The 271,826-nt window shown below is 46.2% G+C and overlaps 5 protein-coding genes and 1 long non-coding RNA gene across 8 annotated transcripts; 3 read left to right on the top strand and 3 right to left on the bottom strand.

Moving 5' to 3' along the window:
* Positions 1-47,468: 47,468 nt before the first annotated feature.
* On the top strand, positions 47,469-159,340 carry INO80 (INO80 complex ATPase subunit). Of its 3 annotated transcripts, none has more exons than XM_012462465.3 (35): positions 47,471-47,703; positions 47,946-48,115; positions 48,207-48,274; positions 52,625-52,786; positions 56,354-56,474; positions 58,768-58,982; positions 60,939-60,992; positions 62,416-62,619; positions 67,041-67,236; positions 68,338-68,405; positions 69,526-69,735; positions 70,535-70,615; positions 71,709-71,804; positions 79,915-79,974; positions 81,032-81,174; positions 83,159-83,243; positions 84,545-84,662; positions 85,883-85,968; positions 89,202-89,369; positions 89,905-90,038; positions 91,348-91,412; positions 92,119-92,212; positions 94,551-94,722; positions 106,363-106,503; positions 112,544-112,769; positions 117,564-117,691; positions 128,903-128,997; positions 137,693-137,765; positions 145,067-145,225; positions 145,872-145,974; positions 147,892-147,980; positions 148,929-149,084; positions 149,357-149,516; positions 150,188-150,403; positions 157,321-159,340. In XM_012462465.3, exons 1-35 carry the CDS (start codon positions 47,561-47,563, stop codon positions 157,464-157,466), a joined length of 4,605 nt encoding a protein of 1,534 aa, XP_012317888.1. In that variant the 5' UTR covers positions 47,471-47,560; the 3' UTR covers positions 157,467-159,340. The 3 variants fall into 3 exon arrangements, with proteins under 3 accessions (XP_012317889.1, XP_012317888.1, XP_012317885.1); XM_012462462.3 differs by lacking the exon at positions 157,321-159,340 and adding an exon at positions 153,495-155,052 and having other exon boundaries at positions 47,492-47,703; XM_012462466.3 differs by lacking the exons at positions 70,535-70,615; positions 157,321-159,340 and adding an exon at positions 153,495-155,052 and having other exon boundaries at positions 47,469-47,703.
* Positions 159,341-178,435: 19,095 nt separating this feature from the next.
* CHAC1 (ChaC glutathione specific gamma-glutamylcyclotransferase 1) lies at positions 178,436-182,231 on the bottom strand. Its single transcript, XM_012462467.3, has 3 exons — positions 181,882-182,231; positions 181,444-181,479; positions 178,436-179,568 (listed from the first exon to the last, which is right to left on the bottom strand). Exons 1-3 carry the CDS (start codon positions 182,110-182,112, stop codon positions 179,167-179,169), a joined length of 669 nt encoding a protein of 222 aa, XP_012317890.2. The 5' UTR covers positions 182,113-182,231; the 3' UTR covers positions 178,436-179,166.
* A 265-nt stretch (positions 182,232-182,496) lies between these two features.
* On the top strand, positions 182,497-229,687 carry LOC135274173 (uncharacterized). Its single transcript, XR_010341958.1, has 3 exons — positions 182,497-182,577; positions 192,113-192,185; positions 228,974-229,687. It is a non-coding gene; the product is annotated as an uncharacterized LOC135274173 (long non-coding RNA).
* Positions 199,483-209,355, bottom strand: DLL4 (delta like canonical Notch ligand 4). The gene is made up of 11 exons (XM_064374860.1): positions 208,957-209,355; positions 208,575-208,844; positions 208,030-208,087; positions 206,931-207,194; positions 206,456-206,516; positions 206,240-206,370; positions 204,152-204,321; positions 203,751-203,970; positions 201,651-202,353; positions 201,058-201,166; positions 199,483-200,543 (listed from the first exon to the last, which is right to left on the bottom strand). Exons 1-11 carry the CDS (start codon positions 209,020-209,022, stop codon positions 200,538-200,540), a joined length of 2,058 nt encoding a protein of 685 aa, XP_064230930.1. The 5' UTR covers positions 209,023-209,355; the 3' UTR covers positions 199,483-200,537.
* A 4,492-nt stretch (positions 229,688-234,179) lies between the features above and the next one.
* Positions 234,180-243,030, bottom strand: VPS18 (VPS18 core subunit of CORVET and HOPS complexes). Its single transcript, XM_012462469.2, has 5 exons — positions 242,631-243,030; positions 241,417-241,558; positions 238,553-238,644; positions 236,536-238,406; positions 234,180-235,532 (listed from the first exon to the last, which is right to left on the bottom strand). The coding sequence occupies exons 1-5, from the start codon at positions 242,719-242,721 to the stop codon at positions 234,807-234,809; spliced, it is 2,922 nt and encodes a 973-aa protein (XP_012317892.1). The 5' UTR covers positions 242,722-243,030; the 3' UTR covers positions 234,180-234,806.
* Positions 243,031-259,946: 16,916 nt separating this feature from the next.
* RHOV (ras homolog family member V) lies at positions 259,947-261,894 on the top strand. The gene is made up of 3 exons (XM_012462470.3): positions 259,947-260,169; positions 260,352-260,410; positions 260,595-261,894. The coding sequence occupies exons 1-3, from the start codon at positions 259,962-259,964 to the stop codon at positions 261,036-261,038; spliced, it is 711 nt and encodes a 236-aa protein (XP_012317893.1). The 5' UTR covers positions 259,947-259,961; the 3' UTR covers positions 261,039-261,894.
* The last annotated feature ends 9,932 nt before the right edge of the window (positions 261,895-271,826 follow it).

The following is a 271,826-nucleotide window of genomic DNA, read 5'->3' as shown; positions in this document are numbered from 1 at the left end:
CTTATAACAATCAGCTTCATTTGTTTTTTTTTTTTTGTTTGCTTGTTTTTTGAGATGGAGTCTCTGTCACCCAGGTTGGAGTGCAGTGGCATGAACTTGGCTCACTGCAACCTCTGTCTCCTATGTTCAAGTGACTCTCCTGCCTCAGCCTCCTGAGTAGCTGGGATTACAGGCACCCACCACCACGCCTGGCTAATTTTTGTATTATTTTGTACAATAAAATTTTGTATTTTGTAGTTAGTAGAGATGAGGTTTCACCGTATTGACCAGTCTGGTCTTGAATTCCTGACCTCAAGTGATCCACTTGCCTTAGCCTCCTAAAGTGCTGGGGTTATGGGTGTGACCCACCACACCAGGCAGCCTTCATTTGCTTTGTGCATTCATTAGCAAACATTTTGGAGGGCATTTCTGGGGCCAGGCAGTGGACTAGATTGCGGAATCAGGGAAGAAAACCACACAATCCCTACTCTCGAAGAATTCCGAGTTGAGTGGGTGATATGTGCAAAAAATTGTAACTGAAATGATAGTTATGTTCAAGGTGTACTGTGTTGTACCCAAGTCAGGGAAGGCAGGGTAGCCTTGGAGAGGAGATACCACTTGCCCTGGAACTGAGATCTGTGCCAAAAGCTTTCTTCGGAGGAAAGGGCATACTTTGAGTAAGAGAACTATAAGGATTTTACCATTGAAAGGGGATAAAATATAGGGTATGATGGTGAGAGATAAGGCTAAGAAATAGACAAGGTCCATGTATCTGTTACAGTTTTTTGGTCATAGGCAAAACATCTGACTGGGTGTATTAGTCCGTTCTCACACTGTTCTCACACTGTTATAAAGACATGCCTGAGGCTGGGCATGGTGGCTCACACCTGTAATCCCAGCCCTTTGAGAGGCCAAAGTGGGTGGATCACCTGAGGTCAGGAGTTTGAGATGAGCCTGTCCAACATGGTGAAACCCCATCTCTACTAATAATACAAAAATTAGCCAGGCATGGTGGCACATGCCTGTAGTCCCAGCAACTCGGAAGGCGAAGGTAGGAGAATCCCTTGAACCTGGGAAGCGGAGGTGGCAGTGAACCGAGATGGGACCACTGGACTCCAGCCTGGGCGACAGAGCAAGACCCCATCTCAAAAAAAAAAAAAAAAAAAAGACATACCTGAGACTGAGTAATTGGCTGCCTGCAGCCAATTAAATCTCTTTTCTTTATAAATTATCATTATCAAATCATAATGCTTCAACTATCCTCTCAATGTATTCTCTCTGTAAATGGCACCAACTTCCAAACAGATGCCCAAGTCAGAAACTGGGGAGCCAATCAAAACTGTACAGGCTGTACAGACTTGTTTCTTGTGAGGCCTCAGGAAACTTACAATCATGGTAGAAGAAAAAGGGGAAGCAAGCACGTCTTACATTGCTGGAGCAGGAGGAAGAGAGAAAGGGAGGAAGTGCTACACACTTTAAAAAAAATAGATTTCGGGAGAACTCTACCACAAAACAGAACTAGGGGAATGGTGCTAAACCATTGGAAACCATTCCCATGACTCAATCGCCTCCCGATACAGTCCGGGCTCTGTGTCCCCACCCAGATCTTGAGCTGAATTGTGATCCTCCAATGCTGGGGATCACAATTCGGCTCGAGATCTGGGTGGGGACACAGAGCCGAACTGTATCACTTGGGTAATATAAACAAGAAGGGAAGTTACTGGAAAGATGAGTGGCTCATGGAATTGACTAGAAGTCTAAAGAACTAGGTTTGGAAATAGGATCAAGAGCCATGGCAGAACTCTAGTTAGCAGGAACAATTCAACTGTCAGAGTGCATGCCAGTTATGAACAAGGAACTGTGATGATCAGAAATGTAGATTATATCTATATCTCTCTATCTATCTCTCTATCCCTCTATATATAGAGAGACAGAGATGGAGTTTTGCTGTTTTCACCCAGGCTGAAGTGCGCTGATCATCATTTTCAGATGCAGTGTGATTTTAAAAATATACTGTATAGTTTTTTGTTTGTTTTTGAGAGATGGGGTTCTTATTAGATTGTCCTGGTTTAAATGGGAGGATGGATTGAAAAGGAGCAAGAATAATATGAAGAAGACTTGTATGAAAACTCTCACATTGATAAAGGTGGAAGAAGTGAATGCTTGAATTTGGGAGGGATACAGAGGGATACAATTGGTAGGATGGAGAGGAATACACAAATATGAGATTTTAGGAAGCAGAATGAACCAAATGACCAATTCAATATGGATGGTAAGGGGAGAAAGGAGTCGTGACTGGCTCCCAGGTTACTGACTTGGGCATCTGTTTGGAAGTTGGTACCATTTACAGAAAGAATATATTGAGAGGATAGTTTTAAGAATTGTGATTTGATACTTGAATTTTACATGTTTCTCATTTAGGATACATTTGGAATTCCTAAATGGATATGTCTAGTAGACAGTTGGATATATGGGGATATAGAGAAGGAGAAAGATCTGAGCTAGAGAGATTGAGAGATGTAAATGGCTCTTGAAGTGATGAGCAAGTATAGTATTTTCCAGGTTTGAGTATAGAGAGTAAGAGACAAGAAATGAGAAAGATCACACTCTTAAAACAGGGTAAGGCTGGGCACAGTGGCTCTCGTCTGTAATCCTAGCACTTTGGGAGGCCAAGGCAGATGGATCACCTGAGGTTGGGAGTTCAAGACCAGCCTGACCAACGTGGAGCAACCCATCTCTACTTAAAATACAAAATTAGCCGGATGTCTTGGCACAAGCCTGTAATTCCAGCTACTCAGGAGGCTGAGGCAGGAGGATCACTTGAACCCAGGAGGTGGAGGTTGCGGTGAGCCAAGATTGCACCATTGCACTCCAGCCTGGGCAACAAGAATGAAACTCCATCTCAAAACAAACAAACAAAAAACAAAATAAAACAAAAAGCAGGGTAAATAGGAAGTGATACACACAGAGACTAAGAAGGAAAAGGTAAATAGGAAGAAAATCAGAATAGTATTATGTAAACCAGAAAACTCATTTGTAGTTTTATGAACTCTTATTGTAAATACATCAACCACAAATTATTTTTAACAGTTTTCTAAGAGATATATATATATATATATATATATATATATATATATTTTTTTTTTTTTTTTTTTTGCGATAGTGTTTCACTCTATCATCCAGGATGGAGTGCAATGGCACAATCTCGGCTCACTGCAACCTCCACCCTCTGGGGTTAAGCGATCCTCCCACCTCAGCCTCCTGAGTAGCTGGGACCACAGGCGTGCACCACCACAGTCGGCTATTTTTTTGTATTTTTAGTAGAGACGGGGTCTTGCCATGTTGCCCAGGCTGGTCTCAAACTCCTGCACCCAAGTGAACTGCCCACCTTGGCCTCTTTTGCTTTCAAGTCAAATGATTTTGCTAGACTATGTTTTGGTGTTGGTCATTCTAGAGCACCATTTTCAGATACAGTGTGATTTTAAAAATATACTGTATAGTTTTTTTTGTGTTTTTAGAGATGGGGTTGTTATTATAATACCAAGGCTAGACTCAAACTCCTGGCCTCAAGTGATCCTCCCAAAGTGCTGGGATTACAGGCATGAGCCGCTGTGCCCGGCCATCTTATGTAACATTCTTAATTCCTTTTAGCATTTTATGCAGCAATACATTAGAGTGTTATCTTTTTTATTATTATTTTTTGAGACACTCTCACTCTGTCACCCAAGCTGGAGTGCAATGACATAATAACTGCTCACTGCAGTCCTGACTTCCTGTCCTCAAGCAATCCTCCCACCTCAGCCTCCCAAGTAGCTAGGCCTAGAGGCATTTGCCACTATGCCCAGCTAATTAAAAAAAAAAAAAAAAAAAAAACATTTTAGGCTGAGCACGGTGGCTCATGCCTATAATCCCAGCACTTTTTGGGAGGCTGAGGCAGGAGAAGCACTTGAATCCGGAAGCAGGGGTTGCAGTGAGCTGAGATCACACCACTGCACTCCAGCCTGGGTGACACAGTTAGACTTCCTCAATAAATTTTTTTTTTTTTTTTTTTTTGTGGAGACAGGGTCCCACTATGTTGTCCCGGCTGGTCTAGAACTCCCGGCTTCGAGGCCGGGTGCGGTGGCTCAAGCCTGTAATCCCAGCACTTTGGGAGGCCGAGGTGGGTGGATCACGAGGTCAAGAGATCGAGACCATCCTGGTCAACACGGTGAAACCTCGTCTCTACTAAAAATACAAAAAATTAGCTGGGCATGGTGGCACGTGCCTGTAATCCCAGCTACTCAGGAGGCTGAGGCAGGAGAATTGCCTGAACCCAGGAGGCGGAGGTTGCAGTGAGCCGAGATCGCCCCATTGCACTCCAGCCTGGGTAACAAGAGCGAAACTCCGTCTCAAAAAAAAAAAAAAAAAAGAACTCCCGGCTTCAACCAGGTTTCCTGCCTTGGCCTCCCAAAGTGCTGGGATTATAGGTGTGAGCCACCACACCAGGCTAGGCTTGATTAATTTTTTGACTTCTCAGGGCCTTCTCTATTTTGTTGGTTTTGTGTAGTGTTAAAATCACAGTGGTTTGCTTTCTGAGATTTCCTGGACTTGTCTTCTTCCCTTTCTTTTATCTCTCTTTCCTATTCTGTTGTCCCTACACTGCTCAGTTTTTATTCCATTTCTAGAAGGTTCTTCCCAGTGTGTGAACTTGGCCTGGAAAGGATCCGTGGTTGGTTATTATACAGAGTTTATAGGGTCTAGACTGTTGCAGCCTGGGTATACCTTCAGAATATGGGATCCTTTTGTTTTTGTTTTTTTTTGAGACGGAGTTTCGCTCTCGTTACCCAGGCTGGAGTGCAATGGCGCGATCTCGGCTCACCGCAACCTCCGCCTCCTGGGTTCAGGCAATTCTCCTGCCTCAGCCTCCTGAGTAGCTGGCATTACAGGCACGCGCCACCACGCCCAGCTATTTTTTTTTGTATTTTTAGTAGAGACGGGGTTTCACCATGTTGACGAGGATGGTCTCGATCTCTTGACCTCGTGATCCACCCGCCTCGGCCTCCCAAAGTGCTGGGATTACATGCGTGAGCCACTGCGCCCGGCCAGAATATGGGATCCTTATATGCAATTGCTATTGGGAGTGGGCAAGCCCCTTTTGGTTTCAGCTGTTGTTCTGACCCTTAGCGCTTTCTAGTGAATACCAATTTTCTTCTTAGGTCTGTTAGATACCCCACTGCTTCCCTCTGCTGTTTTTCCTATATGGATGTCAATATCTCTTGGGTTGTCCCCACCTCTTTGCAATTTCAGGTTTATGGGTTACTTTGTCACCTAGTATGTTATATTTATTGTTGATGGGTTTGGGGTTTTGCCCTCTACTTATTCTGTTTTAATGTGGGGATTTGAGAAGATTTAAAACGTGTGTCACCACTACCACCCTGCCATCTTTCCAGAATCTTAGTATATACTTTTATTCTTACTAAAAGGCCTAAAACCATGGCTTCCATCTTCGGTGCACTTTCTGTGTCAGATCACTTGCTCTGGCTGCCATGTTGGGAGAATACTTTTGGGATGATTCAGCCTGACAAAGAACCAAGGACTCCAGCCGATAGTCTGTGAGGGACTATGTCTTCATCTCCAACAGCCAAATAGTGGTGGTTCCTCTCCAGTAGATTCTCCCCAGTCAAGCCTTCAGGTGACTACAGTCCAGCCTATAGCTTAACCACAAACTCATGAGAGACCCTGAACCAGAACCACCCAGCTCAACTGATCCTGGATTCCTGACCCCACAGAAATTGGGAGATAATAAGTATTTGCTGCTTTAAGCTGCTAAATTTTGGATAATTTGTTACCCAGTGATAGATAACGAATATACCTATGAACAGATGATCCCACTTTATGGTCCTAAATACCTTGCTGCCTTTGGTGGTGTTTTTCTAACTTTTTAAAAAACATTTAAAATATACAGTAAAGTCAAAATATTTCACAGCGAGTCCCCATATACCCACTACCTAGATTCTACCACTCCCATCTTTCTGTGGCTTTTAATGACATCATATAGAACTTATAGAAAAACATTTATTTGTAATATTTCAACAATATTTACAGAACCATGGGCTCCAAGATCTTGCTTTTCAAGGCAACTTATTCCCCTTTTTAGATAGTTCTGCTTATCTAAATATTCTTTCTCATTTAAATTGAAATTTGTTTTCCTGGATTTTCCATCTTTTTTATTTTTTATTTTTTGAGATGGAGTCTTGCTCTGTCACCTAGGCTGGAGTGCAGTGGTGTGATCTTGGCTCACTGCAACTTCTGCCTCCCGGGTTCAAGCGATTCTCCTTCCTCAGCCTCCTGAGTAGCTGTGACTACAGGCACGCACCACCACGCCTGGCTAATTTTTGTATTTTTAGTAGAGACGGGGTTTCACTATACTGGTCAGGCTGGTCTCCAACTCCTGACCTCAGTGATCTGCCCACCTCGGCCTCCCAAAGTGCTGGGATTACAGGCTTGAGCCACCGTTCCTGGCCAATTTTCCATCTCTAGATCCTCCCATTTGCCCTGGAGAATAAATCCATTCCCTCTCCCAAGTGATAGTCCTTTGACTGTTTGGAGATGAATGTCATGATTTCTCCAAATCTCCTTTTTTACTCAAACCCTCCATTTCTTGCCCTTGCCCTATTCTCCTGCTGCTGTTGGTTTTTAGCTGAATTTGGCTAATGGAAAGCACTGGTGGAATCTAGGAGGGGAGCAGGAGGAGGCCAGGATATTGTACCTGCCTCATTCTGCCCTGGGTAGTATTTCCAGCTTTGACTACATCTCTATGGCAGCATTACCAGCCTGACAGGCCTGCCATGGTTTCGGCTTCTACAGGGTCATTCTGGCTCTTAGGCTGTAGTAACACCACTTCTTTGCTTTGTTCCTTCAGCTAAGGTAGAGTAGTGTCTTCCTGCTGTTGATAATCTCTAGACTGCCTCACCTTCTCATTTCCTCCACCAGCCATGCAATTTATTTCCTGTATTAAATTTCCTCTGTTTCCAATACTTAGAATACTTCCTGTTTTCCTGGTTAGAGCCTGACAAACACAGGGGTATACCACATAATTTTTGAAGAAGATATATGTTATAAGAGGACACTTGCAGTGTTTACCACAATCATCTGTGATTTCTCCCAGAAACAGGAAATCATGTTGCATGAATTTATGTTGCCTTATCTGTGCCCTGCTGTCCACATAATGCCTGGAGGAATGATAAAAACCCTGTTTTCAGAGGAGCATTGCAATTAGAAGTAAAAAACTTACAGTAATATTTTGGGACATGGTACAGTAGTGAGTTATAAGTGTAGGAAAGGAAGTGGTATTTGGAGTGATACTCTTTAAATGAGATTAGAAGAGACTTGAAAACCAAGAAAGAATTAGAGGTCAGAGGATTAGATTTTGGTCAGGCAGATGAATGAAAAGCTGACTATACATTGAAAATCTCCCTTCACTAAGAAAAAAAGTAGGCATAGTGATGATGAAATGCAAATACCAGTAATATTGTATGACTTGTTGCTAATGTTTGAAAAAACAGGGAGATGAAAGTATCATCCATCAGTTGTGTTTCTCATTGTATGACGTATATTAAATATTTCATTTATTGTTATTTTTGTAAATATCAACAATGTGTCATTGTGATATTCCTACTTCCCTGCCCCATGTATGTTGTAGGTGCTGAACAAATAATAGGAATTAGGAAGAATGAGGAGAGAATACATGAATTTCAGAAAATGTTTCTGGAAATCACCATAGTTCAATTCTAATCTCAACATTAAATGAAATAAAGACATAAATATTTAAAAAGAAAAAATGTGTATGCCTCTGAAGGATGAAGGAATTCTGACTAATCAACAGCAGTGATGGATTATAAACAGTTGACCTTGTCATGTTGGTATGCGTGGTTTTCTGGGGGATTTTTAGATTAAGAATTCCAGGAATTAGAGAAGAGAAGTATTAGATATTCTAAATTGGGCTATCAGTAAAGCATTTTGATCTAGCATCTTGTGAAATCTCAATTACGAAACTAATTTGTAGTGATTTCCAGGTGAGAGTGGTAACTGGAAACTATCAAGGAAGACTTAGAGGAACAAGAGAGGAATGCCAGGAAATTTCTAAAACTTTATTATTGTGAAATATACTTCGAAGTTAACTAAATGAAAATGTACTGTTTATGGAAAAATCCAAAGCGAACAACCAGTTCAAGAAATAAAACATTACTCGGCTGGGCAGGGTGGCTCAAGCCTGTAATTCCAGCACTTTGGGAGGCTGAGGTGGGCAGATCCCAAAGTTAGGAGTTCGAGACCAGCCTGGCCAACTTGGCAAAACCTCATCTCTACTAAAAATACAAAAATTAGCCAGCCGTGGTGGTGTATGCTTGTAATCCCAGGTACTTGGGAGGCTGAGGCAGGAGAATCGCTTGAACAGGGGAGGGCAGAGGTTGCAGTGAACTGAATTTTCGCCACTGCACTCCAGCCTGAGTGACATAGTAAGACTCTTCTCAAAAAAAAGGAAAAGGGGTACATTTTACCACCACTAAGCACCACGACTGATGTTCCTTTTGTTTAGTTATTGCAAACAGCGTTGCTATGAGGTTTCTTACACATGCATCCTGTGTAAACATGGATGAATTTCTCCAGGAGTGGATTTGTTAGATATGTGTATATTTGACTTTTCTGCCTTCAGCTAAACTGTTTACTGATTTACATAACCAACAGCAGTGTATGAGAGTTCCTAACATGTCACATTCTCACTAACAGTAGGTATAGTGTTTTTAATTTTAGGTAATATAATATGATGAGTAACTATAGTTGTAGCTCATTGAGGCTTTCACTTACATTTCCCTAAGAACAAATGAAACCGAACAGTGTTTAATACATTAATTGAATCGGAATTTTTAAAGTGCCTATCCAAATTATTTGCCTTTTTTTTTTTTTGAGACAGAGTCTCTGTCACCCAGGCTGGTGTGCAGTGGTGTGATCTTGGCTCACTGCAACCTCAGCTTCCTGGGTTCCATCAATTCTCCTGCCTCAGCCTCCCTAGTAGCTGGGATTACAGGCAAGAGCCACCACACCCAGCTAATTTTTGTATTTTTAGAAGAGACCAGTATTGACCACGTTGGCCAGGCTGGTCTCAAACTCAAGACCTCAGGTGATCCCCTGCCTGGCCCCACAAAGTGCTAAGATTATAGGTGTGAGCCACCATGCCCGGCCCATTTTTCTATTAACTTTTTCTTAAGGATTTATAGGAGTTCTTTATTCTAGATATGCATTCTTTGTCAGTTAGATGTTACAAATATCTTCTCCCAATCTGTTGCTTCCCTTTTCATTTGTAATGGTATCCTTTAATGAATAGAAATATTTAAATTTTGGACAGGCAAGGTAGGAGTTCAAGACCAGCCTGGCCAACATGGTGAAACCCCGTCTCTAAAAAAAAAAAAAATCAAAAAAATTCTAGCTGGCCATTCAGAAGAGAAAGATAATTTATTTTATTTGAGACAGTCTCACTCTGTCACCCAGGCTGGATTGCAGTGGCACAATCTCAGCTCACTGCAATCTCTGTCTCCTGGGTTCAAGCAATTCTCATTCCTCAGCCTCCCATGTAGCTGGGACTATAGGCACATGCCACCATGCCTGGCTAATTTTTACATTTTTAGTAGAGAGGGGGTTTCACCATGTTGACCAGGCTGGTCTCCAACACCTGACCTCAGGTGATCCACCCACCTTGGCCTCTCAAAGTGCTGTGATTACAAGCATGAGCCACCATACCCAGACAGAAGAGAGAAATAACTTAATTTGTATGTGTTCAAAATCATTTTTGAGGATACAATCTAAGTAGAAATAAATTAATAAGAAATGAAAATAAACAGAATAGCAAATACAATTACTTTGTAAAATTTTAAAAATTAGCTAGACGTGGTGGCATGCTCTTGTAGTCACAGCTCCTAGGGAGGCTGAGGTGGGAGGACTGCTTGAGCTGGGGAGATGGAGGCTGCAATGAGTTATGATTGCACCATTGCACTCTAGCCTGGGCAACAGAGCAAGATCCTGTCAAAAAAACCCACAAAATTTCTTTTTTTTTTTTTTTTTAGAAACAAGTCACATCTTACATGGAAAAACACAAAATTTATTTTCTGGCCTGGCACAATGGCTCATGCCTGTAATTCCAGCACTTTGGGAGACTGAGGTGAGAGGATCGCTTGAGCCCAGGAATTTGAGTCTGCTGTGAGCAATTATCATGCCACTGCCCTCCAGCCTGGGCAACAGAGCAAGATGTTGTCTCGGAAAGAAAATTATTATTATTATTATTATTGAGACTGAATGTTGCTCTTTTGCCCAGGCTGGAGTGCAGTGCTGTGATCTTGGCTCACTGCAACCTCCACCTCCCAGGTTCAAGCAATTCTCTTGCCTCAGCCTCCCAAGTAGCTGGGAATACAGGTGCACACCGCCACACATGACTAAATTTTGTATTTTCAGTACAGGTGGGGTTTCATCACATTGGTCAAGCTGGTCTCAAACTCCTGACCTCAGGCGATCCACCTGCCTCAGCCTCCCAAAGTGCTGGGATTACAGGAATGAGCCACTGCGCCCAGCCAGAAAAATTATTTTCTTTTTTTCTTTTTCTTTTTTTTTTTTTTTGAGACGGAGTTTCGCTCTTGTTACCCAGGCTGGAGTGCAATGGCGCGATCTCGGCTCACCGCAACCTCCGCCTCCTGGGTTCAGGCAATTCTCCTGCCTCAGCCTCCTGAGTAGCTGGGATTACAGGCACACGCCACCATGCCCAGCTAATTTTTTGTATTTTTAGTAGAGACGGGGTTTCTCCATGTTGACCAGGATGGTCTCGATCTCTTGACCTCGTGATCCACCCGCCTCGGCCTCCCAAAGTGCTGGGATTACAGGCGTGAGCCACTGCGCCCGGCCCAAAATTATTTTCTTACTCCACCATTCCAAAGATACTTCGTTATTTTTTGTTGTTGTTTTGCTATTTATGTTTACATCTCTAATTTACCTGCAATTGATTTTTTAATACAGTGTGAGGTAGGGATGGATCTAATTTTATAAGTTCTGTGTATGAGCACCTAATTGTGTGGCACCATTTATTGAAAAACTGCAGTGCTCCCACCATAAATTATCCAGCGTCAACGCATGATGGGTCTTTGCTGGGTTCTCTACTCTATACTATTGATTATTTATTTACTTTATGTTGATAACACACTGTTTTAAATATTATAGCTTAATTTTATTTTACTTTATTTATTTATTTTTTTTCAGGTGGAGTCTTGCTTTGTCGCCAGGCTAGAGTGCAGTAGTGCGATCTCCGCTCACTGCAACCTCCGTCTCCCAGGTTCAAGCGATTCTCCTGCCTCAGCCTCCTGAGTAGCTGGGACTAGAGGCGTGTGCCCACACCCACCTAATTTTTGTATTTTTAGTAGAGATAGGGTTTCACCATGTTAGCCAGGATGCTCTCAATCTCTTGCACTGGTTATCCGCCTGCCTCGGTCTCTCAAAGTGCTGGTATTACAGGCAAGAGCCACTGCGCCCCACCTATTTTATTTTTAGAGAGAAACTCCTGACCTCAGGTGATCTGCCTGCCTTGGTCTCTCAAAGTGCTGGGATTACAGTCATGAGACACCGTGCCCAGCCTACTTGCTTTATTTTATTTTATTTTATTTTATTTTTTATTATTTGAGATGGAGTCTCATTCTGTCACCCAGGTTGGAGTGCAGTGGCATAATCTTGGCTCACTGCAACCTCCGCCTTCCAGGTTCAAGCAGTTCTGCCTCAGCCTCCTATGTAGCTGGGATTACAGGAACATAGTACAGCACCCAGCTAGTTTTTGTATTTTTAGTAGAGATGGGGGTTTCACCATCTTGGCCAGGCTGGTCTTGAACCGCTGACCTTAAGTTATCTGCCTGTCTCTGCCTCTCAAAGTGCTGGGATTACAGCTGTGAGCCACTGCACCTGGCCTCTATTATATATAGCTTTTTTTATTCAGTTTAAGATTTTCCTGGTTCTTGGTGCTTCTGCATGGAAACCTGGACATTTTCACATTATATCTTAAAATAAGACTCTAGGCTTATTTAAATCTATTATTATTATTATTAGTTTTTTTGAGATGGAGTTTCGCTCTTGTTACCCAGGCTGGAGTGCAATGGCGCAATCTCGGCTCACCGCAACCTCTGCCTCCTGGGTTCAGGCAATCCTCCTGCCTCAGCCTCCTGAGTAGCTGGGATTACAGGCACGCGCCACGACGCCCAGCTAATTTTTCATATTTTTATTAGAGACAGGGTTTCACCATGTTGACCAGGATGGTCTCAATCTCTTGACCTCGTGATCCACCCGCCTCCGCCTCCCAAAGTGCTGGGATTACAGGCGTGAGCCACCGCGCCCGACTATTATTATTTTTTGAGACAGACTCTCGCTCTGTCACCCAGGCTGGAGTGCAGTGGTACCATCTTACTTCACTGCAACTTGGCCTCCCAGGTTCCAGCGATTATCCTACCTCAGCCTCTGGAGTAGCTGGGACTACAGGTGCACACAGCCACGCCTGGCTAATTTTGGTATTTTTTAGTAGAGATGGGCTTTTATCATATTGGCCAGGTTGGTCTTCAACTCCTGACCTCGTGATCCGCCCACCTTGGCCTCCCAAAGTGCTGGGATCACAGGTGTGAGCCACCGCACCTGGCCTAAATCTATTTTAGTTGGCTTTCTCTGACGCCATTCCAGCCAGGGAAGGGGAGGAGACAATCTCATTACTGTCATGTAGAGGTAAGAGTCCAGATTCCTCGCTTGCTTTACATTGATATGTGACTTATAGTTCCAGATAACCACATGGTTTTCATTGATGCTATGGGGTAGGAGTCCTTGTTATTCCCAGATGGTAATCAAAGTCCTGGCTCCCTCTGCCTTTCCCTGCTTGGCAGGGGTGTTGGACACCTTGGTACGGTCTTCAATTGTAGAAGTCTAGGCTCCACACTCAGCCTTTGATGACAAGAATATGGGTTGGGCCAGTTTTTACTGTGGTATTTGGCTGGAGTAGAGTAGATATCATGTAAAAATGTTCTCTTACTAGGCTGCACCTTTCCTGGTTGTTTGGCAAGAAAGCCAAATTTCAATGGGGTCTTTTTGTCTATACGCATTCATTTCAGTGGGCTAATTTTTGTATTTTTAGTACAGATGGGGTTTCACCATGTTGGCTAGGCTGGTCTTGAACTCCTGACCTCAGGCGATCCGCTCCCCTCAGCCTCCTAAAGTGCTGGAATTACAGGCATGAGCCATGGCACTCGGCCCATAGTTGCTAACTTCTTTAGATCCAAGTCTGAGATATGAAACAAAAACAAAACATGAGACACTGCAGTGTTGTTCCTTGAGCCCTGAGGTTCCTGGCCGGTCTGTTTGTTTTTCACCTTTCAGAGTTTTATGTTGATTTTCTTTTTTTTTTGAGACAGAGTCTCGCTCTGGAGTGGCGAGATTTCGGCTCACTGCAACCTCCACCTCCCGAGTTCAAGCGATTCTCCTGCGTCAGTCTCCCGAGTAGCTGGGATTACAGGTGCTTGCCACCATACCCAGATAATTTTTTGTATTTTTAGTAGAGACTGGGTTTCACCTCCTTGGCCAGGATGGTCTGGATCTCTTGACCTTGTGATCTGCCTGCCTTGGCCTCCCAAAGTGCTGGGATCATAGGCGTGTGCCACTGCTCCCAGCATGCTGATTTTAAATAGAATGTTATGTATAAATTTTTTCTTGGGTCGGGCATGGCGGCTCACGCCTGTAATCCTAGCACTTTGGGAGGCCAAGGTGGGTGGATCACCTGAGGTCAGGAGTTCAAGACCAGCCTGGCCATCATGGTGAAACCCCATCTTTAAAAAAAAAAAAAAAAAATTAAAAAAAAAATTTTTTTCTTTTGGTGCCACAGAGAAAAATTAGTACTCGGACAAAGGATCTCTCAGTAAAGCAATTCTTTTTACTTCCTGCAGAAAGGGCACTCCTGTTAGCAATCTTGCCACGAGAGTACAATGAACAAAGGAAGCCAGACATATTTATTTCTCATGCATTTGGGATTGTCCTTACTGCTATGTCTGATCTCCGTTGGCTGGAGCCAGACCTTACAGTCTAAGCTAAAACCCAATAGGCTAATAACTTGAAACTTCTCCAAACAGGTAAAAGCAATGAAGAGAGAGAAAAAAAAAAAGGAAGTCCAAACAAGGAAGGGGCATAGGCTTCAAGCTGGGACATGCCTGTGATCATGTCCAGCACAGATATCTTGGTTAAAGTACAAGGACATAGAATGTACTACGTGCCTGGAAGCATGTCTGACAGCTACATAGGATAGGGCTTCCAGCAAAAAAGCAAGAAGGCTTTTGAAGAAAGTGTTTAAAACAAACTATTATTTCTAACATTTATGAATTTTTCTTAAACAAGAAAGAAAACTTTGAAGAGCAATTTTTCTACTTTCCACATATAGTATCTAGGAGTTTTAGTCGTAATTAGTGGGAGGACTAGGGAAAAGTTTGTCTACTCTGCCTTCCTCAAAACCCAGTTATTTTGCAAGTTAGTATTTCTCAATTTGTTTCTATGATATTCCCTCATGATTAGATTTGGGTTAGATTAATTTAGCTGTAATTTGGAAGAAGTGATGCTGAGTTCTTTTCAGTGCACCATATCAGAAAACACATGCTGTCAATCAGTGTCATTATAAGTGATGTTAACTTTATTAGCTTTGATCACTTGGTAAAGACGATGTTTGCCAGGCTTCTCCACTGTAAAGTTACTATTTTACCTTTTATAGTTAATAAGTATCTTGCAGGGAGATAGTTGAGATTGTGTAAACATCTTCTTGGTCCTAAACTTTTTTTTTTGAGACGGAGTCTTCTCACTCTGTTGCCCAGACTGGAGTGCAATGGTGCAATCTTGGCTCACTGCAGCCTCCATCTCCCGGGTTCAAGCATTTCTCCTGCCTCAGCCTCCTGAGTAGCTGGGACTACAGGCACGCGCTGCCACACCTGGCTAATTTTTGTGTTTTTTTAGTAAAGACAGGGTTTCACCATGTTGGCCAGGATGGTCTTGATCTCCTGACCTTCACCTCCCAAAGTGCTGGGATTACAGGCGTTAGCCACCACGCTCAGACTCCTTAAATTTTTATCCACTAGTTTTAGCATTGTACAGTGTCCAGTGATACACTGATAACTGAATCAGTTATTATGATGGTTACCAAATAGTGATTTTCCAATTCCATTATTCCTTCTTCACTTATTATTTTGGATTTTCCTGAAAGAACTTTCTGGTCAGGCGTGGTGGCTCATGCCTGTAATCTCAGCACTTTGGGATGCCAAGGCGGGCCAATCACTTGAGTTCAGGTGTTCAAAACCAGCCTGGCCAACAAGGTGAAACCCTGTCTCTACTAAAAATACAAAAAAATTAGCCAGGCATGGTGGTGCCTGCCTGTAATCACAGCTACATGGGAGGATGAGGCAGGAGAATTGCTTGAACCCAGGAGGTGGAGGTTGTAGTGAGCTGAGATCACTCCACTGCACTCCAGCCTGGGTGACAGAGCTTGACTCTATCTATCTTATTTTTTTATTTTTATTTTTTTTTGAGACAGGGTTTCGCTCTTGTTACCCAGGCTGGAGTGTAATGGCGCGATCTCAGCTCACCGCAACCTCCGCCTCCTGGGTTCAGGCAATTCTCCTGCTTCAGCTTACCAAGTAGCTGGGATTACAGGCACGCGCCACCATGCCCAGCTAATTTTTTGTATTTTTAGTAGAGACGGGGTTTCCCCATGTTGACCAGGATGGTCTCGATCTCTTGACCTCGTGACCCACCCGCCTCGGCCTCCCAAAGTGCTGGAATTACAGGCTTGAGCCACCGCGCCTGGCCGTCTCTATCTATCTTAAAAAAAAAAAAAAAAAAAGAAGCCGGAGGCCAGCCGTGGTGGTACACGCCTGTAATCCCAGCACTTTGGGAGGCCGAGGTAGGTGGATCACGAGGTCAAGAGATCGAGACCATCCTGGTCAACATGGTGAAACCCCGTCTCTACTAAAAATACAAAAATTAGCTGGGCGTGGTGGCACGCACCTGTAGTCCCAGCTACTCGGGAGGCTGAGGCAGGAGAATTGCCTGAACCCAGGAGGCGGAGGTTGCAGTGAGCCGAGATCGCGCCATTGCATTACAGCCTGGGTAATCAGAGCGAAACTCCGTCTCAAAAACAAACAAACAAACAAAAAAGAAGCCGGGCGCGGTGGTTCACGCCTGTAATCCCAGCACTTTGGGAGGCGGAGGCAGGTGGATCACCAGGTCAAGAGATCGAGACCATCCTGGTCAACATGGTGAAACCCCGTCTCTACTAAAAATACAGAAAATTAGCTGGGCATGGTGGCGCGTGCCTGTAATCCCAGCTGCTTAGGAGGCTGAGGCAGGAGAATAGCCTGAACTCAGGAGGCGGAGGTTGCGGTGAGCCGAGATCGCGCCATTGCACTGCAGCCTGGGTAACAAGAGCGAAACTCCGTCTCGGAAAAAAAAAAAAAAAAAAGAGGCCGGGTGTGGTGGCTCATGCCTGTAATCCCAGCACTTTGGGAGGCTGAGGCGGGTGGATTACCTGAGGTCAGGAGTTCGAGACCAGTCTGACCAACATGGTGAAACCCTGTCAAAAAAAAAAAAAAAAAATTTATCTTCTCCTTCATTTATTCATTCATTCATTATTTATTCATTTATGTATGTATTTATGTCCACATATAGATTGTTATAAGTAATAATTATTTACTATCATTCTTTATTTTGATGATCAAACAGTCTTAGGTTTGGCCAGCAGGATACTCTTTTAAGTGATTCCTATATCCCTATCTTACCTTTTTTTTTTTTTTGAGGAGGAGTCTCACTCTATTGTCCAGGCTGGATCTCGGCTCACAACAAGCTCCACCTCCCAGGTTCAAGGGATTCTTCTGCCTCAGCCTCCCAAGTAGCTAGGATTACAGGCAACTGCAACCACACCCAGCTAATTTTGTAATTTTAGTAGAGACGGGGGGTTTCACCATGTTGTCCAGCCTGGTCTTGAACTCCTGACCTAAGATGATCCACCCGCCTTGGCCTCCCAAAGTGTTAAGATTACAGGCTTGAGCCACCACACCTGGTTTTCTTCCCATCTTTGAATAAGACTTGTTACAGTCTTTATTCAAAGACAACATATCTTTGGGGAATGGTGGCTCACACCTGTAATCTGAACACTTTGGTTTTCCAAGGCAGGAGGATCACTTGAGTCCAGGAGTTCAAGACCAGACAACATGGCCAAACCCCATCTCTACAAAAAATACAAAAATTAGCCAGGTATGGTGGCGCAACCTGTAGTCCCAGATACTTAAGAGCCTGAGGTGGGAGTATCACTTAAGCCCAGGAAGTTGTGGCTGCAATGAGCCATGACTGCATCATTGCCCTCCAGCCGGGGACTCTGGGTAACAGAGCAAGACCTTGTCTCAAAAAAAAAAAAAAAAAAAAAGAAAAGAAAATATCAAAAAAAAAGTTAAAAAGAGAAAACATATCATCTATGTAGAAAATCCAAAAAGCCTGTCCAGGCATGGTGGCTCATACCTGTAATCCCAGCACTTTGGGAGGCCAAGTTGGGTGAGTCAGCTGAGGTCAGGAGTTCAAGACCAGCCTGGCCAACATGGTAAAACCCCGTCTCTACTAAAACTACAAAAAGTAGCTGGGTGTGGTGGCAGGCCACTGTAATCCCTGCTACTAGGGCATCTGAGGCAGGAGAATCACTTGAACCCAGGAGGCGGAGGTTGCAGTGAGTCGAGATCACACTACTGCACTCCAGCCTGGACAACAAGAGCAAAACTACATCTCAAAAAAAAAAAAAAAAAAAAAGGGAAAATTTCAAAAAACCTACAAAGATCTACTAGAACTAATAAGTGACGATTAAAACATTGTAGGACACAAAGTTAATACAGTTAACTGTTGAGCAACAGGCATTAGTGCCACTGATTTCCTGCCCAGTCAAAAACCTCCCCATATAACCTTTTTTTTTTTGGAGACAGAATTTCGCTCTTTCAACCAGGCTGGAGTGAAATGTCGCAATCCCAGCTCACTGCAACCTCAACCAGCCAGGTTCAAGCAATTCTCCTGCCTCAGCCTCCCATGTAACTGGGATTATAGGCATGTGCCACCATGCCTGGCTAATTTTTGTTTTGTTTTGTTTTTAGATGAAGTCTGACTCTGTTGCCCAGGCTGCAGTGTAGTGGCTTGATCTTGGCTCACTGCAACCTCCGCCTATTGGGTTCAAGCAATAGTCTGCCTCAGCCTCCCAAGTAGCTGGGATTACAGGCGCCCACCACCAAGCCCAGCTAATTTTTTTGTATTTTTTTTTGAATTTTTATTTTTAAGGCTAGTCAAGTGAAGCAGTGGGAGTGGAGAAGGAACAAAGAAATCTGTAACTGGTTGTGATCAATTAGTTGTAAACACCACTGCACTCGGACCAGCCATTTTTTTGTATTTTTAGTAAGGATGGGGTTTCACCATTTGACCAGGCTGGTCTTGAACCCCTGGCCTTGTGATCCACCCACCTCGGCCTCCCAAAATGCTGGGATTACAGGTGTGAGCCACTATGCCCAGCCAATTTTTGTATTTTTAGTAGAGATAGGGTTTTGCCACATTGGTCAGGCTGGTCTGGAACTCCTGACTTCAGGTGATCCACCTACCTTGGCCTGCCAATGTGCTAGGATTATAGGCGTGGGCCACCATGCCTGGCCTCCCATATAACTTTTTTTTTTTTTTTTGGAGACGGAGTTTCACTCTTATTATCCAGGCTGGAGTGCAATGGTGCGATCTCGGCTCACCATAATCTCCGACTCCTGGGTTCAAGTGATTCTCCTGCCTCAGCTTCCTAAATGGCAGGGATTACTGGCATCTGCCACCATGCCTGGTTAATTTTTGTATTTTTAGTAGAGACAGGTTTCGCCATGTTGGCCATGGCCGGTCTCAAACTCCCAGCCCCAGGTGATACGCTAGCCTTGGCCTCCCAAAGTGCTGGGCTTATAAGGGTGAGCCAGTGGGCCTGGCCTGCTCAGTCTTCTTTTTTTTTTTAAGATGCAGTTTTGCTCCTGTTGCCCAGGCTGGAGTTCAATGGCAAGATCTTGCCTCACTGCAAGCTCTGCCTCCTGAGTTCAAGGGCTTCTCCTGCCTCAGCCTCCCGAGTAGCTGGGATCACAGGCATGTGCCACCATGCCTGCCTAATTTTGTATTTTTAGTAGAGACGGGGTTTTTCCATGTTGATAAGGCTAGTCTCAAACTCCGGACCTCAGGTGATCTGCCCCCTCAGCGTCCCAAAATGTTGGGATTACAGAGGAGAGCTACCGCTCCCGGCCGAGGTCTTTTTCAACTTAATCATTCTAGAGGTTCAATTTGCATTTTCTCTAAAACTGTTGTACATTTTTAATGTGTTTACTGGCCATACATATATATTCTTATTTTTTTAATTTTTTAATTTTAATTTTAATTTATTTATTTTTCTGACCCAGCCCAAAATGTCACATACATACATATTCTTAGTGAAGTACCTCATCAAATCTTTAGGCCCTCAGCCGTTGTTGATTTGGGTTACACAAAAAATATTACGCCCCCTCCCTACCTTTTTATATTTCTGATATGTAAGAATTCTTTATACATTCAAAATACAATCCTTTAACAATACTTTAAAGCAAGTATTTTGAAAATATTTTTTCAGGGGCTGGGCGCGGTCGCTCACACCTGTAATCCCAGCACTTCGGGAGGCTGAGGCGGGTGGATCATGAGGTCAAGAGATCGAGATCATCCTGGTCAACATGGTGAAACCCCGTCTCTACTAAAATACAAAGAATTAGCTGGGCATGGTGGCGCGTGCCTGTAATCCCAGCTACTCAGCAGGCTGAGGCAAGAGAATTGCCTGAACCCAGGAGGCGGAGGTTGCGGTGAGCCGAGATTGTGCCATTGCACTCCAGCCCAGGTAACAAGAGCGAAACTCCGTCTCCAAAAAAAAAAAAAAAGAAAATATTTTTTCATAGTCTGTAAATTCATTTTATTTTTATTATTTATTTATTTACTTGTTTTGAGACGAAGTTTTTCACTTCTGTTGCCAGGGTGCAGTGCAATGGTGCAATCTCAGCTCAGACATGATCTCAGCCCAGATGTGGCTAGGCGAGGTGGCTCATGCCTGTAATCCCAGCACTTTGGGAGGCCAAGGCAGGCAGATCACCTGAGGTCAGGAGTTTGAGACCAGCCTGAGCAACATGGTGAAACCCTGTCTCTACTAAAAATACAAAATTAGCCAGGTGTGGTGGCACATGCCTGTAGTCCCAGCTACTTGGGAGGCTGAGGCAGGAGAATTGCTTGAACCCAGGAGGTGGAGGTTACAGTGAAGAGATCGAGCCACTGCCCTCCAGTAAGCATAGGCAACAGAGGAAGACTCCATTTCAAAAAAAAAAAAAAAAAAAGGTCTTTCCAAGTATAGGAGATTTTAATCTCGATGAAGTCTAATTAATCAGTTTTTTTTTTTTTTTGAAACCAGCTACTGTTTTTGTATTCTCTGAATGAAATCATTGTCTAACTCAAGATCACAATTATTTCCTCTAGTATTTTCTTCTAGAGGTTTTATTTTAGGTTTTAGAGATTTGGGTCTATGATCCATTTCAAGTTAATTTTTTCTGGCTGTTGTAAGTCAAGGGTCAAGGCACATTGTTTTGCATATGGATAGCCAATTATTCCTACAATTAACTTTGAAAAGTTTGTTTTTTCTTCATTGAATCACCTTGGAACCTTTGATGACAATCAATTGACCAAAATATGTAAGTCTACATCTAAAATTTTTTTCAGTATGATAAACTATAACATAATCTTTTTTTTTTTTTAAATGAGACAGAGTCTTGCTCCGTTGCCAGGTGCCACGCTGGAGTGCAGTGGTGCGATCTTGGCTCACTGCAACCTCTGCCTCCCTGGTTCAAGCAATTCTCCTGCCTCAGCCTCCCAAGAACATAATTTTTTTTTCTGTTTTTTGAGATGGAGTTTCACTCTTATTGCCCAGGCTGGAGTGCGGTGGCACAATCTCAGCTCATTGCAACCTCTGCCTCCTGGCTTCAAGTGATGCTCATGCCTCAGCCTTCTTAGTAGCTGGGATTATAGGCACCCTAGCCTAGGACATCAACTTTTTTTTTTTTTCTGAGACAGAGTTTCACTCTTGTTGCCCAGGCTGGAATGCAATGGCGTGATCTCGGCTCAGTGCACCCTCTGCCTCCTGGGTTCAAGCAATTCTCCTGCCTGAGCCTCCTGAGTAGCTGGGATTACAGATGTGCCACCATGCTTGGCTAATTTTGCATTTTTAGTAGAGATGGGTTCCTCCATGTTTGTCAGGCTGGTCTCAAACTCCCAACTTCAGGCGATCTGCCCGCCTCAGCCTCCCAAAGTGCTGGGATTACAGGTGTGAGCCACTGCGCCTGGCCTGTGCCATACAGTTTTAAACCAGATCTCATATCAACTCAGATGGGGAACTCACTTATCACCAAGGTGATAATGCTAACCCATGTGTGATAAATCCACCCCCATGATCCAATCACCTCTCCTCAGGCCCCACCTACAACATTGGGAATCACATTGCAACATCAGATTTGGTGGGGACAAACATCCAAACCAAGTATTTCATGGCTTGTTATTATAAATTATATTTTAAATATTTTAACTTTCAATTATTTGTTTCTATTATATGAAAATATAATTGATTTTTATATACAGTTGACCCTTGACCAACATGGGTTTGATTTGCACAGATCCATGTACATATGAATTTTCTTCATCTCTGCCACCCCAAGACAGTAAGACCCTTCTCTTCTTCCTCCTCCTTAGCCTATCAGTGTGAAAGCAATGAGGATGAAGAATTTTATGATGATCCACTTCCATGTAATGAATGTAGTGTTTTAACCATAATTCATTTCCCTCCTCTCCTCTCCTAGTTTAGCCAAGTGGAGATTCCACTCCAGGGTGGTGCAGCCAAGACCACAGGACTTCCTCTCTCCTTAGCTTCCAGTTGGAGAGCCATCTTCCTGGTAAGGGCAAGATGTCAGCAGTTCTCATCCAGCTCCCACCTACCTGTTGCTGATACCAAATTCTGGGCTAATGTGCAGGGGTTCTTTCTTCTCCCTGGCCCCTGCTGTGGGACAGAGGCTGTACCTTGGGTGTGGCTGTGCTGAGAACACTGAGGCATTCATTACTTTAGTAGTGGTTCTGAAGGTGGTCCCACACTGAGGCAAACCAACACCTGTGGCTTCTACATCGCATCCATTGAGTTCTCAGCTCCTAGGCAGAAAAATCATTTGGAGAATTATGTCATTGTCTCTCCCACACTTCAGAGACTTGGCCTAGAGATTTTGCCTGGCAGGAGAAGCAAGTTTTAAAGCAAGTATCTCCTAAAAGAAAAGGGTGGAGTGGGGGGTGGGGAGGGAAGCAAGCAGCTCCTAATCTCTTCCCAGAAGGACTGACTTAATTTGCAACAGAGTGTGGGAGAATTTGAGCCTAAGGGTTCTCTCAAAAATAGTAGAGGTTGTGATGAGGCAATTGGGAGGAGTCATTGGATATATAGACTAAAATGTAGGTTGGCTAGTGTGCCCAAGAGAATTGGGAAAGTAGACGTTTGGAGAAACCTGCCTTGGGACTGAACAAATCTCAAACCTTGACCTTGACAACAATCTCCTTAAAGGAGCTTGAATTTGATTGGATTATTTCTGAGAAGGAATTTGTAACCAAGGGCATTACTGAAAGGAATAGAGCAATCAGTAGTGAATGGAATTTAACAGCTAGGAGAGTTCGGGGAAAAGAGTCAAAGAGATCCCTGCCAAAATCTTTGTTATCCCAGGGTGACTGTAGACATATCCAAGATTGTGGGACCTGGGGAACCAAGATCAGAGGCTTAGAACTGTTGGGAGTAGGAGCCTGGGTACAGTGGCCGACGCCTGTGATCCTAGTACTTTTGGAGGCCGAGGCAGGCAGATCACCTGAGGTCAGGAGTTCAAGACCAGCCTGGCCAAGATGGTGAACCCTGTTTCTACTAAAAATACAAACATTACCTGGGCATGGTGGTGTGTGCCTGTAATCCCAGCCACATAGGAGGCTGAGGCAGGAGAATTGCTTTAACCCGGCGGGCAGATGTTGCAGTGAGCTGAGATGGCAACACTGCACTCTAGCCTGGGCAAGAGTCAGACTGTCTCAAAAAACGCCGGGCATGGTGGCTCATGCATGTAATCCCAGCACTTTGGGAGGCTGAGGCAGGTGGATCACAAGGTCAGGAGATCAAGACCATCCTGGCTAACACAGTGAAACCGTGTCTCTATTAAAAATACAAAAAATTAGCCAGGGAGTGGTGGCTGGCACCAGTAGTCCCAGCTACTCAGGAGGCTGAGGCTGGAGAATCGCTTGAACCTGGGAGGTGGAGGTTGCAGTGAGTCATCAAGCCACTGTACTCCAGCCTGGGCTACAGAGGGAGACTTCGTTCAAAAAAGGAAAAAAAAAGCTGTTGGGAGTAGGGAATAGGTTGGACTAAAGCATTCCACCCAGTCACTAAACAAATAAAAAGCAAATAACAGAACCAGCCCTTTAATAGCAGATCAGTATCCAAGAGTTACTATATTATTTTATTATTTATTTTTACAGGGTTTCACTCTGTGGGCCATGGCTCACTGCAGTCTTGATCTACTGGGCTCAAGCAATCCTTCTGCCTCAGCCTCCCAAGACGCTGGCACTACAAGCAGGCACCATCATGCCTGGATAATTTTTGTGTTTTTTGTAGAGACAAGGTTTTACCACGTTGCTCAAGCTGGTCTTGAACTCCAGAGCTCAAGCAATTTGTTCACCTCAGCCTCCCAAAATTCTGGGATTACAGGTGTGTGCCACTGTACCTGGCCCAATATATTATTATTATTATTATTTGAGATGGAGTCTCACTCTGTAGCCCAGGATGGAGTGCAGTGGCGTGATCTCGGCCCACTGCAACCTCTGCCTCCAGGGTCCCGGTTCAAGCAGTTCTCTTACTTCAGCCTCCCAAGTAGCTGGGATTACAGGCACAAGCCACCATGCCCAGCTAATTTTTGTATTTTTTAGTAGACATGGGGTTTCACCATGTTGGCCAGTCTGGTCTTGAACTACCGACCTCATGATCTGCCCACCTCACCCTCCCAAAGTGCTGCAATTACAGGCATGAGCCACTGTGCCTGGCCCCAGTATATTGTTTTAAATACACCAGTTTCCCACAAACATATTACAAGACTTGTAAAAAAAACAGGGAACTGCTGGGCGCGGTGGCTCACGCCTGTAATCCCAGCACTTTGGGAGGCCGAGGCGGGTGGATCACGAGGTCAAGAGATCGAGACCATCCTGGTCAACATGGTGAAACCCTGTCTCTACTAAAAATACAAAAAATTAGCTGGGCATGGTGGCGCGTGCCTGTAATCCCAGCTACTCAGGAGGCTGAGGCAGAAGAATTGCCTGAACCCAGGAGGCGGAGGCTGCGGTGAGCCGAGATCACGCCATTGCACTCCAGCCTGGGTAACAAGAGCGAAACTCCGTCTCAAAAAACAAACAAACAAAAAAACCCAGGGAACTATGATCCATACACTGGAAAAAAGCAGGAAACATATACTGCCTGCAATTGCAAACAGATGTTCCATTTAAAAGGCTTCATAGAAGCCATTATATTACTTTCAAAGAACTAATTATGAAGGAAGGTATGACAACAAAGTCAAATGACACAGAGATTATTATCAATTAATAGTTTTTTTTTTTTTTTTTTTTGAGACAGAGTCTTACTCTGTCACCCAGGCTGAAGTGCAATGGCTCACTGCAACCTCCGCTTCCCACGTTCAAGCTATTTTCCTGCCTCAGCATCCTGAGTAGCTGGGATTAGCAGCTACTTAGGAGCACCGTGCCCTGCTAATTTTTGTATTTTTAATAGAGACGGGATTTCACCATGTTGGCCAGGCTGGCCTCTAACTCCTGACCTCATGATCTGCCTGCCTTGGCCTCCCAAAGTGCTGGGATTACAGGTGTGAGCCACCATACCCAGCCTATTATTATTTTTTGAGATGGAGTCTTGCTCTGTTGCCCAGGCTGGAGTGGAGTGGTGCAATCTAGGCTCACTACTATCCCGGACTCTCAAGGTCAAGCAATCCTCTCACCTCAGACTCCCAAGTAGCTAGGACTACAAGTGTGAGCCACCACACCCAGCTAATTTTTGCATTTTTTAGTAGAGTCAGGGTTTCGCCATGTTGGCCAGGCTGGTGTCTAACTCCTGACTTAAAGTGATCCTCCTGCCTTGGTCTCCCAAAGTGCTGGGATTACAGGCATGAGCCACCGCCCCTGGCCATATTTTCTAATGTATTTTAAACAACAGTGATTTTAGACCAGTGAGACCCATGTCAGACTTCTCAACTACAGAACTGTAAGATAATAAATGTATGTTATGTTAAGCCACTATACTGTAGTAATTTTTTAGCCAGCAATAAAAACCTAATGTAATAGACAACCTACATTTGAACTTTAGAGGAATCTACAACTTGTTATTTTGCTAACTTAGTGACTTATCTTTCTTTTTTCTTTTTCTTTTGGTTTATGCTCCAGTCAGAACAGCTCATTGCTACTCAAACATTATGCTAGTTGATTTTCTTTCTTTATTTTTTGAGACAGAGTCTTGCTCTGTTGCACAGGCTGGAGTGCAGTAGTGCAATCTCGGCTCACGGTAACCTCTGCCTCCGGGTTCAAGCAATTCTCCTGCCTCAGACTCTTGAGTAGTTGGGATTACAGGCATGCACCACATGCCCAGCTAATTTCTGTACTTTTCTTTTTTTCTAAATTTCTGTACTTTACTAAAAAGATGGATTTCACCATGTTGGCCAAGCTGGCCTTGAACTCCTGATGTCAAATCTGCCCACCTCGGCCTCCCAAATTGCTGGGATTACAGGCATAAGCCACTGTGCCTAGCAGCAAATTTAACTTTTTAAAGGTCGGTTAATTCAGCGCAAGAAGGCTACTTGATGACCTTAGACAAATACTTTTCTGATAAATGCCAAGGGCCAGATTGAAATGGATTGAAAAATGAGACACAGGGAGGCGCTGTGGCTCACACCCGTAATCCCAGCTCTTAGGGAGTCAGAGGCGGGAGGATGCCCAGGAGTTCGGAACCTGCCTGGGCAATATAGTGAGACCCCGTTTTCCACAAAAAGGGTGAAAAAAAAAAACAACACCAAAAAGACAAAAAAAAAAAGGCACAAAAGAACAGAAATAACGGCATATTTAACTTTTAGTAAGTTCGAATTCTTATCTACACCTAGGCTTTCCACTAGATAATTCTCACCACAGATCCTAGTAGTTGAGTCGATTACATTTCTTTTCTTTTCTTTTGTATTTTTAGCAGAGATGGGGTTTTGCCATGTTGGCCAGCCTGGTCTTGAACTCCTGACCTCAGGTCATCCATCCGCCTCAGCCTTCAAAGCGCTGGGATTACAGGTCCAGCCTATTTTTTCTTTTTTATAGAGATGGGGTCTACCCACGTCGGCCAGTCTAATGGACTGCTCTAAATTCCCGGCCTGAGGTGATACACCTGTCTGGATCACCTCAGGCCAGGAGACTGGGACCAGCCTACGAGACTGAGACTGGGCAACATGGCGAGACCCCTCCCCCAAGTTTAGAAAATGTGGGTGGCAGTGGACTCAAATTGTATTGTTGGCACAGGTAAAACCAATTATTCACTTTTCAGAGGCATAGTGTGTGGATGTGAGAACAGGTTGGCATTTCCGATAAGAGGTCTGCGTGTTCCCAAGTCCCTGCATCCTAAAACCTTCACTTAGACATATTATCTAACTATGCTGTCTTACCTATCGCGCTCTTGGTCCCAGAGTCTAATGGCAGCCCCAAACTAATTACTGTATAGTAGAGCACACACCAGGCACTTCCCTGACAATCTACAACCCTATCCAAAGGGGTCAGAAACTGGTAATAAAATACCAGCCGCGAGCCTTTCCTTCCCCTCAAGTTGTCAATTTGGCCACACTTTCCCACCTCTAGCCTGCGGGAACAAATATTCCCAGGATCCCGGGCGGTTTCAATTGACGTTACTTCCGGGAAAAGTAACCTTGCTTCGGCAGTTGCGGGCCTACAATGCTCTCGCGACATTTCCTGCCGCGAGATCTGCTTGCTCACTGTAGCGATGACATCCTCCTCCTCCTCCCCGCTGCCTTTCGGCAATCTTCGCCAGTCCCAGCCTCGACCAATCTGTACTCAGATTGCATGGATCAGGGTCTACCCTGGAACCCCGGTCCGCACCGGGCGTCAGGTGGCAGCGGCGGGGTGCAAGCTGCACGAGGCCGACGGCAGCGGCACTGCGGGTGGCCACGGGCAAGCGACGAGCAGTGAGTGTGGGCGGGGCGGGGGTAAGCCACCGGAGTAGCGGCTCGATTGTTCTGGCCTGGCTATGGCGCCTCTCCTCCCCCCCGCCATGGCTCCCCGTGTCCCTGCTCCGCTCCTCTCAGTGAGTGAAAGTGGCCGCCGCCGCCGCCGGCCCAGCGCCCGCAGCCGCCTCAGCGCCGCCGCCATCTTGGGGTCCCAGGAGCCGCGGAGGGAGCGAGCTAGGAGCGTCCACGCCCAACGCAGTCACCGTCCCACGGCCTCAGAGAGCGAACCGCGGCTCCACCGTCGGCGGGGCGACCCCCCCCTCCGGACCCCGCCCGCAATCCGCCCCCCCTCCGCCGCCGCCGCGGCGGCGGGGCCCGGCGGCCCGAGGTGAGGCGACTGGACGTGGGCGGGTGAACGGAGTGGGGGTTGTGTAGGCCTTGTTGCGCCCCTCTCTGCGGGCGACAACTGGGCCGCGTCTTAAAGGGGCCGTCGCCCCCGGCCCTTGGATTTGTTGGGGTTAGTATGGAGGATGGGTGTGGACACTCCCCGCAGGGTTGGGACCTCAGGGACTTAGGGCCTCGTCCTTTCTGTCTCATATCTCGAGAGACCCGGGGTCACGCGGTGATCTTGGCTACCTGAGGAAGCCCGTGGGGCGCCCACACGTGGGGAGTGTGTTAGACCAGGTGCACGTGGGACCCGGTGGGGCGGTGTCGGGCTAACACGTGTGTAGGTTTGAGGGTGGGCAGGGGCAGGGGCAGGGCGGAGGCTGGAAGGCGTTGAGTGAGAACCCTGTGAGGGGTGTATATCTGTCATTTTAAACAAATGAGATCTAAGGACTTTTTAGTGTAAGTGTCACTTTGTAAGGAGCAAGTTGAGATGTGGTTGAATGGTGCTCGCTGCTGGCTGGTGTTGGTTGGGGGCAGGCTGACACCTGCATAGACTTAGGAGTGTGTAGATGACACCCCTTTTGGTTTTTCAGTTTTTTGTAGAGCGACTAGGCAAGTGTCATCCTATTTTGACATTCCTTCTTGAGCTTGCTGATGAAAAGTACTACTTCCGTAATCACTGAGGTTGGAAGCCCCCTACAGTTTATTAGTGACAGAGCCCAGGAAGCCACTTACTATTCTAGTTAACAGCTAATTGTGTCTGGAATTCTTTGATTCACACACTGTCTCTAGTTTCATGTACTTGTTAGGAATGGGAGAAGGAATTTGGAGGTTGACCTGGCTTACATTACAGGTTAGATTTTCAGTCACTTCGTGATTTCCTTTGCTAACAAAATTATTGTGGCTTTTCAGTGGCAACTTAAAAAAAAATTAAATAATTGCTTTATTGAAATATGATTCACATACCAGAAAATTCAGCTTTCTACAGTATATAATTCATTGATATTCTAAAACTATATTAAGTACTAGAGCCATCAACCACTATTTAGTTCGTCATCCCAAAAAGAATCTCTAGAAGCCATTTAGCAGTAACTCCCCATTCCCTCTCCCCCCAGCCTCAGGTAACCACCAGTATATTTTCTGTTTAGATTTGCCTATAAAAAGAATCATACAATATGTGTCTTTCTTTGCCTGGTTTGTTTCACTGAACATGGCGTTTTCAAGGTTCATCCATGTTGTAGCATGTATCAGGACTTCATTCCTCCCCTTCTTTTTTTTTTTGAGATGGAATCTCGCTCTGTAGCTCAGGCAGGAGTGCAGTGGCGTGATCTTGGCTCACTGCAGCCTCCACCTCCCAGGTTCAAGCAATCCTCCTGCCTCAGCCTTCCGAGTAGCTGGGACTACAGGCGCCTGCCACCACACCTGGCTAATTTTTTTTGGTATTTTCCAGTAGAGAAGGCGGGGGCGGGGGAGGGTTTCACCGTGTTAGCCAGGATGGTCTAGATCACCTGACCTCGTGATCCGCCTGCCTTGTCCTCCCAGAGTGCTGGGATTACAGGCATGAGCCACCGCGTCCCAGTGAGTCCGTCCGTCAGTCCGTCCGTCCTTCCTTCCTTCCTTCTTTCCTTCCTTCCTTCCTTCCTTCCTTCTTTCCCTCCCTCCCTCCCTCCCTCTCTGTCTCTCTGTCTCTCTCTCTCTCTCTTCCTCTTCCTTCCTTTCTTTCTCTTTTTCTTTTTTTCGACGGAGTTTAGCTCTGTCACCATGCTGGTGTACAATGGCGCGATCTCGACTCACTGCAACTTTCGCCTACCGGTTCAATCAATTTTCCTGCCTCAGCCTCCTGAGTAGCTGGGACTACAGGTGCACGCCACCACACCCGTCTAATTTTTGTATTTTTAGTAGAAACGGGGTTTCACCATGTTGGCCAGGATGGTCTCCATCTCTTGACCTTGTGATCCACTCACCTCGGCCTCCCAAAGTGCTGGGATTACAGGCGTGAGCCACCGTGCCCAGTCCTTTTTTTTTTTTTTGAGATGGAGTGTTGCACTGTCACCCAGGCTGGTGTGTAGTGGCGGGGCCTCAGCTTGCTACAGCCTCCACCTCCTGGGTTCAAGCGATTCTCCTGCTTCAGCCTCCTGAGTAGCTAGGATTACAGGCGCCCGCCACCATGCCCAGCTAGTTTTTTTGTATTTTTAGTAGAGACAGGGTTTCAGTATGTTGGCCAGGCTATTCTCCAACTCCTGACCTCGTGATCCGCCCGCCTCTGTCTCCCAAAGTGCTGGGAGTGTTGGGATTACAGGCGTGAGCCACCGTGCCCAGCATTGTTTTTTTTTTTTTTTTTTTCTTTATCAGAGACTGAGACTCTGTTGCCCAGGCTAGAGGGCTGTGTTGCAGTCTTGGCTCACTGCAACCTCCACTTCCCAAGTTCAAGTGCTTCTGCCTCAGCCTCCTGCCACCACACCTGGCTGATTTTTGTATTTTTAGTGGAGACGGGTTTCACTTTGTTGGCCAGGGTGGTCTCGAACTCCTCACCTCAAGTGTTCTGCCTGCCTTAGCCTCCCAAAATGCTGGGATGACAGGGATGAGGCACTGCACCTGGCCTCATTCCTTTTTAATACCAAATAATATTCTATTCTGGTTGTATTTTATGTTAGAAATTTTCAAACTCTTCCTCCCATAAAACAATTTGAGATTATGTGTGGTAAACGTTGCATACCTTCTAGACTTTAAAATAAATTTTGTTTTTAAGGGATTCATTTCCATCATTTAGTTTACTGTGTTCTTCTACTTTTTTTTTTTTTGAGACAGAGTTTTGCTCTTGTTACCCAGGCTGGAGTGCAATGGCGCGATCTCGGCTCACCGCAACCTCCTCCTCCCGGGTTCAGGCAATTCTCCTGCCTCAGCCTCCTGAGTAGCTGGGATTACAGGCACACGCCACCATGCCCAGCTAATTTTTTTTTTTGTATTTTTAGTAGAGACGGATTTTCACCATGTTGACCAGGATGGTCTCGATCTCTTGAACTCGTGATCCACCCGCCTTGGCCTCCCAAAGTGATGGGATTACAGGCGTGAGCCACTGCGCCCAGCACGTTCTTCTACATTTTATTTCAGTAGAAACCAAATCAATTTTTGAAAGTCTGTTAATTGTGATGGGAGATAATGATCACATTTGTGTAGAGAGCACAAATGTGATTAGAAAAATTTATGTCTAATAAAAACATTTTGAGTACATCAAGGTGGAGATGTGATTAAGTCAAAGCAACAAATCAAGAACTGTGATGCTGGGCGTGGTGTCTCAAGCCTGTGTTCCCAGCTACTCAGGAGGCAAGCACTGGCACAATCATAGCTCACTACTCTTGAGCCGCTAGTGAGCTATGATTGTGCCGTTGCACTGCAACCTGGGTGCAGAGTGAGACCCTGATCATGACAGTGCATTGCAGCCCAGGCACAGAGTGAGACTCTGTCTCTTAAAAAAATTTATAAGCTGTGGTGTTAGAAGTTCACTTAATAAGTTTGTCAGGTGGGCGCAGTGGCTCTTGCCTGTACTTTGGGAGGCTGAGACTGGTGGGGATCACTAGAGGTCAGGAGTTTGAAACCAGTTTGGCCAACAGGATGAAACCCTGCCTGTACTAAAAATACAAAAAATTAGCTGGGCATGATGGTGTGCTCCTGTAATCCCAGATACTCAGGAGGCTGATGCAGGAGAATCACTTGAACCCAGGAGGCGGAGGTTGCAGTGAACTAAGATGGCGCCACTGCACTCCAACCTGGGCAAAAAGAGCAAAACTCTGTCTTAAAAAACAAAACAAAACAAAAAACAACTGGCTAGGGGATTTGATACCTGAATGTACAAGTTCATATTAAATAGGCCAGGCTTGGTGGCTCACACCTGTAATCCCACCACTTTGGGAGGCCAAGGCAGGCGGCTTGCTTGAGCTCTTTGAAACCTGCATGGGCAACATGGCAAAACCTTGTCTCTACAAAAAATACAAAAATTAGCCAAGCATGGTGTTGTGCACCTGTAGTCCGAGCTACTTGGGAGGCTGAGGTGGGAGGATGGCTTGAGTCCAGGAGGCAGAGATTGCAGTTAGCTGTCATAGAGCCACTGTACTTCAGCCTGGGTGACAGAGCCAGAGCTGGCTCAGAAACAACAACAAAATACAAATGAAAGGTAAATACTAGGATGCAGTGGATTTTAGAGTAGACAGAGTGGGTTGGGGCTAATAGGAGACTTGAGTTTTTATAGGAAAACTGTTGAAAAGTTTTAAAGTTGGATCTTAAGCATCGGAATCTTGATACGATAGGCTATAGCATGTAGAGATTGAGAAGGACATAGACACTAATATCGAACAACTCTTGTGAGTCAGTATGGTAGATAACATTATATATTATCATTTTAATGCTCATAAAACTTCCTTGTAGTTATCCTCATTTTACAGATGACAAAATTGAAACCAAGTTAAATCACATAGCCAGTAAATAACAGAATCAGTATTCTATTTTTGTTATAGTCCTTCTGCCTTCCCAAAAAGTATTTTGAAGAGTATTTTCAGCCAGGCCTAGTGGTTCACACAGGACTTTGGGAGGCAGAGGAGGAAGGATCACTTGAGTCCAGGAGCTTGAGACCAGCCTGGTCAATATATTGAGACCTCATCTCTACAGAAAATAAAACTGTTAGATGGGGGTGGCTTGTGCCTGTAGTTTAGCTACTTGTTAAACTGAGATGGGAGGTTTGCTTGAACCTGGGAGGTTGAGGTTACAGTGAACCCTGATTGTGCCACGGCACTCCAGCCTTGGCAACAGAGCTTATCCCTCCAGAGCAGGGTTCGTGTCTTAGACCCCTTCGTAGTCTAAAGAAACCTATTCTCTTGGGCAAGAGGTTTTTTTTTTTTTGAGATGGAGTTTCACTCTTGTAGTCCAGGCTAGAGTGCAGTGGCGCGATCTTGGCTCCCTGCAACCTCTGCCTGCTGCCTGAGCCTCCTGAGTGGCTGGGATTACAGGCGCGCATCACCATACTCAGCAAGTTTTTTTCTTTTTTTTCCTGAGATGGAGTCTTGCTCTTGTTGCCCAGGCTGAGTGCAGTGGCACGTTCTTGACTCACTGCAACCTCTGCCTCCCGGGTTCAAGCAATTCTCCTGCCTCAGCCTCCCAAGTACCTGGTATTATAGGTGCCCGCCACCACATCTGGCTAATTTTTGTGTTTTTAGTTGAGACAGGGTTTTACCATCCTGGCTAGGCTGGTCTTGAACTCCTGACTTCAGGTGATCCACCCACCTCGGCCTTCCAAAGTGCTGGGATTATAGGTGTGAGCCACTGTGCCTGGCCAAATTTTTGCGTTTTTAGTAGAGATGGGATTTCACCATGTTTGCCAGGCTGGTCTTGAACTCCTGACCTCAGGTGATCCACCCACCTCTGCCTCCCAAAGTGCTAGATTACAGGTGTGAGCCACCGTGCTCTGCCCCCAAGAGGATTTATAAAATCAAAAAGCCTGTGAACACCTTTCTGGAATATGCTCTTTTTTTTTTTTTTTTTTTTCCCTTTTGAGATGGAGTCTTACTCTCTTGCCTCGTCTGGAGTACAGTGGTGTAATCTCAGCTCACTGCAACCCCTGCCTCCCAGGTTCAAGAGATTCTCCAGCTGCAGCCTCCCAAACAGCTGAGACTACAGAGTCATTCCACCATACCTGGCTAATTTTGGTATTTTTAGTAGAGATGGGATTTCACTATGTTGCCCAGGCTTATCTCGAACTCCTAACCTTGTGATCTGGCCGCCTCAGCCTCCCAAAGTGCTGGGATTATAGGCATGAGCTGCTGTGCCCAGCTAGAATATCTTTTAAATGAATAATATACAGTTCTCATATTTATGTATTTATTTAGAGACAGAGTCTCAGTCTGTTGCCCAGGCAGGAGTGCAGTGGCATTATCTTTGCTCACTGCAACCTCTGCTTCCCAGGTTCAAGTGATTTTTGTACCTCAGCCTCCCAAGTACCTGGGACTACAGGTGTGTGCCCCCATAACCAGCTATTTTTTGTATTTTTAAGTAGAGATGGGGTTTCACCATGTTGGCCAGGCTTGTCTCAAACTCCTGGCGTCAAATGATCATCCGCCTTGCTTCCCAAAGTGCTGGGATTACAGGCGTGAGTCACTGTGCCCAGCCCAGTTCCCAAAAATCATTTGTGGCTGGGTGCGGTGTCTCATACCTGTATAACCTCAGCACTTTTGGAGGCTGAGACAGGAGGATTGATTGAGAATAATCTGGACAACACGGCAAGACCCTTCTCTACCAGAAAAAAAAAAAATTAGCTGGACATGGTGGTACATACTTATAGTCCTGGTTACTTGGGAATCTTAGGCTGGTGGATTGGAGGCCAGGAGTTTTAGGCTGCAGTGAGACATGGTCTGTCTCACTGTACTGTAGCCTGGGCAGAGAGTGCAAGACTCTGTATCTTTAGAAAGAAAAAGAAGAGGCTGGGTATGATGGCTCATGCCTGTAATCCCAGCACTTTGGGAGGCTGAGGTGGGCACATCACGAGGTTAGGAGTTCAAGACCAGCCTGGTCAACATGATGAAATGCTGTCTCTACTAAAAAAGAAAAATTAGCTGGGCGTAGTGGCGCACGCCTGTAATCCCAGCTACTTAGGAGGTTGAGGCAGGTGAATTGCTTGAATCCGGGAGGCGAGGTTGCACTGAACCGAGGTTGCACCACTGTACTCCAGCCTGGGCCGCAGAGCAAGACTCCATCTCAAAAAAAACAAAAAAGAAGAAAACGGGAGAAAAAGAAATTTGACTTCAGAATAGAGTCAAGTAGAATGAATACTAGGATGCACTGTGAATTGTGTTAGGAAAAAAACATGAATAATCTGGAAAATTAGAACTAGCTTGAAAGATGAGCCAGGTGCGGTGGCTCATGCCTGTAATCCCAGCACTTTGGGAGGCCGAGGCAGGTGGATCACGAGGTCAAGAGATCGAGACCTTCCTGGTCAACATGGTGAAAACCCGTCTCTACTAAAAATGCAAAAAAAAATTAGCTGGGCGTGGTGGCGCCTGCCTGTAATCCCAGCTACTCAGGAGGCTGAGGCAGAAGAATTGCCTGAACCCAGGAGGCGGAGGTTGCAGTGAGCCGAGATCGCGCCATTGCACTCCAGCCTGGGTAACAAGAGCGAAACTCCGTCTCAAAAAAAAAAGATGAATATTGCTTGACAGGTTTTTTTCTTTTTTGAGATGGAGTCTAGCTGTGTCACCTAGGTTGGATTGCAGTGGCATGATCTCGGCTCACTGCATCCCCCGCCTCCTGGGTTCAAGCGATTCTCCTGCCTCAGCCTCCTGAGTAGCTGGGATTACAGTCACCCACCACCACGCCTGGCTAATTTTTGTATTTTTAGTAGAGATGGGGTTTCACTATGTTGACCAGGCTGGTCTCGAACTCCTGACCTCCTGAGCTCGTGATCTGCCTGCCTCGGCCTCTTATAGTGCTGGGATTACAAACATGAGCCACCGCTCCTGGCTGGAGTGGTTTGTTTTTGAAACTCCTTTTTTTATTTCTTTTTTGAAATGGAGTCTCGCTATGTTGCCAGGCTGGAGTGCAGTGGTGCTCGCTGAAATCTTTGCCTCCTGGGTTCAAGTGATTCTCCTGCCTCAGCTGCCCGAGTAGCTGTGATTATAGGAGCATGCCACAATGCCCGGCTAATTTTTGTATTTTTAGTAGAGATTGGGTTTCACCATGTTGGTCAGGCTGGTCTCGAACTCCTGATATTGTGATCTGCATGCTTTGGCCTCCCAAAGTGCTGGGATTACAGGCATGAACCAGTGTGCCCAGCCTGTTTTTGAAACTTCTTTCTTCCCACCCCTCAGACGGAGTCTTAATCTGTTGCCCAGGCCCAGGCTGGAGTGCAGTGGCCTGATCTCGGCCCACTGCAGCCTCTGCCTCCTGGATTCAGCCATTCTCCTGTTTCAGCCTCCTATCGGGGATTACAGGCGTATGCCACTATGCTCAGCTGATTTTTTTGTATTTTTGGTAGAGATGGGGTTTCTCCAAGTTGGTCAGGCAGGTCTTGAACTCCTGACCTCATGATCCTCCCATCTTGGCCTCCCAAGGTACTAAGATTATAGACATGAGCCATACCTGGCCTTTTTTTTTTGAGATGGAATCTCGCTGTGTCACCATGCTGGAGTGGAGTGGCACTATCTCAGCTCACTGCAACCTCTGCTTCCCTGGTTCAAGGGACTCTCCTACCTTAGCCTCCTGAATAGCTGGGACTACAGGTTTCTGCCACCATGCCCAGCTAATTTTCGTATTTTAAGTAGAGACGGGTTTCACCATGTTGTCCAGGCTGATGTCAAAACTCCTGATCTCAGGTGATAACGCCTGTCTCTGCCTCCTAGAGTACTAGGATTATAGGCATGAACCAACGCTGCTGGCCTATTTTATTTTATTTTTAGGTGTTAATTATCCTTTATTTGATACTACACATAAACCACATCCTAAAGTGCTTTTCAGTAAGCAAAAGGAAGCATTTTAAATACAAGGAATTCTAATTAGTTTGGCATAGTTAAGGCCCAAACTGTAGACATTGTTGCCTTATCTTCAGCTGTTGCTGTTAGGAGGCAAATAAACACAAAACACAGGTGAATCATGCTTGGTTCTGAGACAGTGAAGGAATTTTGCCAGTATTTATATATGTTCGAATAACCAGTTATATAAATCTAAATATAAAACCAATCTCCAATAGGTTTTAAGATGGCATTCACCATCTTGATGAAAAGTTGAGGATTATTAATGAAGTTCAATCATATCTTTAGAAGGGGAAAAGAGTGATAGCATTTACCTAATTGGAATTACTATTAAAATTAAAAAAAAAACAAGACCTTCATGATAGCTCACACCTGTAATCTCAGCACTTTGGGAGACCGAGGCAGGCAAATCACTTGAGTTTAGGAGTTTGAGACCAGCATAGGCAACATGGCAAAACCCCATCTCTACAAAAAGTTAGCCGAGGCTGGGCACAGTGGCTCATGCCTGTAATCCCAGCACTTTGGGAGGCCGAGGTGGCCCGATCACGTGAGGTCAGGAGTTCGAGACCAGCCTGATCAATATGGTGAAACCCCGTCTCTAAAAAAAATACAACAAATAAAAAGAACAACAACAATAACAAAATTAGCTGGGTGTGGTGGTGAATACCTGTAGTTCCAGCTACTCTGGAGGCTGAAATGGGAGGATCACCTACCTGAGCCAGCAGGTCAAGGCTATAGTGAGCTATGATCCAGCCACTGCACTCCAGGCTGTGTGATGAGCAAGACCCCATCTAAAAAATGTAAGAAGTAAAATTTAAAAAACTAAGCATATTCATTTAACCACAGCCAGTTTTCTTTTTTTTCTTTCTTTGAGACGGAGTTTCACTCTTGTCACCCAGGTTGGTATGCAATGACATGATCTCAGCTCACTGCAACCTCTGTCTCCCAGGATCAAGTGATTCTCCTGCCTTAGCCTCCTTAGTAGCTGGAATTACAGGCACCCACCACTGTGCCTGACTGATTTTTGTATTTTTAGTAGAGATGGGGTTTCACCATATTTACCAGTCTGGTCTCGCACTCCTGACCTCAGGTGTTCCACCTGCCTCAGCCTCCCAAAGTGTTGGGATTACAGGCATGAACCACTGTGCCTAGCCGTTAGTAGTTTTTTTAGGTAAGCTATCAAGTCTTCCTTTTCTTTCTTATTGATGCTGGCGAAGATAATTTTTGTTTCAGGGATGTACTTCTTAGGATTCTGCAAATACCATATCAGTGTATCCTCTCCCCAGGTGATGCTTTTTTTCTTGTTGGCATGTGTGTAAGAGAATCCAACAGCCTGAGCTGTCTTCTTTCTGAAGAGACTGTGGAGATTTGGCCCAGTGTTTTGCTAGCCTCCCTTTTCCATGCTGTAACACTGGACATGACATGCTTCTGAGCAAAAATATTCTTGCATTTTTCAATATCACCCTTATTTAATTCTCCGTTTTGTACAAACGTTCCCGTTCTGAAGGTGGATGTCCTGCTCTCTCAGTGTCTACTTTATAGCGTTGTTAGAAATAAACGAGGCAATACATGTGACGTGGTTAGCACCATTCCTGACACGGAGTGTTTAATAAATGGTGTATATTATTAGTCTAATTGAACCGCCATTTTATAGTGGAACTACTGAGACCCAGAGAGGGTAACTGCCAGTCCTAGTCTATTTGTGGTGTATCAGTGGATTCATCTCACAGCTCTTGACTTAATCTTCTTTCTTCCTTACCATGCTGTTCCCACTGAGAGTTGTATCATTTAATTCAGTTAAAATTACTGCTTCATTAAAGTATTCTGTTTGACACTGTAATGGTGGACACATGACATTATGCATTCGTCAAACCCATAGAACTTTACAGCACAAAGAGTAAACCTGCCTTCCTGCCTTCCTTTCCTTTCCTTTCCTTTCCCTTTTCCTTTTCCTTTTCCTTTCCTTTCGACATAGGCTCACTCTGTGGCCCAGGCTGGAGTGCAGTGGCACAATCCCAGCTCACTGCAAACTCTGCTCCCAGGCTCAAGTGATTCTCCTGCCTCAGCTTCCTGAGTAGCTGGAATTACAGGTGCCTGCCACGACCCTGGCTAATTTTGGTATTTTTAGTAGATACGGGGTCTCACTGTGTTGGCCAGGCTGGTCGGGAACTCCTTGACCTCAAATGATCCACCCGCCTCGGCCTCCCAAAGTGCTGGGATTACAGGCATGAGCCACCACGCCCTGCCTATTTACTTATTTTTTAATGACAGAGTCTTACTCTGTCACCCAGGCTGTAGTGCAGTGGCATGATCATGGCCCGCTGCAGCCTCCATCTCCCAGGTTCAAGCAATTCTCCTGCCTCAGCCTTCCAGGTAGCTGGGATTACAGGTGTGCACCACAATGCCCAGCTAATTTTTGTATTTTTAGTAGGAATGGGGTTTCACCATGTTGGCCAGGCTGGTCTCGAACTCGGGGCCTCAAGTCATTGCCCGCCTTGGCCTCCAGAAGTGCTGGGATTGCAGGTGTGATCCACTGTGCTGGGCCTAAGAGTAAACTTTAATGTATGCAAATATGAAAAAACTTTTTAAGAGGTCAAGGAATTTCAGGAATGCAGACCTTAACAGGAGAAACTATCACAAATGAGTGAAGCACCATTGCTAAAAGGGAGGAAGGTGCTGACTTAAGTAACTCTGGAAATGAATGGAATTTGTAAGACAAAAGGAACTGTATCTAACCCTTATACTTTAATTGATAAAGTTACTTCCCAAAGGGATAGAAGTTAACAATTCTGATACTGATTGCATATGTATATACTACAATTGAAGAATTAAGTAAATGGATGGCAGGAGGCAGGCTTCTCACTGTTGGAGTAGAATTTACAGTTAAGCAAGGGGAGGAGGCTAGAATAATCTTTGTGGTAATGGATTTAAGCTGGAGATATCAGTACAAAATAGTTCCATGTTAACATGTAGAAATATAGATATATGTATATACTTGAATTAATATACACACATATTTCTATCCTTTGTCAGCTGAGAAAGTTGATAGAAACAATAGCTTGAGTGCGTCTAGTGCCCAGATCTTGGTTTCTCTCTCTCTTTTTTAAGACAGGGGTCTTGCTCTGTCACCCAGGCTGGAGTGCAGTGGCGTGTTCACTGCAGCGATGACCTTTTGGACTCAAGCTATCCTCCCACCTCAGCCTCCCAAATAGCTGGTACTGAGACTGCAGGTATATGCCACAATGCTCAGCAATTTTTTTTTTCTTTCCTTCTGTTTTTTTGAGACAGGTCTGGCCCTGTCACCCAGGCTGGAGTGCGTTGGCGTAATCTCAGCTCACAGTAACCTCTGTCTCCCGGGCTTAAGCCATCTTTGCACCTCAGCCTCCCAGGTAGCTGGGACTATAGGTTCTTGCTACCACATACAGCTAATTTTTGTATTTTTCATAGAGATGGGGTTTTGCTATGCTGCCCAGACTGTTCTTGAACTCCAGAGCTGAAGTGATTCGCCTGACTCGGCCTCCCAAAATGCTGGCGTTATAGGCATAGTCACTGTGATCAGCCAGATTTTTCTATTTTTATAGAAGAGGGGGTCTCCCTATGTTACCCAGGCTGGTCTTAAACTCCTGGGCTCAAGTACTCCTCCCACCTCAGCCTGCTAAAGTGTTGGGATTACAGGTGTGAGCCAACATACCTTTCCCCAGATCTTATTTTCTAATACTATTCTCCAATAAAAGAAACTAGGGCTTCTTGGAGAAATGGTTGATTCTGTGCTTGAGGTAGGAAATATATATAAGATGAACCTTGAGTATCTTGTTTTATCAAAAAATAAGGAAGTGGTCTAAAAACAATAACATTTCACATTGACGGGCCTATGGCAAAGGAGCAAAGGAACCAACTCAGAGTTTCCAGTGGCCAAAGCTGGAACAATTTGAGTAGGAAAATTAAAGCAGAATTGGATTATGATCCAGAGTATGAAATAAAGTTTTATATTGATATAAACAAATGATTGAATGATTGAGTACATTAAAATGCTCCTTGAAATACTCCAGTGGCATGGTTTTATGTCCTAGGAGCCTCTAATTTGCTGGATATACTTCAGACTATTGGAGTACTTAATCTTGTGGGACTTTGAAGTCACACTTCTTGGATTCCGATCTTAGCCTACTTCTGTTTATATGATCTTGGGCGAGTTAGTTAAACTCAGTTTTTTTGTATGTAAGATGGCAGTTGTAATAGTATCTACATCATATAAAGTTTAAATGAATTAATGTGTATATAAAATGCATACACATATGAAATATTTGGCACATAGCTCTCAATAGAATGTGTGTGTGTGTAGCCTCCTTACTATTTGAGAAAATAGAGAAATTTGGATCCCCACTTGGAATTCTTTATAATGGAGGTGCCTGCCCCCCAAGCTTTTTGCATAAAGGAAAATGTCTAACATTTAAAGAAGTATATATCAACCACCTGGTTTGATGTGAACATCTCCTTGTTGATTGTTAGACCATTAGTGAATAGAGTAAAAGTAATTACCTTTGCTCTTTATTTAATCATCAAAGATATGACTGACTGAAATATCTACAGATTGAAAAGCAGGATCCAGTTAGTGTATGTTCAGCTCATTTTTATTTGCAGATGGTTTGTCTTTGGGATGAATTACCTGAGCTTTGATTTTCAGTCTTCTTTGGGGAACACAGTGCCACGTAACTTCTCTGTTACTACCCAGACTGGTTAAGTGTGTCCACTCCCAAAATGAAACTGCCTTATAGTAAAACTAATATAAAAGGGAATTTTGTACAGAATACATAATTCTGTACAATATAAACACTGGTAAGAAGTTGTTTGGGCATGGTGGCTCAAGCTTGTAATCCCAGCACTTTGGGAGGCCAAGGCGGATGGATCACTTGAGGTCAGGAGTTTGAGGCCAGCTTGGCCCACATGTTGAAACTCCGTCTCTACTAAAAATGCAAAAAAAATTAGCCGGGCCTGGTGGCGCATGCCTGTAATCCCAGTTACGTGGGAGGCTGGGGCAGGAGAATCGCTTGAACTGGGAAGCAGAGGTTGTAGTCAGCCAGGATTGGACCACTGTACTCCAGCCTTGGTGACAGAGTGAAACTCCCTCTGGGGGAAAAATAAAAGAAAAAAGTAAGGGCCTAGCAGTGACTAGAGAGCGCAAAGCAATCAGCCCAGGATTACCCCTGAACACAGCTTAGGAAGTCTTATATATGTGAGTATGATTCTGAAGCATACAGTTTACCATTAACATGAAGCTGTTGGCAGGGCAGCTGAAGTAGGATCACAGTTCAGATTCAGGATAATGAAGATTAAAGAGCAAGAGTTCAGGGTGTGGAACAGGCTATTCAATGATGAATTGTTCTGAAAACATATTGAATAGTTCTTTCACCCTTAGCAGTGACAGTTAGGAGCCTGTGGTCAGGTGAATTTTAAAGAGCTTTTTTTTTTTTTTTTTGAGATGGAGTTTTGCTCTTGTTACCCAGGCTGGAGTGCAATGGCGCGATCTCAGCTCACCGCAACCTCCGCCTCCTGGGTTCAGGCAATTCTCCTGCCTCAGCCTCTTGAGTAGCTGGGATTACAGGCACGTGCCACCATGCCCAGCTAATTTTTTGTATTTTTAGTAGAGACGGGGTTTCACCATGTTGACCAAGATGGTCTCGATCTCTTGACCTCGTGAACCACCTGCCTCGGCCTCCCAAAGTGCTGGGATTACAGGCGTGAGCCACCGCGCCCGGCCCTTAAAGAGCTCTTTGCTTGAAGTGAGACAGATCTGAGAGGAAGTTAAGAGACATTTTAAAGGAACTCTTATTGTCTGGAATGTGAGGAAGTAGCAAAAGATTACATTGAAAAAGGTAACTCAAAATCAGATTATAAAGGCCTTTGAATTTCAAGCTGAAGAATTTAGATTTTATTGAGTTTTGGAGTGCTGTTGAGGAACTAATGACATAATCAGAATGATGATTTTGGGCTGGGCATGGTGGGTTACACCTGTAATTCCAGCACTTTGGGAGGTCAAGACAGGTGGATCACTTGAGGTCAGGAGTTTGAGACCAGCCTGGCCAAGATGGTGAAACCCCATCTCTACTGAAAATATGAAAAATTAGCTGGGGGTGGTGGCGGGCGCCTGCAATCCCAGCTGAGATGGGAGAGATGCTTGAGCCAGGGAGATGGAGGTTGCAGTGAGTTTGAGATTGCGCCACTGTACTCCAGCCGAGGTGACAAAGCGAGACCCTGTCTCAAAAAATAATAAAAACCGAATGATGGTTTGGGAATGCTGATCTGGCAGTATCTGCCAGGATGGATTAGAGTGAGAAGAACCTGGAGGTGGGAAACTCAATTAGGAAGTAGTAGTCTAGGTGTGAGATGTTAAGAAGCTAAATCAAAACACTGATGATGGGAAGAAATGGACATTTCCAGACATTATTCCCAAAGAAGAATTTACTACACATTGGGACTCATTGCATGTCAGGAGAGAAGTAGAAGGGGGTGTAAAAAATGATTGATAGATTTTGAGTCTGAATAATTGTTATATAAAAAAGACAGGTGAACTAGCTGCTATGGAGGCATATGAGAAGTTTGAGTTTGTAGGGGCTTAGAAAGCATCTAGAAATGTGGATTGTATGCTTTGCAAGTTGAGAGCCAGAAGGTCAGTCATACAGCAGTGTTAATTGAATTCCTGGTAGAAGATGAGTTTTTTTTATTTTTTTATTTTAAAGACAGAGTTTTGCTCTTGTTGCCCAGGCTGGAGTGCAATGGTGCGATCTCAGCTCACTGCCTCCCGGGTTCAAGTGATTCTCCTGCTTCAGCCTCCAGAGTAGCTGGGATTACAGGCATGCACCACCACGCCCAGCTAATTTTGTATTTTTAGTAGAGTTGGGGTTTCTCCATGTTGGTCGGGCTGGGCTCGAACTCCTGACCTCAAGTGATCTGTCTGTCTCGGCCTCCCAAAGTGAAGATGAGATTTTCTAAGAGATAGGAATAGATGACAGAACTTTGGTGTACTCCACATTTAGAATAAAGTTACAGTCAAGGAGGTAAACAAGGAATAGTCCAAGTTTTCAAAGAAAAGTGGAGTATCTAAAGGCAAGAGTCATTCAGCAATATGAACTTCCTTTCATTCATTCTGATAAACAGTGGTTATCAGAGAGCATGGTCCTCAAATGTATTAGACCCAACTCTCCTTTTTTATTACAAATATTTTATAATATGCCCCTTTTTAAATCCTGAAGTGAAATCCATAGGTAATATAATCTGTATGTAATTTTAAAAAGGAGTATGATGCACTAATTTTAATATATTGGGGAAACATAAATAAGTTAAAATGCAAATGCATGGGCATGACCCATAATAGATGACATAAGAAATAGTCTTTTTTTTTTTTTTTTTTTTTTTTGAGACAGAATCTCACTGTGTTTCCTAGGCTGGAGTGCAGTGGCTCAATCTGATCTTGGCTCACTGCAACCTCCATCTCAGGTTCAAGGGGTTCTCATGCCTCAGCCTCCCAAGTAGCTGGGACTACTGGTGGTTTGCCACCATGCCCGGCTAATTTTTTGTAGTTTTATAGGAGATGGGGTTACACTGTGTTAGCCAGGATGGTCTCCATTTCCTGACCTAATGATCCGCCTGCCTCAGCTTCCCAAAGTGCTGGGATTACAGGCATGAGCCACTGTGCCTGGCAAGAAATAGTCATATCTTTTGTACTAATATGGAGAATCAGCTTGACTAAGAGTTACAGATAAAGTCTATTTGTGTTGGTGACTCAGATATCACAACAAATAAGAGAGGAAACTATTGCGCTAAGGTGAAATAAAAGGATGGAATGATTTGCTCCTCAAGCTCTTCCAAGATGAGGTGGGGAATGACTTTAGAATTTTGAGGAAGAGGTAAAAGGTTTGAAGTAATCTTTGTAGAGAATGAGGAACAATTGATAGAAGGTAGGTAAAAGGGTTATTGAGAAGTATCAAGTGTTCTGTTGAAGTTGGACAATAACGGATGGATCAGGTAGGTGGCCATGCAGTTTTCTTGTAGAGAATGAGAGACAAATAGAGATGAAAGTGGTTATTATAGCAGCAGCTTTTTAACAGACTAATCAAGAATAGGCTGAATTGAGAGGCCAACAATTTTAAAAGGTGATTAAAAAATAATTGTTGGCCCAGTGGGTAGCTCATACCTATAATCCCAGTACTTGAAGTACAAAGGTGCATTCATGGCTCACTGAGGTCAGCATCCTGGGCCAAATCATCTTCCCTCCTCAGCCTCCCAAGTAGCTGAGGTGCATGCCACCACGCTCAGCTGATCTTTTAATTTTTTTGTAGAGATGAGGTCTCACTGTGTTACTCAGGCTGGTCTTGAACTCTTGAGCTCAAGCAGTCCTCTCCCTCACCTCCCAAAGTGCTGGGATTACAAGCTTCAGCCATTGCACCTGGCCAAAAGTATTTTTGAACATTTTTTTCCTTTTTATTACCAAGACTGAAAATTTACATACTATGAAATCCACCTAATTTAAATAAAATATACAGTTCAGTGACTTTTGGTAAATTTACAACTATCACCACAGTGGGAGTTTAGAATGTTTTTCTTTCTTACCTTTTTCTTTCCCTCTCTCTCTCTGTCTAGTCTTTTTTTTTTTTTTTTTTTTTTTGAGACATGGTCTTACTCCAGGCTGGAGTGCAGTGGCACAATGGTAGCTACTGCAGCCTTGACTTCCTGGGCTCAAGCAATCTTCTTGCCTCAGGCTCTTGAGTAGCTGGCACTACAGGCATGCATCAACATGCTTGGCTAATTTTTTAATTTTTTGTAGAGACGGGGTCCTGCTCTGTTGCCCAGGCTGGTCTCAAACTCCTGGGCTCAAGTGATCCACCCACTTCAGCCTCCTAAAATGTTGGGATTATAGGTGTGAGCCATTGTGTCTAGCCTATCTTTTTTTTTTTTTTTTATTTTAGTGGGTATAAAGTAGTATTTTGTTGTAATTTTGATTTATTGATGTTCAGCATTTTTTCATGTGTCTGTTAGGTAGTCATACATCTTCTTTGGTAAAATGTCTGTTCACAGTCTTTTGCCCATTTTTAAATTGGGGTTATCTTACTGAGTTGTAAGAGTTATATATACACGCAGACAACTGTGTAAAAAAAAAGTTGTTTATGTGGATACAAGACCTTTATCAGATAGATGACTTGCAAGTATCTTCTAGTCTCTGGCTTGTCTTCATTTTCTCTCCTTCCTTTTCTCTTTTTGTTTGCTCTGTCACCCAGGCTGGAGTGCAGTGGCACGATCTTGGCTCACTGTAGCGTCAACCTCCTGGGGGATAAGTGGTTCTCCTGCTTCAGCCTCTCGAATAGTTTGACCAGAGGCGTGTGCCACCATGCCCAGTTAATTTTAAATTTTTTTATAGAAAGGGGTTCTCACTATGTTTATCTTGTTCTCCTGGGCTCAAGTGATCCTTTCAGCTCAGTCTCCAGAGTGCTGGGATTATAGGCATGAGCAACTATGCCTGGTTAGTCTTAATTTTCTTAATGATATCTTTTAAAGTGTACGTATTTTAAATTTGCATGGTCTAATTTTTGATCTTTTGTGCTTTTGATTTCATATCTGGAACTTTTTATGGTCAGTCATGAATATTTTTCTCCTTTTTTCTTTTTCTAGAAGATACACTCTTTTAGGTAGAAAGATTGTATTAGAAAACTGTAAAAATAAGAAAAGACAACTCAAAGATGTATGATTGCCTTTAAAGCTTATCACTTAGTTTTGTTTTGTTTTGTTTTGTTTTGTATTTTTGAGACCAGAGTCTCTCTGTAACCCAGGCTAGAGTGCAGTGGTGTGATCTCAGCTTACCACAACCTCTCCCTCTAGGGTTCAAGCGATTCTCCTGCCTCAACCTCCTGAGTAGTTGGGACTACAGGCATGTGTTACCATGCTCGGCCAATTTTTTGTATTTTTAATAGAGACGGGGTTTCACTGTGTTGGCCAGGCTGGTCTCGAATTTCTGACCTTGTGATCCACCTGCCTCAGCCTTGCAAAGTACTAGGATTACAGGCATGAGCCACTGCACCGGGCTAGGTTTTTTTTTTTTTTTTTTGAAATGGAGTTTCACTCTCATTCCCCCACTGGAGTGCAATGGCACAGTCTTGGCTCACTGCAACCTCCTCATCTTACTGCAGCCTCCTCCTCCCGGGTTCAAGAGATTCTCCTGCCTCAGCCTCCCAAGTAGCTGGGATTACAGGCACCTGCCACCACGTCTGGCTAATTTTTGTATTTTTAGTAGAGTTGGGGTTTCCCCATGTTGGTCAGGCTGGTCTTGAACTCCTAACCTCAGAGAGTGATTCGCCTGCCTCTGCCTCCCAAAGTGCTGGGATTGCAGGTGTGAGCCATCACACCCGGCCTCACTTAGTTTGTTTTAAGAACTTTTAATAAAATAATTTATGGGGCCGGGTGTGGTGGCTCATGCCTGTATGGGAGGCTGAGGTGGGTGGATCACCTGAGGTCAGGAGTTTCCCTTCCTGTCTCTACTAAAAATACAAAACTTAGCTGGGTGTGGTGGCGGGCATCTGTAATCCTAGCTACTCTGGAGGCTGAGGCAGGAGAATTGCTTGAACCTGGAGGTGGAGGTTGCAGTGAGCCAAGATTGTGTCATTGCATTCCAGCCTTTTTGCTCCAACTTTCTAAATCATTTCTAAATTTTGCTCATTATGGCATTTTTACAAAGGATAGTAAAATACTCTGCTAATACATCTATTCCTTTATAAATAAGGTACCTTACATGTATGTACGAATATGAATACAAAATAAACAGGAGAGCACCTATTTTGAAGGTGTTGCTGAGAACGAGTGCTCCTATAGTACTTTCCTTTTTGAGGTTCCCGACAGTGAGCTTGGGGTATAGATTTGGATATTTATTTATTCATAGTTTTAGATAATTGTTTATTGAAAGGAATAAAGGAAGTGGGTATACATTTTAAGATACTGTTTTGAAAAAGTATAATACGAATTTTCATTGTGAAATGTAACCGTGTTGCTGTTGTATTTTGATATTTTTCATATCCTTTTAACTTCTGCCTTTGCTTTAGGAAACAAGAGCTTTAGCATGATCTTTCTGTAGACGTCCTATCTTCTCAGTGTCTTGTGTTCTGGAAGGTCTGATTTCTCTTCACATTGGGAGCAAGCAGTCAAGAGAAGGGGAGAATGAATAGTAATTTCATCTTTCACTTCTTATCTCTGTTCTGCAGCCGTGCAGTCAGAGGTCCTTGTGCATGAAGACAGATTTGTTCTATGGCCTCGGAGTTGGGTGCCAGGGATGATGGCGGCTGCACTGAGCTGGCAAAGCCCCTCTATCTTCAGTACTTGGAGAGGGCCCTCCGGTTGGACCATTTCTTGCGACAAACGTCAGCCATCTTCAACAGGAATATTTCTAGGTATGTTATTGTATCTTTGTAATGTGTTTTACCAAATTCCTGATTTCCACCATCCTTATAGATTTTATAGGATTAAAGTATCTTATGATTTTTATATTTGATATTTTCTTTTGCCTTTTTCAAATAAAAACAACTTATTTCAGAGGATCAGTTTCTTCTGTAAAGTGTCCAGTTCTGTTAACTTTAAGTTATAATATTTTGCTGGGTCAGTTGTAATTGTGGACTCATTCTTCAATTTATAGTGATGACAGTGAAGATGGACTGGATGACAGTAATCCCTTATTGCCCCAGTCTGGGGATCCCTTAATACAAGTTAAGGAAGAACCTCCAGATTCATTGCTTGGTGAAACTTCTGGAGCAGGCAATTCTGGAATGTTAAACACATATTCTCTGAATGGTGTGCTACAGTCAGGTCAGTGTTGTGTGAGATCCCTCTTTGGACTATCACTTATCTTGGGGCAGTCATCCTTAAATATTTTTATTCTTTGTGTTTCTTTATACAGAATCAAAATGTGATAAGGGGAATTTATATAATTTCTCTAAGCTGAAGAAGAGCAGAAAGTGGCTAAAGGTAAGAGATAGCAGAGTGTTTACAATGCAGATAGTCTACTAAAGTTACTGATAGATGGGAAAGTTATCAACTCATTTTGGCAGATTGACAGTTTTTCAAATATTAGTCTTTGATGCTGGATTTGGTTTTTTGAAGATATTGTTGACAAAATATGAAGGATTCAGTGAAGTCATTTTAGCAAACATGAATGAGTACAGGTTGAATATCTCTTACCTGAAGTGCTTGAGACCAGACGTGTTTCAGATTTTTTGTTGTTGTTTGTTTGTTTGTTTGTTTCAGATGGAGTTTCGTTCTTGTTGCCCAAGCTGGAGTGCAGTGGGGCGATCTCGGCTCACTGTAACCTCCACCTGCCGGGTTAAAGCGATTCTCCTGCCTCAGCTTCCTGAGTAGCTAGGATTACAGGCATGCACCACCATGCCTGGATAATGTTTTGTATTTTTAGTAGAAACAGGGTTTTACTATATTAAGTAGGCTGGTCTCGAATTCCTGACCTCAGGTGGTCTCTGCGCCTTGGCCTCCCAAAGTGGTGAGATTACAGGTATAAGCCACTACACCTGGCCTCATATTTTCTTTTTTTAAATATTTGCAATACACAATAATAAGCTTAGAGATGGAACCCAAGTTAATAAACTCCAAATTCATTTATGGTTTTTGTTTGTTTGTTTGTTTGCTTGAGACAGAGTCTCACTCTGTTGCCCAACTGGAGTGCAGTGGCACCATTGGCTCACTGCAACCTTCACCTCCTGGGTCACAGCCTCCCAAGTAGCTGGGATTATAGGCGCCTGCCATAGCACCTGGCTAATACTTTGTATTTTTAGTAGAGATAGGGTTTCACCATGTTGATCAGGCTGGTCTCGAACTTCTGACCTCAGGTAATCCACCCACCTTGGCCCAAAGTACTGAGATTACAGGCGTGAGCCACGGCACCCAGCCTTCATTTATATTTTATATACACCTTATATACATAGCCTGAAGGTAATTATATTTTTCCCTTGGGGATGCTGAATAAACTGTGTTGTACACCTGTGTTTTGACTGTGACCTGTCACATGAAGTTAGGTGTGGAATGTTCCACTTGTGGCATCTTACTGGTGCTCAAAACCTTTCAGACTTTGGAGTAATTTGGGTTTTTGGAATAGGGATGCTTAACTTGTTAAAAAGTACTAAAGGGAAAGGAAGTACAAAAATTTTTCAGATGAAGTGTTTGCCCTCATTGGGTCACATAATCAGGAATATTAATCTATCTTCCATAAGATCCTAAGTAGTTTAGTCATTTAGCAAATATTGATTTAGTGCATCCCTGTGGATGTACCAGGTACTATTATGGTCGGACAAATTTCCTGCCCAGTGGTACTTAGATTCTAAAGGAGGCAGACAGTTACAAGCCTGTAAGCAAGTAAATAAACATGGTTTCTTTAAAGAGGTAGTACTTTAACTGATTCTGAATGATCACAGAGAACCGTATTTTTTTTTCCTTGAGATGAAGTCTTGCTCTATAGCCCAGGCTGGAGTGCAGTGGTGTGATCTCAGCTCACCGCAACCTCTGCTTCCTGGATTCAAGTGGTTTTCCTGCCTCAGGCTCCAGAGTAGCTGGGATTATAGGCGTGTGCCACTGTATCTGGCTAATTTTTTGTATTTTTAGTATAGATGGGGTTTCACTATGTTGGCCAGACTGGTCTTGAACTCCCAGCCTCAGGTAATCCACCTGCTTCAGCCTGCCAAAGTGCTAGGATTACAGGTGTGAGTCACTGTGCGTGGCCTGAGAACCATGTTATACCTAAGGTAATAGCATTCCAGTCAGAAGAAACAACTGCAAAAGTCCTGAGAAAAGAAACAACTTACTAAGTTTGGCAGAAAAAGAAGGCTAATATGGCTAAAGTACAGTGAATGAGGAAGATGGTAGAAGATGAGGTTACAAGATTATGATCACATAGGGCCTTGTTCACTGTGTTAGTAAACTTGTATTTTACTCTAATTGTAGTAATAATCCATTGGAGTGTTTACAAGTGAAGAGTTCGTGAATCTCATTTATACTCTTAGAAGATCACTGTCAGTGGCCAATCTGAATTAAGGATAATATTTGTTTTATTGAAACCGATTATTTCTCTTTTATACTTTTTCTATGAAGAACTCAAAAGCAATTAAAACCCTTCCTTATTATCACTAGGTCCTTCAAAAGGCTTATGTAAAAGGTCCAATTTGGTCGATACCAGTGACACTTTAGGCTGTTGGAAATGGAGAAATTGTTATGCTTAGCTGTCATATTTTGAAATTTTGAGATATAATTCATTGCCATAAAATTCACCTTTTCATTTTATTATTTATTTATTTGTCTGTTTGTTTTTGAGACAGAGTCTCATTTTTTTATCCTGGTTAGAGTACGGTGGTGCAATCTCAGCTTAGTGCAGCCTTGACCTCCTAGGCTCTAGTGATCCTCCAGTCTTACCCCTTTGAAGCAGGGCAGGCCGGCACCGCTATGTTCAAGTAATTTTTTTATAGAGATGGGGTTTCGCTGTGTTGCCCAGGCTAGTCTTGTACTCCTGAACTCAAGCAATCTGCCCACCTCAGCCTCTCAAAGTGCTGGGATTATGAGTGTGAGCCACCATACCTGGCCAAATTTACCCTTTTAAAGGGTAAAATTTAGTAGTTTTTAGTATATTTACTAAGTTGTATACCCATCATTACAATTCAATCTTAAAACATTTTTAACATTCTAAAATGAATCCTGTACCCATTAGCATTTGCTCTCCATTTTCTTTTCTCTCTCTTTTTTTTTTTTGAGAAGGAGTCTTGCTCTGTCGTCCAGGTTGTAGTGTAGTGGTGCGATCTCAGCTCACTTCAACCTTCACCTCCTGTGTTGAAGCAATTCTGCCTCAGCCTCCCAAGTAGGTAGGACTACAGGCGCATGCCACCATGCCCAGCTAATTTTTATATTTTTAGTAGAGACAAGGTTTCACCATCTTGGCCAGGCTGGTCTCGCATTCCTGACCTTGTGATCCGCCTACCTCAGCTTCCCAAACTGCTGAGATTACAGGCTTGAGCCACTGTGCACGGCTTGCAGTCACTCTCCATTTTCTATTTTCTCTGTCCCTTGGCAGCCACTAATCTGCTTTTTGTCTGTATTGATGTGCCTCTTCCGTGATTTTTTTTCTTTTTAAGAGACAGGCTCTTGCTCTGTCTCCCAGGTTGGAGTGTAGTGGTGCAGTCATAGCTCACTGCATCCTCAGACTCCTGGGGTCAAGCAATCCTTCCTCCTCTGTCTTCCAAGTAGTTGTCATTATAGGCACATGCCTTTTTCCGTAGAGAAGATATCTTGCTAGGTTGCCCAAGCTGGTGTCGAAATCCTAGCCTCAAGCAGTCCTCCTGCCTAGGCCTGCCAAAGTGTTGAGATTACAGGTGTGAGCCACCACTCCCAGCCTAGACATTTTATGTGAATTGAATCCTATGATAATGTGACCTTTTGTGACTGGCTTCTTTAATTTAGCATAACATTTTCAAGATTCTTCATATTGTAGCACCTATTAATGCTTTATTCCTTTTCATGGCTGAATTATATCTCATTATCTGCATATTCCACATTTTATTTATCCATTTATCAATAAATGGATATTTGGGTCGTTTTTCCTTTTGGGCCATTACAGCTTGCTTTCTATATTTCTTTATACCTTATAGGTAGTTGTGTTTTTTTTGTTTTGGTTTGGTTTGGTTTGTTTTGGTTTGGTTTGGTTTTTTGAGACAGAGTCTCGCTCTTGTTGCCCAGGCTGGAATGCAGTGGTGTGATCTCAGCTCACTGAAACCTCACCTCCTGGGTTCAAGCAATTCTCCTGCCTCAGCCTCCCAAGTAGCTGGGACTACAGGTGCTTGCTACCACGCCCGGCTAATTTTTGTAGTTTTCATAGAGACTGCATTTCACTGTGTTAGCCAGGATGATCTCGATCTCCTGATCTCGTGATCTACCCTCCTCGGCCTCCCAAAGTGCTGGCATTACAGGAGTGAGCCACTGCTCCTGGCCATTGTTTTGTTTTTTTTTGCCTTGGTTTTTGGCATGTATGTATAGTTCGTATATATATGATATGTATGTAGTGTTTATACTTACGTAAGTATTCAGAGGAATTTTTAGCCTTCTTGCTGGTAGCATATCCCATGGTTTATTGCATTTTAATTTGTATTCACTAAGTTTAATTGGTATCCTTAGTGTTTTTCAGTTGAATTTATAAAGCATATCATAAGGGGAACTGGAATGACCATCTTCCTGATGTTTTTTTGTTGTTTTCATCTGGGAAAAAATGCTTGGATTATAAATGGAATTCCTTCATAGTAAAAGATACATTTCTATTCTGACCCTTTTCAGAGCATTCTGCTAAGTGATGAATCCAGCGAGGCTGATTCTCAAAGTGAAGACAATGATGATGAGGAAGAAGAACTCAATCTCAGCAGAGAAGAACTTCACAACATGCTTCGACTACACAAATATAAGAAACTTCACCAAAATAAGTATAGTAAAGACAAGGAGGTAAGAGTTTCAGGAGGAACACTTCATACAGAGTATTCACCCTCTGGTTTATAGTTATTAAAGATATGTCATTTTATGGAGCTGGAAATCATTATCCTCAGCAGTAAGTGGGAGCTGAACAATGGGAACACATGGACACAGGGAGGGGAACAGGACACACTGGGGCCTGGGCAGGTGGTTGTAGGAGAAGGGAGAGCATCAGGAAAAACAGCTAATGTGTGCTGGGCTTAATACATAGGTGACGTGTTGATAGGTGCAGGAAACCACCGTGGCACATGTCTACCTGTGTAACAAACCTGCGCATGTTGCACATGTACCCTGGAACTTAAAAAAAAATTCCTGACTGGGTGTGGTGGCTCATGGCTTTAATCCCAGCACTTTGGGAGGCTTAGGTGGGCAGATCACTTGAGGTCAAGAGTTCAAGACTAGCCTGGCCAACATGGTGAAACCCTGTCTCTACTAAAAATACAAAAAGTTAGCTGGGAGTTGTGGAGCACGCCTATAATCCATGCTACTCGGGAAGCTGAGTCAGGAGAATCGCTTGAACCCAGGAGGCAGAGGTTGCAGTGAGCCAAGAGGGTGTCACTGCACTGTAGCTTGGGCGACAGAGCAAGATACTGTCTCAAAAAATGTAAATAAAATTTCCTAAAATTCTCAGAAATTCATGAAATTAAACTAATACTTCAGATTTACTAGACTAAAAATATATGTTCTTCAAAAAGATGCATCATTTTAACTTTATGTTTAGGTAGTGATAGAATAGCTTTATTGAGATATAATTGGCATAACAGAACTTTAGCCTTATAAAGTGTGCAATTCAGTGTTTTTTTAAATATATTCATAGAGTCGTGTTACTAGCATTACTGTCTAATTCCAGAACATTTACATCACCTCATAAAGAAACTGCATGCCTCTCAGCTGTTACCCCTTATTCTATCTATCCCTCAGCCCCAGACAACTACTAATACACTCTGTTTTTTTTTCTTTTCTTTTCTTTTCTTTTTGAGACAAAGTCTTGCTCTGTTTACCAGGCTGGAGTGCAGTGGCATGATCTTGGCTCACTGCAACCTCCACCTCCCAGGTTCAAGGGATTCTCCTACCTTAGCCTCCCAAGTAGCTGGAATTTACAGGTGTGTGCCACCATGCCTGGCTTATGTTTTGTATTTTTAGTAAAGATGAGGTTTCACCATGTTGGCCAGGTTGGTCTCAAACTCCTGACCTCAGGTGATCCACCCGCCTTGGCCTCCCAAAGTGCTGGGATTACAGGGAGCCACCATGCCCAGCCCAATCCACTCTGTTTCTATAAATGTGCCCATTCTAGACATTTCATACAAATGGAATCATGCAACATGTGTTTGTGTCCAGCTTCTCTCACTGTAATATATTCAAGATTGATTCATATTATAGCATGTATCAGTATTTCCTTTTTTTTGCAAGTATTCCATTATATTTATACCTTATTTTATAAATGCCTTGTTCAGTTCATGATCTATGATTAGCATATTTCTACTTTTTGGCTATTTTGAATAATGCTGCTATGAAGATTTATGTACAGATTTTGTGTGGATGTGTTTTCATTTCTCTTGATTATATACTTAACAGAGAAATTGCTGGGTCACGTGGAAACTCCATGCTTAGCCTGTTGAGGAACTGCTAGAATGTTTACATTCTAGTGTTGCTCATTCATGCAGTTGCTCTTTGGCAGTAGTGTTTCTTGGAAAAATCTTCATACACTAACATTAAAATGATGATAGTTTTAAGTGACAACTATTTGAACGCTGTTACCAAAGCCTTCTGACTGTTTCTGCAAGTGTGGAATGTTGTACATAATGAGCAGTAGTATATTTGAAGACCTAAGAATTTTCTAGCTGTTAAAGTCCAAACTTAGTGCAGAGACATTGGAATAATATGCTGAACCTTATAAACCTGTAAAAGTGGTCAGCAGAATATCTGGTCATTTTGATATAAAAAGTTCCTTCCTCCTTAAACTCTAGCACTCAGGGACTTGGTGCTCCAAGTATTTGCTTGTTTCTTATGTTTATTTTTTATTTATTTTTATTTTATTTTTTGAGCCGGAGTCTTGCTCTGTCACCCATACTGGAATACAGTGACGTGACCTCGGTTCACTACAACCTCTGCTTCCTGGGTTCAGGGAATTCCACCTCAGTCTTTCAAGTAGCTGGGACTACAGAAGCCCGCCACCACGCCTGGCTAATTTTTGTATTTTTAGTAGAGACGTGTTTTCACCATGTTGGCCAGGCTGGTCTTGACTTCTTGACCTCAAATAATCTGCTCACCTTGGCCTTCCAAAGTGTTGGGATTACAGGTGTGAGCCAGGATGCCCAGCTGAGCCACCATTCCTGGCTTCCTTGTTTGTTAAATTCAAGTAAAACATACATATAGGAAGGTTCTCAGACTTTAAGTATGCAGCTCAGTGCCTGCTAATATAATTTTGATTTTTAACAGAGGACATTGTAATAGTTCTCCACGTTAATTTTTCAGTCTTGTTTCAGTCCTTGGAGAATTTATTTGGCTATAATCCAGGAAAGAGATTTAACAGTGGGCTACCTAATTTGAATTTATATTTATGCATAAGTAACGTGACACAAAATTAATATCAGATTTTGGGCTTAATTTAAGTGAAATATTTGAAAGCATTTACTTGCCACTTCCTAGATGGAAAGAATTATGTTATTCATATGTTAGAATTCTGGCAATGTAGACACTATCTATAATAATAGCATACTCTTAGTGTGAGATGAAGAGAGAAAAAACTTGAAAGTTTGAAGATTTGGGATGACTGGTAAGTATTCGAAGCAGACATATGACAAGTAGAAAAGCAAGCATGAGGTGCCGGGCACAGTGGCTCACGCCTGTAATCCCAGCACTTTGGGAGGCTGAGGCGGGCAGATCACAAGGTCAGAAGATCAAGACCATCCTAGCTAACATGGTAAAGCCTTGTCTCTACTGAAAATACAAAAATTAGCTGGGCGTCGTGGTGTGTGCCTGTAATCCCAGCTACTTGGGAGGCTGAGGCACGAGAATTGCTTGAACCCAGGAGGCGGAGGTTGCAGTGAGCCAAGATTGTGCCACTGTACTCTAGCCTGGCAACAGAGGTACTATAGGAGGCACTTTCTTAGTGGGAGATGAAGAGAGAGAGAAAAAAAAGAAAAGCATGCAGAACCTCAGTAAATTTGAGGACCTGTGATAGAAATGTGGTTTATTTCTTGGTGGTGAATTTCCAAGGGGAGACATTTCTGCAAGGAATTAATTGCTTGTCTCAGTATATGTCAGGTTTAAGTAAGTATTATGGTAGAAATTCAACATATAGAGTTTTCCTTTCTTAAATTATTTTCAGTGACCTGTTACACATATAGGAGTTGAACTCATTTTGTTTGGAAGTTAAGGAAGTGATTCCCTTTGATATGCTAAATGTTACTGATCTCTTTTGGGGAAGAATACTGTATTTAGGAGCTGTGATTTCCTCTGGCTCAGTTTTCTGTAGTAAAGATGATTTGAAGGCTGTACTGTAGAAAACAGGCCCATCATGGTCTTTGCCTGCTTCAGTTGCAGCAGTATCAGTACTACAGTGCAGGCCTGCTCTCCACATACGACCCTTTCTATGAACAACAACGACACCTACTTGGACCCAAAAAAAAGAAATTCAAGGAGGAAAAGAAACTTAAAGGTGAGCATATTGAACTGCCTTCCACATATGTTCATTTTTAGTTTCATAATTGCATGTGGCCTACTGGTACATATGGACTTTATATGCAGTCCATATGGTAGAAACTTGCTTACCTGAAAAACTGTAGTCTCTCCTTTCTAATTAGTAACAAGTACAATTGTCCCTTGATATTCATGGGCGATTGGATTCTGGACCCTCAGCAGATAGCAAAATCCAGAGATGCTGCAGTTCCTTATATAAAATGGTGTAGTATTTGCATATGACCTGTCCACATCCTCTCCTATACTTTAAGTCATCTCTAGATTACTTATAATACCTAATACAATGTAAATGCTGTGTAAATACTTGTTATCCTATATTGTGCATAGTCAGTATACAGCTGCTGCAACCATTCTTTTTTTTTTTTCCTTGAATATTTTTGATCCTCGGTTGGTTGAATCCATGATGTGGAACCCACAGAGAGGAAGGGTAGATGGTGTTATTAACCTTAATTCATATTTGGCTTATAGTCTTTTCTAGAATTGGAAAGACTTAAATGCAGATTCCTTGCTAAAGGTTTAGGCAGAATTAGTGTATTGTTCCATTTTTCTTATGTACTCTCTGCAAATACTGCAAGTGTTCTGGGATAGGAAGTGATTATGCACAGAGAAGTATGAAAAGTAACCTGAAGTGTTTGGAATAAGTTACCATTGTTGCTGTCCGAGGTGATTTAAAATAGATCCTGTAGTGTTTGCATGTTTGCCAGGAAATGTCCTTTCCTCTCTCACTGAGCTCTGAGCAGCTGGATATCAGGAAGGAAACTGAAAGAGAAAGTTTTAAACTATCTTTGTGGGGTTTTCTTTTTCTTTTCTTTTTTTTTTTTTTTTGAGGCAGAGTCTCACTCTGTCCCCAGGCTGGACTGCAGTGGCAGGATCTTGGCTCACTGCAACCTCCGCCTTCCAGGTTCAAGCGAATCTCCTGCCTCACCCTCCTAAATTTCTGGGACTATAGGCGCATACCACCATGCCCATCTGATTTTTGTATGTTTTTAGTAGAGACAGGGTTTCACCATGTTGGCCAGCATGGTCTCGATTTCTTGACCTCGTGATCAGCCCGGCTCAGCCTCCCAAAGTGCTGGGATTACAGGCGTTGGCCACCACACCTGGCAAACTATGTTTGTAAGGCAAATTTTATTTCCTGGAAAGTATGAATTCTTCTTTTATTTTTTTTTTTGAGATGGAATCTCACTCTGTTGCCCAGGCTAGAGTGCAGTGGCACCATCTCAGCTCACTGCAACCTTTCTCTCCTGAATTCAAGCAATTCTCATGCCTCAGCCTCCCGAGTACCTGGGACTACAGGTGCACGCCACCATGCCTGGCTAATTTTTGTATTTCCTTTTTTTTTTTTCTTTTGAGACAGAGTTTTCACTCTTGTTGCCCAGGCAGGAGTGCAGTAGGACAGTCTTGGCTCATAACAACTTCCACCTCCCTGGTTCAAGTGATTCCTCTGCCTCAACCTCCCGAGTGGCTGGGATTACAGGTGCCACTACATGTGGCTAATTTTGTAATTTTAGTAGAGACAAGGTTTCTCCATGTTGGTCAGGCTGGTCTCGAACTCTTGACCTCAGGTAAGTCGCCCGCCTCGGCCTCTCCAAGTGCCGGAATTACAGGCGTGAGCCACTGCACCTAGCCTGAAGATACAAATTCTACTTAGAAAGGCTCTTTTTGGTATTCCCATCTTTCTCCCACATCTTTATTAGTGTTTTCTCACCCTCCACACCCTTCTACCATCCTGAATTAAGGTTTTTTTCCATGTGTTTTTGTCTTGGCAAGTCTTAGTAACATGTCAGTATGCTTTTTTCTTCTCTTATTTTTTTTATCCACTTCATAAGTATACTTTTTTCTTGTTTTCCCCATATTACATTGATGTATAGCCACTTGATACTGCCACCAAGTAGAAATAAATTTCCTTACTTTGACTATTACGTGAGTCTGTGATACCTCAGACACTTCCTTACCTATTAGATTCAAAAGAAATTTGGTGCTCAGCTTTTATTCTGTATTCCACTTTCATATAAACAAAGTGAGTATCCTATGTTCTTTTCCAGGTTAGTGAGGTATCCATCAGTATGTTTCTTCTCTGTTGTTTTTCTTTCTTTACTTTTCTAGGAATATTCATGGGCCTGAGGAGGTAAAGTGATGTGTGTTGTGTCAGGTGGAATAAGGAAAGAACCTTGCATTTTTTAAGTCATGAGGTTGCTTTGTGACCATCTCCTGTGGATATGCAACCTTGTTAGAATGTGTTTCTTTTGCAGCTAAGTTGAAAAAAGTGAAGAAAAAAAGACGAAGAGATGAAGAACTTTCCTCTGAAGAATCCCCTCGTCGCCATCACCACCAGACCAAAGTCTTTGCCAAGTTTTCTCATGATGCACCTCCTCCTGGCACCAAGAAAAAGCACTTATCCATCGAGCAGCTTAATGCTCGTCGTAGGAAAGTATGGCTCAGCATTGTGAAAAAGGAACTACCAAAGGTAAATGAATGCCTCTAGGACACGGAGATTGGGAGAGTGTTTTCTCTCCCCATCCTCCAAAGAGAAACTCTGGGAGCTAAATACTTTCACAGATAGGAGTTTCAAAAGGAAACTAATCTGTTGGAATTAAGAGAATGCTGAGTAGTACTCTTCAGTTAACAGTTTCTTCTAGAATGTGGTTGGAATTCACAAGACAATTAGTTATTGTGGGATGCTTCTTGGTAAAAAAGTTGGAGGGAAACTTCTTCAAGGAAAGAATGCAGTTTTCTTAAATGTAACAATAGATACTTGACAGCCAATTTATAGGTGATGTTAGAAAAAATAAAAAAGAGGCCAGGCATGGTGGGTGACACCTGTAATCCCAGCACTTTGGGAGGGTGAGGCGGGTGGATTGCTTGAGCCCAGGAGTTTGAGACCAGTCTGGACAACATGGTGGAACCCCATCTCTACAAAAACTACAAAAATGAACTGGGTGTGCTGGCACGTGTTTGTAGCCCTACCTACTGAAGTGGCTGAGGTGGGAGGATAGATTGAGCTCAGGAGGTTGAGGCTGTAGCAAGCTGAGATGGTACCACTGCACTGTAGGCTGTGTAATAGAATGAGACCCTGTCTCAAAAATAAAATAAACAAAAAGGAGATGATGTATTTCTTAGAGACTTTACAAACGTTTGAATGTTGCTGGATAATCATAGGTACTAGAATAAAATGTGAATGATTTGAAAGAAACATGTTTAAGCATTTTTACTCTTTTAATTCAATTGGTTTTGATGACATTTTATTATTATTTTTGAGATGGAGTCTTACTCTGGTCCCCAGCTTGGAGTATAGTGGTGCAGTGTCAGCTCACTGCACCCTCTGCCTCCTGGGTTCAAGCAGTTCTCCTGACTTAGCCTCCTGAGTAGCTAGGATTACAAGCGTGTGCCACCATGCCCTACTAAGTTTACTATTTTTAGTAGGGACAGGGTTTCATCATGTTGGACAGGCTGGTCTCAAACTTCTGACCTCAGGTGATCCAGCCGCCTTGGCCTCCCAGTGTGCTGGGATTAAGGTGTGAGCCACTGTGCCTGGCTAAAAAATGACTTTTAGTGGGAATATTTGAGATTTCTCTTTGTATTTGAGATAGCTCTTTAATAATTAAGATTTTTTTTATAAAAGGCTCAAATATTTTCTTAAACTCGCTGTCTGATGTGCAAACATTACAGAAATGGCTTTCAGACCTTCTTTGTCACTTTGAACCCATTGTTTCTTCAGTATCAAGGAGAATGCTCTTCAGTAATGAAAGGGTCACCCAGCTCTGCCTCTTCTGTGTCTTCCGTGTTAAACAGACATATGGGAAGTCAGGTTTCTGTACTGACTTTTTTTTTACCCCCTTAGCTAGAGTGGAAAATACAAATAGCCGGATACTGGGTTGTGGGCTCTTGGGTCATTTTGTGTTAGGTCTTCCTTGGAGTTTAGTTTTAGAGAAGATTAGCCTTGTACTCAGTGGCAGAAACTGAGTAATTGTGACAACAGGTTGTCCCAGCTGAAGGTGGGGTAGAATCATAACCTAGGAGACTAGCTTATATTTCTCCTAATGATTCCTGTATTTGGGTGCCCTGTTCTCTTAGCCTTGCAGATTGGCCCTGGTAAGCAACATGTTTTTAATCAGGGGGTGCTAAGGTTTAGGTATTTTAACATTTTACTAGTCCACTTCAAGCCTTGCATATAACTTAATATCTTCTCAAAAGTAAACAGAAGGTTACTTAAGGCATCCACAATACAGAGTTATTCTTGATGCTTCTTTAGTAGTTTTATGTATGATGTTGAGACAGTACATCTGGATGACTTATAGAAGTAATGTATCTTGCTTGGCTTGACATTTTCTAACCCTCTAGGAATTGAATAAATTAATTCATTCTACATAGTCTTAGTTCAAATATGAATCCTAAATGAAATAATATTTTTTAAATATTTTAGGCAAATAAGCAGAAGGCTTCAGCTCGTAACCTGTTTCTCACCAATAGCCGAAAGGTAAAATTGTAGTTTTATATTTTCCATTTCATGTTTTGCTGGAATATATTCTTCTTTGGGTCCATTTTGCTGCTCTTGTCCATTGTGACCTGTTGATCATGAATCTAATAGTTACTAACGGAGTTTTTGAATGTTCTGAATCTTTTTATTAAATAAAATTGTTCTTCCTCACATTTCTGATATTTGAACCTTCTTGAATAAGACCATAGCCCACTCTGATTTCTTGAGCAGTTCATAGAATCTTCCTGTCTTCAGTCTCGTTGTCTAAGAAATAGTGATGTGAATACCTTCCCTTAGAGGAAGCTAATGCATACAACTTTTTTTTTTTTTTTTTTTGAGTTGGAGTCTCGGTCTGTAACCCAGGCTGGAGTGGAGTGGCGTGATAGCTCACAACAACCTCTGCCTCCCGGGTACCGGTTCAAGCAATTCTCCTACCTCAGCCTCCCAAGTAGTTGGGATTATAGGCATGAGCTACCATGCTCAGCTAATTGTATTTTTTTAGTAGAGACGGAGTTTCACCTTGTTGGCCAGTCTGGTCTTGAACTCCTGACCTAGTGATCCACCCGTCTCGACCTCCAAAAATGCTGGGATTATAGATGTGAGCCACTGTGCCTGACCTTTTTTTTTTTTTTTTGAGACAAAGTCTTACACTGTTCCCTGGCCTGGAGTGCAATGGTGCGATTTTGGCTCACTATAATCTCCGCCTTCCTGGTTCAAGCGATTCTCCTGCCTCAGCCTGCCAAGTAACTGCAATTACAGGCACCTGCCACCATCCCTGGCTAACTTTTTGTATTTTTAGTAGAGACAAGGTTTCACTATTTTGGCCAGGCTGGTCTCGAACTCCTGACCTCATGATTCGCCTGCCTCGGCCTCCCAAAGTGCTGGGATTACAGGCTTGAGCCACCACACCCGACTCAACCTCTTTTAAGAATTGTGAGGATCAGATGAGGTCAGGTTACTAGTTTTGTTTCTCTGGGCTAGTCATTCAATTTATCTGTTTCCTCAATTCTAAATGAGGGTGATGATAATACCAACTTCATAGGATTTTTGTAAATTACTTTAATATATTTTTAAGTGGTGCTAAACATATAATAAGCAGTGATAGCTGTTAGTAATGTGTGCAATAACATTTTGTAACCTCTCAGCACATCCCACGTCCTTCTTAGTCATTATATATAATTTTTCATCTTCTAAGGTGATACAAATTGGATAGATTTCTTATCCCTGATCTCAGACCCCACAGGGTTTGGGCCTGTGTCACAGTACTGTACCAGAACATTAATCATGTTGCAGAAGAAAGAGATGTGGTCAAAGATGACGGTTTGTAGTGAACAGATTGAGGAATGATGTAGTATAGAGTCTAGGGAGAACCAGCCTCTGGTATATGGAGTCCTTTCTGCTGTAATGCTGTTGTTGTTTTCAGCTTGCTCACCAGTGCATGAAGGAGGTACGTCGAGCTGCCTTGCAGGCCCAGAAGAACTGTAAGGAAACCTTGCCTCGTGCCCGGCGCCTCACCAAGGAGATGCTTCTGTACTGGAAGAAATATGAGAAGGTGGAGAAGGAGCACCGCAAGAGAGCAGAGAAGGAAGCTTTGGAGCAGCGAAAGTTAGATGAGGAAATGCGGGAGGTAGGGCAAAAGCATAACATTTTGAAAATCCTAATTACTATAGCCATTTGAAGAGATTGGTTTGCATTTTGAAAATTGTATGTCTAACCAATGACACTGTCATTTTTTTTTTTTTTTGTTAGAGATGTGATTTTGCCACGTTGCCCAGGCTTGTCTCAAACTCCTTAGCTTCGAGTGATTCGCCTGCCTTGGTCTCCCAAAGTTGAAAATTTTTTAAAGACTTAATTTTGAGGATGGTAATTGTAGTCTAGTAAACCAATTCTGTTTTTAGTGTTTTGGTAAGGCCCTCCTCTGGCCTTTTTCTCTTTTCTTCTAGGCTGTCTTCATCTATTTTGCGCTCTTATTCTCTAGAAGAAGGAATGAGCAAAAGAGAAAGAAAGTAGCTTTTAATTCATCTTGGTTTGTTTGTAGGTGCTGACTGCAGTTTTGCTTTTTTTGGACTATAAGAACTAGATGTTAACTTCAGGGCCAGATAGGAACAGGGGACAGTGAGCCCAGTTTTCTAAGACTTACCCTTCACCTACTTTACCATTTGTTTTTGAGATGAAGTTTCCCTCTTGTCACCCCAGCTGGAGTGCAATGGTGCGATCTCGGCTCATTGCAACTTCTGTCTCCTGGATTCAAACAATTCTCCTGCCTCAGTCTCCCGAGTAACTGGGACTACATGCACCCACCACCACGCCCGAGTAGTTTTTTATATTTTTAGTAGAGACGGGGTTTCACCATGTTGGGCAGGCTGGTTTCAAACTCCTGACCTCAGATGATCCACCTGCCTTGGACTCCCAAAGTGCTGGGATTACAGGGATAAGCCACCATGCCTGACTGTCTTTACTGTTTTAACTTGTAGCCAGTACTATTGCTAAACCTGATGCCAGCTAATGTAGGCTATGTATGTTGCTGATGGAAGCAAGAGGAGAGAATTAGAAGGCAAAGTCATTGTATTGCCATTAATAAACCAGCTGAGCTGAATGGAAGGAGAGTTGAGATTTGGAGAAAGAAGGGAATTAGTGGATTGGATGATGTTTTCTTTCAGGTATATGTAGCAACTCATGTCAAAGTGGATCTTTGGGGCTTCTTCTGAGCTCTTGATCTTCCCTTATTTTATCATGACTTTGAGAATGAAGATGGATTTTGCTCAGTTCTCTTAAGTCTCCTGGTTAATTTGTTTTGTTTTTCTCTCCTTGTTAATTTGTATATTTGCATGCACAGTAATCATTATCAAGTTAGTAAACATTTGATGCTTCTGGGAATACTTAACTCACAGAATTTAAAGTCATTTGAGAGCCACAGATCTTAAAGTTTTGCAGGCAACTGGGCCTACATTCTAGATTTATGCAACCTAGATTCTTATGTTGTTAGCTAACTGATGGTTATTCTGACTTATGCATCTTTTTCTTTGAACTTTTGAACTTAAACTTTGACATATCCTTTCTGTTTTCTTAATCTATTTTGTTCATTTAATCATGTGATATTAGTTAACTTCTTTAAGGTTAAAGATGTTGTTCTTTTTCTTAATTGTTTTACTGAAGAAAGATTTTCTTAGGCTGAGTGCATTGGCTCGTCCCTATAATCCTAGCAGTTTGAAAGGCACAGGTGGGAGGACCTCTGGAATCCAGGAGTTCAAGACCAGTCTGGGCAACATAGTGATACTCTGTATCTATAAAAAGTCTAAAAATTTTTCAGGAATGCTGGCTCAGGCCTATAAACCCAGTACTTTGAGAGGCCAAGGCGGGTAGAATCATGAGGTGAGGTGATAGAGACCAACCTGGCCAACATGATGAAAACCCGTCTCTACTAAAAATTCAAAAATTAGCCGGGCATGGTGGCATGTGCCTGTAGTTCCAGTTCCTCAGGGGGCTGAGGCAGGAGAATTGCTTGAACCCAGGAAGTGGAGGTTGCAGTGAGCCGAGATCGCACCACTGCACTCCAGCCTGGGCGACCAAGTGAGATTCTGTGTCAAAAAAAAAAAGTACAAAAATTAGCCAGGTGTATTAGCACGTGCCTATAGTCCCAGTTACTCTGGCAGCTGAGGTGGAGAGGATTACTTGAGCCTGGGATGTTGAGGCTGCAGTGAGCCGTGTACTGCACTCGAGCCTGGGTGACAGAGTGAGATACCATCTCTTCAGAAAAAACTAAGATTTTCTTGGTAGCACTTTAGGCTTGAAACATGAACATTCATTAAGACAGAAACTTAATTTTCTCTCACTGTTTCTCAGGTTTCCCTCTATTTTGGATCTGGTTCAAGTGCTATAAAGCTTTAAAGAGACAGGATAATTATATATAGATTACTGCTTTATTTGTACTTTCAGCCTTTTTTTTTTTTTTTCCTGTATTCCTTATTTTATTGTTTTTCTTTGGGGAGAGTGGATCAAGGATAAATCAAGTATATTTTATGAGTTTTGTTATAAAATAATTCAAAATAATGACTCTTGGACTAATAATGCTCCTTTTTGGTTAAAAAAAATCAAAAAGAAAAGCAATGATTCTTTAATATGCTACTTATATTGTGTTCTGTGTTCCATATAATTTGGTATTTTGGATTGTTTTCATTTTATTGTTTATCTTAAGAATGGTTTCATTTATTGACACTGTGATTATTTTTCTTACCTGGTTAGAGTAGAGGTATTTTTTTAAAAAAGGGATCTCACTCTCTGACCCAGGCTGGAGTGCAGTGGTGTGATCTTGGCTCAGTACAGCATCAGTCTCCTGGGCTCAAGTAGTCCTCCTGCCTCAGCCTCCTGTGTAGCTGGGACTACAGGCTCATGCCACCGTGCCTGGCTAATTTTTGTATTTTTTTGTAGAGATGAGGTTTTGCCATGTTGCCCAGTCTGGTCTCGAACTGCTGAGATCAAGCAGTCCAACTGAAAGGCACTTTTAATTTAGCTTTCTCACATTTAAAAAAAAAGTATATTTGTACATGAGTGTATTCAGTCTATATTCATTTTTTGTAGCCATTATTATCACAGATGAAATATAGGTTGTTGGGGTTTTTTTGTTTTGTTTTCTTTGAGACAGTCTTACTCTGTCACCCAGGCTAGTGTGCAGTGGCGTGACCTTGGCTCACTGCAACTGAGTTCAAGCGAGTTTCCTGACTCAGCCTCCCAAGTAGCTGGAATTACAGCACCCTCCACCACACCTGGCTAATTTTTGTATTTTTTAGTAGAGTCAGGGTTTTGCCATATGGACCAGGCTGGTCTTGAATTCCTGACCTCAGGTAATCCACCCACCTTGGCCTCCCAAAGTGCTGGGATTACAGGTGTGCGCCACTGTACCTGGCCAAAATATAGATTGTTTTGTGGACTATTTTCTTCTTTCCATTAGCTTAATTTCATATACCTATTGTGTTGGCTTTCAGAATGATTTATAGTTCTTTGTCAGTTATTTTGACTTTTGGTGACAGCGTTTTTGGGCCAGTGCAGTGGCTGGTGGGGCATGGTCACTCACACCTGTAATCCCAGCACTTTGGGAGGTTGAAGTGGGCAGGTCACTTGAGGTCAGGAGTTTGAGACCAGCCTGGTCAACGTGGTGAAACCCCGTCTGTACTAGAAAATACAAAAAATTAGCTGGGCATGGTGGCGGACACCTGTAGTCGCAGTTACTCGGGAGGCTGAGGCAGGAGAATTGCTTGAAACTGGGAGACTGAAATCATGCCATTGCATTCCAGCCTGGGGAACAAAGTGAGACTCTGTCTCAAAAAAGAAAAAAAAGAAGAGTTTCTGACATGTTTACATTTTCAAAAATAATAAAGCTATATACACATGTATCTACCATCCAGGTTATAAAATGGAATATATTGTTTGAATTTAGTTGTTGTCTCAATGCCACCATAGAAAAGTAATGTAGGAAAGAAATATTTTAGTCAGAAGTGTAATGGAGAAAAGATTCACAGTATAAAGGAGAGCCAAACACTGGTTACTAGTAGATTATGAATGAAAGTTATTCATTGCTCCTGGCGTGGTGGCTCACGCTTGTAATCCCAGCATTTTGGAAGGCTGAGACCTGTGGATCACCTGAGTTAGAGACCAGCCTTGCCAATATGGTGAAACCCTGTCTCTATTAGTAATACAAAAATTAGCCAAGTGTACCGGTGCTCACCTGTAATCCCAGCTACTCTGGAAGCTGAGGTACAAGACTAGCTTGAACCCGGGAGGCGGAGGTTGCAGTGAGCCAAGATTGCACCACTGCATGCCAGCCTGTGTGACCAGACGAGACTCAGTCTGAAAAAAGAAAAGAAAAGAAATTTATTCATTGCTCTTAGTGCCACTGACTTGGCTGAAATAAAATTGTTTATCAGCAGTGTTTACGTTTTAAAAGTAAAGGATTTGTAAAGGAATTGTATGCAAATAAAAGTGGTGAATTCTCGACCACTTCTTGGATATAATTGATAGTTTGGCTCTATTTTCACTTTTTTCTCTCTTTAGGCCAAGAGGCAACAGCGAAAACTCAACTTCTTAATCACCCAGACAGAACTGTATGCCCATTTCATGAGTCGCAAAAGAGACATGGGTCATGATGGTATTCAGGAAGAAATCCTAAGGAAACTGGAAGACAGTTCTACCCAGAGACAAATCGATATAGGTGGAGGAGTGGTAGTTAACATCACACAGGAGGATTATGGTGAGTCCTGAATCAGGAGTTAGAAGAAGGCTACCTCTCTTTTTTATGTCTAAAGGTTATATACATTAATTCTTGCAAGTTCTGTATTGATTCATAGGCAATTTACCAGAAAAGAGAGATTTATTGTACTTGAGTAGGGAAAGTGTGTGTTTCTGTAACAGAAATCTGAGACTATTTATTAAAGAATTTGAATAGGAAAGGATGTGGTATACGATCTTGTAAGTTTGGGAATATTTTGCTGTGATTTGTTAGTAGAAATAATAGGTATTGGAATCAGAGTTCAGTGGAACTGAACTGTGTTTCAGCAGAGAAAACCATCTTTCACATAATAAGATTCTTGGTTATTTAAGCACGAGAAAGTGACTGTTCATTTTTCTTTATGTGACAACAAGGAGAGGAAGGAATTGGGATGAAGTTTGAGAAGAATTTCACAGAGGATGTTGATTAAGATCGTGTTGAACTAGAAATAGTAGAGATTATAACCGTTTTAGAATATCTTGGGGATTACATATGTCTCATTTTTCCTGTTGAAATAGTTTCACCTAGCATAAATATATTAACATTTTGAAACCTGATTGTCTTGATAATTGTAGCTTGGTATCATTTGGTAGAAGAAACCTCAATACTGAGAGGAAGTGGACCCTAGTGCTGTGATGTTTTTTTGTGAGTTTGCTTTGGCTACTGGAGACCATAGTAGCCCTCTGCCTCCACTATATTTCCAGCTTCTTACCTCTCGGAATTTAGCCTTTCTCTTCCCCCACCCTCTGTGAGCCCAGCGATAAGTAGAACTAGGGAATCAGGGATCAACTTATATTGGTATTTTGACCTGCTCTATTTCCGACCTGGGCCGGTTCATCCCTCCTTAGGCAACCTGGTGGTCCCCACTACCAGGAGGTCACCATATTGATGCTGAACTTAGTGCAGACACCCGATCGGCATATGCACTACAGCCCAGAACTCCTGGACTTAAGCGATCCTCCAGCCCCAGCCTCAGCCTCCCGAGTAGCTGGGACTGTAGACCGTGCCTGGCTCTGTTGGTGTTAATTGCATTTTAGAAGAACAGTTGATGAAGTGTGATAATTCACAAATTTTCCTTTTCAGATAGTAACCATTTTAAAGCCCAAGCCCTGAAGAATGCTGAAAATGCTTATCATATTCACCAAGCTCGGGTGAGTCTTCAAATAGAAAAGTTTGCTATAATTGACCCTGGAAATACCCCACAAGCCTTTACTTAGGTGGTCTTCCTTTAGTCTTAGTCAAATTTTCAATTAAAAGCATTGACTAGCTTGTGTATGTGTGTGTGAGTAACTGTGTGTAGGGTCGGGGCTGGGTCTCTTTTACTTTAGAATAGTAGGAATACTAGAAGAAAGGCAGGAAAACGAATATTCGGTTGTCTAGCTTTAGCAATATATTAATTTGAAGTTAGAACACTTTGTTTTTTTTTCTTTCTCTTGAGTAATCATGGGCAATATAGTATGAAATACATCATAGACGTTTAGTGAAAAAGACTATTCTCTTGGCCTGTTAAGAGAGCCATATCATTCTTTCAAAAAAAAAAACTGCTATTATTGCCTTCTTTCACTTAAGTAATAACTTGCTCTTTGTTATTTATGATATAGTGATGTTTAACAAAATCTGATAAAAACAGTAATCTGGTTGAATTAAGTAAAGAATTTGCTGTTTTTAATGTATTGCATAGGAACTTCTCTTTTTTTTTTTTTTTTTTTTTTTTTTTTGAGACGGAGTTTCGCTCTTGTTACCCAGGCTGGAGTGCAATGGCGCAATCTCGGCTCACTGCAACCTCCACCTCTTGGGTTCAAGCAATTCTCCTGCCTCAGCCTCCTGAGTAGCTGAGATTACAGGCACGCGCCACCATGCCCAGCTAATTTTTTGTATTTTTTTAGTAGAGACGGGGTTTCACCATGTTGACCAGATGGTCTCGATCTCTCGACCTCGTGATCCACCCGCCTTGGCCTCCCAAAGTGCTGGGATTACAGGCTTGAGCCACCGCGCCCGGCCAGGAACCTCTCTTTAACATTAACAGAGTACAAGTCAAGGATAGACGAATGTGACTTTCCCCAATTTCTAATATAATTGTTACATTAAATATTGGTAATATATGTTATGTTTTATAGAAATGATGTCATATGATATTATATTATATTATGAGATTATGAGAAATTTTGTTCCAATTATGTTTCTTAGCACAGAGTATATTATTGTGTGTTTTATTTGCATTTAATATTGTTCTTCATTTTTTTTTCTAATTTTGTTTTTTATACTTTCCAGACAAGGTCATTTGATGAAGATGCAAAAGAAAGTCGAGCGGCTGCCCTACGGGCGGCAAACAAGTCTGGCACTGGGTTTGGGGAGAGTTATAGCCTGGCAAACCCATCTATCCGGGCTGGTGAGGATATTCCACAGCCTACAATTTTTAATGGCAAATTGAAAGGTTATCAGCTGAAAGGCATGAACTGGTTGGCCAATCTTTATGAACAGGTAAATTTTGGAACTATGTCATATTCATTCTCTTTTATCATCTCTTTTTCTAAAGTCATTGATTCAGTGGGATTGTGAAATGAGCACAGACCATGTTTTAGATTTCAGCCTTTTAAAAAGCTATATCCTTTGACAAGAGGCAGAAAGAGATCTCTGTTTCTCTTTCTTTTTGAGACGGGATCTTACTCTGTCACCCAGGCTGAAGCGCAGTGGCTTGATTATGGCTCACTGTAGCCTTAAACTCCTGGGCTTAAGTGATCCTCCTGCTTCAGCCCCCATAATAGCTAGGACTACAGACACGTGCCACCACACCTGGCTAATTTTTTATTTTTTGTAGAAATGGGGTCTCTTCTTGTTGCCCAGGCTGGTCTCAAACTCCTGGGCTCATGCGATGTGCCTGTCTCGGCCTCCCAAAGTGGTGGGACAGGTGTGTGCCCCTGCACCTGGCTGATGTCTTTTTTTTTTTTCTCTCTAACCTGGAGATCCTAACTGGAGAATATTTGTATATTTCTTATGGTTTGACTTATATGGTCTTGTTAAATCTAATTGTTTTTGTGTCTGGGTTGGATTAGCTAAAAAAGTGGGCTTGGCCTATCTGTCTCATGTATCATGATTCATAGGTGTAGCTGTAGCATTGGCAAAGGCAATTACTGTAGCAGTGGGTAATAGTGCTGAGGCTAAGTATCTCTAGTCACTTTTCTTTAAACAAGTCTGTTACCTTGGTTGTTCTTTTTGATAATAGGTTTAACTTTATTTGATGAAATGGAGGAGGTGTTGACCATGTATTTTTTTTCCCCAGGGTATTAATGGCATTCTTGCTGATGAAATGGGCCTTGGTAAAACAGTACAGAGCATTGCCCTCCTGGCCCATCTGGCTGAGGTGGGTAGATGCAATCTTTCTATCTTCTTTTCTCTAGAATTTAGGTTAACTTCTGTTAAAAATCAGCCACTTATAAAGCACTGTGCTAAACTCTGTAGCATTCCAAGATAGTAGGATTTGATCTTGCCTGCAGAGCTTTATAAGGGGACAGTATTGTATAACTTTTTGGATTTTAAGAGGGATAGGACAATTTTTGAGCATGTGATTTTGAGTGGCAAGGGGACCGTAGATAGATCAGAACACCTTGGCTAACATTTCAGCTCTACTCTACTAGCAGTGTAAACTTGGGCAATTTATTTACTATCTTTTCAACTTAACTCTCTGAGGCTTAGATTATTCTTCTAGGCCAGGTGGGGTGAGTCATGCCTGTAATCTCAGCACTTTGGGAGGCCAAGGTGGGTGGGTCACTTGAGGTCAGGAGTTCAAGACCAGCCTGGCCAACGTGGTGAAACCCCGTCTCTATTAAAAATACAAAAAAATAAAAATTAGCCAGGAGTGATGGTGCATCCCTGTAATCCTAGCTCCTAGGCTGAGATGGGAGGATTGCTTGAACCTGGGAGGCAGAAGTTGCAGTGAGCCGAGATTGCACCGCTGCACACTCCAACCTGGGTGACAGAGCGAGACGCCATCTCAAAAAAAAAAAAAGTTTCCTCTTCTATAAGGTGGAGGCAATATCTACTTTACAGGAATTTTATAAGAATTAAATAAGAAAATATGTGTAAAAATACTGAAAAAAAACCAAAAGCTCTATACCTATTAAATAACTGTAATATTGTCATGATAACTAGTGTAGTAGAAAACAATACACACAAGTCAGTGTATCATAAATGCTTCATGGATGATATAAATTAAGACCTATAAGAGGTCAGAAGAGGGAATAATTTCTTGCCATTTTTTTTCTCAAAGTATGTTCTTGATTATGTTCTAATTATTAACATAGGATATTATTATTAAATGTGCAGATTTGGGAATTAGTCACTGTTTCTCTTGTTATTTGTTTCCTCTTTTTAAATCATTCTTGTCATTAATTACAATTTTGAATTAAATACCTTACCTTGTCGTATAGTTGACTGACTCGGTTTTTCTGTTGCAGAGAGAGAACATTTGGGGACCTTTCTTAATAATTTCACCCGCATCTACACTTAACAATTGGCACCAGGAGTTTACTAGATTTGTTCCTAAATTTAAGGTAAATATCAGTCAAACAAAAAAAAAATCTATTGCTTTTTAAAATAAGTTTTTTGACTCTCCCTTTGCTACCTTACTAATTTAATTACTCATAATAGTTTTAAATTTCATACATTGTTTCCAAAATAACTTGGATACATTCATTATAAAAGTTACTGATGGGAGCAATGAGTGCATACTGCATTTAGCCTCATGAATTGATACTCCCGGTCAAACTGCTGTAATAGAAAAAATCTACCTGATTTGATTTAACATAGATTTTGACAAGTGATACCTTCAATACACATCCTGTCATTTATGGCATTGTTCTTTTCATTCAAATCTATTGTAAATAATTCATTTTCTTTTTTTTAATACTTCAAAAGAATGTTTTTTTTTTGTTTTTTTTTTTTTGAGATGAAGTCTGTCTCTATCACACAGACTAGAGTGCAGTGTGATCTCGGCTCACTGCAACCTCCGCCACCTGGGTTCAAGCGATTCTCCTGCCTCCGCCTCCCATGTAACTGGGATTACAGGTGTCCACCACCATGCCCCCTAATTGTTAGTATTTTTAGTAGTGTCTGGGTTTCACCGTGTTGGCCAGGCTGGTCTCAAACTCCTTACCTCAGGTGATCCACCTGCCTCAGCCTCCCAAAGTGCTGAGATTACAGGCATGAGCCACTACGCCTGGCTGTTTTTTTGTTTGTTTGTTTGTTTGTTTTGCTTGTTTGTTTTTGTTTTGAGATGGAGTTTTGCTCTCGTTGCCCAGGCCAGAGTGCAATGACATGATCTCAGCTCACCACAATCTCCACTCCCAAGTTGAAGTGATTCTCCTGTCTCAGCCTCCCAAGTAGCTGGGATTACAGGCATGCGCCACCACACCCGGTTAATTTTGTGTTTTAGTAGAGACTGAGTGTCTCCATGTAGCTCAGGCTGGTCTCGAACTTCAGACCTCAGGTAACTCACCTGCCGTGGCCTTCTAAAGTGCTGGGATTACAGGCTCGAGCCACCACACCTAGCCAATTCATTTTCTTAATCCTCTAAAGTCTGATCTCTAGTCTTAGTCCAGTTTATAATGTCTGAGGTAGATAATGTGAACATTGATTTAACTAATTCAGAGGTAAAGAATTCAGGTTGACTTTGGAAGTGATCAGCAGGGAAGTATGTGGCATCAGGTTGGGTAAGACATTGATAAGATTTAAACAGCTGCTTAGTTATGAAAAGTTGGAGGAATTTAAGAAAGAATGGATAGGATTTATTACATTGTTTGCAATTTAAAAGGGTTGAAAATGAGTAAAATATGTGTTCTATTTCTAAGGGCATATGGTAATGAAGTTGCATAGTTAGGATAATAGTTTGGAGATTATATATCAAGGTATGTTCACATGATATCTGTGATTTTGGGTCTCCATAATAGAGATGGGTTTCATGTAGTTTAAAGAGCATGGGGTAGGGTGAAAATGTGAGACAGCTATTTTTCTGGCTTATGCTTTGTATGGAATAGGAAATCGTGTGAGATTTCCCACTTTGAGGCAGTTATATGACTGTGGTCCCATTTTTGTGGCTAAATTGTAGATGTAGAAACTGTACAAGGAGCATTAGGATGTATAGCTTTTAACTTGACTGACTCACTTTCATCTTGCTGAGATGATGAGATAATTCTAGTGCAACTTGTTGAGTATTTTCTCTTGAATTGTTTGCCTTTTCGAATATGATGATCACCATCTGTTTCTGCCTCTTTTTTTCATATAATGTTCAGTATATATTGAACAATGCAGATATTGAAAAATACAAGGTCTTAAAATTTTTTCACCACTTTTTTCAGTAGCTCTTCCACTGGCGTATAGATGGCAATGTGCTATTACTAATGTCATTGATACCTTTCCTTTGACTTTATAAGTATGCCTGAAACAGAGCTATCATTTGCATGTTGAACTTTCTTTTGATAGTCTAGTTTAGTGTAATATAGCTTGTGCGCGTTGCCACCTCTCTTGATTTTTTTTTTTTCTTAGAGACAGTATCTTGTTCCATCTCCCAAGGTGGAGTGCTGAGGCATGATCATAGCTCACTACAGCCTTGAACTCCACCTCAGGCCATTCTCCCACATCAGCCTGCCAAGTAGCTAGGACTACAGGTGTGCACCACCACACCCAGCTTTTTTTTTTTTTTTTTTTTTTTTTAAATTTTGTGGAGATGAGGTGTTGCTATGTTGCCCAGGCTGATCTCTAACTCCTGGCCTCACACCATCATCCCACCTTGGCCTCTCAAATTGCTGGGATTATAGGCATGAGCCACTGCATTTGGCCTGATTTTTTTTTCCCTAGTGCCTCAATATATTTTTTATTGTGACAAAATACATAGAACATAGTATTTGCCATTCTAACTATTTAAAAATGGGCTGGACCTGGTGGGTCATGCCTGTAATCCCAGCACTTTGGAAGGCCGAGGTGGGAAGATTGCTTGAGCCCAGGTGTTCAAGAACAGCTTCGCCAACATAGCCCTTGTCTCTACAAAAAATTTGAGAATACATGGTAGTGTGTCCCTACAGACCAAGCTTATTAAAAAAAATGGGCTGGGTGCGGTGGCTCCCATCTGTAATCCCAGCACTTTGGGAGGCTGAGGTGGGCGGATCACCTGAGATTGGGAGTTCGAGACCAGCCTGACCAACATGGAGAAAACCTGTCTCTACTAAACATACAAAATTAACTGGTGTCGCATGCCTGTAATCCCAGCTACTTGGGAGGCTGAGGAAGGAGAATTGCTTGAATCTGGGAGGTGGACGTTGCGTTGAGCCAAGATTGCACCATTGCACTCCAGCCTGGGCAACAAGAGTGAAACTTCATCTCAAAAAAAAAAAAAAGTACAATGTAGTAGCATTAGGTACATTCACAATGTTGTGTAACCATCACTGCTCTCTGGTTTCAAACTTTTTCATCACCACAAACAGAAGGCCCCTACCCACTAAGCAGTCATTTCCTATTTCCCTCGTGCGGTAGCCTCTGGCAACCACAAATCTGCCTCCTGTGGTTGAATTTGCTTATTCTGGACACTTTGAGAATGCCGTTTCTGTCTGGCTTCTTTTACTGAGTCTAAAGTTTTCAAGCTTTATCCATGTTGTAACATGTATCAGTGCTTTATTTCTTTACATGGCTGAGTAATATTCCATCTTGTGTATAGATCACATTTCATTTATCCATTCATGTGTTGATGCATATTTGGGTTGTTTCCACCTTTTGGCTGTTGTGAATAGTACTGCTAGGAACATTCCTATACAAGTTTTTGTTTGAACACTTTTACTGTTTTCACTTCTTTTGGGTATGTACTTATGAGTAGAATTGCTAGGTCACATGGTAATTCTACTTATTGAGGTATCTGCCACCTGTTTTTGAACGGCTATAAGCTAAGAATAGTTTTTACATTTTAAAATTATTGATAAAAAATAAAATTTCATAGAATATGGCATATAAAATTGGAAGTCATACATATTGGAATACAGCCCCACACTGCACGCTTTTTCTACTTTTGCTTTGGGACAGGGTCTTGCTCTGTTGCCAAGACTGGAGTGCAGTGGCATGATTGTGGCTTACTGCAACCTCTGCCTCCCAGGTTGAAGCGATTCTCCTGCCTCAACCTCCTGAGTAACTGAGACTACAGGGCCCTGCCACCACACCTGGCTAATGTTTGTATTTTAAGTAGAGACTGAGTTTCACCATGTTGGCCAGACTAGTCTCAAATTCCTGAGCTCAAGCGATCCTCCTACTTTGGCCTCTGAAAGTGCTGGGATTACAGGCATGGGCCACCGTGTCCCTTCAGCTTTTTTAAAAATCTGATGTCTTAAAATGGAGGTTAGATTATTGATTTTCACCTTCTACTATATGTACATTTAAGGATATTTATTGCTTTCTGAGCACGACTTTAGTCGTCCAAAGGTTTGTTGTGTCACATATACATTATCTTCCAGTTCGATATAATCTCTAAATTTCTTTGCAAGTTCTTTTTTGATCCACAGGTTATTTATAAGTGTATTTTTAGGTGTGATGATCACTTGAGGCCAGGAATTCAAGGCTACGGTGAACTATGATCACACCACTGAACTCCATCCTAGGCAACAGGGTGATACCCCACCTCTTTTAAAAAATAAAAAGTGTAATTCATAATTTTCAAAGAATGGAGGATTGTTTAGATGTCTTGTTATTCATTGGTAGCTTAAATTCACATTGGTAAGAGAACATGCTTTTTATGACTTTAATGCTTTGAAATTTGTTGAAACCTCATTTTTATGGCCCAGCATTTTGTCAGTTTTTATATATCCTCTGTGTATTGGAAAATTATAGGTATTCTGCCCTTGTTTATTGCAGTGTTGCACATACGTTGATTAGGTCAAAGTTTGTTAACTTGTTCGGCTCGTTCATGTTTTCACTGATTTGTCTGCCTATTCTAACACTGACTGAGAGAAGTATATTAAAATTTACCATGATTATGGATTTGTCCATTTCTCTTCTATCCATTTTTGCTTTATATATTTTGAGACTATAAGATATGTACACATTTATAATCATCTTTCTGGTGAATTGAACCTTTTATTATTATGAAATTTTCCTTTTAAAGACTTTTTGACTGCAAATCTATATTTTCTGATAGTATATATTGTTTTTCTTTGGTTAATTTTTTTCTGAATACAGAATGTGAGAGCATCTTTGTTTAATTTTTACATGGTATCTTTTTCTTCCTTTTACTTTTAATCATTTTAAATCATTTAAGCTATATTTCTTTTCTTTTTTTCTTGAGACGGAATCTTGCTGTCACCAGGCTGGAGTGCAGTCGCACAATCTTGGCTCGCCGCAACCTCCGTTTCCTGGGTTCAATAAATTCTCCTATCTCAGCCTCCTTAGTAGCTGGGATTACAGGTGCACACCACCACACCTGGCTAATTTTTGTATTTTTAGTAGAGACAGGGTTTTACCATGTTATCAGGGTGGTTTCTAACTCCTGACCTCAAGTGATCTGCCTGCCTCGGCCTCCCAAAGTGCTGGGATTATAGTGGTGAGCCATCATGCCTGGCCTTAAGGTGGATTGCTTGCCTTTTATTGGGAGTGTTTGTGCTTTAATGTAAATGGTGATGTATTCTATATGAGTTTAAATCTGCCTTGCTAATTGTTTTCTACTTGTGGCACCTGTTGAATTTTTGTTTTTTCCTTATTTAAAAATGTTTTTTTTTTGTTCTTGGTATTACTCTATTCATGTTTGGCAAAAATTTTTAATTTTTATTTATTTATTTATTTATTGAGATGGAGTCTGGCTCTGTTACCCAGGCTGGAGTGCAGTGGCATGATCTTGGCTCACTGCAAACTCTGCCTCCCAAGTTCAAGCAATTCTCCTGCCTTAGCCTCCAGAGTAGCTCATATAACAGGTGCCTACCACCATGGCCAGCTAATTTTGGTATTTTTAGTAGAGTTGGGGTTTCACTATGTTGGCCAGGCTGGTCTTGAACTCCTGAGCTGAGGTGATCCGCCCACCTCAACCTTCTAGAGTGCTAAGATTACAGGTGTGAGCCTCCGCACTCACCCTATTTTAAAAAGTTTTTTGGCTCATAATATAGTGCTCAGGAGATCCTGAGAACGTATGTCCCAGTTTTTTCCTTTCTCTCCTTTCTTATGTCCTTTTGGACTGATAAATGTTATTGCTCTCCCTCTCTCTCTTAGCTTACTATTTGTCTTAGTAAGTTTTGCCCTGCTGTAACAAAACACAGAAAACTGGGTAATTTATAATGAAAGGAGATTTATTTCTTATAGTTCTAGGTGGGCTGAGAAGTCAAAGAGTGAGGGGCCCTCATCTCACAAGGGCCTTTTTGCTGCATCACCCCAAAGAGCCCGGGTTGAGGGGGAATACTGTGATAATGGCATTAGTCCATTCATGAGAGCAAAGCCCCCATGACCTTCTTACCCCTGAAAGGTCCCACCTCTCAATATTGTTGCACTAGCAATTAAGTTTCCAACACATAAACTTTGAGAGAGATGTTCAAACCATAGCACTAATCATATATTTATTTTATTCCTTTTTTTTTTTTTTGAGATGGAGTCTCACTCTGTCACCCACGCTTGAATGCAGTGCTGTGATCTTTGCTCACTGCAACCTCTTTGCCTAGCTAATTTTTGTATTTTTTAGTAGAGAAAGCATTTTGCCATGTTGGCCAGGCTGGTCTTGAACTCCTGGCCCCAAGTGATCTATCCGCTTCAGCCTCCCAGAGTGCTGAGATTACAGGCATGAGCCACCACACTTGGCCTGTTTTATTCTCTAGTAGATTATCTGAGGGAAAAACGTGCCTTCTTGACTTCAAAAAAAAAACCATGAATTAAGATATATAAAGACTAGATAATATCAAGACTTCAGTATACTTGAACTACATCCCTTTTGTCTAGACTTACATGCTATAGGTTTTATATGCTTTTTATATTTTAAACCCCATGAGACATTTTATTGCTTATACTTTTTATATTTAGATTTATTCATATTATATATTCAGTTTTTCTTAATCTTCATTTCTTCCTGCATATTTTTGCTTCCATTTGGCTGAAATTTTTCAAAACAACAAAAGGTACCACTCTACAGATTCAAGAAGCACTATAAGGTCCAGGGATAAGGAAAAAGAAAACCACATCTAGAAACATCACAGATAAAGTGCTGAATCTTGCCTTCTTATGCTTTTCTGTGCATTAATCTGGATATTTTCATCTGCCTTGTCATCTGGTTCACTAATTTTCTCTTCAGCTCTATCTAATCTGTCCTTTTGCTTTTCTGTGCATTAATCTGGATATTTTCTTCTGCCTTATCATCTGGTTCACTAATTTTCTCTTCAGCTCTATCTAATCTGTCCTTAGATCCATCCATTAATTTCTTGATTTTAGTTACTATATTTTTTAGTTCTGAAAATTCTCTTTGGTTCTAATTTATAGCATGCCACTGAAATTCTCTATCTTGTTTTACATTAACAAATTAGCATTAAAAAAAAATTTTTTTTTTAAGACAAGGTCTCACTCTGTTGCCCAGGCTGGAATGCAGTGGCACAATCTTGGCTCACTGCAGCCTCTCCCTGGCTCCAGCAATTCTGCCTTAGCCTCCTGAGTTCCTGAGACTGCAGGCGCATGTCACCACACCAGGCTAACTTTTGTATTTTTGTAGAGGCAGGGTTTCACCATGTTGCCCAGGCTGGTCTGAAACGCCTGAGCTCAGGTGATCTGCCCGACTCAGTCTCCCAAATTGCTAAGATTACAAGCATGAGCCACCACACCCGACCAAAAGTCTGTTTTTAATATTATTTATTATTTGAATCTCCTCTGTGTATGTTATCTTTCTTTCATGTAGACTTTCAGTCATGTGATATGGTCTTTCCGTATTTTGGTTGTTTTTTAATGCTATGCCAGACATTGTATAGAAAAAACTTTAGAGATTAAGTGTGGGCTCTTACTGCTGTTTTCTTTTAGAGAGGATTTATGTGTTTTTTTGCCACTAGTAATTTTTGGGGGGCTGAGGGAATGCAAATTATTCAAAGCCTTCTTAGTCTAGTCAGGAATTCAGATGTTTTGAGGCTAGGACTCAGTACCTATTAAGACAAGTCTGTATGGTTTACTGTTACTACTACCTTCTAGCCTTTGAGTTCCAACTTAAAGTCAAGGATGTGGCTGGATACAAAAGTCTTTTTCCTTGAACTACAATTTTTGTTCTCTGTGTCTTACATCTCTTAAGAAAGAGTCTCCTCAGATTCATACCCTCTCAACTAGAACTTTTGTAATGGAATGGTACCATCAGTGGGAAAGCATACCACATATTAGGCTTATGTTTCTGGGCTTCCATTCTTTTCTGATTTGGGCCTTCATAATTGTCCATTGTCTTAGTAGCTGTTTTATGCCTTCAGACAAATGAATTGTGTGTGTTTGTGTGTGTGTGTGTGTGTGTGTGTGTGTATGCATACTTAATTGGACAACAGGGTTGGTTAAACCACTTATTCCACCATTCGCAGAAGAGGAATTTCTATACTCATTAGTTTATTTTTAAGTTGTTCTGAATTACATATTTGTTATGTTACTTTTAAGATCATCGATAGAAAGTAATGTGTATATTGGCCCTTTTTCTAGGTGCTACCATATTGGGGAAATCCTCATGATAGAAAAGTCATCAGAAGGTTCTGGAGTCAGGTAACATTCTACTTACTGCATACATACATACCATACATGCAGTCGTTATTTCTATAATTGATATGGATAATTTCTTTTAGACAAAATCTTCTTATCTATTACATATTTCTGGACAGTGATCAAGTGTCTTATTTTTCTGATAGAATCCTTTTTCTGTTGTTGGCAATCGGCTGGACTTGATTTCCAGGAGGAACTAAGAATCTTTTTTTTGAGACAAGGTCTTGCTCTCTTGCCCAGGCTGGAGTGCAGTGGCATGATCATGGTTCACTGTAGCCTTGACCTCCTGGATCAAGCAATCCTCCCACCACAGCCTCCCAAACTACAAGCACACGACAGCATGCCCAGCTTATTTTTGGGACTATAGATGCGCGACACCATGCCTAGCTAATTTATGGGTATTTTTAGAGATGTGGTTTTATCCTGTTGCCCAGGCTGTTCTCAAACTCCAGGGCTTAAGCGATCCTCCTGCCTTGGCCTCCCAAAGTGCTGGGATTACAGGCGTGAGTCACAATGCCTAGTAATTGTTTTTCTTTAATAAGCTAAAGACTAGTTTTCAGCATAGTTCGTGGTAATGCGACTGCTTTAAAAACAGATACAGTGGCTGGGCATGGTCCCTATAATCCCAGCGTTTTGAGGCTGAGGCAGGAGGATCGCTTGAGCCAGGAGTTTGAGACCAGCCTGGGTAACATAGTGAGACTCCGTCTCTACATAAAATAAAAAATTAGCCGGGCATGATGGTGCATACCTGTAGTCCCAGCTAGTCGGGAGACTAAGGCAGGAGGATCACTTGAGCCCAGGGGGTTGTGGTTGTAGTGAACCATGCTCACGCCGCTGGATTCTAGCTTGGGTAACAGAGCGAGACCCTATCTTAACAATAAAACAACAAAGAAAATCCCACAGTATGGTACACTTCACTGCACATCTCCTTACCATATGGGAGAAGCACATCTTCAGGGCTGTCTTAAACATTTTGGCCCTAGAAAAACAGTCCATACATCAGTTCCTAATTATGAATTATTAGGTATCTCTTTTCACCCTTCCCCTTTTATATTTACAGAAGACCCTCTACACTCAGGATGCCCCCTTCCATGTGGTTATTACCAGCTATCAGCTGGTGGTGCAGGATGTAAAGTATTTCCAGCGGGTCAAGTGGCAATACATGGTACTGGATGAGGCTCAGGCGCTCAAGAGTAGTTCCAGGTAACATGAGTAGTAGAAACCAAACTCAATGCATTGGGTTAAGTATATACGCATACACACATACATACACACATATATACATGTGTATATATGAATGAAGATATGAGGAGTTTTATTTTATTTTATTTTTTTGTAGAGACAAGGTCTCGCTTTGTTGCCCAGGCAGTCTCGAACTCCTGGCTTCAAGCGATCCTCTCGCATCGGCCTCCCCAAGTGTTGGGATTACAGGGATGAGCCACTTGTCCAATATATGAGAGCTTTTAGAATGTGACAAAGTGTGGTCTCTGCATCAGTCATGTACCTGATCAGAAGGCATAAATTCCCTTTTTAATTTTTTCATGGAACACAAATGTTAATGCCAAGAATTTCAAGACTTTTATCAACTTTTATCTGCCTCTCAAGAATGTGACATTTTTCATGGGTCCAAAAGGAAAAAAAAAATAAAATAAAATAGTTTCTGTGATATGGGTCCAAAAGGAAAAAAAAGAAAAAATTTTTAAAAAGAATATGACATTTTTACATGTTGTCTCTTCAGGGAAAATTTCTATACAGGAAGGAGTCTCTGCCCTTGCTTTAAGTTATTATTTTAGACAGGAGTTCTAAGGAAGTAGAATGTTAGGTTATGTGGATTGGATGCTCTTTTTTTTTTTATGTAGATTGTCTCAGTCCCTGGATGGTTTCCAGATCTCCAAGAATACTTTTAAGTTATGTGTTTAAAATATTCCAATACCTTTGAGGTCCCAAACTGAATATCAAGTGTTACTTAGTGATATTAAACCTCAGGTTTGATGTATTTTTATTAAGTTTTGAGTCCTTAGCACTTTGTTAGAGGTCTGTATTAACTGGCTGGATGATAATTTCTGTGGAACTTTCTATTTTTTTTTTTTTTTTTGAGACGGGAGAGAGTTTTGCCCTTGTCCGGGCTGGAGTGCAGTGGTGCAATCTTGGCTCACTGCAACCTCTGCCTCTTGGGTTCAAGCAGTTCTCCTGCCTCAGCCTCCCACGTAGCTGGGATTACAAGCACTCGCCACCATGCTGGGCTAATTTTCGTATTTTTAGTAGAGATGGGGTCTTGCCATGTTGGTCAGGCTTGTCTCAACCTCCTGACCTCAGGTGATACACCCACCTCGGCCTCCCAAAGTGCTGAGATTACAGGTGTGAGCCACTGCACCCGGCCTCCTGTGGAAGTTTCTATCCTCAGAAAGGCATTACTTCCTACAGCATTCTCTTTTTTTTTTTTTTTGAGGTAGGGTCTGGCTCAGTTGCCTAGGATGGAGTGCAGTGGCGAAGTTAGGGCTCACTACAGCCTTAACCTTCCTATCTCAAATGATCCTCCCACCTCAGTCTCAGAGCTAGGACTACAGGAGTGCACCATGCCAGGCTAATTTTTTGTATTTGTGGTAGAGACGTAGTTTGTCCATGCTGCACAGGTTGGTCTTGAACGCCTGGACTCAAGCCTCCCAGAGTGCCGGGATTACAGACATGAGCTACCATGCATGGCACACTGCAGTTGTTTGAAGGAGCATATGCCTGTGGCCAGGAGCAACAGAGACTCATTTTACATTTTCTTTTCACACACTTCCCCTGTAACTGCCCCCTCCAAACTCATACTGGAAGTGCACAGGTTAATAATTTTAGCACTTTATACTACAGATACGTACTTTCTAATTAAATGACTTATGTCATCAAAACTGACTAAAGATAATAGAAGAGTTTATAAATCCAGAAATGATCCTACTCTGCCAATTTGAGGCTTTTTTTTCTAAATCCTAATACCATGTTTTCAGTAGAGAGGAGTTGTTTTCCTTGGAAGTTTCCTGTTTTCAGCTTTGTTGAATAATGTTTTACAGTTGAATACATGATGGAGTACTTGATTCTGAATGTTAGGTTTTTGGAAGGCGTTTTTGTCAATATGGGGTCTCAGTAGGATAATTAAAGAATGATTTGTTGCTAACATGAATTTGTAACTTATTTTATTAAACAGTGTTCGTTGGAAGATCCTCTTACAGTTCCAGTGTCGGAATCGTCTTTTGCTAACCGGGACCCCAATTCAGAACACCATGGCAGAGGTAGGCACTAGTCCAGGTCCCAGGTTTATATCTTCATAAAACAGAAGGGTTCCAGCAGAGCAGAGAATTCTTTACCCATTCCCCTGCAGTGCTACTTCTTTGTATAAATTATAGTCCCCATATAAAAGACTTGCCCTAAGTCATCTTTTAGGCATAGGTGTCATTCTTGTTTCCTTGTTCTCTGGCATAAGGCCGGTGAATTACTGTATTCTTTTGTATTTATGTAATAAATACTGTTTACATTAGAAAATGTAAACATCTAATTGCAGAGACTTGTTTTTGCTTGAGTTGAAAGATAATATTTGTTAACACAGAGGGGAGCTAAAAGTTTTGGGGGTAGTTAATTGATCATCTAGAATAAGGATCAGAAAACCTTATAGAGGCTGAGTGCAGTGGCTCATGCCTGTAATCCCAACAACTTGGGAGGTTGAAATGGGAGGATCCCTTGAACCCAGGAGTTCAAGACAAGCCTGGGCAACATGGTGAAACCCCAACTCTACAAAAAATAAAAAAAATTAGCCAGATGTAGTGGTGTGCACTTGTAGTCCCAGCTACTTCGGAGGCTGAGTTGGGATGATTGCTTGAATCCTGTGGTTGGAGTTGCAATTAGCTGAGATCGTGCCACTGTACTCCATCCAGCCTGGGCAACAGAGTGAGACTCTGTCTCAAACCCCACACCCCCAAAAAAAGAAGAAAACTTTATAGAAACTGGCAGATAGTATATAGTTTATAGAGTTTGCAGGCCATACAGTCATGGTTGCAAGTACTCAACTTTGCTTGTCTAATAAAGTATCCTTAGACAATATATAAGTGAATAGCTATGACCATGTTTCAATAAAACTTGATTTATAATAGTGGTAGACCAGACTTGGCCCAACAGGCCATAATTTCCTAACCCCTAATCTAGGATTATTAGTAGCAAGTTATCTTACCTTAGGTTGTGTTCGATTATGGAATGGATTTTTATAAGATCGTTACAACTATCCCATTGCAAAATCTGAGCATGACTTGCACTTTCAAACTTTTAGTTTGAAATTAGTTGACAAATAATCACATTTTGCTACAGCACCTAATAAAATTAGAGTTGGTTAATGAGGCAAGCATGTAGTTGAATTCTTTCATTCTGTTTCACTCACACACATACACATGCATCTCTACGCAGTTACACACTTAATACACCTGCAGTTTTTTCTCTCTCTCTCTCTACTCTAATACATCCTCACACACTGTCATTTTTGTTGCTCAACAGCTATTTCATTTTTGTCGCTCTACAGCTATTTCATTTTTGTCTTTGTTTACAGCTTTGGGCTCTGCTGCATTTCATTATGCCAACATTATTTGATTCACATGAGGAATTTAATGAATGGTTTTCCAAGGACATTGAGAGCCATGCCGAAAACAAATCCGCTATTGATGAGAGTGAGTAGTAGTTTGAGCTAGTTTTCTTCCTATCTACCCGTTGGTGTAGGCAAACACATAATTGCATATTTTATTTTATTTGATGAATTTTTCTTCCAGTATACATAGACAAATTGGGGAGGGGCGGTGAAACTTTTTTGCTTGTAAAATAATTATGTTTTTTGTACATATTTAACAGAGTCAGAAAAGGACTAGTTTAGATGATTACTACTATAGTCTTGACCAATCAAGGCATATAAGGCATGATTCATAAAGTAGTATGTTTTACCTTGCAGAATCCTCATTTTTTATTTAGATCTTGAAAAATTTGTATTGGCCAGGCACAGTGGCTTACGCTGTAATCCCAGCACTTTGGTGGCCGAGGTGGGCAGATCAGCTTAGGTCAGGAGTTCAAGACCAGCCTGGCCAACGTGGTGAAACCCCATCTCTACAAAAATACAAAAATTGGCCAGGCATGATGGCGGGTGACTGTTATCCCAGCTACACAGGAAGCTCAGGTGGGAGAATCGCTCAAACCTGGGAGGCGGAGTTTGCAGTGAGCCAGAATTGCACTATTGCACCCCAGCCTGGGTGACAGAGCAAGACTGTCTCAAAAAAAAAAAAAAGAAAAATTCATATTTAATTCTTTTTGTAATGGGTCAAGGCTTTTTTCCTATAATAAAAACAGGAAATAATAGAAGGATTATTTTTGTTATTTTCTGTGTATATTAGGATTTGTTTCCATTGTGAGCATTTTAAACCTTGTTTATCAATACTTTTGATCTTATTTAATAGTATCTTCCTGATTTTAAGAGCATTCTGGAGCGTTTATTACACAGACATGAGCTTTTTCACTATTAGAAAAGTTCTTATGTGATTTTACACTACAAGTTGTTAATTAGCTGACATCCTTTGAAAGATAATTTTTGGGGAACACTGAGAGTCCCAGATAATTTTTGTTAGGCTTATAACCCTATTACTAATAAAATGTCCCTAAAACTTAAAAATGAATTCTAATTTAAACAGAGCCTAATGCATTTACCCTATTGACTATAGCAAGATGGTATAGAAAGTTTAAATCCCTTGCTTTCCTACTTGGGAAAAAGTTTCAGTCTAGTTTCAGAGAATCATTGAGCCAAAGGATTTTTGAAGAGTTTAGTGAGAGATGAATGTGGTATTTGTTTCTGTTGTTTTTGTGAAATCAGTATAATGTGTTATTTGGGGGCCTCCTGGCATTTCAGATCAACTTTCTCGCTTACACATGATTTTGAAGCCATTTATGCTGAGGAGAATCAAGAAAGATGTGGAAAATGAATTATCTGACAAGGTAAGGAAAGAAGACCTCATGTGTTTAAGCTTCAGTAGGCACCAACTTAAGATTCCAGGGAGAAAATTTATTGATATATGTTTAGTTGAAGTTTGCTTGAAGGAACACATTTAAACTTGCATGGATCAAAGAGGACTTAAAATGAGGCAAATAATTGAGGAAAATAATACCTTTTTTCTTTTTTAAAGTGCTTTTTACTGGAGATTTTGCAGCATTACAAAAGTAGAAAGATAGTATAATGAATGAATCCCCTTGACCCATTGTTTCGTGACAACAGTCATTAACTCTGTCTCATATTCAAAAGCAAATCCCAGATGTGCTTTATAAATAAACATTTGTTTATAAAGCATTTTCATGTGTATTTCTATAAACGATTTGTTTTTTGTCAAACACCACCTAACCATATGCCATTATCACACCTATTAAAAAAGAGCAACTCCGTGTTAGCATCACATATCTAGTCAGTGTTTAAATATTTCCAGTGGTCTCTGTGTGTCTGTCTCTCTTCTTCAAAGAATTAATTTGTCAGAATATGGATACAAGCAAGATTCACACAAAATATTTGGGTGATCCGTCTCTCAGTATCTTGTTTATTTGTTTTTGTTTTTGTTTTTTTTTCTGAAATGGAGTTTCACTCTTGTTGCCTAGGCTGGAGTGCAGTGGCGTAATCTCGGCTCATTGCAACCTCTGCCTCCCGGGTTCAAGCGATTCTCTTGCCTCAGCCTCCTGAATAGCTGCAATTACAGGCATGTGCCACCACACCCAGCTAATTTTGTATTTTTAGTAGAGACATGGTTTCTCCATGTTTGTCAGGCTGGTCTCAAACTCCCAACCTTTGGTGATCTGCCCACCTTGGCCTCCCAAAGTGCTGGGATTACAGGTGTGAGCCAACGTGCCCAGCCCATTTGTTTGTTTCATTTGAGGCACGGTCTTAGTCTGTTATCCAGACTAGAGTGCAGTGGCACACTCTTGGCTTACTGTTGCCTCAACCACCTGGGCTCAAGCGATCCTCCTACCTCAGCCTCCCAAGTAGCTGGGACTGCAGGTGTGCCCCACCATACCTGGCTAATTTTTGTATTTTTTTTGTAGAGACCAGTTTTGTCATGTTGCCTATGCTGGTCTCAAACTCCTGAGTTCAAGGGATTTAACTGCCTGGGCCTCTGAAAGTGCTGGCATTACAGGTGTGAGCCACCGTGCCCAGCCTCTTAAGTGTCTTTTAATCCCTCCCTTTTATTCCCCTCGTAATTTTTTTTTTGTAAGACAAGGTCTTGCTCTGTCACCCAGGGTGTAGTGCAGTGGTGCAATCTCTGCTCACCTCAGCCTCCATGTTAGCAGCTCAAGCAATTCTCCCACATCAGCCTCCCTAGTAGCTGGGACTACAGGCGTACACCATCAGACCACTAATTTTTCTTTTTTCTTTTTTTTTTTTTCCTAGAGACAGGATCTCACTATGTTGCCCAGACAAGTCTTGAACTCCTGGGCTCCAGCAGTCCTCCCACCTCAGCCTCCCAAAGTTCTAGGATTATAAGCATGAGCCACCATGCTAGACTTAAAACATAAGGGATTATATATATAGCCTCTTCAAAGAGAGGAGTAGAACTATATCTTTATTTAGTTTTTTTTTCTCAAAGTCTTGATAGCAGTTTTTTGAAATTGGCTGATTTTACCTAATAAATATAGTAGCAATGTCACATAGATACAACTGATAGAAGGAAAATATTTTATTTAAATAATGAATCCCTAAGGCATTTATATTTAAAGGGTTTTGTAAACAATAGCAGTTCATTGTTCAAAAAAAAATTCTTTTTTTCCTGAGGCTGGTTTTTACTCTGTCACCCAGGCTGGAGTGCAGTAGCCTGATTGTGGCTAACTACAATCTCAATCTCTTGGGTTCAAGGGATCCCCCCACTTTAGCCTCCCTAGTAGCTAGTACTATAGGTACATACCACCGTGCCTGAGTAATTTTTCATTTTTTAATTTTTGTAGAGTCAGGGTCTCACTATGTTACCCAGGCTGGCCTCAGAACTCGTGGGCTCAAGCGATCCTCCTGCCTTGGCCTCCCAAAGTGCTGGGATTACAGATGTGAGCCACTGCTTCCAGCTAGTTCATAATTGTCGTTTAGTGCTACGTGGGGAGTTGATCTGAAGATGTAGTATAGTTCGTAACCATTGTGTATAGTATATGTTTCTTAAACATCATTTAGTGTTTCTTATTATAGTTTTGTTAGGGAAAGTTAGAGAAGGCATTAAAGCAAAGACGTGAGCTAGGTTTCAGAGGATGGGCTGACATTTACTAGGAAAATACGGTGGAAATGTGGGGCTAGGCAATAAGGGCAGCATGAGCAACAGTAGAGTATCTTTCAGATACGCAGCCTATTTTGGCTAACTTTCAGACCATTGTAGTTAAGTGGTATGTAAGGAGGTTATGATTATGATAAACTCGGACAGTAAGGTAGGTTTGATTATGGGAGACTTTATTTATCATGCCATGATGAGAAGTTTAAACATTGTACTATAGGCAGAAATGCCCATTGAAGATTTTTCAGCGGTTGAATTCCTTTATAAGCTATATGTGAAAAGTATATTACAACCAGAAGAAACTGGAGCCAGGAAGACCCCAAAGTGTTATTGGTCTATACTGTATCAGATGAGGGCCAGCAGTAGGGCAATGGGAATAGTTAGAAAGGGTGGTAGATTTTCACGCTAAATTGAAGGATTTAGGAAATACTACTAGAACATAGGATGTGAGAGAACATTCAGAGGTGAATTAAGTTTGTCTTTGCCAACTGAAGGAATGGTAATGCTGTTAACCAATTTAGTAAATTGTGGAAAAGAGAACTTTTTCTGACACATCACATATACAGATTGCTGCAGACAGAGTGGTACTCAGAGTTAGTAGTTGCAGGTACTGGCCTGGGTATGTTTGGGAATATATTTTTGTGTTACTGTGATGACTGTTAGTTGGTGCTATTAGAAATGGAAGAGATTGCCCAGGCAGAGCAAATGGAATGAGTGATGAAGAGGGCCAAGGAAGGAACGTTTTTTTCTAAATGATTGTCCACATTCACAGCCTTATAGAGATACTGAGTTAACATATGTTGTTTTCTCAATCATAATATGGCTTGTGTGTGTTTTCAACTTTAAGCTGATACTGAATTTTCTTATAATTTTATTATAAAAAAATATAAATGAATTTTATTATTAAAAAATATAAATGTTTTTACTGATTTTTAGATTGAAATTCTAATGTATTGCCAACTGACCAGCCGACAGAAGCTGTTATATCAGGCACTAAAGAACAAAATTTCCATTGAGGATTTATTGCAGTCTTCTATGGGCTCTACCCAACAAGCACAGAATACCACCAGCAGCCTCATGAATCTGGTCATGCAGTTTAGGAAGGTAAGAGCTTAAGTCAGTTCCTTTGAAGTTTTGTTGTTTGTTTTTTCGGGTTTTTTGAGACAGAGTCTTCCTCTGTTGCCCAGGCTGTAGTGCAGTGGCATGACCTTAGCTCACTGTAACCTCTGGCTTCCAGGTTCAGGGCAGTTCTCTTGCCTCAGCCTCCCAAGGAGCTGGGACTACAGGAATCTGCCACCATGCCTGGCTAATTTTTGTATTTTTAGTAGAGACGAGGTTTCCCTATGTTGGCCAGGCTGGTCTTGAACTCTAGGCCTCAAGTGATCCACCCACCTCAGCCTCCCAAAGTCCTGGGATTATAGGCGTGAGCCTCTGCTCCTGGCCTTGAGGTTATCTTTATTAACCCACTTCAAGAAAAAGAGTCTGTCCTTGATAACAAATAAACAAAGGCTGTTAATGAGATGAAAATGCGGAAATATACAACCCCAGAGGTAAATGTTTGGAATTTGGGATCCTCTATCATTACATACAATGATGTCTGCATGTGGTAATATTGCCTTACTATTTCCCTTCCTTTTAGGTGTGTAATCACCCAGAGTTATTTGAACGGCAAGAAACTTGGTCTCCATTTCATATTTCCCTAAAGCCATACCACATTTCAAAGTTTATCTACCGTCATGGACAGATCAGGGTCTTCAACCATTCACGAGACAGGTAGGCAAGTATTACTCTCTGTTCACTGTAAGTGTTTTATAATTTGCGGTTTTATGGCTTAGTAGATAATTTAGTGGAGAATATATGAGTTCCCCCACAATGAGGCATTTAAGCAAAGGGTAGACAACTATTTGTTGAGGGATCTTATGGAAGGAATTTGAGCACTGTTAAAACTTCACTAGGTGGTCTTAAAGGCCCTAGTTACTTCAGTTCTTCTTTGAATCAGGAATGTGTACCGATTTGTAAATATGTACTTGCCACAAGCATGAATAGCAAATATTTATGCCCCATTGCTGAAACTGGTTTGTGGTGGCTTACTTTACACTTAGAATTGCACTTGTAGGAGAACTGATTGGATTGTAAGTTAATCAGATTTTCCTTTTCTCAGTAAATCTGATTTACTATCTTTTAGTAGAGTTTGAAGTGATTGTTAAGGTAATATGCTAGAGACCACTTGCATTCAGAAAATAGATGTGTGGTCCATTCTACACCTGTGAGTTAGGATGGCCCTGGCTTCTGAATTTTTTCACAAGTTCCCAGAGGTTTCTCCTGCTTATCAACATTTGAGAACCATGGATTTAGAAAGCTCTTTTGTAGAGAAACTCATCACCAGTATTTAGTTTAATGAAACTGAAACTGAAATACATTTCTTGGGTTTTACTTTATGAGTTCTTTGTAGCACCAGGTTAATATTTAACTAGAGCAGGGGGAAATAGGCCAGAGGTGTATTGCTTTTTGTTTAATATGGTATATGATACCTTAGGGCACCAGAATTGTGATTCTCTGAAATAAAATGAGACTACTTTTTTTTTTTTTTGAGGCGGAGTTTCGCTATTGTTACCCAGACTGGAGTGCAATGGCGCGATCTTGGCTCACCGCAACCTCCTCCTCCTGGGTTCAAGCAATTCTCCTGCCTCAGCCTCCTGAGTAGCTGGGATTACAGGCGCACACCACCATGCCCAGCTAATTTTTGTATTTTTAGTAGAGACGGGGTTTCACCTTGTTGACCAGGATGGTCTCAATCTCTTGACCTCGTGATCCACCCGCTTCAGTGCTGGGATTATAGGCGTGAGCCACCGCGCCCAGCTGAGACTACTTTTAACTTGTATTATCTTCTTACACTTTCATTAAATACTTTATACTTTTTGACTTGGATGCTATGATTATTGCCTGGTAATATGACAAGAAACTTCTTAAAAGTGGAACAGTTTCAAAACTAAAAGGTTTTACTTTGTATAGAACCTGCAGTCTAGTTGACTTTCCATTATTTATATTTGAGTTTGGCTTTTTTTATTTATTTACTTTGCAGGTGGTTAAGGGTTCTTTCTCCATTTACACCAGACTATATCCAACAGTCTCTCTTTCACAGAAAAGGTAGGTATTTTGATCTTTGGGAAAGGAGGTTTGTCAGGGTTTTACCAGGATGCTCTTTGTTTTACTGAGAGACTGATTTAGAACAAGTATTGGTTTTGCCTGTATGCTAGGCCTTTATTTATAAAATCTTGATAAGATTTAATTAAGGAAATTAGTTATCTCTATAGGCTCTGTGATTTGTAGCCATAACAGGAAGAAGTAGAAAGTAGTTTTATTGACTTTCCATCTTTATTTTAGGCCTGCCTTTCAAGATTCTTGCCCTGAAACTTGACAAAGTCAATGCTGGACTCTCTAATTAATGAGACTTCCTTCCTTCCTTCTTAGCCTAAGGAAAATAAGCTACTCAACTTTGTGCTCTGTTCAAAATATTAAGGCCAAGGTTCAGAACATTTCTCCTCTGTCCTGTCCTTTTCTTTTTCCTGGCATTGGGCAAAGAGAAGGCATTTAGGCAAGAATCCAGAAATCCCAAAAGTAACTTAGGAGCCATCTCTAGTCTGGTCCATATATGCCATATCTCATAGGCCTGCCTCTCTTACCTGTAATTGTAGTATAAAGGTATGACACCCTAACTTCCACCATGGTGGCTAGATCAGAACCTTTGAATAGTGTTTTGTTCTTAAGTCAAAACCCAGCAGTCGAGCAGGCTTTAACTGAGCATCATCTCTTGGTTTGCTGTTGGGTTTCAAATTGTCCTTTAACATTCCAGGTATTAATGAAGAAAGCTGTTTCTCTTTCCTTCGCTTTATTGATATATCTCCAGCAGAAATGGCAAACTTCATGCTTCAGGGACTTTTGGCCAGGTGAGAGGTTTGCTTATTATTTGATAAGAGAGCAGTTAGGAAAAAATGGGATAGATACTGAATACTGTGGAATTAAATATTTAATATTATATCATCTTAGAGAACTTGTCGTTCATTTTCTTTTGTTAACAATAAAATTTGTTGGCCAGGCATGGTGGCTTACACCTGTAATCCCAGCACTTTGGGAGAGTGTAGTGGGTGGATCACTTGAGGTTAGGAGTTCAAGACCAGCCTGGCCAACATGGCGAAACCCTGTTTCTACCAAAAATACAAAAATTATCTGTGTGGTGGTACACCCCTGTAATCTTAGCTGCTTGGGAGGCTGAGGCAGGAGAATTGCAGTTAGCTGAGATCTTTCCACAGCTCTCCAGCCTGGACAACAGAGCGGGACTTGGTCTCAAAACAAAAAAAACAATAAAAAGAATATAAGTTTTTATTTATAAGTGAATCGTACTTTCTTTTCATCATTTTGTAATTTTATGATGCTTCATAATATACCTTAAATAGGCCGGGTACAGTGGCTTATGCTTGTAATCCAGTACTTTGGGAGGCTGAGCCAGGTGGATTACCTGAGGTCAGGAGTTTGAGAGTAGCCCAGCCAACATGGTGAAATCCTGTCTCGAATAAAAATACAAAAATTAGGCCAGCATGGTAGCATGCATCTGTAATCCCAGGTACTAGGAGGCTGACGTGGGAGAATTGCTTGAACCCAGGAGGTGGACATTGCAGTGAGCCCAGATCGTGCCACTGCACCCCAGCCCAGGCAACAGAATGAGAATTCGTCTAAAATTTTTTTTTAATTAATTAATTTATATTTATATATATACATGTACACGTACACCTTAAATATAAACTGTTTAGGCTTTTCTTCTGTAACTTCTAGTAAGTCCGTTATGTTTTACTTGTTTCTGCAGGACAAATGGTGGCTAGTGATTCATTTAGTTAGTGGAGATTGTAGCATAGTGTGCCTCAAGTGTTCTGGGAAGTTTAATTCTCTCTTCTTTGGCATAATGGCTCTCACTGATTTTATTACTTTTTGTTTAAATGGTTATCTTCTTAATATGAAGGGGGTTTTTTGATTTCTTTTTTGTTTTTTGTTGTTGTTGTTACGAAGTCTCACTCTGTCACCCAGTCTGGAGTGCAGAGGCTTGATCTTGGCTCACTGCAACCTCCGTTTCTTGGGTTCAAGTGATTCTCCTGCCTCAGCCTCCCTAGTAGCTGGGATTACAGGTACACAATACCACACCCAGTTAATTTTTGTATTTTTAGTAGAGATGAGGTTTCACCATGTTGGCCAGGCTGGTCTTGAACTCCTAATCTCAGGTTATCCACCCACCTTGTCCCCCTCAAAGTGCTTGGATTACAGGCATAAGCCACTGCACCTGGCTGAAGATGTTTTTATGATACAATTTTTTTGTGCTAGAGATAAGCACAAATGTTTCTGTTTTCTTTCTCTTTTCCTTCATTTTGGAGACAGGGTTCTCGCTCTGTCACCAGGCTAGATTGTAGTAGCACAGTCTTGACTTACTGCAACCTTTACCTCCTAGCTTCAAGCGATTCTCCTGCCTCAGCCTCCCAAGTAGCTGGGATTACAGGGATGTGCCACCACGCCTGGCTAATTTTTTGTATTTTTTTTGTAGAAGCAAGGTTTCACCATGTTGGCCAGGCTGTTCTGGCCAGAACTCCTGGCCTCAATTGATCTGCCCGTCTCAGCCTCCCAGAGTGCTGGGATTATAAGCATCAGCCACTGTGCCCAGGCAAGCTGAATGTTTTTTTTGTTTTTTGGTTTTTTGAGACAGAGTCTCACTCCACTGTCCAGGCTGCAGTGCAGTTGTGCGATATCCGCTCACTGCAACCTCCATCTCCCGGGTTCAAGCGATTCTCCTGCCTCAGCCTCCCAAGTAGCTGGGATTACAGGCATGCGTCACCATGCCCAGCTAATTTTTTTTCTATTTTTAGTAGTGACTGGGTTTCACCATATTGGCCAGCCTGGTCTCAAACTCCTGACCTCAGGTGATCCACCCACTTTGGTCTCCCAAAGTGCTGGGGTTACAGGCATGAGCCACTGCACCCAGCGAATGTTTTTTAATACTGATAGGAACTTTGCAGAGGATTTTAGTTTTCATAGTAGCAAACCATATAATGTGAAATAATTTATAGAAGAAAAATATGAAACTGCTTTATCTGCAAGTAGGAAATAACTGTTTCTAAAATGATAAAGATTTGCAAAAGTTTTATGTTAATGAGAGACAATTCTTGGATCATTCCTTGCTGCTATGAACGATCCTCAGACCTCAATGGAGCACTGAATAAGGGTGTCTGCTGTGGTTTATTTCAGATGGTTAGCTCTTTTCCTGTCTCTGAAAGCCTCCTACAGGCTCCATCAGCTACGCTCCTGGGGAGAGCCAGAAGGGGAGAACCAGCAGAGATACCTGAGAAACAAGGATTTCCTTCTTGGGGTTAATTTTCCACTCTCCTTTCCAAACCTTTGCAGCTGCCCTTTGTTAAAGGTAAACAATTACTTGAGCATAAATTACCTACTTAGTATCTTCTTTCCCTTTGTTTGAATCAGTAAAAATAATCATAAAAATAATAAAGTAAATGAAGGCCTGACAGAGCCAAAGAGTTCCTGGAGGAGTGGGTGGTGCAGTCTATTGAGTTCTAATTGAATTTGCATTTTGTATGTATATTTTTGCATGCATTTATATTTTCAAACTGTATTATTTTTTACATAACTCTACTGTGAAGTCCACAGATATTAAATGTACAGCTCTGTGAATTTATATATGTGTAAACACTTGTTTAACAACCACCTAGATCAAGATATAGAACACTTCCAACTCCCTCAAGCTCCTTTACATTTAATACCTCTAGTTTAGAAAAAAACAAGCCAACAATTAAAGGTAATTGCCATTATGCTTCTGTCACCATAGATTATTTTTGTCTGTTTGTGAACTTATATGAATGGAATTATCTTACATGTACTCTTTTGTAACTGGGATTTTTCACTCAGTATTATTTATGAGATTTGTCCATGTTGTATATAGTATTCTTTTTTATGGCTATGAAATATTACATTGTCTAAATAGACCACAATTTATTAATCTTTTCTACTGTGGTAGATATTTTGATTGTTTCCATTTTTAGGCTATGACTAATAAAACTCCTATGCACATTTTTGTACATGTTATTTGATGAATGCAAACACTACTTTCTTTGGAGTTTATATCCAGGAATGGAATTGCTATACCATCAAGTATATCTGTGTTTACATTTAGTAGCTGTTGCCAAATGTTTTTCCAGAATGGTTTTATAAATTTACATTTGCATCTGCAGTGTGTCTGAGATTTGCTGTTATTCACCATCCTCCACTACACCTGGGAATGACAGTCTGTTTTATTTTGTGTGTGTGTGTGTGTGTGTGTGTGTGTGTGTGTGACTCCTTATGAATAATCATTTCTTATACTTTTAATTATTTTTTTTGAATATGTAGTGGCATCTCATTGTGATCTTAAATTGTATTTCCATGTAATGTAATGATATTGTGTACAGTTTCATACAGTTCTTGGCCCTTACAGCATAGTAGGTGACAAGGTGAAATTATAGAATTGACATTATATATGTAGGTCCAGGTCATATGGAGCCTCAGAATTGCCAAGGGTTTGGACCTTATTCTGAGTGAAATGAGTAATACTAGAGAGTTTTGAGGAGTGATAGTTCAGTTGTTGCAGTCCTTCAGCTAGTTTAAAGTTTAGAAACTAGGTCATTTTCCTTGTATCCTATAGCAAACTTTATGAGGTAGTTTGAAAATTACTGTTATGAAATGAAGGACATTCTTTGGAATGGAATTAGAGGACTAATTTCTTTTCTCAACCCCTAAATTTGGTAATATATGTTACTACTGTAATACATTTTTACCAATTCTGCTTTTTGTACAAAAAGCACCATTCTTCCAAGGGATTGTTTTGCCCTATTATGTAGACACCTGCATTTTTCTTAATGCTAGAGATATGTATCACTCATTTGTATTATTCTGTTTTCTGAAAATATTGACATATTTTCAGAGTGTCTGCTTAGTGAGGCCCTTTATATCAGTTAGAATTGCCTGACAAATGCAGATGTATGTAGTATGCTTTATGGGAAACTTGCCATAACATCTAAGTTTACCCAGTTGAGAGATTCACTTCCATATACTCATTTTAATTTTATCCCATGTTGTGGATAGACATTTGCTCTTAAAGTGGTTTAGAGTATACACTGGATTAATGAGCCAGCGGGCCGTGGAGAGCTGAAAGCATATCATATATATGTGGAGACACTGTTCTGCTCTCAATGTCATCATCCTTATCTCCAACATATGTATGTATATTGAAATACCAACCAAGTCGTGTGTTTTACTAGAGCTTATTGTTCTCATAATTAATTATAAGACTGTCAACCAGGCATGGTGGCTCATGCCTGTAATCCAGCATTTTTTGAGGCCAAGGTGGGCAGATCCCTTAGGTCAGGAGTTCAAGACCAGCCTGACCAATACAGTGAAACCCTGTCTCTACTAAAAATACAAAAATTAGCTGGGTGTGGTGGCACACGCCTGTAGTCCCAGCTACTCAGTAGGCTGAGTAATGAGAATTATTTGAACCTGAGAGGCTGAGGTTACAGTAAGGGGAGATCCTGCCACTGAACTCCAGCCTGGGCGACAGAGCAAAACTCAATCTCAAAAAAAAAAAAAATGTCAATTTTAAAAGATCTCTGCTTTCAGGGCCTCGAGTGTTGGTTGGTTTGGGCTTGTTATCCTAGCACTTAGGAAAGCCAGAGTGGGAGGATCGTTTGAGCCCAGGAGTTCAAGACCAGCCGAGGCAATATAGTGAGACCCCCATATCTACTAAAAACAATTTAAAAATTAGGCCGAGTGCGGTGGCTCATGCCTGTAATCCCAGCACTTTGGGAGGCTGAGGTGGGCAGATTCCTTGAGGTCAAGAGTTTGAGACCAGCTTGGCCAACATGATGAAACCCTGTCTCTACTAAAAATACAAGAAAAAAAAAAAAATTAGCCAGTTGTGGTGGCAGATGCCTGTAATCTCAGTTACTTGGGAGCCTGAGGCAGGAGAATTGCTTGAACCCGGAAGCAGAGGTTGCAATGAGCTGAGATTATGCAACTGCACTCCAGCCTGGGCGACAGAGCAAGACTCAGTGTGAAAAAAGAAAAAAAATTAAAAATTAGCCAAGCGTGGTGGTGGATGCCTGTAATCCCAGCTACACAGGAGTCTGAGGCAGGAGAATCCCTTGAACTCAGTATGTCAAGGCTGCAGTGAACCCTGATTGCACCACTGTACTCCAGCATGGGTGGCAGAGCGAGACCATGTCTCAGAAAAAAAAAAAAAAGAAAAAAATCTTTGCTTTCACCCAAGCAAAATGATCATAAGATGTTATCCAGTCTTAAAGATTAGCCTAGGTTTTGAATAAAGAACTAGAAGTTCCAGATGTAACAATTAACAACAATGTAGGTGCTAGGCATGGTGACTCTTGCCTGTAATTCCAGCATTTTGGTAGGCTGAGGTAGGATGATGGCTTGAGCCCAGGAGTTCAAGACCAGCCTGACCAACACAACAAAACTCTCTCTCTATCAAAAAAATGCAAATATTTGCCAAGCATGATGCCATGTGCCTGTAGTCTCAGCTACTTGGGAAGCTGAGGTGGGAGGATCGCCTGAGCCCGGGAGGTTGAGGCTACAGTAAACCGTGATCCCATCACTGCACTCTGACCTGGGTAACAGAGCGAGACCCTCTACGTCTTTGCAAGAATATGGTATTGTCTGTCTCTTTGTTTAAACTTTGTTGGGTAGTAGTGTCTCATTGTGTCTTTAAGTTGAATTTTTCTTGTGAAAATGATATTGAATACCTTTTCTAGTGTTTATTGGGCATTTGGATAACTGCCTTTATGAAATGCTTGTTCAGAACTCTTGCTGTTTTTCTATTGGGGTGACTATTTTTCTTATGATTTGTAGTTCTTTGTATATTACAAATAGCTTCTACTCTGTAACTTTCTTTTCAGTGGTACCCTCCACAGCCCTCCCTTTTTATTGAAACAGGATCTGGCTTGTTCTGTTGCCCAGGCTGGAGTGTAGTATACTGATGCAGTCATAGCTCAGGGTTAGGATTAGGTTTAGGTTAGTTTTGCTATGTTGTTCTGGCTGACCTTGAACTCTGGCCTCAAATAATCCTCCGACCTCAGCCTCCCAGAGTACTGGGACTTGGTTGTGACCCACTGCACCCAGCCTTAGTGGTGTCTTCTGATGAATAGTTACTAGTTTTTGTGTCCTGTTTAAGAATTATTTGCCTCTACCAAGTTCATGAAGATAATTCTATTTCTCTCCATATCCCATTTATTGAAAAGACCTTTCTTACTGTACTGTAGCATCACTTTTGTCAAACAGGTGTCTGTATATGTATTATTCAGTTTCTGAACTCTGTTCTGTTCCATTAACCCATTTGACTATCCTCGAACCATTGCCACTCTATCTTAATAACTACAGCTTCATAGTAAGTCTTGATAATTGGTGCACAGGTCCTCTAGCTTTATATTTCTTCTGTATAATTTTGGCTGTTCTTAGACCTTGGTGTATTCATGTAAATTTTAGAATTGGCTTATAAATCTTATTTTACCATATTTTCTTTCCTTTTTTTGGGTAGCAGCAGGGTCTCACTATGTTATATCCAGGCTGGTCTTGAACTCCTAAGCTCAAGCGATTCTCCCACCTTGGCCTTCAAAAGTGCTGGAGTGCAATGGCGTGATACCGGTTCACTGCAACCTCTGCTTCCTGGGTTCAAGCTATTGTCCTCCCTCAGCCTCCCAAATAGCTAGGTTTATAGGCACCCGCCACCACACCCGGCTAATTTTTGTAATTTTATTAGAGAGGTGGCATTTTGCCATATTGGCTAGACTGGTTTCAAACTCCCGACCTCAAGTAATCTGCCTACCTTAGTCACCCAAAGTTCTGGGATTACAGGTGTGAGCCACTGCACCTGGCCAAAACCAATTTAAATGTTTGGACATTTTATGCAATTCATCAATTTGTCTTTGTGGTCTGGCTGTTTTAGGCGCTTTTAAGGTTAAGTAAGTGTTTGCTGAATGACTTAGTGAATAATGGCACATTATATTAATGCACCAATATATTAATACCAATATTGGTGCATTGGTACTATTCTTTGGAACATGATGTGTATTAATCTGAGGGAAGGTCTTCTAGCCTAAAATTACAAGTACAGAATTTGGTGAAGAGCTCTAACTTCTCCTAGGGCTTTAAGGGAAATGGGCGGGATAGGTAACCTGATCATTTATTGATCTAATTGCACTTAGTTATTTTTGCCCTGCATTTGATCTGAGAACTAGAGGTGACATTCCCTGGGTAGTAAAGAACATGGGAGAGAAGTGAATCTATAGAAACTGCAATAGAAATTGCTAATGAGTTCAACTGTGGATTTTAGCCCCTGTAGTAGTAGTTATACCTATATAACTTATCCTAAAACCTAGAGATTAAAACAATAAACACTCGATATCTCACACTGTTTTTGTTGGCCAGGAACTGGGAAGGAGCTTAGCTAGGTGGTTCTTTTTTTTTTCTTTTTGAGAGAGTCTCACTTTGTTGCCCAGGCTGGAGTGCTGTGGTGTATAATCTTAGCTCACTGCAACCTCTGCCTCCTGGGTTTCAGTGATTTTCCTGCCTCAGCCTACTGAGTAGTTGGGATTACAGGTGTGGGCCATCATGACCAGCTAATTATTTATTTATTTTTTTAGTAGAGATGGGGTTTTACCTTGTTGGCCAGGCTGGTCTTGAATTCCTGGCTTCAAGTGATCTGTCCACCTTGGACTCCCAAAGTGCTTAGATTACAGGTGTGAGCTAATGTGCCTGGGCATTTTTTTTTTTAAGAGACATAGTCTTCCTCTGTCACCTAGGCAAGAGTGCAGTGGTATAGTCGTGGCTCACTGCAGCCTCCACCTCTGCAGCTTGAGCAGTCCTCCCACCTCAGCCTCCCAAGTAGCTGGGACTACAGACACATGCCACCACACCCAGCTAATTTTGGGATTTTTTTTTTTTTAAGAGATGGGTTTCACTGTGTTGCCCAGGCTGATCTTCAACTCCTAGTCTCAAGTGACTCCCCTGCCTCAGTCTACCAAAGTGCTGGTATTAGGTGTGAGCCATTGCGCCTGGCCAAAGAATTTGTGACCATATCTTAAAACTACCACAGCCCCTTACTGGCAAGGCTAATCCCATTGTATCAGATATAATTTGTTGTATTTTTTTTGGTTAATAATTTGTTGAAATTTGTTTTGAATTTTCTGTTCTGAGATTTTGGCTTAGACTGTAAATGGGTTGGACTGTTACACTAGTTCTTAACCAGTTTTTCAATTAGAAAGGATTTTGGACTTTCTCCTTGTACTCTATGTTACCCGTGTTTCTTCACAGCAAATGTTAGCTGAGAAAGATACTAACTATAGTTTAATAACAAGGTTTCATTTTCAGCAAGAATTTCGCTCTTGTTGCCCAGGCTGAAGTGCAATGGCATGATCTCGGCTCACCGCAACCTCTGCCTCCTGGGTTCAAGCGATTCTCCTGCCTCAGCCTCCCGAGCAGCTGGGATCACATGCATGCGCCACAAAATACAAAATTAGCCACTATGCCCGGCTAATTCTGTATTTTTAGTAGAGACGGGGTTTCACCATGTTGCCCAGGCTGGTCTCAAACTCCCGACCTCAGGTGATCCGCCTGCCTCGGCCTCCCAAAGTGCTGGGATTATAGGCCTGAGCCATTGTGCCCAGCTGGGTCAAAACTTTCATAAATTCATTCTCACACACCTCCCCTGCACTGTGGTACTTCTGGCCAGAGTTATTTTCTTATACTGTTTTATAGTAGTTAAAGAGTATAAATCTTATATATGTGATTTTGTTTGTTTGTTTGTTTTGAGACAGGGTCTCACTCTGTCACCCAGGCTGGAGTGCAGTGGCTTGATCCCAGCTCACTGCATCCTTGACTTCCCAGACTCAAACAATCCTCCTACCTCAGCCTCCCAAGTAGCTGGGACTACAGATGTGCATCACCATGCCTGGCTAATTTTTATATTTTTTGTAAAGACGGAGTTCACCAGATTGCCCAGGCTATATGAATTTTTTTTTTTAAATCTTGTTTTGCTTAGCTGGATGTGGTGGTTCATGATACTCAAGGAAGCTGAGGTGGGAGGATCACTTGAGCCCAGGAATTTGAGACTACAGTGAGCTGTGATCACACTACTGCACCCCAGCCTGGGTGACGAGACTGTCTCAAAAAAATAAAAATCCGATTCAGGCAGCAGAGATAGAAAAAGAAAATCTTGTTTCGCTTAGAAGAATAAAGACAAAAAAGAGAGCCTGTAGTAAATATATCATTTAATTACCTTTCTTAGGGCAGGTCAGATTTGAGTCTATTCCAATTAAATGTCATGTTAAAAATTGAAAATGATGGTTGGCAGACATGGAGTACAGTACCAATATTGATTCTGTCTCCTATCTGTCTCTTTAAAACTGTTGTCATGGTAATGGTCTACTTATGCGTCATATGTATTGAAAGTTGGTTGTTTTTTGAGACAAAGTCTCACTCTGTCACCCAGGCTGGAGTGCATTGGCATGGCCTCAGCTCACTGCAACCTCCAGCTCCCTGGTTCAAGCAATTTTCCTGCCTCATCTCCCTGAGTAGCTGGGATTACAGGCAGGGGCCACCACACATGGCTAGTTTTTGTATTTTTAGTAGAGATGGGATTTCACTGTGTTGGCCAGGCTGGTCTCGAACTCCTGACCTTGTGATCCGCCCTCCTCAGCCTCCCAAAGTGCTGAGATTACAGGCGTGAGCCACCGCACCTGGCCTGAAAGTTTTATGTAGTCTACAGCTCTAGTAAGTCAAGTAACTCATAGAAATTGGGAGCATTTCAGATTTTGCAATTTAAAATATACAAAGATTCTAAACATAGAGTTGTTTTGAAAGGAGTGACATGTGTTGAAGTTTTAAACACTATTCTGTATTAAATCCTTAGAGTTTTTTGACGGGCTATTGATGAAGATTCACCCAAACAGGAAGTTTACAAAAACGCTTGCGCTAAATGTTAATTTTCAGCTACAGTATCTATATCTGTCATCATTTCCTGAGATTGTGAATGCTGCAAATGCCCCTTGTGGATAGCTCTGGGAAACTATTGTGTTTCTCTGCATTTATTTTCCCCCTTTTTGTTTGGATGCTTAAAATATCCGCGAAAATAGCATCCATGTAATCTAAGAGTTGATTTTGTCAACACTGTGCTGTTTCATTTAAAGTGAGACTTTTTCCTGTGTATCTAAATTTGATATGTTCTTTAAGAAAAGATGTATAAAGCTAATTTTGAGTAATGGAGACCTAAATTTTTAACAGAAGTATTTTTTTTAGTTTGAAACAAAACATGGAGAGTAAAGCATGACCTCTTATTAAATGAGTACGTCTAGGTCTGAGGGAAAAACATGTATGTGTTTTCTATGCTATGCTGAGGCAAGGAGTTTGTAGCTGTGGAGTCTGTCATCCTGGCCTACTTATTTTCACTTGAAACTTTCTGTATGGTGCCAAAAGAGTCTTTAGAAAAGCCTAACTTCACTACTGTATGCATATTATAGTTCTAGCAGCAAGACACACACAGCTGCCAGTGCTTCTAGGGTAATGAGACTTTCAAGAACATGAGAAAGGGACAAAAGAGTAGTAAAATCTGTAAGCACATGGAAACCAAGTCAAATCCCCCATAGTATGCCTTTCTGTCTGCCTGCCTGCCTCCCTCTCTCTCCCTCCCTCCTTCCCTTCCTTCCTTCTCCTTCCTCTCCTTCCTACCCTCCTTCTCTCTTTTCTTCCCTCCTTCCCTCTCTCTTTTCCATACCTTCCTTTCCTTTCTTTCTTTCTCTCTCTTCCCTTCTCTTTCTCTTCTTTCTTTCTTTCATGGCCAAGCTAAACTAAAGAAGTAATGAACATACTTTCTTTCCTATTCACAATATTGCTTAAGGTATTCTTTGTATTCTTCTATGTCAGGCATACATTTTTCTGTGTCTAGCAATGTCTACCAGTTTATACTGCTAGGGGAAGGGAAATTGGAATTTCCTGGAATCAGAAAGCTATACATCACCTTGACTTAGCAACTTCAGTGAGAATACCATCTTAACCCAGCTCATAAAAAATAAGTGAATGTTGGCCGGGCGTGGTGGCTCATGCCTGTAATCCCAGCACTTTGGGAGACTAAGGAGCAGAGATCACTCGTGGCCAGGAGTTTGAGACAAGCCTGGCCAACAAGACAAAATCCAATCTCTACTAAAAACACAAAAATTAACCAGGTGTGGTGGTGCGCACCTGTAGGCCCAGCTACTCAGGAGGCTGAGGTGGGAGAATCACTTGAACCCAGGAAGGCAGAGGTTGCAGTGAGCTGAGATTGCACCACTGCACTCTAGCCTGAGTGACAGAGAGAGACTCTGTCTCAAAAAATATATGAATGAATCCTAATTTGCGAATGACCATCCCTGGGAATAGAATTACTGCTAGTCAGGCTTTTTCCAAAAGGTAATAACAAATAATTTGCTTTGTTAGAAAGAACTCCCTATGGTGAGTTGTATTCTTTTCTTAGTAATAACTACAGTGTTGAAGAGAAGATAATTGGAGGAAACGTTCATTCTTTTATTTTCTACCTTTACATTATTGGAATAAAGTAAGAAGCAGGTTTCTGTTGAATTTTGCCATTTGAGAATACTCAAAATGAAAATGAATTAATGCAATCCCTGACAGAGACATTAGTTACTGGTCTGTAGAAGTTAGTAACAATTCAGAGGTCTTTAAGTTACCTACTGCTGCTATCTCAGCCATCTGCCCAGGAATGGTCTGAGTGACAGTGGATGTCCCCCAGCTGGCAGCCCTGAATTACTACTTAGCTGGCCAGGATGAGCAGAAGTTGCTAGACTTGTCATCTCTCCACCCCAGTGAGGAAGTAAGATGGGCTATTGCTGATGTCAGAAATGCACTTTAAGGAAACAAACAAAAAACCTGGCTACATCTTTTTATCTCCTAGGAATTCAGTATTGGAGAACAGGCCGACATCCAGCTTACTAATCTTTGTAGTGATCTTCATGTTAGACATTCAGTTGATAATAGGCATAAACATGTAGAGAGATGAATGAACTTCAAGGTAGATGCCACCCAAAATCAAGATGGGAACACAGATGTTATTGAAAAACTGTCAGAAGGTTAAAATTCTTCTTTGGGTAATGACAGGGACCAACCTCAACATCTAGAAAAAAAGCCAAACATAGCTACATGGGCCTAGCATTATATCAAATGTTATAAAGACTTCTGTAGTCTGTAATTAGAAACCACTGAAAGACAGCCCAAGTATCCTGGAAAACAGCTACAGTCGTCAAATTGTTCATGACATTTATTCAGAAGATGCTGATTGGTTCATGGAAAGAGATAATAATGCATATTTCCTATTAGACATCTTGACATCACTGTTTTCAAACTATGAGCCTTAAGAACCCATTTCCTTACAGAGATTGAAGCTCTGTGGAAAACAAAGCTGTGTAAGTGGAAGAGCAGGATATGAACTGAACAAATTATCCTCAGAGTGATTTGGTACTGGTATTATAACAATTATTCTCTTACAGAGGTTCCAGGTTTCTGTTCGGATCTTGCTGTTTGTATTCTTGACCTTACAACAGTGTGTAAATTAGACTGACTTGTATGTATGTTATCTTCATCTACATGGTTATTTTGGTTATCAACCTGCCTTATTGAGGTGTCAGTAAAACAAATAAGAATGCAGATCCAAAGATAAAATGTATAACATAAGAAGGAACTTCTGCATCTCTGATACAGAACACCATGTCCCACTGGGGAATTATTTGTATATGAACACTTCATACTTAAAATCTCTCATATGACTGACTGTAACCTGAAGCTTTAAATGAGCTATGAAGTCTGTTAAAATACATTTTTTTTTTTTGAGATGTTGTTTCGCTCCTGTTACCCAGTCTGGAGTGCAATGGCGCGATCTCAGCTCACCGCAACCTCCGCCTCCTGGGTTCAAGTAATTCTCCTGCCTCAGCCTCCTGAGTAGCTGGGATTACAGGCATGCGCCACCATGCCCAGCTAATTTTTGTACTTTCAGTAGAGACAGCATTTTGCCATGTTGGCCAGGCTCGTCTCAAACTCCTGACCTCAAGTGATCTACCTAATGGTGATCCGGGCCTAAAATACATTTTTGATACAGTAACATAAGTGAACAATAAATATATTTTAAATGGTTGTCAGATAGAGGTACTAAAGAGATACGATTTCCTGTTATTGACCACTTGTATTAACTGAATAAATTAGTAAGAAAACAAATGATGCTAAACTGCTTTAAAGAAAAATTTAGCGGAAATTGCCAGGCGCCGTGGCTCACACCTGTAATCCCAGCACTTTGGGAAGCCGAGGCAGGTGGATCACCTGAGATCAGGAGTTCGAGATCAGCCTGGCCAACATGGTGAAACCCCGTGTCTACCAAAAATACAAAAAGTAGCTGTATGTGGTGGTGCATGCCTGTAGTCCCTGCTATTCGGGAGGCTGAGGCATGAGAATGGCTTGAACCTGGGAGGTGGAGGTGTGCTGAGATTGTGCCACACTGCTCCAGCCTGGGCAACAGAGCAAGACTCTATCATAAAAAAAAAAAAGAAAAAGAGAGAAAAATTTAGAAGGAACTTGTGTTGGTCATCGTTTTCAACTCAAAACATGAGTTTGCATCCACAGTACAACAGATGAACCAAACTTCCCCTGACATTCCCATACAAGTGTTTTGTCAAATGAAGTTTTATTTTGCCTATTTTTGATTAACGATATCTCTTCCAGAAAAAGGTAGAATTAGAAATGATAGTTGTTTAAGGTATACTAATAAAACCACATTTTGAAATTAACATGGGCTTAAACTGTATGATATACTTGGTTCTCATTAGTGGTGTTTATTCGAATTAATAATATTTGCAGGGAAGAAAGGTCTTAAAGTTAGATGTTTAATATGTGGCATTTTCTTACATTTTGTCTACATTAAAGATAATTATCATTGGCACTAATTTACATTTTTATTTTGCAGTCTCTTGTTTTCAGCAGCCACTGTAAAGCAGTGAGTGGCTACTCAGACCAGATCGTCCATCAGCAGAGATCAGCTACCTCCTCGCTGCGTCGCTGCCTGCTCACTGAGCTGCCGTCTTTTTTGTGTGTGGCCAGCCCACGAGTAAGTCCCCCAGGAGGGAAGAGATGAAATATTTGGTAATAGGAGGAATAAACCAATTTTTAAGGGATTTATTTCTTAAACAGAATTGTTTTAAGCCGTTTGGCCTTTAAGAAACATATAAATTCTAGTATTTTAGAAGGTGGGCATTTGTGGTTCTGGCCTTCCCCAGACAACACTTAAAGTCACCTTCATTTGTTGATATAAGAGTAATTGTATGGTAGATAGCTTCTTTTCATTTAGCCAGGAGCTCTATAGTGGGAATAAGCCATCTCTCAGGTAGAATATATATCACCCAACAGTAGGGTCAAGGGAGAGAGAGCCATTTGTCACCTGTGTTGAGGTTTTTGAGGGTTTTAATAGGAGGGGGTCAGATTGGTAAGGACGGTGGCGGGGGTGGGGAGATTTGATCCCATCATATCACCTCAGTACAGTCTCCAAATAACAAAAGGAAATACAACACTCTAGCATCAAGAACCTTCTCATTGTGTTTTCTTGCTTTCGTAAGCAGCCTCACTTGGACTATCATTCACATGTCTGTTCCATCTGAAAAGAGTTGTGTCTTCTTTGCTGTTCAGCATTTATCCACTGTTATTTGCAGACTGGGGTTAGTTTCTGTTGTGGTTTTAACTTTGAGCAGTTGTCTGCTTCCTTCCTAATGCCCTGTTTATCAAATAGAGCGCTCTTGCCATTGCTGACAGGCATTGCTGCAAAGACACTAATTGGCACACTGAGATTATTTTCTTTGCCTACATCTTCCATCCTCTTTTTTTTTTTTGAGACAGAGTTTTGGTCTTGTTGCCCAGGCTGGAGTGCAATGGCACGATCTCGGCTCACCACAACCTCTGCCTCCCAGATTCAAGCGATTCTCCTGCCTCAGCCTCCTGAGTAGCTGGGATTACAGATACTGGCATGTGCCACCATGCCCAGCTAATTTTTTGTATTTTTAGTAGGGATGGGGTTTCTCCATGTTGTTCAGGCTGGTCTCGAACTCCTGCCCTCAGGTGATCCACCCATCTTGGCCTCCCAAAGTGCTGGGATTACAGGTATGAGCCACCACGCCCAACCCCATCCTCTTTTTTTATCCATGTTAATCAGAGCCAAAGAAAAGATCTACAAAGAAGGGAAATACTTAAACTGTGGCCAGATTCTGTGGTTAGAGCAAAGAACAAATTTCTCTCTTTCTAGTTCGTTTCCTTTTGCTCCCAGAGGAACTTTCAGTTAGTCAGGAAGCTCTAAGAGGTTGACATTTTTTACCCTTCTATGTTTTTCTCTTGTTTCTCCACTCAGCAAGTATACTGTTTTTTTGTTTGAATATTTGTTTATTTGTTTTAATGTTTTTGAGACAGGGTCTCTGTCACCCAGCCTGGAGTGCAGTGGCATGATATCAGCTTGCTGTAACCTTGACCTCCTGGGCTCAAGTGATCCTCCCACCTTAGTCTCCCAAGTAGATGGGACTACAGGTGCGCACCACCACTCCTGGCTGCTTTTTAAATTTTTTGTAGAGATGAGGTTTCACCATGTTGCCCACAGTGTTCTTGAACTCCTGAGTTCAAATGATCCGCCCGCCTCGGCCTCCCAAAGTGCTGGGATCACAGATGTGAGCCACCGTACCCGGCCTGTTTCACATTTCTATTCAAAGAAGAGGGAAACTTTTTCTATCTTCCTTGTTAATATTTTTCTACCATTATTTTTTATCAAATTGCGTTCTTTTTTCAGTTTATCAAAAGACAGAATCTGACGGGGACCCCTAAAAAGATGATGAATCCTGTTGACTGAATACCTGCCTAGGTTTCTTTCTGCTGCTCCTGTGCTATATGAATTTAATTCCCTTATCACTGTCAACTTTGGTTTATATTGGCTCTCCAGAAAGTATTTGGATTTTGTACATATCCTGTTCTTCCAAGGTATTCTTGGTCTTAGAAGCTTAAGTTGATGCAGGTAAATGGACTTTTTCTAGGAAGCATTTAAAGCCAGGTGCTTCCATAGAAGGCAGTCTTCAGTCTTTCATGGTTGTGTGGTTGGTTTTGTTCTCTTAGTATGACAGATGAATACCAAGAGACCTAATAAGAGGAAGTTTAGGCTTCTGAGAGAGCCATATTAAGTCTTTTTAACTTCTCCTATTCCCAATGTTTTGTTTTTTTTTGGTGGTGGTGGTGGTGGTTTGAGATGGGGTCTCGCTTTGTCACCCAGACTGGAGTGCAGTGACACAATCTTGGTTGACTACAACCTTCGCCTCCCAGGTTCAAGCGATTCTTGTGCCTGAGCCTCCCAAGTAGCTGGTATTACAGGCACGTGCCATCACGCCCAGCTAATTTTTGTGTTTTTAGTAGAGACAGGGTTTCACCAATTTGTCAGGCTGGGCTCAAACGCTTGACCTCATGTGATTCCCCTGTCTCAGCCTCCCAAAGTGCTGGGATTACAGGCCTGAGCTATCAGGCCTGGTCTGTTCCCAGTATTTTAAAGAGCCAATAAAGATGAACTTTCTTGGCTTGTAATTGTATTTATATGTTGACATGAATATTCTTCATTTGTGACCACTAGGAGCTCCCCAGATCTCTATAGCCTACGACTCTCAAGAATAGTCCCACTCCCTCACACATCCATGCCCCATCTATACTACTTCAGTATTGTTTTTAGAGGAGCCAGAAATCACAGCTAACATGCCTGCTGCTGCTATTTCTCTAAAGAAAAGTAAATGTAGCTTGAGGAAAACTCTAATAGCTGTAAACCTGTGTTGACAAGTCAGGAGCAGGAGAAAACTTTAATCATTTGCCTGAAAGGCTGCTCCTTTCCCACTTACCCTCCCCACTTTTTGTAGAGTTTCTTTACATAGCATGTGCTAAACCTGAAAATGGGAATAAGTATACCATGATTAGGAGAACAGGAAGAAGAGTTTAGATATTTCTGAATATTTCATACACAAATACACATCTTTTACCTTTCAGAACAGTCCTAGGGATTCAGCTCAGTGAATAAGGCAAAATTTCATGAGATACCTTAATTATCTTATATTGACTTCTAACCCACATTTGTACTGGGGAGAGAGAAACTAATGTCCTTTGAAACCTAAACCCTGGCCTTGAATTAGGCAAATTAATTTCTCTGACACGTGCTATGAAAACTTTAGGGTCAGTTCAGGAAGAACTGTGCCATTATGGAAGGAATTATAGGAGCTGTTTATCATTAGCTGAGGAAATAATTCTGCAGGGTTAATAAATTAAGACTCTGGAAATTCTTCTTACTAAAATACTGCAGTGCTTGGAGCGGTTACGCTTCCTTCAGCTAGAACAGGAACATACATGTCCTCTGGAAGGACGCGCTGAACGCTTAAGGAGGCAGCCCCTGAAGGTACTGTAGTTTCAGAGGTAAATGAAGCAAGAAAAGGGTCAGCTCATGTAGGATGAGAACGAGTATGCATTTTTCGTGGGTAGGGAAGAATTGTATGTCATGCTTCATCTCCCCCTGCTTCTGATCAAATCAGAAGGCCACTTGGGGTTAGCAGAAGAGAGAGAGGCTATGTGGGATACAGCTGACTTAGAAATCAGGATTTATTCTAAGTAGATTGGACATTTTTGCCCTCTTTTGTACTTTACAAGTACATTGCTTACATACTTACAGCATGACATTGTATGATTCTGCATATATTAATATCTTGATCCTGGGCTCCTGGCCAAAGAAGCCTCTCAAAACACTGAAAAATATTTCACTAAGAACAGTGTCTTGCAAACCTCTCAGCATTCATTCCTGGACCTGGAAGGATGTCATCAAATTGAAAAATATATGAAAGTTTATAACTGGAAAAAGATGTTTTGTTTTTAAACTATAAGAGTGCCTAGAAATGAATCTCAGAAAAAACGTTCTTCCTGAGTCTCTGTTCTTTCATGCTGAGATTCTAGCTTTTGGCTTTTCATCTTGAGAATATGAGTTCAGAGTCTTTATGTATAATTCCAATAAAAGTTCTGCATTTTTTTGGTCCATATTTATTTGCCCATGCTCATGTATTAGTGGCAAAAATGAGTAAGTTGGAAGCAAGAAAACAAGTTCCTCCTTTTTTAACTTTTTTTTTTTTTTTGAGATAGAGGCTTACTCTGTTGCCCAGGCTGGAGTGCAGTGGCACAATCTTGGCTCATTGCAACCTTTGCCTCCTAGGTTCAAGCCATTCTTGTGCCTCAGCCTCCCAGCTATCTGGGATTACAGGTGCACACCACATTGCCAGGCTGATTTTTGTGTTTTTTATAGAGATGGGGTTTTGACTGTTGGCCAGGCTATTCGCGAACTCCTGATCTCAAGCGATCTACCGTCTCGGCCTCCCAAAGTGCTGGCATTACAGGCATGAGCCACCATGCCTGGCCAAAAACAAGCTCCTTGTGGAGAAGATAAGGTGATAGGAGTTTCTAGTACTGTTTGGATAAACTATTTTTGTTGTGAACTGGTTTTGGAACTCCAGGCCCAGTTTGCTGTGACCCTCTGTAGTTTTGCATCTGGACCATAGATGGCACTGCTCCCTAGCAAACAGTTCAGCTTCATCTGCAAGCCAGAGTATTCTCTGGTTATTGGTAAATGATGCTCTTTCTGTCACATTGGTACCCTCCAGAGGCACCTGCAGCCCTGTGGTCAGCTAGCTGTTTATATGCCTCAAGGCAGTATTTTTCAGGGTTCAGCTTGAGATGCTGGGGTGCTTGTCAAAAACATAGATCCTCCCACAGTTCTTCTGGGTCAAAATTACACTTTTAATCCGCTTCGAAGGAGGTCCGTATGCATACCAAAACTTGACAGCCATTTCCCTAAAGCTTGATCAACTTGAAAATAGAAAAGTTAATAGCAAGATCCAGTTCCCTCAGTGCCTAACTTCTGCAAAATAATAGAACTACCTAACTAGATAAAGCCGGTGTTTTATGTTCTGATCTCTCCTATACCATGGCCCTTGCTTCTCATACCATTTCTCCCCATGTCTTAGTCTAGCTCTAGGGATCTTCTAAGCAATTCTTATGCAGATTGAGTATCTCTTATCCAATCATGCCAAACCCAGAATGCTCCAATGAGCATTTCCTTTGAGCGTCATGTAGTCACTCATGTAAGTTTTAGATTTTGGAGCATTTTGGATTTTGGATTTTAGATTTTCAGATTAGGGATATTCAACCTGAAATGGGCTTTCAGCATTTTTGTCAGCACGGGCTTGACAGAAAATCACATTTTAACAAAATCCAGCTTTGTCATCTTCAACATACTCCTTACCAGTTGACATCACAGCTATCTGAAAACTGCCTATTAGAGTAGGAATAAATCCAGATCGCCAAAGAAGGATAAAATCTGTTTCTGAATAGGCAGGAGCCCTGTACTCCATTCGGTGAGCAGCAGCTGAGTGTTGTTTGGTTACACCTTGTGGTGAGATAGGAATTTGTGTATAGCCTTTGGCCTAGCCAGGAAACGAATCTGCTACTCTCTGGCAATTGCTTCCTTACCCTCCCCACTCCCTCTTCCCCAGTTTATGAACTGAAAGTTTCTCTTTCATTAGGGTTTGTCAGTCAGCAGCCTGGTCAGGGAAGAGGAGAAAGCTGTTGATAAACTTGGGAGCTTTGCCACAGATATTAAAGATGGCTTCAAATATGCCAGGCCAATATTTTTTAGTTTTTAAATGATGTCTGACTAGCTGCAGCTCCCTTTCTGGCATCACCATCATGCATATGGCTAAGAGAACTTTGCCAAGAACAATAGCAATGAAGGGAGGTGGCAAAATGATCAGATATATATGCATGTAATAAAGTTATTGCTGACCTGGTATCCTGGTTTATCTGCAAAATCCAGCTGTCTTTGGATCTTTAGTTTGTTTGCAGGTTTCATGTTGTAAGAGGTTGGCCTTTTATCTGGAAAAGCTCACTGAGTCATTCATTAGGGACAATTTAGTGTGCCAGAACAAATATTTAAAACCACTAGCCTAAGAACTATCCACATTAGTCTGATTTCAAAGTTGAGGTTCCCAAAAGGCGTAGTGCATATGGACAGTGTGAAAGAGTCATCTCCTGTGAATCTTTAACTGCAGGTTACCGCAGTGCCATTGGATTCTTACTGCAATGACCGAAGTGCGGAATATGAACGGCGAGTTCTGAAGGAAGGAGGGAGTCTGGCAGCCAAGGAGTGTTTGTTGAATGGGGCCCCTGAACTGGCTGCAGACTGGCTGAATCGGCGATCACAGTTCTTCCCAGAGCCAGCTGGAGGTCTGTGGAGCATCAGGCCTCAGAATGGCTGGTCTTTCATCAGGATTCCAGGTGAGTTCTCAATTCTCTTGGAATATGTTCCTTGCTCTGGCAAGGGGAGAACCAGGGAGATACTCCATGTGGTCCTTTCAGATATTTGGAATTTACTGTTCTTGAGGTTTCCATTTCCTCTTTTGCCTTTAGTAATTTATAGGTAAGAATATTAGTAATTTATGATGAGTAGAGAGAGAAATGTTTTTAGATTTGTGCTTAAATACATTTCTTTGACATACTTACAGCCGAGAAAGGAATGCCACTCTTTTTTTTAAAAAAAAAAAAGGTAGAAATAAACTTAGTAGGAAAGGGTCTAGGTCAAATGAGTACTGTTGTCTTGTGCCATTGCCAGTGGAATGAATGAGAATGTCGTCACTCACAGAAAGCCTAGTTTAAGTAGCATAAACAGTGTCCTACATGAAGCACTAGAGATCTGAATGATAACAAGAGGAAAAACAGTGCATTCTGTGCCAAAATACTAGCGGATTCCCAGATCCCCTAGGGTCAAAGTCGAGGGTTGAAAGGAAACTAGGTTTTCATCTTTGCTTTCGTGAGACTTCTTTTAAGGAAACTGAACACAGAAAATTCATAGACTCACGTTCTTTGCTTACATCTGCAGGCAAACTGAAATTGTGGTTTGGAGCTATAGTATTAGTTTTAGTTGTCCAAATTCTGATATTTTGACTATATTCCTTTTACTGGCATGTCATGGAAATAAACTAGAGCTAAGCACTCAAAAGAGGTGTTTTTCTGTCTCTAAGGGATAGAATTCCAGTGGATTCTAGTGTCTTAAGGCCTGGTTTTTCCATTTTATATTAACTTTGTCAAGTGTCAAGGGGTTTGCGCCAGCCTGTTAGTAGCTTAGGAGTACTTTGAGAACTCCAAGATGTCTTTCTGGGTATCTGAAAGCAGTATTACACATGGCCTTGTAGCTGACTTAAAGCACATGAAAGCAGTGAGTGGAAATATATAGTTTGAAAATCAGGGGGGCAACCAAAGTGTAAAGCAAGCCAATCAGGAAACCACAGAATCCCAGGCAAGAGATGAGCACAGGTATTGAAAGAAGCAAGACAGCACCTTATTTCTTATTTCTCCCTTCTTCATTCTGGCTCCTAAGTTCCCATTACAGGAGTAGATGGCTTATTGCTGGCATTGTGGGAATCTCTTGTGGCTTTTCCTGTTCTTTGAAAGAAAAATGGACCTTGTTTAAATAGCAGGAAGCGTCTGAGTTCTTTCTGCATCGATAAAAAGCACCAGTCTCACTGGTTGTTTACTGTGAGAACCAACCAGCTCCTCACCCCATTGTGCTCTGTAGACTAGCTGGGACAGGGCGGGGTTTGGTGGTGTCTCACTGGAACCCTTATTTCATCTCTCTTTCCTATATACTTCTACATTTTCTCTTTCCCTGAGAAGGGTTGCTTCCTAATGCCTTGACAAACTGACCAAAATCTTCTGGGTTTCACACTTTGATTGCTTCGCCATGGTTTCACCAGAAATCTTTAAAAGTCCCCTTTCCTTGGAAAAAGGAGCTATTATTTAATCTTTTGCCGTAATTTTACTGCCATAGGCTACATTCTTTTTATCTCTGAACAGGATCTTTTTTTTTTTTTTTTTTTTTGAGACGAAGTTTCGCTCTTGTTACCCAGGCTGGAGTGCAATGGCACGATCTCAGCTCACCGCAACCTCCGCCCCCTGGGTTCAGGCAATTCTCCTGCCTCAGCCTCCTGAGTAGCTGGGATTACAGGCATGCGCCACCACGCCCGGCTAATATTTTGTATTTTTAGTAGAGACGGGGTTTCACCATGTTGACCAGGATGGTCTCGATCTCTTGACCTCATGATCCACCCGCCTCGGCCTCCCAAAGTGCTGGGATTACAGGCGTGAGCCACCACGCCCAGCCTGAACAGGATCTTATACTGTTGATGGTAAGAACCTATGTCTAAATGAAGGCACTATAAGATTATGCCATAGAATTGAAGGAAAGTTTGTAAGAGAGTAGTATAGGTTTGTTCTTTTCAACATTTTTTAAGCTCCTGTTTTATTTTATTTATTTTTGACACCCAATGATCCATAAAGCTCCTGTTTTAAAGAAGGGGCAGGGCATAGGTTTGACTTAGCAGAATCAGCTGGATTTCCAGGGAATTGTGTTCCTTCTGTCTCTCTATCCTGCTTAGCAACAGATGGACCTCTTGTCCAGTGTAACTTAAGTGGCTGCTAAAAACTTGGCTAATAAATGCCAGTCCCAGAAGTCACTCTAGTGTGTTCAGAGAAAGAAACCTGTTTTTCCTGCATATCTTACTAAGGACAAACAGTTGAGACTGGTTTCCTCCATTTACCATGCTCACCAGCAAATCAGATAGTGTTCACTGCTTAATAAGTCTTTTAAGGCTGTTGCTGAAATGTTTCTTCATAGTCCTTTTCCTTCAGGGCAGTGTACAAAAAAGTCCAGTCCATCCACTTCTCCCTTCCCCACCTACAGGATGACAGGCTGACTGCAGGTACCACTTCTTGTTTCCTTTAGTCACATCAGATTTTTCTCTTTGTAAGCATATGCACATTTTCATGTCTGAGCTTTTCTAATCCTAAGAACAGTTCATTCTGATTAGCAAAGTAAAGTAGATGTGGGAAGCAGGACTGTTTGAAAACCATTGAGTCATGATTTTGAAATTAATTGAAGTTTCTCAAAATTCAGACATAAAACAAATTTGTATATGCATTAATATTTGTGCTGAGAGAGTATATCTAAATGAAGAAGGAAATAAGTAGGCTACAGAAATCTTAAGAACTTAACTTGCCCACTCTCACTCAAGGGCTGAAGAATATATGGTCTTTTTTTTTTTCCACCTTGCTTTGCTTTTAATGAGAACAGAAAGAAATATAATGTCTAAAGCTGATTGGTAGCTTTGTGGTGAATGTTTAAGAGCTATCAAAATCGAGAAACCCCAGGGAATGCAATTACTGGAGAAGGGTAATTGTGTTAAGAGTAAAACCTTAAAAGTTGTTATGAAAGCTTTACTGCCTCCTCAGACTTGGAATTTATATAGTACTCCTTGTCTGGTGCCAGGGAGAGGGCTTAGCAGTCAGTTCTGTCCCAGCTGCAGTCATTTGATTGTGTTGGTAAGGAGACCAACAGAAAGAAGAGCATTTCAATAATCTAAACAGGACCAAACAAAGAGACTGAACAAAGGTGTGTGCCACAGCGTCAGGGAGGGGGTGGTGGGAGGAGACATGGCCTGGCAGCATTCCGAAGGTGGGAAATGGCAGGCTGCAGTGCAGAGGAGTAAACAGCCAGGACCTGTGGCTTTGTAGCAGGAACAGAGTGGCTGATGATTTGTTATGGTGCTGTCAGCACATCCGTTCTTGTTCTTTGTATACAGTAATTGTGCATTTGGCAAATTGTGGTAAGAACAGAGAATGACTGTTGAGAACTTTTGGATTGCTATCAACAGTCAGACTCTGTAGTTCTGAAGAAAAGCCATAGGTTCAAACCCTGAAACTGAGGAGGGACATTGTGTTTTTCCAAAGAGTTTTCTCTTTTACTTTTAGTTGTTAGTTGTCTATAATATCTCCGTCCTTTCTCTCTCCCTTTTTGTGTCCTATGGCCACTTCCACATATACTGTTACCCAACCCCTTAAGCCTAAACTCTTCCCCTCTTAATGGCAGCAATTGTTCAGGGCATGTTTATGGACCAGTCTGCAAACAGGAAGCCCTACTTCCTGAATATGATGGGAGCTAAATGATTCTGACTGAATAAGATGAAAATTTGTGAGTTAAGTGTTCTTTAAAGATCCGTTGCCGAAATGCTTTTCTTGTGAGAAGAGGAAGGAGAAAGCACAAGTTAGTGAGTAAGAGGAGCTTCATTGCAGAGAAACCCAAAGTTTGTCTTTCTGAAAAGCCCTGCTGTCTTTACTGAATTAATATACAGCTAGTGTTAACAACATTTACCAGCCAACCTATTTGCAGTCCTCTAAGAGAGCTAGTTTTTTTTTTTTTTTTTTTTTTTTAAGGGTAGTGGGGCTGGGTACTGTGGCTCACGCCTATAATTTCAGCACTTTAGGAGGCTGAGGCGGGAGGATCCCTTGAGGCCAAGAGTTCAAGACCAGCCTAGGTAATATGGCAATACCCTGCTCTACAAAACACAGAAACAAAATTAACAGGGTGTGGTAGCTCACTTGTAGTCCAAGCTACTCAGGAGGCTGAAATGGGAGAATCACTTGAGCCTAGGATGTTGAGACAGCAGTGAGGTGGGATTGCACCACTGCATTCCAGCCTGAGTGACAGAGTGAGACCCTGTCTTGAAAAAGAGACAAAAAGAGAGTGATTATAAAGCTATGTTTGTTTGCTTTTCTCCAAAGGCTAGTAGAATACATTCTCAGTGCTTTCAGGATGTAGACAATCACAGAACTAGCAGAAACAGTTATCTAGAGATAGGATGAACAAAGAAAAAACAAATTTTTTAGGTCAATTAACAGCAGATTGACGTAGATGTTACCCATAGATATCCATGTCTATCTGGTGTTTTCCGAGTAAGGATGTGGAACAGGGATACTTTTAAATGCCTTAAGAGCTCATGTCTGATTGAAAGTTGTCAGGGAATCTATATTTCCCCTCTTCAGGTATTTCTTCCCAGGGCACTGCTGGGGTCTTGGATCTTTTCAGGGCTTTGAATTCGTCCTTTAGAGCACTTTCCTGATCTCATGATGCCAGGCATCTTGGTTATAATAATTGTGGTTGCATACAGCTTTGCAGTGAGTGTTTTTGTTGCTTCAATTAAATACAGTTTCCCCCTTCCCCCCTTTTCTTCTTCCCAGGCAAGGAGAGCCTCATCACTGACAGTGGAAAGCTGTATGCCCTTGATGTCCTGCTGACTCGGCTCAAGTCTCAAGGGCATAGGGTCCTCATCTACTCCCAGATGACCAGGATGATAGACCTGCTGGAGGTAGGAGAAGGAACCTTGGGGACCTAGAACACCTTGACATTTAATTTGTAGGAATCAGATGTCCATGACTAATGTCAGTCCTGCTTAATGGGAACCCCAAAACTCCCTTTTTTCTTGTTTTTCCTTTTTTTTTTTTTTTTTTGAGACAGTCTCTCACTCTGTCACCCAGGCTGGATTGCAGTGATGTGATCTTGGCTCTGCCGCCTCTGCCTCCTGGGTTCAAGTAATTCTGCCTCAGTCTCCTGAGTAGCCGGGGTTACAGGTGTGCACCACCACACCCAGCTCTTTTTTTTTTTTTTTTTTTCTATTTTTAGTAGAGATGAGGTTTCGCCATATTAGCCAGGCTGGTCTTGAACTCCTGGCCTCAAGTGATCCACCCACCTCAGCCTCTCAAAGTGCTGGGATTACAGGCATGAGCCACCACAAACAGCCTCTAAAACTCCTTTTTTTGATTTTACAATCTATAAAGGGAGCAGAATTAGTTCCTGGCATGGGGAGTGTTTGAAGGACTTCTATCCCCTTCCCTATACCAATGAAATAGAACACTCCTTACAGCCTTCTTTTACTAGGGAAGAAATTTCTTAATTTTAAAGTAAGTCACAGCCTAGGAATCTGAAATTATGTATAGAAAACAAGATAAAAGATTAGTTCTCTATTTAAAAAAACAGAGAGCAGCTGTTCAACCTAAGTTAATGTAGTGATTCTCAACTTGACTACGTATTGCGATCACCTGAGAAGATTTAAAAACAATATGGATGTTTAGTCCCGTTCGCAGAGATTCTTATTTATTACATTTCAAATGAGGCCTAGGCATTAGGATATTTAAAAACCCCTGGGGTGCTTCTATTATGCAACCAGGCTTGACAGCTAAAAAGTTAGTAGATACATAAGATATAACTGTGCAAGGCAACTTTTGTTTCTTTAATTGCTTCTTTGTTGAGGTTTTTTTTCTTACTTTCTTGTCTGAGTGGTAACTTATTTTTTAAGGGACAGGAAGTCACACACCTAGAAATAAGAGCGAAAATGAGAACAGATAATCTCAAATTAGTAGAGTAAGTTTTTATGTAAAGAAAGTTTGAGAGACAAAAGCACCTGATTGTCAGAAGTACATAAATATTCTCATGTTTTTATATATGAGAATACCCTCGCCGTGCTACACCAGGGAATAGTAATAAGTGAGTGGAAATTGTACTGTTATTATCCTTATCTAGGAATAAAGCAATAGTGACCATATCAGTACAGAAGGAATGAAGGCTAACAATAAAGAAGGTTTTCAGGCTTTTTGGAAACCAAGATTGGGTTGTTGAATTTTGCAGTAAGTTTATCTGAATTCAGTGGCAGATTCGTTTTAATAATCTGGCAACTTACTTTAGGAAGAGACATAACACATGATTTTTGGGGTCAGTTTCACCACTAAATCTTAGGTTTCATAGCCTCTCAAATGCTATTGACAGGCTAAACTATCTGGTTTATATTATGAGTAGACCACTTATTCCTACATGGTGGAAGTGCTTATGAGTGAGTGTAAGTCACCATAAGAGAGGTGATTAAGCCATTGTGTTTGATTAAATATTAACTATGTTAAAAGTCCTAACAGCAGTAATCCAAAATAAAAAGATGCCTGCATGTTTAGTGTTCTCTTCAAACAAATGATGCCAGCAGCCAGAAACACCATGAGCAACTTTTCTTGCAGTGGGGCTTTTTTTAGGTAAAGTGCACTTTCCTTGTCCTCAAGAGGCAGGGAAAGTATAGCTAAAGTAATGATCTTCAGCTGCTGACAATGATAAAAAAACAGTATCCCAAGGATACTAGTAAGGGACATAATGATATTTCTTTTCCAAGACTATAGTCTTATATGTTGATTCATATTAAAGGGAAATTCCAAGGGAATGTGATTGAGCAATCAAGTAAGCTAGCTTTGGCAGGTGAAGGTGTGGTTTAAGTTGGATACAGCCTATATTTTAGTCCTTCCCTCAGTATTTCACACACTTCTAGGTTCTCATTAAATATTACTAACATAAGTAATTCAGAATATGATAAGTTTTGTTCAGGATAAGTGCTGTAAACTCTACCCACCAGGATCACTTCCTCTCTGTCTATAATCCAACAGTTATTTTTGGGTTATGGACCTAGATGGTAGGTTTCGCAAACAAGCAGCTTGAGAACCTCGCTAAATGTAGATGCATTTCTAAGGGGAATTCCAAATTAGGGAAATGCAAATTCCAAGCCTGAATTCCACAACTGCTGATATTCCTTAGCCATATGTATAATATGCATCTTGGATGCTGAAGCCAGAAAATGTTGCAGCTATTTATATGTTTTAAAAACTAAAACGAAACTTTTGTCTAGTTTCCTTAATACTACACTAATGGTTCTTCATTATATTTTCTTAAAGTTTATTCATTTTTAATTTGTTTTAATATTATCCACTCAAATGAAGCATATTCTATATTCCAGGAGATTAGTACTGACATAGAATTTGATTATGAGCCTGGAATTACAATGCCCACAGTGTTTACCATATGTCTAATCATTGATGGAAATGTAAACATATTGTACATCTTGAGATAGTGCAGCACTAGGTCTGCATTTTTTTTTTATCTTTGAAAGAGTGTTTTTCAGTCACTTTAATAATAGAAACTCTGAGTATTAACATTCATTAAAGCCATGTTTCAGCATTAAAGCATGACCTGATACATGATCTTGCACTGGCACCTTCTGAATAGATGCTTTCCATAGAGTATACTTGACCTTAAGAAAAAGCACAAACTTCAGTTTCAAAATGTTAGTTGTTATGCCAGGTGCAGTGGCTCACACCTGTAATCCCGGCATTTTGGGAGGCTGAGGCAGGCGGATCACCTGAGGTCAGTAGTTCAAGAACAGCCTGGCCAACATGGTGAAACTTCATTTCTACTAAAAATACAAAAATTAGCCGGGCATGGTGGTGGGTGCCTATAATCCCAGCTACCCAGGTTGCTGAGGCAGGAGAATCTCTTGAACCTAGGAGGCAGAGGTTGCAGTGAGCTGAGATCGTGCCATTGCACTCCAGCCTGGGTGACAGAACAAGACTGTGTCTCAAAAAAAAAAAATGGTTGTTTTGTTTTTATTTCAGGATTTTCCTTTTTCTCTTGAAATCTTATACCCTCTTCAAAGAGAAAGAAAAGCTTCCAATAGTGTAAGAGTTAGAAACTCACATTGTGGGTATCAAAGCTCTGTGTTGCTGTGGAGTATGTTAGCATCTTTTTCATCCAGCAGCCTTTTTGGGTTTGTTGTTGTTGTTATATGCCTTAGCCATGGCTGTCTGTCTCTCTTTCTGGGGCTTTGCAGAACTAGAAGACATTAAGAATTCACAGACTTCTGTATGGCTAGGTTTCCATTCTGTGAGAAATACTAGTTTGGGACACTTAGTATTTGCACAGTATTTTCTGAAGTCGTTGGTTGCTTCTTTTTTCCCTTGGGTAAAAATATGACTTTAATTTAAATTTCTTGTGTATATATCTGATCTTCTTCCAAATAGAATATATTCAGAAATGTTTTATTCTTTCACATGGCATCCAAATAATAGTATTTCTGGATAGTGGATTTTTAAAAGGAGAGTGCTTTTGCTGTAACAAATGGGCACTAAGAAAAATGAAAATAAATAGTGAAGAGGAAACTGCCTAATTTCCAGGGCCAGGAGTTTTTAGTTTGCCCCAGGCAGAAGTCAAGGACATAAACAAGTGAGGAAATCATAGATCGATAAATGTTGTTATGGGTTTATTTTATATTTACTGAACCACCTATAGGATCTTTTTTTTTTTTTTTGAGATGGAGTCTTGCTTTGTCACCCAGGCTAGAGTACAGTGGTGAGATCTCGACTCACTGCGACCTCTACCCACTGCGACCTCTACCTGCTGGGTTCAAGCAATTCTTCCTCAGCCTCTGGAGCAGCTGGGATTACAGGTGCATGTCACCACACCTGGCTGATTTCTGTATTTTTTAGAGATGGGCTTTCACCATGTTGGCCCAGCTGGTCTTGAGCTCCTGAGCTCAAGTAATGTGCCCAGCTCAGCCTCCCAAGGTGTTGGGATTAACAGGCGTGAACCACCTTGCCTGGCCACCTGTAGGATCTTGGCTGTCGAGTGTACGTACTAGGGGAATGCATAATCCCTGTGCATTTGGGATGGTGGTATCCAGCTGGTTGCCAGCCAGAACTTTTCCTACCACCACCAGTTTGACTATGGTTAGGGACTCCTCTCCGTATTCTAGTAGCAAAGAGCTTTTAACTTATTACAGATGACTTATCTCTGGGTCTTCTCTTTTGAGTTTCATTCCTGTTGAATCAAGCAACTCAGTTTGTATGTAGTTTAAGGAAATAAGCCACTTGATACTTTCCTATGCAATAAAAAGTACTTGGAAAGACAACTTATGCTGTAGGTGGCGTAATTGTTAAATACTGAAATCCAGACAAATCTTGAACTGTACCAATATATGATAATAGTGTAATACAGAATTAAATCCAAATAATCCATACATAGTAACATTTGAGACACTGGGTTGTGTACCTTGCTCAGTCAGCTATCCAACTGCAGTACCTCACTGGGGAAAGATTTATTCTGAGCAGACATTCTGTCATCTATGAGTTGGCCTCTCTTCGAAATCCAGGTTACCTTTGGAAGCTGTGATTCTGAATATACTGGGAAGCTGGGTATTCTGAAAATGCCCCATGGAATGAAAAGCAAATTAGGGTTGGCACACTTGATATCTTAAGTTGCCTGCTTGGCCCTCTTCCAAGTGTACTTTACTTCCTTTTGGGAAAAAAAGAAAAGAAAATCAGGACCACTGTTAACTACAGTTCTTATTAGGTCTTAGGAATTATAGAAGGAAATTTGTCAGCCTACAACCATGCTGTGTATAATCCTTTTAATTCTTTTTTCCTCCATGCTACCTTTGAGCAAGGCATTAATGCTAGGCAGATGCAGATATCAGTTAAACATGATTGTTTGGCTTTAAGGAATGTATCTAGTGGAGGAGACACATACATACACAAATATTTGTCAGTAAACCCTGATACTAGTGTCAAAATGAAGCATGAACAGAGCTGAGGATAGCAAGAAGGATGTGTTTACTTCTAACTGGGTCACTCTTGAGGAAGGCATCACATGGACAGTGACATCTGAACTTAAGAACAAATAGAATGTCAACCATCAGGGAGAACGGAATTTGAGACTAAGGAAGCCAGACGTAAAAAGACAGAGATGGAAAAGTACAAGAGTAGTCTATTGTGACTGGAACATATGGCATAGGAGAGGGAAATAACACGAGTAGGTTGAAGTCAGATTATTTTGGTCCCATGATTGCCTTATGGTAGTCTTGCTCCAACTCTGTATTTGATAAGGGAATTATGGCTGTCATATTTAACTCACTTGGTTCAATTTGCTTGGACTGCAGAAAAATTGTAATAGATGTATATCAGCCTTTTTGCTGATGATATACTCCAAAGATGGAAAACAGTATGTCCAAGAAAATAAAGTTAGATCAGATCTGCAGGTTTGCGGATCATACTGAGTCCTTCCCCCAGATTGTTTTATCAGAATGAAATCTGGTTATAATGAAAGTCAAAGCCAGCTTTGGAACAAAAGTTTCAGAATGAAAGGTTGGTAATAGCATATGTAAACATTTGTCTTTATTTTTTCAAGTGTCCAATTATCCTTTCTTTAAGATGGTGGTAGATCAGGTTATGGACAGAATGTATTAAGGATGTTAGGGTTATGCCAGGCGTGGTGGCTCACACCTGTAATCCCAGCACTTTGGGAGGCCGAGGCAGGTGGATCACACGAGGTTGGGAGTTCAAGACCAGCCTGACCAACATGGAGAAACCCTGTCTCTACTAAAAATACAAAATTAGCTGGCATGGTGTCACATGCTGGTAATCCCAGCTACTCGGGAAGCTGAGGCAGGAGAATCACTTGAACACACGAGGCGGAGGTTGCGGTGAGCCAAGATTACGCCATTGCACTCCAGCCTGGGCAACAAGAGCAAAACTCCGTCTCAAAAAAAAAAAAAAAACAATCTGCTTGAGTTCCAATCCTAGGTCTACCGCCTACTGCCTGTGTCACTTTAGGGACCTTACCTAACATTTTTAAAATTGGAGTGACAATAACAACACCTACCCTTACTACATACCCATAATAATTTATAATCTTTAAAAAAGGAGGTGATTGGAAGCTGTTGCAGAGCACATCATGAAGATTTTGATCATCATCTTTGATCCTGGGGGAAAAAATTAAAAGAGAAATTTTAATATTTAATAATGGCTGAGCGTGGTGGCTCACGCCTGTAATCCCAGAACTTTGGGAGGCTGAGACAGGCAGATCACAAGGTCAGGTACCAGCCTGGCCAACACGGCGAACCCCGTCTCTACTAAAAATACAAAAAGCCAGATGTGGTGGCAGGTGCATGTAATCCCAGCTTCTGGGGAGACTGAGGCAAGAGAATCAATTGAATCCTGGAGGTGGAAGTTGTAGTGAGCTGAGATCACACCACTGCACTTCAGCCTGGGCGACAGAGCGAGACTCCATCCCAAAAAACTGAAGCTAAACAAAAATACTTAATAGCACCTACCTTAAAAGTTGCCATGATTGGATCAACTTAACCAGGTAAAATAGAACAGGGACTGGCATTTAGTGAATGCTCAGTAAAACTATCTATGCTGGCAGCACTGTTTGCGTACCACTGATTAAAAAGTAGGGCTTATGGATGTGATCCTGTACAGATCATTATGGATGTAATCTTACTTTTGAATCAGTGGCATAGAAACAGAGCATTGTCTTCTCAACTTATATAGTAAAACAGTGGTTTCCAAACTGATAGAATGTGATAGAGGACCAGTAGATATTAAGCAGAGATGCTTAATATCTTCATCAATTAGCATAGTGATGCTTTTATCTATTTTGTATACTAGAGGGGTTCCGTGTAAGAGTTTGCTTGAAGAAGGTGTTCCATTGCTTTAAACAACAGCATATGTTTGGCTGGGCACAGTGGCTTACACCTGTAATCCTAGTACTTTGGAAGGCTAAGACAGGAGGATCACTTGAGCCCAGGAGTTCAAGACCAGCCTGGACAACATAGCAAGACCCCCAACTCTATAAAAATTTAAATTAACAAATTAGGTGGCCATAATAGTTCATGCCTATAGTTCCAGCTAATTGGGAGGCTGAAAGGAAAGGATCACTTGAGCCCAGGAGATGGAGGCTGCAGTGATCCAAGATGATGCCACTATAATTCAGCCTATGCAATAGAGCAGGACCTTGCCTCAAAAACAAAACCAGAAAAACACTGTTCTACAATAGTGTTTCTCAACCTTAATGCTTTCGAATCAAATGTTATTAAATTGTACATTACACTGGGCACAGTGGCTCAAGCCTGCAATCGCAGCACTTTGGGAAGCTGAGGCGCGGTGTATTGCCTGAGGTCAGGAGTTTGAGACCAGCCCAACCAACATGGTGAAACCCCATCTCTGCTAAAAATACAAACGTAGCCAAGTGTGATGGTGTGTGCCTGTAATCCCAGCTACTTGGGAGGCTGAGGCAGGAGAATTGCTTGAACCTGGGAAGCAGAGGTTGCAGTGAGCCAAGATAGCACCACTACACTCCAGCCTGGGCAACAGAGCGAGACTCCATTCAAAACAATAAAATATAGATTATGATTTACTGGGTAAGTTGTGTGTCCCTCAGTTCTACATTTCTAACAGACCTCAAGTAGTACCCATCTGAGGGCCATGCTGAACGGCAAGGTTCAAAGAGAAACTACCCTGCCTTCCCTTTCTAGTGATTGTTCTCTGCCGCTGATATAGGCTGTCAGAATAATCTTTGAAGCCTTTTTCAGCTACAGCTTTATTGATGTATGCTTGATAAATAAAAATTGTATATATTTAAGGTAGACCATGGGATATTGTCTCTCTTAGCAGATTTCACATATACGATACAATATTATTAGCTATAATCACCATGATGTACATTAGATCTTCAGGATTTTTGCATTTTGCATAACTGAACCTTTGTACCCTTTGACCAGCATCTCCCCATTTCCTGCAGCCCCTGGCAACCACCCTCCTACTCTCTACTTTTGTGAGTTTAACTTTTTAAGCTTACCCATGTAAGTGAAACCATGCAGTATTTTTCTTTCCATGTCTGGCATATTTCACTTAACATAATGTCCTTCAGGTTTATCCATGTTGATTTCCTTCTTTTTAAGGCTGAATAATATTGCAGTGTATATATATTCATCTGTTTTGTTTGTTTGATTATTTTGAAACAGAGTCACCCAGGCTGCAGTGCTGTGGCATGATCTTGGCTCACTGCAGTCTCAAACTCCCTGGGCTCAGGTGATCTTCTCATCTCGGCCTCCCGGGTAGCTGAGACTATAGGCACACACCAGCACACCCAGCTAATTTTTGTATTTTCAGTAGAGATGGGGTTTCACCATTTTGGCCAGACTGGTCTCGAACTCCTGACCTCAAGTGATCCACCTGCCTCGACCTCCACAGTGCTGGGATTACAGGCGTGAGCCACTGTGCCTGGCCAACCACCACACCTGGCCCTAATCTTTATCATTTAGGTGTTTTCCTATGGAGTACAATGGCGCCGTTGCAGCTCACCGCAACCTCCACCTCCCAGGTTCAAGCGCCTCTCCTGCCTCAGCCTCCCGAACTGCTGGGATTACAGGTGTCTGCCTCCACATCCAGCTAATTTTGTATTTTTAGTAGAGACAGGGCTTCTCCATGTTGGTCCGGTTGGTCTCGAACTCCCAACCTCAGGGGATCCTCCTGCCTCAGCCTCCCAAAGTGCTGGAATTAGAGGGGTGAGCCACCACGCCCAGCTCAGCTGTTTAACAGATCTTTCAGGGTCCATTTACTTGCTTTTTTGAGCTATTTACTGAAACAGAATCTAAATTTACTAAAGCATGAAATCCCACTGCTCATCTTAGTGTAAGAGCTAAGACTTGAAGCAGTGAAAGGGAATATTTCACTTCTGTTGCCTCAGTAACAGGCTCTCTTTAATCAGAGTTGGTTTGATTATGGTCTAGGATTAACATCCCTGGGATTGTACTGGCCTTGATATATAAATATATAAACAGCAAAATTTACTAGAAGATTCATTCATCAGTGCTTTTACATGGCTAGGAGTTCAGTTTTAAAAGGCAAAGGCTGGGCGCAGTGGCTCATGCCTGTAATCCCAACACTTTAGGAGGCCAAGGCAGTTGGATCACCTGAGGTCAGAAGTTCAAGACCAGCCTGGCCAGCATGGTGAAACCCCATCTCTACTAAAAACAGAAAAATTAGCCAGGCATGGTGGCAGATGTCTGTAATCCCAGCTATCTGGGAGGCGGAGGTTGCATTGAGCCAAGATTGCGCTGTAGCACTCTAGCCTGGGCAATAAGAGCGAGACTCTGTCTCAAAAAAGAAAAAGGACAAAAGAGTGCCTATGCAGGAAGCCTACCTTTTTGCTAAAATTATAATCTGTGTTATGAGTGACTCTGTAAACTATCTTGATATTGTCTAGTTTTTTCGTTGTTCTGATTGCAACATTCCATGACTGGATTAGCTGCAAAAGGTATAGCAAACTTCTAAGGACCATCATCTTGCTATCATTTTATACCTTCTTTGCTCAAGTCCTTTTTTATCCAAAACACCCCTTACCCTTCTGCCATTAGCTCAGTCCTATTATACAACAATACCACTAAGTGTGAGCTTGAAGCTCACTTTGAGTATTTTCTGCTCCCCTTTGATTATCAGAGCTCTTAAGGAACCACTCCAAGACAGAAAAAAATAGTAAAAAAATTAAAAATAAACCGAACATAAAACACAGTGAAGAGATGCATGTGTCATTGAGCTTGTCTACTTTGTTGACCAGCTTCACTTCACATGTACCCTGTCCAGAGACGTCTGCCAAGTTCTTGGCACTCACTCTAAGAACAGGCTGCCACATACACTGCACCAACCATACCAAACGACAGTAACCTTATGTGCTAAAATGCCCCGCCAAGTGTAGAAGTTACACATGAAAATACTGCAGTATAAGAACATCTTATCACAGAAAATTAATTAACACAAACATTTTCGAAATGTAGAAATGATTAGTCTTTTTCAATAGAGAAGTTATTTTGGAACCAAAGTAATTATTTTATACTATTTCTTATAAATAGGCAGCTGTGCTCAGCCTTTGATACTAGTTCTTCTACAAGTGGACGATTTGTAGTGTAATCAGAAAACAAAAGAGGAAATAAATGTTCATTTGTACGTAACTATAAGAAGAATTGCAACTTCTAAGAATGTAGAGGCAGTCTCTCCATTGCATCTTTTGAAATCTCTTCATTCTTAAAAGTTGTAATTCCTCGGCCGGGCATAGTGGCTTGTGCCTGTAATCCCAGCACTTTGGGAGGCCGAGGCAGGTGGATCACGAGGTTAAGAGCTCAAGACCATCCTGGCCAACATGGTGAAACCCTGTCTCTACTAAAATATGAAAATATTAGCTGGGTGTGGTGGCACACGCCTATAGTCCCAGCTACTCGGGAGGCTGAGGCAGGAGAAACACTTGAACCCTGGAGGCAGAGGTTGTAGTGAGTTGAGATCGTGCCACTGCACTCAAGCCTGGTGACAGAGCGCTCCATCTCAAATAGCAAAAAAAAAGGTTGTAATTCTCTTGATGATGTCGAGGACATTCGCTACCATAGAAAATTACCTTGTTTTTTGTTTCACTTTGCTTAGGCCTCCCGTAACAGTGATGCATGCCCTTAGGGGAGAAGGAAGCTTAGGCTATAAATTTAAGCATTTTAATCAGCAAAGATTTGCTCTGGGGAAACACATTCATTTCAGTGAATGTTATTCACTGAGAGAAAAGTAGGTATTTTCATAACTATGAAAGATATCTGGTTGAAAAACCATTTTGATTTGTGGAGTTTTTTTTTTCTAATGAAACCTACAGGAATAAGATTAGGTTCCAAACTGAAATTGAGAGTGATTATAATCTTCAGTTTGTCCTGGATTTTCACACATTGGCAGTAAACTTATTTACAGATTAACTTCCTATACTCTTGGGGGTGCTCTCTCCTCATTCTGGTTATAATGGCTTGCCTCCAATGTGGATGAGGTAGAAGATGGATAGATGCTCTGGGATTTAGAATACAGTAATTTGCATCAGACTTAATGTGTCCTTTTATCTTGGTTGGCAGGAATACATGGTGTACAGGAAGCATACCTACATGAGGCTTGATGGCTCATCCAAGATCTCGGAGAGGCGAGATATGGTTGCTGATTTTCAGAACAGGTAATGTTCATGGGAATTACAAAAATTATCTTTTTCATTTCCCTCTAGTACTGGAAATGGTAAGTTTTTTTTTTCTTTTTAATGCCAGGACATCTGAGATTGTTAAGGAATCATGGTGTAATTCCTGCCATTTTAAGAGGTTGCTAAAACTGCTTATAGTAATTGAGATCTGTGTGTCTGGGAGAGCAAAAGAGAATATACCTGATAGTTTTTATGTTTGAAATATGCTTTCTTATCACACCAGCGCCTATTTCTTTGGATAATAAACCATTTCTAAGTATGAACCAAGATCCTCCTTGATGGATAATATGCATATAGACAAAAAATCCACCAACCTATATTCATCATTGCTTGTCATTGCTTATAGTAGCCTTTTGGAGGCAGTCTTTCCCTGTCACCCATGCTGGAGTGCAGTGGCATGATCTTGGCTCACTGCAGCCTCCATCTCCCTGGTTCAAGCAATTCTTGCACCTCAGTCTCCCACGTAACTGAAATTACAGACATGCACCACCACACCCAGCTAATTTTCGTATTTTTGGTAGAGCCGAGGTTTCACCACGTTGGCCAGGCTGGTCTCAAAATCCTGGCCTCAAGTGATCCACCCACCTCCACCTCCCAAAGTGCTAGGATTATAGTCATGAACCAGTGTGCCCCAGCCACTAACAGTAGCCATTTCTGAGTGTTGACTTAAAGTTACCAGTTTGTTTCTGTGTTTCATTTTGTTTAAGTTTAAGGAAAAGTACCTTTTCTTTTCCTGCTTTCCTTTTAACATAGTAGCAGTACAGTGCAGTATGACAAATTGCAATACTGTACAGTCTATCCAGATGGCAGCTCTCAGCCACGGTACCTCTCCCACTTGCTAATGAGCCTGTGAAATTTCAATTACTGCCTGCTGAATGCTGATGGTTTACAGAGCCATAATTATCCTGAGTGCAGCTTTTCATTGTAATAGGTAGAGTCTGGTTACTGTTCTCTCCAAGGAGAAAGCCAGGCTCACTAGTGACAGGTCTGCTGAACTTCACCTTCAGTTTTCTCCTGAGACCTGGAGAACTGAGGAATAAAGTAGATCTTAATGTCAGTAAATCAGAACAGCTTCGATTTTGGCTTTTAATTGCATGGCCTCTTAATATTTAACTTTTGAATTCTTGGGAAGAAAATTAAGCACATGGCCATTTTATTTAGATTGCAATTTTTAATTTCATTCATTTCTTTTTTTTTTTTTTTTTTTTTGGAGACGGAGTTTCGCTCTTGTTACCCAGGCTGGAGTGCAATGGCGTGATCTCGGCTCACCGCAACCTCCGCCTCCTGGGTTCAGGCAATTCTCCTGCCTCAGCCTCCTGAGTAGCTGGGATTACAGGCACGCGCCACCATGCCCAGCTAATTTTTTGTATTTTTAGTAGAGACGGGGTTTCACCATGTTGACCAGGATGATCTCAATCTCTTGACCTCGTGATCCACCCGCCTCAGCCTCCCAAAGTGCTGGGATTACAGGCGTGAGCCACCATGCCCAGCCCAATTTCATTCATTTCTAAAGCATGGTTTAATTCAGATGTAAAATGATTTGGCATGAAACACATCCATAATTCAACATAGAATGTCCTCCCTTGAGTTTTTTATGAGTTAAAACTGTATACCCAGAACTCCAGGTGCCTGTTTGACCAACAATAAGGGGCAGATCTGTTTCAAACCTATTTCAGTTTGTTACCCTGGCACAGCTCTGTGAATAGCATGACCTAGCTTCTTAGCTAGCAGAAGATGCTAAAACCAATTATTTGAAACATGAATAAGCATAGTCCTTCCTTAGCCCACCACATTGTTTTAGGAAAAAGAGAGAAAAAAAAAAAACTACTGGGTGATCTTCATCTTTTCTTAATTCTGAAATCAGTGATGCATATTTTATCACATCCTTACCTGCTCCAGCCTCAGAGCTGCAACTTGACAAGAATCTTATGTGCAAGATCTATAGACTGTGTATTTCCTGAGTGCCTCTATTTTCTCCAGTCATGCCAGTGTATCTGTGATGTGTGCACATTGGTATGGGGTGGCATGCTTTGTAAGTTACGAGAAAAGCCATCAAGTAGTAGGTGTTTCACCCGATACTGTTTGTGTTTATTTTCCACTAGTATATTTGATATTGTACATTTGAAGATCTTGTTAACAGTAATGTTTTTCTTCAGTAACAGATGAGGCCTTTATATATTATAAGAAAATGCCTATTGAGAAATATTTGGAAAATATTTAAAGATGAAAATAAAAATCACCCACAATTCCACTACTGTTAACATTTTGTTATATCCTCTAGTCTTTAACGTATATATATGGTTATATTTATACTGTTGATATCATATTATAGATTTTGTATCCTGATTTCTTCTACTTAATGTTCTATCATAATCATTTTCATATATCATTAAAAAGTCGTTGTTACAGTCAGGAGAAGGGCAAAGGAAAAAAAAAGTCTTTGCCAACAACATTTTTATGATCACTATTGCATTACACTGGGTATATATTATACCACTTTTCTGCTGTTGAGTAGAAATATCTACTAGAAATGTTGAGTGAATATTTTTGCGTATAAAGCTTTGTTACTATTTTAGATTACTTTCTTAGCATAGATTCAAACATGGGAAATTACTGAGTGAGGGATAAGAACATTTAAGACTATGTAAATTTCTTTGTAGAGAATTCTGCTGATGTAGACTCCAACCAGAGCTGTAATATGTTGAGTTCTAGTGATTTGGGCTTCTGAGTTGTAGAACTGCAGTTGTTCTCTTGGCTTACCCAATTATTAGAAAACTGGGCTGTGAGACCCAGGGCTCAGTATATTTTATAGTACCTTTGTAGCGGAAAAAAAATCAGGAGACGTATAATTTATTAACTCTGAAATCTCTTATTTAACTTGTGAAGCAGAATTACTTCGGCAGTCCCAGTAGTAGTGCATAATAGTTTTGAAAAGTTTAGCTCTAAAAGAATGGCATTTTCACCATTAAATTTTAATTAGATTTACTTAGTAAAAATGTAATGTTGCACAGCTTTTGTTAGGAAATCTTGCTTGAGCCTTCAGACTCTACCACTGAGAATTATTTAGGTAACAGTGAATGTTATTTAGAGTCAACATTTGGGTAACCATCATTTTAACAACCTCTATCTAACACTAGGCAAAAGGAAAAAGAGACTAAAGTCTCCTTCTTGATCCCTGCCTACATTACAAACTAGATGCTTAGAGTTGGGATTATGGCAAAGAACTAATGTGTTTCTTACATGTAGAATCTGGACTGTGGATATGCTGTCCCCTCCAAAGAGGCGGGAAATGCTCAACTTATAAATTTGAGTGACTGCAGTAGCCCAATATAGAGAAAAAAAGTGTTTTTGGACATGAGCACTCCTTGCCAAATATTTTAATTACTATTAATGAAAGACATCAAAAGAAAAAAACTTGTAGTTTCGACTGGAAACTACAAGGTCAGTTAGAGTAAACAAGAATGCCTATAAAAAGCCATTTACATTCCCTTCATACAAGATTTATTTATGAGGGATCCTTTCAGGAAAAAGTCTGACTGAGACTAAAGGCCATTTGGCCAGAATGTCCTGACTGGGCAACATTCAGAGCATGTGACCAGTGTGCGATCCTAGAAGCCATTCACAAGGTCTTTGCTCTGTGGTTCCTTGGCCTTTGCTTCCCTTCCTTCTAACCCATGACCATTACTAAATGGATCCTTACCCAATTATCTGACCACTCAGTGTGACTCTTTGGAAAGCATAAGGAAAAAGTGACTGTAGCGTAGATTTTTTTGAGTGTTGTAGAGATCCACAGTTGTCTTTCATTGTGGTTCTTTTTCAGTCATTCAGCAGGCCTTTACTGTAGTCAGCTGTGTGCCTGGCAGTCTTTGGATATATTGGTGCAAAGTCACCTCAGTAGGTCATTAAAAGAAGAGTGAGACCTACACTTGTCTTTGCTGTGTGGTTTCATAGGCCCCTTTACAGACCACGCAGATGTCTGGTCTTTAAGGTCTGTTCCAAGAGACCCTGAGTTGAGATTCCTTTTCAGCCTCCTAGAGAGGGCACCCAGACCAGCATGTTGCCTTCTGGGATTTTGTTTCTCCTGTTTAGTCAGAGCCCCTAAAACATTAATTCATATTGTCAATACTATTGTAGATTTATTCAGTAGAAAGAGATTTCTTAACAGTTTAAGATATTTGTGTTTTTAAATAGTCCAGCAGTAGTTCACAGTAGGAACTAATTTCTTTGATTATAACAACCCAAGATTTCTGCAATTCTTATTTTTTACAATATGATAAAATTACATTGAATTCATCTACCTCATTACCACAGGGCATCTTTTTCAATACGTAATTGATATCCAAATGAAGCTAATGTATTTATCAGTTTTTCTACTAATTTATTTTTACCTACATTTCTTTCACTAGTGATCTTCTGTATATAGCCCCTATTGGTAAGTGATCACATGTGGACTAAATTCTGGCTATACAGATTATGGAAATTACTCAGCTTTTTTTTGTTTGTTTGTTTTTTGAGACAGGGTGTCACTGTCACCCAAGCTTTGGAGTACAGTAGAGTATAGTAGTGTGATTGCAACTCACTGCATCCTTGACCTTCCAGGCTCAAGTGACTCTCCTACCTCAGCTTCCTAAGTAGCTGAGACTACAGGCGTGAGCCACCCCACCTGACCAGAAATTACATCTTTTTGCTTCAAATACTTTCTTTTGTTGTACTTCTCAAATGCCTTGTATTTTCCCATCAGTCCCCCATACCCCCACCCTGTACCCATTCCCTCATGCCTACCCCATGCTCATATTTTGGGCCTCCTCAAGAATTATCAAAAAAAAAAATCTTAGCCATTGGGTGGACTCTGTTGTCTCTCACAAAGGTATCAGAAAGAAGCCTTTAATTCCTTGCCTCTCTACCCACCAAAGCAGAGAGGAAGATGTATGGAGCAAGAGCAGTCTTCTCATTGTGGAAGTGGAAAGGATTGTTTATCCTTTTTAAGAGATGGGATCTCACTCTGTGCTTAGGCTGAAGTGCATTGGTGCGATATATAGCCCATGCAGCTTTGAACTCCTGGGCTCAAATGATCCTTCTGCCTCATCCTCCTAAGTAGATGGGACTACAGGTGCATGCACCATACCTTGCTAATTAAAAAAAAAAAAATTTTGCCCAAGCTGATCTCAAACTCCCAGGCTCAGGTGATCCTCCCACCTCAGCTGTCCAGAGAGTAGAACAGTCCAGCCCTAAAAAGCTCAGTCACTTTTTTTTTTTTTTGAGACAGAGTCTTGCTCTGTCACCAGGCTGGAGTGCAGTGGCTCAATCTCGGCTCACTGCAACCTCCGCCTCTTGGGTTCAAGTGATTCTTCGGCCTCAGCCTCCCGAGAAGCTGGGACCACAGGCATGTGCCACCATGCCCGGCTAATTTTTTGTTTTGTTTTGTTTTGTTTTTGTTTTTGTTTTTGTTTTTTTCTTTCTTTTCTTTTTTTTTTTTTGTATTTTTAGTAGAGACAGGGTTTCACCGTGTTTACCAGGATGGTCTCGATCTCTTGACCTTGTGATCCGCCTGCCTCGGCCTCCCAAAGTGCTGGGATTACAGGCTTGAGCCACTGCGCCCAGCCGCTCAGTCACTTTTTATTTGAAGGCTTATTGTGGTTAAATATTCTTCTTTGGGCCTGTGGGGTACCATGCTTCCTTCCATTTATATCATCCCATATCTATAGGAAAATGTGTTTATAAGCTGGCAAATGTCCTTCAACTTTTTGGTTTGTACTGCATGATTTAATAATAAAGATGGCACTTTATAAATTAAATAAATAAAATTACAAAATATTAGCCTGTCTGACAAAATTCAAGGCTAAACTAGTAGAACTTTCATGGGAGCCTAAGCTTTTGGAATCACTAAGAAAGAGACTGCTACCCATGGTCTGTTATCCATGCCTCTGTAGGAAAGTTGTGTTTAATTCAAGGCAAATAATGGGCAGATTTCTACTAGGACATACTCACCTTAGTGATTACCCAGGATGCTTATTTCAAAATAGTTCTTTCACTGATACTTATGTTTGACATTGATATGTCATCAGTTAGTCACTTCAGCGGTATTTATAGCATCTTCATTTTATAGTCTAGGAAACAGACTGTCAGCAGTCAAGTGACTTTACCAAGGAAGAATAGCCTGAAGGGATGAGAGCATCCTGATGTCAGTATGTTTGTTTCTGGTGTTTTTTGTTTTTTTTTTGGTTTCGTGTTGTTGTTTTTTTTTTTTCTTACTGGAACCCACAAAATAAAATTTATTTTACAATGTGATTTTAGTATCTTTATTCTGTATTTGAAACTTCACAAAACATTACTTACCCCTATGATCTGTAATACGTTAGAATATTTTCTAATCTTTTTTCTTTCTTTAATTAATTTCTTTTTTTTGAGACGGAGTTTTGCTCTTGTTACACAGGCTGGAGTGCAATGGCGCGATCTTGGCTCACTGCAACCTCCGCCTCCTGGGTTCAGGCAATTAATTCTCCTGCCTCAGCCTCCTGAGTAGCTGGGATTACAGGCACACGCCACCATGCCCAGCTAATTTTTTGTATTTTTAGTAGAGACGGGGTTTCACCATGTTAACCAGGATGGTCTCGATCTCTTGACCTCGTGATCCACCCTCCTCAGCCTCCCAAAGTGCTGGGATTACAGGCGTGAGCCACCGCGCCCGGCCTCAATTAATTTCTTTAATGCCATTTAAAGCACCAAACTGATATCATGACCAATGAGAGGTGTGACCTGTGCTTTGAATAAACACTAATCTAAATGAATTTCCAATTGGATTCCCCACTATAAACATGAAAAAAAAAAGGGATTAACAGCTTGACTTAAAAGGACTGTCACATTTGCTCACCAGTGTAATGCAATCTATTTTTCTTAGAGCTATTCTGGAAAACAGCCTGGGGTGTCAGGAATATGAAGATGCAAGATAATCTTAAGATATATTTAGGCCAGGCGTGGTGGCTCACACCTGTAATCCCAGCACTTTGGGAGGCCGAAGCCCAGCCAACATAGTGAAACCCCATCTCTACTAAAAATACAAATATTAGCTCAGTGTGGTGGCACAGGCCTGTAGTCCCAGCAGCTCTGGAGGCTGAGGCAGGAGAATCGCTTGAACCTGGGAGGCAGAGGTTGCAGTGAGCTGAGACCATGCCATTGCACTCCAGTCTGAGTAACAGAGTGAGACTATCTAAAAATATGTGTATATTTATGTGATCTATATGAACTGGACTAAAACTGAGCCCTTATTTGTGTGTGTGTGTGCATAGATAAATCTTACAGTCAAAAGCCTGTTCTGCCGGGCACAGTGGCTCATGCCTGTAATCCTAGCACTTTGAGAGTCTGAGGCACTTGGATCACCTAAGGTCAGTAGTTCGAGACCAGCCTGGTCAACATGGTGAAATTCTGTTTCTACTAAAAATACAGGAGTTAGCCGGGAATGGTGACAGGCACTTGTAATCTCAGCTACCTGGGAGGCTGGGACAGGAGAATTGCTTATATCAAAAAGGTGGATGTTGCAGTGAGCTGAAATCACACCACTGCACTTCAGCTTGGGCGACAGAGCAACACTCCATCTCAAAAAAAAAAAAAAAATGCCTGTTATATTTGTGATCTTGTTTCCAAAAGATATTCAGTAAATATCTGTTGCTCGAATGAGTGACAGTGGTACCTACTGGTTTATTTGTAATTCAGGGTTTCTTTGAAAGAACAGTAAGTAGAAGGAAACTGAGAAAACCATATTTAATCATTTATATGTAAGGGCTGTGTTGACATTCATCCAAAAGTACTTAATTCCAGCCTATCTTCATGGACTGATCCTAAATTCAAGTTAGCATGTAAAAGTCAAGGCCTCCTAGTTCTAACTTTGAGTCATTTTACTGGGACTCAGCTTTCTTCATCTTAAAATGAGTGCTTTGGAGCTGGGCCTGGTGGCTCACGCCTATAATCCCAACACTTTAGGAGACTGAGGCGGCCAGATCACGAGGTCAGGAGTTCAAGACCAGCCTGGCCAATATGGTGAAACCCTGTCTCTACTAAAAATATAAAAAATTAGCCAGGTGTGGTGGTGCATGCCTGTAGTCCCAGCTTCTCAGAAGACTGAGGCAGGAGAATCGCTTGAACCCAGGAGACAGAGGTTGCAGTGAGCCGAGATCGTGCCACCTCCCTCCAGCCTGGGCAACAGAGTGAGACTCCGTCTCAAAAAAAAAAAAAAAAAAAATGAGTGCTTTGGAATAATAATCATTAGTCCCCAGACTATTGGAGAAAACCAAGAAGTACTGATTTACTTGGCCTCTGTATATGAACTAGGAATGGTTTGATTTATTAAAAGTATGGCGATGAGAGAGGTCTGTACATCTGTGGTAATGTATTTTTATTGTATTTGCTACATGTTTATACTTGTGTTGCTTATCAATCATGTATTAGTGGGCAGCAAAACTTTTATATGCAAATTGGAAGATGACCTCCATGTTTGTTTGTAACAATAGAGCAACATTGTACAATGCTTTACAGAAATATCAGTCAGGCCTAGGTAACCACCAAAACTCTTTTTAGTCCTAGACTCTTATGTTCTGTATTCAGAGATCTTTCTCTTTTGATATCTGCCATTTTTTTTCTTTTCAGTTTTTCTTTTAACATATCTTTCCCTTTTCTTCAGGAATGACATCTTTGTGTTCCTGTTAAGCACACGAGCTGGAGGACTGGGTATCAATCTCACTGCTGCAGACACAGTAAGTAATGAGAGCACAATAAACTAGTTATGCAGGTTTTCTACTATGAATATGTCATTCAGTTTGTTTTACTCTTTGCTTTTGTGTCACAAACTTCCGTTCTTTAAAACCCCATTCAGTTGTCAATATTCCTTCCCCAGCCTTTCCCTTTATTCAGGATAATCACATTAGATTGTAAGTAATTATTTTACATACTAGACTTTGGCTTCAACAATGGAAGGAAATAAAAAGTCTATATTTCTAGGCTGGGTGCAGTGGCTCACGGTTGTAATCCAGCACTTTGGGAGGCTGAGGTGGGCAGATGGCTTGAGGTCAGGAGTTTGAGACCAGCCTGGCCTACACAGTGAAACCGCATCTCTGCTAAATACACAAAAATTAGCCGTGTGTGCTGGTGCATGCCTGTGGTCCCAGCTACTGAGGAGGCTGAGGCAGGAGAATCATTTGAACATGGGAAGTGGAGGTTTCAGTGAGCCAAGATCGCACCACTGCACTCCAGCCTGGGCAACAGAGTGAGTCTCTATCTCAAAAAAAAGTCTGTATTTCTAGCGCCTGCAACAATTTGTTAATTTGCTCATTCATTCATTCAAGAAATATTTACTGAGCATCCACCAAGGGCCCAGCATTGTTTTAGGCACTAGGAATTCATCTTGTAGTGAAACAAAGTTCCAGTTCTATCTTCGTAGTTACTATAAATTACATTTCTAGTGGTGGGAGGGAAGACAAAGTATAAAGAAAAGGAAAAAAAACTGATAATATGAACGCTGTGAAGAAAAATCCATCAGGTAAACAGTGGTAGCCTGAGAATGATGAGGGTTTGCTGTTTTATTTGGATTGCTAGGCAACTCTGATAAGGTGACATTTGAGCCTAGATCTGAAGAAAGTAAGGAGGCAACCTAATCATATACCTGGCAGAAAGAAGAGCAGTCTAGGCGGAGGAGATAAGTGCAAAGCCCTAAGGTGAGAACATACTTGGCATAATCAATCAAAAGTAAGGAGTCCAGAGCAGGTAGAACAGAATTAACTATGGGGAGAGTGATACGAGATGGCTATTTCAGAAGCAGATCATGTAGAGTTTAGTAGCAATGGTAAGGACTTTGAGATGGGGATTGATTGGAAGAATTTGAACAGAGGAGTAACATGATTTGGTTTGAGTTTTAAATGCGTCCTTCTGGCTTCTGTTTAGATGGGAGAAAAAATGAAACACTGCAAGGAGACATAAGCAGGAAGATCAGTTAGGAGTATCAGACGCTAAGTGGCAATGTCACCGAGGCAGCAGAGTCTGAAGTTCAGGAGAAAGATGAGGGCTAAAACTGTATATTCTTTTATTTTTTATTTTTTGAGACAGAATCTTGCTCTGTCACTGAGGCTGGAGTGCAGTGGCTTTATCTTGGCTTACTTCAGCCTCCACTTCCTGGGTTCAAGTGATTCTCCCACCTCAGCCTCCCAAGTAGCTGGGACTACAGGCGAGCACCACCATGCCTGACTAATTTTTGTATTTTTAGTAGAGACGGGGTTTCACCATGTTGGCCAGGCTGGTCTCAAACTCCTGATCTCAGATGATCTGCCTGCCTCGGTCTCCCAAGTGCTGGGATTACAGGTGTGAGCCACCACTCCCGGCCTTAAAGCGATATTTTCAAATCATCAGGTTGTAGATGATATTTAAGACCCTGAGGCTGTATGAGGTCATGTGGGGAGGTTTAGCGAAAGTTCATTTTACTAAAATATGTTTCCCTTCTTCTCAGCTTGCCTATCTCAGGTTTAGTCTATGGTTTCTTAAGGAATAGTTTCACTAGTTATTCATTTAAATGGTCAAAAAACTAAGCAGGTTTGAAGGGAGAGATCTGTACCATGCTTCCAAGGTTCACATAGTTTGCCCTGTGGGCATAAAGAGAGTCCTGCCAGCCACAAAGAACCAAAGTAGGCCTAGACCTCTGATCTCTAAGTAGAGGAATAGGAGTCTTTTTTCATCCTGAAAGCCAGAGAGGGGATCTGCACTGGTCATGGTAGCTCATGCCTGTAATCCCAGCAGTTTTGGAGTCTGAGGCAGGCGGATTGCTTGAGGGCAGGTGTTTGAAACCAGCCTGGGCAACATAGCGAGATCCCATCTGCACAAAAAAGGTTTTTTAATTAGCCAGGCATGGTGGCACATGCCTGTGGTTCCAGCTACTGGGGAGGCCGAGGTGGGAGGTTTGCTTGGGCCCAGGAGGTCAAGCCTACAGTGAGCTGTGATTGCACTGCTGCACTTCAACATGGGCAACACAGTGAGACCCTTTCTCAAAAAACAGAGAAGGGCTCTGAATAATACTCTGATTTCTCAATTCTGAAATAATTTACATTTTAATTTTGGGGTATAGGCTTAAGGATTCACTTGCAAATTAGAAGCTCCTGGAATATTCTTTAGAAAACTGAAGTAGTGGCTGGGCTTGGTGGCTCATGCCTGTAATCCCAGCACTTTGGGAGGCCAAGGCCAGCAGATCACCTGAGGTCAGGAGTTTGAGACCAGCCTGACCAACATGGAGAAACCCAGTAGTAAAAATACGAAACTAGCCAGGCGTGGTGGTGCATGCCTATAATCCCAGCTGCTCGGGATGCTGAGGCAGGAGAATCGCTTGAACCTGAGAGGCGGAGTTTACAGTGAGTCAAGATCGCGCCATTGCACTCCAGGCTGGGCAACAAGAGTGAAACTGCATCTCAAAAAAAAAAAAAAAAAAGGAAAAATGAGACAGCAACATTGAAATGAATTCCGAGAATATACTGTGTGTGTGTGTTGCTGGAGAAACAATAGGGTTAGCTGCTTGTCTGGCAATTTTTTTTTTCCTCTGAGATTTATTTAGATTTGGGATTTCCCCAGAACCATTTATGGACAAGGAAGAGATTAATCAACTTAAAAATATGAGGAAAAAACCTAATGTGTTGTGATTGAGAATGCATACATAAAAATGTATTTATAAATAGTGGGACTCTATCTTGCCTACTCTGTTAGTAAAAACATGGTTTTAGCAAATGATATATGTCATTGTTTGTATATTCTTCCTGAAGTAGGGTTATCTTTCCATTTGACTCGGTTTAGTAAGGGAGTTATAAACTGCACTTTTTGTGTTCCTGTGTCAGTCCTGTTTTAAAGGCTTATGTGTAGTGAGAATGAAGAGCTTTTGTCCCTTTGCAGAGATTCAAGAAGTCCTGTCTGACAGGACAGCTTTTAGCCCTCCAAAGGGACTGAACCTCCACTCATTCTCTTGGGAGAAACAGCTCCACCCTCCAAGTGTTGGTCCAACTTTTCCCAGTTGTTCCTCTAGAAACATTCCTGTTTGAAATCTCACTTTCTCATCCCCTGAAACTCCTTCTCATTGACTTATACAGCCAGGCCCCTCTACTACATGGTAACTCTCAGCTCTCTTCCCCTGTGCCTGCCCTGCTTGGTGTGTATAGTTTGTGGAAGGCATTGGCTATTATTTCCCCTTAGTCATTGCTGGGCCACGCTTTGTGGATTGACTTGCCTTAATCATTCCTAGTTAAGTCAGTTGTTCTAGTCCTTTAATTGTTATTTATTTTTCTCTAGAATGTCTCACTGAGCTCCATAAACCCGACTGCCAAATATAGCCGTCATCTCTCTCCCACTGCCGTGCATTGTCTCCCTCACCACTCCCTCCAGTTCACATCATGGTTGATACCATGTCGGCTTGATTTTTAGATTAGATGGTAACCATACATCTGTCTTGGTTTTTAATTCTCTCACTCTTGTTCTTAACGTATTAGTTTATACATATTTCATATTTTCCCCTGCATAAGTATTTTTCTAAACAATCCTATTTTAGTTTCTTTTCCTCCCAAATTCCCCACCTCTTTGAATCCATTTAAAGGATAAATATCTTCTGTATTTAGAGATTTTTGAAGTTAGATTATAAACCCATCTCCTTATGCTTTAATTATTGTTTATGAGCTCAAAAGAGAATCAGGTTTGATTGCCACTGGGCTTCTAGGAAAAAATGTGATTGTTAAGACAGTACTTCTGAAACAGTTCATGATGTGACTCTCCCTCCACCCAGCCCTACCACACACATTTCCACATTATGAATTCATGCTGAACCATAGCCTCAAGCTTAGACAGCTCAAGATACTGTCTTGGGTGTGACATCAGCTCTCAATTTCCACATATGTGGTGACTTTAAATACAGTGGACATCATGGGACAACATGAACCAGAAAAAAAGGTGAAAAAAAAAGTACACTGGGCAAGTAATGTTATCCTCTAGTCCAACTGAAGGTTGTTTTTGTTAGGTCTGTTCCCTCTGAAAGTTCAAGCTAGGTCTTCTGGAAGTTTGCATGTCCTCTTTGAAACTCCAGAATGTCCTGTGGTTAGGTTTGTTAATTTCCTCTACTGGTGACAAGCATTATACACTTATAAATCTTAGGTTTGCAGGACACTGGATTAATAATAAGGTTTCACAGTGACTTTTTCTTTGGCCAGCCGTTTGCATTGTTCTTCCCAAGGATTCTAACCTGTGCTAAAAATGGAGGGAAACCATTTTTTGCCAGGCGCACTGGCTCACACCTGTAATTCCAATACTTTGGGAGGCTGAGGTAGGAGGATTGCTTGAGCCCTGAGTTCGGGGCTGCAGTGAGCCAAGATCATGCCACTGTACTCCAGCCTGGGAGACAGAGCAAGACCCTGTCTCAACAAAGAAAAAGAGAGAGAGACAGAAACAGTTTCAAGAAAGGTGACTCACTCTTTCAAATAGTACACATGGAATAATTGGACACCCATAGAAGTTAGTGATTAAGTGGGGACTTGGACTAAGGTATGTAGGCAATGCTAAGTATTGTTACTACTGTAGGTTGTGGAGAAAGACTGTTAGGTCAGCCCCTTGCTATGATCTCAAGCCAATCTCTTCCTTGCTTGTGAGATAGAGGACAGACAAGATTTTTGTGGGCCGGGTGCGGTGGCTCACGCCTGTAATCCCAACACTTTGGGAGGCTGAGGCAGGTGGATCACGAGGTCAAGAGATCGAGACCATCCTGGTCAACATGGGGAAACCCCGTCTCTACTAAAAATACAAAAAATTAGCTGGGCATGGTGGTGCGTGCATGTAACCCCAGCTACTCAGGAGGCTGAGGCAAGAGAATTGCCTGAACCCAGGAGGCGGAGGTTGTGGTGAGCCGAGATCGCGCCATTGCACTCCAGCCTGGGTAACAAGAGCGAAACTCTGTCTCAAAAAAAAAAGACTTTTGTGAGAATTCAGTGAGATAGGTATGCAGACTAGTCCCAGACTCATAATAAGTACCCAACAGATTTTAGCCATTATTATTTCTAATAGGAATACAGGGGGAATAGAAAATAGAAAAAGAAAAGGAGACGTTATTATAGGTAAGAGAAAACAGGGAGGACTTTCTGGAAGCTTGAATTAAACCTGAAAGGACCAATAAAGAAGAGTTTTGGGATTCTAGTTCAGAGAAACAGCTGAAGCAAAAAGAGGTGCACACAAATGTATTATAAGCCAGGACCATGAAAGAGACCCATCTGACTAAAGGGAAGAGGCATATGTGTATTAAGAAATAAGTTGGCTCTCTATAGCACGGCCTGATTATTTAGGAGAGTTTGGACATGGTGTGTAACTGACAGATGGAGTGGTCCACAGTGGTAGCCAAGGTAGACTGAAGAGGAAAGAGACTGAGATCTAGGAGTCCTACTGATGTAACAGAGCACTAATCCAGATGTAGCCAGACTGGTAACAGTGGGACTGTAGAAAGGATAGGTTAATTTTTGAAGCGATGGCTGGATTTGGTGACTTTTGATTGGATATAAAGGATGACACATGAGATACGAGGGCCATTTTGAACTGAGATTCTTTCAGGAGGTCTGCCATGTTGGATGATAGCCTCAAGGGCTGAGGGCTAAGGAGTTTGTTTTAGGATCACTTAGTGTTGGTACATTTTGTTGTTGTTGTTGATTTGTTTGTTGCTCAGCAAACTAGAAGGCACTTCCAGAGAACTGTTTAAACGTTCCATCCTGGGAATTTGTGAGCTAGTAAATGACTCTGTTGATGAGAACCTGAGAATTCTAGGGAGAGCCATGCCTGTTTCCAGGATAGCCCCAGTGTTTTGTTTTGTTTTGTTATTTTGAGATGGAGTTTCCCTCGTGTTGACCAGGCTAGAGTGCAGTAGCGCGTTCTCAGCTTACTGCAACCTCCGCCTTCTGGGTTCAAGCGATTCTCCTGCCTTAGCCTCCTGAGTAACTGGGATCACAGGCACCTGTCACCACATCAGCTAATTTTATTTTATTTTATTTTATTTATTTATTTATTTTTCTTTCTTTGCCTTTTTTTTTAGACGGAGGCTCACTCTGTCACCCAGGCTGGACTGGAGTGCAGTGGTGCAATGTCGGCTCACTGCAACCTCTGCCTCCTGGATTCAAGCGATTCTCCTGCCTTAGCCTCCCAAGTAGCTGGGATTACAGGCACACACCACCATGCCCAGCTAATTTTTGTGTTTTTAGTAGAGGTGGGGTTTCACTGTGTTAGCCAGGCTAGTCTCAAACTCCTGACCTCAGTCCACCCGCCTCAGCCTCCCAAAGTGATAGGATTACAGGCGTGAGCCACTGCACCTGACCTGTTTGTTTTTTGTTTTGTTTTATTTTTGAGACAGGATATCACTCTGTCACCCAGGCAGGAGTGCAGTGGTGCAATCTTGGCTCACTGCAACCTCTGCCTCCCAGGCTCAAATGATCCTCCCACCTCAGCCTTGTGAATAGTTGGGAGCCATGGTGCTTACTCAGGCAATGTGATCTCACATAAATTGTCTAGCTCCTTTGTGCCTCATTCTCCTGAACTACAAAATATGGGAGTCTTTTTTATTTTATTTTTTTACTCCCCCCCGCCCGACAGTCAAAATATGGGAGTCTTAAGAGTATTTAAATCAAGATGATTATGGGATTTTTTTTTCTCAGCAAAATAACAGTGATAATTCTCGGATTTAAATGGGTTAATGCACTTAAAACAATCCACTATGTGTTAACCATTAATGTTATTAATGTACTAAACACTAAATTTTAATTAATATTATTACTACTCTCTCTTTTTAAGTGAAAACTGGGGGGCAAAAAAAAACAGGAACATGTATCTTTTGCTCAAGGCATGTGAAGGAATGGTTTTGTATCTTCTAAGAAATTGTATCTTAGCTCAGTATCATAGAAGGGAATCAGACCCTACTGACAACCAAACTATTGCAAACAGATAATGTTGGGTTGCTCTCAGAATTTTTGGTCCTTCCCCAAGAGTGCTTCAGTTTTTGCTATGTTCTGTGCAGGTGATTTTCTATGATAGTGACTGGAACCCCACTGTGGATCAGCAGGCCATGGACAGGGCCCATCGCTTGGGGCAGACAAAGCAGGTTACCGTATACCGACTCATCTGTAAAGGCACCATTGAAGAACGCATTCTGCAAAGAGCCAAGGAGAAGAGTGAGGTAAGCACAAGGGAAAGGAATTCCTACACTAGGGGAGCAAACAGAAAATCCGACCACATTGACTGGATTGAGACTATTTAAAACTCTCTTGCCTTTCATTGATCATGATGAAACTACAATTTCTTCTGAATAGAAAATAAAATCAGGTCCTATGCAATAGCAATCTATGCCTGGCAGTGCCTCATTCTCTTTCCCCCAGAATGGTTTCCATAGCTTAGATCCAGCTGTTGTTCATGTGGAGACTGACACCAGTAATAGTCTCTTACATTCAGAGGAAGAAGAATTGACATTTTTGAGTTCTTATTCTAGTACTCTCAGTTTATCTGCCTCTGAAATTGTATGCCAAATTTGTTAGTTTCCAAAGAAATGATTATTTTTTGTTTTTTTTTCCATCCTGATTTAGTATTATTGGATTTCCTAGTTATTAGTTAGCAGTTCCAAGCAAAGAAGTTATCATTTCCATTCTGTCAGACAAATAATCTGGATGAGCCAATGAGATGAACTGAAATGAAAAGGGGAAGAGAAGAAATAGGAAACCAGAGGCCTCACCTGAGGAGTGGGTTGAGAACAATGTGTATTTCTGTCTGGATATTTGCCATAAGGGAATTGATGCCTGGAGGTGACATTTTGATCTGCTTTGGTGTAGATTCAACGGATGGTGATTTCAGGTGGGAACTTCAAACCAGATACCTTGAAACCCAAAGAAGTGGTTAGTCTTCTTCTAGACGATGAAGAGTTGGAAAAAAAATGTACGTACTCTAAACCTCTATACACTTCCCTCATGTATCTGAGAATGGAAGAGGTACTTGGCTGTATGCCAAGGGTAGGCAAAGCCAAAGGCTGTATTTAGGGAAAATATTTTCAGACGCACGTTTTAGATGAAAATCCAAACAAGAGTGTGTTTTGGGCCAGGCGAGGCAGGTAGATCACCTCAGTTCGGGAGTTCAAGACCAGCCTGGCCAACGTGAAACCCCGTCTCTACTAAAAATACAAAAAATTAGCTGGGTGTGGTGACAGGTGCCTATAATCCCAGCTACTCAGGAAGCTGAGGCAGAATTGCTCAAACCCAGGAGGTGGCGATTACAGTGAGCCAAGACTGTGCCATTGCACTCCAGCCCGGCAACAAAAGCGAAACTCCATTTCGAAAAAAAAAAAAAAAAAGATACAGCTGGGTACGGTGGCTCATGCCTGTAATCCCAGCACTCTGGGAGGCTGAGGCGGGTGGATCACCTGAGGTCAGGAGCTTGAGACCAGCCTGGCCAACATAGTGAAACCCTGTCTCTACCAAAAATACAAAAAATTAGCTGGGTGTGGTGGCAGCCACCTGTAATCCCAGCTGCTAGGGAGGCTGAGGCAAGAGAATTGCTTGAACCTGGGAGGCAGAGGTTGCAGTGAGCTGAGATCGCGCCATTGCATTCCAGCCTGGGGAATGAGCGAAACTTTGTCTCAAAAAAAAAAAAAAAAAAAAGAGGCCAGGCTTGGTGGCCCACGCCTATAATCCCAGCACTTTGGGATGCTGGTGTGGACGGATCACAAGGTCAGGAGTTTGAGACTAGCCTGGCCAACATGGTGAAACCCTGTTTCTATTAAAAATACAAACATTAGCTGGGCCTGGTGGCATAATCCCAGCTACTCAGAAGACTGAGGCAGGCAAATCACTTGAACCCTGAAGGTAGAGGTTGCAGTGAGCTGAGACTGTGCCGTTGCACTGCAGCCTGGGCGACAAGAGTAAGACTCTGTCTCAAAAAAAAAAAAAAAAAGTGTTGTGGAGGAGAAGGGAAAATTTGTGTGTACATTAAAGGTAAGCATGGCTTCAAATAAATTTGTAGCTTGCGCAGGGAAGGTACCTGACTCCTTAGCAGTGATGAATTTGCTCTTTTGCCCAGAAAAACATTTTTATGGAAAAGCTGGAGAAATACAGAGCTGTAACCATACAACCCTTCTCCCATGTGTTTTCTGGCTTTTGGGAGCATTGGATTTCAGATTCATCTGTGAGCCTTTGAGGCCTTCCATAGCAATACAGCAGAAAATAAGTTCACATTTGTCAGCACCTTCTAAAACCTTTCAGAACTTTACAGCCACACCCAATCTGTGCAAAGCAGAGATATTAAAAGACTGAAATGAAAACAGTGAAAAGGATAATGTGAGGAAAGGCCCATAATAATTGTTTTTTTGTTTTTTTGTTTTGTTTTGTTTTTTGAGACGGTTTTGCTCTATTGCCCAGGCTGGACTGCAGTGGCGCAGTCTCAGCTCACTGTAACCTCTGCTTCCTGGGCTCAGGCAATCCTCCTGACTCAGCCTCCGGAGTAGCTGAGACCACAGGTGTGTTCTGCCGTACCTGGCTAATTTTTGTATTTTTATAGAGATGGGTTTGCACCACATTGGCCAGACTGGCCTCAAACTCTTGGGCTTGAGCAGTCAGCCTGCCTCGGCAGGATTATAGACATGAGTCACCACACCGAGCCAGCCCATAATAATTAACTAAGAGTTGTGGTTTAAACCCCAAGTTGAGAATCCACGTTAGAAAACCACTGGTTATCTGCCTTAAACAGATAGAAGTGATACCTTGGAAAATAAGCGTCAGGGATATGTTCACCTTAATTAAGAGAGTGAGGATTATGATTACCACAGGTACTTCATCAGGTCTTAATTTGTTTTCTTGATAGTGAGGCTACGGCAGGAAGAGAAACGGCAACAGGAGGAAACCAACCGAGTGAAAGAGCGCAAGCGAAAGCGGGAAAAGTATGCGGAGAAGGTATCTCCAGCCTGGAATGGTGGATAGGGGCTAGTGGGGCCTGGAGTGCTTACCAAAAAGGCTTTGGGGTACATGGCTTCTCATCTTGGTTGCTGGTTGCTATCCAGCTCCAGCTGTGTATGATTAGCTACATCTCTGGGCTGACTCATGCGGCCTTGTTAGATCTGTACTCCCCACACAAACTCACCCTTTCAGTGGTCACAGTTTAATTATGGAAACCATTTGTCAGAGCTGATACAAAGCGTGTAAGGCTAAAATGTGGCTAAGATGGCCATTACTTGCTTATATTATTAGACTCCATAGAATCTTAGAAAGGGCCTAAGAGGCCCTGAAATCCAAAACCTAACATAATTCTGCTAGTGTACCACTCAGTGTCATCTACCACTAGAAAAATAAGCCCCCAGCTTATTTCTAAATGTTCATCTCTTTTTCTCCAGTTCACACCAAGGATTTGAACTGTCTTTAAAAATTGTCCTGAAAATAAAAACAGATACACAGAAAATATATTGAAAGCATTGGCCCTCTCTTTTGTAAAACTGCATTCACTCAGCCCCAGTAAGCACTGGATGTGCCAGCAGCTGGTGTGGCTCTGGTTCAGTGTGCCCCAACTTTAAACTCTATTATTGTGGCAAATATTCATAAGCTCTTTTTTTTTTGAGCCGGAGTTTTACTGGTCTACAATTTCTGGGCTCAAGGAGTCCTCCCATCTCAACCTCCTAAGTAATTTAAATTATAGGCATGTCCCACCGTGCTCGACTAAAATATACATAAACTTCTATTAAGCCATCCCTTCTTCCTTATGCAGTTTTTCTTCCCTAAAAATATTTTAATTGAGTAGTTTACAAACTAAAGAATAAAAGTTCTGTTATCCTTTTCTCCCAAATCCCGCTTTTCTTTTGGGGTGCATCCTTACACGTTTTCCTTATTTCTTTACTTGTGTGTTCCCAGAAGAAAAAGGAAGATGAATTGGATGGGAAAAGGAGAAAAGAGGGTGTGAACCTTGTGATCCCATTTGTTCCCTCGGCTGATAACTCCAACCTCTCTGCTGACGGAGATGATTCTTTTATTAGTGTGGACTCAGCCATGCCAAGCCCTTTCAGTGAGGTGAGGCTCCTTTTAGATGCCTGCATCACAGCGGTGGGGACTGTCCAGACTGTATAGCAGGGACACACTGCTGGGCAATCTTTGCTTCTCCCGGGGTTCTCCAGCCTTGTTGAAGTAGGTTGCATATGAGGTCTGTAAGGAGAGAAGCAGATAAGGACAAGTTGGTTTCTTAGAAGCCAAAGCAACCTCAACTGTGAAGCATGTTCTTACCTGGGTCTGAAGCCATGGGCAGTCACAGGGAGTAGTAAAGATCTTAACCCTTCCTCTTCTAGATCTCCATCAGCAGTGAGCTACACACTGGCTCCATTCCCCTGGATGAGAGTAGCAGTGATATGCTGGTCATTGTGGATGACCCAGCCTCCTCAGCCCCTCAATCTCGAGCTACCAACTCTCCTGCCTCCATAACAGGCTCCGTCTCAGACACCGTGAATGGTAATTGCTGCCATATTGTACAGCTTGGGCCTGGTCCATTGCCCAGCACTGGTTTGGTTGTGGGTACCTGATTCCTAATGGTATTTTTATTCTTTGAATAGCTTTGTCAAGTGAAATGAAGAAACGAAAGATTTAGGGAAAGCAAAATAAGAACTTTATGAAGATTTAAAACTTGTTTGTTTTCTAGTCATCCCTGTCTTTCAAATTCACCATTATTTTTGCTAATTTTTAAAGTTAGCTTTTCTGGGCCTTTCCTCACTTTGTTGTATGGGGCCCAGTATTGCTGCCATTTCCTGGGGAGCTCTGGGTTTAAAACTTGAGGATAAAATGTGACTCTCCAAGGCAGGAGCACATTAAAGTGTGCAGAAGAGTCCCAGGTAGCAAGTCCCTGAGGGTTCCCTTTGTAATGGATGAGTTTAAAGAAGAAACTCAGAAGTTAATGGAACTACTCTTTAGAATGAAAAGCAGCTTGAGGAGTTAGGATGTTTTCATTGTTTAGAATTTCTTAGTACTCTGTGTGACTCAGTGGTCTAGCCATTATTAAGTGGAAACATAGACCTCGGGTCCTAAAACAAACACCCTAAGAACCCGCTTTCCCTATCAGGAGAAGATTATGTAACATTGTGGAGAGATTAATTTTTTTTTTCCTTTTGACCCATTTGTTCCCACAGGAATCTCCATTCAGGAAATGCCAGCTGCAGGACGTGGTCACTCAGCCCGAAGCCGAGGCCGCCCCAAAGGTTCAGGAAGCACAGCCAAAGGAGCAGGGAAGGGTCGGAGCCGAAAGTCCACAGCAGGCAGCGCTGCTGCAATGGCAGGAGCCAAAGCTGGAGCTGCAGCAGCCTCCGCTGCTGCCTATGCTGCATACGGGTACAACGTGTCTAAAGGTACAGAAAGCCCAGGTTGGCCACAGGCTCTGTTCTGGTCAGGGGCAGTCTAGAAATTCTGTCAGGTAGAACATGTAGGAAACCCCTAGGCTGGAAGCCCTTTTATTTTTTTTATTTTTTTTATTTTTTGAGACAGAGTTTTGCTCTTGTTGCCCAGGCTGGAGTGCAATGGCGCAATCTTGGCTCACTGCAATCTTTGCCTCCCAGGTTCATGTGATTCTCCTGCCTTAGCCTCCCAAGTAGCTGGGATTACAGGCACCCACCACCACGCCCAGCTAAGTTTTTGTATTTTTAGCGGAGACAGGATTTCACCATGTTGGCCAGGCTAGTTGCAAACTCCTGACCTCAGGTGATTCGCCCACCTCAGTCTCCCAAAGTGCTGGGATTACAGACCTGAGCCACCGCGCCTGGCAGGAGCCTTCTTTCTAGAGCCCCCACTGGGGCTCTGCTTCTTTGTGATGAGCAGACTTGACTCACCCCTTGCCCTCCTGATGATGCAGGACTGCCTTTGGATTAGAACTAGCTCTGAGAAGAGAGAACTGAATTGTGAACTGTACTACTTTAAACATTCTGAATTTTTCTTGGAGAAGTGATTTGTTTTCTTCCTAGGCTTTTTTTTTTTTTTTTCTGAGAGCCACATTTTGCTAATCCAAACTAACATAGTTATGTAATCCTAGCACTTTGGGAGGCTGAGGTGGGCAGATCACTTGAGGCCAGTAGTTTGAGACCAGCCTGGCCAACATTGTGAAACCCCATCTCTACCAAAAAACACAAAAAATTAGTTGAGCATGGCGGCATGAGTCTGTAGTCCTAGCTACTCGGGAGGCTGAGGCATGAGAATTGACCGAACCCAGGAGGTGGAGGTTGTAGTGAGCCAAGATCACACCACTGCACTCCAGCCTGGGAGACATAGTGAGACTCTGTCTCAAAAAATAAAAAATTTTTAAAAAGAAGTATTCCACATGGACCTTGCTTCTGAGTGTATAATAGAAATGAGAAGGGGAAGCCGTGCATGCAGTGTGCTTAAAGCAATACACAGCAATATACAGGTGAATGAGAAGAGAGGAAAGCAGTCACTGTGGTTGTAGGTCAGTAGGACAGGGAACTGTGGACCTGCTGATAAGTTGCCTGTCTGTATTCAAAAAGGAGGAGAAGAATGAGGAAGGATTTGGACTGGTGACAGAGAGCTGGCAATGGCCAAGGCATATTGGGGGTCACTGAGCAGGCTAGTTGGGTTCCACTGAAGAGGAGCATTGGGAGTCAGGTTGAAAACACATGTTGAAGCCTGCTGGGCAGGAGTTTAGCAGGTGTGTGACAAGGGGCTACAGACAGTTTGACAAAGAAAGTGGCTGTTGTGACCGTGGTAGGTGAAGGGTGATTGTATCTATAGAGTACAAGACACAGCCACTTACAGACCTTTCTTCCCGTTAAATACACAGGCTTAGTATTAGCTCATAGGATTGTTGTCGCAAGTAAAGGCATACTTGTATAGAAAGTGCTTGGAGTGTAGTAAGTACTCAGTAATTGTTAGTTTACTTGCCTTTTCTCCTACTGCAGGAATCTCAGCTTTCGTTTATTGGTTCTTCCAGGAAATATGAAGTATGATAGCCTCGCACAGTGTTTAACCCTTTGCCAACTTAACACATCCTTGGAAAACAACAGTCATGCCAATAGTCAAGGCTGCCACGGCAGGGTCTCACCCATGGCTGGGACATTGCATATACTCAACCAGGTTTCTCTTCAAACCTACACTGAGCAGAGGGCAAGAGGGGTGAGGGAGACAGGGCGGGTAGAGCAACACAGGAAAAATCAGCAGTGCTTGGCAACTGGAAATGGAAATCGAGGAGAAGGAGTAGTTCAGAGAGTATCTACAATTCCATTGTGGATGAGGAGAGAGACATGTCTGCCCACCAAGCACTTAAAATTCTTTTTTAGGAAAGTAAAACCAGTACATATGAAATAATTAAAGAATCATATTAGACAATGTGGTATCATATGTAAGTGGATTTGGCGCATATAAACATTTTTGTGTGTGTGTGGTTGAGGCTTTTCTTGGATCAGGTGGGCCTAAGGCAGGGGCCACGCTGCAGGAGCAAGGCCTGTAAGCCGGTCAATGCTGCTCTTTCATGCAGTACTGGACAGCTCAGGGCTGAGCTCCACAGGTGAGGGGCTAGGCAGGCCCCTCAAAGCAAACACAGCCACTAACAGGAAGGAAGCTCAGGCCGGCTTTAGTGCAGGGAAGGGTAATGTTGGGAGGGGGGTGTTCATGAAGAAAAGTGGGTAGCTGAGGCTTTAAAGGGCCTGCATGGGACAGGGGCTTAGGGGAAGTAAAGAAGGCCAATAAAGTCTCGAGGGTAAAGAAGGGAATCAACAGGAAAAAGGAACAAGGAGGCAGGTGCTGGGGTGCAGAGTTCACCTGCTCTCCACAGCCTGGGCAGCAGCAGGCTGAGTATGGGCTCCTCATTCCCACCTCCTGGCCTTCAAGAAGGTTCACTGTTGTCCAGGGAGTCATCACCGAAGATGCGGGATCTGAGCTGTGTCCTTGGAGTGACACAGGGCTTGGAAAGCAGAGGGTGGCCATTGCCAGTGTAAGGAGAACTGCATTAGTACAGACACAAGATAGAGAGTGGGCAGCCTTGTACCCTCTGGCCCAACTTAGTGGAGAGTGGCAGGAGCACAAAATTGAGAAGGAAACATCTTATCACAAGTGATGTCCCGAGAAAGAAGAAAAGAAAAACCTGTTTGTGGCTAGTAAGTTATAGTTCTCATCCTGTAACCTTGGTGTCCCAGATTGTAAAATGTGTGCTCTATCTAGAGTGTCAAGATGAACATTTTACTATCTATGGATGAAGTAACATGGAGAGGGCTGGGTAGGTGTCATTTTCTCTTAAAAATCCATCCCTCTTACTGAAAGGACAGTTGTTGACAGGAAGAGGAAGCAAACAAGCCAAGAAGAAGTTAGCAAGGAGTGGCAGGGAGAAATTGCCCACCACTTCTCCTCCAGCTCAGACTCTGGTCCCCAAGACCACAGGCTCCAAGGAAGCTGACACGGCACTGGTGCTTACGGTCTTGTCTCTCGCCATCCCCACAGGAATCTCCGCCAGCAGTCCTCTGCAGACGTCCCTTGTTCGGCCTGCTGGCCTTGCTGACTTTGGACCTTCAAGCGCCTCTTCTCCTTTGAGTTCCCCTTTGAGCAAAGGAAACAATGTTCCTGGGACTCCCAAAAACCTCCACGTGACCAGCAGCCTAGCCCCAGACTCTCTGGTCCGAAAACAGGGCAAAGGCAACCCCTCTGGAGGACGTTAACCATCTGGGCCCTCCGACTTCCTTCAACCAAACCAGGGCTAGAGTCCTGACCTGCCAGTGGTCTTTGGATGGCTTGCGCTGTGCAGCATCTTCCATCCCAAGTCAGAAGTGGAAATGTCCAGCAAGGGAAGGACAGGCCGGTGGATGGTGTGAGCACTTTTATCACCTGTGTCTCATCAGGAGCATCTGGGGTGCCTATAGGAGGAAGGCACAGAGCAGGGATCAGCCCCACTGCCTCTCAAGTGAACTGTATAGCCAAGTCTTAAATCTCTCACGGGGCAAACCTGACATAGACCCCCTTTAGATGCTCAGGCACATTGTTTCCATCCCCATTCCACTCTTCGGCTCTAATACATCCCCTGCCAAGTCTCCGCAGGTGCTGTGAAGAGCCTTCCATAGTGGAGATTTCTCTTACGATTGTGATTTCTCATAGGGCTAGTAAGTGAGGAGATTGTGTACCTGGTGTCCACAGTCTTCAGGCAGCTCCCCAGGTCTCTGAACCCCATATGCCAGAGTGTCATCATTGAAGAGAGCAGTGACTGCGAGAGGTTATGGAGGCTGCTAAGCGTAACAGAGGAAGTGTATCCACAGGCAGTTGTGTTCCCAGCATTTCCTCCCCTGTCCTGCATGGTTCACACCACGAGAACCTTCAGATCCTACCAGCAACAGTAGCACCTTCCACCCAGGGGACTCCCAGAAGCCAGTAAAGAGACCAGGAGCCACCTCAATCAGCAGGACAGCCTCACTGCCCCTCTTCCAGACTCCCCTTTGCCCATCCTGAATGCACAGTCTCCCCACCCATGCCCTTCAGCCCCCTGCTTGGCTGTATGCACTGTCTGTATTGCACTGAGGGAGGAAGGGACAGCAGGAGTGAGGTGGAGGGAGGGGGCAGGCTCAGTACAGGCCCTCCCAGCCCGGCCAGCCTGAGCTTGCTGCCCTCCAGCAGAGGCAGAAGGGCAGTGTTTGCATGGGAGATGTTTCTGCCTGCTCCTACCTGATGTCCCTGGTGGAGCAGGTACTTCCAGGCAAGCCAGCCTCTAATTTGCACACCTGAAAATCGCGGAATTGAGTTTAGATAGATTGATTTTTAAAACTTTTTTTTGGAGTAGGGGGTATAGGGGAATCATTTAATTTAAATCATTAAGATTCCCCTGCTCAAACCCAGACTCCTGTGTATAGATGCTATTTAGAGGGAATCAGAAAAATGCCAAGCCTTTTTTCTCTTTGAATGTGCTGTCTATTTTTATAACTGAACTTGTACATATGTATAAAGAGAGACACATCTTCCTTTTACTAACTGGATAAAAAAAAAATCTTAAATAAAATGGAGTGAGATAATTTTATGTAAATTGAGGTGTCTGTGGTCTTTGCAGCTGCCTCTCCTTGGAGGCAAACTAGAGCCCTTGGTGGATGTGGCAGGATACAGGGAAAGCAGAACCCTCCCCTATGATCAGAGAGGATAGGGGTTAGTGGGACAAGGAGTGGACTGTGGGTGTTTCCTTAATAGCAGAATTGATTGGGCTTAGGAATTTGCTTCTGGCCATCAGAAAGAAGACTTGACCAAGTGTCTGGCGTGCAGCAGTCAAGGCCCTCGCCTCCAGGGGTGGGTTCTTTATGACTCAGGACCTACACCCCAGGACTTAGATGTGGGCAGCTTGGCCTGAGCGCCATCAAGCAGATGTACATAATGGTCATCTTAATAGTGACAATGTGGCTGGGTCCTGTGACTCATGCCTGTAATCCCAGCACTTTGGGAGGCCGAGGCGGGTGGATCACACAAAGTCGGGAGTTCGAGACCAGCCTGACCAACATGGAGAAACCCCATCTCTACTAAAAATACAAAATGAGCTGGGCATGGTGGCGCATGCCTGTAATCTCAGCTACTCGGGAGGCTGAGGCAGGAGAATCGCTTGAGCCCAGGAGGCAGAAGTTGAGGTGAGCCAAGATTGCACCATTGCACTCCAGCCTGGGCAACAAGAGTAAAACTCCGTCTCAAAAAAAATAGTGACAGTGTTCTGTAAGCTGTACTCATAAGAATCATGAAAGAAAATGGCAAAATATATTCCTAAGGATCCCAAAGACATCCAGGCTATGAAAACTTAGCTTGGTGATAGCTGGGAAAAGAGCACTAGTTCCCAGTCTGGCCTGGCAGCCAATGTTTGATTGGGCAAAACACTGATATGCTCTTGTATTACCTTTGAGCAGGGCTGGTGCTGTTCCCAAGTATGCTGGCTGTGTGGCCTCCCTATCCTTGCTCACCCTGCATGCTGCTGGTCAGGGTGGGCTGGCTCCTGGGCAGCTGATGCTCACCACAGTCAGAGGGATCAGCCTTCATTTTGTTGATAACAAGTAGCATTATTAGACACTCTTGGGTCTTATTTATCTTGTTGGTGAACTTGACCAAGACTTCATACAAAATAAACCAACATCAGAACCAAGCAGCTCTGCCTTTACATGCTATGTAAAGATTTTTCATAAGAAAAATATAATTTGAAACTTGAATGGTCCTTTAAGGCAGCACTTCTCCAATATTATTGTGCATACGAATCACCTTGAGACCTTAAAGTGCAGATTGTATTTTAGAAGGTCTGGATTGAGGCTTGAGACTGCGTTTCTGACAAGATCCCAGGTGATGGCCATGCTGCTAGTCCTTGGACTACACCTGGAATAGCAAGGGCCTAGGGTGTCTTCCAGCCCTGCCAAGCAGAAAAATATGTGCTTTATCTGCCCCAACCCCAGCAAGGAAGTCCTGTGCACAAAATACTACTTTATTTTTGCTCTTACCAACTTAATTCACCTGATGACAGAAAATGAAATTCTAGCATTTCTAGGAAAATTCAATCCCATATGTGTTTTCTTCATTTTGTTTTTCATTTTAAAATTGTTCATAATTTTCTTCACCATCCTGGGTAGCACCTCTGTTGGGCATGTTGGGTATGAGAGAAGGCCTTGCATTTGCTACTGTCCCTCTCCTGTGTGACCTCCACAAAGATGCAACATGTCATTGAGATTCTGTGACCCCTGGACTCAGTGCTTCCTGTGCAGTGTGTCCTTTTACTGTGACCACCAGACTCCTGGGTCAGTCAGCTTTCTCAGCTAATTCCTGAGCCCCTCTCAGGGGACATGGAGACCATTTGGCTGCTCTCCCACGCTTCTCTGAGACTACCAGAGAGTAACAAAACCCTGCAACTGGGGAAGCAGCTGTGTTTTATCGTAGGTATCCAATTCAGTCATTCACATGGTGCACATTCAGGCCGCTTAGATGGTAAGGGTCTGGGTGGAGAAGGCAAGTTGTGTTCTAGAGAAAGCCGAGACCACTGGCTGTCATGAAATTGTGTGTCCAAGGACTAAGGAGGGCCACTTACTCGTTGAGGGACCTTGAGGAAGCTGGTTGCCTCCCTTATCAGGCCTCTGGCCTATTCCTGCAACCTCATTCCTTTCTTGCTTCAGGTGCTGGGACTTAGCTGGCTTCCCTTTCCTCTTCAAAACTGCTACCACCTGCTCTCTCACTCCAGTTTCCCCACCACGGCAAGCTGCTGGGGGATGGGCTCCTGGTTCTTCCTAGCTGCTGCCAAAAATGAGCATCTTGCTTTTCTTTTTTTTTTAATTAGGGATTTTCTTGCTCATCAAAAGAAGGACACCAGGCAAAAACAATACTATACACGGAGAATTACAAAGCTTAAGAAATACTTCACAGTTCTCAGAGTCCCTGCCTACAGTTCCTGGCACCTTCGGTGAGAGAAACAAGGATTGCTGAGGGACAGGCTCCCTGACTCTTACCTCCTTCCTAGAGAGCTGAGTTCTTCCTTCCAGAAAGGCAGATGGAATGTGCATCTGTGAGTGCCCACAAGGGCTCTGCCTCTTCTCTCCTGCCCTTTGAGATTTATTTGTCATGTCACCCAAAGCTGAAGAATGAATGTCTGGCCCAAGGACTGGGGAGGCCCCTCTGGGTCTGACTTGGACTAGGGATTGGGCTGCAGCAGCCTCAGGGGAAGAAGGAAGGGAGCACAAGGGTTGAGTTGCAGGAGGCAGGGAGTATTCTAAGCTTGCCCAGCTGATGGCCCCCTAAAGCAGCTCTCTGGGAGAGAATGCCCGGCCTCAGCTCAGAATGTTCCACCCTCCTACCACCACCAGCACATCACCACAAACCCCACCCCCCAGCTATTCCTGGCTCCCAGAGAAGAAGAAAGGACCTCTCCTCCCATTTCCCAGGTGAGAGATCCCAGAAGACATGCCTTGCACCTTTGAAAAGATGGTGCCAGTTAACCTGGGGATGTCCGAGCAGAGCGGTGGGGAGAGTTCAAGTCCAGTGGATTGTCATGCAGTTCAGTTTCAGCAGTCTTGGTTTGCCTTCAGCCCAATGGAACTGGGAAGAGCAGCATAAACTCTTACCTAAAATTTTTCTGAATACCTAAGTCTTTCAGAGGGCTGACATTTTAACCTGATATTTTAAGCATCAGAATTTGGCTTGGTTAGAACTCTCTTTAAAGGATACTATGTCACTGCATGGTTAAACAGAACATACTGAACATACCTTAACCTTTCCTAAGGGCTTGGGGTCATGTGGGCATCTGGTGCTCTCAGGCCTGCTGTGAGGTGACTACTGTTTCCCCCATACTAAATGCCAATAGCTACACTGCCACAGTTCTTTTTTTGTTGTTTTGTTTTGTGAGACAGGATTTTGCTCTGTCACCCACGCTGGAGTGCAGTGATGCAATGACAGCTCACTGCAGCCTCGACCTCCCAGGCTCAAGCGATCCTACCTGCTCAGCCTCCCATAGCGCTGGGATTCCCGGCGTCAACCACCACACCCAACCACCCTTATCAGGGTGCCTCCCTTATCAGGCCTCTGGCCTCTTAAGTTTTGAATGGTTCTTAATTTTTGAATAGTACCTGTGCCAGCTGCCTTAGGGTTTTTGTAATTTTATGAGGTAGCTCCTCCCCTTAAAAAAAAAAAAATCACTGGGCACAGTTGCTCATGCCTGTAATCCCACCACTTTGGGAGGCCAAGGCGGGCCAATGAGGTCAGGAGATCAAGACCATCCTGGCCAACATGGTGAAACCCTGTCTCTACTAAAATACAAAAATTAGCTGGGTGTGGTGGTGCACACCTGTAGTCCCAGCTACTCGGGAGTCTGAGATCAGAGATTTGCTTTAACCTGGGAGGTGGAAGCTGCAGTGAGCCGAGATCATCCCTAGGCTGCTCATCCCTAGAGAGTAATTGTGAGGTCCACTGGTTGGGTTATAAGACCCCTGACCAGTTAAAATCATTGTTCATACTGGTTAGGGTAACTCACGATGCTGTAACAGAGACCCCAAAAAGCAATGGTTCAAATAAGATATAAATTCTTATCTCTCACACATAAGAGTTTGAATTTGGATCTACTCTGCATGATCATTGAACATCCCAGATCTTTCCATCTTGTTTCTCTGCTATTTCCATGTTTTTGTCCTCATCTGCATGGTGATTGCTGATTTATAGACATGTCCTATGGGGCAGGACACAGTGGCTCACACTTGTAATCCCAGCACTTTGGGAGGCTGAGGCAGGTAGCTCACAAGGTCAGGAGTTCCAGACCACCCTCGGCAACATGGTGAAACCCCGAATCTACTAAAAATACAAAAATTGGCCAGGCGCGGTGGCTCACACCTGTAATCCCAGCACTTTGGGAGGCCAAGGCAGGTGGATCACCTGAGGTCAGGAGTTTGAGATCAGCTTTACCAACATGGTGAACCCCATGTAATCCCAGCTACTTGGGAAGCTGAGGCAGAAGAATCACTTGAACCCAGGAGTTGCAGTAAGCTGAGATCGCACCACTGCACTCTGGCCTGGGCGGCAGAGGAAGACTCCATCTCAAAAAAAAAATTAGCCGGGTGTGGTGGTGTATGCCTGTAATCCCAGCTATTTGGGAGGCTGAGGCAGGAGAATCACTTGAACCCGAAAGGTGGAGGTTGCAATGAGCCCAGATCGCATCACCGAGCTCCAGCGTGGGCAACAGAACAAGACTCCATCAAAAAAAAAAAAAAAAAAATGTCCTATGGGAGGGGAAGATTGGGGAGGGGATTCACCTACTGTACTGTCTTAAGACTTAGACCCTCCACTCATAAACTAGGAGTAAAAAAAAATAAATAATAACAAAAGTAATTATAAAAGAAGAGACAGATTTGGATGGACAGCCAATAGTCCTGGACACAACACTCCAATGGAAAGTGGACAAAAACACCTATTAAAGATTTGTTTTACACCTTCTTTGTGCCAAGCACTGTACATAAATAGAAAATATACACACATGCAAATGGGTAATAGTCATGGGAAATGTTCAGCCTTATGAGGGCTCTACAGAGAAACAACCAATAGGATATAGATATATGAGAGGGGGATATATTGGGGAAATAGGCTCACATGATAATCCCATGATAGACTCTGCAAGGTGGAGAACCAGAGAAGCTGGCAGCATGGCTCATCCAAGTCTGAAAGCCTTAGAATCAGGGAAGCCAGTGCAGTAACTCTCAATCTGATCCTGAAGACCTGAAAACGTAGGGAGCCTCTGGTGTAAGTCCCAGTGTCCAAAGCCCAGAGAACCCAGAGTCCTGATGTCCAGGGGCAGGAGAAGAAAGATGTCCCTGCTCTAGAAGAGAGGGATTTGCCTTTCCTCTGCTTTTTTGTTCTATGTGCGCCCCATACCTTAATCCAGTCAAGTTGACACCTAAAATTAACCATCACATCAACCTCATTAATAAACAAACACAAAATAAAACGAGATTCCTAGCATTTCCTGTCATGCTTGGTGAAATTTGTTTTCACATAACAATTGCCAGAGTTGGCTAAGCTATAATAAAATGAAACATTGTAGTTAGCTTCAAGACTCGTGTGTGTGCCCTCTGCATATGTGGCATGAAGCATGGCTCCAGCCGGGAGTTGGGGGGCCCTCTGTCTTGGAAGAGGTGGTCCTAGGGCTGTCCCTTTACCTCCAGTGACACCTGCCCCTGGTGGGCCTCATCCATCATCCAGACCTCAAAGTTGACCTCAAGGAGAATGATCTGAACAAAATGCTGTTCCACCATAACCCCAACTTCATGGCCAATGAGCCCCTCAAGGATTGGCACGGTGGGAGCTGAGGGCCAGGAGCAGTGAGGACCTGGCTGGCTGAACCACACCTAGAGAGATCAATGAGTGAGGCTCAGCCTGGACAAGCATCTGCGAGCAAGTTATAGAGGCGGCAATGGAAAACGTTCCAAAACTATCAATAAACATTTTATATCCATGTCCTAAAACACGGGACTATATTTTCTTCCTATTTATAGAAAGTGATATTATAATATCATTATCACTCAAAAAGGCAAAGAATGCGTAGCTCTTACCAAAAAGACAATAGCAAGTGATAAGGATATAGAGAAATTGGAGTCATTCATTGCTGTTGGGAACATAAAGTAGTGCAGGTACTTTGGAAACAGTTTGGCAATTCCTCAAAAAGTTAATGGTTAATTTTGTCTACCTGGTTGGGCCACATAGTATGCAGATATTTGGTCAAACATTCTGGGTGTGTCTGTGAGGATGTTCTTGGACAGGATTAACATTTACATCTGTGGGCTGAGTAAAGTGGATTTCCCTCCCTAATACGAGCAGGCCTCATCCAATCAGTTGAAGGCCTGAACAGAACAAAAAGGCTGTCCTTCCCCTAGTAAGAGAGAATTCCTCCTACCTGACTGAGACTTGGCTTCTTCCTGCCTTTGGACTTGCACTGAAACAATGGCTCTTTCTGGATTTCAAGCCTGCTGGCCTCTGGACTAGAACTGCACCATCAGCTCTCCTGGATCTCCAACTCGCTCATTATAAGAAGTCTCTACTTCATATCTACATCCGGTTAGTTTTGTTTCTTTGGAGAACGCTAAGATAGTTTGTCATGTGACCCAATAATTCCACTCCTAGGTACATACCCAAGAGAAATGAAAAAAGAGCCACACATAAACCTGTACACAGGTCAGGTGTGGTGGCTCATGCCTGTAATCCTGGCACTCTGGGATACCGAGGTGGGTGGATCACCTGAGGTAAGGAGTTTGAGACCAGCCTGATCAACATGTGAAACCCCCTCTCTACTAAAAATACAAAAATTACCCAGGCGTGGTTGTGGATGCCTATAATCCCAACAACTCGGGAGGCTGAAGCAGGAGAATCACTTGAACCCAGGAGGCGGAGATTGCATTGAGCTGAGATCCCGCCACTGCACTCCATCCTCGGCGACAAAGTGAGACTCCATCTCAAAGACAGAAAGCACGGGTGTGGTGGCTCAGGCCTATAATCCTAGCACTTTGGGAGGCCAAGGCAGGTGGATCACGAGGTCAGGAAATCTTGGCCAATATGATGAAACCCCATCTCTACTAAAAATACAAAAATTAGCTAGGCTTGGTGGCACACGCCTGTTGTCCCAGCTACTCAGGAGGCTGAGGCAGAAGAATTACTTGAACCTGGGAGGCAGAGGTTTCAGGGAGCCGAGATCGGGCCACTGTACTCTAGCCTTCCAGCCTGGCGACAGATCAAGATTCCATCTCAAAAAAAAAAAAAAAAAAAAAAAAGAATTCAGACATAAACGACCACATCGTATGATTATGATGATTATGAAATGTGCTGAACAGGAAAATGTATAGAAACAGAAAATATATTCATGGTTACCTAGGGATGGGGGCCTCTGTGTGGTATCAGCTAGGGGGAATAGGATTTCTTTTTGGTCTGATGAAAGAAAATGTCCTAAAATTGATGATGATGATAGCTGCATATTTCTGTGAATAGACAGTAAACGCCATTGAATTGTACACTTTAATGAGTAAATTGTATGGTAGAGTAATTGCATTTCAATAAAGTTGCTAAGAAAAAGAAAATGCAGCCAAGAATGTAGTGAAAAAGTAGGCTGAGCAACATGGAATTGCTCTTTCACTATATGACTAGTTTACTTACAAATATGGCAGTTTCATATGTTTCAACCTATTGATGATTAAAACCAATAATGTTATGATTTTTGAGGCTTTTTTTTTTTTTTTTGAGACAGGGTCTGTCTCTGTCACCCAGGTTGGAGTACAGTGGTATGATTAGGGCTCACTGCAGCCTCAATTTTCAGGGTTCAGGTGATCCTCCTACCTCAGCTCCCCAAATAGGTGGGACTACAGGTGTGCACCATTACGCCCAGCTAATTTTTTTTTTTTTAACTTTAATAGAGACAGGGTCTTACTGTGTTGCCCAGGCTGGTCTCAACTCTCGAGCTCAAGCAATCGTTCCACCTTGCCCTCCCAAAGTGCTGAGATTACAGGCTTGAGCCACCATGCCTGGTCAAGGTATCTTTAAATTTTCTATTATTCTAAATATTCACCATTATCTTTGTTTATTCTTTTTCTTCAAGAGGGCTTCCCCAAATTGCATAAGTTTTAGGCCTCAAACACCCAGATCCCAGGGTGGGAATGAGAAGAGATGGAACCTTGTATGGGACAATTTGACAATGAGTATTCAGAATTTTTAAAACATCCATGCTGTTGATCCAGCCATTCTGTTTTCAGGGATCCCTACACAAGGGTGCCGGAGGGCAGGACCTTTCAACGTTAATGTGCCAACGGTCTTCTGGGACTCTTCTTAAAATGCAGGCTGATCCGATAGGACTAGGAGTCATGTACAGTAAGTTCCCAGGATGTCCAGTAAGTTCCCAGGTGGTGAGGAGGCTGCTGGTCTATAGGCCTTCTCTGAGTAGTCAGAGGACATTCTTTGATTATCTCCTCAGCATTTCCCCCCATCTCCCTGCATCATGCAACAGCCACCCTCACATGTCTTGCCACAGTTGCCTGCTCACAGACAGACAGGGAACCCAGACCCAAGCTAGTCAGGGCTAGGGGCTAGGTTTCCTCCCTCATACCTAGACTTTTTTTTTTTTTTTTTGCGATAGAGTTTTGCTCTTGTTGCCCAGGCTGGAGTACAATGGCACAATCTTGGCTCCCCTAACTTCCACCTCCCGGATTCAAGCAATTCTACTACCTCAGCCTCCTGAGTAGCTGGGACTACAGGCATGAGCCACCGCGCCTGGCCAATCAATTTGTGAGCAGGGCTGTGGTGTTTTCTTTTCTTTTCTTTTCTTTTTTTGAGACAGAGTCTCCCCCTGTCACCCAGGCTGGAGAGCAATGGTGCGATCTCGGTTCACTGCATCCTCTGCCTCCAGGGTTCACGTGATTCTCCTGCCTCAGCCTCCCATGTAGCTGGGATTACAGGCGTGCGCCAGCACATCTGTCTAATTTTTTGTATCTTTAGTAGAGACGGGTTTCACCATGTTGGCCAGGCTGGTCTCAAACTCCTGACCTTGTGATCCACCTGCCTCAGTCTCCCAAAGTGATGGGATTACAGGCGTGAGCCACCATGCCCAGCTATACCTAACTTTTCGTCAAGTGGCCCAGTCAGAGCAAAACAGAGGCCACTCCCATGGTCATGAACAGAAAAGTTTATCACCTAGGGGCTGCAGAGGAGCCTGCCTGAGGGTACCACTGCAAACAGAGAAGGACAAACCCTGAAGAACTGCAGGAAAATGGAGCAGGAGCCCTGACTAAGCCTTGCCCAAATCTCCCTTCCTCTGAACTGTTGAGTTTCACCACTGACTCCTGTTTGCTTCATGCTTCTTTGAACTCAGTTTTCTGTTACATGCAACTTGGATGAAAGGTCCATGACAGCATAATTGAACCTAGCAAAAAACTGAGACAACCCGAATGCCTCACAACAAAGGACTGGTTAAATAAATGTCTGTACATCTATATGATAGAATGACTAAGTGGCCATTAAAAATCATATTTTCAAGAATATTTGATATCATAGGGAAATGCTCAGAATATACTCTTAGGAGAAAAGTTGGGCACAAAGAGGGAGGACTAGAAGGAAGTCAACTTTCCTGGATGGTGGAATTATGAAAGATTTCTAAGTTCTTTTTTTATTGTCATTTTATTTCTGCATTTCTAGCATATCCTATTTCTCATATTCCTTTCAATTTCCAGTACATATGAACAGCCTATTCCAGGATACCCTTTATTTCATTTTAAAATTTCTCCACCCATAATGGATACCTCTTATTGTGATACAATCTACAGCTCAAGTTTTCTTTTATTTTGAGACGGGGGTATCACTCTGTCACCTAGCCTGAAGTGCAGTGACATGATCACAACTCACTGTAACCTTAGCCTCCCAGGCTCAAAATATCCTCCTACTTCAGCCTCTTGAGTAGTTGGAGCTACAAGGGTGCACCATCATACCTGGGTAATTTTTAAAACTTTTTTTTAGATGTGGGGTCTCACTATGTTGCCCAGGCTGCTCTTGAACTTGTGGGCTCAAGCAATCCTCCTGCCTCAGCCTCTCAAAGTGCTGGAACTACAGGTGTGAGCCACTGTGCCTGGCTCAGCTCAAGTGTTCTTTAAAAGCCCTGTCGGCTGGGTGCAGTGGCTCTCGCCTGTAATCCCAGCACTTTGGGAGGCCGAGGCGGGTGGATCGCCTGAGGTCAGGAGTTCAAGACCAGCTTGGTCAACATGGTGAAACCTCCTCTCTACTAAATATTTAAAAAGTAGCTGGGAGTGGTGGTGGGCACCTGTAATCTCAGCTACTCAGGAGGCTGAGGCAGGAGAATTGCTTGAACCCAGGAGGAGGAGGTTACAGTGAGCTGAGGTCGCACCATTGCACTCCAGCCTGGGTGACAGAGCAAGACTCCGTCTCAAAAAATATATGTATTAAAATAAATAAATAAATAAAAACCCTGTCGCTGAGCCAGGCACCGTGGCTCATCCCTGTAATTCCAGCTACTTGGGGGGCTAAGGAGGGAGCACCGCTTAAGGCTGGGAATTTGGTACCAGCCTGGACAACAATAGCAAGACCCTACAGCTAAACAAACAAAAAACACTTCTGTCACTGTCCTGCTTCCAAGTTCTTAGTGGTTTCCCGCTGGGCTCAACAAAGACCACAGAGCTAATGGGGTCCTCAGGCCTTGCAAACTTAGCCTGCAACACTGTTATCTAGCTCACATCACTTTTTGTTTTTCTTTTTGCTCCTGAAATGTGCCAGGCTCTCTGCTCCTTCAGGGATGTGATGTAAATGATTCAATTTTTAATTTTTTTTTTTTTTTGAGACAGGGTTTCACTCTGTCACCCAGGCTGGAGTACAGTGGTACCATCTTAGCTCACTGCAGCCTGGACCTCCCTGGCTCAAGTGATCCTCCCATCCTCAGACTCCTGAGTAATTGGGACTATAGGTGCATGCCACCACACCCAGCTGATTTTAATTTTTTTTAGAGATGGGGTTTTGCCATGTTGCCCAGCCTGGTCTTGAACTCCTGGACTCAAATGATTTTCCTGCCTCTGTCTCCCAAAGTACGGGAATTATAGGCGTGAGCCACCACACCTGACTGATTTTTAAATTCTATTTTTTTTTTTTTTTGAGACGGAGTTTCGCTCTTGTTACCCAGGCTGGAGTGCAATGGCGCGATCTCGGCTCACCGCAACCTCCGCCTCCTGGGTTCAAGCAATTCTCCTGCCTCAGCCTCCTGAGTAGCTGGGACTACAGACGTGCGCCACCATGCCCAGCTAATTTTTGTATTTTTAGTAGAGACGGGGTTTCACCATGTTGACCAGGATGGTCTCGATCTCTTGACCTCGTGATCCACCCATCTCGGCCTCCCAAAGTGCTGGGATTATAGGCGTGAGCCACCGTGCCCGGCCCTTAAATTCTTTATAACATTCTGTATTTTCCAAATTTGCTACTTGATCATGGGTTATTTTATAATCAGTGCTATTAGGAGAAAGTTTATATTTTAAGGGAAATTGAGAATAAACTCAATAGCAAGAAATAACTTCAATCAAAACTTTCTTTTTAAAAAAGAATTTTTTTTTGTAGAGTTAGGGTCTCACTATATTGCCCAAACTGGTCTCAAACTCACAGGCTCAAGCGATCCTCCTACCTTGGCCTCCCAAAGTACTAGGATTACAGGCATGAGACACCATGCCCAGCCCCAGTCAAAACTTTCTTACAGTGTGTCTCCCTATTTCAATTTGGTTCACGTGATAAAATAACATTGGCCAGGTGCAGCGCCTCACACCTGTAACCCTAGCAGTTTGGGAGGTTGAGGTGGGCTGATCACTTGAGGCCAGGAGTTCAAGACCAGCCTGGCCAACATGGCAAAACCTCGTCTACTAGAAATACAAAAAACAAACAAACAAAAAGATAAAGAAAAGAAAACAGGGCCGGCGCGGTGGCTCACTCCTGTAATCCCAGCACTTTGGGAGGCCGAGGCGGGTGGATCACGAGGTCAAGAGATCGAGACCATCCTGGTCAACACGGTGAAACCCCGTGTCTACTAAAAATACATAAAATTAGCTGGGCACGGTGGAGCATGCCTGTAATCCCAGCTACTTAGGAGGCTGAGGCAGGAGAATTGCCTGAACCCAGGAGGCGGAGGTTGCGGTGAGCCGAGATAGCGCCATTGCACTCCAGCTTGGGTAACGAGCGAAACTCCGTCTCAAAAAAAAAAAAAAAAAAAAGAAAGAAAGAAAGAAAGAAGGAAAAAACAATTAGCTGGGCGTCATGGTGCGCACCTGCAATCCCAGCTACTGGGGAGGCTGAGGCAAAAGAATCTCTTGAACCCAGGAGGCAGAGGTTGCAGTGAGCTGAGATCGTTTCACTGCACTCCAGCCTGGACCACAGAGAGAGACTCCATCTCAAAAAATAAAATAAAACTAGACATAAAAATAACATGGTAACACCCCCTGCCCCTGAATGTTTGCAAGGAGACTTTGGAGAAGTTGTACTTCAGACTAAGGAGTAACTCCAAAGGCTGCAATTTCAGGCGCCGTGGGGAAGTATTTTAAGGCAGGTATGTCTTTGTTATGTTTCAGATGCTGAGCTTTGATAGTCACTTGCACCGGTTTGTAAGGCTGATGTTTTGGTTTATCTGGGCATAGGGCCAGCTTTTCTCTCGGTAGAAAAGGGAGCCCCTCTTCACCGCTCAGCACCTAAATGAGTACTCTTTACCTCTGAGTGTTATTTCTGGCCCCTCTTTTTTTGTGCATAAAAGCCTTTATTTTTCAGATCTGCATTTTATTTTCTACTTATAAACCTGCACAGTTCAAAATTAAAAACATACAAAAGGGCATAAGAAGAAAAATTCTCTCTCCCATCCCATCCCCTGGAGTTCAATTCCCCTCCTGGGAGGCAAACTGTGTTGACAGTTTCTTGTAATTCCTTCCAGACAAATTTATATGCTTTTTAAAAAACAGGATCATACTCATGTTATATATCTAATTTTGTATGCTTTTTGTCCCACTTAACCCTACAGTAATAACACTAATAGAGAGTTATATAAAGAGAGTAAAATGTTTCTTAACATTAGCAAATACTCTTCATAAACATTCATAATGACTGCAAATATGCCATCCAAGGGAGATGAGCCATTTTATTGTTTACTGCTGGACAAATAGAGTTTCCCCCCCTTAAATCCTCTGATTCTGTCCAAAATGAAACTACATGGGTTCAACTAGAGACTGCAGTTTAGTTTAGACCAGGATCAGCCGTTTGCCCTCTTGGGACATAGGGCTCTGGGGTCAGGAGGAGGCCCAGGGCCAAGCCAAAAGGATGAGCGGGTGGTCCCTGGTCTACGTGGCCTGCAGGGGCTGGCTGTGTGGTCCAGGCCAGTAGAGGAGATATATTTAGCTGGATCAGATGCTGCTGGCTGTGTCATGACCCAGGAGAATTGTGCTTTTGGTAAACAAACCAGAATGGCCTGGCTGCAGCCAGCTCTCCTTCCTCCACCACCTCCTCAGCTCACTGAGCTGACAGGGGCTGTGAGAAGTGGAGGAGAGCATGACCAGGGAAAGGGCTCAGACACAGGGGCCCCTGCAAGGCACCTCGCCCAGGCAGAATTGGGAAGTGGCCTTGTCTCACTGCCCTTAGTTGTTTTTCCCTGTTTCAATCCTCCCTCTCCCATCGCAGCAGAGCCTGGACAGCCCAGGAGGCATTTCTTCTCCCTGCCTCCTCCTGATCTTCCCTCTCTCCCTCACCCCAGTCAACCTTATTTGCCTTGTTGAGTAAGTGGAGTTCGTTCAATTCATTTAGCCATTTATTTGTTGAGCAAAATTCTTTCAAAGGCCTAAGATAAGCCAGGTTCTGAGCTGGCCATCAAGAATACAACAGTAGGCTGGGTGCAATGGTTTACGCCTGTAATCCCAGCACTTTGGGAGGCCAAGGCGGGTGGATCACCTGAAGCCAGGAGTTTGAGACCAGCCTGGCCACCATGGTGAAACTCCATCTCTACAAAAAATCCAAAAGTAGCTGGGCATGGTGGTGTGCACCTGTAATCCCAGCTAGTTGGGAGGCTGAGGCAGGAGAATCGCTTGAACCTGGGAGGCGGAGGTTGCAGTGAGCCAAGATTGTGCCACTGCACTCCAGCCTGCATGGGCAACAGAGTGAGACATCGTCTCAAAAAAAAAAAAAAAAAAAAAAACAGTAACAGGAACGTGTGCCAGCTCCTGCCCTTTTGAAGCTTACACTCTAGTGAGATGAGAGATCATCCAATAACTAATTGGGTATTGCTGAAAAATAATGCTATCAAGAGAAAAAATAACCAGGCTGGGTGGGTGGCTCCTGCCTATAAACCCAGCATTTTGGGAGGCCAAGATGGGAGGATCATTTGAGCCCAGGATTTTGAGACCAGCCTAGGCAACATAAGGAGACCCTGCCACTAAGTAAATAAATAAATGAAAAGAAAAAATAACAATAATAACCAACATTCACATAGTACGTATATAAACAAACCAAAATTGCCTGGCTGCAGCCAGCCCTCCTTCCTCCGCTGTCTCCTCAGCTCGCTGACCTGGCAGCGGGTGTTAGAAGTGGAGGAAACATTCTGATTTGATGAGATATGCTTTCAGGTGAAAACACTCTATACACCCTAAGGCATGTGTATGGAGTGTTTTCACCTGAAAGCATATCTAATCCCAAGAATCTGAGAGGCAGTTTATGGTTATCGGTCCTGCTCTACAGGTGAGAAAATTGCAGCTCCAAGGGATTAAGTAACCTGGCCAAGGATTTACATCTGGTAAGTGGAGCCGCAGCTCTTGAACCCAGTTCCTCTGACTCCAAACCCGTGTGCTTCATGCAAAAGAGGAGTTATTGGAACTGAACAGGAACGAGTTTCCGGTCCAGCTCTTCATTTTGCATTTGAGGAGGCAGAGGTCTAGAGAGAGAGTAAACGTGCCTTGATTAAAACACACAGCTGAAAACAGAGACTGGAACCTCCAGACTCCCAGCCCGGGACTCTTTCTTTGCATCTAAACAGCAGTCTGATGCCCCGACCCAGGGAGCCAGCCCTGGTGCATGTGGAGTTGTGGGATGGTCATGGTGGGCCAGCCTCTTCCCCTCGGCTGCATCCCGAGCTAGCCCACCCTGCTCTGCATACTCCCTTTTCTGAGGTGACAGCCCAGAGCGCCCCTTGAGGTCCCCTCATCAGTGCCCGCCTCTTGCTGGGCGAGAGGCCTTTCATTCAACCAACACGACATAAATACCTGCTGTGTGCAGGCCCTGCTGGGATGCATCAGGACCTTGGTCCCTGCCCTCTTGGGCTCACAGCAGGAATGAGAAGGAATTGACGAGGACGTGGTACATTCATAGCTGCAAGAGAAACAGTACAGGTGGCAGAGACGCATGGCAGGGCCCCGAAGCCAGACCTAGGTGGTCAGGGGTAGGGAAGGCTCAGGGAAGGCTTCCCAGAGGAGGTCACATCTCAGCTGAGCCCTGAAGCCTGAGTGACAAATTAGCTAGGCTGGAGCTGGTAGGGAAGAGCTTTTTAGGATGAGGGAACAGAGGAGAGTACAATCCCCAAGGTGAGAAGGCCCCTGCCTGTGGCAGGGATGTCCCAGGTTTCTGTCCTACCAGCTCCTGTCTGTCAGTGCATAACATGCTGCTCAGGCTGCAGGTGGCCTGTGAGCAGGAACTGGGTCTCCCTCTGGAAACCCACATAGGCAAGGGCCTGCTCCTATGAAGGCATCCCACGTGGGCAGCTTGTCATCAGCTTTTGCCACCCATGGACTCCCCGTACCTCCTGCCAGAGCCCCTCCCCCTCTCATGCCACCCTCTTTGCCTGGCATGGGACATGACTGTGGCTGGGGGAAGCTGCAGGTGGATACGTTACTCACCTGAGTCTCCTTCCTATCCCAGTCACCAACACCATTAGGCTGTGCCCAGGAAAGCCAAGCTCCTTTCCTGTGGGGACAGGGAGAGAGGGTGGGTGTGGGGGTGCCACTCCATGAAAGACACGCAAATGCCCCTCTAGCTTAACACCTCAGGTGGGTGAACTAGCAAGAGGCAGCCCCTTCCCCTGGTAGGCATTCGGGGCCCTGGCCTCTCACAGACAGATTAAGGGAGATAGAAATGGACCCATCCAAAGCAGAGGTGGGAGCCAGCAGTGTGGTCTGCGCTGCTACAGTCAGGCACCTGCTGGGACCGCCATGCCTGACTGGTCTGCCCTTGCCCATGTGGCTTCCAGCCCCACATTCTTGAGCTTTGCATGGAAACCTTCAGATTGAATAATAGCCTGGGGAGGCAAGCTGGTGCTTACCCTTGAATATGATTGAGGTTTTTATGCGGTCTTTCCCTCCAAGTTGACATGTGATGTCACATTCAGGAGGGTCATTGCCCATAGGAACCATATTTCCCATAGGTCCTCTGAGCTGCTCCTGGGGCCCCAGAACTGTGCTCCATGCTGGGGTAAACTGTTCCTGCCCTTGGGGGTGTTTGAGTTAGTGGGGACAGACCTGCAAGTAGATCAAGCCAATAACACGTGCTGGGCACTGAACAGATCTGGGCAGAGGTGGCAGAGGTGGCACTGCGGAGGGCACCAGGTGGCAGGGCAGCGGCACGGTGAAGCCGGGGTGGGTCTTGAGGAGCGTGAGGATGGGCAAGGTGTGGTTGGAGGGGCATCTCAGTTGGCACAGCAGCAGGAGCAATGGCTGAGTGGCCACAGGTAGCCTGAGGCAGGAGGGGTCGCAGGCGGCTGGGGTCAGGGGAGAGCAGGGCTCAGGTTGTCTGTGTGGAGGGGACTGGCCAGACCTGCATTTTAAATTATGTGGAAAATGAATATTCAGGGCACAGAATGGGACGGTAGATGCATTTGGAGGTCATGACATTAGCCCAGGGAAAGAGTGGCGGCAGAGGAGGTGGAAGTAGAGCAGGCACCACAAATCCTTGGGGCAGGTGAGATTGGCAGGGTTATGAGGATTGAGGGAGGCCAGCCCCAGGTTCCTGGCTTGGCTGGGAGGTGAGTGTCAGGGCTGGGGTGAGCTTGTGGGCGTGGGCACCCCAGGGCTGAAGCTTCCTGTGGAGCGGATGGTCTAGGCAGAGGCCTGGCGAGGGGCAGGACCCAGGATGGAGCCAAAATAGGGACAGCAGTGCCAGGTGGAGGAACAGAGGCACAGGGGATGAGAGCCAGGAGTGCACAGCACAGAGTCCCAGGCGAAGGAGAAGTGGCAGGATCAGCCGGGGTTGGGGGTGAGGGTGGGGTGGGGCGGAAGATTGAGTTCCCTGGGGTAAAGATGGTGCCACCAGGAAGGGCTGGGGACCTGGCTGAGCCATCAGGGTGTGTCAACTTCTCCTCGTGCCCAAGGAAATGCCTGGGGCAAGGATGAGGCCGGGGCGGGCTGAGGACGAATGACAGGCCTGCTGGGGATACTCCACAGGCAGCAAGAGGAAGGACAGAGGACAGTGGCCCGCCCTGGCTGCCGCCTCGGGCTTTGTGCCCTGAGTGGAGCCCCTGCCTCTGGGCTGGCGGTGAAGGGTAGAGGACAGGCTTCTGCAGGCTTTGGCCAAGCCCGTCTGACAGTCACCAGCTCCACTAATAAAGCGACCCTGCTGTGTTCTAGATCTCCACAGCCACCGTGTAATTTAGTGTCCAAACTGGGACACTTTTGAGAGTCAAAGTCATAATTACTCTACAGCAACACAGTAAACTAGGGCTGACCTGGGCATGCTGGGGTCCACGGTTGCCCTACCCTCAGGGGTGTGGCAGGGCCCTCTGCTCACACTCTCTCCGGCCATTTGGGACACACCCTGTGACCACTGCCTCCCCTCTCCTGGCCACTGGAGTTGGACCAATGCCCTGGAGCATCCGATCCCTCTTCAGATCCAGGCCTGGGGAATGGGGGTCTCCCCGATTTGTGGTCCTTCTTCCCACACCTTCTGCTTCTCCAACTGTTTCCCTCTGCAAGGGCACGACAGCCCCCAGAGGAATCCTGTCCTTCCTGTAGCCCAGTGAGGGACAACCTGGAGATACTCCTGCCAGCCCTAGAAAGGAACACAAAGGCCAGACTGGTGTTTGCCACATGCTCCTGCACAGTCCCTGTCCCCTGCTGATTAGAGACCGCACCCTCTTGGCAAAATCCTGGGATCCCCAGTCTCCTCCCTCCTGCTTGCCTCGAATTCCAGCAGGCTTCCTGGAGGCCATTCCACCACCTTTCCAGCTCCTGCCTTTCCTCCAGGCCTCGCCAACACCTGCCTGGAACATCTTGACAGACTCCCACCATGTCTTGTGGTGGCAAACCATCTTTCTCTGGCTACAAGCACAAGCCTCTGGGCCTGAACAAGATGCTAGTCTACCTTAAAGCAGACAAAACAAACAAAAGAACAAAACAAACAAGAGACCCTTCAGTGGGAAGGAAAACATGAAAAAACACAAACATCACTACAGAAGTCAACTTCTCTACAAGAGAATGTTGAACACTTCCTCCACCATCTGACCCCAGAGCAGCTTCCTGCCTCCTCCCCAGCGTGTCAGCCACTCAGCGTGGCCCCTTCTCCTTTGCCAGAATGCCCCTCCTATCTGTGTATTTCTACTGCTTCTCTAAGGCCCAAGAGCCAGCCAGCCTTGCCCACACCTGAGCTCCCGTTACGCTTTGCAGTCCAGGTACAAGGGTGGTTGTGTTTTTCTGCTGCCCATGGCAGTTGGAGGCCAAGGGCCCTGGGCTGTTGTAGATTCAATAGAAAGCAATGAATCAACTGGTCCTTCCCACTAACTCCTGGCTCTCCAGGAGGACACCCTAGAGGCACGAATGGGATGATTCTGTAGTCCCTGCTAACTCTGAAATTCCCTAATGCTGCAGCTTAAGGTTGGGCACCTACACATCTCCCTGCTTTCAAGTCTTTCCCAACTAAAGAGGAAAAGAAACAAACAGAAAAGTTTTTTTTTTTAAGATGGGGTCTTGCTCTGTCTTCCAGAGTCCAATGGCACAATCTCGGCTCACTGCACCCTCTGCCTCCTGGGTTCAAGTGATTCTCCTGCCTCAGCCTCCCAAGTAGCTGGTACTACAGATGCGCACCACGACACCTGGCTAATTTTTGTATTTTTCAGTAGAGATGGGGTTTCACCATGTTATCCAGGCTGATCTTGAACTCCTGACCTCAAGTGATCCACCCACCTTGGCCTCCCAAAGTGCTGGGATTATAGGCATGAGCCACCGTGCCTGGCCAGAAAACATTTTTTTTAATGTTTCTACACCAGAAGTTTTCAAAGTATGGCCCAAGGATCTCTGGAGGTCCCCAAAAGTTTCTCAAGGGTCTGTGTTTGTCTTTTTTACTCTCATTTCCTCATGAGTGTTCAGTAGAATTTTTCAGAGCCTAAATGATATGTGAACTTGTAACAGATTAAATGCAGGAGTGGGTAAGAATCTGGCTTCTATTAAGTCAGACATTAAAAATATCAAACAATGCCATTCTTTTCACTAAGCTTGTTTGGCAAAATAAAATTATTTTTCTTTAAAAAATATGTCAGCATGTAACAGGTTTATGTTTATTATTATTATTAGAGATGTGTTCTTCCTATGTTACCCAGGCTAGATTTGAACTCCTAGGCTCAGGTGATCCTCCCTTAATCTCCCAAGTAGCTGGGACTGTTGGTGCACACCACTGTACCAGCTTTTTATTTTTTTATTTTTATTTTTAATTTGGCTAATGAATGTTTTAAACTTCTCAATTTCATTTTCTTTTCTTTTTTCTTTTAGAGGCGGGTTCTCACTATGTTGCCCAGGCTGGTCTGGAACTCCTGGGCTCAAGCAGTCCTCCCACCTCAGCCTCCCAAAGTGCTGGGATTACAGGCATGTACCACTACGTCTGGCTAATTTTTTGTCTTTTTAGTAGAGATGGGGATTAACCATGTTGGCCAGGCTGGTCTCTAATGCCTGGCCTCAAGTGATTCTCCTGCCTCAGCCTCCCAAAGTGCTGGGATTACAGGTGTGAGCCACCGCACCTGGCCTCTACTATAGTAAATGTTAATAACTATATCCCAGATAAACAAAAGCTCTTGGAGTCCTCCACAATTTTTCATTTGTGAAGGAGTCCTGAGACCCCTGCGCCCATGCCCTCAGTTATCCCTCTGTTTCTCTCTCTTCTTAGCAACCACGTTTCCTGAAAGCTGCTTCCCCCCCCGCCACTGGCTCCTCAGCCCTGCCCTGTGGCTTCCATACTGTTCCTGAAATTGCTCTCACTGAGGCCTCAGGGACCCCCAGCATTTCATCCAGTGGACGCTCTTCCAAGCTCTTTTCCCTTGACATCTCAGTGTGACCACGTTGTGCGCCTCCCGGAAACACCTTCCACCCTGGCGCTCCGCACACTGCCCTCTCCTGGTTCTCTGCCTACCTCTCCAGCGCTTGTTCCTGATGCCTTTTCTTGCTTTGCTCAGACCACCGGGGCTGGAATCCTCAGGGCCTAACTTTGCCATGTTCTCATCTCTCTCCCCTCCCAGGGCTTTAAGCCCTGTCTCTACATCTATGGTTCCCAAGGCTCTAACTCCAGCCCAAATTTCTCTCCTGACTCCCACACCAACATATCCAGTGGCCCTGAACATCCCTGTGGAAGTCGCCCCTCCCCACATAGGCACCACTAACTGAAACACAAGGCTATCTCCTCCCACCCCTTCCAGATCTGCCACTGCCCCAGGAGCCTTGGCCCTACTGTCTCTACCCTCCCTTCACTCTTTTTATCCAACCAGCCACCAAATGCTGTCAACCTTACCCCTAAACCATTCTGCAATCCCCCCCCCGTCCATTCCTGCTGGCACACCTCGGCTTGGGCCCCCTTCACCTTCCTCTGGCCTCTCTCCTCCAACCTGACTTTGGCTGGTGTTCCCTCTTAAGCACATCTCTGCCCTGCTCAGCATCTACCAGAGGCCTCCATTGACCCAGGAGGAATGCCACCCACAGCATGGCACAGCGCAGTTCCCCGGGCCGGCAGTCCTGCCACCTGTCTGGCTCATGTCCCCTACCCGGGGCCGCTCTGTTCCAGCTGGTCTGAACTTGCCTCCCCTCAGGCACATGCTGTTCCCTTACTCTCTGTTTCTCAGAGGCCCCTTCTCAGGTTCCCTCTCCCAAAAAGCCCGGAAGGCCTTCCCTGACTGCCCTGCTCAAGTCAGGAGCCCTTTCTGGGTGCTCAAAGCCCTCTTCTCCTCCCATTCCATGCTGAATTGTCACGCTGTTTCTAGACTCAAGTTCTTCGAGGAGGAGGAGTTCTTTTTTTTTTTTTTTTTTTTTTGAGACAGAGTCTTGTTCTGTCACCCAGGCTGGAGTGCCGTGGCACAATCTCGGCACACTGCAACCTCTGCCTCCTGGGTTCAAGTGATTCTTCTGCCTCACCCTCCTGAGTAGCTGCAATTTCAGACACGCACCACCATCCTTGGCTAATTTTTGTGTTTTTAGTAGAGATGGGATTTCACCATGTTGGCCAGACTGATCTCGAACTCCTGACCTCGTGATTTGCCTGCCTCAGGCTCCCAAAGTGCTGGGATTACAGGCATGAGCCACTGTGCCCAGCTGAGGAGGAGGAGTTCTTTACCACTGTATCCCCAGTGCCTGGAATGGTGTGTGGCACACAGTGGGAGCTTTAGGAAATACTTGCTGATTGAATGACTTGAAGGATGTGAGCCCCTCACTGTGCAGCTGACAAGTAGCCCTCCCCATCAGCAGCTCCCAGGATGGAGCAGGGCTCTGCTCTGGCTGTCTGGCAAGAGGCCCAGGAAGCACAGGAGGCAGCTGCCCAGGGCTCCCTGCCACCTGCTGCCTCCTGCTGTTGTGTTGCCCTCACCAGGCTCCCAGAAGAACCTGGCTGGGCTCCACACTCTTCCCATCAATGGCCAAGACACGAGGCCGCCGAGACATGAGCACACAGCCCAGCCATGGCACCCTCCCCAGGCATAATAGCTGTCCAACTTGATCAGAGTTGACCCCGCCAGGGACACCCAGACCAATCCAGGACATCAGCCACAAGAAGAGCAGCAACACATCCGACCCATCCCGCCCCATACATCATTCCACAGCATTGTCCCCTCAATAGAGAGTGAACTCGTGCCCAGAGGGCTGAAGGCTTGTCCTAAGATGACTGGACAATGAAGAGGAGGCTGGGTTGGACTCTGACGCCTTTTTTTTTTTTAATTTCTTTTTTTTTTTTGAGATGGAGTTTTGCTCTTGTTACCCAGACTGGAGTGCAATGGCACGATCTCGGCTCACCGCAACCTCTGCCTCCTGGGTTCAGGCAATTCTCCTGCCTCAGCCTCCTGAGTAGCTGGGATTACAGGCACGTGCCACCATGCCCAGCTAATTTTTTGTATTTTCAGTAGAGACGGGGTTTCACCATGTTGACCAGGATGGTCTCGATCTCTTGACCTCGTGATTCACCTGCCTTGGCCTCCCAAAGTGCTGGGATTACAGGCATGAGCCACCATGCCCGGCCTGCCTTATTTATTTATTTATTTTTTAATTTCCTTTGTATTTTTATAGAGATAGGGTCTCACTATGTTGTCCAGGCTGGTCTTGAATTCCTGGGCTCAAGCAATTCTCCCACCTTGGCCTCCCAAAGTGCTGGGATTATAAGGCATGAGCCACCATGCCCAGCCCTTGGCCTCAAGCTCTTCTGCTGCTAAAGCCTGTCATTTTGGCTCTTCCCCATTCTGCAAGTCCAGGGGTTGAGTAGCACTAAGAGGCCACTCCTCATGAGGAGCTCAGGGCCAGGCTGAGATCCTGGAGTTGTGATCTGTCCCCAAGGGCTAGGACAAGAAGAGCATCTGGGGACAGGCAGAGGGTAAACAGGCAGGAGCCTGGGGCCTGCACTCCAGTGTGGGTGAGCCAGGGCAGGTGACGGTTATGGGGAAGGCTCAGGCCACACCACAGCCCCAGTGCACCTGGACTCTGAAAGTAAAAGGGACACCAGGTCTTCCAGGCCTCAGGTCCCTGCTGTCAGCCTTGCCTTTGAAGTTGTCATTATCCTACCCTAACCTACATGCTCCTTTAGCAGGACACTAGGGGTCTAGCCTAGCTGTTAGGAAGAGGCAGCAGCTGGCCCTGCAGCTGGAGGAAGAGCTGGTCTGAGCTGCAAGCCTGCCAGCCTTCCTGGGGCAGCTGAGCAGGATGAAACAGAGTCTGGGTTGGTGGCAAGGACACTGCCCATAGGGCTGCCAAGTAGAGCATGAGCTGAATCCTGCACAGCTCAGGGGGCATTATTTGCATGCGTAAGGTATGAACTGTACCCATGAGAGTGATATAACCTGGTAATTCTGACTGCCCAGCTGCCCCTCCCTGGGAGAGAGGGAAGGAGAGGAAGAGGGAGCTCTTTCCCCTCTTAGGAACCTTCCAGGGCATCACCACCTCACTTGCCCCAAACTCCCATGTGAGAAAGAACCACATTCCAGCACAGCATAGATGAAGAGACAGTTTTATGGATAACAGTATGGGACAGACTGGGAAGGTGCCAGAGCCTGTAGTGATGAGCTTCCAGGAATAGACCAACACACAGGCAGGAGTGGCCCAGACAGACAATCAGATAGACAGACAGAGACAAGAAAACAACCAAATGGGTAAGAGGCCCAGGCCAGGCTCAGCAGCTGTGTCTAGTCGTCAGCCCCAGCTCTGCCCTGGGGAACCGGTGGAGAAGCAGGGCTGGCTGGGGCCTCAGTCCTTGCAGGTCCCCTTTTCCTCACTCCCTACTGTCCCTCATCCAGCATGCTGGGATCCTTGGCAGGAGGAATTCCCAGGGCTATGGATGGCTGGGCTGACTGGGCAGAGGATCTAGGCTCTTGGAGACTCCCTGGGGAGGTGGAGGACTGGGTGGTGTGGGGTTAGCAGCAGCACTGGGGGGAATCTGGTCAAGTTCCAGGGTGGGGCCACTGCTCAGCAGGACCCCTGTGTTCAGGGCAGGCCCCCCGCCTGCCCACACCAACATGGTGCAATAAATAAAGTTTCAAGTAGTAAGTCAGTGTCAAGCAGGAGAGCTGGAGGCTAGCAGACAGGCAGGAGCTGAGAAAGAGAAACCTCCAGCCACCCACCATGTCCACGCAGTGGGTTTTAGTGGTCGCAAGTCTGTCTTGTGCACTGGAGTGGGTGTCGGGCCCTGATGTCCACATGGGTACTCCCCACAGGGGCTCAGCCCCTCACACCAGTGCCAGAGCCTGCTCAGTGGGGCAGAAGCAGGGCAACATGGTGCCCACAGCATCCACGATGGCTGCCAGGTGCTCGTCCTGTGCTTGAGGCCCACAGAGCTGCATGAAGTCTGCCAGACGCAGCAAGTACTCAAGGTTGTGGCCAGAGAAGCCCCGGCAGGCCAGGATCTGTGTGGCGATGGCCTCTTCAGGTGCAGGGCCCAGGTAGCCAGGGTTCTGTGGGGTGGCCACATAGGCCAGTGCCTTCAGTGGTTGGTCAGGAGCATCTTGGGGATAGAAGGTGACCTCCTTGGTATCATAGCCACCAAGCACTGCCTCTCGCACATTCAGGTACTTCAGGGCCTTGCTTACCTGCTCCCCTTGCACCTGGTATGCCACGCCCCAAGTACAGCCCTGGGAAAAAACAAGGACACCCATGGTCAGTTGTCACAGCTCCTTGTTCCTCCCTCTTCTAGCATGTTACTCCCATCCCAGGATATGCTCTATAAGGGAGGCTGTGGCTGGCTATGAGCCATCTGGTGTCAGTACCTCAAGTCCTTGTTCCCCTTTTCTTAAGAAAAGTTGAAAGGCTGGGTGCAGTGGCTCACACTTGTAATCCCAACACTTTGGGAGGCCGAGGCAGGTGGATCACTTCAGGTCAGGTGTTCGAGACCAGCCTGGCCAACATGGTGAAACCCTGTCTCTATTAAAAATACAAAAACTATCCAGGCATGGTGGTGCATGCCTGTAATCCTAGCTACTTGGGAGGGTGAGGCAGGAGAATCGTTTGAACTCAGGAGGCAGAGGTTGCAGTGAGCTGAGATCACAAAACTGCACTTCAGCCTGGGTGATAAGGGCAAGACTCCATCTTTAAAAAAAAAAAAAAAAAAAGGAGCCGGGCGTGGTGGCTCACGCCTGTAATCCCAGCACTTTGGGAGGCTGAGGCAGGTGGATCACAAGGTCAAGAGGTCGAGACCATCCTGGTCAACATGGTGAAACCCCATCTCTACTAAAAATACAAAAAATTAGCTGGGCATGGTGGTGCGTGCCTGTAATCCCAGCTACTCAGGAGGCTGAGGCAGGAGAATTGCCTGAACCCAGGAGGCGGAGGTTGCGGTGAGCCGAGATTGCGCCATTGCACTCCAGCCTGGGTAACAAGAGCGAAACTCCGTCTCAAAAAATAATAATAATAAATAAAAAAGGGGCTGGGCGCAGTGGCTCACACCTGTAATCCAAGCACTTTGGAAGCCAAGGCGGGCGGATCACCTGAGGTCGGGAGTTCAAGACCAGCCTGACCAACATGGCGAAATCCCGTCTTTATAAAAAAAAAAAAAAAAGGAATAAAAAAAATTAAAAAGGAATAGTTAGGCCGGGCGTGGTGGCTCACGCCTATAATCCCAGCACTTTGGGAGGCCGAGGCGGGTGGATCACGAGATCAAGAGATCGAGACCATCCTGGTCAACAAAGTGAAACCCTGTCTCTACTAAAAATACAAAAATTGGCTGGGCATGGTGGCGCGTGCCTGTAGTCCCAGCTACTCGGGAGGCTGAGGCAGGAGAATTGCCTGAACTCGGGAGGCGGAGGTTGCGGTGAGCCGAGATCGCGCCATTGCACTCCAGCCTGGGTAACAAGAGCAAGACTCCTTCTCAAAAAAAAAAAAAAAGAATTGTTGAGGCTGGGCACGGTGGCTCACGCCTGTAATCCCAGCACTTCGGGAGGCTGAGGCAGGCAGATCACTTGAGGTGAGGAGTTTAAGACCAGCCTGGCCAATATGGTGAAACCCCATCTCTACTAAAAATACAAAAATTAGCTAAGTGTGGTGGTGCATGCCTATAATCCCAGCTACTTGGGACACTGAGGTGGGAGAATCGCTTGAACCTGGAAGGCTGAGGTTCCAGTGAGCCAAGATCGCACCAATGCACTCCAGCCTGGGCAACAGAGTGAGACTCTGTCTCAAAAAAAAAAAAAAAAAGAAAGAAAAGTTGACAAAGTGGTCTACTACCAGGGAGGACAGGATTCCTCCTCAAAGTGTGGTCCAGGATGCGGTGGCATTGCTTGTAAGCTTGTTAGAATGCTGCGTCTTAGGACCCACTCTCATGCTACTGAACTAAGTTCTGCATTCTAACAAGATCCTCGTGTGATTTGGTGAGAAGCACTGAACTAGACCATGTTTCTACTCTGCCAGAGAAGCATCCAACAGAGCTACCCTGCAGCCAAGAGCCTATGAGCTTTATCTGCCCGTCCCCCTTCACACTGGGCCAAGGTCCCCTTCATGGTTCAGGCACTTACCTCATGATCTTCAAGGAGCGTCACCACACGGCCAGGCTAGGGAGGGAAGAAAGATTTTGAAACAGACAAGTTAGAAATCAGCTCTGCCATCAGCAAGGAAACCTTTATCAATCCCGCTGGCTGGGCCTCAGAGAACCCCGCTCTGCACGCTGAGTCCCACTCATGCAGGGGAAGGTGGGGGACTGATGCACAGATGTAAGAGAAATAGTAAGATAGATGGCAGTGGTCCCAATTGGTGAGCAACACAGGAATCCACAGGTTCACAGACTCCAGCCATCACAGTGATGCACTGGGCAAATACATTTAAGCCACAAACCCCAGACACAGGGTCACACATTTCCTTCCACTGGCCCAGAAAGCCCAGGATATTCCAGGGCACTGGCACCCAGTATCTCGCCCCCAACCCCCTCACTCCCCTGGGCACGGTGGGATGCTCACCATCTTGTCGCTGCCCCGATGGAAGGTGTCTCCCTGCCAGAAACGGCGGCTGTAGCCGCGCACGAAGCCCACACGGCTGTCGCTGTAGGCGAAGTCGGGCCTCCACACCAGAGAGCCGTACCCAAAAATCCACAGAGCTTGGGGGTCGCCGTCGTTTCGGGGGAACTGAGCGGACGGCGTAGGGGATTGCGAGGCGGGCTGGGTATTCGGGGCTGCAGACTCCTGCTTCATGGTGCCGGGCGCAGGGATAGGCCCAGGCGGCCTCCGGGGCTGGTCTCCGGCGTGGGCACGGAAAGACCGACGGACGCTCACACCTGGCCTGGCACCTCTTGGTCGCTCCAGCTGAGCGCCCCCCATGGAGGCGCCCTTTAAACCCTCTTGCCGGGAGACCACGCCCACCGCGGCCAGCTGCCGCGGTGATTGGGGCGGGGCAAATCTCCTTTTGGCCAATCACCTTCGGATTCTGCTTCCCACTTAACCGCGCTCCGGACCCAGCGCGCTCGCTGATTGGTTCTGCTCCACCTCTGTAGCAAACCTGGCATGAGTGATGCAACCGCAGGGGAGGTTTCTCCAGCGTCGGCATGCAGCAAGGGCGCCTCGGATTGCGTCAGGCAGCGAGAAGGGGGCACACGCCGGGCACAGGGCGGGCACCGGACGTCTCCCCAGCCGCCCCTTCATGGCCTAGGCCCCTTGGAGGTACGGCGAGCAAGTCCCAGGCGGTGTCTGTCTAGCCGTGCCGCTCGTGCACCTGGCCGAGTCTCTGCCAGCCCAGGCGGCTCGGACTCAGTCCCAGGTCGAGTCCGGGGCACGTCTAGAAGGAGCGCTCTGGGCGGCGTAAACTTCCGTCTCTGGGGCCCCTCCTGAGAGCATGCACTGCGGGAAAGCTGTCTGAGGCACCCTCCGCATTCCAGTCAGGTGCCTCACGCCGTTGGCTAGTGTGAGCGAATGGAGAAACCGGGTCATGGGGGCTGCAGAGGGTTCTGAAGAGGCTGCGGGGCTGAGTCAGGCCAGGCGCCCGGAGCTTGCAGGCCTCACGTGAGGGCTACGCCCGGGACTAGGTGTGGGACCCCTTGAGCCCAGGTAGGCTCGGGGAAGAGCCTGATAGAGCACTTGGAACGGCTGGCAGTCACTTTGGCTGTGGTGTCTGCACCTGTGGAGAGAGGCTGTAAAGATGCGAAAGCCAAACCAGTCTTTCCCCCAAGGCGATAGGTTTAGTTCTTCCTGGGCGTGAGATTTTGCAGCAGTGATTAATCCTTAGGCATTGAGGTTCCAGGACCTGCGGGCAAGGAAGGTCCAGTGAGGCCTCCACAGGGCTATGAGCAGCTACTGGTCTTCATCGGCTTCTGGCCTCCCAGCCGAGAGTCCACAGGCCGCCTGGGGTTGACGCCCTAAGCAGCAGCAAGGGACTGCCCTCTGGGGATGTCGCTAAATGTAAAAAGGAAACAGAGGCACCTGAAGGGCTTCTCCCCAAACTGGCCACTCGGAGATAGCTGGCAGGGGAAATGTGTAATATGGCGTCTCATTCGATTCTAATTCAATATTTAAACTAAACATTATCTGCACACTTCACATATTCATTCCAAAAGTGTCTCAGATATAAGTAGGAAAGTTGCACAACACTGTGTATAGTATGAAGCTATTTCTTTAAAAATAAAAAAACCACGGCCGGGCGCGGTGGCTCACGCCTGTAATCCCAGCACTTTGGGAGGCCGAGGCAGGTGGATCACGAGGTCAAGAGATCGAGGCCATCCTGGTTAACATGGTGAAACCCCATCTCTACTAAAAATACAAAAAATTAGCTGGGCATGGTGGCGCGTGCCTGTAATCCCAGCTACTCAGGAGGCTGAGGCAGGAGAATTGCTTGAACCCAGGAGGCGGAGGTTGCGGTGAGCCGAGATTGCGCCATTGCACTCCAGCCTGGGTAACAAGAGAGAAACTCCGTCTCAATCAATCAATCAATCAATAATAGCCACACATTGGTATCCATGTAAGAAATAATCTGGAAGAATATACCTAAACTGTTAGCAGAGGCTGGCGCCAGAGGAGGACTTTCAGTATCAAACTCCGGCATTAATAAAGAAGTCTAGATTTTTACAAGGAGCATGAATTACTTTTCCAATCAGAAAAAAAAAAAAAAATACTGGCAAAATGGTCCTTTCTGGTTGTTCCTTTCTTTTTCGCTTTCTCTCCATTCCCCACATTCACTCTCCCTTCTTCTCTTCTATCCTGTCCCCTTTAGTTCTATATGAGCACTTTCTTGGTTGGTAGCTTCTTAGAAGAATGTCCTCTTCTCCACTCACCAACTGTGGGTAGTAGGGTAGGAAGTGGAAAACGTATCCACATATTGCTGAAGTATCTCAATTGGCACAAAGAAGCCTTTGAAAAAGCAGCTTGGTGATACAAATCAAGAATCATAAAATATCCCTGCCCTTTGACCCAATGCTCCTCCAGGAAATTATTCAAAATATGGGAAAAGCCATATGCCTGAAGATTTTCAATGCATTGTTACTTTTTTTTTTTTTGAGATTGAGTTTCACTCTTGTTACCCAGGCTGGAGCGTAATGGCGCAATCTCGGCTCACCGCAACCTCCGCCTCCTGGGTTCAGGCAATTCTCCTGCCTCAGCCTCCCGAGTAGCTGGGACTACAGGCGCGCGCCACCATGCCCAGCTAATTTTTGTATTTTTAGTAGAGACGGGGTTTCACCTTGTTGACCAGGACGGTCTCGATCTCTTGACCTCGTGATCCACCCGCCTCAGCCTCCCAAAGTGCTGGGATTATAGGCATGAGCCACCGCGCCCGGCCGCATTGTTACTTTTTTTTGGGATGGAGTCTCCCTCTGTTGCTCAGGCTAGAGTGCAGTGGTGTGATCTCGGCTCACTGAAAAGTCTGCCTCCCAGGTTCAAGTGATTTTCCTGCCTCAGCCACCCTAGTAGCTGGGATTACAGATGCCTGCCACCATACCCGGCTAATTTTTGTATTTTTAGTAGAGACGGGGTTTCACCATATTGGCCAGGCAGCTCTCCAACTCCTGACCTTGTGATCCGCCCACCTCGACCTCTCAAAGTGCTGGGATTACAGGCGTGAGCCACTGTGCCCAGCCATTACTTATTATATAGCAAAAACGAAGAAAAACTACTTAAATATCCAAAAATAGCTAAATGTTTAAGGAAATTATGGTCAATTCACCATTCACATGATGGAAAAATGCACACACACAAACACACACACCACAGAGGAAACAACCTAAATACCCAGCAATAGATAATTAGTTTCATAAATATGATATGGTCCATTAAATTTGTGCAGACATTAGAAACAATTATACACGTCAGGCCGGGTGCAGTGGCCGACGCCTGTAATCCTAGCATTATGGGAGGCCAAGGTGGGTAGATTACCTGAGCTCAGGAGTTTGAGACCAGCCTGGGCAACATGGTGAAACCCTGTGTCTACTTAAAATACAAAAACAATTAGCTGGGCCTGGTGGCAGGTGCCTGTAATCTCAGCTATGCAGGAGGCTGAAGCAGGAGAATTGCTTCAACCTGTGAGGTGGAGGTTGCGGTGAGCCGAGATCAAGCCACTGCCCTTCAGCTTGGGCAACAGAGCAAGATTCCATCTCGGAAAAGAAAAAGAAAAAGAAAAAAACAACAGCATAGTAAAAATGTGTATGATTGCATATTAAAGCAAAAATGCAAAATATAAATTTTCACATGTACTATGATTAAAACTTCAGTAACAACATACATGAGGAATAAAGATAGCGTGGCACCAGATACTAGTGTGCTGGCATTGTGAGCAGTTCTTTCCTCTATTTTCCAAGTTTTATGAAATGTAATTTTTTTTTTTTTTTTATATAACAGAAACAAGTTTTACAACACAATATTTTAATCTGATACATTCTTTTTTTTTTTTTTTTTAAAGAGAGAGAGAATAGGAAGGAGGAAAAAGGAAGAGAAAGAGAGAGAGAGAATGGGGAGGAGGGAGAAGGAAAAGAAAGAGGGAGAGAGAATGGGAGTATTGCTTTCTTGCCCAGGCTAGAATGCAATTTAGTAATGGGTATTGAAAACCTCTTTTATACTGATAATTATACTTAATGATGTAGTCAGGAAGGAATAAGGGAAGAAGATAACAAACAAACAGCCAACCAATATTTAATTTAAACCTATGAAATGCTATGCGATTACTGAGGAGTGATTTACTTCCAATTATATAGTCACCTTTGGAATAGGTGTGAGGTGGTAATGTATGTTTTGTGTATTTGAAGTGGAGAGTTCTATAAATGTTTATTAAGTTTACTTGTTCCGGGTCTGAGTTCAAGTTCTGAATATCCTTGTTAATTTTCTATCTCGTTGATCTATAGAATCGTTAGCTCTTCTTGTTGCATTGATCCTTTTGCCATTATGTAATGTCATTCCTCGCCTCTTTTGATCTTTGTTGCTTTAAAGTCTACTTTATCAGAGGCGAGAATTGCATCTCCTGCTTTTTGTTTATTAGTTTATTTTTACTCTCTGTTTGATTGGTAAATCTTCCTCCTTCTCTCTGAGTCTTTGTGTATTGTTGCATGTAAGATGGGCCCGGATGCAGCATACCGATGGGTTTTGGCTTTTTATCCAATTAAAATATATGTAAGTTTAATACCGGCGTTTGATGCTAGCTGGCTGTTTTGCCCATTAGTTGATGTAAATTTTTTATTGTGTTAAAGTTCTTTGCTTTTTGATATATTTTTGGAAAGGCTGATATTGGTTGTTCCTTTATATGTATAGTGCTTCTTTCAGAAGCTCTTGTAAAGCAGGCCTGGTGGTGGTGAACTCTCTAAGTACTTGTTTGTTCGCAAAAGATTTAATTTTTCCGTCGCTCATAAAGCTTAGTTTGGCTGGATAGGAAATTCTGGGTTGAAAGTTCTTTTCTTTAAGGATGTTAAATATTGGTCCCCACTCTTTTCTGGCTTGTAGGGTTTCTGCTGAGAGATCTGCTGTAAGTCTGATAGGTTTCCCTTTATGGGTAACCTGACCTTTCTCTCTGGCTGCCCTTAGTATTTTCTCCTTCATTTCAACCCTAATAAATCTGGCGATTATGTGCCTTGGGGTTGGTTTTCTTGAAGAATATCTTTGTGGTGTTCTCTGTATTACCTGGAGTTGAATATTACCCTGCCTTGCCAGGTTGGGGAAATTTTCCTGAATGATATCCTGAAGAGTATTTTCCAACTTGGATTCATTCTCTTCATCACATTCAGGTACACCTATCAAACGTAAATTAGGTCTTTTCACATAGTCCCATATTTCCTGGAGACTTTGCTCATTCCTTTTCATCCTTTTTTCTGCATTCTTGTCTTCTCGTTTCATTTCACTGAGCTGGTCCTCGACTTCTGATATCCTTCCTTCTGCTTGATCAATTCGACTGTTTAAACTTGTGCATGCTTCGCGAAGTTCTCGTGTTGTGTTTTTCAGCTCCATCAATTCACTTATATTCTTCTCTAAATTGTCCATTCTCTTTAACATTTCGTCAAACCTTTTTTCAAGGTTCTTAGTTTCTTTGCATTGGGTTAGAACAAGTTCTTTTAATTCACAGAAGTTTCTTATCACCCACGTTTTGAAGCCTGCTTCTGTTATTGGAACACACGTGTAATCTATTAAGCCTTGTTCCGTTACTGATGAGGAATTGCAATCCCCTGTAGAGGGAGGGGCATTCTGATTTTGAGTATTCTCTACCTTTTTACGCTGGTTTCTTCCCTTCATTATATATTTGTCCGTCTGTCGTCTTTATAATTACCGACTTTCTAACTGGGTCTCTGACGTCCGACTTGTTGATTCCCTGCGCCGAAATCTGAGCAATCCACTGAGCCGGCCAAAACAGCGGTGTTAAGATTGATGGTGCTTTTCTGCCCGGGAATCTCCGGACTCTGCTCCAAGAACTGGCGTGCTAAGGCACCAGCAAAACCGCCACGCCGGCCACAAGAGTCGCCCTGGCGACCCGTGGAGCTCCTCCACTGGGAATCTCCTGGTCCGTGAGCAACTAATATTCGTCTGAAAGTGTGGCGTCCTCTCGTTCTTTGCGCTTTCACTGGGAGGTACGTGCCCGAGCTGCTAATCATCAGCCATCTTGGATCTCTCTCGAAATGTAATTTTTTAATAATAATAATTTTTGCTGGGCACGGTGGTTCACACCTCTAATCCCAGCACTTTGGGAGACCAAGCAGGAGGATAGTTTGAGCTGAGGAGTTTGAGACCAGCATGGGGAACATAATGAAACCTCATCTCTACAAAACTTTTTAAAAAAATTAGTTGGGCATAGTGACATGCACCTGTAGTCCCAGCTATTCAGGAGGCTGAGGCAAGAGGGTTGCTTGAGCCCATGAGGTCAAGGCTACGTGAGCCATGATTGTGCCACTGCTCTCCAACCTGGGCAACAGAGCAAGATCCCGTCTAAAAAAAAGTTATGTACAAAGCGTCATTAGTGGTTTTCTGGTGGATAAGGGATGGATAGCATACCTGAAACATCTAGGGAACATTTTAATGATGCCCTTTCTCAGACCTCCTGCCACCCTCACCAAAGTCTCAGTGTTTCGTAACTCCTTTGGCAATGTCCTCAATAACCTGATCTTGCTCCTGGCAGAGTCAGATGCTCCCTCCTCTATGCTCCCACAATGCTTTACACAACTTCAGTTTATTTGTCTGTCCTTTCCAACTTGTGCTTATGACAGAAACACTCATTTATTACATGCTGTCCCTTCCAACTCGTGCTTTCAACAGAAACGCCCATTTATTACGTGCATACCATGTGCCAGACAATTTACTAAGCGCTTTTACATCATCCATTCTAACTATAAATTTCTTCACTACTTCGTGAGGTAAGTATCATTTCAGAGGAACATGCAGCAAAGTGAGGTAAGCACTGCTGTGATGTAGCAGAGTCATGGAGCCTGGGTCCCAAAGCAGCTGAACCAGCTCCAGAGCCTCCTTGCTGGGAATCATTTGCATCCTGCCTCCCACTAACCTGACCGCTCCCCAAGAGCACGGTTCATCATTGAAGGCCCAAGGGAACTAACAAGGCAGGCACGTGGAAGATTCTCCACAAATATAGGTAGAAGTGAGGCTGTCGCTTGGAAAAGGCCAAGGCTATGTCTCATGTCCCACATAACACAAGTTCAACCTCGACCCTCAAAATTGGAATCTCCACAGAAGCTGGCCCAGTGGATCTGCAAACGCCTTCGGGGAACATGCCTTGCCTGTTCCTATTCCAACAACATCTGTCTCTTTCCTCCCAGCAGGACACTCCCAGGCAGAAAACCATTCACTTAGCTAGTTCCTCTCTGTAACTTTAACAGCAAACCCTTCCTGTCTTTCCTTCTAAAGTCCCACAGGAGGAGGCTGCCTATGTCATGCCCACAGAGGTACCAGTTTGTGAGAGGCCATGGGCCCAGGCATCACCTCCACCTTGCAGAGTGGCACATGATGTGCATATGGTGGCTTCCTTTTTTAGATCTTTCCCAAATTAATGTTTCCTTATTGTTCCCCTTTGGGCGGCTACCTCTCATCTCCTAAGGATCTGTTCCTTCTCTCTTCTCTTACCAGAGGCTGACATCACCTCCTGGTGTTAGTCAGCATGTTGTTTGTCTGAAACAAGGGAAGGCTGTTTTTTGTTGTTGTTTTGTGTTTTTTTTTGGTGGGGGGAGGCTGTTTTAGGAGCTGGGAATTATGCTGATTTATACACTAAAGGATAAGTCGCCTTATAAAACTGCTGATTTCTGAAGGATGGAAAACCTTCCCAGAGGCTTGAGTGCACCGTGTGTCGGAGCCTGTGGCATTAATGGGCCTGCTGTGTCCACAGAGAGAGGCTGAGGCGGCCAAGCTCCACCTGAAGCACCTGGGCACCCAGACAATGGAGATGTTGGCTTCCTTAGTTCAGGCTGTGAACAAGAGAAAGCTGCAGCCCACCAGGGCCACCCACAGTCTGACACCTTCAGCAGTAAACAGATAAAATAACTTCTTTAAGATAAGCCTGAGCATCAGGTGTAAAAGTTGGTGTCCGAACCAGGGCCTGTAATGGCCTTTCTTACAGTCTAGAATAAACAAAGACGAGGAAATTTCAATGAAGAAGTTGTTCAAGATGGAGTCAGAGTGTTCATTGAAAAGAAAGCACAGCTAACACTTTTAGGAAGAGAAATAAACTATGCTGAAGACAAATTATCCAGTGAGTTTTTGTTCAGTAACGCAAGCATCAAAGGAACGTGTGGCCGTGTAGAAAACTTTACTATTTGAAATCTCAGGACGCCTCTGACCATGAGCTCCAGGAAAGCTCCTGGAAGCCCTGGGGCCCACAAATAATGTGACTGTCACATGCTTAATGTGTGCCTGCCTTGTGAGGAAAATAAAGTGATGTATTTTGGAAAGATGTTAGATTCCAGAAAAAATGATGTGTACTGTCTGTAAGGAACAGAAAATGAGAAGCCATCACTCTCTTCTGATTATTTCACTCTGTTGTATCCTTTGTTTTAGAGCCAGTTTCATTAAAGTTGTCTTCCTAGGCCCCTGTTTATCCATGTCCTGAGCAGTGGGCACTCATTAGGTCTCTGTTGAATGGCCTGAACGTGCATCTCCCTCAGCATATCGCCGAACCAGACTGGGGACTCCTACAACTCAGAAACGGGATGTCCTGACTGCTGGTTTTAACATGGTGGTGCATTGTTTTTCCACCCAAACTTAACAGAGCCTGTTTACATTTTTATTAAACATTTCTTTTTGTTGTTGTTTTTTCTTTTTTATCAAAAATTTCAATGTCAGATGCCTCATTTCATACACTTAAATAGTACCAGGCAAAGCTTTTCTTGAACTATAGTACAGAATAGTTCTGAGTGATCATATTAAAAGGTGAGAAAGACTTCATCCATCTGTTTTTTAATCCATTTCTTTTGCCACCCTATATGTCTGCTCAAAGATGGGATCTCAAGCTGACTTTTAGTTGAGGGGTCTCTTAAAAGCCACTAGCCTACCTCCCTCAATTCTGTACATGAGGAAGCAAAACCCCTGGGAAGCAAAAGGTCTCCTGTCCACCCCCACTCCACAGGCTAGGGGAGAGCGGAAACTCTACCCCCATCTCCCCTTCCTTGTATATGACACATGTGCTCTGCCCTCTGAGGCAATCGGTGAAGGCAAATAATCTGGCTTATCTGGTCAACATTTTGATATAGTTTCTTTATAATTTTATGGATATCTGCTGGGTGCATTGGCTCACACCTGTAATCCCAGCACTTTGGGAGGCTGAGGTGGGTGGATCACTTGAGGCCAGGAGTTCAAGACCAGCCTGGCCAACATGGTGAAACCCTGTCTCTACTAAAAATATAAAAAACAAACATTAGTTGGGCATGGTGGCACACACCTAAAATTCCAGCTACTCAAGAGGCTGAGGCACAAAAATCGCATGAACCTGGAGGTTGCAGTGAGCTGAGAACACTCCACTGCACTCCAGCCCGGGCAACAGAGTGAGACTCTGTCTCAAAATAAATTATATATACATATATATATATGTATATACACACACACACATATAAAAATAAAATTTGATGAAGATCATATTTTTATTTTGAGAAGGAAGAATATTTTGAAAACCTTTTATGTCAGTCACTGTCTTGTTTAACCTTTGAAACAATGGTTTGTAGCAGAGAAGACATTGTAGCAACTTAGAATTATGCTTTTGGAATATAGTCCTAATTGTAAAGCATGCATATACTTTCTGCATGCTTTTTTTGAAAGCTGGTTCTCATGGATTCAAATAGCTGAATTCCATTATGTTTGTTTTACTTACTAAAGTAGCTGGCACAAAATTCACCAAAACCTGGAGCAGCAGTTTCATGTAAATGTTCATGAGTTTGCATCATTAATTGTTAAGCCATTTATAACTTGTGCAATATTATATGTATGTAGAGATTCAGTTGTCAGTTTAAAAAATGTGGCCTCTGTGATCATAAAAGAAGAAAAGCCTTCTCAGACACTGGCTCTGAGTTCAGCTTGCTCAGATTTGAGCTCAGCTCCACCATGTATGAGCTGGGTGACCCTAGGCACGGTGTCTTTAGTTCTCAACTGTAAAGAGGGAATAAGTAATAGCATTGACTTTGCAGGGTCTGACAGTGATTGAAAGAAATAATACTGTAGCCAGTACCTGTCACATAGAAACACTCAACAAATGTTGATTCCTTATTATCTTTACTTCAGACTTTTCACTTTCTGTTTCATCCAGGGCAGAGCCACAGTGAACTTCTCATTCTGACATAGCTCAGAAGAAAGAAGTGGGTCAGGAGGGAGTAATCAAGGTAAGCATTTTAAGCTCAGTAGAGGAAATCTCCAGCTATTGTGGTCTCTATTCTTGCCATGCAATTCACAGATTGTTCTAACAAGTATGGTGCCAAAGGTATGTGGGGTGTTTTGTTTTGAGACAGGGTCTCTCTGTGTCACCCAGGCAAGTACAGTGGCTGGATCTTGGCTCACTGCAGCCTCGACATCCTGGGCTCAAGCAATCCTCCAATTTCAGCCTCTTGAGTAGCTGGGACTATAGGCATGTGCCACCATCCAGCTATTTTTTTTCTTTTTTTTTGTAGAAATGGGGTTTTGTCATGTTTCTCAGGCTGGTCTCAAACTCCTGAGCTCAAGTGATCCGTCCACCTTGGCCTCCCAAAGTGCTGAGATTACAGGTGTGAGCCACTGCACCCGGCCATGCTTTTTTTGTTTGAGACAGGTTCTCACTCTGTCACCCATGCTGGAGTGTAGTGGCCCAATCATGGCTCACTGCAGCCTTGACCTCCTGGGTTCAAGTGATCCTCCCACTTCAGCCTCCCAAGTGGCTGAGACCTGCAGGTGTGCACCACCCTGCCCAGCTAAATTTTTTTGTTTATTTTTGAGACAGGGTCTAGCTCTGTCACCCAGGCTGGAGTGCAATGGCATGATCTCAGCTCACTGCAGCCTCCATCTCCCAGGCTCAAGCAATCCTCTCACCTCACCTCACTGTAGTTCCGAGTAGCTGGAACTACAGATGCGTGCCACGACACCCAGCTAATCGTTTTGTATTTTTGTAGAGACAGTGTCTCCCCATATTGCCCAGGCTGGTCTTGAACTCCTGGTCTCAAGCAATTTACCTGCCTTGGCCTCCCAACATGCTGGGATTATAGGTGTGAGCTATCGTGCCCAGCCAAGGCATGTTTTTCAAAGATAGAATGGGTAATGGTCTTGCCCAAGTACACTATTAGCAGAACAAACGTGCTATTGACAGAACAAACAGTTGCTTGAACCAAGAGAGATTTTCTGTGTATGCATGGGGTGAGGGTGCTAAAATGAATGAATAAGTAAATAATCCACCATATATGAGGGACCATTCCTCCTACTGACCTCTGAGAGATAAGTGTGTCTGCAGGTCTTCAGTCCTTGTGCAAGAAGGACCTAGTTACCACCCACACTCTGGCCAAAGGAGGGGCAGATGGTGTAGTGGGTCCCTGCATACAGTCTACCTCAGAAGAGTGAGAGACAGTCCCAGGCAGCTGTTCTGCAGGGTGTGTCAGCTGAACCCAGGGCCAAGGGGGAAGGCTGCTTGGCCCTAGGTCCACGAAAGCAAAGGCTGTAAAGATTCACTCATATCCTGGCAGAAGGGTGCCCAGGATGGTGGAAATACCTGGCTTCCTGCCCATTTTCTAGCCTCCAACAAGGGAGAGAGGTCCAGCTGAGCGGGCACCTCTGGGGGGGGCCGGTGTTCCAATTATCCAGAGCTCAGTCCTCATCTACCTGGAAGGAAAGGGGCTGGGCTGCCAACAGAGGACTGGTGGGTGGTGCTCCCCATTCCAAGGAGAGAGAAAAGTACAATTTGTGGGGACAGGAAGCAACCAGTTGCAGGGCTGAGGAGAAGCTATAGTGGGGAGCATCTCAGTGGTGTGACAGGGCTGCAAAGAGAGGAGATCCACAGGGTTGAGGTGAACCTCAGATCTCATGGAAATGCTGTGGTGTGGGGGGACCTGGCTCTAGAAGAGAAGCCTCAGAAAACAGCCCATGTGGAGAAGTCAGGCTGCTAACAAGGGGCCTGGCAGGTGCTGTAGATTCTTCGGTCCACAGGCAGCCAAGGCAGTGAAGCCCCTTAAATGAATGAGAGCGGCTGGGACTCCTTCTTCCCCAGGGCCTACTGCTAATAGAATGGAGAATGTGGCCGGGCACGGTGGCTCACACCTGTAATCCCAGCACTTTGGGAGGCTGAGACGGGTGGATCACAAGGTCAAGAGATTGAGATCATCCTGGCCAACATGGTGAAACCCCATCTGTACTAAAAATACAAAAAATTAGCAGGGCGTGGTGGCACGTGCCTGTAGTCCCAGCCACTCGGGAGGCTGAGGCAGGAGGATCACTTGAACCCCGGAGGTGGAGGTTGCGGTAAGCCGAGATGGCACCACTGCACTCCAGCCTGGCGACAGAGCGAAACTCCGTCTCAAAAAACAAAACAAAAGAATGGAGAATGTTCAGGACCTTTTAGATGTCTTCTACCAAAGAAAGGAAGAAGCGCTGAGGAAGGGAGCTGCTGGTAGAGGAGTGAAACTGAACAGACTGGGCTTAATACCATGAGCCTTGCCCCAGCATCCGCCACTGTGGGAAAGGGACTGCAGTCCTCTAACAAGTCAAATGGCCAGTGCCAGTGTGCAAAACCCCAAGCCCTGCCAGGGAGAGGGGTCACTATAGACAGACAGGCTAGCCATGCCTGGCAGGGCTGTGGCTCTGTCCTGCAGGGGGTGCCATGACACAGGGCACTCCTGGGCCAGAGCCGACCTGTTGCTAAATCCAGATTCCCGTGATGCTGGTTACCCTGGGTCAGGCTGTAGACTCACTTGGCGACTTGGGTCCTGTGTCCTGGCCTCAGAGAACCTTTGAGGATGAAGGAAATAAGCTGAGGCCACTGTTGACCAGAGTGTTAAGGGGTACCATGCCCTAGAGGCCAGGGAAAGGTGGTAAAAGTCACTTGTGGCAGATGTCCAAGGGGAAGGTGACTCTTGAGGACTTGGAGGTCCTGCTGCCCCTTCCCACAGCAAGGGCCTCCCTTCTACCCCTGCCTATATCAGAGGAGGCTGACCTAGATTAGTGATGCTCCTCAAAGACGGGGCCACATCACAAGCGATGGGGATGGAAACCTGTGATCTCAGCTGCCTTGCTTGGCCCTAGGGCTACTGCTGGTGTCACAGTAGGTAGGCAGGCATGAGCAGCACAGGAGAGGGCCCCTACTCCCACCAGGAAAGTCAGGCTACCATCAGGTGGTAGTCTGACAGGTGGACTGTCAGGTAGTTATTACTCTGTTTCTCTTTTTATTTATTTTTATTTTTTTTGAGATGGAGTTTGGCTCTTGTTACCCAGGCTGGAGTGCAATGGTGCGATCTCGGCTCACCGCAATCTCCGCCTCCTGGGTTCAGGCAATTCTCCTGCCTCAGCCTCCTGAGTAGCTGGGATTGCAGGCACACACCACCATGCCCAGCTAATTTTTTGTATTTTTAGTAGAGATGGGGTTTCACCATGTTGACCAGGATGGTCTCGATCTCTTGACCTCGTGATCCACCCGCCTCGGCCTCCCAAAGTACTGGGATTACAGGCATGAGCCACCGCGCCCGGCCCTATTACTCTGTTTCTCTAACAATTGTTGCTGCCCGCAGCAGGGAAAGGCAGTCTCTCAATAGATAGAAATACCTGAAACTGATCACCAGCTTCCCAATAAGATCTCAGGAATTGGGCGGGACCCGGCACCAGGTCTGAGTTATGGGGCTGGAGCGCCCTTGCAGCACCATCCCTCATTGCCGGGTGCTCTGGGACCCAGGCGAGTGGGCTCCAGCGAGTATACTAAGAGGCAAAATGGCGGAGCTTAACTGATATCTGACCTTCCTCTAGGAATGCTCAAGTGGTGAGCAACTCCAGTAAACACACTGCACAGGCGACCCCTCCCCAGAACTGGCAGGCCTCGGGCATGCGGGTCGCCCACCCTCAGGGAAGAATCGGGGAGAAGGGATGCAAGGCTCCGGAAGCATCCCAACATAGAAAACCCCAAGTCAGAGGTCAAACGCGCACTTGAATCTCTCATGTCACCCACTTGGTCCTCTTCCAAGTGTACTTTACTTCCTTTTGTTCCTGCTCTAATACTATGTAATAAGCTTTCACTCCAGCTGTAAAACTTGCCTCAGTCTCGCCATCTGCCTTATTATGCCCCTTGGTGGAATTCTTTCTTCTGAGGAGGCAACAACTGAGGTTGCTGCAGACCCACATGGTTTGGCCGCTGCTAACACTGGGACTATGCTGCCAGACCCCAACCTCCCTTGGGCCCACCCCGCTGATGTGGGCCAGGGAGTTCCAGAAAGTGGCTCACTTAGGGATGCTTGAGGAGGATTAACCCACCAGCAGAGGTGACGACACTGCTCAAACGCTTCCATACATCCTCATTTCAACCCCCTAGCAACGCCTAACAGGCACTACCCACAGAGAGGTTAAGGATAAGCCGCTAGAATGCTAATCAGTGTTGCAGGAATGAGTAAGTATCTAGATGGACTTGTCCCAGAGCTACCCGCAATGAGGGGTGGCGCTGGAAGGGAGCTCCAGCCCCATAACTCAGACCCAGTGCCCGGCCCTGCCCGATGCCATTCCCTTCCCTTGAGGATGTCTTTGGACCAGGACAGCCGGAGGCGTGTGGGGTAGCGAGGGGTGCTGGCTGCTGCGACGGCGGGGGCAGGGAAAAGGGCCTGCTCCCCTGCACACCGTGAGCATATTTGGGGGAATACCTCGCACTGGGTTCTCCACAGTTTATCCGTTCGGCTTAGGGGCTCGGAGCCCGGAGGGAGCTCGGGCGTCTGGCCGCCCCTTGCCGCCTTCGTCCTGTAGGCCCCGGACGGAGAAGGGCAGCCCCAGCGAGCCTCCTGGGTCGGCGGCCCCTCCCGCGTGCAGCCCTAACGACCGCGCAGCGCCCTCTAGTGTCAGGCAGCGGGGCCCGCGCAGTCCCGCCGGCCTGCCACCCGCGCGGCTCAGCCCCGCGCGGGCTCCAGGTTCAGGAGTGATTAGGGAGGCAGGAGGCGGAGCGGAGCGGGCGCAGGAGCCTCCGAGAAGCTCGCGGCCTTCGGCTGCTTCCCGCCCCGGGAAGTGTGCCGGGTCGGCGGCCGCAAACAGGAAGTCGGGTTGTAACAAAGAGCGCGGGGGGCGGGGAGCCGCGAGAGCTGCGGGGCGCGGCGGCGGCAGGTGGAGGGCTGACCCGGGTCGGCAGGCGCACCTGCCCTTTCCGCCTCCGCGCGGGACTCGGGGCGCCTTGGGCGCGAGGAAGGGCGCAGCCGCCCAGGGAAGTCCGCTGGGACCTCGCAGGCGCATCCCCGCCCGGGGAAGAGACAGTCACAGTTCCCTCAGTGAATCACTTCCACTCCCTTCCCGGAATGCAGCGGGCCACGTGGGGTGGAGGGCTGGGGCCGCTGATCCTGTGGACCCACGGGGAGAGGCTGGAAGAGCTGCGGGAAGGGGACCTACGGAGAGCTCTGTGAGTGCCAGTCAAGAGATGGAGCATCCACACCACCTTGGTTTAGTTGGGTGGCCTTTTCTAGCCTTGGATGGGGGAGGTGGGAGCCACTGTCCTTTTTTCTGTACCTCCTGACCAGGCTGACCCTGGCCTGAGGCAGGAGAGGGGAACCTGGCTGAGCAAGCAGAATAAAGTCATTTCTCCCTCTGCACAGCCCCTCCCTGACTCTACCAGCCGAGGGCCCCTGGAAAAGCAGCTGTCCTCAGGGCTGGAGGTCACTGTGGGGTCAGATTGATTCTCCAGGCAGGGCACTGGCTCCAGACTGTTAAGGAACTGCTAAACTCTGAATTCCTTGGTGAAATACCCATGCAAATTAAAGGTGGGTATTGGCTAACCTGCAGAAAGTACCTCACAGTGAGTCTAGAACCATCATCTGGCTTCCTTTCTGCCAAGCCTGGGAAATCTCCTGTACCCCAGGACACTCAAGTGATCATGGGTGCCTTACCTATCAGAAGAGGCTGGACTCTCAGGAAATCCTGGGGAGAAGGGGCTTCCTCTGCTGTGGCCTGTTTACACCCCAAGTGCCTGCCCAGCTTCTGGCATATTGTTAGAGGTGGAACCTGGCATGAGCTGCAGGTCGGAGCTGCCCAGACCAAGTTCCCCACGGGTCCCCACTTTCCCTCAGAAAGCCAGCTTTTTGGTGGGCGCTCCAACCCCCATCTAGCATATCAGAGAAGCTGTGAGCTTTGCCAGCCAGCTCCTCTCTGGAGCTCTTTTCTGTGGGTCTGGCAGCCTGTGCAGTCTGTTACAGCCTGGTGCTGTGGACGTGCAGGCCTGCGGGTGTCCTACCTGTCCCCCACATGGGAGCCTCGTCATCTTGCCTTCGAGTCCCAGCCCAGTTCCCCCATCCTGCCCCTCCTAGGGCCTGGGAGCTGCTTTCCTGTTTCATTTTGGGCAGGAAGAGTGAGGTCGTGTTGTTCTTCCCCCTGCTGCCGGCTCAGGCTGTGGGAACAGTTCCCTGAATGCTTTCCTGTTTGATACCCTGTGTGTACAGTGCAGGGAACAGGGAGCGATGAGTGAGGCATGGAGCGTGTGCGTGCTCTCGTTTCTCTGGCATAAGCATCCAGGTCTGGTGTGGGCATGGTGTCTCTGTGTCAGGGAGAGAGGAAAAAAGGGAGGGCAAGTAGCACTCCAAACCCTGGGACTCCATTAGGAGCAGGGCATCTGGTGGGTCTATTTTGCTTTACTGTGGACAGGCTGAGAGCTGGGAGCATCTGCTCAGCTTTTTGTCAGTGGCTCATTTTTTCATCATGTGATCTCCATGGGGCATATTTTCGACTATGGAGAGAGAGCTGTGGCACCCTAGGGACTATCCTGTGCCTTAGAGGAAGCTAGGCATAAAACTCCTAGTAAGACTGGAAACTCCCTCATTAGTGCCTCTACCAGAGAAACCTGGACTCAGGGAAGGCTGCCTCATCCTCCCCTTTCTCCCTGTCCTTGCAATCTTCAGTACATTCTAGCAGCCCGGGGCAGACAAGGTGCTCAGAGTCTCAGCGCTCGTCTGCTACAAAGAGGGCAAACATAAGGCAAACCTCTCTCCTACCCTGTCCCCCAGACCTCTGCCCTACCAGGGCTGAGAAAAGAGCAGAAAAGAGCCAGGCACCCTACAACAGCAGGAGGAAGGACCCAGATGTCACCATGGTGCAGAGGCCCCATCCTCTGACAAGAGAATCCTTTTGAATATAAGAAAAACAGGTAGAACTAGGGAGCCCCAGAAGCTTTTTCAGGCTTGAAGAGAGGAAGGAATAATCGATTCAGGTCAGGAAGAGCATCCACCAACGAATGGTGGGAGCATAAAGAGGGAGGTGGGAGCTGTACTGACTCAAAGCCAGCAGGCAAGGAAGGCTGGCTGAAGCTGGGGACTAGATGGATGAGGCTCAGCTCTCCAAGGAATGGAAGAAGACAAGGGCCCGGGGTACGACATGCCAAATCCTAGTGTCTGTACAGCTCCCAGTGGTTCCAGCAGGGCACACGGCAGCAATAGAAGGGAGTTTGGAGTTTTTTGGGTGAGTAGGCGGGGTGCCATCACAAAGACAGGACCCAAGAAGTAATAAACTCCTGTACACTTCTGTTCCATATTATAAATACACATTATATACAAAATAATGTTATAAAATGTAGAAAGGTCAGTGCTTCTGATTCTTAAATTACTGAAATACTAGACTCCAAAATAAACTACCAAAAAAAAATAAAAATAAAAATAAAAACTCATATTATTGATTTCTGAAGACCAGCTTTGAGGGTGGTCTGGGGCAATAGTGGGCATGGGCAGAGCCCAGGCTCGAGGTCGTGGAGATGGGCTTGAGGGAGGAAAGGGTCCAGGTGGCCTCAGCACCTGATTTCCCCCTCAATGGAATTTCCAAGAAACTGCCCTGAGTGCCCCAGTTAGGGCTGGCACCCTTGGCTGGTGGGAAGGGCAGACCCTCTGCCTGTCTGCTCACAGGAGCCCCCAGGTGCCCAGGGCCAGAGAGTGGTGGAAGCCAGGTAGACTGACATTCTTGCCCAAAGGGCCTAGACCAGAGAGCCAGGCCCACATGCAGTGGTTGGAGGCATGGGGCAGAAAGCACTCCTCTCCCTCGAATACTCACCTCACCTGCTGAGCAAACCCCGCCAAGAGACACACCCAGTGGTTTTCCAGCCCACAGGAGGCCCTGCCCTCACTGGCTCCCTCTCTCCTTTCTGATTTGGGCCCAACTGTCACCATGGAGCCTGGGCCAAAGGCACTTTTGGAAACACAGCTGCCAGTGGAGGCCACAGCAGCTCCAGGCCCCATGGGGCTACTGCCACTCTCTGGAAAACAGGCCGGAGCCCCAGAAGGAGCCCGCTGAAGGCCACTGCTGGCAGGGCAGGTCCCAGTGGCATCTCTCTTTTCCTCTGTTCCCTTGGCTGGTGCAGCTGCCAATCTGATGCCAGACAGACACCCAAAGGTGTGGAAGGGTATTGCATCTCTTGGCAAGTTCACAGTCTGTCTGGTTCCTGCCATTCTCCTCCTGAGAGCAGCACGTTGCATGTGAAAAACGTCCCATCCAGGATGCAATGTAAACAATGCAGAAGGAAGGTTCAGCCGCAAGGCCGAGCAGAGATGTTCAGGTAGGCTCCTGCCTTATACCTGGGAGCAAGCAGAGGCAGGGAAACAGATTACCCTGGGCATGCGCACTCCCTCCAGGCCCTCCCTGGGCTTCCCTAGGAGAAGCTGATGGGGTAGGCGAGGGCTAAGGCCAGGTGGGCAGTCCTTCCCTGTCTTTGGCCCAACACACACACGAGCCTGGGAGCTTGTGCTCAGGAGGTCAATGGAGGAAGCCAGTGGGAAAGGGCAGGAGGGGCACAAGGGGTGAAGGGCTCCCTCACCCATCAGCGGCTGGCAAGCAGTGCCGTGGCTGCCCAGCCCAGTGCCAATACAGCAGGAAAGGACCAGGCCGGGTTGCTACCATGGTTCCTGTTTCACACCCTTTGTGGCAACAAAGCCAGCAGGGACCCAAGAGCCCACTGAACTTGGCCTGCCAAGGCAGGGTTTCGACCTACCCTTCAGGAATGGCCCATGGGGTTGAGAGTGACCAGGCCACTTTCCCACCCACGAAAGGCAGGGAGGACATGCTGGGAGGGAAGGTGAGCCCAGCACTCACCTCCGTGGCAATGACACATTCGTTCCTCTCCTCTGATATCAAACACACGGACTGGTACATGGAGTCCCTGGGGGAGCATATCGCTGATATCCGACACTCTGGCTTTTCACTGAGGGAACACAAGACAGGCGTGTGAGGGAGGGGTGAGGAGAGGCTCAAGGGGAGGGAGGGTCCTGGAGAGCCAAAGGGTACCTGCAGTGGGGATTCTTGGGGAAGACACAGGGGCTGGAGGTGCTCAATGCTGGGCTGGTGGTGGGGGGCAGTTAGGAACAGGCCCCTAAGAGAGCCACAGGCCTCCCAACCTTAGCAGAGGGGCCTGAGCCCTGTAAAAAGCCAGTGTTGCCACTAGAGGCAAGCCACACTGTGGAAAGACGGAAGTCACAAAAGACACACTAGGGACACTTGACGTGTGAATGAACAAATAAATGAATGGGATGGAAGGACAAAGGACCCCTGACTGGAATCCTACTGGAGTATCTTCCTGTCAATAACAAAACCCCAGCTGCTAAACTGCTTCCCGCCTGGCCTAGAGAGCCCAGGCAGAACCATGTCAGGCGGTGTGGCCAGGCCCTGGGCTTCCAGGTGCTGCTCACCTGTGTAACCGCAGTGGCGCCTTCTCCCCTAAGCTCTTGTCACTGTGGAGAAACTTTCCTGGCATCGTCCCCCGCCCCAGCAGCCCTGGGGCCAGATTATAGTCCAGTGTGTGGTTTTGCTGTTTGCCACAGTTGGACTTGTCCAGGCCACAGTCCACTTCCAGCTCCTTCTTCTGGTTTGTGTTTTTAAGCTGGGCGGCAGGAATCAGGTTGTCCTTCTGGAAGTCCGACAAGTTGTTCATGGCCTCCCTGCTGCCGTCATCTGGCCGTCGAAGCCGCAGCTGCCGCACAGCCACTGCCACCATGCCCAGCAGCACCAGCAGCACCGCCAGCCCCACGCCCAGGGAGACGGCCACCCAGGGGAAGCTGGGCGGCAAGCCCACGGGGAACTCACAGTGGCTTCCCACAAAGCCATAGGGGCAGTTGCACACGAAGGTGTCTGTGGAGAGGTCAGTGTAGCAGGTGGCCCTGTTGAGGCAGGGACTCGAGGCACAGGCATCGCTGGATGTTGGCACCTCACAGCGCCGGCCAGAGAAGCCGGCAGGGCAGGTGCACATGAACCCATTCTCCAGGTCATGGCAAGTGCCACCATGGGCACAAGGGTTACGGGCACAGTTGCTGATGTGGCGTTCACAGTAGGTGCCTGTGAATCCAGGACGGCAGCGGCACATGCGGCTTGGACCTCGGTTCAGGCACTGGCCTCCTGTGAGGACGCATGAGACACAAGTCAGTGAGAGCCTGGGAGCCCCCTGGGGCAGGGGGTGGGAGCCCCACTCCAGGAATGCGCTTGGGCCCTTCTACCTCCACTTGCAGAGCCCACTACAAAGAGAATCACACAGAGTCAAGAGACCTGGAGTTTAGCATGACCCTGATTCTCTAGGCCTCAGTGGGCTCATGTATAAAAATGACTAGCATCACAGCCAGGCGCGGTAGCTCACGCCTGTAATCCTAGCACTTTGGGATGCCGAGGCAGGTGGATTGCCTGAGCTCAGGAGTTCCAGACCAACCTGGGCAACACAGTAAAACCTTGTCTCTACTAAAAATATACCAAAAAATTAGCCGGGTATGGTGGCGTGCGCCCGTAGTCCCAGTTACTTGGGAGGCTAAGGCAGGAAAATTGATTGAACCTGGGAGGTAGAGGTTGCAGTGAGCCAAGATCGCACCATTGCATTCCAGCCTGGGTGACAAAGCAAGACTCTGTCTCAAAAAAAAAAAAAAAATGACTAGCATCTACAGAACTTTAACGTAGAATCAGACAGATAGGCTTGAGTTTGGACCTCAGCTGTCTCTCTCTGGCCTGAGATCTGACACTTGCTGCTTAATCATATCCCTAAGCCTCAGTTTCCCCATTTGTTAGACTGGAATAGAATGCTAGCTCCTTCATAGGATAGCTAGAAAGGTGCAGGAAGGCAAGAGCCCATGCTTCCTATATAGTTAATGCTCAGATAAGTACAATTATCATTGTTTTACTTAATCTTCACAACCACATGAAGGACAGAGGACAGATGTTACAGTTTCCCATTCAGTGATGGAGACATGACAGCGCCAGGGGCTTCAGTGAGAGAGTAGACTCCCTCTCAGCCTTTCCCACTCCTCTCCTGCTCCTGAGCGCTGCCTGCCTGCCTCACAGAGGGTCTCCTGGGAGCCAGACAGACAAGGATTATCAACAGGCTTTGTGCCTCAAAAGGTGAGAACATTTAAGATGCCTCATGCTACCTCAGGCTCTATCTGGGCACTGGGTAAGATGAGGTCTCCAGGAGCAGAGCTCTGAGGAGGAACACAAAGCCACCAACATCCCTCTCCAGCTCAGGACTTCCTAGGGAGGGTCAGAGGCCACTGCAGCCAGGACAGGGTTCTGACATGGTAATAGGAATGGAAGCTATGCAGGGTGCATACCACCCCTGCTCCTAAAGCCTGCGCACTACTAATCTGCTCCTCTTCCACAGTCCCCAGCTGATCAAGCAAGCTCTTTGCCCTCTGGAGCAGATGGGGAGCCAAGAGTGACAGACAATGCCTCGATCCTCTCCTGACCCTCCCTCACCAGAAGGCTCTCTCAGCCCCAGAGCCAGTCCACCAGGTTAGCAGGGCAGCAGGACGCACCGTTGGCACAGGGGTTGCTGGTGCACCTGTCCACTTTCTTCTCGCAGTTGGAGCCGGTGAAGGTGGGGGGGCATTCACAAGCATAGCTGGCCCCCTGGTTGCGCTCCCGGCAGGAGCCCCCATTGAAGCAGGGGGAGTCAGCGCAGCTCAAGGTGCTATGTTCACAATGCACACCATAGTAGCCTGGGGGACACAGGCAGTGGTAGCCATCCTCCTGGTCCTGCAGAGAGACCGTAAAGAGGCCAGAGTCAACCCCTGGGGGGGCAGGGAAGTGTGACTGGAGGCTGGGCTTCACCTGCCCACAATGCCTGTCCGTGGCTGAACATCCACTGGCTGCCTAGGTTAGGGATGCCCAGACACCATCTGACACCTCTGTCTTTCTGCGCTGGTCTGGGCCTCACCTTACAGCTGCCTCCATTGCGACAGGGATTGCTGTCACACTCGCTGAGCTCCAGCTCACAGTCCACACCGGTGTAGCCTGGGCGACAGCTGCAGGTGTAGCTTCGCTGCCCACTGTTGGAGCACGTTGCCCCATTCTTGCACGGGGAGTGGTGGGTGCAGTAGTTGAGATCTGCAGAGACAGGAACCAAGCAGCTAAGTAGGGCCAGGGAACACGCTCACCTCCAGGCTCCTTGCAGTCCATGTTTCCCCCATGTTTGGCTCAAAGATGCCTCAACTCAAAGTCTCCCAGGCCCAAACATCCTTCCTCCCTCACCAATGAAATCCTTCCTTCCTTCCTTCCTTTCTGTCTTCCTTTCCTTTCCTTCCTTCCTTCCTTCCTCCCTCCCTTCCTCTTTCTTCTCTTCTCTTCTCTTTCTCTCTCCCTCTCTCTTTCTTTCTTTTTTTGGATAGAGTCTCGCTCTGTCACCCAGGCTGGAGTGCAGTGATGTGATATAGGCTCACTACAACCTTCGCCTCCTGGGTTCAAGCGATTCTCATGCCACAGCCTTCTAAGTAGCTGGGATTAACAGGTGTGCGCCACTGTGCCTGGTTAATATTTGTAATTTATGTGGGTTTCACCAGAATGGACAGGCTGGTCTTGAACTCCTGACTTCAAGTGATCTACCCACCCCAGCCTCCCAAAGTGCTGGGATTACAGGCCATTGCACCTGGCCTCAAATCATGTTTCTTAAAGCACCTTGAATCACATATGACCAGTGCAGTCAACCAAAAGTGAAACAACACACTAGAACTGGAAAATGTCCTGCCAGGGAAACTCATAAACTGCCAACCCAAGTAGTATGAAGATAAGGAAGAGGAGGGGAGAGCAAGGCCACATGTCAGGGAGGAAGTCAGAAACGGCTCCATGGAGGAGGGGCAGCTGAGATAAGCCTGGAAGGAGGGATAAAATTTCAACAGGTAGAAATGGTAGCGGAGAGATGAGAGCCACCATAGGTAGTGATCGGGCATTTTTTAAAGGAAGAAGTGTTACAAGGGTATTTTGAAATATAAGTGTTTGTTTTTTTTATTTGGGAAGGACAGGGAGGGAAAACCAGACAGAGTAAATATAGGGCCTGCAAGTGCTGTGTTTGCATATGATGAATATATGACTGTGTCACCTGGGAGCAAATATGGTGGAGAGAGAAGAGAATGAGCAGGAACCAGGTGTATGAGTGTTGGGGTGGGAGTGGTAGTAAAGGGACAGACACACACACACAGAACACAGGGACTGAATCCCAAGCCCCTTGCTGACAGCAAGTCAGGGCCTAGGCAATTTCTTTCCATCCTGACAAGGCCCCTGTCCACCCCACCCAGGCCTGTGCTGGTGTCTCTGGGCAGCAGGTACACCCATTTGACCCTGAAAATGGGAGGCCCAGGCTGCAGCCAGCTACCAGGATGCAGGAAAAAAGGCTTCCTCCTCCCCCAAAGTTGGGACCGAAAGGCCCCTGTATAGCCAGAGAGTGACTACCCCTAAATACCAGGTAGAGACCGCATGGGCTCAGGCAGCTGGCTTGCAAGTGCAACTGGGTAAGAGCAGGGAGCCCGTTTGTGTCGCACCAAAAAGTCGGTTAGATGCCACTCGGCCCAGAGGCCCAGCTCAACCACAGCCTCAGGTGGCCGGTAAGCACACCCCACCAGACAGCTGTTTAGGGGAAAGCTGCTCAAACAGCCCTGGAAGGTAAGCAAACACTCAGGGGGTTAATAGGTAACTACGGGGTAGAAAGAGGAACTGAGCCAGGCATCCCTCTCTCTGGCCTTGCTAGGATTTATGAGTGCAACCTCCAGGCTGCCGACCTGTCACCCTCCTGGCTTCTTCAGCCACCCTGGGTCCATCACCCACCCACCCCCCTGCACCTGGAGAAGAAGGACCCACAACCTCATTCTAGGCCAGTTGTAAAGATCCTTAAAAGACCCAAGATCCTTGGAAGATCATGGGAAAGCCAAATCTGCAGTCACCAAGTAAGAAGGATCCAGGTGACAAATCTGATTTCCACGCCCCCACCCCATCTTTCCCACCCTCTCTGCATCTTCTCTTCACCCTAACTTACCTTGGTCACAAAACAGGCCTCCCCAGCCCTCATTACAAGTGCACTGCCAGGGAATGCTGCAGGTGCCATGGCGACAGCCATTGTGGGGGATGCATTCATTGCAGAGGCGGCCCTGCCAGCCTGGCCGGCAGCTGGGGAACAAGAGAGAGGCAGAGTGAGGTGAGAGGCCCACGCCAAGGGAGGGCTCCCACTCACTACTTCCTATCCCCTACTCACAGGCACTCTGCTGGCTTGCTGCAGTAGCCATTCTGTTCATGACAGCCCAAAAGACAGATAGCTAAGGGAAGAACACAGAGCTGGGTGAGGCTGGGATGCCAAGGACTCTGGAGCCCCATTCTCCCCTGCTGGCTCTGGGGGTCCCCCAGCTCTTCTGGAACCACTTCCTACTCCTGGCCTCCCAAAGGAGCCCTGGGTATCTTAAAGTGAAACAATGGCACAGGGAAGGAGAAGGCAAGCTGGATGGAATGTCATGATGGGGTTCCCGCAGGCTTTGGCATGATGGGAGGAGTGCTGGGAAGAGAGAGGACGTCTGGGGCCAAGCCCACCCTCAGCACCCCTAGGTGTCCCTGAGGCCCAGCTAGTAGGAGGCCCAGACCTGCTCTTCAAGGGAGGCAAGCTGTGACCAAGAAGCTCCATTGTGTTTGCTCAGGGGACCCTCCCCTTTTACACAGGTGGGAGCTTGGCTGCTTACGCTGCTGGCAGTATTCCCCAGTCCAACCGGGCAGGCAGGACAAGTTGCCATCTGGCTGGCACACATAGTGGCCGAAGTGGTCATTGCGCTTCTTGCACAGGCGGGAGCAGTTGTCTCCATAGTAGTTGTCACTGCAGATGACCCGGTAAGAGTAGCGCAGCCTTGTGAGGGTGCTGGTTTGCTCATCCAATAACCAGTTCTGACCCACAGCTAGGGAGCCCTGGATGGCGATCTTGCTGATGAGTGCATCTGATGGCAAGGCCTCTGAGGGGGCAGAGGGTCAGGTCAGGGAAGGGCCGCCAGTCCCCAAGGGTGCCAGTGATGGCTGGCCAATGGCCTTCTTGGCTGTGATGATGGTGATCAGCCAACAAATCAGCCCATTTATCCAAATGACCCCCACCTGCCAGCAAGATCAGGCTAGAGGGACCCAGAGTCCCCCTCTGTCGCTGCCCTGTGTGAGTGTGCATGTGCAGGGGGCCTGATAGTATTCAAAAAGGGGACAATAGAAGGATGTTAAGATATCCCAGGGTCTAGGAGGCAGATAGAGAGGGGAAAGAGGAAAAGAGGTCAAAATGGAAAAAAGAAAAAAAAAAAAGGAAGAAAGAAAGAAAAGCTCCCCAGGCTGAGGAGGACCCTGGGAGCAGGGGGTCCTTTGGTGCCCATTCAGGGGTTCTGCCTCCAGAGGTGGGTAATGGTTTTCTTTTTTCCTTTTCAAAGTGAGAATTGTTGTGCTGCTGAAATATCCTTTTCCTCTGTGTCAGAACAACATCCCAAAGCCATTATTCCCTTTCCAAAGGAGCGGAATTCGCGAAAGGTGTAAAATACAGGAAGGGGCCCGTCAGCGGCGCTGGCAGCTTCAGCCTTTCTCACCGCCGTACTCCCCGCGTTCCCACGCCAAAAATAACCCGCAGGAAACGCAATTGTGCTCTGAGTCCAGGCAGTGAGCGGAATCCGAGCGTCCAGCGCGGGGCGCAGCTCAGGGCCAAGCTAAGCGTCCTGCCTCCCACCCCCAAGCCCGCACTTCCCCCGCCTAGAACAGATTAACTCTTTCGGCGCTGCGCCGTGTCGCCCCCCTGTGGCGGCGGAGCGAGCTACTCACCTGGACGCAGGTCGTCTCCTGGCGCGTGCCAAGCTTCGATGATGAGTGAGAAGGTACCCTGGGAAAGGGGGTGGGGGGACGGAGAGATGGCGAGATGAGCAAGCGGGGAGAGGTGGGGGTGCCTTGCAGCAGCCGATTTCATTAATCTAATTGCAGGATTCAGTTACTGCGCCCGGGTCAACATAACGGGTCTGCGCACAGTGTAGCGCTAGAGCAGGGAAGGCGAGAGGAGAACCCCCGGTAGAGGGAGGGTTAAGGGCTGGGAGAGTGTAAGTGAGAGCCACCAGGGGAGGGGGTGGTAGGGTACCGCATCAGAGTGGTAGGTAATGAAAGTCCTGTCCGAAGAGCTGGGGACGGGAGGGCATAAACTGGGAAGACGGAGACTGGTGAGAGCCTTCTCTGGGATCAGGTCCCAGGAGAGAATGTACCCTGGGCTTTTGGGGGTCGGGGGATGTGTGCAAGGAAATCTGGGGAGAGGGCTTTGGTCCCAGGGCGCCTCCTCTCTCGGCTTCTGCGACCTCCCAGTGCGCCCAGGCTGCGCTCACCGGCCAGGTGAAGTTGAAGGGCAGTTGGAGAGGGTTGCGCCCCCCGCCGCTACTGTCGTCCCGGACAGCGAAGGAGTTGGTGCCCAAAACCGGCGTCGAAACGCTCCCAAAGGTGCAAGGTCCGGGCGAGACGACTGCCTGGAAGTGCTTAAGGCAGACGCGGAAGAAAGTCCGACAGCCAGGCTCGCACGGCCGCCCACTGGCCAGTAAGCCGCGCTCGTTGACGAACTCCTGCAGCTGCAGCTGGAAGACGCCGGAGCCGGCCGCGAGCTATTGCCCAGGGACCGAGGGAAGGAGAGAGGGGACCGGTCAGCTCAGCTGGCGCCCGGGGCTCAGGCCCAGAGCGCGGCAGAGGGGGCGGAGAGGGCGCGGGACGTGTTACCTGCTGCCAAAGTGCCACCAGCAGCAGTAGCGCCCAGCCAGAGGCGCTGCGGGACGCTGCCGCCATCCCCTGGGGCGTCGCTTTCTCCACCCGCCGGCCCTGAATCTGGCTCTGTTTGCGAAGCCGCTTTCCTGCGCGTCAGCCAGCCGCGAGGGTCCCAGAAAAGACGCGCTCCTCTCAGGACGCTGCTCCCCACTGGCCTTCTCGCTAGCTCTGCTGCAGCTGCCGCGGTAGGTAATCCAGGTGACGGCGGCTGGGCGGCGGCTGGCCGCGCCGAGGACGCGTCTTCGGGCTAATCCTGGGGCTGCAAGCGGGCTAGTGCCGGAGTACGCTGCACCGAGGCGGCTGGGGCTGCGGCTCTTGGCCTCGGGTTCCCGGCCTGCGCGCAGCGCCGCTACTGAAACCTGCGCGCTTGGGAGCCTTCCTTATATACATTGGCTCCTCTCCTCGCCGCCTGTCACTCAGACTCATGGTCATTCTCCCCTCCCCTCCCGGCCTCTAGCTGCTACAGTCCCAGCGCCGCCCGGAGGGGGCCTCCGCCCCCGCCGCTCCCCCCTCCCTGCCAGCCGGTCGGGCGCAGGTCCCCGCCCCTCCGTGCCGCTCCCAACCTCTAGGTCTCCCAGCTCTGCGTGTGCCGAGGTGACCAGTCCTCCGTGATGGAGTGGTTAAGGGCTGATACGCTAGCCGTGGGAGGATAGAGGGGTTGGCCAGTAATGGGGCGGGAGGTGAGTGGGTGGTTCCGGGATGGTCTTGGGGGCGGAGACACTAAGGAGTCCCCGTAGGCTGTGCGTCCGCAGCAGGTGCTAGTTACCTAGTGTCCTCAAGCAGGTAAAAAGAACTTAAGCCCAGAATGCGAAAACCAGCGCCAGGAAAATCTGATCTCCTTTTCCTTCCTGGAGTTTCAGGAACCCTGGTCTCACCGGCCCCCAACCTAAGATTGCCCACCCACCACGCATCCCTAGCGCAGCAGGGAGGCAAGCGGAAGCGTTAACCTCTCCGTGGCTGCTCTGAGCAAGGCTAGGGGCCAAGGGTCTAAGACTCGAGGCCCTCTCTGTGCACCTGTTGGGCGTCTCCCTCTCTAGCTGCGGGGGCGTGCCCAGCGCGTGCCTTCTCCCTTCTGTCCCCTGCCAGGGCTTGGCGCGTGCCAGAGACCCAGGCGCGTGGTCCCTGCGGTGGGGGAGGGCGGGGCGTGGTTCCGGAGGTGGGGGGGGTGCGTCCTCAGCTGTATGGTAATGAGGTTCTGGTCCCGCCTCCAGCGCGTCCCCTCACCTGGGTCCCGCTTCAGTTCCTGCGCCCACTGCCTCCCCCTACCCCAACAGCACGAAGCCCCCGGCCGCGCCCTGTCGCTCCGTTGGGGCAAGGAGGAACTCTCTTGACGCCAGAGTTGGCTCAGGCCACTGGAGAATCAAGGTGAGGGACCGAGGCCGGGTCGGCCCTGGTCCTCGCCTCATAAGGCGGGATGTGGGGTGGAACTGGAGTCGTGCGGAGTTGTATGAGTTTCAGGCGGCTTCACAAGTCTCGCCCGCGAGGGTCCCCTGGGTGGCCCCACTCCTCCAAGCCGCAGCGGCGCAGCTGCTTTCTCGGAACCCGGCGTGATCCCTGGAGGCCGCAGACCGGGGAGGGCCGGCTTCTCCCAGTCTCCGGGGTGCCGGGGAGCTCGCTCTTTGCGACGCTGAGGGCGGCGGGGGCCCTGTGGCTTCAGCTGTCAGCCCGCCCGCGAGGTGATGGCTGTAGTCGGGGCGATAAGATCAGCGCGGGGGGGAGCCGGGACGCAGCGCGAACCCGGGGGAGGCGGTAAGGGTGGGGGCGCGGCGAGGAGCCCAACAGCTGCCAATCTCGAGCATGGTCTGATTTTTTTTTGACTTGGGTGGTGGTGGTGGAGGACTAGAGGGGCGGATGGGGGGAAAGGATGAGAAACAAGAGGTTGGGAGCGTGGGTTGGGGGAGGGGCGAGGTGAGGAGACGGGCTCCGGGGTCCCCCACGCACGGCCACCCCTCCCAGCCACCATCTGGCGCGAGCGGGTTGGCGTGGGGAACCGAGGTGGGGCGGGGGCGGCAGATGGGCGCAGGCTGCGCTCGGGAGTTAATGTAGGTTATGGGCAGGCGGAGTCCCAGGCCCGAGGGAGGGGGAGCCCGGGGCGTGCCTCCCGGCGATCCTGGCAAGTGGGCTCCAAGATCGTCTCTCCGCCCATACTCTATGAATCTCTGGACCTGCCTCTTTAGGATGCCAGCGGGTGCTCCTTGCTTTCCTCCAAGCTGGCATCCAGCCTTACCTAGCCCTGTCCGCTCTCAACTGCAAAGCCTGGCCAGGGAGTTAATAAAAACATCTTCGTTTTCTGGAACTGGCCCTGCATACCTGACCCTCAAGGGAGACATCCAGTCCCACACAAGGCATCTCTCCCAATACTGGAAAATCTGGAATATTCTCTACCCTCCTACACGCCCAGACTAATGTACCCAAAAGTACTTTGCAAATTATCAAAAACCAAACAAAGTTGGGATTATTGTCTTCAGAAAGGCGAAACACAGGGGATCCCAGAGATCTTTTAGGCTCTGACCAGAAGAGGAAACAGTTGAATTCTCAGCATCAGAAGACATTCATGAAACACCTGTTTGCTGAGTTGCTGTCCCAGAAGCGCATTCCCGACCTGGGACACTGCCTGCCTTGGCCCCGAGTATCTACAAGCGCTCCCACATGCTGCTGTCGAGCTTTGCCCCCATTTGCTGAGCAGGAGAGGGTCACGCTGCGGGTGGGGAGCCCAGTGCGAAGGCCGCAGGTGTTTCTCTCCGCCCCACAGCTGGGTTTGCGCCTCCCTTCTTCTCCCACTCGAGACTTTCGGACTTGCAGGCAGAAGAACGCTACACGCGTCTTCCTGGGGGCTCACAGGAGCAGGAGGTTTAGAGGCAATGGGAGGCCACCGATCACCGTGGGGCTGGAACCCCGTCGAAGTCGGCTGCCCCTGCCCCTGTTGCAGACGCTCCACAACACCATGGAAAGGGTGCACAGAGAGACCCAGGGTCCCAACGACCTGCCCTGCCACAGACCCTTCGCAGGCCCAGGGTTCCTCAATCCGACCCACAACCTCAACACTGCCCAGCGTCAGAAGTGGGCGCAAGGTCTAGGCCTTCTGCTTCTACTGTCCCCCTACGCTTGGCCATTGCATTGCGCACAGTCCCCCAGCCGAAAGAACCGGCACCGAGGGCCAGGAAACTTCAAAGTCGCCTTCCAGCGGTGTCCCCATGCTGACCCCGGGTTATGGGGGTGCGACAGGAGCCTCGTAGAGCCTCGGGACTCCTTCCCTTAGCATAGTCTCCGTGCCCTCCCCAGGGCCTTAGGCACAGCTCAGAGGCCTTCAGCGCGGTTTTACCTCTCCTCTCCCCAACCCCTTCCCAGGGGACGGCACTCTCCGCGGGGCACACCGCACCCGGGTAGGATCGCGGTGGGGGCCGGGCCATCTTGCCCGCTGGGCAGGCCAGGGGCGGGGAAGCAGGCCTGGCTTGGGCGGGGCGCTTAAGTCTTGAGGGGCGCCGATGCGGTCGCTGCGGAGAAGGGGCCACGTGCAGGGAGCGGCGGCCAGGGAGCTGCACAGAAGGCGTGGAGATTTGCAAACTGTTGCTGCCACATGGCTGCTCCATTCGATCCATTCACATTGAAATGAGGCCGGCGCGTGCCTCATCTGCCGCAGGGCGCTGCCACGCGTCAGCTCGGCCCGCCGCGTGCCAACTGGGGCAGTGGGGCTGGCAGAGCCTGGCAGCCGTGGGGGCGCAGCCCGGGCCCTGCGGCCAGGAGGGTGTTGGGGGAGGGAGTCGAGCTACCCTAGCCACTCCGGCGCCGCAGTTTCGAGGACCTTGGCCCTGCAATTGGGAGTGAGCTGGCGAGAAAGGCCCAGGACCTACGGATTTCAGAGGGGGGCCGGGATCGATGCCGCCGCTCCCCGCAGATGCGCCCCGGCAGGGCTACTCTCCATCTGCCGCTGCTCGCACCTGCCGGTCAATAAATCGATTTTACAATTTAATGCAGCAGCTTCCCGCCCGCCTGAGACAGATGCCGCAGCAGAACTACCTCCGCCCTCACCCCTCCCCTCGAGGGGCGCCAGCGGTTAGGGACGGGATTCCCGCTTAGCGGGCGGTACCCTGCGTGGCCTCCTTCACCTCTCCCTGGAGCCCCCAGAAGGAACCGCCTGCTCCGGGTTTTTCCCCCGGGACAGAGTGGGTTCCCCACAGGACAGGCCTGAGACTGACGGAGGAGAGAGGAAGGTGATGACTAGGTGGTGGCCTTGAGAACTCATCTGGGGGCTTCAAGGGAGGAACAGGATGCAGTGACTGACGATAAGAAAAGCTCCGGCGAGGAGGAAGGGGTAGGGCATGGGCCCTGAGGGACAAGAATCGACAGAGAATCTCGGTGAGAGGGAGGAGGCGGATGGAACGGAGTATCTCCCCACCCTCCAGGTGCATCTGGTGAATAAGCCTAACACGGACCTGTTTCTTGGCACTTCCTAGCCATGTGGTCTTGGGCTTGTAACTTAACCCTAGCTCTACACTCACTGTTCTCATCTGTGTAATGGGATAATAATAATGGAGATGGCTGGGCATGGTGGCTCATGCCTGTAAGCCCAGCACTTTGGGAGGCTGAGGCAGGCAGATCACTTGAGGTCAGGAGTTCGAGACTAGCCTGGCCAACATGGTGAAACCCCATCTCTACCAAAAAATACAAAAATTAGCCAGGCATAGTGGTGCTCGCCTGTAATGCCAGCTACTCAGGAGACTGAGGGAGGAGAATTGCTTGAAGCTGGGAGGCGGAGGTTGCAGTGAGCAGAGATCATGCCACTGCACTCCAGCCAGGGCAAAAGAACAAGACCCTCTCTCAATAATTATAATAATAATAATAGAGACCTTGGAAAGTGGCTGAGGGACTGTATCAGATTATGCATTTGTGAGACCCAATAAACAGTCATTTCCTTTCCTCCAGGTGACATCCAGACAGTCAGGGGCAGACTTGGAGGGGAGGGGAGCTCCCTGACTGCAAATGAGTTCCAGAAGGAAATGAAGGAAAAATGAGAACAGAAGACAAATGCTCATAAGGAATGAGGCATGAGGAGCAGAGGGTGGGGAAAAAAGAGAGGAAAGCTAGGCTCAGAAGGGATCCAAACCCTGTGGAAAAAGTCAACTGTTTGAGGTCCTTTTTGTGGTGAGAGGATGTGACAAAGTTCTCGAGAGGAAGAAGACTGGAGCTTTGAGAATGGGTTTGGGGAAGATATGAAGGTTTGGAGGAACCAACTGCCCACAGTCTTGGCCTTTGGGGACCGAGATGATACTTCTGCCAGGTCCAAGTGTAGGTCTCACACTGGAACCCCTCCTCCTTCATGGTGGCAGTTCAGAGCCGAGGCCTGAGGCAGGAAAGTGGGGCATCTTCTGAACTGCCCTGGTCCTCAGAGATCCTGGCAGATCAGCCCTCTCTGTGTCACCAGGAGAGCACACTGACCGGCTGGACCGTCTACTGGCTGATGGCTCATGACTGATGACCAAAATGTGCCAAGGAAGGGATGTCCAAGTGGATGGGACCATTGGCAGGAGACAGAGTGCCTGCTCTGGCTTCTCACAAGACCAGGAGGGCCTCCTGTCTCCTCCTCCGAAGTTCCCCAGGAGCCTGAGGGCCCAGGCTAGTTGCAGACTGTGTCCCTTGCCTTCTCAGATTTCCCAGTGCAGGAGGTGCCTGGCACTGGGGTAACTGGTATAGACTGGGCCATCTTGTTCTGGAGGAGAACAGCTTGGGTCTGCAGAGACAATGGGCCCAAGAGAGGAGAAGTTGAGAGTCCTCCACATGAGAAGCAACTTCTAACTGTGACTCATGGCTGGTAGATGTTCTCTCCAGGCCTTCTTGGTGCTGGTCAGCAGGAGAAAAAGAAGAGGGGGTGGGGTGAAGGCCTGCCGGCTGGAGAAGCCTAAATAGGTCTGGCTGCAAGGGCTCGAGTTATGATGACCTGGCAGCTGCCCCAGCTTCATTTGCCAAACCCAGGGAATGCCTGGAAAGCTAGGGCCAGGAGCCACACACTGGGTATTTCCAGCCACGGAGCAGGCCAGGATTTAGGGCAGCCTCCCCAGCAACTTTCCCAGAGCCCCCGGCTCCCCTTTCCCTTGCTCCTTCCATTCCTACCCTAGCCAGCAAGCCGGGAGGCTCAGGAGAAGGGAGGGAAGGCCCAGGGCAGCCTCTGCATAAGACCCCTGGGCGGGAGGCCTGGCCGGACCCTGCCCTTGCCTCCCGACCTGGATCCTATAGGACTCAGAGGCCTCTGAGAGGTCTTGTGGGGCCAGAGAACAGAGGGCAAAAGGCAAAGGCATTGCTGAGAGTCACTGGGGCGAAAAGTGCTGAAGGACATGGTAGGGTGGGGGACAGGGCCTGAGCTGAAAGCAGGGGTTTCGCCACCCTCTTGGGTTTTTGCTTTCCCTGTAGAATCCTTCTCACCTGCTCATCCTCCACCCAGGCTGTGCTTACCTCACTGTCTTCTCCTCTTGCCACCTCTCAGGATACTGGTTGCCCATCCCTGAAACCTATTTCCTCTGTGACCTTTGCCAGCTGGGAAGCTCTCCCAGCCCCGCCTTCCCTCACAGCCTCACACCCCTCCTCTGACTCCGGCCTTCCATTAGCATCCAGGCCCTTCATTGCCCCAGTCCCTTGGTGTTCCCAGGTCCTTGCATGTCCTCTGCCTTCCCCCCACTGAATGACAACTCAGCTCCTGGAAGAAACCCTGACCTTTCCTCATTTCTCCACACAGCCTCTGATCTCTGATCCCAGCTGCCACCCAAGACTTGAAGCAAGCCTGAGGCAGGGATGGGGCCACACCTCGCTCTCTCCCGCTGGGGCAACCTGGGAGTGGGGTGTATTCAGATTGGCCCCGCTCCCCTGCAGACTCCCGGGAAAGAAGGGTCAGGCCTGAACCAGGAAGTACTGTTTCAAATACTCTCAGACACAGAGGAAGAAACAGGGCGAGAATCGGGGGACGGGTGCCAACTGTGAACAACTGCCTGAGCAGGCATGCCACTGCTCCCTGGAAAAGGCTGGGGAGGAATATGACTGTCATGGTCAAGTAGGTAATGGGGCTTATGCAGAGGATGATGGCCAGCTGTCTCCTTCTCCCACCACAGTCAGAATGAGAGGAAACAGGCTTCCATTGTGGCAGGAAGGATTTAGGTTAGACATATGGGAGAACTTCCTGTGACAGAGTGTCTACACAGTGTATCCCAGTTTTTAATACAGGTTGAACTCTCCCCTGAACTGATGAGAATTGCATGTTGATGATTGCTAATGAGTAACTTGCCTTGCCTGTGATTAGCAAAGAAACCCCAGCCCAGAGAATTATCCTTGTGTCTAGACTTTCCCCAGGGAAGAAGTCCAGAGAGACCTGGAGTCACCAGGAGCTAGGCTCCCTCGAAAACCCAAATTTTTTGGAAAATGTTTAGACCACTGTGAGCCAAGCTCACTTTGCCTCTCCAGCCCCCATCCCTCTGGGTGCCACTCTCAGAAAACCAAGCCCAGTAGAGCTGTCCTGCCACACAAACTTTGCAGCAAAGGAGCAGGCTGGATTTAAGATCTGGAGCTCATAGAGAATTTCCCAAGCAACAGTGTAGTTAGGGTGTCTAGCACCAAGGGGTTTCAGTAACAACCTTCATCAACTCTGTATGTTTAGAACTTGACAGGCGTCAACCAGGCACAGTGGCTCACGCCTATAATCCCAGCACTTTGGGAGGCCGAGGCGGGTGGATCACCTGAGGCCCAGACTTCAAGACCAGCCTGGCCAACATGGTGAAACCTCATCTCTACTAAAAATACAAAAATTAGCTGGGTATGGTGGCAGGCGCCTGTAATCCTATCTACTCGGGAGGCTGAGGCAGGAGAATCGCTTGAACCTGGGAGGCGAAGTTTGCAGTGAGACAAGACCGGGCCATTGCACTCCAGCCTGGGCAACAAGAGCAAAACTCTGTCTCGAGGAAAAAAGAAAGAAAGAACGAAAAAAATAGATAGACATCAACCAGGCGCGGTGGCTCATACCTGTAATCCCAGGATTTTGGGAGGCCAAAGATCACTTGCGCCCAGTTCAAAGACCCGCCTAGCCAACATGCCAAAATCCCATCTTTACTAAAAATAAAAATTAAATTAAATTAAAAAATTAACTGGGTGTGGTGGTGGGTGCCTATAATCCCAGCTACTCAGGATGCTGAGGCAGGAGAATTGCTTGAACCGGTGAGGCAGAGGTTGCAATGAGCCAAGATCCTGTCACTTAATTCTAGCCTGGGCAGCAGAGCAAGACTCTGTCTCAAAAAGAAGAAATAGGCATCCACCCTTGTAGATCCACACTTGCCCCAGTCTCATGAGTCCTGCTTGGGCAGAGTGAACACTGCTGTTGTTGGAGCCATTGTGACGGCTGAGATCCCCTCCCGTTCTCTCCTGCTTCCCCTCCTCTCCTCCTGTGGCTTACTACAGTCCTTCTCCAGGTGAGGAGGAAGCTGGGGAGACCTGGGACAAGTCTATCAAAACTGCCACCAAGAGAAGAGAAGACATGCAAAAGCCGCATTCTATCTGGGGGGCCCTGTGGTTAGTGTTCCCAGGACCCCTGTGTGTGTGTGATGCTCATATGCAGAGTTTGTATCCATCACCCACTCAGTTGTGGATGAGGTCTACCAGGTGCCTAGCACTGGGCTCAGGTTAGTAAGGCCACAGAGGAACATAAAATTTAGTCTTCGTGGCTCACAGCACCTGGAGATGAGATAGAAGCACGTGAAATGGAGGGTGATGCCGGGCGCTGTGGCTCATGCCTGTAATCCCAGCTCTTAGGGAGGCAGAGACGGGAGGATAGCTTGAGCCCAGGAGTTCAAGACCTGCCTGGGCAATATAGCGAGACCCCATTTTCCACAAAATGGAAAAAAACAAAAGAAAAAAGAAAAAAAGAAAAGGAGAGTGATGACCATGGAACCAGTCTTCAGAGAGGGACTGGGGTCCTGAGGGTCAGAGGGTTTGTGGGGAAGAGGGATTACACTGGGCCTGGAAAAAGAACAGAATTTAGATGAAGAGAAGAGGGGTCCAGGTGTGGTGGCTCACACCTGTAATCCCAGCACTTTGGGAGGCTGAGGCAGGCAGATTACCTGAGGTCAGAAGTTCGAGACCAGCCTGGCCAACATGGTGAAACCTCGTCTCTACTAAAAATACAAAAATTAGCCAGGTATGCTGGTGGGCACCTGTAATCCCAGCTACTTGGGAGGCTGAGGTAGGAGAATTGCTTGAACCCAGAAGGCGGAGGTTGCAGTAAGCTGAGATCGCGCCACTGCCCTCCATCCTGGGTGACAGAGTGAGACTCCATCTCAAAAAAAAAAAAAAAAAAAAAAAATGACAAGAGTGAGCATTCCTGGGCTTCCTAGCAGGGGGAATGAAGAGAGGCAAAGGATCTGGGTGCAAATGAAGCAAGTATGGCTGGGGCACAAACTTTGCATGTGGAGGGGTGGACATGAAGTTACATAGGTATGGTATGGAAACCCCCCAGGCAGATGAATTTGGATTTGATTGATAGGTACTAGGGAGCCCTCTGCATGCTCTCTGGCAGTGGCATGCAGGGTAGTCTGGAGCAAGGAGGTACAGAAAGAAGGCCAGACGCAGCTAGGACCATGTCTATATCTGTGGCTGGTGGCCGAGCGAGCACTTTATTTCTGAGTCCTGTTCCTGAGTTGGCAGCTCCCATGCATAGATGATGGGGCACCTGAGAATGCCAGAGCCCTGATGACCGGCTGAAATAGACTCCATATTTTCCCCAAAGGCAGCTTCTCAATCCTCTCACCCTCTGCTTTTCAGATCAGCTCCTGCAAACATGAGACTGGCATTAGGGCTTCCCCAGCAACCACACTGAGAGCGGGGCAGCTTCAGCCAGGCTGCTCTCCTGGCCAGCCCTCTCCCCTGCCTCCTTTTCCCCTTAGAAGCCTGAGGCCATTCCTGACGGCCCAGACTTGCCTGGAAAAGGAGAAAGGGTTGGATCAGTCCTGGAACCCAAAAAGGGAGTCCAGAGGTACCTTGGGGGGATAACTTGGGGCCCTATGTCTAGAAGCTCAGGGTGAGGTGAGCTCTGAAGGGCACTTGGACCAACCCCATATTCAATAACTAATGACTTGAATACCTCTAGGGACAGGACTCTCACCCCCTCTCCAGGCTGCCCCATGCCCTTTTGATGGTTCTGGTTATAGAAAGTGCAGTCTCCGTGGATCTGGAAGTCCTGCCATGTGCTTGACACTGGGCTGATAGTTTGGGAGGGCTTTGCTCTAGGTCTCGTGGAGGGACTTCCCAAATGGCACCACAAGAGGGAAGGTCCACAAGCCCCTTGGGCCTGGGACAGCTCTGCTGGGTCCCGTGGACAGCCTGCTGTACCTGCTTGGTTCCCTGGGCTGGGCCACGAGAAGCTTCCAGCTCCAGCTGGAGGTGGAGCAGCCAGGGTGAGGCCGCTGGGTCAGCCCTTCTCACCCTCACCCGGGAGGCCAGACCCAGGTCAGACTTAGGTCTCCCAGGCTGAGATCATCACCCTCCAGCCTCTGTGGGAGCCCCCACCCCTAGCTGAGTTCACTTCTCTGGCCGGTTGGGGGACATTGTTGTCTCCTGGGCTCCTCCCTGGGCTCAATGAGCTGTTTGTTGGCACGTCCGGTCCGGTGAGGGTAAGGGGAGGGCGGGCACAAGGCGCCCGCACACAATGGGGATTCCGTCCATTCTGAGGTGGCTGCGGGAACCAGGCTGGCTTTGTCCTGCGGACCCTCATTCCCACCATTTAGCAGAGGCGGAACTTCAGGCGGAAGGCCCCGTATAAGAACAACAATGTCGTCACCCTGTCTGAGGGGGAGGGTGCTGCAGACCAGGCCTACTAGGGGCCCAGGGGACTCACAGCCTGGGGCAGCCGGAGGGGCACTTGGGATAGGTCCTGGGACAGAGACTGTGCCTCAAATAGAAGGGAGACATGAGCGGGCAGATTAGTGCCCTCCTGCCCTGCCAGTCCATTACAGAAGTGGGCTCCTGGCATCCCCGGCCATGCTCAGCTCCTCTGCATGCATAGAAGAGCCCTAAGGTGCAGAGGGAACCAGCATAGCCCATGAGCCTTGCTGGGCAGTGTGCAACAGAGGGACTGGGTGGGGGGCAGCCTGACCTTCCTGTATCCAGCCTGCGCAAATATCTCTGCCCAGCGCTGGGCTCGGCCTGTTTCTGGGCCCCTAGGCTCACCAGCCTGCCCCTTTGGAAGTGGTGCTGGCTGCTCAGACAAGTGTTTATTTTCCAGTGGCGGGGGGCAGGACATCACAGCGTTTCCCTCCTGCCTGGTGCTGCAGTGGTTCTCACAGTCTGGGCACTGGTGACATCACCAGCCTTTCCTCTTCAGCCCTGGCCTCCCTGCCTCCCCCTCCCTACCTCATGCCCTGGCCAGGCTACACAGCACTGCAGCTCCTGCTTCCGGCATGGGCATTTCTGAGTGGGCACTCATGGAGGGTGTGGGAGCAGCAAGCTGGACCAGCCCCTCATCCCCTCCCTGCTCCTGGCATTCAGGCCAAATCCAGGGATAGACCCTCTGTGCTCGCCCCCACCAGAGAAGTTGGTGTCCCACCCAGAGCACACTCTTAGTTCGATGCTGGCCCTTTAAGGGTCTTGGGAAGCCAGAACAACAGGAAATCCAAACGGCCTCATTAGGCAGCTCGGAGCTCAGCACAGTAATTAGTGTCCTGAAAACAAAACAAGGAAAAGCAGGTGGTGGTGCCCCCCCTCAATCTATTTGCCCCCCCCGACCCCGCCCCAGCGTGGCCTGTTAGTACCCACAGCTAGGCAGCTGGGACTGGACCCCCTCCCTGATAAGCCCCCTCAGTCCAAGCTCCTGAAGCTGCTGCCCACTGCCCAGGCCAAGGGTCAGAGCCTAAGCTCGTGAGGAGCTGCTGCGGCTCCAGAGAAGCTCCAGGGACGTGCACTGGGCTTCCCCTCTCCCACAGCCAGGTGGTTACTGGACCACAGCATCCTCCACCTGTTTGGAAAATACTGTGATGGGGGAAGGGGTTGGGTTGGGCTCCTCCAGAGGGAAAGGGGAGACCCCTGGGAATCCTAGGGCAAGAAGCCCCCCATTAAGAGGAGAAAAAAGCCTGCTCTGTGGTTCTGCTTCTCAGGCTTTGGTGAACTTCCAGGTGGGCAAGACCACTGGAGCAAAGGAGGTGGTAACCCACAGGCCCTCTAGACAGACCCTAGGGACTTTCAAGCCCCCTCAGCTAGGAACCAAAAGGGACCTCAGTGAGCTTTCCTCTGTAGCCAGCTTGCAGGTCCGGGTTCGTTCCCTCCCTCCCTCTCCCAACATGGCTTTTTTTTCTTTTTTTGTACAGGCTCTCATTCTGTTGCCCATGCTAGAGTGCAGTAGCATGATCCAAGCTCACTGTAGCCTCCAAATTCAGGCTCAGGTGGTCCTCCCACCTCAGCCTCCCAGGTAGCTGGGACTACAGGTGCCCACCACCACACCCAGCTAATTTTTTGTATTTTTAGTAGAGACGGGGTTTTGCCATGTTGCCCAGATTGGTCTCAAACTCCCAGGCTCAAGCAATCCACCCCCGTCAGCCTTCCAAAGTTCTGGGATTACAGGTGTGAGCCACCATGCACGGCCTTCTCCAACATTTGATGCAATTGAAACTCATTCTGTCCCTGAGATCATCTGTCCCTCTATCTGTAATGCCAGGGAAGGGACATTCTATGCTCTACTTAAGTCACAAATATTCATGAAACATAATTCAATATTTATGGAGCAGTTGCAATATTCCCTACACTGTGCCGGTGGGGAGTTCCTGGGAAGGTTGTGGGGAATGTAAATGGTATTACCTTATGGTAACTCATTACTGTCAGCACTTACCTTCCCTCTGCCTTGAAAAGGCCTTGGAGAGCAGGAACTATGACTTTTTCCCTCTGCATATCCCCCCACAGACTCAGCACTTAGTAGGTGACTGGTACATGCTTGTAACCAATCAAAAATGAATGAGAAATCACCTCTCTGATGTCAAGGATTTTACCGTGTCAGCCCACGATTCAGCATGCAACAGCGTCAGCATGCTGCAGAGCCCCCAGTGCTTGGGGAAGGTCCCAGCTTCTGTATTCAGAGCCCAAACCTCCCTCGGCACCTCCCCAAGGGCCTTGTGCAGAGCAAGGGCTGAGGGCACTGTGGGGGAAGGAGTACCAGGTCCTCCTGAGAACAAAGTTGGCATGACTCTGGGATGTATGGAGGAGCAGAGGGAGGGGGATAACCCAGAACCTGCTATTAAGTTGGGCAACTGGCCTCCAGCTAGGGCAGGGAACTCTGTGGGCGCCTCAGGCAGCCACTGGCTAGGTGGGCATCTCTGAGGGGCTCCAATCTGAAATGGAGGGGCTAGTTCTGCTGGCAGAGGTGGAGGGGGATAGCCAGAAAGGGACTGAAGAGACACGGCGCAGGGGCTCTCCACCCTGGCCATGCACAAGGATCACCTGAGCAGCTCCCATGGGTGCCCTGATAGAACTGTTTGGAGATGAGGCCTCGGAGGCACTGGTATTTTCTAAAAGCTCTGCAGTGACCCAGTGTGCAGCTGGGGTTGAGGGGTGCTGTTAGCTGGGAGTGCAGGGCCTCCTGTTCTTCCTCCCGTCCCTTTGCTGAGGCCCACAGTGCTCAGAGGCCACACCCACTGGACCCAACAGGTCAGTGTCCCGGTACCCCTGGCTAGGCAGCTGGGATTGGAGCCCCTCCCTTATAAGCCCCCTCACTGCAAGCTCCTGGAGCCGCTGCCCACTGCCACAGTCTCCTGGTAGAGGTGGAGGGAACCAGATCTCGGGGCCTTTGGAGAGGTCCTCCTCTTCTTGACCCCCTTCCCTTAATGGAAAGTTACCCAGGGAAGCAGCTGTGGGCAGACAAGACAAGGATGCCCGGCAGGGGCGGGGGTTGCCTATGGGACACCCCAGACCTCAGCCACCACCACCAAAGGGACCCTACTGCCTCACTCTCCAGCCCCTCAGGCCTGGGGTAGCACCTGGAAGAGCAGGCTTGGGACTGGGAGGGAAAAGAGGTAGACCCGGAGCACCTGAGCCAATGGGGCCTGGCCCCAGACAGGGACGTGCTCCAGTCCTGAATCATTTCCCGGATATAACGCAACAGCCCAGACTTCAAGGTTTTGGGGGGAAATCTTTTTTCCAAGTTCCTCGATCTGTCACCCCTTCCCCCCTGGCCGGATAGGACTGGACCAGTGTCCTCTCTGGGCTCCCCCTCAGCCTCCCGGCTCAGGCCTTCTCCACTGAGCTCTCCACTGGACATTGTTTCCCGCCTCAGGAAGTCTCTGATGCCCTGCGCTAGATTTTGTTTTCCTTGTTATCGGGACAACTAATATTTTTTCCTGTGCGGAAAAAAAAAAAGAGATTTTCCCAAGCAGATTACAGCTGTCAGTGAGTGGGGGAGGGGGCTGGAGGTTGAGCCCTTCCCACTGCCCCCACCTCCGCCCCACCGTCAGAGGGCTGAGCTTTCGAATGAAGGAAGAAGCCCTGGCCCCAGATCAGCCAGGCGAGCTAGAGCCAGGGGGCAACTCTGGTCTTGGCAGGAAAGTCAGGCCTCTCTCCTCTGCCTGCAGGGCCCCTGCTCCTGCAAAGATCATTATCCGTGGGCTCACATGTCCAAGGACAGGGAGGGGGTCCTGGGCTTGCCTTCTCTCTAGTGGGGCAGGAAGGGCAGGCTGCCCCCGAGCCGTGGGAGAGAGGTCCCATGGCCCTTGGGAACTGATTCTTCCCAGGCCAGAATTCTGAACTGTCAAGCAGCCCTGTGGGACCAGGATGGCAGAACATGAGGAAAGACACCTAGGAAGGGTGGGAGTACACAGGAGACCCAGCTCCACCAGATGGTGTGACTTTGGGCAATTTCCTGAAACTCTCTGTGCTGTGGGCACCCCCTGTCCTGCCACTATGGACACATCGATGCCTGTGTCACCTACGTAAACAGCCATGTGGTGAGGATGTAGACCAGAGAAAGCATCTAGTTCAATGTCAGGGGTACTTAGGACTCCATCAGAAGGGTTAATGCAGGTGTCTCAGTACCTATGTGACATAAATGAGGACTCCAAGATGAGCAGACCAGAAAGCAGAGGCCATCACCGGGCAGGTTCTCTTAGAATGACACACTCCGGGCCAGCATGTGCATGTACACATATGAATGTGCACACAAACACACATACACACGCACACACATCCGCACACGGAGGCTGTGTGTTCCTCGATAAACTCTCACTTTCTACATTGGGTGCTGTGGTCCTAGGCAGGGACAGGCTGCCCGAGACTGTGAGGTAGGGACTGGCAGCTCACAGCCACCACCACAGCAATGGGGCCTTGCCTAAGATGACCAAGTTTCTTTTCAAGTTCACAACAACAAATAGAACGGCTTCAGATGTGGGCTCCTCAGTTGTGGTTGGCAATGGATTAAGAAAATCCATCGCCCCCTCATGCCCTGTGTCCTCCAAAGTGATGGTCTGCTTTGAGAGGCTCTCCTGCTTTCCTCTTTCTGCAAGGTGTGCACCACAATGGCCTGCATAGGGCCAGTGACGCATCTGTTGCAGGGATGGGAGGAAACATGATTTCTATTCTGACTTACTTCTTAGTTAAAAAACAATTTGGGAGGCTGAGGCAGGTGGATCACCTGAGGTCAGAATTTCAAGACCAGCCTGGCCAGTCTGGCCAACATGGTGAACCCAATCTCTACTAAAAATACAAAAACTTAGCTGGGTGTGGTGGTGGGCACCTGTAATCCCAGCTACTCGGGAGGCTGAGGCAGGAGAATTGCTTGAAACCGGGAGGCGGAGGTTGCAGTGAGCTGAGATAGCGCCACTGCACTCCAGCCTGGGCAACAAGGGTGAAATTTCATCTCCAGAAAAAAGCAAAAAACAGAAAACAAAACTTTAATAATACTTAATATGTGTTTTGACTGCAGTTTATAATCTATACGTAAATATTCACAATCAAAAAAGTTTGGAAGGCCAGACACAGTGGGTCATGCCGGTAATTTCAGCACTTTGGGGGGCCAAGGTGGGAGAATCACTTGAGGCCCCAAGTTCAAGACCAGCCTGGGCAACATAGTGAGACCCCTTCCTCTGTTAAAAAATAAAAAAAAGTCTAGAGCCCACCATCCTGGAAGATGAGTGAGGGTGTTACATTCTATTGGAAGCAGTTTCAGGCTGGGTCCTGAGGTAGGGGAATGGAGTGTGGAGGAGGGGCTGGTGAGTTCCAGGTACAGACCACGCAGCAGTCTGGACCTTCCTGGCCACCACTGGTCCCCATGGCCTCCTTCTCCCTGTTCCCCTTTAGGCCTGCGTAAGTCTCAGATGAGTTCTAGGACCCTGGCTGCCATGCTCCCTGCAAGGAGAGAGTGGTCCTGTGTTGACTGCCACACTCCCCTGCCCCTCGGGCTGGCTGATGTGTGGCTGGGTGAGGCTGGGGTCCCCATAGCTGCCTTGCATTCCATGTCATCCCCAGGAGAAAAGTCCCTGGCGGGAGGCGGCTCTCTGCCGGGAGGCTGTTTCCTCAAGCGGCCAAGGTAAGAAGTGGGGGAATTCCAGCCCAACCCGCGGGGCTGACTTCAGTACTGGGGGCTCCTCTCCTTTCTCATGTAGCCAGGCTGGGATGAGCACACAAATGTTGGAGTTAGACCTGGTTGTGGGCAAGAACGTGTGAGGGCAGTGGACTGAGCTAGGCTCGCAAGCCTCCAACTGCCACTCCCTGCTTAAGAGAACCTCAGGGCTGTACCTGCAACCAACAGAGACCCAGCCTTGGAAGACCCCAACTGGCATCTCAGGGAGGGGACAGGGGTCTGGAAATCCTGAACCATACTTACTCATGGGCCTGTGGGGAATGACTCAAATCAATGAATGCCCCTGCTTAACCCCAGGTTCTGCCCCAGGGCTGCTGGGTGGGCCTGGTGGTAAGAGAAACGGCAGGTCTAAATCTCATCTCACAAGGCAGCATTAATTAGACAGGACTTTCAAGGATGCTGGAGAGTCAAGGGAGCCAACATGGACCTATTAGGAGCTGGGAGCCAGGAGGCTCACATCCCAGACCATCTTGCCCTGAAAGCTTGGCCCACAGGAAAGGGGAGCCATCCCATACAGCATTCCCTGTGTTCCTGCACTGCGCTCCGCTGGGCAGGGACGGTGGGTGCAATCCTGGAGGCCACGTAGAGGAAGAGGGAGGAAGTCATAGTGCCCTGGTGATGATGGCACACAGAGATGTCCCAGCTTAGGCCTGTGGAAGGCTTAGGAAACACACTCTTCCTCTGCTCTCATGGAGTCTCCTGTGCCTCAGACATGCTTGTGAGTTTCATTTCATTACCCAGCTCATATGTTTGCTGTGTACACGTGTATATGTGTTTTGTGCATATGTATGTGCAGGCTTGTGTGTTGGAGGCATGCCAGGTCAAGGAACAGGCAGGGATTTATGCAAGATTGCTGAGAAGAAGGAGAGGAACTGAAAAGTGAAATAGTAGTCCAGCCACCATCTTTGTAGGCTAGCAGTGTGTCAAGACCTGAGCTAGGGGTTTTGTGTGCATTATTACCAATCTGCACAGCAGCCAACCCTCTGAGGGAGGTATTATTACCTCCATTTTACAAATCAATAAATTGAATGAAGCTTAGAGAAGTTAAGTGACCAGCCTGAGGTCATGCAGTGAGCAAATCTAGGCCAGGATTTGAACCCAGGTCAGTCTAAGGCCAAGCTAGAGAGGTCTCCACCAAACTCCCTTGGTGTGGTCCTCCTCCTTTACGCCCCATCTGTTCCCTGTCTTTAAGGCCCTGGCTGCCCTGGTCTGAGGTAACAGGCCCCTCCCCTCCTCCCTCCCCTCCCCACCAGGCAAGGTGGAAACATGGAGCTTGTTCAAGGCCTCCTGGAGTCCAGGAACAGTGCACAGACCTTCACACCAGGCCAGGCCCGGGTTCAGAGAGGGTCTGGTTGGCCCTGGGTGGGGCGGGGGCGGATCAGCTAGAGCTGAGCTGGGGCAGCTGTTTACAGTAAACAGAAAGCTCTGAAGGAAGGAAGGAGAGGAGGGGCTGGGGTCGTCATGGAGACAGGGAAGAGCAGCCAGGCCTCAGGCCTGATGCACAATGACTGGTAATGCATCCTTGCCCTCCAGAGCAGAGGAAGCCCAGGGAAGGTTGGGACAAGGCAGCTAGAGCAGGAGAGCCTGAGGCAGACAGGTCCCTCTCAGGGCAGGCCCACTGAGAACACAGTCCCACCTCTGTGCTTTTCTACTTCTTATTAACAATTACAACGCCTGCTTCTTGACCTTTCACAGTATGTCTGGTTTGAGGCCCTTGAGAATATGTTTCCTTATTTAATTCCAACTATAGCCAGGTGGTAGGTACAATAATAGTCTCTAATTTATAGATGAGGAAATTGAGGTTCAGAAACGTTAAGCACTTTGTCAAGGTCAAACTACTTGTAAGTGACATAGTAAAATTCCGGATCAAAAACTCTTTCCACCAAGGCAGGTAGGAGATGACCTAGCTGGCGAAACTCTGAGACCCTCAGATGGTGGGGAAACTGAGTCCCTTAGGTGCTAAAGGGACTTTCCCAGGCTTCTGGTGTTAGTCAAAGAGATTGCTGGGAACAGAACCCATCTGTTCTATTCCTAACCACTAGACCACACGGCTTCTCCATGGCTTGCGCTGGGAAGGTCCAAAGAGAAACTCCCTTTCTAGCCCCAGCGTAGAGTGTAGACTCTTCCCCAACTAACACGGTTGTCCCTGTGGAGGCCAGCCTGGGCCAGGGTGCAGTGGGGGATGCTTGGGGGTTTCTGCCCACACATATGGTTTCCAGATTCCAGGGGATGAAAAGGAGGCCCTTAGGGGCGGAAATGGGGGATGTGTGATGACAAATTTAGACTGATTGCTTAAAAAAAAAAAAGCCAAGAAACCCTATAAAATAAAAGCAAAAATTCCACTAGAAAACCAGAGGGAGTTATTTGATTGTGAAACTGAGTGCCATGAGGCGTGCATGGTTTAACGTGGAACAGTGTCTAGGGTTCTTCCAACTTTGACTCTTCAGAGGATGCCGGGAAGGGAAGGAGGCTCTGTCTGCTGTTACTGCTTCACCTTTTGGGGTCTGGGACAGGGAGACAGTTGGGCAGGACACCTGGGAAGATGTGTGGAGTGGGGGCACTTGCAAGCGTCCTGCTGGCTGTGGCCAAGGATCCACACTGGCTCACATGGAGAGCTGCCCAGTGGAGGCTCCGGCTGGTCCGTGCTGAGAGCATGGGCAAGGATGAGCTGGAAGGTGGGGGTTTTGGGGTGCCTCTGAGTTCCAGTATTAGAGGGAAATTACGAGGAACAGAAGGTAAAAGAGAGAACATCTGCCTGGTGTTCTGGCTGGCAGCAGGCCCAAGGGGTCAAAGGTCAAGGGGAGGACAAGGGGGACTTCCTGAAGCTCCCAAGAGAGTGCCAGCCAGGCCGACTGTTGTGCAAGTTCTGGGCTGGCCTGCAAGGGCAGGCTGGCAGAGGAGTCATGCCTGATCAGCAGCCAGTGTGCTGTCTGCCCAGCCCTCTCGGCCAGTCCTATGGGTCTTCCGGAGCTGGAGTAGTGCCCTGTCTCCTTTCCTTCAGGGAACCAGGACCCCATCCCAACGAAGCACTCTTGTCCACCTGTGGCCATATTCTAGATGCCTGTGGGCTTCCTCTCATTCTCATCCTCAACCTCTTTTCCCAAGAATCGCCATTATTCTCAAAACCAGAAAAACCTTCTCAAGCAAGCTTCTTTCTTCCAATTCCGCTCTGACATCTGAAGAAGTCAGAGGGCCTTGTGAGGGGAGAGCTGGGACAGGTCTCAGGGTCCCAGGCCCACAGGAAGGAGGCACAGGGTAATGTGGAAGGGGGCAAGTGGTTGGGGCTGCTTGGGCACCAGGTCCTGGGCTAGCTTGACAGATGGGTGGCACCACTCTCATTTCAGCCTCACAAGAGCCTCTCCAGGTCTGTAAGTTATTCACATTTTACAGGAGAAGAAACTGAGGTTCCAAGGGCTTGATTAGCCTGACGGCTGGTAACGGCAGAGCTGAGACTTGCACTGGCCCTTTCCAGAATACGCCCTTGTTCCTCAGTTCAACTCATTTTGGCTGGAGATGGAAAACACGTATAATGAAGGACCTAGGATGGTGCCCAACTCACAACCGGTGTGGGAACACCGTCAACCAAGGCTGAATCTCATACACAGGGACAGGATCCAGAATGGAGCCTCCTGTCAGCTACCAGTTTCTCCTCTGTGATTCAGCAGCTGTAAAGTCAGGAAGTGGGATCAGCAGCACCGTGGCTTTCCAACTGGGTTATGGGCATCCTGGCATCTTATAAATATTGGGATAGCGGGCCAGGCACAGTGGCTCACGCCTGTAATCCCAACACTCTGGGAGGCTGAGGTGGGAAGACTGCTTGAAGCCAGGAGTTCAAGACCCACCTGGGCAACCTAGCAAGACCCCCATCACTACAAAAAATAAACATAAAAAATTAGCCGGGAGCGGTGGCTCACGCCTGTAATCCCAGCACTTTGGGAGGCCGAGGCGGGTGGATCACGAGGTCAAGGAATTGAGACCATCCTGGTCAACATGGTGAAACTCCGTCTCTACTAAAAAAATACAAAAAATTAGCTGGGCATGGTGGTGCGTGCCTGTAATCCCAGCTACTCAGGAGGCCGAGGCAGGAGAATTGCCTGAACCCAGGAGGCGGAGGTTGCGGTGAGCCGAGATTGCGCCATTGCACTCCAGCCTGGGTAACTAAGAGCGAAACTCCGTCTCAAAAAAAAAAAAAAAAAAAATTAGCCAGGCATGGTATCTGTAGTCCCTGCTACTCAGGAGCCTGGAGTGGGAGGATCACTTGAGCCCAGGAATTCAAGGTTGCAGTGAGCTATGATCGCACCACTGCACTTCAGCCTAAGCAATAGAGCAAGGCCTTATTTCTATTTAAAGAGAGAGAGAGATTGATTGAGATAGGAGAGAACAGGCTGAGTGAACAGGTGTGTGGGTCCCTCCAGCCCAGGTTCAGTCGGAGAATCTTAGCATATCAATTTCAAGTACTGGACATTCATGAAAGTTTTTATTTGAACAAGGCTTCCACAGCACTCTATAGTCTACCTGAAGTCTCTGCAGCTCTGGCCTGCTGGGAGTTGTGAACAGTTTAGGTCCTGGCCTGGGAAGAGAAACCAGAGGACCTGGTGAGGGAAGTGGGGTTCACCTTCCAGCCCTGTGGAGATGCCAGGAGGGAGCAGGTGGAGGTCAGGGCTGGGAGATCATGGCATGGAGGGAAGGTGAGCTGTAGGCACCTGCCTCTGCACCTGGCAAACACAGACCTTTGGCCACAGCAGCCTGGTAACCAGGAGCAGCAGCCACCTTCCTGGAGGCCAGACCAGTGCCCCTTTTCCTTTTCTCTGTCCAAGCTTATTGTCTGTGGACATGGGTTGCTGGCCACCAAACTAGGGCCGTGCAACCTCTCCTGACCGCACGGTGTGGTTTCTGACTGCTCAGTAAGGGCTGGTTCAAGGTGAAAGCTGAGCCATGGCAAAGCTGCTCAGAGAGAGGAATTACCAGGCATTCGGAGAGTGGGGCCGATCCCCTTGAAATGACAACCCTATTTTGTGCCCCTTTTATTGGCCATCCTAGACCAAAGTTTGCCCCTCTGCCTCAGATTTCCTTGTGGGAATCCAGGCGTGAGAATGGTGGCCCTCTCCTGGTAGCTTCAGCATGCATGACTCCCTGAATATCATCTCCCTGCTCCAGGTGGAGGAGAAAGCTGAGGGCTCCAGCTGCCCAAGCCCCAAAACTTTCTAGCATCCTCCTATCCCACTGCCCGCTCCAGGCCTGCCTCTGACCACCATTCACCCTCGACCTGCCGCGGGGCCCAGCCTCATCCCACATAAGCAAAGCTGCCAGCAGGGTCCTTTGTGGTGCTGCTCCCGTGTGGCACTGCCTAGGGGCCCCATCATGGGGCAACAGATGGACCTATGGTCTCTCCAGAACAATGGTGGGGGAGGGGCCCTGGCATTGCCCGCCCCAAACAGGAAGCGCTGCATGAGCTTCAAAGGACTGGCAGGGCCAAGGAGCTAAGTAGGGGAGCCAGTGCCAGGACTGGCGGCTGCCTGAAGAGATGCCTGCCAGCCTCGGGATGCCCAGCCTGGTGGTGGAGGCGGAGCTTTCGGTGGCCAGGGTAGCTGGCTCTAGAGCAGAAGATGTCTGGCACCCTGAGGACAGCAGCCTGTAACCTGGGAGCAGGTTAAGGAAAGGGGGCATGGACCTTGCTGTTTCCCGGTTCAGCTGCCACCCGCCAGCGGGGCTGCAGGTTCTTTCCCAGGCTGCGGTTGGCCTGGCCCTCCGGCAAGTAAGCATGAGGGGCAGGGCTGGCACCAAGCCCGCCGCCCACTCCCTACCTCCTGCTCCCAGCTGCTGCGCGCAGAGCCTTTTCCTCTCCACTTCCTGTTCACACGGGGGGGGCGGGAAGTGGAGGGAGGAAGTTGGGGGGAGGCGTGTAGGGGGGACCCATTGAATAAAAGGAATTAACCGTTTCCCTCCTCTGACCTCTCGGAATTTCCGCCTGTGAAAGTGTCTCGAAGAATCAGTAGGGCTGGGGGAGTGGAGGGGAGCTGCGCCCCCTCTTGGCCCCCTTCCCCCACCCGGTGGCGGTGGGGCCAGATAACTCCCTCTGGGCCCCTAACCTTTTGTTTCCCTGGCGCCAGGGGGCAGCGCCAAGAGCGGCCTGGAGCCTGATGGCCTCGGAGCCCCCTCCCAACCATTGGGGTGGGTGCCAGGCCCCAGCCTGCGACCCGAGCCTTTTGGGGGAGGGGCAGGAACTAGAACTGGTGGTCTCGGAGGAATGAGTTCACACACCCGAGCTGGCCAGGCTGAGCCCCACGCCCTCTCCAGGGCTGATGCCTTGGCCAGTCGGCCGCAGTGACCGGAGAAGGGAGGGAGGCCGGGGCGGCGGGGCCTGGGACTCTGGGCCGGCACACCTTCCGGCGGCCACACCCCCGGGAGCAAGGGCAGGGAAAGGTGGGCTCGGGAAGCCGGTTGGCGGCGCCCCCTAGCGCCCGCTGCAGACTCGACGGGGCAGCCCCCAGGGCCCTCTTCAGGGCGGGCCTCAGGAAGCACCTGCTCCCCAGGACCAGTGGCCGCCCTGCGTCTGCCCCAGGTGGCTTCCTTGTTTACAGGCCTCCTGCCCTGGTCCCAGCGTCACTGCCTGTGGCCACTCCTCCTATTTCCAGTGACCGCTCCAGGAGCAGCTCATTCATCTTGGCCCCTGCCCACACAGCTGCTCCCCTATCCCACCCCCTTCTGGCCCTCCCCCAGGCTTAGGGCCAAAGCCCTGAGGGCCTCCGCTCTGCTCTCCATTCCAGGCCTTGCTTGGTTTCCAGGGATCTAAGAGCTGTGGCTTCCCGTTGCCCTGACTCACCGGAACCCTATTCTGTCCCTGCCAGGGAAGCCTGGGGCCTTTTCCCGGGAAAGAGGAAGCAGCCTAGGACCAGATGGGCTGGCTTAGAAGACAGAAGGGGCAGAGGTGTCCCAGGCTGCTTTAGCCAAGCCCTCTGGGAGCAGGGAGCAATAGGGCAGTGTTTGTTTAACTACCATGTATTAGGCACCCATTATGTGCAGACAGAAGCTCCAGTCTGTTTTCTCTAAGTAAGAAAGTGACCCCTCCAGCAACAGGCCAGTGCTTTATACTCAGTACTCATTGATGCAGGGACAGAGACCCTAAGCCCTCTGCTGACTATGGCTAGCTGTAAGGGGAGCCTAGGCCACATGGGGAGAAGGAAGCAGGAGCCCTCCACACCCCCTGGGACGGTAGGAAGAACAGGATTAGGATGCCCTCTACTCAATGGGACCCCTCCCTCACATCCGCTTCCACTCCTGCTTCTGGAGGAAGATGGGAGCCTGAGGAGTCATTTAAAAAAAAAAAAAAAAGAGGGTTCTGGCCAGGCGAGGTGGTTCATGCCTGTCATCCCAGCACTTTGGGAGGCTGCAGCAGGTGGATCACTTGGGGTCAGGAGTTTGAGACCAGCCTGGCCAACATGATGAAACCCCATCTCTACTAAAAATACAAAAATTAGCCAGGTGTAGTGGCGAGCACCTGTAATCTCAGCTACTAGGGAGGCTGAGGCAGGAGAATCTTTTAACCTAGGAGGTGGAGGTTGCAGTAAGCCAAGATGGTGCCACTGCACTCCAGCCTGGGCAACAGAGCAAGAATCCAACTCAAAAAAAAAAGGGAGGGGTTCTTGCTCTGTCACCCAGGCTGAAGTGCAGTGGCACAATCATAATTCACTGCAGCTTCCACCTCTTGGGCTCAAGCAATCCTCCTTCCTCAGCCTCCCAAGTAGCTAAGACCACAGGTATGACACCCTGTGCCTGGCTAGAAAGAGGATTAGGCTGGAGGGGAAACAGCCTGCAGTGGCCAGTGAGATTGACCTGACTGCAGAAACTGTTTTGCCAGCTGACGGATCACACCCACAGAGCTGGAGAGTGCACCGTGAACGCTGGTCTGGGGGGCAAAGGGTGCTCTGCTGATGTCACAGGGAGGCCCCACTCCAGGACTCCCTAGGACTTAGCCACAACTAACGATGTGTAATTTGTGGGGAGGAGCAGGTCACAGGAACAAGATGAGAAGAAAACATGTCTGCCAAAGGCCATGGATACAGGCTGCAGCAGTTTCACCTCCATACTGGGCCTCAGCATTGTGGTTAGATAGCAGACAGTGGCTGGGCCATCTCAAAGTTGGGCAGGAGCTGGGAAGGCTGGGATCCAAGCTGGCAGAGGGGCAAGCAAAGTCTAGCATGTGTAAGGGCTACTGGAGGGAGGAGGAAGGAGGGGCTTTAAGTTATGGTTAGACAGTGGAGACTCCAAGAAAATTCTTGGGACAAGTTGGGAGGGAACAGACTGAGGAAGCACTAATGGAAGGAAATCACTGCTACCAGCTGCCCAAAAGCAGAGGATTATGTGGGGAGCAGCGCCATCTGCTGGCCAAACGGAAGAACAGCCCCTGCTTCACAATTCAGGCTGGTTGGCTGCAGTCCCCAACGAGCCCTGGAGAGGTAGACTTGGGGGACAAGGTAAAGGACTGCGTGCCAAGGCTTGGAGGCATGTAGGGCCTGGCAGCCTCCCTGTGACACTCCAGCCCCGCCTGAAGATCACTCACATGCCGCTCAGCCCAGCATAGACACAAAGCCACCAGTGCAGTGCAGACAGTTTAATGCTCTCCATCTCCTTCACCATCACCCACCACCCTCCACAAGGCCCTCGGCCCCAGCGCACCCCTCACATTGGAGCCCCAGACAGTGTGCACAAAAGCATGCCCCCCACTAGCGTCACCTTCTCACCCAATGCCCAGGACTTTGAAGGCTCCCTTCTTACTTCTGGGACATCTAGAGGCAGGAAGAAGAGAAGGCTTCTTCTGAGGGAGAAGAGCTGGGGGTCCAGAGGCCGCAGAGTGAACAGACAAAAAGGTGCTCTCTCTCGAAAAGCTGAACAGGATGTGTGTGGGGAGTGACAGGGACAGGAGAGCCGCTAGAGGTAGGGGGTGGTAATAGGGTCAGATTTTTGACTTCTCTAGCTGAAGGGCCTCTACCAGGAGGCAGGCTGGTGGCCTGGTGTAACTGCAGCTCTGAAGAACAGCATGAAAAGCTGGCAGAATACACTCACACCCAACACCTCCTGGCCAACAGCGCTACTTCTACTCCTGTCAATGTGGTCACAGTCTGGCAATTGCAAGATGACTGAGCATAGACTAGGAGGCGGCCTTCCTAAGTGGGTTCAAGCTGCCGCTCCCCACTCTCCACCCCCTATCAGAGGTGACGCCCTCCTACAGCCAACTGAGCTGCTCCTCCTCGTAGCGCTGGGGGTCGATGAAGGGCCGGTCAATAGAGCGGATCATCAGCTCCCCACAGTACACACACTCAGCGGCCACCAACTCATCCAAGTCAGCCTTGAGCTGTTCCCGGCTGGGGCCCCCCGTGGCAGCCCCACCCTCAGCCTCTTTGGCCCGGGCAGAGCCCTTAGCTGGGGGTGGAGCAGCCCCCAGCTTCCTCTGCAGCTCCTCCAGCCGGGCCTGCTTGTAGGCCGGCAGGCCAGGTCGCACGGCCTGCAGCAGGCAGTCAGCATGGAACATGTGGCCACAGAGGAAGAGGTAAAAAGGGCGGTTGAGCAGGGGGAAGTCGCAAGTGGCACATTTGTCCTGAGGCTCCACTGTGCCGTAGCGGCCCCGCAGCTCCTGCAGATCTCGCCGGATGCGCTGGGCACTGGCTGTGGCCTCTTCCATCTCCCGCTGCAGCTCCTGGATGTGGTGGTTGTAGGCCTTAAGTGAGCTGCAGATCGCCTCCTTGAAGTGGTCGATGGTAACGAAATCAGGAAAGAAGGGCAGCACATCCTCAATCTTGAGCAGAGGGCAGCTAGCCAGGCAAGCCATGGCTGTCTGCACATCCTCCTCCTCCTGCACCACGTGCCGTGCGATCTTCAGCCACAGCTTCTTGCGCAATTCCTCATCCTCCTCGGGCAGGTCTGCACACTGCTTGGCCAGGTCCACATCCACCTGTGGGGAGAGGATGGGCATTAGGGCCAAGGCCCTCCCTGCCCAGCAGGAAGACTATGGGAGAGAAAGATGTCGGAGGAGAGTCCCCGAGGCAGGATTCCCAGCATTCCTGGCAGCAAGGGGACCTGCCCCTGACACAACTATGTAAAAGCAACTTAAGAGTAGAAGGGCTCCAATTTTAGTGAAGTTAAAAATCACCTGGGAAACATTCAAAATACAGACTTTTGAGCCCCACCCCCAGACGTTCTGATTCAGTAAGTCCTGGGTTCAGGCCTAGAAATCTGCATGCTAAATAGCACTTCACGTAATGCTAAGGCAGGTGACAATTCATGGTTTGAGAAGCATAACTCAGCACCTTCCTCTTCTGCTAACGTGTATGTACCAGGCACTGTTCTGAGTAGCTTTCTTTTTTTCTTTTTGAGACAGAGTCTCACCCCGTCACCCAGGCTGGAGTGCAGTGGTGTGATCTTGGCTCACTACAACCTCCGCCTCCCGGTTCAAGTGATTCTCCTGCCTCAGACCCCTGAGTAGCTGGAATTACAGCTGCGTGCCACCACACCCAGCTAATTTTTGTATTTTTAGTAGAGACAGGGTTTCACCATGTTGGCCAGGCTGGTCTCAAACTCCTGACCTCAGGAGATCTGCCCACCTAGGCCTCCCAAAGTGCTGGGATTACAGGTGTGAGCCACCTGCGCCCGGCCCTGAGTACTTTTCATTCACAGAACTTTATCAACCCTATGAGGTAAATGTACTGTAACACTGACTCCCTTTTATAGCCAAATAATCTGAGGCACAGAGAGGTTCAGAAGCTAGCCCAACATCACACAGCTTAGTAAGTGGCATAGCCAGAATTCAAACCTGATTTAACAGTCTGCACTCTTAACCTTCCCTCTGCAAGAGAAGCTGGTGCCCTCTAGCCATGCCCCCCGCCAAGCCCTTCAGCATCTAAAGCTACTGCTCTTTGGGTCCCTCTCCCTGCTGGGGTCAAGGCGCACTGGCTTACCTGCAGGGCCAGATCCACGGCCTCCTCATACAGCTCCAGGACCTTGTAGACGTGGACACAAGCGCGGTGGTGGCCATGCTCGGCACAGAGCCGGAGTGCATACTTGAGGTCGTAATGCACCCGGTGTGGGCTGGCCCCAGCCTGCTCGAGGTAGGCCAGCAGTGAGTCTGGCCGGCCGCGGGCGTACAGCGACAGCAGGTAGTTGTGGATGGCCTGCTCAGTCTCCCCCAGCACATTCACGCAGAACTCCATGTAGCGGATGGCCTGGCTCACCTGCTGGACCTCACCACCCTGGCTGTAGTTCACCAGGGCAGGGATGAGCTGCCGGGCATCCAGCCGGCTGCCCAGCTCCATCCAGGCATCTACCAGCTGGCGGGGGATGTGACGGATGAGGATGGGGGAAAACTTGTAGAAGAGCTGGGGGTCACGGTGGCGGGCGAGCACGGCCAGGGCCTCCTCGTAGGCTTCGTGCTGACAGTGGTAAGCCACCACGCGTTCGTAGTCCTGCATGATCACAGCAAAGTACACCATGTGCTCTGTGTCCCCATGACTGGCGAGCAGCTCATGGATAGAGGCCCGGCTAGCAAAGAGCCACTCTTTGTGGCGGGGGCTGCTGAGGAAGGCACGAAAACATTCCTTGGTTTCTCGGTAAAGGGTCAGGGCCTCTGGGTCACCCTGCAGAGCCCCAAGCCGGCTCAGGTAGAGCTCTGTCAGCCAGGTGGTCAGCAGTGTGGCCTGGGTACGCTCGGCTGGCTTCAAACTGGCCAGTTTTCGCTGGAGGAACTCAACCAGAGCTTCCTCCTGTCGGGCCTCCAAGAACTTGAGGGCAATCTCCTCAAAGTAGCTCTGGGTCAGGGCATAGCAGCGGGCGCTCTCCAGGTAGCGACGCTGGCGAAAGCAGAAATCAGCCTCCCGGGACAGGACTGTGTCCAGGCAGTCGGGCCGCTCTCGACAATACTCTTTGGCCAGATCAAAGCGGTTCATGTCCAGGTAGGTGCGCCAGACATCCCGGGCCTCCCGCTGCACGTGGTAGCGGAAGACAGCCCGCTCAGTGTAGGCCCACAGCTGGCCTGTGGAGGAGTCCTTCACCATGTGCTTCAGCGGCCCAAACTTCTCCAGGAAATGATCCCGCAGCACCACCTGCCCAGTCAGTGTGCACACTGCCTCCACCCGGTCTGCCAGCAGCAGCAGGAAGTGGAACTGGGTCAAGACGATGGCTAGGGGTGGGCTGGCCCCAGGCCCTACCCCCTCTGGGTACTCCCAGACTCGCTCCTCGCTCAGCAGAGAGTCAGGGCGCCCACAGTCCAATGCCCCATACAATACACCATCCCCCATCATCCAGGCAAAGGCCCGGGGTGCAGAGCGCAGCTTGGGGGTGTAGAAGGCCAACTCACTGTAGCCCAGGTTGCTGGGAAACTCACGGAATGGGGGTGGGTGGTCCGTGTAAGCAGCAAAGAGCCCTGAGAAACCCTGGGCCTCAGCCCCCTCTGCTGCTCGGCCTATAAACTGGAAGAGGCGCTGTCGAGTGGTGGCAATAACAAAGCTACGCCCATCAGGGCCCCGCTCAGCTTCAAGGGAGCACACAGGCGCTGGACCCCCTTCTTCATTTAGCACATACAATGGGCGGAAGTAGAGATCTGGAGCAGGGCCGAAAAGCCCACCTTCGCTGGCTGAGAGCTCTGCTTCGAAGATCTGGCCTTGAGCAGTCCCGACCAGGATGGGGCCTGTGCTGCTCTCAGTGCCCAGTGCCTTGTTCCAACCCACACTCTCCACCAGCTGCCCCTTCCAGCGTGCTAATGGCCGTACCTTCTGTCCGTTTCGGTTCACGTAGAGGATCTCTGTGCTACTCAGAGCAATCAGCAAGTGAGAGCCTGGAGTGGGGAGAGCATGGCACCCCAGTGGATACTGCCATTCCCACCCTCAGTCTCCTCCTGGCCCCCACAGCACCCTCAGAGCCCACCCACCCAGGCAGTGACTGACCCAAAAGCCCCCTCTTCGGATCTCCACTGTCACTTACCAGTATGGTCAAGGAACATCTTGTGAACCTTTGCATCATCCTTACGTCCCAGCTCCACATGGTTGGGCTCATTTGCCTTGCCCAGGTCAATGCTGTGAGGACAAGAGTCACTGTCACTCTAGGGAGGGGAAGATCCTTTTTTGGATCATGAACCTCTTTAATAATCTGATAAAAGCCATAGACTTTCTTCCCTGAAATCTACATCTATGCATAAATGCTGAATACAGGCCAGGTGCAGTGGCTCAGGCCTGTAATCCCAGCACTTTGGGAGTTCAAGGTGGGTGGATTGCTTGAACTCAGGAGTTTGAGACCAGACTGGGCAACAAGGCAAAATCTCGTCTCTACAAAAAATACAAAAAAATAAGCCAGGTGTGGTGGTGCACACCTGAGGTCCCAGCTATTCAGGAGGCTGAGGTGGGAGGATCACCTGAGCCAAGGAGGTAGAGGTTATAGTGAACTGAGACTGTGTCACTGCATTCCAGCCTGGGCAACAGAGTGAGACCCTATTTCAAAAAAAAAAAAAATGCTGCATACAGCAGCTCTGCCTATGGAGTACTCCTGAAACACATACAGGGCCCTACTTGAGAACTCTCTTGCCAGGTGCAGTGGCTCATGCTGGTCATCTCAGATTTTAGGGAGGCAGAAGGGAGAGGGTAGCTTGAGCCCAGAAGTCTGAGACCTGCCTAGGCTCAAATAAGGTGAGACTATTTTATCCACAAAAGGAAAAAAAGAAAGACAAAACAACAACCAAAACCCTCTCATGTCTGGGAGCTCACTCACCTCATTTTGAGAAATCACTGAGGAGAAGTCTTTCCCCTCTGCTCAAAAAATCACCATTGAAGAATCAATCAGACTTTGGGAAAAAAAACAAAAAGATCTCCAGTGCATCTGGGAAGATAGGCAGGGATGTCCCAGATTGCTGGGGTAAGAAGGGAACAGCAAAGAGTAGCTCATAGTTCCTAAGCACTTTTATATACCAAGGACCATGCCTAGGGCTTCATCAATCTAGTATTATCTCAATTAATCTTGACAAAAACCTTGAGGAAGGGGCCGGGCACGGTGGCTCACGCCTGTAATCCCAGCACTTTGGGAGGCCGAGGCGGGTGGATCACGAGGTCAAGAGATCGAGACCATCCTGGTCAACATGGTGAAACCCCGTCTCTACTAAAAATACAAAAAATTAGCTGGGCATGGTGGTGTGTGCCTGTAATCCCAGCTACTCAGGAGGCTGAGGCAGGAGAATTGCCTGAACCCAGGAGGCGGAGGTTGCAGTGAGCCGAGATCGCACCATTGCACTCCAGCCTGGGTAAGAAGAGCGAAACTCCGTCTCAGAAAAAAAAAAAACAAAAAACCTTGAGGAGTACTCTTGTTTATATTTTCTGTATGAAATTCTTTCCAAATTATATGCTTGTTCAAACTAAAGGATCAATGCAAAGATGTTAAAGAATGACTTAAGGCTGGGCACAGTGGCTCACGCCTATAATCCCAGCATTTTGGGAGGCCAAGATGGGCAGATCACGAAGTCAGGAGATTAAGACCATCCTGGCCAACATGGTGAAACCCCATCTCTACTAAAATACAAAAAATTAGCCAGGCGTGGTGGCACAGGAGGAATGCTCAGCTACTGGGGAAGCTGAGGCAGGAGAATTGCTTGAACCTGGGAGGCGGAGGATGCAATAAACAGAGATCACGCCACTGCACTCCAGCCTGGGCGACAGAGCAAGACTCCATCTCAAAAAAAAAAAAAAAAGAATGACCTAATTTTCTTCTCAAACTCCAGTTATTCTCAACTGAGGAAATTCATGTTAACATCTTTTCTGATAACATAAATAGGGTGGTTTTGTTGCTATCATCACAAAAAAGTCTTCATATTGCATATATGTATATGAGTCTTAATTTAAAAGTTTTCTTAATTAATATTTTATGAACATTCCACTAGTCAACTGATATAGTTCTAACTTTTTTTGTACCCCCAAACCCAGCTTTCCAGGATAACTCATTTTTTAAACAACTGCATTATATTCTATTTTATGGCTGAACTACAATTTAATCACCATTTTCCTATTGATGGGCATTTAGCTTTGATCCAGCTTTTCCTACCACAAGAATGCTGTAATCAATACTCTTCTTTCTACACTCTAAAACAGTTTTTTTTTTTTTTTTAAAGACTGGATGGAGTAAAATGGCACAATCTCGGCTCACTGCAACTTCTGCCCCTCTGGTTTCAGCAATTCTCCTGCCTCAGCCTCCCAAGGAGCTGAGATTACAGGTACCTGCCACCACGTTTGGCTAATTTTTATATTTTTAGTAGAGATGGGATTTCACCATGTTGGCTAAGCTGGTCTCGAATTCCTGACCTCAGGTGATCCACCCGCCTCAGCCTCCCAAAGTCCTGGGATTACAGGTGTGAGCCCCGCACCTGACCTTTTTTTTGTTTTTTTAAGAGACAGGAGTGCAGTGGTGCAAACATAGCTCACTGCAGCCTCGAACTCCTGGGCTCAAGTGATCCTCTTGCCTCAGCCGCCTCAGTAGTTGGGACTGTACCACCACACCTGGCTAATGTTTTGGTAGAGATGGGAGTCTTTACTATGTTGCCCAGGGTGGTCTCAAACTCCTGATCTTATGTGATCCTCTTGTCTTGGCCTCCCAAAGTGCTGAGATTACAGGTGTGAGCCACCATGCTCTGCCAGGCCAGATTCTTAACCACTTCACTGTATTGGTTCTCTTTGGAAATGGAGAGGATATTTCCTGAAAACTCCAAATTCACTGTTTCACTTGCCCAGAATAGAAGAAAGGCCCAGTGAGTTAACAGTCCCCAAATAACCTCCAGTCCCTACTCCTAAGCTCTGTGAGCCCTTGATTACCGGAGCAGGGTATCCTTGCCCAGGCTCATGCAGAGCTGATTGCTGGAGACGACAAGACTGGTGATACGCTCGGTAGGGGTGAAGTCAATGCGCTGCTTTGTGAAGATGGGCACTTCCTTCTCCAGCTGGGCATTCACATACCCTACAGGTGAGGAATGACGAGACGATTAGCTACGGAAGAGACAGATGAAGTGCAAGGAGAGGCAGAAAAAACACAACAGTGCTCCTCGCCACTTTCCTAACATTCCTACCCTAGAACCTTGGTTAACAAATAGTTTGATATCAAGTAGTTTGCTGGTCACCTTTACACTAGAGGACTGGGGCTCTTTCCACACGCTGACAGCAGTGAGGGGTTGATTCTTTGAACTCTTGAGATGCTGTCACAGCAATGATGTACCTGCTCCCACTGGTAATGAGGCTTGGTGGGGTGGGACGCAACTGGCGGTCTGGGCATTCTCCCTTATCAGTCTTTGGCCCAGCAATCCCAGCTTAACTGAAGTAGTATAGCTCCATTATCTGCCCCCATCCCTGCCCATGCTGTAAGGAGCCTCAGTGCAGAGTTGGCAAGTCCTGGGATATTTTGAGCATTGAATGAGGGTAAAGACTAGAGTGAAAGCAGCTGCAATTCGTCAACACCACTCACTGGGACAGTCCCCCAGCGCTTCCTATGCCCTCATTCTCCTGGAGACTCACTGCTTTCTATAAAAATGTCCCTGAAACTCCAGGCTGCACCCAGCTATAGTCAAGGCCAAAAAGACTTCATCTCCATTTTTCCCTGTTCAGCGACAAAATTCCCTCTAAGACTCTCCCTTCCTCGTCCGCAACATTCCCCCTTCATCAGTTTCTTTGCCCATTCCTTCCCTCCCACCTCCAGAAGGGGCCCGGTGGGAAAAGCATCAGAAGCCGGGAGCCCATTCTCAGTTCTCTCAACAGCCCAACTGTGTCCTGTAAGTGAGTACTTCCGTATCTGGGCCTCAGTTCCCTCTTAAAAGGACCCTAGCGGTAGGGCCTAGATCACGCGGTTGCTCCCTTTGCTCTTTCAAACTTGGACTATCCACTAGCTGGGGGCCAGGAGAGCCTGAGGAGAATCAGGGGCCTAGATCCGGAAGGCATGGCCCAGGGGGTGACCCTGAGCTCTTGAGCTGCCCTCCCCGCTGCTCCCACGCAAATGCTAGGAGAGCCGAAAGGAGGAGGGGCAGACTCCTCTTCCTTACCCGAGTGGGGGATGCCCACGCTAGGGCAGCCTGGCTGCAAGACGGCCGATCGGGACAGCGAGTTCTCGTACTCATCCAGGATGGACGCCATGGTGCCCGGCCTCTGCGCCCTTCGTCCGGGGCCTGAGGACTACAACAGGGCTCCCCTCCTGGGGTCCCCGTCGCCCCAGAATGGAAGTTGTGACTCCCCAGCCTCTGACAGAACCTGGGAACCTGCAACCGTCGCCTCCTCTTTAAAATCCTGAGGATCCTCTTGCTCTTGCCTTATGCAGCGAGATAACCAGGCAGCCCTCGCCCTTGAATCTAGCACAGCCTTGATCTCCCCCGCCCAAAAGATCACAGGTTCCCTTCAGCCGGTCCCAGGTGATCGCAACCTCGCCCCAGCCGCTCAGCTGACTCCCGCCCCCGTGACGCGAGCCTAAAACGTAACTTCCGGGTTCTCAGAGCCCCACGCACGCGGGCGCACAGCGTAGCCGGGTCCGCCAGCAGGAGGTGAGAGGAGGTGCTGCTGAACACAAGCCCCGCCCCCAACACCCTGCTGCAGTTCCGGGCTTCGACACTAGGGGGCAATCCCGGCTTTCTCAGCCCGCCTGCCCCACCCGCCCCGCGCCGCCCAGCCCTGGCTTTCGCGCCCAGGCTCCGCTCCCTCAGAGGTCTGTCCAGTCTCCCTGACCAGCTCCCGCTCCCGCCTCTCTAAACAGCCTCGGGGAACCACTCGCTCCTCAATCCCATCGCTGTCTGGGTCCCACCGTCACAGGGACACGCAGAGAAGTCTTGGCCTCTCTTCTCCCTCACCCAGAGGCCCCCAGCTTCCAGAAGTCCGCAGAGCTGGTGGCCAGGCCAGCAGGAAGCCCTGTGCCAGGAACCGCCGTGACCGGCCCCACAGTGGCTCCTTGGCTCAGGGTTGCTGGGTCGCTTCCATCCACTCATTCACCAAAATGTGGTTGAACACTTACTCGGTGCCAGTCCTTGGGCTGGGCGCTGGGGTCACAGAGATGAGGACAGCCCTTCCCCGCCCTGGAAAAGGTCGTGAGCCAGCAGGGGCGCTGGACCCGTAAGTAGACCATTCATACTAGAAAAGCAAGTGATGGATTATCCATCAAGAGCTCGCTCCGCTAATGAGCGTCCATTCTGTGCCAGGCACTCTGCCAGGCTCTGGGGACGTGACAAAGAACAAGACGGAAAACCTCTCTGGCCTGGTAGAGCGTGGCCAGCGACGTGGCTACTACTCCGTGAGAGCATGGAGGAGCGGGGAACAATTACCTGCCAAGCCTAGCAAGAAGGAGGGACAAGTGGGGGCGGGCGAGAAGGTGGGGGCCGCCCAACCTGAGGCAGAGAGGTGAGTTCTCTGCCAGGGACCTGCGAGGGCTGGGGCGCGACTGTGGTTGGGTTTTCCTCTCCCACCTGCCTAGGCGACCCAGATGGAGTCTGTTCCCTTCTGGGCCCTATGCTAAAGTGGATGGCTCTCGACTAGGGTCACCGCCATCCTGGCTTTAGCAGGCGGCCCCCGCCTAACAACTGAGAGCATCCCTTCACTCTCAGAAGTTTCCAGGTTTGCACCATACCTTAGGTAGTTGAGTTACTCTTGCTCAACTTCCTGGCCAGGAGCGGAGAACTGTGACTTTCACTGGCCCCACTGAGGGCTCTCTGGGTTCTCTGACCTGGGAGGGGCACTAGCCCTGGGGCAGGTGACAAGTGTGCTGTCCAGGCTCACTTCCCTCCACACCGGGATCCTGCTTCTCCTGACCAAGACTGCAGCCATGATGCAGACTTCCCATCTGAGGCTGCCAGGTCCCAGGAGGAACGTGAGGGAGCAGGAGGCTTCCCCTAGGAAAAGTGATCCCAGACAAGGAGCTGCCCTGCTCCATGCATAAGGCTCCACACCCAAGTCACCTGCCATCTACCCTCAGGTCTGGGCTGTGCAGAGGGCTGTCCCCGATGCATGGAGCCCATCAGCAGCTGGATGTCACCATAGGAGTGCTGCCTCAGGGACACAGAGTACTTCCAGCTACGGCCTCAGGGTCTCCAGCACCCCTTTGTTGGGCTCCACTGCTCTCCGGGATGTATGGGATAGGCCCTGGCTGGACGCTGTTTGTGGTAGACTCAATACATTCTCCCTCATGCGCTGATTACTGCAGTACATCTCTACCTACTCATTCTTCAGTCCTTAGACTGGACTTTGAATTGTTTGAGAGCCACAGAATCAGTGTGGCAGTTGCAGTGAGACAGGTAAGGAATGACTGCTAGGGCAGCAAAAGAGAGGATTCCCATATGAAAGCAGTTGAATTTGACCCAAGACTTCAAGTGCATGATATATGATCTCCAAGGGAAAGCTGTATCTCTTATCTCTGCCCAACCACTTGCTAGCTGTGATGCTGCACAGCTGATGCTCTTAGCTTCCGGTTCCTCATCTACAGAAACAAAGAATTACCTAGTAGTTCTGTGTTGAGAAGTAAATGAGGTGATCCACGTGAAAGCTCACTGCTTCAGCATAAAACCCAACATGGAGCATGTGCTTTATAAACTCTAAATGTGACTTTAATCTGGGAGTCTCTCTCAAGTCCTCCTCCTCCCTGAAGCCTTTCTGGATCCCTCAGAACTTTTTTTAGAGATGGGATCTTGCTCTATTACCCAGGCTGGAGTGCAGTGGTGTGATCATGGCTCACCTATGCTCCTGTCTCAGGAACACCTGGGCTCAAGCCATGCTCCTGTCTCAACCTTCCGGGTAGCTGGGATTACAGGTGCCACCCATTGCACCCGGCTGCCTTTTCTTATCCTGGCCACTTGGGGGCACCTAATTATGCAGTGTGGACATTTTGCTTTGATAGAAACTGCAAGAAATAACTCAGGGATTTCTGAGCATGGAGATACAGAGGTGCCTTAGGGAACTCAGAGCTAGAAACAGATGCACCAGCCTCTAGCCCTCAGAGTCATTGTGGCAGTTACCATGAGACAGGTAATGGCTGACAACTAGGCCAGTGAGAGAGAAGATCTGTGTAGGAAAGCAGTTGAATTTGACCTAAGACTTAAACAGCATATATGGCCTCTAAGGGCAAAAAAGAGAAGGTATTATGTAGTCCTCAAGAAAACCAAGAGCAGGGCTGAGCACGGTAGCTCACGCCTGTAATCCCAGCACTTTGGGAGGCCAAGGTGGGAGGATCACTTGAGTTCAGGAGTTTGAGACCAGCCTGGGCAACATGACAAAAACCCATCTCTACTAAAAATACAAAAATTAGCCAGGTGTGGTGGCTCATGCCTGTAGTCCCAGCTACTCGGGAGGCTAAGATAGGAGAATTGCTTGAACCTGGGAGGCAGAGGTTGCAGTGAACCAAGGTTGTGCCACTATACTCCAGCCTGGGCGACAAAGTGAGACTCCATCTCAAAAAAAGAGAGAAAGGAAGGAAGGGAGGGAGGGAGGGAGGGAGGGAGATTACAGGTACAAGCCACCACACCCGACTAATTTTTGTATTTTTGGTAGAGACAGGGTGGTCTTGAGCTCCTGACCTCAGGTGATCCACCCATCTCAGCCTCCCAAAGTGCTGGATTACAGGCTTGAGCCACAGGGCCCGGCCTAACAGCCTTGACCTCCTGGGCTCAAGCAATCCTCTTGCCTCAGTCCCCAAGTAGCAGGGACTACAGGCACACATCATCATGCCTGGCTAATTTTTGTTTGTTTGGTTTTTTTTTTTTAGAGAGAGGGTTTTCCCATGTTGCCCAGGCTGGTCTTGAACTTCTGAGCTCAATCTTTCTCCCTGCTTTGGGCTCCCAAGGTGCTGGAATTACAGGTGTGAGCCACCTCACCCAGCCCTTAGTTTTTACCTAATGCCCTTTTTCTGGTCCAGGATCTCATCCATCATTCCACACTACATTCTCACCATACCATATGAAGGGTGCATATCAGCTTGACTTACCACTGTTGATGTTACTCTTGATCACCTGACTGAAGGAGTGTTCTTCAGGATTCTCAAATGTAGTGTTTTTTCCACCCTTTTTTTTGAGACTGTCTCTCTCTCTTGTCCAGGCTGGAGTGCAGTGCCACGATCTTCCAGATTCAAGCAATTCTCATGTCTCAGCCTCCCTCGTAGCTGGGATTACAGGCACACGCCACTACACCCAACTGATTTTTGTATTTTTAATAGAGACAGGGTTTCACCATGTTGCCCAGGCTGGTCTCGAACTCCTGACCTCAAGGGATCCACCCGCCTTGGCCTCCCAAAGTGCTAGGATTACAGATGTGAACCACTGCACCCCCTCTATTGTTATTTTTTTAATTTTTAACTTCCAGAACCCACCAATACTACTTTATATTATTGCTCTGATTGATCCTGTTTTGGCCACTGGATGCTCTTTATTTATTTATTTATTTATTTATTTATTTATTTATTTATTTATTTTTTTGAGATGGAGTCTCACTCTGTCACCCAGGCTGGAGTACAGTGGCACAATCTCGGCTCACTGCAACCTCCACCTTCTGGCTTCAAGCAATTCTCCTGCCTCAGCCTCCTGAGTAGCTGGGACTACAGGTGTGCACCATCATCACCCAGCTACTTTTTGTATTTTTAATAGAGACAAGGTTTCACTGTGTTGACCAGGATGGTCTCTATCTCCTGACCTCGTGATCCACCCACCTCAGCTTCTCAAAGTGCTGGGATTACAGGTATGAGCCACCTCGCCTGGCTGGAGGCTCTTTCATTGATGCAAGGGTCCATTTGAAGTACAGCAGTCTCCCTTATCTGTAGTTTTGCTTTCCAGGGTTTCAGTTGCCTGTAGTTAATGGTGGTCTGAAAATAGGTGTGGGTAATACAATAAGATATTTTGAGAGAGACCACATTTACATAACTTTTATTTATTTATTGGTTAGTTATTTTTGAGATGGAGTCTTGCTCTGTTCCCAAGGCAGTAGCGTGATCTAGACTCACTGAAACCTCCACCTCCTGGGTTCAAGCAATTCTCCTGCCTCAGCCTCCCAAGTAGCTGGGATTACAGGCACCCACCACCACGCCTGGCTAATTTTTGTATTTTTAGTAGAGACAGGTTTTAGCCATGTTGGCCAGGCTGGTCTCCAACTCATGACCTCAGGTGATCCACCCGCCTTGGCCTTCCAAAGTGTTGGGATTACAGGTGTGAGCCGCCGTGCCTGGCCTCACGTAACTTTTATTATAGTCTGTTGTTACATAACTGTCCCATATTATTATTGTGGTTAATGTCACACTGGGCCTAATTTATAAATTAATTTTATCACAGCTTATGTATAGGGAAAAACAGTTGTCATCTCTCCTTAAACTGCTCTTGACTGGCAGTTTTTAAGTTTTTCAGATTTTTCTTTTTAATTACCTTGATAATTTTAAGTATTAGGCAAGTATTTTGTTGAATGCTCTCTGTTGGAATTCATCTGTTTTTTTTTTTTCATGTTTAGATGAGGGCTATTTATGGGTTTGGGGAGATAAAGAACCATTATCAACACCTCTCTGTTATATCAAGGATACACACTATCAACATGACTTATCACCATTGATACTGATCACCTGACTCAGATAGTTGTTGTCAGGATTCTCCACTACAGAGTTGCTCTTTTCCCTTCTCTCCATGCTATACTCTTTAGAAGGTAGTCACTACACATGCTGCACTTAAGGGGTGGGAGTTTTTGCTTCCTTGAAGGTGAAGTATCTACATAAATCCTTTGGAATTCTGGAATTCTGGCAGGGCGTGGTGGGGCATGCCTGTATTCCCAGCTACTCGGGAGGCTGAGCCTGAAGAATTGCTAAGCACAAGTTGCAGTGAGCTGAGATCCTGCTACTGCACTCCAGCCTGGGTGACAGAGTAAGACCCTGTCTCAAAAAAAGAAAAGAAAAAAAACACTTCCTAAGAAAACTTAGCAGTCCTTTGTCCCATCCCCAGTTAAACTCCATTTGTTTTCCTTGCTCAGAGCTCCAATCATGCTGATCTAAGGATGTTTCTAAAATGTACCACACCCATTTAGACGTTAGAGTATCTGGTGTTGAGGATTTGCTCTCTCTAGAATGGCTTCCGTGATACTCCTCTCTTTGCCAGGATTAGGCCCCTGCCTTCTCTAATTCTCAGCAGACAGGGACAAGTGTCTCTAGCACACCACTTCCTGACACAGGGCCTGGCACAATTGTTGACTTCCATTAAAATATACTGAAGGAATGAAGACCCTTGGCCTGCTCAGAACAGCTCTCCACTCCCTTCTTTCTTCTCCCCCCTGTTTAGGTCCCTTCTGGATGTGTCTAAACCTACCTGAATCACCCCAATTATCAAAAAGTGTCCCCTCCCTGCTACTGTCATCCCTTCTCTCACTGAGGGAACTTCTAGCCAAGCTGCCCTCTTTCATCCCCTGCCGCCCTCTAGGGCTGTAGGCCCAGTGGCCTCACTTGTCTAGGTGGGAAATGAGAGCATGCTAAAGCCAGGGGACCTCAAATACGGGTTCACACATCCTTAGCAGTATGAAAGGGTCTCCCAAGGGACACAGGGTAGAAATTGTTTTAAAGGAATCGATTTCCAGATCCTCAGCTGTGTTGGGCTCTTTCCTAAAGGTGACCTGCAGGTCTAGGTACCTGAAAACAAATGGCAGGTCCCCTTGCATTTTTACTGCCCTGCCCCCGCTTTAGGAGAAGCTCACCACGCACACCACTCCACCAAAGGCTCACACCTGGAATCCCAGGGCTTTGGGAGGCTAAGGCAGGAGGATCACTTAAGACCAGGAGTGGCCAGGCACAGTGGCTCATGCCTGTAATCCCAGCACTTTAGGAGGCCGAGGCGGGCGGATCACCTGAGGTCAGGAGTTTGAGACCAGTCTGGCCAACATGATGAAATCCTATCTTTACTAAAAATAGAAAAATTAGACAGGTGTGGTGGCAGGTGCCTGTAGTCCCAGCTATTCAAAAGGCTGAGGCAGGAAAACTGCTTGAAGCCTGGAGGCAGAGGTGGACAGTGAGACAAGATAACGCCATTACACTGCAGCCTGGGTGACAAGATAAAGACTCCATCTCAAAAAAAGGTTCCAGCCCAGCCTGGGCAATATAGTAAGACCCCATCTTTACAAAGAAATTACAAAAATTAGCCAGGCATGGTGGCTCACACCTGTGGTCTCAGCTACTCAGGAGGCTGAGGTGGGTGGATGGCTTGAGCTCAGGAGGTCAAGGCTGCAGTGAGCTGAGATCATGCCACTGCACTACAGCCTGGGTGACAGGGCAAGACTTCATCTCAAAAAAAAAAAAAGGAAAAAAGATGATGTTGAGAAATGCTGAGTGTATATGATTGCTGAGAAATGCTGAATGTATGATAAAATATATTGTTTGCTAAGAAGAACCACTGCAAGGAAAACTGGCCACAACCCCTCCAAGTGGAAAACTACTTGGGGCATTCTAAAGTGGCAAGACAGTATATATATATATATATATATAATATACCAGTTAAAACAATTCTTTAAATGAGGGATATGTGACCCTGACCCTGTGGCTCTCTCGTGGACAATACTTTCTAGTTTGTCCTTGATCAGTGGTAAGCAGGCACAGCTGCCTACCTAGTTTATCTTGGTTCTATGAGAAAACACAGAACACCTGCTTTTAATAATAATCACCTGTTCAAAGAGACTATGTGGGTCAGCATCTGCTTGAGGCTGTCAGCCTGGAAGGCTGTTGGCCCCCCGGATAGTCCCACTTTGCTGTTCTATCTGCGTGTCTGTTTCTTAATTACTTCAGTGCCGCATCAGTGGGGGTCCCTACGGCCAAGCTGGACTCGGTAAGATGAAAAGTTTGAGTTGTCAGCATAGTTTATAAGATTCTTTAGGGAGCATGGGAATTAGAGGTCAGTGCTTTGTGCCAGCACCACCTCTGCCAGGAGCCCCACCCTCACCCTGCTGGTTTTTGCTCTCCCCACTACCACTCTCCATGCTGTTTTTCCAGTGGCCTCTTTGGCCCAGCCCTTAAAGCCCCTCTTGTTTTTAGATATGAAACCCAACTCAGACAACACCTGGACAAGTCCCCTACTCTCTCTGAGCTCCCCTTTTCTTTCCTCAGCAAAGAGGGAACTTAACCATCTCTAACATTGTGTGATTCTCTAAAAACCAAACCCGGCTGGGCGAGGTGGCTCATGCCTGTAATCACAGCACTTTGGGAGGCTGAGGTGGGTGGATCACCTGAGGTCAGAAGTTGGAGACCACCAACATGGTGAAACCCTGTCTCTACTAAAATTACAAAAAATTAGTTGGGCCTGGTGGTGCACACCTGTAAATCCCAGGTACTCGGGAGGCTGAGGCAGGAGAATCTCTTGAACCCAGGAGGCGGAGGTTGTAGTGAATTGAGATCACCCCATTGCACTCCAGCCTGGGTGACAAGAGGGAAACTGCATCCCCCCCGCAAAAAGAAGCCAAAGCTTTGTCATGGTCCATTTAGAGACCTTTGCAGTCAGTGCTTAGGAAATAATGGTTTTTAGAGCACTGCCTCAGAGCTGGGTGCTACCCTTCTTACCTGTCCTTCAGAAGACATTTCAGAAAATGTCAAAGCCAAGGAAACTCCTCTGACTAATGTGAAACCCAGTGAAATCTAATAGGCACCCCCATCCTGCCTCCAGCCCTAACAACCTTTTATATCATAAGGCCTGACACACTGTAAATACTTGGGAAACAACTGCTGAATGAATGCATGACTTAGCATGTTAATGTGCATCACATGCACACACTACATCACACGTGTATGTATGAGTTAAACTAACCTATATTCATGCACATGACCTCTTGCAATAACTGTTTTCAAACTTAAAAATTAATTGAAATGGCCGGGCCTGGTGGCTCACGCCTGTAATCCTAGCACTTTGGGAGGCCGAGGTGGGTGGATCACCTGAGGTCAGGAGTTCAAGACCAGCCTGGCCATCATGGTGAAACCTCATCTTAAAAAAAAAAAAAAAAAAGATAGAAGCAGCCACAGTTCCTGTGGAATGTGCCATGCCAGCCTTGGACTGCCTGCTTCTGGACTTCACTTACACGAGAAAGAAATGCCCTTCTCTCTGTTTCTATCACTGCTGATTTGGATTTGCAACAGAATTCAGTCTTAATGTGTATGGCTGTAATTCCACTTATGTGAAAAAAGGAAACAAACCTATACATGTATATCGGATGGATGATTTAGACTTTGGCACAGAAATCTGCACAAAAAAAAAAAAAAAAAAAAAAATTAATTGAAATGGAGTCTTGCTATATTGCCCAGGCTGCAATCCCCCTGCCTCAGCCTCCCAAAGTGCTGGAATTATAGACATGAGCCACTGTGCCCAGCCTGTTTTCAAGCTTTTAAAAAATGAGATTTTGTATTAAAAGCAACAGCAACAATATAGCAACAGCCGGGCGCGGTGGCTCACGCCTGTAATCCCAGCACTTTGGGAGGCCGAGGCGGGTGGATCACGAGGTCATGAGATCGAGACCATCCTGGTCAACATGGTGAAACCCTGCCTCTACTAAAAATACAAAAAATTAGCTGGGCACAGTGGCGCGTGCCTGTAATCCTGGCTACTCAGGAGGCTGAGGCAGGAGAATTGCCTGAACCCAGGAGGTGGAGGTTGCAGTGAGCCGAGATCGTGCCATTGCACTCCAGCCTGGGTAACGAGCGAAACTCCGTCTCAAAAAAAAAAAACAAAAAACAAAAAACATTATAGCAACAAAACCCAAAATTTTTTTTAATTAATTTTTTTTTTTGGTAATGGAATCTCACTCCTGTCACCCAGGCTGGAGTACAGTGGCACAATCTAGGCTCACTGCAACCTGTGCCTCCCAGGTTCAAGTGATTCTTTTGCTTCATCTTCCATGTAGTTGGGATTATAGGTGCCCATCACTGCCCAACTAATTTCTTGTATTTTTAGTAGAGATGGGGTTTTATCATGTTGGCTGGGCTGGTCTCGAACTCCTGACCTCAAGTGATCTCCACACCTCAGCCTCCCAACGTGCTGGGATTACAGACATAAGCCACCATGCCCAGCCCCAAAATATTTTTGAAAACCAACAAATACCGAGTGTTGTGAGGTTGTGGAGCAACTAGAATTCTCATAAAATGCTGGTGGGAATATGAAATGGTACAACTGCTAACAGCCACTTAACATGCATATTTACCATGTTAAGGACCCAGCAATTCAACACCTGAGTATTTACCCAAGAGAAATGAAAACAGTATGTCCACACAAAGATTTGTTCATGAATGTTTGTACAGCTATTATTCATAATAGCTGCAACTGGAAACAATTCAAATATTAAGAGAATAAACTGTGGTACATCCACATAATGGAATATTACTCAGCAAAGAAAAAAGAACTGGCTAGGCGTGGTGGCACATGCCTATAGTTCCAGCTACTTGGGAGGTTGAGGCAGGAGGATCCTTGAGCCCAGGAGTTCAAGGCTGCAGTGAGTCGTGATCATGTCTCTACGGGTATGAGCCACCACTAGGCCTTTGTGTTCTTTTGTGGTTATTTTCTTTTCTTTTTTTTTTTTTTTTTAAAGATGGGGTTTCACCATGATGGCCAGGCTGGTCTTGAACTCCTGACCTCAGGTGATCCACCCACCTCAGCCACCCAAAGTGCTAGGATTACAGGTGTGAGCCACTGCACCTAGCCTGTGTTCTTTTGTTAATCCTTTATTTGGCAGCAGAAAAATTGTGGTGGTGGGTAGGGGATTGGTTTCCTTTGGTTTATTCTTGTGGAGGTTTTGCTGTAGGCATCCCAATGTTTACAGTAAACTTAAGATATGGGATTAACAAAAATACCTAATAAAACTTGACCATACAAAAAAAAGTAAAATAAAAATAAAACTTCACCACACTGGCTGGGCACAGTGACTCATGCCTGTAATCCCAGCACTTTGGGAGGCCAAGGCAGGTGGATCACCTGAGGTCAGGGTTCGACACCAGCCTGGCCAACATGGTGAAACCTCGTCTCTACTAAAAATACAAGAATTAGCCCGGCGTGGTGGTGTGTATCTGTAGTCCTAGCTACTCGGGAGGCTGAGGCAGAACAATCGCTTGAACCTGGGAGGTGGAGGTTGCATTGAGCCAAGATCACACCACTGCACTCCCACCTGGCCAACATAGCCAGACTTCATCTTAAAAAAAAAAAAAAAAGCCAGGCAGGGTGGCTCATACCTGTAATCCCAGCTTTTTGGGAGCCCAAGACGAGCAGAACACTAGGTCAGGATTTCGAGACCAGCCTGGCCAATGTGGTGAAACCCTGTCTCTACTAAAAATACAAAAATTAGCTGGGTGTGGTGGTGGGCATCTGTAATCCCAGCTACTTGAGAGGCTGAGGCAGGAGAATCACTTGAACCCGGGAGGCAGAGGTTGCAGTGACCCGAGATCACACCACTGCACTCCAGCTTGGGCAATGGAGCAAGACTCTGTCTCAAAAAACAAAAATAAAAAACTTGACCACACCTGAGGGTGGACCTGTGGCTTGCTTGTTCATTCTGGAACAGACTGCCACTTACTAGTTTCTTTCATATTGGATCAGGTCCCCTTATACTCACTGATAAAATGGGAATAGACACACACACACACACACAACCACACCTTCTCAGACACACCCCTCTCCTTAGCAATGTCACTTGGTTCTTATGAGACAGGGCAGACTGCAGCACTTTTACAAGTCTAAAGCCACGTATAGCTGTGATGACATTTTGGAGGCAAGATATTACTGCCGTGATTCAATGTCAGGGTTATGGTTGAGTTTTTTAGTTTTGGGTTTGTTTTTGTGTTTTTTTTTTAGCCAAGAGGTTACTGTTAATGGAGTTTTTTTTTTAAGCAAACTATTTTTTTTTTTTTTTTTTTTTTGCCTTTTTGGGGAGTCGAGGGTACAGATTCTCACTCTGTTACACAGGCTGGAGTGCAGTGGCTCAGTGCAGCCTCAACCTCACAGGCTCAGGTGATCCTCCCACCTCAGCCTCCTGAGTAGCTGGGACTACAGGTACGTGCCATCATGCCCCATTAATTTTTTTTGCTTGTTTTTTCTGAGACTGGGTTTTTCCATGTTGTCCAGGCTGGTCATGAAAATCCTGGATTCAAGCGATCCTCGTGCCTTGGCTTCCCAAAGTGCTGAGATTGTAAGAATAAGCCACCAGGCCCAGCATGTCTCATTTATTTATGTATTTAATTTTTATTTATATTGGTATAGATTTGTATACTTCCTGCCCCAGTCCTAGAATCTGCCATTTCTCCATGGAGAATGTCAGGGCCAAGTTTTAATCCTAGCAAATGTGTATCTAGCTGGAAGTTGGGACAGAAGATCTGGCAGGCGGCAGGAATAAGACTCAGCCTACCCTTAGGAGGGGAGTTTCCCAGCAGTAGCAGCAAACTCCCCCAGCAAGTCCTTTACTGAGAAACAGGTGACTCATCAGATCCCCAAGTTGTCTCCTCCCTCCCCCTCTTGCTGACAAAACTGTCCCTAAACCAGCTTAGACAGAGGGACTAGGTTGGAAAGTGTCCTCACCCATGCGGCCAGAAAATAATGTGTGTGTGTAGTAATTCTGTCAGACATCTGTTCTGGGGCAGCTTCCCTGGGATCCCTGAATCACAGATTGATAGCACCAGAAGGGCTTTCAGAGATAAACATGCTTCACCTGTCATTTTATAGCACCGAAACAGATAAAGTGATTTTGCAGGCGTCACACTGCTAGTGAGCTGAAGAACTGGGAACACTGGGATAGTTCTCCCGATATCCAGGTCTTTTAAAATGCCACTCCTTTTCCAGGAGAGCAAATACAACAGCTTTTGGGCTTTCTAGAGGAATACAAAGGCAGGACAACATGTAAGGCCTCTTTCATTTGCCAGATGAATAAACTTATGTGGATGTGTCTGAGAAGTTTTTGAGACTTGGGGCTACAATTAGGGATTATTAGCATCCTCAGACATTCAGAGGTATGGCATGTAGGATGGCATACAGAAGTAGTTACTGGGGCTCCTATGATTTCTCCATCCCCATAGTCAAGATTTTAATGGTTTCATTAGCTTTCTAGCTGTTGTCCTCTCCTTTTGGGAGGCTGAGGTGCTGATCACTCGAGCTCAGGAGTTCAAGATCAGCCTCGTCAACATGGTGAAACCCTGTCTCTTCCAAAAATATAAAAATTAGCCGGGCATGGTGGCATGTACTTGTAGTCCCAGCTACTTGGGAGGCTGAGGCAGGAGAATCACTTCAACCTGGGAGGCTGAAGTTGCAGTGAGCTGAGGTTGATTCTGTTGATCGAGGCAACAAAGCGAGACCCTGGCAAAGAAAAAAAAAAAAGAGAAAAGAAAAATCAAGGAACCTGAACCTGTGACTTTTTCTAAGAGATTTAAAGATTTGGTTTGAATTTATGGCTTTTTTTTTTTTTTAGACAGAGTTTTGCTCTTGTTACCCAGGCTGGAGTGCAATGGTGTGATCTCGGCTCACCACAACCTCCGCCTCCTGGGTTCAGGCAATTCTCCTGCCTCAGCCTCTTGAGTAGCTGGGATTACAGGCATGCGCCACCGTGCCCAGCTAATTTTTGTATTTTTAGTAGAGACGGGGTTTCACCATGTTGACCAGGATGGTCTTGATCTCTTGACCTCGTGATCCACCCGCCTCGGCCTCCCAAAGTGCTGGGATTACAGGCTTGAGCCACCGCGCCCGGCGAATTTATGGCTTTTATACTACCAGGTCTTTGAGAAATAGGATTATCTCTTTTAATGTTTGCTGCCCCTCCCCCTCCCAACACTCTCCCAGAACTCATGAATGGCTGACTCCATTGGTGAAGTTGTTTTTGGTGATCTTTGCATAGGCCGGAGATGAAAGGGTCAGAAATCAGAGCAGGGATTCTCAGCCTAGTGTCACTTGGTGTGGTTGCAACAAAGATTCAAAATTAGCATCAGGCTACTCTTCATTTGCTCTCCAGGTGACCTTCCTAGGGCTACCTGGGAGATCTTGTCTCAGTCTGCAAACTCCTTCTAGGGCAAGGGCAGTAGGTGGCCCAGAACAGCATCTGCAGATAGGTAATTATTTTGTGCTTTTGATGATGATGAAGATAATATCGGGTACTTTGGGGATTTACAAAATATTCAAATAGGAAATTATCCTTGAAGATCCTCCCTAGCTAGCTTCTCAGCACCCTGAGTTCCTTTAGCTGAGGGGAGTGAAAGTGTTCAAACATTGCCTTCAGGCTGAGTCTAGAGAAAGCTGTCCCCTGAAAAGGAATACAATACATTCCTGCCTGCTGATTTCACACTTGAGTTTCTCTGCCTCTCTCATGATCTTTACACAGCTGATCCTTAAACAACATGGGTTTGAACTGCACGGGTCCATTTACAGGCAGAATTTTTTCAATAAAAGTTACACTGAGGGCTGGGTGTGGTGGGTCATGCCTTTAATGCCAACATTTTGGGAGGTTGAGACCTGAGGATTGCTTGAAGCCAGGTGTTCAAGACCAGCCTGGGCAAAAAAGCAAGACTATCTTTACAAAAAAATAATTTAAAAAGATGTAGCCAGGCTTGGCGGTGCATGCCTGTAATCCCAGCTACTTGGAAGGCTGAGGTGGAATTGCTTGAGCCCAGGAGTTCAGACTCTGCAGCGAGCTATGCTCATGTCACTGCACTCCAGCCTGTGCAACAGATCAAGACCCTAAAGAAAGCTGTCCCCTGAAAAGGAGTACAATACATTCCTGCCTGCTGATTTCACACTTGAGTTTCTCTGCCTCTCTCATGATCTTTACACAGCTGATCCTTAAACAACATGGGTTTGAACTGCACGGGTCCATTTACAGGCAGAATGTCTCTAAAAATAAATAAAAGTTATACCGAGTATGCCTGCCTTTCCTGCCTCCCCTTCCACATCCTCCACCTCTGCCACCCCGAGGCAGCAAGACCAACTCCTTTGCCTTGTCCTCCTCAGCCTACCCAGCTGAAGAACCACAAGGGTGAAGACCTTTATGATGATCCTGACTTTATGATACAGGTCAGAAAAAGAAAAAAGTTTAAAAATATGATAAGCCAGCTGGGCGTGGTGGTTCACCCTTGTAATCCTAGCAGTTTGAGAGGCTGAGGTGGGTGGATCACCTGAGGTCAGGAGTTTGAGACCAGCCTGGTCAACAACCTCATCTCTACTAAAAATACAAAAATTAGCTGGGCATAGTGGCGGGCACCTGTAATCCTAGCTACTCCAGAGGCTGAGGCAGGAGAATTGCTTGAACCCAGGAGGCAGAGCTTGCGGTGAGCTGAGATTGCGCCACTGCAGTCCAGCCTAGGTGACAGAGTGAGACTCCATCTCAAAAAAAAAAAACTATATATAATTGTGTGTGTGTGTATACATATATATATGAGATAAGCCACTTCCACTTAATGAATAGTAAGTATACTTTTGTTCATTTCATTTTCTTTTATTTTCCCTAGTTTACTTTATTGTAAGAATACAGTATATAATATACAAAATGTATTGATTGACTGTTTATGTTATTGGTAAGGCTTCCTGTCAACAGCATGCTTTTTTTTTTTTCCAGACTAAGTCTCCCTCTATAATCCAGGCTGGAGTGCAGTGGCTCAATCTCAACTCACTGCAACCTCCGCCTCCCAGGTTCAAGCAGTTCTGCCTCAGCCCTGAGTATCTGGGATTACAGGCTCACACCACCACACTCAGCTAATTTTTGTATTTTTTAGTAGAGATGGGGTTTCACCACGTTGGCCGGGCTGGTCTTAAACTCCTGACCTCAAATAATCCACTCAACTCAGCCTCCCAAAGTGCTGTGATTACAGTTGTGAGTCACCGAGCCTGACCTTTTTTATTTTTTTATTTTTTTGAGACAAAGTCTGAGTCTGTCACCCAGGCTGGAGTGCAATAGTATTATCTCAACTTACACAGCAACCTCCAACTCCCAGGTTCAAGGGTTGAAGCCATCCTCCCACCTCAGCTTCTCAAGTAGCTGGGACTAAAGATGCACACCACCACTTGTGGCTAATTTTTGTTTTTTGTTTTGTTTTGTTTTGTTTTGTTGTTGAGGCAGAGTCTCGGTCTGTCACCTAAGCTGGAGTGCAGTGCCCCAGTCTTGGCTCACTGCAACTTCCACCTCCCAGGTTCAAGCGATTCTCCTGCCTCAGCCTCCCAAATAGCTGGGATTACAGGTGCCTGCCACCACGCCTGGATAGTTTTTTGTATTTTTAGTAGAAACGAGGTTTCACCATGTTGGCCAGACTGGTCTCGAACTCCTGACCTCAAGTGATTCACCTGCCTCTGCCTCCCAAAGTGCTCGGATTACAGGTGCAAGCCACTGCACCAGGCATTTTTTCTAGAGAAGAGGTTTTTCCATGTTGCCCAGGCTGGTCTTGAACTCGTGAGATCATGCAATCTACCGACCTCGGCCTCTCAAAGTGCTGGGATTACAGGCGTGAGCCATGGACCCGGCAATAGCAGGCTATTAATAGTTAAATTTTGGGGGAATCAAAACTTATATGTGGATTTTTGGCTGACTACACAGGGTTTCTCGCCCATAATTCCAACGTTGTTCAGGGGTCAAGTTTTTTTATTTTTGGTTTTTATTTTTATTTTTTTTAAAGATGGGGTTTCACCATGATGCCCAGGCTGGTTTTGAACTCCTGACCTCAGGTGATCCACCCACCTCGGCCTCCCAAAGTGCTAGGATTACAGGCGTGAGCCACCACGCCCAGCCTTGGTTTTTGTTTTTAGGATCTGTCACACAGGCTGGAGTGCAATGGCACTATCATAGCTCACTGTAACCTTGAACTCCTGGGCTCAAATGATTCTCCTGCCTCAGCCTCCCAGAACGCTGGAATTACAGGCCTGAGCCACCTCGCCCAGCCTCAATATTTTTTTAAAAACCATGCTTTCATTAATAAAATTATCCCAACTTTTTAATATTCATGCAAACATATGTATAGAGGTTTTTGTTGTAAGTTGAACAAGGTTTAATTTTCACATTTGTTTAACCTAAACACACTGTATTATATGTTCTGCAACTTGCTTCTTCCTTCTAACAATAAATCATGGATGTCTGTCTCTTCTCATTTGACGATTCTTTGTCCTTGTACCTGCGTGACTCTTGGAGCGCCAGCTTTTTGCCTGCCTTTCCTCCTCCCGGGATTTTGAGAACGCCTGGCTTCGCGGGGTGCCGGGCTGCGGGAGGTCTCGGCCTGTGGGTGGGGTCCGGGGCCGCCCGAGACATGTAGATGAGGTGGGCGGGGCCCTACTCGAAACCGCTGGTAGCCCTGGGCCGACGCGCCCAGCCTGGACGCGCTCAGTCAGAGGCAGCCAGTGGAACCTACTTTCTCAAGCGCAACGAAGCCGGGTCCCGGGCTGGCCCCTCTGCTGCCCCCGGAGCGGGCTATGCCGCCGCGGGAGCTGAGTGAGGCTGAGCCTCCCCCGCTCCGGGCCCCGACCCCTCCCCCGCGGCGGCGTAGCGCGCCCCCAGAGCTGGGCATAAAGTGCGTGCTGGTGGGCGACGGCGCCGTGGGCAAGAGCAGCCTTATCGTCAGCTACACCTGCAATGGGTACCCCGCGCGCTACCGGCCCACGGCGCTGGACACCTTCTCCGGTACGTACGTTCAATCGCCCGGGCGGCCGCGTGGCTGCGGCGGGGCTGTGCAGCTGGGGCGGGCGTCGCGGCGGAAAGGCGCAGAGGACCCCGGGGAGGAGGCGGGAGCAAGCCCCGAGGTGGCGCTGGTGCGGCCCGGGGCGCTCTTCGTAACTCAGGCTCTCCCCGCCCCGCCCCTGCAGTGCAAGTCCTGGTGGATGGAGCTCCGGTGCGCATTGAGCTCTGGGACACGGCGGGACAGGTGAGAAGCTGGGCGCAGCCTCTACTGGTCTGCGGGGAGGTGGGCTGGAGGCTGGGAGGACCCCAGATGGAACAAGAATGGAGAAAGCCTTGGGCTCTTGGAGTCTCAGTTTCCAGCCCCAGGTGAGAAATGGATTCCGTGTGGCGGGGAGACTAATCCTAACGACCGGGCCTTCCCACCCCAGGAGGATTTTGACCGACTTCGTTCCCTCTGCTACCCGGATACGGATGTCTTCCTGGCATGCTTCAGCGTGGTGCAGCCCAGCTCCTTTCAAAACATCACAGAGAAATGGCTGCCCGAGATCCGCACGTACAACCCCCAGGCGCCTGTGCTGCTGGTGGGCACCCAGGCCGACCTGAGGGACGATGTCAACGTACTGATTCAGCTGGACCAGGGGGGCCGGGAGGGCCCAGTGCCTCAACCCCAGGCTCAGGGTCTGGCCGAGAAGATCCGAGCCTGCTGCTACCTGGAGTGCTCAGCCTTGACGCAGAAGAACTTGAAGGAAGTATTTGACTCGGCCATTCTCAGTGCCATTGAGCACAAAGCCCGGCTGGAGAAGAAACTGAATGCCAAAGGTGTGCGCACCCTCTCCCGCTGCCGCTGGAAGAAGTTCTTCTGCTTCGTTTGAGCAGCTATGGCTGCATAGCAAGTGGTAGGCAGGAGGCCAGAGACTTCTGGGACCTGGGGCACCAGGGCCTTTGCGGGAGCTACTGGCAGGGCCTGGCTGCCTCATGGGACTCAGTTCCCTTCCGTACAGTCAGGGGACATGGGCCTGTAACTGCCCACTATGATATGCCCCGGTGAGCCTAGGAGGGAAGGCTGTGATTTGGATTTCTCCAGTCAAAGCTCACAGAAAAAGCCTGGCACTTTGATTTTCATGGGATGGTCCTAACAGAGTCAGTCGCCTCCTAGCAGTTTGGGATCCAGTTCCCAGTTTCTTATCCTGGGCCCTCAGGTCAGCCTGTCTGAATTAGGACTCTTCCTTGGCTCAGGGGTGAGGAAGAGCTTGGGAAACGCCTGGCATCGTGGAGGGCTGGAAGGGGTTCAGCCCTGATTTGGAGAGAAGTTTGGGATGGGGTGGGCGAGAGATTGAGAAGGCAGAGCAGGAAGGGACGCCTTGGAACCGTGGGACTGATGGTGGATTAGGGCTGGGCCTGGAAGGAAGATGACAAAGAGGAGGAGAGAGGGAAGTGGGGCAGATGAGGAGCAGGCTGACACCTGGGCCACCCTCAACCCCCAAGGCCAGGGAGGGCGGGACTGGCCCTGGGAAGAACTGGGTCTCTGGGCTCCCTAGGCACTGCCCAAACTGGCTGGGCCAGGAGTGGGGCAGGAAGTGAGAGTCAAGACCCAGCAAAAGGAAGGGGAGGAGCTGCAAATTAGAGCCTGAAGGAGGATGGAGTTGGGGATCATCCCTTTCCTCAAGGGCACACAGCCTAGAAACAACAGCAGTTCAGAGTCTGCAAATAAAACCTTAAGTCTGTGAAGCTGTGCGTTGTCTCTGTCATTTCCTGGAGCCCAGTGCTCCCTCATAACCGTCCTCGAGGCCCAACTGCCTGGTTAGAGACAGACTGGGGACCAAAGGACTGAGACTGGATTGAAGGGTGGAGGCTGGACGGGGGGTGAGGACAGTGTGATGGGAACTGAACTGGGTGGGTAGGTGTGGGGCTTCCCACTTGGGACTCAGCTGGTTCCCAGGAGAGCTAGCGTGGGAAGCGGCCTGGAAACGGGTTTCCCCAGGTGTCAGCGCCAGAGCTGGTTTCCCATGACCTCACCTGGTGGGTGGAGCCCCTCCCCTCCACCCCTCCTTTCTAGAGCACCGTGCTCAGCGCTGGGGTTCAAGGTCAGTCCCCAGCCTTCTAACTTTTCTGCTCTGTTCCTTCTAGCAGTTCACAGGGCTCAGGGGCTCAGGTTGGGGGACCATCCCCCCGCCTCCATTCACAGCCTGAACATAGAGGAAACCCATACAACCATAGACTTCAATCACTGGCCAGCATTCTTAGACTCCAGTTGGACCCAGTCTTTAGCCATGGCACCTAAGGACCTAGTGAAGGTCAGGGTGCTGGTTGTGAGCAACTTAAATAGGGGTTTGGCCCCAGAAATCTTGTGCAAGAGCAGATTCATTGGGAGAGGACTTGGAGAGGAGCAGGGATCCGGAGAACATTCCCTGGTATTGGAGCTTGAAGGGACTCTGAAGGGCACCCAGGGGGAAAATGAAAGAAAACAAAAACTTACTTTACCATAAGGAGACTGACAGCCAGGCAGAAAAGGTAATAGCTTCAGTGATATGTATCATCCAGTGACTGTAATAGCACTTGGCAAATTCTAGAGTTGGGTACAGGGGTATGTGTTACTCTGGGAGAGGAATTTCTAAGGCACACCTGGCACACCTGCTAGGCAGCTGCTGGGTCAGGTGAGCTCTCATGCCCTGGCCCAGCCTACCTCTGGGCCCAGCTCCCTTTGCAGGAAGCTACAGCTGTGTGTGTGTGTGTGTGTGTGTGTGTGTGTGTGTGTGTGTGTGTTCTAGCTCTGTGTGTGTGTCTGTGTGTGTGAAAGAGCATGGCTGAGGGACAGGAATCCTAGCCAAGTGAAACCTCAGATAATCCCCAAGTTTAGTTTTAGCCAAGACTGTCCACTTCCTGCCCCACCAGGGCCTGTCCCCAGAGCTCCCAGCCACCTGGAGCTCCTTTTGTCCCCTTGCCCCCTCAGGTGGAGGTGCTGAGGGTCTCACACCCCAGCAGCATGGCCTGTTGTTACCTCAAACCAGCCTGACACATTCCCCTCAGGGGCAGAGACCTGGGTTCAGGTTCAGACTCTGACACCAACCATGACCTTAGGCAAATCATTTCCCTTCTCTATGCCTCAGTCTTAATTCCAAAAATGAAGTACTCAGGACTTGGACTGGCTTTGAGATTCTTAAATTTGTTCTGAGAGGCCCTGGAGGTACCTTGGGGTAGGGGAGGAAACCTAATCAGTTTATCCTTGGATCCCACCCCACCACCTCCAACTTCTTCCCTAATTCTCCCTTGTGGTACCAGTATATCCATGTCACCCAAATAGAAACCTCGGTCACCATGCCTCCTCTCACTGGCTCTCCAAGTCTGGTCGGGACTTCTGTCACCCACACCCTAACGTCCCTGCCACTGCAGCTCCCCATTCCGATCTGTCCCATGCTGCTGCCTCTACTCTGGCACCCCCCAACTCAAGACTCAAGACTGTTACTGGCTCTGATGATGATGAACTTCCAGCTCCTCATTTCAGCATTTGAAGCCCTCTGAAATCTGACAGCACCCTGGACTAGGCCAGTTTGCCCTGGTAATCCTCAGCTATCTCCTGACTCCCAGCCTCCCAGTCTTGGCTTTTGCCAGATCCCTTAGTTTGGAAAATGCCCCCTGCCACCTCCCAGATGCCCTGTTTCTCCTCAGGATAACCAGCTTTCAATACCTCCCTCCTCCAGAAATGATGCTTCCCTGTATCCGTGTCTTCACTGCTCCCTTGGCCCACTGAGGATGTTTGGTGTTCTGGCTGCATCTTTCCAGCTAAATGAAGAGAGAGAGGGAAAGCCTCATTTAAGTCCCTATTGCTCCCAAAAGGGCTGGGACTCAGGCAATGTTTGCTGCTGACCCTGAAATGTTTAGGAATAAAAAGCCCTGGAGGAGACTGTGAGGATCAAGTTCAGCTCTAGATTTGGAGCCTGAAGACTGAGGCCTAAGGTCGGTGGCTTTCCGAAAAGGATCTCTAAGGCTCTGGGCCCAAGCCTGTGCAGAACAAGAAGGTTCACCTCTGCTTCCGAATCCACTGGTTCTCTCTGGTTCTGTCTGTTTTTCTCTAGAATATGGTGTCTACTTTTCTGTGATAGTTTTTTCATTTGTATCTCTCTGTCTCTGTTTCCTTGGCCTCTTTTCCCTTCTCTCTGCTCTTTTAAATCTATATTTAAAGGAATATTTATTATATTAATTGGATAAAATTATGTTTCTTACATATGCATTCTTACATATGTCCTTATTAATGTAAATTGCCTTTAATGTCTGTGTAACCCTTAGTTGATTTTTTTCAATTTTTTTTTTTTTTGAGATGGAGTCTCAGTCTGTCACCCAAGCTGGAGTACAGTGGCACTATCTTGGCTCACTGCAACCCCCAGCTCCCGGGTTTAAGTGATTCTTCTGCCTCAGCCTCCCAAGTACCTGGGCTTACAGGTGTCCACCACCACACCCAGCTAATTTTTTGTTTTTTGTTTTTTGGGTTTTTTTTTTTTTGCAATGGAGTCTTGCTCTGTTGCCCAGGCTGGAGTACACTGGCATGATCTCCGCTCACTGCAACCTCCGCCTCCCGGGTTCAAGGGATTCCCCTACCTCAGCCTCCCAAGTGGCTGGGATTACAGGCGTATGCCACCACACCTGGCTGATTTTTGTATTTTTAGTGGAGATAGGGTTTCACCATGTTGGCCAGGCTGGTTTCTAACTCCTGACTTCAAGTGATCCACCCACCTCAACTTCCCAAAGTGCTGGGATTACAGGCATGAGCCATGGCACTCAGCTGTTTTCCATTTTTTTGAGACAGGGTCTTGCACTGTCACCCAGGCTGGAGTGCAGTGGTGTGACCATGGCTTACTGCAGCCTTGAACTCCTAGGCTCAAGCAATGCTTTTGCCTCAGTCTCCCAAGTAGCAAGAACTATAGACGTGCACTACCATTAGGTATATACCTAATTCAGCAATTTTTTTTTGTAGGAATGGGGTGTAGCTATGCTGTTTAGATTATTCTCGAATTCCTGAGCTCAAGTGATCCTCCTGCCTCAGCCTCCCAAACTGCTGGAATTACAGGTGTGAGCCACTTCACCTGGCTGGATTGTTTTTTAAATATTTTTTTTTCCATAATAAATACTCAGAAAAATCAGAAAATTCAAAGACTTAGAAGATTTAAAAAATCTTAAAACGTATTCTAAAGTCTTAACTCCCAAAGACAATCAATAATAATATTTGGGTGTAATTCCTTTCAATCTTTTCTTCTATGTATATTTCTTTTTCTTTCTTTCTTTCTTTTTTTTTTTTTTGAGACAGAGTCTTGCTCTCTCACCCAGGCTGGAGTGCAATGGCACCATCTCAGCTCACTGCAACCTCTGCCTCCCTGGTTCAAATGATTCTCCTGCTTCAGCCTCCTGAGTAGCTGGGATTACAGGTGTGCGCCACCACGTCCAGCTAATTTTTGTATTTTTAGTAGAGGTGGGGTTTCCCCATGTTGGCCAGGCTGATCTCGAACTCAGCCTCAGGTGATCCACCCATCTCGGCCTCTCAAAGTGCTGGGATTATAGGCATGAGCCACTGCTCCCAGCCCTATACATATTTCTTTAAACATTTTTTGTGATCATGCTGTATATACAATTTCCTTTAATTTAAAAATTTAACTGTCTTTTCATGTCATAAACTCTGACCATGAGGCTGTAACTGTATGTGTGTTTCCTTACTGTTCCACTCTGACCTGAATACCTTTAACTAGATCCCCATCTAGGGGCAGGTAGGTTGTTTACCTTTAACCTTTTTTTCTCTATTATAGATGACACTACATCTACAATTGATTGTTTCTTCCACTACTACTCCTTGACTACAGAAGAAAAAAGTTCTTCATCTTTGGCTTGGAGACTGGGCCTCCGTAGAATCCTGAGTGGAACTTATGAGGATGCTTGGGTTTCTGTGTCTGTGACTCTGTGTGGAGGTCTCTTTCTGTTGGAGCATGAGTAGCTGATTGTGGGGTGTTCAATAAATGCTAAATGATGACAAGGTATGTATATATTTGTGTTCATGTACCTTTCCCTGTGTCCCTGGTTTTGTTCTTGTGTATTTAAAGTCGGTGTTGTCTTTGTGCAAAAACTATAAATACAGTAATTCCATATATATGCAAGTCTGTGTCTCTACGTCTATAAATACAGTGTGTACCTTTGCACAAGATGGGCATATGCTCGTGTATCCACATCACATGTGTCATTAGAAGTGTGTATTATAGGCTGGGCATAGTGGCTCACATCTGTAATCTGTGAGCACTTTGATTACAGATGTAATCCCAGGAGTTTCGAAGGCCACGGCAGGCAGATTACCTGAGGTCAGGAGTTTGAGACCAGCTTGGCCAACATGGAGAAACCCCATCTCTACTAAAAGTACAAAAAATTAGCTGGGCATGGTGGCGCATGCCTGAAATCTCAGCTACTTGGGAGGCTGAGGCAGGAGAATCACTTGAACCCGGGAGGCAGAGGTTGCTGTGAGCCGAGATCATGCCGTTGCACTCCAGCTGGGTCAACAGGAGCAAAACTCCGACTCAAAAAAAAAAAAAAAAAAGAAATGTGTATTACAAGGCTAGGCTCGGTGGCTCACACCTATAATCCTAGCACTTTGGGAGCCTGAGGCAGGTGGATCACCTGAGGTCAGGAGTTCGAGACCAGCATGACCAATATGGTGAAACCCCGTCTCTACTAAAAATATAAAAATTAGCTGGGCACGGTAGTGCATGCCTGAAATCTCAGCTACTTGGGAGGCTGAGGCAGGAGAATCACTTGAACCCGGGAGATAGAGGTTGTAGTGAGCCGAGATCACATCACTGCACTCCAGCCTGGGCGACAGAGCAAGATTCTGTCTCAAAAAAAAAAAAAAAGAAGTGTGTATTATACACAACCGTATATGTTTATCTATGCCTGTGTGTATACATCTAGGCTGGGCTTCATTTTTGGAGGCAGTGTGTCTGCGTCTGTGTACCTCTATTGGTCATGGTGGTCTTCGTTTCTTGGGGTGGTATGTCTGCATCTGTGTGTACTTCATCTCTGTTTGGATCTCTCTCTCTTTGTACATGTTTGTGCTGGGTGTGTATGCTGGGACTGGGCTGGTGTGAATGTGAGTGTGTGCACACCTGAAAGAACTGTGTCCTTGCTTTCTCCCTGGGAGCAGAGTGGTGCCCAGGGCAGAGGTGACGCACCGTCCCTGAGCTCCCCATTCTCCTGGGAACGAACTACAGAGAATGAGACCGAGAGCAGACTGCGTCAGAAGCACCAGCCCCTTCTGTAACCAGCCCAGGCCTCAGGCAGTAACTGCGGTTCTCACAGGTCAGACCTGCCCACTGTGTCTCAGCTGCCAGGAAACCCTGTTCCCAGCGCCCTCCTTGGGTCTGGGCCAGATCCCCAGTGAGCGGAACCCAGCCGAGGGGCCACATTAGTCACCCTGTGGCAACAGCAGGGAGTAAATTCCTGGGCCTGGGCAGCACTGCCCCTTTATGCAGCAATGCAGCGGCCACCTCACATCCTCCACTCTAATACATCCTTACAATTCAGCTCCAAGATGCCAGACGGCAGCTTTTTTTTTTCTTTTCCTTTTTTGAGACAGAGTCTTGCTCTGTGGCCCAGGCTGGAGTGCAATGGCGCAATCTTAGCTCACTGCAACCTCTGCCTCCTGGGTTCAAGCGATTCTCCTGTCTCAGCCTCCCAAGTAGCTGGGATTACAGGCATGCCCCACCATGCCTAGCTAATTTTTGTATTTTTAGTAGAGACGGGGTTTCTACATGTTGGTCAGGCTCATCTCAAACTCCCAACCACAGGTGATCCACCTGTCTCCGCCTCCCAAAGTGCTGGGATTACAGTCATGAGCCACTGCGCCTGGCCCTTTGGTTTGGTTTGTTTGTTTTTGAGATGGAGTCTCACTCTGTCACCAGGCTGGAGTGCAGTGGAGCAATCTTGGCTCCCTGCAACCTCCACCTCTGGGTTCAAGCAATTCTCCTGTCTCAGCCTCCCAAGTAGCTGGGACTAGACGCGCCACCACGCCCAGCTAATTTTTGTATTTTTAGTAGTGATGGGGTTTCACCATGTTGGCCAGGATGGTCTCCATCTCTTGATCTCATTATCTGCCCACCTCTGCCTTCCAAAGTGCTAGGATTACAGGCGTAAGCCACCACACCCAGCCCCTTTTGTTTTGTTTTTGAGACAGAGTCTCACTCTGATGCACAGGCTGGAGTGCAGTGGTGTGATTACAGCTCACTGCAGCCTTGACTTCCTGAGCTCAGGGGATTCTCGCACTTCAGCTCCCGAGTAGGTGGGACTACAGGCATGCACCACCATGCCTAGTTAATTTTTGTAGTTTTTGTAGAGACGGGGTTTCACTATGTTGCCTGGGTTGGTCTCAAACTCATGAGCTCAAGTGATCTGCCCGCCTGAGACTCCCAAAGTGTTGGGATTATAAGTGTGAGTCACCATGCCCAGCCGGATGGCTTTTATTAGCACCAGTTTTCAGATGAAGCAACATGACCAACATTAAGGCAGGGCTGGGCCTTGGTCCCAGGTTTCCTGACAGTGGGTCCAGGCCTCTTTCCAGTGTTCCATATAGGGTTCTGCTCCCTGGAAATGGTCCCCTTAGAGGGCAACAGTGGGAGGCATGGTTACGGGGGCTCACTAGGTTGTCCTAGACGGGGGAATGAGGGAGCTGGAGACAGGATGGGTGTCAGCACTGAATAAGCCTGCCCTCCTACTGGAATGTTCTCAAGACTTTCTCCATGAACAGAGGCTTAAAGTGTTGATCCCATAATGGGATGACCATGGAATTCACTGTCAGATGATTTAGTAACTGAACAGGAGCTCTATCAATAACCTGGGTTTATGGTCACTGTACCTGTAACCCCTCTGGAAGGCAGACTCAGTCAATGTCACCAGCTCCATGTCTCCTTGACCCTCACCTGTGCCAATGTCCCTCTCCCCACCTGGTATCCAGTCAACTCCCTGGCTTCTTAGCAGTGAGGGGGCAGGAGGGGCATCTTTGGGTCCAGGGTGGGCATAGGGGTTCCTTGGGGTAACTTGGAGCTCCAGAAAAGCAGCACAAACCCCACCCAGGGACCCCTGACGAATGATCACTTCCCCGCTCAGACCTGTGTTCTCTGTGGCCGGTTCCACTGCCTCTGCCCTGTCTTCCCTCAGAGCCCTGCGCCAGCAAGCAGAGCCTGTCCCTGTAGGTGTCTCTCCAGGGGTGGTGAGAGCCCTCTCCTTGTGAAACAGTGGCCTCTCGATTCCTGAGACTGTGTACATTTCTCTACCTCCGCTCCTCTTGCCTCCCCCAGCAAACAGGCCATGAGCTCTGCTGACCACCGTCTCTCTCACAGGGCCTCAGAGACTCAGACTCTTGTTCCAGCCCCATCCTGACTCGCTGGGTGGCTTTGGCAAATTACCGCCTTCGTCCTCATCTGAGTTTCTCCTGGTTGTGAAGTGGGGCTGATACTCTCTGCCCCTCCCTGGCTCCCAGCGGACCTGCCGGGATAAGCAAGATAATAGCCGGGAACTAATGTGGAGGGAAGCTATCAAGGGCCAAGTAAGAGGTATCAGTGCTGGCCCGTGTTTACATGGGTGTGGACCTTCGGTTCCCAGCCTCCTGGGGTTGGGACCAGCCCTGACAGCTTCTTGGCTTGTGGCTCCTTTGTCCCACTTCCAGAGAAATGACAGAAACTGAAGCTAAGAGCCTGGTGTCTGGAGCAGATGAGACTTGCAGAGCCGCAGGATTTGAGGCGCTGGAACGTTGACCTCCTGACCTGGCTATGTCCCTAGCCACTGGCTGTGTGACCTGGGGCCAGTCACTGCCCCTCTCTGGCCCTCAACCTCTCAGCTCTGATAGCCTCCATCAGCTCTATACTCAGGGGCCCTCCTAGAGGCTGTAATTGGAGGCCATGGTTTGGGGACAGAAAGGATCTTGATATCTAGTCCAGCTCCTTTATTCTTCATAGACCTATGGGTCCCTCTTTGGGGGCCACAGACTAACTCTATGGTCAGCCTGGTTAACCCAAGGTCATAAACTAATCACAAAGTGGATCATGTAGACCGTGTGCAGCGGCTCACACCTGTAATCCCAGCACTTTGAGAGGCCAAGGCAGGTGGATCACTTGAGGTCAGGAGTTCCAGACCAGTCTGGTCAAAGTGGCGAAACCCAGTCTCTACTAAAAATACTAAAATTAGCTGGGCATGGTGGTGGGTACCTGTAGTCCTCAGCTACTTGAGAGGCTGAGGCAGGAGATTTTTTTTTTTTTGTTATTGTTGCTATTGTTGTTGAGACAGAGTCTCACTCTGTCACACAGGCTGGAATGCAGTGGTGCGATCTTGGCTTACTGTAACCTCTGCCTCCTGGTTCAATTCTCTGCCCGAGCTGCCTGCTCCTGCCCGGGTCAGACTTCCGCCTTGCTCATCGTCTCAGATGGCCAGGGCCTCCTCATCCCCAGCCTGGCAGGGTTCAAAAGCCCTGGCTTCCCTGCCTTCTGCAGGCCCCCTGACCACCCCTCTCCTACGCCCTCACCTTCTGCCCTCCTCCTCCCATCTGCCCACCAATCCTGTCCTCTGTTTCTCTCTCACAGTAATCTCCCTCACTCTTCTGCTTCAGCCTTACGTGGCCCACTCCCTAATCTAAGAGCCCAGGCTCCTCAGCTCTGGAGCCTGTGGAGCCTCCCCAGGATGCACCTGCAGCCAGAGCTGCTGGCAGGGCCCAAAGACGGGAACACATATGTGTTTCTGCCTTGCTTCTGGCCCTCTTTTATGTTCCATCTTGCTTTTTAAAAAAAATTCTTCCTGGGCGTGGTGGCTCGCTCTTGTAATTCCAGCACTTTGGGAGGCCAAGGTGGGCGGATCACCTGAGGTTGGGAGTTTGAGACCAGCCTGACCAACATGGAGACACCCTGTCTCTACTGAAAATACAAAATTAGCCAGGCGTGGTGGTAGTATATACCTGTAATCCCAGCTACTCGGGAGGCTGAGGCAGGAGAATCGCTTCAACCCGGGAGGCAGAGGTTGCTGTGAGCCGCGATTACGCCATTGCACTCCAGCCAGGGCAACAGGAGTGAAACTCCGACTCAAAAAAAAAAAAAAAATTCTTGTTTCCTATGATCCATGTAGAAGAAGGGGGAAAAAAAAAAAGAAAAAATTCTTTCTACTTTTACCCATGTTATTTCATAATTTATAGACTCTTTTAAGCTGTCTTTAGTTCTTCCCCTGTAAGGCAAGACATAAGCAAACAAAGGCTAAATAATCGATGACAAAAATCAATAACGCCAGTTTCCATCTGGTGCTGGGCAGCCCCTCGTCTTCTGCCTGGCTCCCGTGAAACTGCCCCTCCTCTGCTCATCCCTGTTTCTGTTGGTGGCATTGCCACCAGAGTCTGAAGTGGCTTCTCCCGCTCCACATCTCCAGAAGCTTTGTCTCCATCTCCATCATTGTTGTCTCACCCCATCTCAGAGCTTCATGTTTTGGTGATTTCTTTCTTTCTTAAATATATCTGAGGCCGAGCAAGGTGGCCCACGCCTGTAATCCCAGCACTTTGGGAGGCCAAGGCGGGTGGATCACCTGAAGTCAGGAGTTCGAGACCAGCCTGGCCAATGTGATGAAACCCCCATCTCTACTAAAAATACAAAAATTAGCCAGGC

The sequence above is a fragment of the Aotus nancymaae genome, unplaced genomic scaffold, assembly GCF_030222135.1.
Source record: "Aotus nancymaae isolate 86718 unplaced genomic scaffold, 86718_ANA_hifiasm-v0.15.2.pri h1tg000011l, whole genome shotgun sequence".
NCBI lineage: Eukaryota > Metazoa > Chordata > Mammalia > Primates > Aotidae > Aotus > Aotus nancymaae.
This window is presented reverse-complemented; position numbering and strand designations above follow the sequence as displayed.

What these genes read in the sequence shown, in the direction of transcription:
- INO80 (XM_012462462.3), top strand. Translation starts at nt 47,561, where the DNA reads ATGGCCTCGGAGTTGGGTGCCAGGGATGATGGCGGCTGCACTGAGCTG. An exon ending in TTCAACCATTCACGAGACAG is followed by an intron (nt 90,039 to 91,347) that starts GTAGGCAAGTAT and finishes TTTACTTTGCAG; the next exon opens with GTGGTTAAGGGTTCTTTCTC. An exon ending in CTTCAGGGACTTTTGGCCAG is followed by an intron (nt 92,213 to 94,550) that starts GTGAGAGGTTTG and finishes GGTTTATTTCAG; the next exon opens with ATGGTTAGCTCTTTTCCTGT.
- CHAC1 (XM_012462467.3), bottom strand. Translation starts at nt 182,112, where the DNA reads ATGAAGCAGGAGTCTGCAGCCCCGAATACCCAGCCCGCCTCGCAATCC. An exon ending in ATCGGGGCAGCGACAAGATG is followed by an intron (nt 181,480 to 181,881) that starts GTGAGCATCCCA and finishes TTCCCTCCCTAG; the next exon opens with CCTGGCCGTGTGGTGACGCT. An exon ending in CGCTCCTTGAAGATCATGAG is followed by an intron (nt 179,569 to 181,443) that starts GTAAGTGCCTGA and finishes GTTTTTTCCCAG; the next exon opens with GGCTGTACTTGGGGCGTGGC.
- DLL4 (XM_064374860.1), bottom strand. Translation starts at nt 209,022, where the DNA reads ATGGCGGCAGCGTCCCGCAGCGCCTCTGGCTGGGCGCTACTGCTGCTG. An exon ending in TGGTGGCACTTTGGCAGCAG is followed by an intron (nt 208,845 to 208,956) that starts GTAACACGTCCC and finishes CCTGGGCAATAG; the next exon opens with CTCGCGGCCGGCTCCGGCGT. An exon ending in AGGCCTGTTTTGTGACCAAG is followed by an intron (nt 204,322 to 206,239) that starts GTAAGTTAGGGT and finishes CTGTCTCTGCAG; the next exon opens with ATCTCAACTACTGCACCCAC.
- VPS18 (XM_012462469.2), bottom strand. Translation starts at nt 242,721, where the DNA reads ATGGCGTCCATCCTGGATGAGTACGAGAACTCGCTGTCCCGATCGGCC. An exon ending in CGTGGGCATCCCCCACTCGG is followed by an intron (nt 241,559 to 242,630) that starts GTAAGGAAGAGG and finishes CCTCACCTGTAG; the next exon opens with GGTATGTGAATGCCCAGCTG. An exon ending in CCGTGGATCTGGCCCTGCAG is followed by an intron (nt 235,533 to 236,535) that starts GTAAGCCAGTGC and finishes CTCTCCCCACAG; the next exon opens with GTGGATGTGGACCTGGCCAA.
- RHOV (XM_012462470.3), top strand. Translation starts at nt 259,962, where the DNA reads ATGCCGCCGCGGGAGCTGAGTGAGGCTGAGCCTCCCCCGCTCCGGGCC. An exon ending in GGCGCTGGACACCTTCTCCG is followed by an intron (nt 260,170 to 260,351) that starts GTACGTACGTTC and finishes CCGCCCCTGCAG; the next exon opens with TGCAAGTCCTGGTGGATGGA. An exon ending in TCTGGGACACGGCGGGACAG is followed by an intron (nt 260,411 to 260,594) that starts GTGAGAAGCTGG and finishes TTCCCACCCCAG; the next exon opens with GAGGATTTTGACCGACTTCG.